The sequence below is a fragment of the Pelodiscus sinensis genome, chromosome 15, assembly GCF_052426305.1.
Source record: "Pelodiscus sinensis isolate ZL-2025 chromosome 15, ASM5242630v1, whole genome shotgun sequence".
NCBI lineage: Eukaryota > Metazoa > Chordata > Testudines > Trionychidae > Pelodiscus > Pelodiscus sinensis.
Genome location: NC_143066.1, coordinates 43,108,105 through 43,326,415, shown reverse-complemented (window position 1 = coordinate 43,326,415; position 218,311 = coordinate 43,108,105). Strand labels below are relative to the sequence as shown.

General features: G+C 45.5%; 2 protein-coding genes across 9 annotated transcripts; both read right to left on the bottom strand.

The window, feature by feature from the left end:
- Window positions 1-25,583: 25,583 nt before the first annotated feature.
- On the bottom strand, window positions 25,584-79,579 carry KCTD5 (potassium channel tetramerization domain containing 5). 3 transcript variants are annotated; one of them, XM_089769355.1, is made up of 7 exons: window positions 79,146-79,435; window positions 58,548-58,656; window positions 55,645-55,736; window positions 53,923-54,018; window positions 51,270-51,386; window positions 39,853-39,978; window positions 25,584-27,385 (listed from the first exon to the last, which is right to left on the bottom strand). In XM_089769355.1, the coding sequence occupies exons 1-7, from the start codon at window positions 79,377-79,379 to the stop codon at window positions 27,356-27,358; spliced, it is 804 nt and encodes a 267-aa protein (XP_089625481.1). In that variant the 5' UTR covers window positions 79,380-79,435; the 3' UTR covers window positions 25,584-27,355. The 3 variants fall into 3 exon arrangements, with proteins under 3 accessions (XP_089625481.1, XP_075756094.1, XP_089625480.1); XM_075899979.2 differs by lacking the exon at window positions 51,270-51,386 and having other exon boundaries at window positions 79,146-79,430; XM_089769354.1 differs by lacking the exons at window positions 25,584-27,385; window positions 39,853-39,978; window positions 79,146-79,435 and adding an exon at window positions 79,453-79,579 and having other exon boundaries at window positions 51,123-51,386.
- A 109-nt stretch (window positions 79,580-79,688) lies between these two features.
- PDPK1 (3-phosphoinositide dependent protein kinase 1) lies at window positions 79,689-177,097 on the bottom strand. 6 transcript variants are annotated; one of them, XM_089769353.1, is made up of 14 exons: window positions 177,079-177,097; window positions 134,688-134,957; window positions 131,568-131,610; window positions 131,165-131,302; window positions 127,766-127,910; window positions 118,397-118,494; window positions 106,675-106,750; window positions 101,442-101,510; window positions 100,746-100,842; window positions 99,808-99,981; window positions 97,373-97,590; window positions 90,597-90,654; window positions 87,707-87,859; window positions 79,689-85,874 (listed from the first exon to the last, which is right to left on the bottom strand). In XM_089769353.1, the coding sequence occupies exons 2-14, from the start codon at window positions 134,898-134,900 to the stop codon at window positions 85,767-85,769; spliced, it is 1,590 nt and encodes a 529-aa protein (XP_089625479.1). In that variant the 5' UTR covers window positions 134,901-134,957; window positions 177,079-177,097; the 3' UTR covers window positions 79,689-85,766. The 6 variants fall into 6 exon arrangements, with proteins under 6 accessions (XP_089625479.1, XP_089625478.1, XP_089625477.1 ...); XM_089769352.1 differs by lacking the exon at window positions 177,079-177,097 and adding an exon at window positions 177,044-177,061; XM_089769351.1 differs by lacking the exon at window positions 177,079-177,097 and adding an exon at window positions 176,799-176,997.
- Between the last annotated feature and the right edge of the window lie 41,214 nt (window positions 177,098-218,311).

The window sequence follows — 218,311 nt, the reverse complement described above, 5'->3', positions numbered from 1 at the left end:
ATGATCAAGCGATTTGTCTCCTGCCATCCCTCTCCAGCCTCTGACAGACAGAGGCCAAGGACACCATTTTATCCCCTGACTAATAGCCTTTTATGGACCTAACCTCCATGAAATTATCTAGCTTCTCTTTAAACTCTATTATAGTCCTAGCCTTCACAGTCTCCTCTGGCAAGGAGTTCCACAGGTTGACTACACGCTGTGTGAAGAAGAACTTTCTTTTATTAGTTTTAAACCTGCTCCCCATTAATTTCATTTGGTGTCCTCTAGTTCTTCTATTTAGGGAACTAATAAATAACTTTTCTTTATCGGCCCTCTCCACACCACTCATGATTTTACAGACTTCTATCATATCCCCCCTCAGTCTCCTCTTTTCTAAACTGAAAAGTCCCAGTCTCTTTAACCTCTCCTCATATGGGACCCGTTCCAAACCCCTAATCATTTTAGTTGCCCTTTTCTGAACCCTTTCCAAGGCCAAAATATCTTTTTTGAGGTGAGGAGACCACATCTGTACACAGTATTTAAGATGTGGGCGTACCATAGTTTTAGACAGGGGCAGTAAGACATTCTGGGTCTTATTTTCTATCCCTTTCCTAATAATTCCTAGCATCCTATTTGCCTTTTTGACCGCCGCTGCACACTGCGGGGAAGTTCTCAGATAACTGTCCACGATAACTCCAAGGTCTCTTTCCTGATTTGTCGTAGCCAAATTAGTCCCCATCATACTGTACATATAGTTGGGGTTATTTTTCCGGATGTGCATTACTTTACACTTATCCACATTAAATTTCATTTGCCGTTTTGTTGCCCAATCACTCAGTTTGGTGAGATCTTTTTGGAGTCCCTCACAGTCTGCTTCTGTCTTGACTATCCTAAACAGTTTGGTATCATCTGCAAACTTTACTACCCCAGGGTATGTCTACACTACAAAGTTAGTTCGAACTAACGGACATTAGTTCGAACTAACTTTAATAGGCGCTACACTAGCGCTCCGCTAGTTCGAATTTGAATCGAACTAGCGGAGCGCTTAGTTCGAACTAGGTAAACCTCATTTTACGAGGATTAAGCCTAGTTCGAACTAGCTAGTTCGAATTAAGGGGTGTGTAGCCCCTTAATTCGAACTAGTGGGAGGCTAGCCCTCCCCAGGTTTCCCTGGTGGCCACTCTGGCCAACACCAGGGAAACTCTATGCCCCCCTCCCGGCCCCGGACCCCTTAAAGGGGCACGGGCTGGCTACGGTGCCCGTGCCAGGTGCAAGCCTGCCAGCACCCAGCCAGCAGACCCTGTACCTGGCAAAACGCTAATTCGAACTAGTTTTTAGTTCTAGACGCGTTAGTTCGAATTAGCTTAGTTCGAATTAACTAATTCGAACTAAGTTAGTTCGAACTAGCGCTGTAGTGTAGACGTACCTTCACTGCTTTACTACCTCACCCTTTCTCCAGATCATTTATGAATAAGTTGAAAAGGATTGGTCCCAGGACTGACCCTTGGGGTACACCACTAGTTACCCCTCTCCAATCTGAAAATTTACCATTTATTCCTACCCTTTGTTTCCTGTCTTTTAACCAGTTCTCAATCCAAGAAAGGACCTTCCCTCTTATCCCATGGCCATGTAATTTACACAAGAGCCTTTGGGGAGGGACCTTGTCAAAGGCTTTCTGAAAATCCAAGTATACTATATCTACTGGATCCCCCTTGTCCGCATGTTTGTTAACCCCTTCAAAGAACTCTAACAGATTAGTAAAACAGGATTTCCCTTTACAGAAACCATGTTGACTTTTGTCCAACAAATTATGTTCTTCTACATGCTTCACAATTTTATTCTTTACTATTGTTTCTACTAATTTGCCCGGTACTGAAGTTAGACTTACCGGTCTGTAATTGCCAGGATCGCCTCTAGAGCCCTTTTTAAATATTGGTGTCACGTTGGCTACCTTCCAGTCATCAGGTACAGAAGCCGATTTAAAGGATAGGTTACAAACCACAGATTATAGCTCAGCAATTTCCCATTTGAGTTCTTTTAGAACCCTTGGATGAATGCCATCCGGTCCCGGAGATTTGTTAACATTAAGGCTACGTCTACACTGGCCCCTTTTCCGGAAGGGGCATGTAAATTTCACCAGTCGTCGTAGGGAAATCCGCGGGGGATTTAAATATCCCCCGCGGCATTTAAATAAAAATGTCCGCCGCTTTTTTCCGGCTTTTAAAAAAGCCGGAAAAGAGCGTCTACACTGGCCCCGATCCTCCGGAAAAAGTGCCCTTTTCCGGAGGGTCTTACTCCTACTTTGAAGTAGGAATAAGACCCTCCGGAAAAGGGCACTTTTTCCGGAGGATCGGGGCCAGTGTAGACGCTCTTTTCCGGCTTTTTTAAAAGCCGGAAAAAAGCGGCGGACATTTTTATTTAAATGCCGCGGGGGATATTTAAATCCCCCGCGGATTTCCCTACGACGACTGGTGAAATTTACATGCCCCTTCCGGAAAAGGGGCCAGTGTAGACGTAGCCTAAGTTTTTCTATTTGTTCCAAAACCTCCTCTAATGACACTTCAATCCAGGACAGTTCCTCAGATTCATCATCCACAAAGGATGGTGCAGATTCAGGAATCTCCCCAACGTCCTCAGCCGTGAAGACTGAAGCAAAGAAATCGTTTAGTTTCTCCGCAATGGCTTTATCGTCCTTGATTGCTCCTTTTACAGCTCGATCGTCTAGGGGACCCACAGGATTTTTTAGCAGGCTTCCTGCTTCTAATGTACTTAAAAAACATTTTGTTATTTCTTTTTGAGTTTTTGGCTAGCTGTTCCTCAAAATCTTTTTTTGCTTTTCTTATTACATTTTTACACTTGATTTGACAGTGTTTATGTTCCTTTCTATTTATCTCACTAGGATTGGACTTCCACTTCTTAAAAGATACCTTTTTGTCCCTCACTGCTTCTTTTCCATGGTGGTTAAGCCACGGAGACTCTTTTTTAGGTCTCTTGCTATGTTTTTGAATTTGGGGTATACATTTAAGTTGGGCCTCTATTATGGTGTCTTTAAAAAGATTCCATGCAGCTTTCAGGGATTTGGCTCTAGTCTCTGTGCCTTTTAATTTCTGTTTAACTAACCTCCTCATTTTTGTGTAATTCCCCTTTTTGAAATTAAATGCCAGGGTGCTGGACTGCTGAGGTGTTCTTCCCACCACAGGAATGTTGAATGTTAGTATATTATGGTCACTATTCCCAAGCGGTCCTGTAACGGTTTGGAAGCTTCCTGAAGGGAGTTTCCAAAGAAGCTGGAGAAAGGCTGTTCTCAGTGGTGACAAGTGGCAGAACAAGGACCAATGATCTCAAGTTACAGTGGGAGAGGTCTAGGTTGGATATTAGGCAAACTATTTCACTAGAAGGGTGAGGAAGCACTGGAATGGGTTTCCTAGGGAGGTGGTGGAATCTCCATCCCAAGAGCTTTTTAAGTCTCGGCTGGGATGGTTTAGTTAAGATTGGTCCTGCCTTGGGCAGGGGGCTGGATTCGATGACCTCCTGAGATCTCTTCCAGCTCTAGGATTCTACGAATGGGTGGTATCTGTTTGGATACAGAGCAGGCATAGATACATATTATGGGCTAATAGTTACACTATTGCTGCCGCTTAAGAGCAATAGAGAGAGACCAGCATTACTCGCGCTTCTTCCTGAAGATGCATAGTCAGAGTGGTGCACTAGAGGCTGCTGTCGCACCACAATCTTCTGTCTACAGTCTGCTACCAACTCATTTGACAGGAAGGCAGCTTCCTTTGAACACTGAAGCTCTGAAAATGCATCCATCCCAAACGCATGTGTTTTTGTACCAAAACTCTGAACCTCAAAGCACTATTTTTTTTAACAAACTATTGCTGTTATCATGTTACTCGGGGCACCAGGTGTATAAAATTACAACTTACTTGCACTGCATCTGCAACTTATGGGGACCTGCAAGCTTGTTTTATAGATGTTGAAATATTTACTGTTTTTTAATTGGCCCTGGCAAGTCACTGACTGCATTCTTGCAGCACACCTAGAAGAGATTGGCAAGAGCCAGCACATATTCAGTGACTCTCAGAATCTCAAACAATTATTAAATGGGGCAGTTTCCTTACAAATGTCTTTTCATAATATTGGTGCAAAGGAAAAAGGAGAGCAAGGTGTTCACAGTCTGCACAGTCCTAGCTACACTAATGAACCTCTTGCCATGGGACGTTTCTGTCTCTCAGCTCCTTTCCCACTGCCAGGATTTTCCCCTTTCATTTGATTTAGGACTGACTTTATGCTGGATGCCTCTGCCCATCAAACTGAGGGTGGCTATTACAAAAGCTACTTGCATGCAGAGCTGTAGGTGGCTTTATGTCATGTGACTGACAGGATTTGAACAATACTGCTTTTGCTACAGGTGAGGGCAGTGGTAGGGCCTGACAGCAATCCCCTGGAACATACCAGGCTGCATAGGGCCCCCAAATTGCAGGGAATGGGGCAGTTGCCCCAAACTGTCCAATGAAGGGAATGGCGACTCCTTGGCCCTTTCCCCCCCACACCATTTGGAGGGCACACGACCCTTGGTGCCCCTAATGTGTTGCCTCTGTACTCATGTAACTAATAATATTTATAAGGTGACAGGGATGCTTCTTCTATGTTACATTACACCCCCATATTCGTCACAGTGATATTATTTATGACGTATTTTATACAAGCGAGATCATGTGAGGTATCACTGGAAATTTGTATGCGTGTCTCATTTTCTGAAGGTAGGGACATTGACTAATGTATCTGTATTTCCAATGTGCTTACTTGGGTAACACCCACTGGTACAACAGTGAAGAAGACAGTGCTGACAGCCCATCAGCAAATAAAATGGACCCTGGAAGAACTTAACCTTCCTATGAGCATTTCAGACATCCTGTAAGAAAAGACTGCTATGACTCAGCAAAGTACAGGCAGTCCCCGAGTTACACGGATCTGACTTCCGGCAGATCCGCAGTTACGAACGGGGTTTGCTCTGCGCCTGCCTGGTCTGCTAGAGACCAGCAGACCAGGGAGACGGGGAGCAAAGCCTCGGAGGACGCCAGCAACGGGACAGCCGCGGCGCGTCTGGGCTGTCTGCTGCCCGCGTCCTCCGAGGCTTTGCTCCGGATGCCTGTGGTACAGCAGCTGGGGCGCTGCCGGTTGGTCCCGTAGCACCGCTCTGGGCGCTACTGGACCAACCCGGCAGCACACCAGCTGCTCTGCCTCAGGCGTCCTGATTCAGCCACTGCTGGTCAGTTTCAGCAGCAACTGAATCAGGACGCCTGGGGCAGAGCAGCTTGGGTGCTGCTGGGTTGGTCAAGTAGCGCCGAGGAGCGGCGCTACTGGAGCAACCCAGCAGCACCCAAGCTGCTCTGCCCCAGGCGTCCCCAAGTCAGCCGCTGCTGAAACTGACCAGCACTGACTACAGGAAGCCCGAGGCAGAGTTGCTCTGCCCCGGGCTTCCTGGAATCAGCTGCTGATCAGTTTCAGCAGCAGCTGACTTGGGGACGCCTGAGGTTCTTAAGTTGAATCTGTATGTAAGAACTGGCGTCCAGATTCAGCCTGTTGAAACTGATCAGCGGCTGATTCCAGAAAGCCCGGGGCAGAGCAGCTCTGCCTCGGGCTTCCTGTAGTCAGCCACTGGTCAGTTTCAGCAGCGGCTGAATCTGGACGCCAGTTCCGACTTACATACAGATTCAACTTAAGAACAAACCTACAGTCCCTATCTTGTACGTAACCCGGGACTGCCTGTATACAAGGGCCTGTGCCCAGGCCACGTGACCCTGGACAACATCTTGGGAGGTCAGTATTTTTCCATGAAGTAAGTTTGGCCCAAAGAGTCCCTGCCATAAGCTAAAGCTATGGAGTGGTAGCATGAGCTCGTCACTTCCCACCCAGGAAGACTCCTGAAAACACCTGAGGAACAAAGACTGAAGTGGAGGCAGTGTTGGACCAGGATAAAGGGAGTTCTAGCCCACATATGGAAAAACCTGGGGATTCCAATCTTCAAATCAAATGTAGCTTGTGCCTTAAGAATCTCCAGCCTCACTGCTTGTATCATTAAGTGGGATGGAGACCGTTAAAATTGGATCTTTCTAGTATGGTAAGCTTTTTGCATTTTTGTTTACTAGGTACTCATCTTTCATCTGTTTATTACCACCTACAGTCATTTAAATGTGTTCTGTAGTTCATACGTTCATGTTTTAATCTTACTAAGCTTGGAGTGAAATGCTTGGGAATCAAGACTATAACTCAAGAGGCTGTTCCATTTTCCTTTCTACCTAGAGGGAGGGATGAACTTGAGATTGCACTGTTGAGTTCCTGTGTAGCACAAGGCGGTATAATTTTGGATTCATACTCCAAAGGGGTTGTGGACATTGGGAACTGGGGGTTATCATGGCAGTAGCCTCCTTATTGTTGGTTCATGCAGCGGCTGGCCAGACAGTATGCAACAAGTTTGCAGCTTGTCACTGGAGTACAATGTGACAGGGAGCCCAGTGTGATGGGTCAGCGAGCTCAGTGATACTCTAGTTCCATGTGGTAGCCTGTGGAAACCCATCGCACTAACTATAGCTGGTCATCAGATTTATATCCTACAACATGACTAAGATATGTTTAAAATGTTGTCCTTAGAGGTGACACTGCAAACGCTCATTACTAATGTTTGTTTCTAAACATCTAAACCTTTAGAGTACATCTACACAGCATTAGTTCAAAATAATTAGCGTTTCGAAATCATTTAGTCCATGTCTACACACTAGGCAGTTATTTCGAAATAATGTTGAAATACTGTCAAGCTAGAGAACTTCTTACTCCGACTCCTGTAGCCCTCATTGTATGAGGCGTAAGGTGGAAGAGTGCTCTATTTCAAAATAAGTGCTATATAGTCATTTCTAACTTTGAAATAAGCTATGCAATTGACGTAGCTATTTTTGTGTAGCTTATTTTGAGTTATGCCCTGTTGTGTAGATGCAGCCTTATTAACACTTGTTCATGGCTACTTGCAACAGTAATATCTTGCTGCAGCAAGTTCCAAGAGGAAGTCCCCTGTAATTTATCAAAATCATTCATTTCATCCTCACCCATAACGGCTTTACATTTAACAAGACTTTGTCTAAACTGTGGGAAAAGACATGGCTACTATGGTGGCTCTCCAGTATGCTAACCTCTTTATGGGTCAGCTTGAAGAATTTCTGGACAAATGCACCATGAAAATATGTCTATCCTGAGACACATCAGTGATATTGAAGCACTTCCTCTCTAGCAGCCCTACCAGTTGTAAGCCTCAAAGGAAAACTGCACAACATTTTCAGAAGATGAGGTTGGGAGCTTAAAGAACTTTGATCTACACTAAAAATTATCATAGAATCATAGAAAACTAGGACTGGAAGGGACCTCGAGAGTCATCGAGTCCAGTCCCCTGCCCTCATGGCAGGACCAAATACTGTCTAGACCAGTGGTCTCCAACCTTTTTACACCCAAGATCACTTATTAAATCTCAGAACAGGCGAAGATTTACCACCCTGCCCCTTCCTTGAAGCCCCGCCCTCTCTATTCTCCTCCTGTCCATCACTTGCTATCCCCAGCCCTTACTTACACACTCTGATAAACATTTTTAAATTATGCGATGTATAAAATTAAAATCACGTGTTTATAGTTATGAAATAAATGGTCTGTTTTTTATTCATGCTATTTAAATCTAAAATGAAGCATTTATAATTACACATTTTGTGGGGACTGAGTTCTGCAGCTGGGGGCAGGGGAGAGGGAACGGTGCTGGGAGGGCAGAGGACAGGGTTCTGCAGCAGGGGACAGGGTGCCAGTGGAGACAGAGTTCTGCAGCTGGGGACAGGGTGCCAGTGGGGACAGAGTTCGGGGAGTGGGGACGGGAGTGGGGACAGAGTTCGGGGAGTGGGGACGGGAGTGGGGACAGAGTTCGGTAGCTGGGGACCAGGGAGTGGGGACAGGAATGGGGACAGAGTTCTGTGGCTGGGGAGTGGGGGCTGGGGAGTCCCCTGCATCTCCTTCCTCCCAGGATTCTCCCCACCCCCCAGGGAAGCCCCGTGCGCGCCTGCCCCGGGGCCGACGCCCCCCCCCCCGAGGCAGGGAAGCCCCACGCAGGTGCGCTTGCCCAGGGTCCGACCCCCCGGTGCAGGGGTGCAGGGAAACCCCACACGCGCTTGTCCTGGCGCCAGCCCCCCTGTGCAGGGAAGCCCCGCGTGCACGCCTCCCCCAGGGCCACCTCCCCCCCCACGCAAGCCAGGAAGCCCCCTGTGCGCCTCCCCCAGGGCTGACTCACCCCTCCTATGCGGTGCAGGGAGCCAATGCTCCCTCCCGCAGTACACCCAGCAGAGCAGCTAGTGCACTTCTTGAATCGCCGGAAGTGGCGCTAAGCTGCAGGACTTCTGTCCATCCCCAGGAAGCCGACACTACCTCCATTTTCACTTGAGGTAAGTAGTGGGGCTTCTCGGGGGTGGGAGGGAAATGGGGGCAGGGCAGACAGGAAGCCTCACAAGTGACTGGTCGAGGCCTCGTGATCGACCAGTAGCTCGCGATCAACTTGTTGGTGACCACGGGTCTAGACCATCCCTGACAGACATTTATCTAACCTACTCTTAAATATCTCCAGAGATGGGGATTCCACAACCTCCCTGGGCAATTTATTCCAGTGTTTAACTACCCTGAGCATTAGGAACTTTTTCCTAATGTCCAACCTAAACCTCCCTTGCTGGAGTTTAAGCCTATTGCCTCTTGTTCTATCCTCAGAGGCCAAGATGAACAAGTTTTCTCCCTCCTCCTTAAGACACCCTTTTAGATAGCCATTTTCAGGTATCATGTCCCCCCTCAGTCTTCTCTTTTCTAAACTAAACAAACCCAATTCCTTCAGCCTTCCCTCATAGGTCATGTTCTCTAGACCTTTAATCATTCTTGTTGCTCTTCATTGGACCCTCTCCAATTTCTCTACATCTTTCTTGAAATGTGGTGCCAAGAACTGGACACAATTCTCCAACTGAGGCCTAACCAGCGCAGAGTAGAGTGGAAGAATGACTTCTCGTGTCTTGCTCACAACACACCTGTTAATGCATCCCAGAATCATGTTTGATTATTTTGCAAGAGCATCACACTGCTGACTCATATTCAGCTTGTGGTCCACTATAACCCCTAGATCCCTTTCTGCCACACTCCTGCCTAGACAGTCGCTTCCCATTCTGTATGTATGGAACTGATTGTTCCTTCGTAAGTGAAGCACTTTGCATTTGTCTTTATTAAACTTCATCCTGTTTACCTCAGACCATTTGTCCAATTTGTCCAGATCATTTTGAATTATGACTCTATCCTCCAAAGCAGTCACAACCCCTCCCAGCTTGGTATCATCTGCAAACTTAATAAGCGTACTTTCTATGCCAATATCTAAATCGTTGATGAAGATACTGAATAGAGCCGGTCCCAAAACAGACCCCTGCAAAATCCCACTTGTTATACCTTTCCAGCAGCATTGTGAACCATTAATAACTACTCTCTGAGTACGGTTATCCAGCCAGTTATGCACCCACTTTATAGTAGCTCCATCTAACTTGTATTTGCCTAGTTTATTGATAAGAATATCATGCGAGATCGTATCAAACGCCTTGCTGAAGTTTAGTTACGTTAATGTCTATGAGATAATGATATTAGCTTCCCCAATTATCTCTAATATCATTATATCATAGACATTAATGTCCCCCCCTCATCCCTCCTCTGTTCTAAAATCTGATTTGTCTATTTTATGTGTGTTCACTTTTTTGATTGTATCCCTTTGGTATATATCAGTGGTCCCCAACGCGGTGCCCGTGGGCACCATGGCACCCACCGGGGCATTTGTGCGCACCCGCCAACAACCTGGGCCGCCCCCGGCACGCGACGCACTGGCGCCAGGTGCATGGCACTCGGGCAGCCCCAGGCCCGGGGCACATGCGGCTGCTCGTCGCTTGAGCGGCGTCGGTGCCGGCCCCAGGCGCGTGGCGGCACAAGGCGTTCGGGCAGCCCCAGCCCCGGCCCTGGGGCACATGCCAGCCCCGGGTGCAAGGGCATGCCTGTCCCCTGACGTGCCTCCAGACGCGCAGCCCCGCCCCCCGGGAGCCTCTAAAGGTTGGGGACCACTGGTATATATGGTCATGCCAATTTTCTTCCACTATTTGATCTGAGGAAGTGGGTCTGGCCCACGAGAGCTCATCACCTATTAATCCATCTTGTTAGTCTTTAAAGTGCTACATAGTCCTGTCTTTTGTTTCAGCAAGACCAGACTAACACGGCTACATCTCTATTACTAAAAGGTATGTGATTAATAAAAACACTGGATTTATGGCTTATTACAACAATTGGTACACACTAAGATCTTTGTGTCCTATGACTCCAGGGTGTTAATGGGCTATTTCACACTTAGCATATGTACTGAAGACCAACTGTCTGCTTGCTCTTGTGCCATTCCTAAAAATCTTCCCAGACTTGAAGAGCTGTGTAGCATTAAAGCTTCTCTCACACAATAGAAGTTGGTCCAAAAAAAAAAATTATGTCCCCCACCTCGAAGCACCTAGCATTGTACAACCCAGGAAAAGACAAGGAATGAGCCATTAATGTTAGTGGGAAACCACTGAAATAACTTGAAATAAGCATTGAAATAACCTGCAAAGAAAAACCCCAGTCCTGTAAAATTAAGGAAGGAGGGTATTTCCCCATCATGAACGGCCGGCTTGAAAGATCCTCTACCTCCCCACCCAGCCACTCCCCCTCACATGCCTGTTCAAAGGAAAGGGGTTAAAAGCGAATCCTGTCCAGAATTGAAGGGCATTCTCAAAGGCAAGGGGAGTATCTATGAACTCTGGTGATCCAACAGGGCTAAGGGGCATACTGGGAAACTGAGGCAATTAACTTGCATTAGACAATGGATTTTTATTTAATGTATGTAAAATCTGAAGTTTATCTTTCATTTGGGTTTGCTTTCCTTATTAATTCAGCTTTGAATCTGTTTTTTCTAGTAAATACACTGTTTATTTTTACCCCCAAACAAGTGCAAACTATGTGGAGTGTGCACACGAAATGCACTGATAACTGGAGAACAGGCTTCATTTTTTGAGGGGTGACAAGTCACAGGAGAAGTTTAGGGTATAGAATCCTAGAGCTGGAAGAGACCTCAGGAGTCATCAAGTCCAGCTCCATGCCCAAGGCAGGACCAATCCCAACTAAATCAACCCAGCCAGGGCTTTGTCAAGGTGAGACAAACACCTCTAGGGATGGAGATTCCACCCCCTCCCTAGAGAACCCAACCCAGTGCTTCACCACCCGCCTAGTGAAATAGTTTTTGCTAATATCCAATCTAGACCTCTCCCACTGTAACTTGAGACCATTGCTCCTTGTTCTGCCATCCCTCACTACTGAGAACAGCCTTTCTCCGTCCTCTTTGGAACTTCCCTTCAGGGAGTTGAAGGCTGCTATCAAATCCCCCCTCACTCTTCTCTTCTGCAGACTAAACAAACCCAAATCCCTCAGCCTCTCCTCGTAGGTCATGTGTTCCAGCCTCCTAAACATTTTGGTCGCTCTCTGCTGGACCCTCTCCAATGCATCCACATCCTTTCTATAGTGGGGGGGCCAGAACTCGACACAATACTCCAGATGTGGCCTCACCAAAGCCAAACAACATGGAATAATCACTTCTCTGGATCTGCTGGCAATGCTCCTCCTAATGCACCCTAATATGCCATTAGCCTTCTTGGCTACAAGGACACACTGTTGACTCATATCCAGCTTCTCATCCACTGTAACCCCCAGGTCCTTTTCTGCAGAACTGCTACTTAGCCAGTCAGTCCCCAGCCTGTACCAATGCTTGGGATTCTTCCATCCCAAGTGCAGGACTCTGCACTTGTCCTTGTTGAACCTCATCAGATTTCTTTTGGCCCAATCCTCTAATCTGTCCAGGTCACTCTGGACCCTATATCTGCCCTCCAGCATATCTACCTCTCCCCCTAGCTTAGTGTCATCCGCAAACTTGCTGAGGGTTCAATCCATCCTCTCATCCTGGTCATTAATAAAGATGTTGAACAAAACCCGTCCTAGAACAGATCCTTGGGGCACTCCTCTAGAAATCCACTGCCAACCCGACCAAGCTATCGATCACTCCCTGTTGCGCCCAACAGTCTAGCCAGCTTTCTATCCACGTTACCGTCCATTTATCCAATCCATACTCCCTTAACTTGCTGGCAAGAATATTGTGGGAGATCGTATCAAAACTTTGCTAAAGTCAAGGTATATAACATCCACTGACTTTCCCATATCCACAGAGCCAGTTACCTCATCATAGAAGCTAATCAGATTGTCAGGCACGATTTGCCCTTAGTGAATCCATGATGACTATTCCTGATCACTTTCCCCTCTTTCAAGTGCTTCAAAATGGATTCCATGAGGCTCCCCTCTATGATTTTTTCTGGGGACTGAGGCGAGGCTGACTGGTCTGTAGTTCCCTGGATTGTCCTCCTTTCCTTTTTTAAAGATGGGCATGACATTTGCCTTTTTCCAGTCATCTGGGATCTCTCCAGATTTCCACAAGTTTTCAAAGATAACGGCCAAAGGTTCCGCAATGACATTTGCCAGCTCTCTCAGTACCCTTGGATGCATTAAATCTGGGCCCATGGATTTGTGTAGGTTTAGCTTTTCTAAATAGTTCCTAACCTGTTCTTTCCCCACCAAGGGCTGTCCACCGTCGTCCCATACTGAGTTGCCTAGTGCATTTGTCTGGGAGCTGACCTTGTCTATGAAGACAGAGGCAAAGAAAGTGTTGAGTACTTCAGCTTTTCCCACATCATGTCACTAGGTTACCTCCCTCATCCAATAAGGGCCCCACACGCTCTCTGATCACCCTCTTATTGCTAACATGCCTGTAGAAACCTTCTTGTTACCCTTCACATCCCTTGCTCGCTGCAATTCCAATTGCGCTTTCACCTCTCTGATACTCCCTGCATTCTTGAGCAGTATATTTATATGCCTCCCAGTTTCCACTTCTTGTAAGCTTCCTTTTTGTGTTTTAGCTTACCAGGAATGTCCCCGGTAAGCCAATCTGGTCACTTACCATATTTGTTTTTCTTGCTGTGCATCGGGATGGTTTCATCCTGTGCCTTTAATAAGGCTCCTTTAAAATCCTGCCAGCTCTCCTGGACTCCTTTCCCCTTGATGCACGCATCCCAGGGGATCCTGCCCATCAGTTCTCTGAGGGAGTCAAAGTCTGCTCTTCTGAAGGGTAGATGGGACTGAGGTGACTTGGGCCCAGAGTAAAGAGTAACTAGTCTGGAGGAAGCTAGGGTGAGATCTTTATGCCTGTAGGCTGACTACTGGTGCCAAGGTTCTGAGCCATAGCAGCATAGCATTACAGCAACCAAAGCTACAGAGAAGGCAGAGAGAGAAACACATATTAGTCTCACTGAAATGTCTCAAAAAACAGGACAATGTAGCACTTTAAAGACTAACAAGATGGTTTATTAGATGATGAGCTTTCGTGGGCCAGACCCACTTCCTCAGATCAAATAGTGGAAGAAAATTGTCACAACCATATATACCAAAGGATACAACTAAAAAAAATGAACACATATGAAAAGGACAAATCACATTTCAGAACAGGAGGGGAATGCAGGGGGGGGGGGGAGGAAGGAAGGTAAGTGTGAATTGACGATATTAGAGGTGGGGAGAGTGGGATGTTTGTGAGTTAATGGTATTAGAGGTGATAATTGGGAAAGCTATCTTGATAATGTGTAAGATAGTTCAAGTGTTTGTTCAATCCTCTTTGGAGAGTGTCGAATTTTAACATGAATGACAGTTCAGAGGATTCCCTTTCAAGTGCAGATGTAAAAGGTCTTTGTAGCAGAATGCAGGTGGTTAAGTCATTGAGAGAGTGTCCTTTCTGGTTAAAATGGCAAGAAACTGTTTTTTCTTTGTGATCTTGTCTGATATCTGTTTTGTGGGCATTAATCCTTTGGCGAAGTGTCTGAGATGTTTGTCCAATGTACATAGCAGACGGACACTTTCGGCACATGATAGCATAGATTATATTTCTGGATGCGCAGGAATATGTGTTCTTGATCTTATAACTCACTTGGTTAGGTTCAATAATGGTATCAGCAGAATGAATATGTGGACAAAGCTGGCAACGGGGTTTGTTGCAAGGGAAGGTACCAGGGTTGGTATTAGTGTGGTATGTCCTGTGGTTGTTGGTAAGAATCATCTTGAGGTTAGGTGGTTGTCTATAGGAGACTATGGGTCTGTCTCCCAGAGCCTCTTGGAGTATGGTATCCTGTTCCAGTATAGGCTGTAGTTTATTGATAATGTGTTGGACAGGTTTAAGTTGGGGGTTGTAGGTGATGACAAGTGGTGTTCTATTGTTGGTTTTCTTGGGTCTGTCTTGAAGTAGATGGTTTCTAGGTATTCGTCTGGCTCTTTCAATTTGCTTTTTTATTTCTCCAGGTGGGTAGTTGAGGTTTATAAATGCTTGGTAGAGATCCTGAAGCTTCTGGTCTCTGTCAGTGGGATTAGAGCAGATGCGGTTGTATCGAAGGGCTTGGCTATAGACGATGGATCGTGTGGTGTGTTCTGAATGGGAGCTGGAAGCATGTAGGTAACTGTATGAGTCTGTGGGTTTTCTGTAGAGAGTGGTGTCTAATTTTCCATTGTTGATTTGTACTGTGGTGTCCAGGAAGTGGATTTCTCATGTAGAATGGTCCAGGCTGAGGTTGATGGTGGAGTGTAGGTTGTTGAAATCTCTGTGGAATATCTCCAGTGTTTCTTGGCCATGCGTCCAGATCATAAAGGGACCATTCTACACGAGGACCATTCTACACGAGAAATCCACTTCCTGGACACCACAGTACAAATCAACAATGGAAAATTAGACACCACTCTCTACAGAAAACCCACCGACTCATACAGTTACCTACATGCTTCCAGCTCCCATCCAGAACACACCATACGATCCATCGTCTATAGCCAAGCCCTTCGATACAACCGCATCTGCTCTAATCCCACTGACAGAGACCAGAAGCTTCAGGATCTCTACCAAGCATTTATAAACCTCAACTACCCACCCGGAGAAATAAAAAAGCAAATTGAAAGAGCCAGACGAATACCTAGAAACCATCTACTTCAAGACAGACCCAAGAAAACCAACAATAGAACACCACTTGTCATCACCTACAACCCCCAACTTAAACCTGTCCAACACATTATCAATAAACTACAGCCTATACTGGAACAGGATACCATACTCCAAGAGGCTCTGGGAGACAGACCCATAGTCTCCTATAGACAACCACCTAACCTCAAGATGATTCTTACCAACAACCACAGGACATACCACACTAATACCAACCCTGGTACCTTCCCTTGCAACAAACCCCGTTGCCAGCTTTGTCCACATATTCATTCTGCTGATACCATTATTGGACCTAACCAAGTGATTTATAAGATCAAGAACACATATTCCTGCGCATCCAGAATATAATCTATGCTATCATGTGCCGAAAGTGTCCGTCTGCTATGTACATTGGACAAACATCTCAGACACTTCGCCAAAGGATTAATGCCCACAAAACAGATATCAGACAAGATCACAAAGAAAAAACAGTTTCTTGCCATTTTAACCAGAAAGGACACTCTCTCAATGACTTAACCACCTGCATTCTGCTACAAAGACCTTTTACATCTGCACTTGAAAGGGAATCCTCTGAACTGTCATTCATGTTAAAATTCGACACTCTCCAAAGAGGATTGAACAAACACTTGAACTATCTTACACATTATCAAGATAGCTTTCCCAATTATCACCTCTAATACCATTAACTCACAAACATCCCACTCTCCCCACCTCGAATATCATCAATTCACAGACACTTACCTTCCTTCCTCCCCCCCCCCCCCCCCCGCATTCCCCTCCTGTTCTGAAATGTGATTTGTCCTTTTCATATGTGTTCATTATTTTTAGTTGTATCCTTTGGTATATATGGTTGTGACAATTTTCTTCCACTATTTGATCTGAGGAAGTGGGTCTGGCCCACGAAAGCTCATCACCTAATAAACCATCTTGTTAGTCTTTAAAGTGCTACATTGTCCTGTTTTTTGTTTCAGCTACCCCAGACTAACACGGCTGCATCTCTATCACTGTTCCGAAATGTCTCAGACAGTGGAGACCCTGGATTGAGTCTCTCATTACTTTATCCAGAATGGAACAGGAGAAACTGAAACAAATGTAAGTGACTGGTTCTGTAAAACCTGGGGCTTTGTCTACACTACAAGTTCTTGCGGCAGAGAGTATGCTAATGATGGACTCATTAGCATATTTTCTGCCAATGCTTTTTGCGCAAAAAGAAGCAGTGTAGCCTTTTGCACAAGATCCCTATGAGGATACCTCCAGAGGCATAAGGATCTTGGCAAAAGGGTTTTTTTGTGCAAAACGGAAGTGGCTACACTGCTTCTTTTTGCACAAAAACCCCTTGAGCAAAAAGCATTGGCAGAAAATATGCTAATAATATCGCGACTCATGCTAATGAGTCCATCATTAGCATACAGTACTCTCTGCCGCAAAAACCTTGTAGTGCAGACATAGCCTTAGAGACGAACAAAAAATTGTAGATACAGGCAGTCCCCGGGTTACGTACAAGATAGGGACCGTAGGTTTGTTCTTAAGTTGAATTTGTACTTAAGTCGGAACTGGCGTCCAGATTCAGCCGCTGCTGAAACCGACCAGGGGCTGACTACAGGAAGCCTGAGGCAGAATTTCTCTGCCCCAGGCTTCCTGGAATCAGCCGCTGATCAGTTTCAACAGCAGATGAATCTGCACGCCTGGGACAGAGCAGCTGGGGCGCTGCCGCGTAGGTCCCCGCAGCACCGCACCTCGGCGCTGCGGGGACCAACCCGGCAGCACCCCAGCTGCTCTGTCCCAGGTGTCCCCAAGTCAGCTGTGGCTGAAACTGATCAGCAGCTGATTCCAGGAAGCCCGGGGCAGAGCAGCTCTGCCTCGGGCTTCCTGTAGTCAGCCACTGGTCAGTTTCAGCAGCAGCTGACTTGGGGACGCCTGGGGCAGAGCAGCTGGGGTGCTGCTGGGTTGGTCCAGTAGCGCCGCTCCTCAGCTCCCAGGCGTCCGCGAGAAAAGTCTGGTCTGCTGGGAAAGGGGGGGGGGGCGCACTAGTTGCGCCCCCCCCAGCAGACCAGGGAGACGCGGAGCAAAGCCGCGGAGGACCCGCGGCGCGTCTGGGCGGTCCCGCTGCCCGGGTCCTCCGGGGCGAGAAAAGCCCCGTTCGTAAGTACAGATCCGACGTAAGTCGGATCCGCATAACCCAGGGACTGCCTGTAGTATCATGAGCTTTCATTGGCACAACCCACTTCTTCAGATGAGTGGAGCAAAAGGCTATTTTTGGTGGCTCCGAGATAGCATGTTGGATTCTGTGGATCACATCCAAGTCGTTTATCTCTCCCCATACACCGTATAGAAGCCTAACTCAGCCTTGTAGATCCCAGGGTTGTTTCTGTGATTTTTTTTAAGTACTTAAATGTTTGACTGTATGAGGCCTGGTGCAATATCTACGTCCCTTTTTGGATTTGGGACAGTGTTCACTCCCCCCCGCAGTCTTAGCATATGAAGCATTTTCCCCACAGTATGCACATTAAACATTATACCCAACGTGGTAGTTAGCAATTTTTTTTAATATGACAGTAAATAAAACATGTATTTCTTATGTCCCCGTTGACTAATAAAAGAGTATTAGCTTTTAGTGACCAAGAATTTTCCAGGCAGAGTAGAAAGTGTAGAGAACTTGGGGGGGGGGGGGGGGGGAATTATTGGAAGGGGAGGAGGACAAGACTCTCAAAAATGTCAATGGCCACAGGGAGTTGGGGAAAAGATTTCAAACATCAGACAATAATTTAAAAGGAAAAACAGGTTTATTTCATGCATTTTACAATAAACTAGTGTTACCAAAAGGAGGTTAAAAATACACCCATACATGTTTTAGTTGTATATTTGTTTTAAAAATGACGGGTAACTGCATTTACCTTAAAACAAGTCAGGAAGCCCTACTAGAGGCCTATCCAGGGAATTTTCTGGATTCAGCTCCAGGTCAATTTCTATGCTCATCATCTTGGCTCATGCCAAAGCATTAAAAAGCCATGTCAGAATTCAAACTTTGCTGCAATAAGAACACTTCAGAGATAATGAAGTGGCACAAAAGGAAATTGTTATTGCTAATCCACTATCCAGGAAATCAAACAGTGCAAGTACGTCCTCTTGGGCCCTGCCACAAACAGCAGGTGCACAACTTACAGTCAGACCGATAACCCTGGCAAACTGAGTACAGGGAACCTGGACAAACCATGGGGAATGAAGACTTTGAACCCCAGGTTCAAACTGGGCTCAAGTCAGCAGTTGCCCTCTGATATCAGGTCAATGATCTAAAGAAAATAGTTCTGAGGTGTCGATTCAGTCCCTAGCAGTCAGGTTGGTACAATTTGGCCTATAGTGCATAGGCACTTGCTCTTTCCTGGCAAGCACATGCGGGCCCAAGCTGACTTTAGATTAGGGATACATCTACACTGAACCTCTCTTGTGCAAAAGCCTATGCAAATGAAGCATGGATTAGCATATGCCCCTTTTGCACAAGAGCCGTTCTTCCAAATTTTTTCAGGAAGAATGGCTCTTGTGCAAGAGGGCTTTTTTTTGCGCAAAAAGAAGCCGTTTACACAGCTCCTCTTGCGCAAAAAGCCCCGTAAATAATTATGCAAATGAAGTGTGGCAATATGCTAATCCATGCTTCATTTGCATAGGCTTTTGCGCAAGAGGTGCAGTGTAGACGTAGCCTAAGTGCTCCTAAGCATTTGGGGAAAATCTGCAAATGGAGCATAATCCAGGCACATCAGCCTGTACAGTTCAGAAGGCCAAGCCTCAGAGATGAGACCTTTAAGGTGGGTCAAAATTTAAGCTCAACAGCCTTCCATTCTTTAACCTCAGAGGGAGAGCATTGTTTATATAAGTGTTACAGTAAAAATGTAAAATCACAGTAGAAGTAATAAGGTAGCTTTCTGGACTATAATATAGATCTCTTTCTTCATGGTAGTCATTGTAACTATCATTGATATCTAGGGCTGTTAAGCAATTAATCATGATTAATTGCACAATTAAGCACATTGAAGCTCCAGAATACTATCCATTTAAATATTTTTGGATGTTTTCTACATTTTTATTTCAATTGCAGCACAGGATACAAAGTGTACAGTGCTCACTTTATTTTGATTATAAATATTTCACTGTAAGAAACAATATAAATATTTTTCAATTCACCTAATAATTACTGTAGTGCAATAGCTATCGTGAAAGTTGAACTTACAAATGTAGAAGTACAATAAAAAAATAATCATTCAAAAATAAAACAAGGAAAAACTTCAGAGCCCAAAAGTCCACTCAGTCCTACTTCTCATTCAACCGTTTGCTCAAACAAGTTTGATTACAATTTACAGATAGCAATGCTGCCTGCTTCTTTTTGCTATAGCACCTGAAAGGGAAAACAGGCGTATTCATGGCACTGTTGTAGCTGGCATCACAAAATATTTACAGAACAAGTATGCTAAAATTCGTGTCCTTTTATACTTCAACCATCATTCCAGAATACATGTCCATACAGATGATGGGTTCTGCTCAGTAATGATACAAAGCAAAGCGAACATACACGTTAACTTTCATCATCTCAGATGCCACCAGCAGAAGGCTCATTTTCTTTTTTAGTATTCAGTCTGTAGTGTCTGCATTAGAGTGTTGCTCTTATAAGACTTCTGACAACATGTACCACACCTCGTCCCTTTCAGATTTCGGATAGTATCTCATCATCTTAAACAATAGGTCGAGTGCTGTAACTATTTAAAAAAAATCTCACATTGGAACCTTCTTTGCATGTTGTCATATCTGTTTTAAGGTGTTCCTAAACCGAACATGTTTTGGATCATCATTTCAGACTGCTGTAACATGAAATATATGGCAAAATATAAATAAAATAAAGCAGGAGACAAAGTTCTCCCCCAAAGAGCTCAGTCAATTCAAAACTTTTTTTTAAACTAGCATCATCAGCATGGACGCATTTCCCCTAGAATGGTGGCCACCAAGTACGAAGGGGCATATGTTTAGCATAGCTGGTAAATAGGTACCTTGCAACTAGGGATGTAAAATTTCGATTAATTGGCTAATCGCAAATTGCATCAACTATATTCATCAACTATTCAATAGTCGATAAGGGTGCCTCCACCTTTGAAGTGTAGCAACAGTCCCAGGGAAGTGCCACACTTCAAAGGCGAAAACACTGCAGGGAGCACGGGGCCAGCAGTCCTCTGTTGGCCCCATGCTCCTGCAGCGTTTCAAAGCGCCAGCACTGCATGGAGCCCAGGGTCATGCAGCACTGCTGCTTTTAAGTGCTGCATGCAGCCCGAGGCCATGTGGCTCCCAGCTGGCCTCAGGCTACACACGGTATTTCAAAGCAGCAGCACTGTGTGGAGCCCGGGGTCTGGCCCTGGGCTTCATGCAGCACTGCCGCTTTGAAGCACCCCGTCCCCTGCCCCTTGCTGCCTCTTTCGGATAGAGGCAGCAAGGTGTGGGGGAGGGAAGCGACTAGTCCACATTTGCTTATCAGATAGTCGACTAATCGTTCACATCCCTATTTACAAAGTCTGCTATTAAAGTGTCATGTAAACACCTGTTCCCACTTTCAGGTGATATTGTAAACAAGGATCAGGCAGTATTATGTCCTGCAAAATGTTTTTTAGGGGTTTTTTTTTAAGTGCATTTATATAACAAATCTACTTGTATGAGGTGAATTGAAAAATACTATTACAGGCAGTCCCTGGGTTACGTACAAGATAGGGACTGTAGGTTTGTTCTTAAGTTGAATCTGTATGGAAGTCGGAACTGGCGTCAGCCGCTGCTGAAACTGACCGCCAGTTCTGACTTACATACAGATTCAACTTAAGAACCCCAAGGTCCCCAAGTCAGCTGCTGCTGAAACTGATCAGCGGCTGATTCCAGGAAGCCCCGGGCAGAGCAACTCTGCCTCAGGCTTCCTGTAGTCAGCGCTGGTCAGTTTCAGCAGCGGCTGACTTGGGGACGCCTGGGGCAGAGCAGCTTGGGTGCTGCTGGCTTGCTCCAGTAGCACCGCTCCTCGGCGCTACTGGACCAACCCAGCAGCACCCCAGCTGCTCTGCCCCAGGCGTCCTGATTCAGCCACTGCTGAAACTGACCAGCAGCGGCTGAATCAGGACCTGGGGCAGAGCAGCTGGGGTGCTGCCGGGTTGGTCCAGTAGTGCCCAGAGCGGCGCTGCAGGACCAATCGGCAGCGCCCCAGCTGCTCTGCCCCAGGGTCCACAACAAAAGTCTGGTCTGCTGGGGGGGGGGGGGGGCACACTAGCTGCGCCCCCCCCCCCCAGCAGACCAGGGACACGGGGAGCAGAGCCGCAGCGGCAGTGGGATGCCGCGGCTCTGAGGCTTTGCTCTGGCAAAGTCTCAGAGGCGAGGGACCCCGCCGCGGCTGCGGCTTCAGTCCCGGTGCCCCTGGTCTGCTGGGGACCGTCTCCAGCAGACCAGGGGCACCGGGAGCAGCTTACGAACGGGGCTCTCTCGCCCCAGAGCTCGCAGGCAGAAATCCGCCACCTCGATCTCTGGGGCGAGAAAGCCCCGCTCGTAAGTGCGGATCCGACATAAGTCGGATCCGCGTAAGTCGGGGACTGCCTGTAATAATTTTTACAGTGTAAACATTTGTTATAAAAACCATAATACAAAGTGAGCACTGTACACTTTCTATTACAACACAGCATACAAATCTTTGAAAGTTTAGAGAAATATTAATATTTAATTTCAATAGTCTGTTTACGAGCATGATTAATTGTGGTTTTTAAAAACCACTATTGATTTTTGAGTTAATCACGAGTGAACTGTGATTAATTGACAGCCCATCTAATTCCTAGTAAGAGCCCTTTGAATAGTCACTGACAGCTGCATTTGCAATAGCATTACTAGCTGAGTTTTACAAGAATGTCTGCTTTGTAAGACTTGGCTAAAGTAAAGGGGAGCTAATTTGCAATCGAATAACCAGTGACTCTTCCAGAGGAAGAAGAAACTTCCCAAAGTCTCCTTATTCCCAGTTCTATTAACAGAAGCTGCTAGATGATTGTGCTGTCTTCTGCACTTGCAGTCCTAACAAAATTGAAGCTGCAGTGTAACAAAAATCTAAGAGCTGCTCTTTGTGATTGGCTCAATGTTGCTAATACGGATTTTCAGAGTTTGTTAAGATGTTAGAAAAATGCAATAGCTGGTCTTTAAAATATTTATGCATTTTTAATGGGAACTTCAAATTAGCCCTGTGAAGCGTATTAGCCCTTAGTATGAATGAATCAAAAGTGCTAAGAATTCCTTTGATTGTTCAGTTTGCCTAAGATAACTATCAAATCTGGAAGATTTAGCCCTTTAAAGCCTCTATTTGGCAATAAACTTTTAAAACAGTTGCCTTTTCCGGTGAGCCACAAGATACTACCAATTACCTTTCAAGGGAGTCTGGTGAATCTTCTGTACATTTAAGTTAATGCTCATAGCAGGGGGCACTCTGTTCCCGAGTCCCCTATTTTACATACACATCTAACAGGATCATGAGAGGGTCCTTTAAGCAGGCATAGTACAATACAGGGAGCAACTTCAGAACCTACAGATTTCAAAGTTTGTTTTGAGCTGCTGGACCGGAGAAGTTCTGACCCCAGGCTCCTGATCCAACAGGAATGCTGCCGAAGAAAGGAAACCTTCTTTCCTAGGACTCCAGATGCAAGGGCTGACTGAACAGCAGCAGTAATTTGAGCCACCTGCATTCATACGTCCTAGCAAGGCTCGTGAAATGGAAGGAATAAGTCAAATAGATGTAAATGAAGTTCAAAGAGATTCTCTCCCCCACTCTTTTCAAATGCCTCCGAACTACTAGCTCTTTTGTCGCTTGGAGGAAAGGGCCCCCTCTTACTAATATTCTTCTGTGCTCCTCAGGAAGGTGTGCCCCTAAACACCAGACTGGGATTAAAGTGTTCCAGCCAGTTTCTGGATTATTTACTGCAGAGTATGTTTTTGCTGTCCTTTTACCTCAAACTCATTGTGGGCCAGGATATAGCAGAGGTTCCCAAAGAAGCAGAGAGCATTCATTAGCTGGAGTACATTCTACAGAGCTTCCCTGTGCAAACTTACACCCCTCCTCCCAAGAAGAAGCCCTGAAGACTGAAGTTTAGTCCTGTTCTCAAAAATGGCTATATGAAAACACTACCCTATTACTCAGCAGACCAGCTCTTTGAATGTCATCAGAGTCAGACCTGTCAATTTTAGGGCCCAAATAGTTTCTACTTTTAAAAAAAATGAAGCATTGCAAAATCAATACAGCTACAGAATTACAGCTGACATTCATCAAGGGGCTTGATCAGTAATTTCCAATCAGTTACACCCATGCAAATCCTTTGCTTGGAAAGGTACTGCCTAAATGTCATCCCTGAAGAATTTGAAAACTATAGGGTGTCTCAGATGCAACTGCATCTTAATTAATCCACCGGAATCTTTAATTGGTACCAAAATGAAGGATGGAAAGAGACCCTTCGGCTCTCAGAGCCAAGGCTGAATTTGCAGGAGGAGCAGACAAAGTGCTGCTTCTTACATGTAAACTGAGTATACTTAATATAGACTTACCAAGAATTGAAAAAAATTCCACAGTTGGGTCCCAGATTTAACAGAGCAGCAGCAGTTTAGGGTTTAAGTACAGTCAGTCTCAACTGGTTCAAATGGTTCATGGGACCACAAATTCAGATTGAACTATTGTCTGAAAAATTCACAAGTGTTTGATTTACAATTGATCATTTCCCTTTGAGAGAGAAATTGGTCCTTAATCTGTTGCTAGTAGTTTCACTTTTCTCCTGATTTAAGTCTGTAGGAGTTCCCATGGTAATACTGGAGTTTTATAAATTTAAACGGTGTTTTCTCAAAAGGTTTGCAAAACTTCTGGGTCTCATTTAAAGTATTTTAAAGAATCCTAATGAAAATCAGTCTAATTCTCTACTTACATAATCCCTTGGGACCACGTATGCAGCTCCAAATGACTTTGATACATTTAGATGGACAATGTTTGTACACCTAGGTGGTCAGGAAATTGAGCCTTGCCTAAAACACTAATAACGGATTCAAAAAAGACAAATAATCTCTTGTATGAAAGCCACCTTAATTGCTTTGCTAGTACCCTCATTCGCTTCTGCTATTAACTACCCATGCTCATGATTTAATATCTTTAGGCTGTAATACTGTTTTAATCTAGGGATATAGTAGCTGTACAAACTCAAAGAATCCGACCCGACCATCCTGTCCACCACTTGCTAGTGTAGCTGACCTTATTCTAAGTTACCAGATTTCAATACAAAAGAAACCAAATTTTAGTGAACTCCTGGGGCTTTAGGAAAGGGATTCAACCATACAGTAGAACCTCAGAGCTCTAAGTCCCAAAGTGACAAAATGATCAGTCAACCCCACCCCTCAATTAGAATTGGAAGCCTGCAATCAGGCAGCAGCAGCAGAGAGAAACAAAAAACAAACACGAAGACAGTACAGTACTGTGTTAATCATAAACTGTTAAAAATAAAAGGAAGTTTAAAAAAATGTGACAAGGTAAAGAAACTGTCCCTGGTGTGTTTCATTTAAATTAAGATGGAATAAAAGCAGCATTTTTCATCTAACATAATAAAGTTTCAAAGCTGTATTAAGTCATCTTCTGTTGTAAACTTTTGAAAGAACCACAATTATGTTTTTTTCAGAGTTCTGAACAACCTTCAATCCCAAGATTTTCTTAACTCTGAGGTTCTACTACACATGCACCTAAGTAAATGTCTCAGATGTTACAGAAATATGAAATTACTAAGGGTAACAGCAAGATCAGAAGATTAATTGATGAAGCGTGCTATAGTAGCTTGCAAAATCATTTGCCAGGTATTTCCCTCTTTTTTTCTTTTGGCTCAAGTGGGAGACAGACAATAGCTCAGTGAGGTATCAGACAAAGTACGACATGTTAATGATTCAAACTTCATCAAAATATTTTTTGCAATTGCAAGGGACAATGCAAGCCATGGGTGCAGAAAGTCCTATTAGAAAAAGCAAATTTACTGAACCATAAAGCATTCCACTAAAAATGTCACTCCTAAAAGTGACCCTTTATATATATATCCTCCAGATTGTTTCCATTTGCTTAGTTTTTTTACTCATGTTTTATGTCTGCAATCCTTAAGTATTTCAGATACAAAAATTAAATCTTCTGCCTTCTTTTGTTTAATAACAAAAGACAACACAAAATTGCAGACTTTGGAATGATATCTATATATATTTTTAATTATAAGGCATTAAAAGCCATTTAGTTCAATGCTGAATTTACTCTGTAGAGCACAGCAGGAAAATAGGAAGCCTTAAAGGCTGGAATTCCATGAGAAATGGAACCTGAAGAACACGAGTCATATCAAGCTGTTTAAACACAGTGAGCTTTTCAGCAAAGGAAATGCTTTAATATGCATTAAGACAAACAACAGCTATGCTTATCTTTAGATACACAAGATTATCTGTTACTATTTAGGGGAAAATTAGGCATTAACTTTGGGATGATAAAATATGCATGCCTAAAAAAAAGTATAAAAGTATAAACATTTCCCCCTATAGAATAGTTACATTTTAGTAAATTCAGTTAGGTCCTAACATCTTAAAAAAAGACAAACATATTAACTTGGTCTTGTGAAGAGGCCAGAAGTTTTCTGTGCAGACCGCATCCAAGTAGCAAAATGCATTACAAACCCTTTCAAGCATTAGATGCATGGGCAAAACATTTAGCCCACTGCATAACCTGCTTTGTTGAAATGGTTTTACAAATTGTTTACACCCACCTATCAATGTCCAATAAGTGATATAAAACACAGGTAGATCCAAGATGCTTGAGAAACTGGTTTTCATGTGGCAGATTACACATTTCACTGGTAGAAGATACGGCATGTGCAAAAATTCTGAAATTACTGAATGAAAGTTTAAAATGCTTTTAGAATTCCAGACCATTTTTGACAATTTTCTTTAAACTCTCAACCGCTGCTCCACAAAGCTGCAAAAATTGAGAGTTCTACACAATTGCGTTAAATCTGTTAAAAAAAAAAAAAGAGTCGTGCTTCTAGTTTTGTTTAAAACACAATGCACTAAATAGCTCCAGTCTTGTGTGCTAACATTTACCACAGGCCTGTCCTAATGCAGCTGTGTGAAAATGTTTTCAGGCAGCATTCTTAGAAACATCACAAAGAACTGCATAGTTGAAACAATGTAGAGAGAGGAACTGTAAACATCCTGAATTATTCAAAGTAATTAATTCATATTTTTAAATTGGGCATTTCTTGACACTTGTAGGCATTTCTAAAATGTACAGCTAAACACTTGGTTAGTAACAAACATTTCAAAAGACACAAGAGGTTCAGCTGTGACATTAATTTAAGAAATTCTGATTTTCCTTTCAAACATTTGGCTAAGACTAGAATCTAACTTTTGAAGGAGGAAGTTATTTTGACAGAAAAAAAAAAAAAAGATTTTCTCCAAGTTTATTCTTCTCCTTGACTATTGATATAAGCCATCAGCTCAGTCAGTATTGTTACTCCCATTATTTATGGGAAACTTTTCTCAGGGGCGGGGGTGGGAAGACTTTTTACAAGGTCATTTCACGTTATCTCCTACCTTTCTTACCCAACAGAAAATGTGTCAGAGCCATAAGGAATGTTCAGTATAAGATAGTAAGCTGGGGCTGCCATTGATTCCAAAACCAACTATGTAGGCCCAAATATTTGCATTTATGGGCTGTAATAGATATGTAGCACCAAGTACAGTGTCCTTTAACTGTTTACAATTATTAATACCAAAATCATTTCAAACTGATCAACATTGGGTCATCCAGCACCAGGTGTGAGTGCTACATGTTTTAGAGGAAAATAGGAGTGCATGATTGTTTCTTTCTATGTGACCAATGTAATTCAGCCCACGAGAGAGTACAACCATGCACTGGAACTAAACTTAACACTCTCTCTCATCATCTATTCCCATTCAATAATCTTGCAATGTTTTCAGCCAGCAAATTCAGTCTATACCAGCTTATAGGCAAAAATGGTTCAACCCAGATCAATAGAAAATTATCTAAAGCAGATTTCTTGCTCTCATAGCCAAGCCTCTTCAATACGACAATTCATTGCATCTTGGAATAAAAGAAATATTCTTCAGTAGTCAATATAGTCTTCACATCCTGGAACCTCGCTCTTGCAAAATCTGAAAGAGAGAGAGAGAGAAAAAATTACACATAACAAAAGTTTCCCAATACCATACCTAAAGCCTGCAGGGTAGAGAGCAAAAGAAGTCACTGTATTTCAAACAGGTAATAAAAAGCCTGAAGGGCTGGCTTACAGACTTTCCCGAAGCTGATGCCTTAAAACAGAAACAGAGAATAAGCTGCATGTCACTTACTAAATATCATTAGTACAGCTGAACAATCACCATTAGTGTATTTGAATCAGACTAATAAGAGGAAAGACAGAGCATTTAACTTGATTGCTAATATCCAGTTTTGGTAAGCTTGCACTCTTAAATCTCAGTTACTGCTGATTATATACCACAGAGGTTGGCAACCTGTCTGAAGTGGCATGCCAAGATTTAACCCTCCTGCCCCGGGCCGTGCTTCTCTCCAGGGAAGGCGGGAGGAGCTCTCTCCACGGAGCACCCTGTGGACTACCAGTTGCTTATGGAAACTCACCGTTAATTACATAATTACGCCTGAGCCATTTTGCTAGTGCTGCAGCTGGGGAGAACGGTTTAATTTAAGTTATTAAACAGATGAACCCTTTTCACTTTCTCAGGTTAGTTTATCAAACCTCATTTTAAATAAAGTAAAATATTAATTATGTCCAACACAAAAGGTTTCACTGTTTTCTTTATTTATGGCAGGGATAGGGAACCTTTTTTGGATCAGGGGCCACTGACCCACAGAAAAATCATTTGGGGACCACACAAGTAAGAAGCAAAAAAACTCCTCCAAAAACCCCCAACCCTCACTGATGTGGCTCCCAACTGAGAGACCTCACTCTTCTGGCATTCCAGCCCCATGGGGCGAGGGGAAAGGACAGGGAAGACTGAGGTCCAGGGCTTCCCATAGGCCAGATTTACTTTTCTGGGGTTCCAGGGTTAGTGGATTTGGGGGACCTCCCTTAGACTCTAGGGTGGGAACAAAAATGAGGGCTTCAGCGTGCAGGACAGGGCTGCCAGTAAGTGGGATAGGGATGGGGGTGATCTGGGTGGAGTTGGGGTACAGGAGGGGGTGAGGAGGGAAGGGTCTGGAAGGGAGTCTGGCAGCAGAAGAGGGTATGGGGTGGGGGTACAAGAGGGAGTTTGGGGGTGGGAGAGGATTGGGGGAGTAACACAAAAGGTGAGAGGGGGAAAACACAGCCAAATAGCTGCACAGCAAAACCCTTGTGGCTGGTTGATTATTGTGCAAACAGGCTGAAATTCTCAGTCACACAATAAGGTCCAAAAAGGATCATGCTGTGATGGGCTTTGTCAAGCTCCAACTTAAAACCTCTAGAGATGGAGATTCTACCACCTCCCTAGGCAGCCCATTCAAGTACTTTACCATCCTCCTAGTGAAACAGTCTTATATTTCTCCTGTGCTTTTCCTTGTTTTAGCGACACAGGTCATAAATAAGGACTTGTCTAAACTGGCAAGTTACTACACTGTAACTTTCTCTCTTGGGTGTGAAAAACACCAACCTGAGTGCAGCAGGGAACAGCACTGGTAAAGCATAGTGTAAACAGGTTCCCAGTGCTGTTAGCTACTCCCCTTGTGAAAGTGCTTTAATGTTCTGAGTACAGACTTAGTCTTAGAGTAGTAACATAGAATCACAGGACTGGAAGGGGCCTCAGGAGGTCATCTAGTCCAGTCCCCTGCACTCGTGGCAGGACCAAACACCATCTAGACCATCCCCAACAGGTGTTTGTCTAACCTGCTCTTAAAAATCTCTAATGATGGAGGTTCCACAACCTCCCTAGGCAATCAGGGTGGTTAAACACTGGAAGTTTTTCCTAATGTCCAACCTACACCTCCTTTGCTGCAATGTAAACCCATTGGCTTCTTGTCCTGTCATCAGAGGCCAAGGAGAACAATTTCTCTCCCTCCTCCTTTTAACACCTCTTTTCCAGATTAAACCCATTTTTCAGTCTTCCCTCATCAGTCATGTTTTCTAGACCTTTAATTATTTTTGTTGCTCTTCTCTGGACTTTCTTCAAGTTCTCCACATCTTTCCTGAAATGCAGTGTCCAGAATTGGACACAATATTCCAACTGAAGTCTAATCAATGCAGAGTAGAGCACTTCTTGTGTCCATCTTACAACAGTCCCGCAAATGCATCCCAGAAAGATGTTTGTCTTTTTTGGGGGGGCAATGTTACACTCATATTTACGTTGCAGACAACTATGACCCCCCAAATCCTTTTCCACAGTACTCCTTCCTAGATAGTCTCTTCCCATTTTGTATGTGAGTAATGGATTGTTCTTCCTAAATGGGGTATTTTGCATTTGTTATTATTGAATTTCATCAGACCATTTTTCCAGATCATTTTGAATTATGAACCTCTCCTCCAAAGCACTTGCAACTCCTCCGAGCTTGGTATCATCTGCTAACTTTTTAAGAGTACTCTTTGCCATTTATCTAAATCAGTGTTTCCCAAGTGGTGAGCCGCAGAACCCCCAAGTTCCACGAAGTGAAAATAAGGGTTCCGTGAGAAAATTCCATTACAACAACATTTTATGGTTTAAAAAAATTGTTTTAAAACAAAAATCACTTTTAATGTGTACAAATACGTGCAATTTAACTAAATGTTGATCTCATGACCTTGTTTAGCATTTGTTTATTATTATCCTTAATTATTTGTGGCCTACTTTTTCAGCTCCATATATAAGACTGTTATTAGGGGTTCCGCAAAATTATTTCGAGTTTAAAAGGGTTCCGTGGCCAAATACAATTGGGAAACATTGATCTAAATCACTGATGAAGACACTGAACAGAACTGGTCCCAGAACTGATCCCTGCAGAACCCTACTCATTATGCCCTTCCAGCATGACTGTGAACCACTGACAACTGCTCTCTGCGAATGGTTATCCAGCCAGTTCTGTGCATAAGCAACTCAAGAATCACCAAGGAAACCTTGGCAAGGATATGGTTACAGAATGAAAAAAAACAAGCTGTTTGCGCAGATCAGAAGTACCAAAACTTGCATGGGCTACATCAACTCCCATACAGAGTAGGCTGATCCATTAATCATACAGTATTTGCTCTGATCCCCTAAAGTAATCCCCAGTATTACTTATATGATAAATACCAACAGCCAGACTGATTCCATGGAATTGTTTGTTAGGGTGTACTAACACATGAAACCTATTAGCTTGACTTATTAAGTTAATTTTTTTTTTACATGCACACACTATGTGTTTGATCAATGATATTTAATAGTTTTTCATGCAACATATTGGTTTACACAGTTTCTCTTGGGTCTGTGAAGAGTCAGTCCATATGCAAACCTTTCTTTTGGTGGGATGGGACACTTTGGGAAGTTTACTCTTCTGCATACTCCCCTGCCCATTACTGTTATGCGCTGAGAAGTGAAAGACAGACAATTGATAGTATGTGGCATTCTCGGAAATGCTACCAGTTCCACGCGCAGGACCAGGTAGGCAGGCAGAGCTTCAGAGTCTCAATGCGTGGATGAGACGATGATGTAGGGAAGAGGGGTTTGGATTTATTAGGAACTGGGGACACTTTTGGGAGAGGGGGAGCTTATACAGGAAGGATGGGCTCCACCTAAACCAGGGTGGAACCAGACTGCTGGCACTAAACATTAAAAAGGCCGTAGAGCAGTTTTTAAACTAAGAGATGGGGGAAAGCCGATTGGTGCGGAGATGCACGTAAATCGGAGGGAGACTTCTCTTAGAGGAGAATCCATTGATAGAGATTCTTTAAGCTGCAGTCAGAAAGAGAGGAGGGGAGAGGACAAACCATGGGCCAGAGCAGACAAACAACCGCATATAAAGGAATCCAATGCATCAGGGAAGGGCAGAAAAAATAAGCAGTGGCAAATTTTTAAAGTGCTTCTACACAAATGCTAGGAGTCTGACTAATAAGATGGATGAACTAGAGTACCTCGTACTAAAGGAGGAGATTGACATAATAGGCATCACTGAAACCTGGTGGAACGAGGAAAATCTGTGGGACACAATTATACCGGGATATAAAATATATCGAAAGGATAGAGCAGGCCGGGTGGGTGGCAGAGTGGCACTGTATGTGAAAGATAAGGTAGAATCAAATGAAATAAAAATATTAAGTGAATCAACATGTTCAATAGAATCGCTATGGATAGTAATTCCTTGCTCCAATAATAAGAAATTAGCAGTAGGGATATATGACCGACCACCTGACCAGGACAGCGATACTGACATTGAAATGCTGAGGGAGATTAGAGAGGCTACCAAAATAAAGAACTCTATAATAATGGGGGATTTTAATTATCCCCATATTGACTGGATACATGCCACCTCAGGAAGAGAAGCGGAGATAAAATTTCTCAATGGCTTAAATGACTGCTTCTTGGAGCAGCTGGTTCAGGAACCCACAAGGGGAGAGGCAATTCTCGATTTAGTCCTGAGTGGAGCGCAGGATCAGGTCCAGGAGATAACCGTTACAGGACCGCTTGGGAATAGTGACCACAATATAACAACATTTAACATTCCTGTGGTGGGAAGAACACCTCAGCAGTCCAGCACTCTGGCATTTAATTTCAAAAAGGGGAATTACACAAAAATGAGGAGGTTAGTTAAACAGAAATTAAAAGGCACAGTGACTAGAGCCAAATACCTGCAAGCTGCATGGAAACTTTTTAAAGACACCATAATAGAGGCCCAACTTAAATGTATGTGTGAACAGCAATGAGGAGCGCAGTTATTAAAGTAAACAGGACCACAGGGAAACTCGATGATAGTCAAACTAAGCAAGTCTGAGTCAGCTCTGAACGTGCTAGCAACAAGTACAGAGCACTCTTATGCTAGTCAGCAAAATTAGCACCACCTGACACTTTACTCTTTTGGCATGTAGCTTACTGCATGGTGCTGGAAAGGTTTTCTGGTCCAACCATGCAAAGAAAATGTGTCAGGCCAGGCACACTCCCCAGCACAGGCAGCCATTGGCGTCTCATGCAGAATTTCTCTATCTAGTACTTGCAGCAGAACAGAATGTTAAAACCATGAACATCTTAAATTGGGAGGGAAGGTGCTACTATCAAAAAATTCATAGCCCTTTGCTATACATACAAAAACACCTCTCTCTCCATACCTGCAGCGTAGAACACAGCAGCTGCTTAACAGGACCCTGAAACTCCACATTAATTAATATACCAAAAAACTTGATGATTAAACTTACGGATTAATTTCATATTGCAACTTTTCAACTAACTTTTCAAGTTTCAAAACCAGCCAACAATGGATAAGACTTTCACATTCATTACAGCCAATTAGGACATGGGCTTTTCTGAGGTCTAAAATGCTTTGTGATCTTCAAGGATTTACAGTCAGTGAGACCCCTCAATTCTAGGATCCCACGTACAAAAGATAACTTCAGAAGCAGACTGCTCATGAGCACTGCAGCCGAGGTCTTGGTTGAGGAATGATGTAGGGCCTGTCTATGCTGCAGTTAAAAATCTATGGCTGGCCTGTGCCAGCTGACTTAGGCTTATGGAGCCCAGGACTCTGGAGAGAAACTCAAAGACCTACACTGCATGTGAACAGCCCCTTAATCTCAATCTGCTGCAGAATAGACAAACCCTTGAAGAGAAAAGGTCATCTGTTGGCTCACCAACAGGGATTCCTGCCACCCCTGGTGATTGCAGGCTTCCTCGTCACTCTGTATCCTGTTCCTGTTTTGGTTTGAGCGCACACAAGACCACAGCTAGTGGTGCTATATGAAAGGTCTTCTAGAGGGATTATGACAAGTTTCAAAATATGTAGCATTTGCTTTTAATACATATTTCCTCAAAGAAAATTAACTAACTGGAAGCACAGGTGGTGAAAAGCATTATAAAACTGCATGGAAAACACAAATGAATTCAGGGCATACAAGTCAGGCCTTTAAAATGTACTTGACAACTGCTAGTTAAGGGATTTGCCATGGTGAAAATACACGTGCTACCATGCCCCATGCAACTAAAGTATGATACTATTACAGTTACAGTATATCAACATGTATGATCTATACACTGCAATAGCACCCATGTATGGTGTTTTCTGAAAGACAGAAGAGGGCATTCCCTACTCTGAGCAGAATACAATCAAGTTAACTAGCAAACTTTAAAAGCTTACATCTTACTACTTGGGCTGCTCAAGTGGCAGGAAAATTGGCTATATTATTCAATACATTCCATTGATAGTCACCAAACAGAATGTGACCGCCACGACTGAATACCACAAAGAAAACAATCAGTTGAATAAAATATTTGATGTACTCCAGTAGGTTTGGCTAGACACAGAAGTTACATCAATTCATCTAAAGATGTGGTGCTGAAGCGATTAACTAATCAGGTTTAAAACTGCATAGGCAAACACTCATATCAGTTTTAAGCAGAGTCATCCAAGTTTAGTTTGCATCTGCTGAATCCTAGAATTAAGGCAAGAAAGGACCACCAAATAATCTAGTCAGACTAACAAGCAGCTCCTGCATTCTAAACCCAAACCCAGAAGTATTACATCCCAAAGGAAACTTGAGCTATTGTGTTGCACAACACTTCAGCATAACTTAATTCTATGTCAGATAGATCTCATTTAATGGGAAAGTTACTACCCCTTCCTCCCCCTTTCTTGCGTGTGGGTAGACATTTCCCCTGATGACTTTACTTCTCTTCCTCTTTCCTGGTCATATTTCCTCTTTGCCTTCTCTCATTCCCCATCTCCTCACCTTCTTTCTCTTCCTCCTGTCCTGTACATTTTGGTTTCGTTTGTTTCATATACCCCACAAATCTGATTCTCATATTTTATGTGCACAGACTGTACTTCATTTTCTGAGTTATCCCATTAATTCTCACTCTTTCCCCCGTAACGTTTATTTGCCCTACCACATCCCATATCCCCTCATGAAAAGGTACGGAAATTTTATAATCTGGCCCTTACCCAGAGAATTAAGTCCACAGCCCTTTATGAGATGTGGGGTACTGGGGGAGGGGAGAAAAAACTTTTCCAGGGCAACAACCTGGCAAGAACACAACTGCTCCCCTCACACCAAGCTACTTGGCTAGAGGAGGGTGGTGGGATAAGAGTGCTGTCCCCCTGGATTCTGCTCAGTGGCTTCATTTTCATACCAGCTTCTGGCTAGTAGCTGACCACACATGTGAACCCCTCTTGTACCTAACCATTGCTGGGAAGTAAAATGTATCTGGTTTTTATTTTCACTGCAGCCTGCAGGATTCTGAATGGGAGTAAGAACTGACAAAGCAAGTCAGTAGTCACTCTGCCGCTTGGGGAAACTATGAGCTACTTGTTTGTACAGAGTCCCTAGGTTTATGCTCATGTGATACATGGAAGTTTCATATTGACCATAAGAACTAATTTAATTTTTAAGTGAAAGTTTAGATTTTGGACAAGTAGGCCACGTTTTTCATGCTCAGTTTTCAAACATTTTATTACTTCAAGAGAAATTTAACTTTTTCAACGCACATGCAAGCAGCACTAAAGTTATTTGGGAAAAGACTGCCTTTCCAAAATGTACAGGTAAAAAAAGATTTGGAGTATGATCCTGTAAGCTGCTGCATACCATCACATTCCAGTGTCTTTACCTGAGCTTTGCAGTACTGTAGTCCTGATGAGCAGCAAATAGCAGCAGACTTATAACAGAAATGACTGTCAACAAAAACATTACAACTTCTCCATGCACTGCTTCAACCACTATAAGGTCACTCCTTGGTAATTAACCATCCTAATTTGAATTTTGATAGCACTGTCCATTTAGTGACCTCAAAGGACTTTACACATAGTAAAATAGGATTTGGCCTCTCCCCAGTGAGGTTATTTCCCATTTTAGACCTGTGGAAACTGGAGCACAGAAGTTAAGAGACTTGCCTACTTTCATACAAGACTGGGACAAAGTGGAAAAAAGAATGCAGGCCTGCTGACTCCATATATTATGCTTAAATAGGACCATCCTTGGCTAACATACTTGTGAGGAACAAACCTCTTACTAGGTTACCAAATTAGACATTAAAACTAAAGATTTTGACAAGAGAAAAAATAGGCCATGTGACCAAAACCCAACAATTTCTGCCTAGAATGTTTTCTCCTAGAATCTGTATAAACTGAGCATTTCCCCTCTCTCAAAACAGCTTTGAAAGGACTGATAATGGCAGTGTTACTTATGTAAAAAGGCATAAGAGCCAGTACAGGTCTTGTCATGCTGCTATTATCTGTGCAACAGGTCATAATATAAAATCTATTACCATTTCTATCACTGTGATTTTCAACTGACGCTGGGAATAAAGGCAAGTATAACTACAGAACAAACACACCACTAGGAGGACTAGCTAGAGGAAGATACTAGTGAGGGATAGGTGGTAGGGGGGCAGAGGAAAGCATGTAGGTGAAGTCCTAGGGCAGCTAATGCTCACCATGACATTTACACTTAATCTGAGTCATTCATATCGTAATCCGTCTCTTCATCCTCGCTCTGCATGGCATGCAGCAAGTGTAAAGAAAGGGAGGGAAAAGAAAAGATTGCAAGTGAGTCAGAGCCAAGGCAAAGTACATTCCACTTACACTTGAGGTACGTGAGGCTATTTTACTCGAGCGCCATTCTTCATAAAACAGTAAGGAACTAGACAATTTAAAAGCAAGAACATTATAAATAGCAGGAAAACTAGTTTTCCCAACTGTCTCAGGTATCAGCAAATTACTGCTAATGGTGCCATTATTCAGTTCTGCCTTCTCTTGACACAATGAAGGGGCACTCTTGTAACGATGCTGCATATGGTACCTGAAACTTGTGACCTCTGCAACTGGCTCCATGTGTCTGTGGATCTTATCCCTTTGAAACTTAGCTTTGGAGTCAGACATCGGGGGAACACTGGGCCATCCCCTCCTAAGAGTGGCTCAAAATAGGCAGCAAAACCAATGATTTGGGAAGGGAGAGCTCTGTCCTTCAGAGGTGCTGTTGTGCCCTGTCTTACCAATGACGGCCACTAGAACAGCTTTAAGTAAGTCATTGGCTCCATAGGGTTAGATTATTCCCCCCACCTACATTAGAAGGCACGTGTGCATCCCAGGTAGGAACAGTAGGACTCAGAGAACGGCATTGCTTCCTCCAAACCCACAAGACGCTCCACTTTTGGGCAAGCCGGTAGGAAGACTGTTTTGGTTGTGCCTATGCAGTGGGAATGTCTTTTTTGTTCATCCCAGGATATTAGAGACACAAGGTGGATGTGATAAATACCCTCATCAGACAATTTAGCAGAGTGTCAGTATTATTAGCATGTTGCTTTTGGAGAAAATCAGTATTGCAGAATACCTGTAATGGGGGAAGCTTATGGCACCTGAAGTTTTAGTTGCTACTGTGTCTTGTTCTCGCTTATTTAGGCAAACTGTGTCCTCCATGAAGAGAATATTTGATAAAAAACTTTCAGAAAAGAAAAACAAACTGGAGAAGCCAGAGCAGATAAGATTGCTCCCAACACATGCTTTTTTCCTGGTTTATAAATCCATCACTATTAATAAAGATTATGATAATCTGGAGGGTAATGCAGAATTAACTTCAATGGTCCTTTCATCTCTGTACTGATAGAAGTTCTTTTAGATGGTGACACACAAGGGTTCTTCTGCTTTCCCCTTCTTAGCAGCATGAACCAGAGCCAACTACACATTAGTCAATATGTAATTCCAAGGAATAAAATGTATTCAAAGGAATAACATGCTGATGAGCGTTAAATCAGACAATTTAGCAGATTGTGGATCTAAGGCAATTAAAAAACGAGACACCAAGAAATAGCCCTGACTCAACATGCTAGTACCTTCTAAACCCAAAGGATTCTTTTAAAAAAAACCAAAAAACAAAAAAACAACCTTCCCCTCCACACCCTGTTACCAGTACAGCATATATGTTAAATTCAACTTCATAAAGCTCACCTCTTGCACACCTCTAAAATCTCTATATCCCACTGCTCCCATCTTCCTCCCTGACATACCCTTTCATTAAGAACACTCCTGTCCAACAGTTGCACCAACAGGTAGTTATGCTTCCCATATCCAGACTTTTCTGCATTTTGAGGTTAGCCCAAGCATACTCCAGACAACTTCCCCCTCTCAAATACTAATCCTTCATCTCCCCCTCTGGTCAATACTCAGTGGAACAAACTCTAATTTCTGGGAATTCTTTTACTCATCTGCCCTTCAAAATTACTTCACTTGGTATCAGAGAGCGCTTCCAACTGCATATTTTCAGCCACACTGTAGGACTATGCTTGCTCTTGGTTTTAACTAACTCACTTGCTACTTACGTTTATTCTTTCTAGTACAGGACTCTCTTCTGTGCATCAAGACTCTGGATGAGCATTTGAGACACAGCAACTTCTTCAGAGTCCATCTACCAGACTGTGAATTTCACTGCAGAGAGTATAAATGCTGGCACCTCTCAAATGTTTGATTGACCAAGAGCTGCACTGTACTTGTTCTGGACTAGACCCTCCTTTTAAGATCCCAATACTGTTTGGTTTGGCAGTCTTCACATTTTCCATTGACCTAGCATCCAGTCCAACTCTTCAGAAGCACATGGCTCCAGAAGAGTCACTGAAGTTCCTTGTAAAGATATGCATTGTGATTAGTAATTTCAGTTTTTGCTTTTTTTTTTTTTTCCATCTTAGTGGTACACTCATCCCAGCCCTAAAGATATTACAAACTAAAACAAGCAAATGATGAGGATAAGGGATGCAATTCAAATACACTCACAAATGCGCGTACACACACACACACACACACACACACACACACACAGCTTAAATACCACACTGACATCAAACTGATCAGCTTTTCAGTTTCTTACAAGCACCATTGCAAAATTAGGTTTTAAAGAGGAGAAAGCAGTGGGCTTATAAGGTACATGCATTCCAGGGGAGTAATCCATACGTAGGATTCTATAGTTTTACATGTTCACATCTTATTTTGGTCTACAACAACTGCTTAGAGGGTTTAAAATATATTTATCTCAATTGCTTCAAAATACAGGTCAGCAAAAATGTGTTTCATTGCTAGTGAAATTACCAAGTTTTAAAATACTCAAAAGCTTTATGAAATAAATCTCATTACTTGTACCCAACATGCTAAGTGTGAGTAGCCACAAACAAAAAAAGCTGCTTTCCAAACTGCTGCTGTGTGCAACCAGGAAATGAGCTGGGAATGGCACAAAAGGCAGTAGCAACCCACAGTCAACTGCAGTTGACAATAAATGATGTGAGCAGGATACAACTGCCATTGGAGGTTCCAGTCAGCCTTATGGGAGGGCCTTTTTCCAGTGTTTATTTTCTATAGTTCACTCTTGTAAAGTTGTGCTAAGTGATTTACTGGTTGTTTTCAATTTAAAACAATAAAAATAAGTGAGTGGCAAATTTTTTATAAAGACGAATAGTTTTACTAACCAACTGTAGTTTAGCCGTCTCCACACAGAGGGTATGTCTACACTACCCCGCTAGTTCGAACTAGCGGGGTAATGTATGCATACCGAACGTGGAACGAGGTGTACAGATAGATCGGAATGGCTACGTAGTTCGAACTATCTAGCCCGTGCTGCGTGTAGCCGCGCGGCACGGGGTTCGCACTAGCCGGCTTTTAAAAATGGCGGAGCCGGCTTTATGCTAATGAAGCCCGGGAAATTCAAATCCCGGGCTTCATTAGCACGTTCGGTATGCATACATTACCCCGCTAGTTCGAACTAGCGGGGTAGTGTAGACATACCCAAAGATACTAGCACGGTATAAAAAGTACGGTGCACACTGAGGAGAGGAACAGTGCAATTCATTCTCCATTTGGTCAGGGCTCACTACGATTCATGTTACATGCTCTCTTTCCAAGCTATTACCCCTGAAAGTCCAGAGACTACACCAACAAGATCTCATGCCTATTATGTCATCTCTGTCAATTCAGTTATGCAGAAGAGCAAGAATTAGATGGAACCCTGAAAGCTAGCTTAACACATTGCAAGCAAGGAACTTCATCTAATAGGAAGACTTTTATTGCTTATTGCACGTGACAAAATCTTTCAGAGAGAACATGTCATTCACATTCCTGGTTGTGAGACGTCTGTACCCTGACTCAGATAAGCATGGAACACATCCATCATTTGTACTGGCAGAAGAATCAAAGTCTACCTATTGTCCGATAACCCAAATATGCATATTTCAAAAGGAGACGCATGGAGAATTCTATGTCCTACTTTTAAAGTTCTTGTTTTGTAATATGCGAGAGTCATGACAATAAGTGTTACTTGAACTGGTACAGTTTATATTATCTTGCTCAATAAAAAGGGAACCATTACCAACCTTGAGGAGAGATGGCAAGTAAATTACACCTTCCTTCAATCTTAGGAAGACTATCTAGTTGTTATTGTTATTATTGCTATTAATTGCTTTGGCTGACATCTTTCACTTCCTCCCTCCCGTGCCCAGTAACTTACCTTTGCTTTTTCACTGGGCTCGCTAGTTGTACCATAGGGGGTATTATGCAGCTCTTTCGAGACAACACATAGAAATTCAGCCTGATCTTCATTTCCATAGTTATAGGAAGAACCAATACTGACCAACTGAAAGAGAAGAGAAAGGCTTAGGGATATTTCTGCACAAAACTTGGCATCACTTTTCCTCAGCTTTGGTTTTAATACTCCTGAAGGTGTTGGCTGTCTTTGGAGCATGAGCTCGCATGTTAATGCAAATAGATGCCAACTTATGATGTCAGGATTAATGTAGCTGTTCCATTTAAAAGTCTGAGTGGACCAGCATAAGGATGGTATTACCAATAGTACCCTAGGTAAAAATCTTACAGACGCAGTCAATGGGGAAAAACTGCCTGTTCCCATTGCACTTCGGACAACCCTCCCATCTTTCCTCCAAAAGTTAGTTTAAAAACTTTGCATGTGGGGTGCCAGTTTGGGTGGAACGTAGACAAGCAAGGAGCTGCATGCAGAGAGCCCTTTGCCCAGAGTGTGATGTGCTATTTTGCTCATAGCATGACTCTATTCTTTGACTGGGAATGTACATAGATATTTAGAGCAGGAGGCAAATGTTAGCATTTGACTGAAAAACAAGACAAACAAAATGGTGAGATTCTAGAACCAACTTTCCAAATCTATATGCATTGTTACAGGGAAGTTGGATAATGTAGTATTACAAGTGGAAATTACATGCTTGATAAGAAATGCTGTTTATTTACAAATTGCTAGAAGCCTTAAAATTGAACAAGGGCAATTTACCTCAAAGTGTAGTCTAGGCAACCATCAAAGGTGAAAATATTTACTCAGCAACCCTTAACCAGTGGCCAAATCAAATCAGATGCAGGAGTTGTTTTTATAAAGTATATTTCTAAATTACAGACAAATTGACATGTGGGGCCATTAAGCAGCTACTGTTGATAGACAAGAGCAGCAAAGCTGTCTGGTGCACAGACCTGCTGTAGCCATACCATGCAGTCATACATTTCACCAAATCCAGTCAAACTGCCAAATACAGGTGTAGACTCCATGGGTGCTCCACAGAGAAAAAGCATCTACCGGCAGTCCACTTTCAGCTCTACCCTCTCCTTCCAGCCAGCGGGCTGTGTGAATCAGTACCTCGCTGTCCCTCCTGCCTACCATGATCAGCTGTTCCACAACATTGGGGGAGGAGGTGATAGAACTGGACAGGAAGAGGTGGAGAGAGCATGGGGGCTAGGGATATTAAATTGCAGGTAATCAGCTAATCAAGCAGTCAATGGAATTTCCATTGACTAGTCAATAAGGGGAGGGGAGAACTGCAGAACCACAATGGGTTAGGTCCCCAGCCAGGAGCTATTTAGAGCCACACCTTGTCCCCCGCTTCACCTCTGCCCCCCCGAGAGATAGTGCTTTTAAGCTGGCTCCCCCTTGCACCAGCTTCTGTTCTCTTCCCCCCTTGCTGCCTCTCTCTGATAGAGACAGTGGGAGCGGAGGGGGGAGAAAAGCAACTACTCGACTATCTGATAAGCATATGCTTATTGAGTAGTTGACTCAGTGACCAGTTGCTTACATCCCTAGTGGGGCCTTTTGAAAGGAGTGGAATTGGGGAGGGGGCAGAGATGGGGTACAGTACCCCCTAATAATTTTGGAAGTTGGTGCCTATGGACATAGATGTCTCTGTTCCCAGTTTGCAGTATCTATTTTCAGTCCTAATATGCCAGAAGTAATTTAGCTATAAAAGTACCACTGATCAATTTCCCATTCATTACTGAAGTGCTCCTGGTACACGTCCAGGAACAGAATTTCAGCTTTCTTGTTCACCATCATTTGAAATAGCCAAAAAGCTATTCTAAATACAAACACCACCTTATTTCCATTTGCTTGGGGGAGCCACAGAGATTTCAAAAGGACCTGATAGATGCTTCTACCTTCAGTTTGAGACACATAGCAATGGACTCTTGGGCTCAAATGTGGCTAGGGCATTGGGAATTAGGCTATTTGCACATACAAGCAGAGAGAGGAGATAGCAGAGCTAAAAGCAGCCCCAACACAGAATTAATGGTACAAAAATGAAGCTTCCTTGTGCCCACATGGCACACCAGAACAGAACTATCCAAGAGTTATGATACCACGCGTAAGGGGCTGCGTAAGTACCCAGACAAACAAAACCCAGGCTCACAAAATCTTGTAGCTGGGACATGGTTTGCAGGTGGTCACCTATATTTAAATAGCAAAGATACAGGATACGGACTCACCACTGCTTCAAAAGGAACCCTCTTTTAACTGTCACTTGCCAGGAATGCTTGGCAGTTACCATTCCGCCACCACATACTCCTGCTGCCTTCACACACCTCAAGTATGCACAGGCGGTTAGACTTTCAGCTGACCAGAGCATGAAAGAAATTAACGGCATGTCTAGACTTGCTTTCCCTTTCAAAAGAAGATATTCAAATTTGGCACAAATTTGCATATCTTCTTTCAATCACTTTTTCGAAAGATTCTTTCAAAAAAGAAAGTAGTCTAGATGCAGTTCTTTTGAGGAAAAAACCCTTTTCGAAAGAACCGTGTAAACCTCATTTTTTTTTAGGAAGAAAGGTTCTTTCAAAAAAGGGGTTTTTTCCCCTCGAAAGAACCATGTCAAGGGTACTTTCTTTTTCAAAAGAACCTCTTTTGAAAAAGCAATCAGAAGAAGATATGCAAATTCACACTGAATTTACACATCTTCTTTTGAAAGTGAAAGCAATTCCAGACATGCCCTAAGCCTGCTAAAAATAAGGCACTGCTAATGAAGTTACAGAAAACAAATCATTTGAAATTACTTCAAAACATATCCCTGGAGAATGTAACAGCTATATTTCCAGGAACGTCAGCTTTCCCCAATGAATACAGTGAATCTTTCCCTTACTTATATCAAGAATGTTTAAGAGACTGACAGTAAATTACACAGTAAAATGTAGGGAACCTTGAATTTTCAGCCATTCAGAACGAGCTAGAAAAGTCTTCCATTCACATTAGTGACCAGTTCACAAGACGGTATGGTGTACAAGCCTTTAATAAACTCTTTTCAGTCAGATGAATCTCGTGACTCTAGGCCAGGGGTCTCAAACTCAATGTACCTTAGGACAGTGCCAGTCCTCAAATCCTCCTAGTAGGCCAGCAGACACGTGTCTCTAGCTGGGTTCGGCAGGGGTGGGGGGAGGGAGCTTCACGGCACATTCCCCTATGCATCTCCTGGCCCCTCCTGCTGGCTTGCACGTTCCCTCCCCCACACGTGTCCCCCAGTCCCGCTTGCCACCCCCTGGTGATTTAAAATCTACCAGGGACACCACAAGTGCAGTGAGGCTAGAGTGGCTTCCTGCTGCTAGCTCCATGCCACTGCCGTCACGTCCCTGTGGCCCGGGTGAGGCATGTGCAGAGCCATACCGCCCATAGGTGTAAGCTGTGAAACTATTAACTCATTTTGTGAAACTGAATAGATTTCAGTGATGCCAACTCTCCTGATGTGATCACAAGCCTCCTGATCGTTAGTCCCCCGGCAAGCCCCAGCCATATTATTAGACTTAAGCCAATATGGTAACTTCACCACCTGATGTCTCATGCACCACTATCAGCTGTGATTGTTTTGAGTATATTATGCTTGTTAGTTGGTGCCTGGAAGAGAATCCCAGCCTTTTGGGTTGTTTTAAAGAAAAACTTTAGGGCTCATGGTTTGTGGAGAAAAGCTAGAAAACGTGCCCTGAGTTCAGCCAAAGGCCTCACATGCCAGATGCCAAATAAAAATACACTTGGGGATCTTTTTATCTGATTTCAAGAAGCCACTCTTGGGGGGGGGAGGGGGGAAGAGAGGACTTATGAGTTTTGAATGCTTGGCGCTGGCAATGCAGGCCATGCGCATTAACAGCATCTTCCCCTGTGTCCAGGAGCCCAGGCAGAGACCAGGATCCTACAAAAGACATGAAATTGAGTCCTCACCCTGATATCCCACGTCCTTGTGCTGGATGTCCCCCTCCCCAGCTAACATCTGCACTTTTGCACTGGAATCCCACCTCTCCCACCCTACTAACATCCATGTCCTTGCACTGGTATCCCTTGCCTTCAAAAGGGAAACGATCCGGACCTGCCCTCGGTGGCCCCGCCAATGTGGTCATTAGAAACCTGGGCACTGTTGTGAACCTTGTGCAAGGGTGTGTCGCTGTGTGCCACCCGCCTCCTCTCCCCTTACCCCTGGACCACAGATGTTGCCAGAGTGTTCCGGGGACCAGAGAGGTTCAATCTGTAGTTTGTTTTTGATTAACCACTGGTTAAGGTTACTAAGGGACCTGGTAAATTTCTCATCACAATGTCTTTAAATCAAGGTTGGATGGGTCTCAAAGATAAGCTGTAGCTCAATATCAATTTGTTGGACTTGCTGCAGGGATACTCATTAGGGGGTGAAATTTTATAAGAACATAAGAATGGCCGTACTGGGTCAGACCAAAGGTCCATCTAGCCCAGTATCCTGTCTACCGACAGTGGCCAGCACCAGGTGCCCCAGAGAGGGTGGACTGAAGACAATGATCAAGCGATTTGTCTCCTGCCATCCCTCTCCAGCCTCTGACAGAGGCCAAGGACACCATTTTATCCCCTGGCTAATAGCCTTTTATGGACCTAACCTCCACGAAATTATCTACCTTCTCTTTAAACTCTATTATAGTCCTAGCCTTCACAGTCTCCTCTGGCAAGGAGTTCCACAGGTTGACTACATGCTGTGTGAAGAAGAACTTTCTTTTATTAGTTTTAAACCTGCTCCCCATTAATTTCATTTGGTGTCCTCTAGTTCTTCTATTTAGGGAACTAATAAATAACTTTTCTTTATCGGCCCTCTCCACACCACTCATGATTTTATAGATCTCTATCATATCCCCCCTCAGTCTCCTCTTTTCTAAACTGAAAAGTCCCAGTCTCTTTAACCTCTCCTCATATGGGACCCGTTCCAAACCCCTAATCATTTTAGTTGCCCTTTTCTGAACCCTTTCCAAGGCCAAAATATCTTTTTTGAGGTGAGGAGACCACACCTGTACACAGTATTCAAGATGTGGGCATACCATAGTTTTATACAGGGGCAGTAAGATATTCTGGGTCTTATTTTCTATCCCTTTCCTAATAATTCTTAGCATCCTATTTGCCTTTTTGACCGCCGCTGCACACTGCGGGGAAGTTCTCAGATAACTGTCCACGATAACTCCAAGATCTCTTTCCTGATTTGTCATAGCCAAATTAGCCCCCATCATACTGTACATATAGTTGGGGTTATTTTTCCTGATGTGCATTACTTTACACTTATCCACATTAAATTTCAATTGCCGTTTTGTTGCCCAATCACTCAGTTTGGTGAGATCTTCTTGGAGTCCCTCGCAGTCTGCTTCTGTCCTGACTATCCTAAACAGTTTGGTATCATCTGCAAACTTTACTACCTCACTGCTTTACTACCTCACCCTTTCTCCAGATCATTTATGAATAAGTTGAAAAGGATTGGTCCCAGGACTGACCCTTGGGGTACACCACTAGTTACCCCTCTCCAATCTGAAAATTTACCATTTATTCCTACCCTTTGTTTCCTGTCTTTTAACCAGTTCTCAATCCAAGAAAGGACCTTCCCTCTTATCCCATGGCCATGTAATTTACACAAGAGCCTTTGGGGAGGGACCTTGTCAAAGGCTTTCTGAAAATCCAGGTATACTATATCTACTGGATCCCTCTTGTCCGCATGTTTGTTAACCCCTTCAAAGAACTCTTAACAGATTAGTAAGACAGGATTTCCCTTTACAGAAACCATGTTGACTTTTGTCCAACAAATTATGTTCTTCTACATGCTTCACAATTTTATTCTTTACTATTATTTCTACTAATTTGCCCAGTACTGAAGTTAGACTTACCGGTCTGTAATTGCCAGGATCGCCTCTAGAGCCCTTTTTAAATATTGGTGTCACGTTGGCTACCTTCCAGTCATTAGGTACGGAAGCCAATTTAAAGGATAGGTTACAAACCACAGATAATAGCTCAGCAATTTCCCATTTGAGTTCTTTTAGAACCCTTGGATGAATGCCATCCGGTCCAGGAGATTTGTTAACATTAAGTTTTTCTATTTGTTCCAAAACCTCCTCTAATGACACTTCTATCCGGGACAGTTCCTCAGATTCATCACCCACAAAGGACGGTGCAGATTCAGGAATCTCCCCAACGTCCTCAGCTGTGAAGACTGAAGCAAAGAAATCATTTAGTTTCTCGGCAATGGCTTTATCGTCCTTGATTGCTCCTTTTATAGCTCAATTGTCTAGGGGACCCACAGGTTTTTCAGCAGGCTTCCTGCTTCTAATGTACTTAAAAAACATTTTGTTATTTCTTTTTGAGTTTTTGGCTAGCTGTTCCTCAAAATCTTTTTTCGCTTTTCTTATTACATTTTTACACTTGATTTGACAGTGTTTATGTTCTTTTCTATTTATCTCACTAGGATTGGACTTCTACTTCTTAAAAGATACCTTTTTGTCCCTCACTGCTTCTTTTCCATGGTGGTTAAGCCACGGAGACTCTTTTTTAGGTCTCTTGCTATGTTTTTTAATTTGGAGTATACATTTAAGTTGGGCCTCTATATTATGGTGTCTTTAAAAAGATTCCATGCAGCTTTCAGGGATTTGGCTCTAGTCTCTGTGCCTTTTAATTTCTGTTTAACTAACCTCCTCATTTTTGTGTAATTCCCCTTTTTGAAATTAAATGCCAGGGTGCTGGACTGCTGAGGTGTTCTTCCCACCACAGGAATGTTGAATGTTATTATATTATGGTCACTATTCCCAAGTGGACCTGTAACGGTTATATCCTGGACCTGATCCTGCGCTCCACTCAGGACTAAATCGAGAATTGCCTCTCCCCTTGTGGGTTCCTGCACCAGTTGCTCCAAGAAGCAGTCATTTAAGACATTGAGAAATTTTATCTCTGCTTCTCTTCCTGAGGTGGCATGTATCCAGTCAATAGGGAGGTAATTAAAATCCCCCATTATTATAGAGTTCTTTATTTTGGTAGCCTCTCTAATCTCCCTTAGCATTTCAATGTCAGTATCGCTGTCCTGGTCAGGTGGTCGGTCATATATCCCTACTGCTAATTTCTTATTATTGGAGCAAGGAATTACTATCCATAGCGATTCTATTGAACATGTTGATTCACTTAATATTTTTATTTCATTTGATTTTACATTATCTTTCACATACAGTGCCACTCCGCCACCCACCCGGCCTGCTCTATCCTTTCGATATATTTTATATCCCGGTATAATTGTGTCCCACAGATTTTCCTCATTCCAGCAGGTTTCAGTGATGCCTATTATGTCAATCTCCTCATTTAATACGAGGTACTCTAGTTCACCCATCTTATTAGTCAGACTCCTAGCATTTGTGTACAAGCACTTTAAAAATTTGCCACTGGTTATTTGTGCCCTTCCCTGATGCATTGGATTCCTTTGTATGCGGTTGTTTGTCTGCTCTGGCCCATGGTTCGCCCTCTCCCCTCCTCTCTTTCTGACTACAGCTTAGAGAATCTCTATCAATGGATTCTCCTCTAAGAGAAGTCTCCCTCCGATTTACGTGCATCTCCGCACCAATCGGCTTTCCCCCATCTCTTAGTTTAAAAACTGCTCTACGGCCTTTTTAATGTTTAGGTGGAGCCCATCCTTCCTGTATAGGCTCCCCCTCTCCCAAAAGTGTCCCCAGTTCCTAATAAATCTAAACCCCTCTTCCCTACACCGTCGTCTCATCCACGCATTAAGACTCTGAAGCTCTGCCTGCCTACCTGGCCCTGCGCGTGGAACTGGAAGCATTTCCGAGAATGCCACCATAGAGGTCCTGGATTTCAGTCTCTTTCCTAGCAGCCTAAATTTGGCCTCCAGGACATCTCTCCTACCCTTCCCTATGTCATTGGTACCTACATATACCACGACCACCGGCTCCTCCCCAGCACTACACATAGGTCTGTCTAGATGCCTTGAGAGATCCGCAACCTTCGCACCAGGCAGGCAAGTGACCCGACGGTTCTCCCGGTCATCACAAACCCAACTATCTATGTTTCTGACGATTGAATCACCCACTACTAACACCTGCCTCTTCCTAACTGGCATTCCCTCCCCCTCAGAGGTATCCTCAGTGCAAGAGGATACCGCAACATCCTCTGGGAGGAGGGTCCCAACTACGGAATGGTTTCCCTCTGCTCCCATTGAATGCTCTTTTCCCTTGAGACTTTCATCCTCCTTAAGAGCACTGGGGCTCTCAGACTGGAGGTGGGACAGTACTACAGTGTCCCGGAAAGTCTCATCAGCATAGCTCTCTACCTCCCTTAGCTCCTACAGTTCAGCCACCCTGGCCTCCAAAGCCCAAACTCAGTCTCTGAGGGTCAGGAGCTCCTTGCAACGGGTGCACACATACGCCACCCGCCCACAGGGCAGGTAATCATACATGTTACACTCGACACAATAAACAGGATAGCCCCCACTCTGCTGCTGGGCTTCTGTCTCCATTTTTCTAATGAATAAGTTTATGGTCTGTGTTACTGAATCAGACTAGATATCATATTGGTCCTCTCTGGCTTTAAACATCTATGAATATACAGAACTGTGTATGGTAAATGTATTAGTCCTTCACTTTAATAAGTCCTCTTATTTTCAAGATAAACACATCTTATTCCCATCTGAATGCCGACTCAGAATTCCAAATGCATTTTAAGACCTAGTCTACAGTTTCTCTGCTGCTAAATAATTCAAAAAATGGATATAGCCAATTTACAGCTATAAGCTATATTGACAAAAGTAAGTTTACATGGGTATGAAACAAAAAACAGGACTATGTAGCACTTTAAAGATTAACAAGATGGTTTATTAGGTGATGAGCTTTTGTGGGCCAGACCCACTTCCTCAGATCAAATAGTGGAAGAAAATAGTTACAACCATATATACCAAAGGATACAATTTAAAAAAAGTGAACACATATGAAAAGAACAAATCAATTTCAGAACAGAAGGGAGATGGGGGGGAAGGGGAGGTAAATGTCTGCGCTAATGATATGGTGACGTGATAATTGGGGAAGCTATCTTTGTAATGGTTAAGATAATTAGCGTCTTTATTCAAACTTAGGTGTAAAGTGTCAAATTTAAGCATGAATGACAGTTCAGAGGATTCTCTTTCAAGTGTAGTCTTAAAAGGATGCAGGTAATTAAGTCGTTGAGACAATGTCCTTTCTGGTTAAAATGGCAAGAAACTTTTTTCTTTATGATCCTGTCTGATATCTGTTTTGTGGGCATTAATTCTTTGGCGAAGTGTCTGAGACATTTGCCCAATGTACATAGCAGACGGACACTTTCGGCACATGATAGCATAAATTATATTTCTGGATGCGCAGGAATATGTGTTCTTGATCTTATAACTCATTTGGTTAGGTCCAATAATGGTATCAGCCGAGTGAATATATGGACAAAGCTGGCAACGGGGTTTGTTGCAAGGGAAGGTACCAGGGTTGGTATTAGTGTGGTATGTCCTGTGGTTATTGGTAAGAATCATCTTGAGGTTAGGTGGTTGTCTCTAGGAGACGATGGGTCCTCCCCTCCCCATCCCTCTTCTGTTCTGAAATTGATTTGTCCTTTTCATATATGTTCACTTTTTAAAAATTGTATCCTTTGGTATATATGGTTGTGACTATTTTCTTCCACTATTTGATCTGAGGAAGTGGGTCTGGCCCACGAAAGCTCATCATCTAATAAACCATCTTGTTAGTCTTTCAAGTGCTACATTGTCCTGTTTTTTGTTTCAGCTACACCAGACTAACACGGCTACATCTCTATCACTATTTTACATGGGTATAGCTAGGTTTCAGAGAGGTGTATTGCTTTAATTACAGGAGACCCTTGCAATTCACAAAATCACTATTGACAGCCATGTACATTTGCAAATGTCTCCCAGCCGGGGGCGGGGGGGAGGGAAAGAGGGACATCGGGGTCACGAGCCACAGAGAAACACACACCAGCTCCCAGCCTCCACAGTGAGTTCCCTGCAGCTGCTGGGAGCAGTGGGGAATTCACTGGGGGGCCAGGAGCTGGGGCGAGTACAGGAGCCATGGGGACCTCAGCTCTCAGCATTCACAAATTTCACCATCTGCGGTGGAGCCAGGAACTCATCCACTGCATGGCAAGGGCAACTGGAAGCCCTGGGAAAGGGACTGTTTTCCATAAAATGCAAAGGGAGGGGCTGCTGTTTGGAGGGATGTGATATGAGAATGGCCAGTGAGGGCAGCGAGGCCACGGGGGAGAAATCCTGCAGTCTCCCCACTGGAGGCAGCCACATCTACAAGGGAGTTGTCAGCAGGGCTGGGGCTCTGACATCTTGCCTATGACCACACTGGGCAAGTAGCTCCTCTGCCCCAAACCCATCCCCACCCTCCCAAATCTTTCCCCCCTTACAACTCTAGAAGCCAGGGGTAGCCTGGGGAGGGCAAGAAAAGGGCCCCTTGTAGCCGGGGAAGAGGTGAGAGGGCTAGAAAAGAGCCCCTGGCATTTGGGGAGTGCTGGGGAAAAAGAAAAGGCCCATGCCAGATGGGACCTCCCACACTAAAACCCTCCTCACCCCACAACTCTCACGCTTGCACAAACACCCCATCCTCAACCTCCTGCACTCCCTCTCTCCCCATCCCCAAGGCCCTTCTCCGAGTCCTGCACACTGCCATGACGTACCCAGGCAATGCTGGGTAAGTCTGCTAGTATTAGAGATGTTAAGTGGTTAACCAATTAAACGGTGGGTGGACAGAGCTGGAGCAGCCTCCTGCCCACAGCAGGCCCTGTGGGGCTGGAACAGCCCCTATGAGTTAACCATAACCAGTAAGCCTCAATTTTTTCTTGTTTGTACATCAATCAGCAATATGAGGTTCTGAAGTCAAAACTCAGCTGGTTATTTCATGGTTGATAAATTCAAGTTGGACTAAGAACAAATCAATGGTATAAAAAAGTGTCCCTGAGAACACTTAAATGAAACTGTTCTACAGAAGTCATAGTGTTCAACATTTACATACTTTTTTGGCTTAAATAAATTATATATATGTGAAATTACAGAAGAGAGGCTGACAACATTGGAGAAAAAAATCAAAATGATAGCTGTTCCTATTTTTTCTAAGAAAATTGCATCAATAAAAAGTTAAGTAGTTTTTACAGATTTTTACAAGATCAACTTTTATAACATGAAATGAAGTATCATGAATACACAATAAAAGCTAATCACAACAACTACACACAGAACTACCAAATGCTGCGCACCCAGAAGAAAGCAGAATGATCTGAAAGTAGCAGAAATGCAAGGAGGCCATGCATATTGGTGTGAGGGTGAAAGCACTGGTATGACACACCTCACTGCAGCATTTCTGGAAGCGTCTCTCCTCCCCTTTCACTTCCCGTGACACTATCAGCAGAAACTCTGCCTGGTGGGCCCGGCCACAGACATACGGGGAACCTATACTGACAAGCTGCAATAACCAATCAGAGCAAAAAACAAAACAAAAACACCTTTGTAATGCCGGAGCATAAAACTATCATCTGAACTGTACAAACAACAGACTGGCTCCTGTGTATTCACATCTACTCAAACAGTGTAATTATTTTTAATTGTGCAAAAATGAAAGCTACAGGTTTTTTTACTCCCCAGAGCAGAATCCTATGTAATATAATTTTAAATTCTTTTAGGTGTAATTCTTCCAAGTGGTTACAAAGACAATTATGACCTGAAGGCAAGTGCCAATTTTTTTTTTATCAAAGTCTGATTGCACTAAGTCAGTAAATATTTAACTTTTCCATCCCTCCCATCCAGTAAGAGAGAAATTCTTATTACAAAGGAACAGCACTGGCAACACAATAAATAGTCCCAAGGAAACATGTAAAATAAGTTAAAAGAAAAGAAAACAAGAGAGAGTGTGTTGTGTGTATTATAAGAATATGAGTCAGTTTTAAAAAGGTTAATTTTACAAAACACCAAGAAAAGAACTCTTATACTGTGGGTCCAATCTTGTTCCCATTAAATCACTGAAAAAAAAAAATAGACCCAGAAATAGAAAAAAAATTAATAATGCTGAAGTCCAGAACATTTTCAGTAACATTTCGTAATTACTCATTGGATGAATTATCTTCATATCTTTTGCAGTACCTGATCCATGTGAAAGCACATGCATACTATTTAAAGAGCTAGATATAAACTACTGTAGGATAAGCAGCTGCCTATTCAGATTACATACAGAAGCCCCACCCCCACCCCGACTTGCAACACGACTGGTTCCTGGGGAAGTGTTGCAAGCCATGCGCCGTCAGAAATGCGGGCCGAGGATGTAAGTCGGGGTTTTTGGCCCCTTCCACACTTACAAAAATGCGGGGTGTTGGAACTCGGACAGTCACAAATCAGGGGCCTCCTGTAATTATTTCAGATTATACTAATGAGAGGTGCTCATCCAAAGTTAGGATTTAGGATGCAATTTACAGGACAATTCATATAATGATGTGAATAATTTTGAGGATAACACTTAAATTCTGACTTTGTATAGTCACTCTACCTAAGGAGGCATGGTTGAACTACATTTCAGACTATATTTATTGCTAATTTGTATGATGGACACAGCTTAAACAGAAAGAATATGGACAAAATTATTTATAAAGTTTCTCATTTTGCACTAGACAATACATTTGTTTGTGTCTTCTTGCAGAGATGATAATTAAACAGTACATAAAAACCAGGGAAATTCTTCAATTTGCTGGTTATAGGTCTGGCACATGGATCAAATCAAGCCTAGTAGGTATCCTCAGATATTTGCCCAAAACAGATATCATCGGGATCTAGGTGGCAGAGACGATCCCTACCACTTGAACTGGAAAACTGAATCATGAGAAATCATCTGTGCAAGTTTATCTAGATTTTTTTCTACCATGGTCACCAATCTCAACACCTTGCAAATGTCTAACAGTGAACACAAAGTGCCCCTCATCTTCTTGCTCTTCTTAGGGCTCATTTTGTTTTTTAAATATGACTTGTTGAGGGAAGGTTGAGTTAAAGTAGGTTTTACATTTACTTAAAGGGCACTAAGATGTGTAGTCATTTGGATCTCTTCTCGGAGCTGTAGACCAGTCACCAAGAAAGCTGTTTCTTCAGCACATGCATCTCACACAGGGCTCCACTGCTGGTTGATGTAGTGGCCAGTTATGGTCCTGCAGAGCAAGGCGGCTCCTCAGGTAAATTCTTGATTACCAAGTGTCCTCAGAGAAAGGTCACACTACAACTTTTAAAATGAGTTATTGAATCTAAACTCCACTACAAAGTCATGGCTATGCGGTGCAAGTGAATCTTATTTGCTGTAAGCAGAACAAGAAAAGGAACATTCGTGGAGTTCACTTCCGTTTCTTTTCACGATTGTTTTGATTTATTAGGTGCTAACAAGGTGTTTAATACAAACAAGGACGCAGTTCAGGTTTCAAAGCAACAATCAGAGTCATACCTGTACCTGGCATTTTGATTTCCAGAACTGTTCCTACAATGTACTAATAATTTTTAGCAGATTAACTAGATAAATTGTTTTAGTGCTTATAAAAATTGCCATGTTAGAGCTCTGGTTTCCAAAGTTGTAAACACTACTCTGCTGCATTAAAAGCTTCCCCTACATTGTTCCCTCAAGTGTCTCAGCCCTGTTCTGCAAGGGCAGTTTGTAAGGCATAAGAAACATTTAGTCCTTTCAGCAGAGGCCTTTGTATCATGTATAAACTGGTAAGAGCCGTGTGATGCAGACATCCACATATGCAAGAACTGGACTGAAATGAATGAAGAACTAGAACATTAATTTTCAAATGCTCCAGGGGGCACTCAGATGTCAATATGAATTCCATTTCCAGTCTCCTGAGCTACCCACTCCATTTAATTTAATTAAGGCATTTATACAGAAAACAGAAAACTGTAAAATTTCTCATCAGACGTGACTGGCAGTTTAATCAAGACAAATCAATGAAATCTCCTGTTTGTCTTGTTACCTGTTCAAATTTCCAGCCATCAGACATAGTGGAGACCATTTGGGTGAGCTCCTCCTCCTGACACTGCAGCACCCTGTATACATGTTTGACCGGCACCTTAAGGAAGTAACATCAGACACTCAATACAGCATGAGGTATTCAACAATGTGTATCATCACTGGGAATTCTCATTCCTTAAAAAGGTATGCAGGAATAAAGACACACTGAACACCAGACGGTCAGTTGAGGCTCTAGCTAAGTCACCAGGTTTGATACTTTTGGCATCTAATGATGTGTTTGCAACACTCTTCTTCTCAGTTGTTCATTGGAACCAGATTTTAAGTGATATATTTTCTCTACTTTTTTTTTTCTTTTGCTTGTTCAAATTCTGTCCATTCATTACCCTTTCTGAATAACCTTGTATAAAAGATGTGAAACATTTCACAAACATTGCAGGTGCTAAAACTCCTGAAACTAGGGATGTAAAATCCCATTTAATCAGTTAACCAGTTAAACCCTGAACAAATGGAACAGCCCCTTCCTGTGAAGTGTGTGACTGGACTTATCATGGACAGAGGCTGATCTGGACTGCCAGAGCAGCTCCCTGCCTAAGGCAGGTGGGGAGCTGCTCCAGACCCCACTGGTTAACTGGAAACTGTAACCTTTCACCTTTCTGGTTTACCCTTCACATCCCTATCTGAAACTCCACAGATCAGCAGGCATCTTAGAATGATATCCCTTTGAAAGTAACACAGCTCTAATGAAATGGGGCTGTAATCCTAGGAAAATCCTAATACCAATTTTGGTTTGTGACAGTCACCCTTAACAAAATAACAACTGAACCAGACACACAGGCACTGATCAGCTATGTTTCAAGCTTTAATTTACTTCTGTCTCAATGACAGTCTAAGGCTATGTTTACACTGCATACCTTACAGTGGCCCAGCTGTAGCAGCACAGTTAGGACTCCTGTGTTGCTGCTCTTTGCCAGCAGGAGATAAATAAAATCGTGAGAAATAAAACCACCCCCAAAAAGCAGCAGTGGCATTATTGGTGGAACAGTATCTCTGACAAAGCATTATCTACATGGATGCTTTCTGTTAGTAAAACTTTAGTCAGTCGGGGGGGGGGGGGGGAGGGTTCACACCCTTGCATGGCAAAAGTTTTACCAACAAAAGTGAAGCTATGGCTCATCACAAAGTCTTGCTCCTTGAATGGAAAGCAGATTGTTTTATTAAATGGGAATACTCTGACCATTGTGCTTATCCAGTCCTACGCAGCATAAGAATTTAAAAACTGTAATTATCCTGTAGTTAGGGGGTCTCTTATCACCTCATATACTGAGGGAATCTGCAGTCACTGCTCTCGATGTTTCAATACTAACTATCCCTACGGAGTTTAAATACCATGACAAGCAGATTTCTCCCACACCAATATCCTGCCACACCGTTCAGTTATTCAAAATCTGAAAGCATTCTAATTAACAAGAATTTGCATGGATCAGATGTTGCTATTCTGGCCTCAGAGGCCACCTGGAACTGCAGGGCACTAGTGTTCAGTTTTATCCCCTTAGTCAGAAGGACTGAAGTCACAATGCAAACTGCCACAGCCCCAAATCTTCTTAGGAAAATATTGAGAGAAAGGGGCACCCAATCAACATCAGCAGGGGAGTTACAAATGACTGACTAACCAGCCCTACCTCGTATGTCACATTTAGGAAGGTACATTAGGAAAAGGTCCTACCTGTGAGATTCTGCTGTCTCTCTCTCTTATTTTGTCCTTCACCAATTTTATTAGTGATGTGATGTTGTAGAATTCAGCTTCTTCCAGAACACCTGACATGGGAAGAAACAATTATGCTTGAAAAGCGTAAACCAAGACTGCAGGTGAAGGACTTTCTGCCAGTTTCTGGGTGGCTCTTCTTCACTGCAATGGAAAGTATGCTCCTCATGAGCTCTGCGTGCACAAGATGTATGGGTCTGCCCTTCACTCCTATATAATTCATGGTTTAACTCATTCTGAAGAGCTGTACTTGAACTAGGGATGTGAATTGGTAACTGGCTAAGCAGTTTCCTGGGAGCAGCCCTCTTCCTGTGGGCTGCCGAGGTAGAGAACTGCTTCAGTCTTGGCAGCCAGTGCAGGGGTCCTGCAGCCCGGGGCCCACTCCATCTGGGCTGGAAAGGTCCCCCACCAAGAAATCCACTTAGTTAACTGGTTAAACTCTAGGTTAACCAAACATTTAATCCGTTAATTCAGGGGTAGGAAACTCAGGCCTGGTCCTCCCACCCCAGCACTGAGGAGCCTGCACTGGCGCTCCAGCATACCTGCTGCCCCACACAAAAACTACTAGACCGGGCTGTCCTAGGCTCTGGCGTGTGAGGGGAATGTAAGGAGTGTTTTTCTCAGTCAGGGGACACATCATTAAGGTGGGAGAGGTTTTTTGGTTTGGTTTTGGGTTTGTTTGGGTTTTTTTGCTTCTCACTTGTGTGTGGCCCCTGAGTGATTTTAATGTGCGTCAGCAGCCCCCAACCCAAAAAAGGTACCCTATACCTAGATTAACTGATCAATTGGGATTTTACATTCCTAACTTGAACCAACCCCAGAAAAAACTTTATTAGGCCATTTCAGGAAACTTGTTTTAGGCTCAAAATGCAAACAAATAATGAAGTGTTTTTAAAGGAACACCCACACACTTTTAGAAATCCCAGTTTAAAAAAAGTTTCTAATAGAGTGCTCCATAAACACAATAAATGTCATTTGAGAGCAGACCAAGGTTCATGTAAATGCAATCTGTGAACAGTCCCCAACTGCTTCAGGGAAAGGTAAACACATTTGGCAGAGGGCAGCTATGAAATAACCAGGCTACAGAGAAAACTTCTTTCTATCCCCCTTAAGTTAGAGATTGCCTTATGTTGCAAAGTTGCTCATAGTGACCTTTTTTCTAGGCTGCCAACACCACATGGCAGTTTCATGTACAGAATGCTGCCCATTCTCTCTTTCAGCATTCCCTGCTTTCTGCCTCATGTTGAGCAAGTGTTTTTCACAATATTTTCCCAAGTTTAAATTTCATTATTTCCTACTCATGTATCTAACCTCTCTGGTTGCCTTTGCATCCCCTCTCAGTCCAGTTTCGTGGACCCCAATTCACATCCATGCAATGGAGTACAACCTGGACTGTGGGACCGCTGAGCCTCTGTCCCACCAACTTGGGCTATTCTTCTCACACTGTAATGCTCTGTCAAACCACAAACATCTGACAGGCAGTGCATTTACACAGACAGCCACAGGCAGAGGGATACCTAAAACTTCAATGAGTGTTCCACTTTAGGTATCAGCATGCCCCTGGCCCTTCCAGTGGGAGATTTCCAATGCCAGCGCCTCAGCTGGCTCCAGACACTGGACAGTTGGCTCATGTCACTTTGAGCGACTATCATCCTTCAGTCCCTCCTCTATGCCTTGGTCAGAACAGCAGGGCCCTCAGAAAAGTTTTCCTACTCCTGCTTTTCTCCACAATGTTACCTCTTTTTCATTATTTTGTCCTTTTTGATATTTTGAAGGATGCAATGTAGCAGTGGAAATGGGGGGAGCGTACATTAAAGTGGCAATCTTGCGCCAGTCCTGCACGGGATCAGTACGGATGGCATCTGGTATTGTTGGATGTTGCAAAAAGGACTGTTAAGGGAAAACCTCAGTAGTGGAATAGACTGATGAGAATCTTTGATCCATCTCCCATTCACGAGCTTGGGAGAAATTTATGCTGAGACTGTCAGCTATGACATTGGTTTTGCCCATTAAGTAGGATAATATGAAGTCAATATTGTAGGAAATGCCTCTGACGAGAGGGGGCAGGATGGAGCTCCATCCAGGCAATTGACTTAAGAAATAGTGTTGAGATTATCGGTAAGGACACGTAGGTCTTGCTGCAAATGAGGGGCAGAAAACAATGGCATGCCGTTTAGACTAGCTGAAGCTCCAACAGAGTTATGTGGAGTATGGATTTGAAGAGAGATCATTGGCCTTGGATAGTGTGTTTGGACAAGCGTGCCCCCCCATCACCCAAGAGTGACACCTGGGCTTATCGTTACCGACAGGGTAAGCAGCTGGAATGGGACACCCACACATGTTCAATGGCTTTGTCCACCAGGTGGCCATGGAGTGGATTAAAAAAGAGCTCCCCCTAACTGGTGTAGTCTGTATCTCAAAAGAGCCCGGCCCCTGCTTGTTTGTTCTTGCTTTATATCTTCAACACCTCACTTCACAGCTATCCCTAAGAATACCAGAAAGATCTTTCTTCAAGATCACCAGTACTGCAGGAAAGAGGTAGGGCTGTCACTTTCAAATGGGACAAGGTATCAGATTATCGTGACTGAATGTGCACTTTCGTAATGTTTCCAGTTCATGGAGCAAGGCCAAGAATCAAACTCCAGTCTGTGGGCAACGCTAGCCAGCCTTAAACTACTACATTTTGTCTGAGGCAGAGTAGAATGCTGTAGAGATTTGTCTGCAGTGTAACTCAGATGAAAATAGAAATTGATTTAATAAGATTTTCCCTCTATAGGCAAGCCCCATTTCTCTTTTGTGATTTTCACAGCAATTACAATACTGAGAAAAAATAAAGTAAACAAGGGATTTGGTTTAAGTCCTACCTTCCTCTGCTAGGTCCTTGTTAATAACGAGTTTTCCATGTCTGAGATAGTTCAGCACTGGCCCAAAGTAGGTTGGGTCTCTGTCTATTAAATAGGCACCTGTTTCATCCTGTTAAAAAAAAGCAGCTGATTCAGTGAATTAGATGCCCAGACTGGAGTGCTCAGTTCTATCCATAGAATTGGGGGGGGGGGGAGGGGGAGGGGGAGACATTTTAGAAGAATTGTATGCCCCAGATTTAAATATTTAAGGTAGGTTACATTAGGGACTTGCCACTGTCTCGCTGGTTCCTCTTCCATTTAAGAGACAAAAAGTTAAAACTATTCATACTTACTGAAACATAAGAACACAATAAGTATAAAATACTCACACTTTTGGAAGTTAAAAAACAATGCTTGAAAGTCAGAATGTTACTCTGGTAGCTCAAAGAAACAGAACAAAGGTTAAAAATGGTATCAACTCCAACATGAACTCATTTCCTTTGTTCAAACTTAACCTACTAACGGTACTCCTGGAGGAATTCTGTGGGTTTTGCACATGCACAGAGTTCATTCCCCTGCAGATTCCTCCTACCACAGAAAATACATTTACAGGAGATGCTGCAATTATACCTTCTTCCCACCAGGGGCAGCTGTGGCACCAGAAGAGAGGGCATGTAGCTAACAGAGCAGGGCAGCCAGTCATGGAGAGCGATAAGGCAGAGGAGGTTCAGGATAAAGGGATGAACAAAGGACACAGAGTTGCTGGGTGTTTGTCACAGACTGGGGTTCAGAAGGGGTAGTGTGTGTGGGGGAAGGGGCAAACTGATGCTCTTAAATGCATAGTTAATTTTTCCGTAAAGCACTTAGCATACTTCGGACAATGCATAAATAATAGTAATTCTGAATCCATAACTATTAATGTATCAGTAGTTTTAAATATAGTGCAATAAACCTGGTTGAATTCAAATGGTCATCTGCTGTCTTGGAACCTGAGTGACACAAAATTATGTACAGGCCTAGAACCCAGAGTGACTGGTATTTCTCTCTCTACTTCCCCACACTACAGATGCGTGACTGATACATTTATTTGCAGCTGTTTTTCCTAGGGAAAGGCTGCAACCTGTGTAATAGCCATGTAGGCCATAAAGGTACCATTGGAAGCAACCCACACTGGTAAAAAGGTTGAGAACCACTGGGTTAGAGGAAGCAAGTAAGGGCAGGAAATGGAAAGAAGGAAAATATGAATATTTACAGCTCATTACCTGCTTAGCTATGATCACTAGGCTGATTTTGGTTGGCATCCCAGTGAGAGTCTTAATAACAGATAAGACGACAGACAAGGTACTGGTTGGACCTCCCTGATCCAGCCCCTTTGGGACATGACCAGTCTCAAATAAGGGATTTGCCAGACCAGGGAAGGTTATTTCTGGCCCCCATGCTACCACGCTCTTCCGCCTCAGGGCGCTGCCCTGCTGATCCCCAACCCTCTTTTGCCTGCCACACCGGGCTCCTGCCCTGCTAAGCAGCCCAGCTGGGGCACACTGGGAAGCCTAGCTCAGGCATGCCACTTCCAGCCCCTCCAGGCAGCTCTGCTGTAGCGTGCTGGGCTTCCGGCGCTTCCAGGCAGCCCAGCTGGGGCACTCTGAGCAGCCTAGCTGAGCAGCCCCGCTGCAGCGCATCAGGTTCCCAACCCTGCTGGGCAGCCCCGCTGGCACACGCCCAGCTTCTCAGGTGTGGTGATCTACATTCCTAACCCTGCTGGCAGCTCGGTGCCAGCGGCTCGCAAACATGCCAGTCCGCAGGGCTCCTAGGCACCAGCCTTCCACCAAGAAAATCTGGTCCTGTTCCTGGACCAGAGTGTCCCAGTTTACAGAGGTTCAACCTGAAATGGCTGTATGGAGAACTCATTAAAGAAAAGCATACATAAAAAACAGCATGGGAAAAAATGTAAAGATGTTTAAGGGAGCAGCTATGTGGTATAGGCTTAAACCACTTTTCCACTTGCCGTGCCAGAGTTCGATCTCCTGGCATTTGATGTAGCAGGTCTAGTTAAGACTTATTAAGTCAAATGCTGAAGATGTGCCAGTACTCCTCACAGTTGTGAGGAATAAGGGAAGCCAACGGGAGCATTTGCTCGCATTGGCCTCCTAACGCGAAGATGGTGCCAAGCTCGGCTTATGGTAGCTTAATCCGATCTTCTGGGTCCAGCGTAGAGCTGGCCTGAGAATCTAGTAGCACAAAGGAATACGCACCCTATTGTTTAGCCTTTCTGTGTCCATACCAAGCTCCTCACTAGAGAAGAACAGAGGTAATTGCATTGTACAGTCAGCTATTTGAAACACATTCAGCTGTTACCACTTAAACCTACAGTTATTGTTATCAATTGTATTGAGGACAATGGAGAGAGGTAAATGGCAGTGTCTTCTGTGGGCCTGTACTGGTACCAGTGCTGTTCAACATATTCATAGGTGATCTCGAAAAAGGGGTAAACAGTGAGGTGGCAAAATTTGCAGCTGATACAAAGCTATTCAAAATATTTAAGTCCAAAGCATACTGTGAAGCATTACATAGGGATCTCAAAGAGCTAGGTGACTGGGCAATGAAATGTCAGATAAAAATCACTGTTGATAAAAGCAAAGTAATGCACACTGGAAAACAATCACAAATATGTATATAAAATGATGTGTCTAAATGAGCTGTTACCACTCAGGAATGATCTTGGAGTCATTTGGATACTTCTCTGAAAACATCCACTCGATGTGCAGCGATAATCGAAAAAGCGAACAAAATGTTGGGAACCATTAAGGAAAAAATAAAGAATAAGACAGGAAACATTATATTGTCTCTATAAAAATCCACGGTATGCACACACCTTAAATACTACATGCAGATCTGGTCACCTGATCTCAAAAAAGATGTACTGGAATTGGAAACAGTCCAGAAAACAGCAACCAAAATGACTGGAGTGTGGAACAGTTTCCACAGGAAGAGAGATGAATAAAACTGGCACATTTTAGCTTGGAAGAGAAACAATTAAGGCGAAATAAGATAGAGGTCTTAAAATCATGACTGGTGGGGGAAAGTAAAGAAGTGTTATTTATTCTGTCTCATAGCACAAGAACTAGGGGCTGTCAAATGAAATTAACAGGTAGCAGGTTTAACTCAATGAAAAGCAAGTATTTCTTCACACAGCACATAATCAACCTGTGGAACTCATCCAAGAGGAGGCTGTAAAGGCCAAAACCATGAGAAAGTTCAAAAAAGAACTAGATAAGTTCATGGAGGAGAAGTCATCAAAGGCTATTAACCAGGATGGGAAGGGATGCAAAACCATGCTCTGAAGTGTTTCTAAGCCTCTATTTCAGTGGTGCTCAACCTTTTTTAATTCGCTACCCCCAGGGCCAAGAAAAATCTGGTTGAGCAGGAAAACAAAATGGCGGCTGGCACGGCGCAGCAACACCCGAGGGGGTTGTGACCCACAGGTTGCACACCACTGCTCTATTTGACAAAAGCTGGGAACGGGTGATAGCGAACAGTCATTTGAGGATTATCTGTTCTGTCCATTCCTTCTGAAGCACCTGGCATTTGCCATTGTTGGAACACAGGCTACTGGGCTAGATGGACCATTAGTCTGATCCAGTATAGCCACTTTTATGTTTCTAGATGTGGAGGTTAACATTACAAGTTACAAAGCCAGTTTGGTAGGAAGGTACTATGTTACGAAAATATGTTATAAAAAAATTAAAAAGACAAGCTTGTGTTCAATGTGTAGAGCCCTGTAGATATCCATGGATATGAATCTGTATCTGTGGAAATGCAGGGTTCTTCCAGGAACCACAGCAGCAGAAGGGTAAAACATGGAGCCCTCGGGGCTAGGGCAGGCGGGCCGAGAGCTGCTCCTGGGTACCCATTGACCGTTAAGGGTGATGCTTACTGGGTAATTGGTTACCCATTCACATCCTTAGTCTAACCCAGTGTAATTTAGTTTTTGTGAGCATGGTCTCAATGCTTAGGGCATTTGACTTTTGGAGACCATCCAGGTAGGGATGTTAAACTGCAGTTATTTGACTAATTATGTAGTCGATATGGATCGACTACACCAGAAGTGGCCAACCTGTGGCTCCAGAGCCACATGCGGCTCTTCAGAAGTTACTATGTGGCTCCTTGCATAGGTACCAAATCCAGGGCTGGAGCTACAGGTACCAACTTTCCACTGGGCTGGAGGGTGTTCACTGTTCAACCCCCAGTGCTGCCCTAGGCACTGTCCCCCTTCACCCTTTCCCCCTAGGATCCTGCCACTTCCTACCCTCTCCACTGAGCCTGGCACACCCATGCTTCCACACTCCAGTGTCTCCCACTGAGAAAGAGCTGATCCCAGTGGGCAGGAGGATCAGGAGGAGGAGGCACTGTCTGGTGGATGGCATGTGCTGAGAGGGGTGATGGGGAGATGATCAGGGCTGGTGACATAGAACTGTTGCTTTTTGGCATTATTAAATTCTGGCTCCTTCTCAGGTTTTGGTTGGCCACCCCTGGATTACACGACTAGTCGATAAGGACCGCTCTGCAGAGTTGCAGCAGGGATAGGTCCAGGAGCTGGCTCGAGCCAGAACTGAGCAATCCCAGCTCATGCTGACTCTGGGAGCTACCCGTGCTGTGGCTCTGCATTTCAAATGTCACAAAAGCCACCAGGATCTCAATACATTTCAAATGCAGAAGTGCAGTGTCCCGGACCAGCATGGGCCGGGACTGCTCGGTCCCAGCTCGCACTGAGTCCAGCAGCCCCTGGTCGCAGTAACCAGGGATGGCCACAGACAGAGGCTGCTGCCAGAGCAATTTCTACCCATAGTGAGCCTTGGCCTGCCGTGGGCAGAGGCTGCTTTACAGCAGCCTCCCCTCCCTCACAACAGAGGTGGCGGGGACAAGGGGCGCGACACCACGGAGCTGATGCTGCGGGGAACCGGCTTTTAAGCCGGCTTCCATCAACATCCGCTCCTGTCCTCCACCCTGCACCCCCCTCTCCAGCTACTTCTCAGATGCGGGGGGGGGGGGGGGGGGGGGGGGGAGGAGAGGAGTTGATAATACTCCAGTTGACTACTGCTAACATCCCTACCTCCAGGTTGGTAATTGTGTCCTACAAGCAGATCCCCCACAGAAGCAACATATGAAAGGCCTTTAGCTGTTTGATGTGTCATTTGTCTGGTGTCCAAGTCTCTCAGCCACAGAGAAGAGATGTGAGCACAAAAACATAAGGTGTTTTTTTAGAAGGTTATCGTTATGGGATTTCAGGACTCTCACACATATCTTTCCTAATGACTGAGAAACTTTCTGTATCCTGTTCATGATCACTTTGTCAAGAGATCCATCACTGGAAATATTTCTGCTGAGATGGGTTCCACTAGATATGCCTGGGGATATGGCAAGGAATGGTGAAGATAAGTGATGCAACACCACAGTTTTTTCTAGGCTGACTGTAAGGCCAAACAATTTTGATGCTTCAGTGATCTACAATACACTGGAATTCTGTGTATGCTAGGAGCCTTTCTCCAGCCTCCTTGGAACCTCCCTTCAGGAAGCTGAAGGCTACTATCGAATCCCCCCCGCACTCTTCTCTTCTGCAGACTAAACAGACCCAACTACCTCAGCCTCTCCTCATAGGTCATATGCTCCAGCCCCCTAATTGTTTTGGTTTCCCTCCGCTGGACCCTCTCCAATGCATCCACATCCTTTTTGTAGTGGGGGGCCCAGAACTGGATGCAATACTCCAGATGTTGCCTCACCAGAGCCGAGTAAAGAGGAATAATCACATCTCTGGATCTGCTGGCAATGCTCCTCTTAATGCAACCTTATACGCCATTAGCCTTTTTGGCTACAAGGGCACACTGTTGACTCATATCCAGCTGCTCATCCACTGTAATCCCTAGCTCCTTTTCTGCAGAACTGCTGCTTAGCCATTCAGTCCCCAGCCTGTAGCAATGCTTGGGATTCTTCCGTCCCAAGTGCTGGACTCTACACTTGTCCTTGTTTAACCTCATCAGATTTCTTGTGGTCCATTCCTCCAATTTGTCTAAGTCACTCTGGATTCTATCCCTGCCCTCCAGCATATCTACCTCTCCACTTAGCTTAGTGTCAGCCGCAAACTTGCTGAGGGTGCAATCCATCCCCTCTTCGAGGTCATTAATAAAGATGTTGAACAAAACTGGTCCCAGAACCAAACCTTGGGGCACTCTGCTACAAACCAACCGCCACTCTGACATCGAGCCGTTGATCACTACCCACTGGGCCCGACCTTCTAGCCAGCTTTCTAGCCATCTTACCGTCCATTTATCCAATCCACATTCCCTTAACTTGCTGGCAAGAATATTGTGGGAGACTGTATCAAAAGCCTTGCTAAAGTCAAGGTATATAACATCCACTGACTTCCCCATATCCACAGAGCCAGTTACCTCAGCATAGAAGCTAATCAGATTGGTCAGGCACGACTTGCCCTTCGTGAATCCATGCTGACTATTCGTGATCACCTTCTCCTATTCCAAGTGCTTCAAAATGGATTCTTTGAGGATCCCCTCCATGATTTTTTCCAGGGACTGAGGTAAGACTGACAGGTCTGTAGTTCCCTGGATTGTCCTTCTTCCCCTTATTAAAGATGGGTACTACATTTGCCTTTTTCCAATCATCCAGGATCTCTCCTGACCTCCACGACTTTTCAAAGATAACGGCCAAAGGCTCCTCAATAACATTTGCCAACTCCTCAGTACCCTTGGATGTATTAAGTCCGGACCCATGGATTTATGTACATTTAGCTTTTCTAAATAGTTCCTAACCTGTTCTTTCCCCACCAAGGGCTGTCCACCGTCGTCCCATATTGCGTCACTTAGTGCATTAGTCCGGGAGCTGACCTTGTCCATGAAGACAGAGGCAAAGAAAGCATTGAGTACTTCAGCTTTCCCCACATCATCTGCCACTAGGTTACCGCCCTCATCCAGTAGAGGCCCCACACCCTCTCTGATCAACTTCTTCTTGATAACATGACTGTAGAAACCTTTCTTGTTATCCTTCACATCCCTTGCGTGTTGCAATTACAATTGCACTTTCGCCTTCCTGATAACTCCCCTGCATTCTCAAGCTATGCATTTATACCCTACCCTAGTCATCTGTCCAAGTTTCCACTTTTTGTAAGCTTCCTTTTTGTGCTTAAGTTCACCAAAGATTTCCCCGGTAAGCCAATCCGGTCTCTTACCATATTTGCTTCTCTTGCTCCACATTTCTTTCTGTGCCTTCAATAAGGCTTCTTTAAAATACTGCCAGCTCTCCTGGGCTCCTTTCCCCTTCATGTTAGCATCCCAGGGGATTCTGCCCATCAGGTCTCTGAGGGAGCTGAAGTCTGCTCTTCTGAAGTCTGGGTGTGTATTTTACTACTCTTTCCTCCTTTGGTCAGGATCCTGAAATCTACCACCTCGTGATCACTGCTTCCCAGGCTGTCACCCACCTCTACTTCCCCTATTAGCTCCTCCCTGTTTGTGAACAGCAGGTCAAGCTGGTCGGTGGTTGGAAAGCAACCCCTCTTGGTCAAGTAGGAATAAGAGATCCTCCGGAAAAGGCTTTATTTTCCGGAGAATCACGTCTAGACTGGCGCTTTTCTCCGGCTTATCTCCAAGACGGAAAAAAGTGGCAGCCATGTTAATGCAAATACCGCGGGGGATATTTAAATCCCCCGCGGATTTGCCTAATCCAAAGTGCTACATTAGCATCCCTTTTCCGGAAGGGATGCCAGTGTACACACAGCCAACGGGTATGTCTACACTACAGGATTTTTGCACAAAAACCCGCGGAGCGTCCACACCTCAAGCGCGTTTTTGTGTAAGAAAATCTATAGTCAATCATCAGACAAGAGGGCTTTCTGCGGAGTAGGTACACCTCCTTCTACAAGGCATAACACCTTTTTGTGCAAGAGCTGAAGCAGAAAAAGAAGTGTGTGGATGCTCAACAGAGGTTTCTTGCGCAAAAAGAGCCTACCACAAAAAGCACAGGTGCTCTGATGGCCATTCTGTGAATGGCCATCAGAACTTTCTTGTGCAAGGGTGTCCATGCAGTGTAGACACTCTCTTGCACAAAAGCACGTCACTTTTGCGATATGCTTTTGAGGTGTGGATGTGCTTTTCTGCAAAAACTTCTTGCGCAAGATCTCTTCCACAAAAAACTTCTGGCACAAAAACCCTGTAGTGTAGACAAAATCTGATTTAGAATTCCTTAATTTCTCCCATCTCTCATCTGTCCAGACACTAAAATGAGCTAGGCCACTTCAAAGGGGCTCTCTTGTACCTTTTATGGACAGACCAGAACACTTTAGACAGTTAGCTTATCTGTTGGGGACAGTTGTGACTACAGAGCAAATGGCTGTGTGTGAAGCATCAAACAGATCTTAATGAATGCCTCTGCTTTTTAAAATTAGGCATCAAGTCTTCCACCGCTTCCTTCAACTACTCAGGAAGATGATACAATAAAAGGGGATCTTGTCTTCAGAATACAGTATTACAGTACAACCTCAGTATCATGTACCCCAATCTTACAGACTACAAGGCATTAGGGAAATCACATCACAGAAGTTATGAGGCTGAAGGGAAAAAAAAGGATGTATTTCTCATAAAATATCTTCAAGCCACTGCCCCTGTTTCCAGTGCATTGAAGAGCCAGAAAGTGATGCAGGGCACCATACTGTAACTTATGATTCCACTTCCTGTAATTTTCAAATGTTCAATTTTATGAACATTTTGATTTTATGAACTCCTGTCTCCAGTTAGCTAGTAAAACAGTGGTTCACTGCAGTCCTGTAGAGACAGCTGAGGTGATAGAGGAATCTGATGACTGGTGCAGGAGATCCATCTTCCCAGAGCAGTGGGATCCATCTGTAGTAAGGACACCAGTGTAGTAGGTCAGGATTTACTGCCATGGTGTCCCGACAGGTCCCCTGCTCCATTGATGATGATAGCCAGAAGGCTGCATGCATGCGTGCTCAATGGTGTGCGTCACGTTGATTTGCAAAGTTAGTTAAAGCAGACTCAGAGAGCCCCCAAAGACCACAAATCAGAGAGAGATGGAAGGCGCCTGGCCAGGTTTATTGTTAAGTACAGTAATAGCTGTCAGCAGACTCTACCGAATGACTACACATACGTACTGTAACAATAGAGCAAGCTCAGTCAGTGGGAGGTCCCCCTGCCCCCTCGGCTGGGCAAAGACTGTTCCCCCCCAAGACACCACTTTATATAGAAGTACAAACAAGTTACACATCACTCCTGAAGTTGCTAGGCTGCCACCCTCTGGTGCTACTCAGATACTACCCATCCCCCAGCACCTCATGGTTCGAGCAATCATCCCTGAACAGGGTTGGCATCTGAGGGGAATAGTGTTGTCAGATGGTTTAACAATAAATACTGAACACGCCTCCCCCCCACCAAAAAACACCAGGAAAAAATTCTGTCAAGGGAAAAAGAAGGGGGGGGGAGAGACCAAGGTTGTTAAGCAAAAGTTGCACCGCTCCCTCTAGTTTGGGGCCATACACTAACCCCCAATGCACCCACCCCTCCCCCTGAGCCAAGCCCCCCAGTCTCCCATCCCAGTGCACTCACCCCACCCCCTGAGCCAGGCCCCCCCGCAGCACCGGGAGTACCCCACCTCAATCAAACCCCCCTCCTCCCCCGCAGAGTCAGGCACTGGAAGAACAGGACAGCCGGGTAAGTTAATCTTACTTTTAAAGTCGCTGCTCCTGCCGCCCGGCCGCCTCAGCTCCCACTGACATCATGTGGACAGCTCCCAGATCTCTGCAGGTCATGTGGGCCAGAGCAGCATGCGCTTCGCTCCCACCCCAGCCCGTTGCCCCCCCAGCATGGCGCCCAGCAAGTGCCCCCTCCTGCCCCCCTTCGCTATGACTCTGCCGCACTCCTCACACTCCCAGCCCCACCAGACGCCGCAGGGGAAGATTGCCCCCTTCGGGCTTCCGTCCGAGGGAAACAGGAAATACTGGACATTTCACGTGTCTGGTATTTCCTGGGTTTTTTTTAAATCAGATGGAGCCCACAAATACCGGACTCTCCGGGTGAATACCAGACACCTGGCAACCCTAGTGGGGAGTGTGGGTACCAAGGTCTTTTTTAACAAGCTGATGTTACCATTCTTTTAGAACAGAGGTCTGCAACCTTTTTAAGCACAAGATCACTTTTTCAATTTAAGTCAGTCCAGGATCTACCTCAAACCCAAGTACCCCTACCCAACCCCTTTGTTGAGGCCCCACCCTCTACACTCTGTGAAGACGGGGTACAGTGGAGGGGGGCAGAGTGACATCAGTGCCCCCTTGCCTGTCTCCCCCACTCTGCACAACAAGCAGGAGGCTCCCAAGGGGCGGCTCTGGGCAGGAGCAGCAGGGCAATGGGGGGAGGGGTAGCTGAAGTGCATGCACTTGATAGCCTTCTAGCCAGAGCAGTCAGGATCACCTGTCAGAGGCTCCAAGTAGATCCCGATCAACTGGTTGGTGACCACTGTTTTAGAATGTGCTTTCCACTTATGACCAGTACCAATTACTATTTCGTGGTCCTTAAAGACTAACAAGACGGTTTATTAGATCTTGTTAGTCTTTAAAGTGCTACATAGTCCTGTATTTTGTTTCAGATACACCAGATTAACACGGCTACATTTCTATCACTATTCTACATGCAAGGCACTACATTTAGCTGTTTGGAATGGAAATCCATCAACCATATGAAGAAACTTGCAGAGATACAGACAGACATCATCTTTCTATCCAAGTGCAAGAAGATGGACATCGTACCCAAAGGACGAAAGCTCATCATCTAATAAACCATCTTGTTAGTCTTTAAAGTGCTACATAGACCTGTATTTTGTTTCAGCTACCCCAAACTAACACGGCTACATTTCTATCACTATTTTGTGGTCCGTACCTAGTACCAATTACTGTTCTATACCTGGGCCTATTACCAATTAGTGTTTTATGCACTCAGCCTTTTTCATGCCAAGTTCTGTGAGCAGGGGCCTGCCTCTGTGTCACAGCTTAGCTTTGCTTTATATTAGTCAAGTGCTACCCATTGTTAGCTAGGCCTCAGGCCTGTGCTACACGGGCTTTTGTTTTAGGCTTTCATCTTACAACATAGACTCATAGACCTTAAGGTCAGAAGGGACCATTATGATAATCTAGTCTGACCCCCTGCACAGTGCAGGCCACAGAATCTCACCCACCCCTCCCAGAATAATCCTCTCACCTGTATCTCAGATATTGAAGCCTTCAAATACTTCGAAGACCCCAAGATGCAGAGAATCCTCTAGCTGTGATCTGTACCCCATGCTACAGAGGAAGGCGAAAAACCTCCAGGGCCTCTGCCAATCTACCCTGGAGAAAAATTCCCTCCTGACCCCAAATATGGCGATCAGCTAAACCCTGAGCATGTGGGCAAGACTCATCAGCCAGACACCCAGAAAGTTCTCTAGTAATTCCTATCATCCCTCTATTGACCTATTTCCCACTGATAACCAATGGTCAATTAGTTACCAAGAACATGTTCTCTCATCAAACCATCCCCTGCATAAACCCATCTAGTTTAATCTTGAAGCCAGATAGATCTTTTGCCCCCACTACTTCCCTTGGAAGGCCGTTCCAGAACCTCACTCCTCTAATGGTTAGAAACCTTCGTCTAATCTCAAGTCTAAACTTCCTACTAGCCAGCTTATATCCATTTGTTCTTGTGTCCACATTGGTATTAAACTTAAATAATTCCTCTCCCTCCCTGGTATTTATCCCTCTAATATATTTAAAAAGTGCAATCATGTCCCCCCCTCAGCCTTCTTTTGGTTAAAGTAAACAAGCCAAGCTCCTTGAGTCTCCTTTCATAAGGCAGGTTTTCCATTCCTCGGATCATCCTAGTGGCCCTTCTTTGTACCTGTTCCAGTTTGAATTCATCCTTCTTAAACATGGGAGACAAGAACTGCACACAGTATTCCAAATGGGGTCTCACCAATGCCTTGTATAATGGCACTAACACCTCCTTATCCCTACTGGAAATACCTCGCCTAATACATCCCAAGATCGTATTAGCCTTTTTCACGGCCATGTCACAATGGCGGCTCATAGTCATTCTATAATCAACCAGGACTCCGAGGTCCTTCTCCTCCTCCGTTACTTCCAACTGATGTGTCCCCAGCTTATAACTAAAATTCTTGTTATTAATCCCTAAATGCATAACCTTACACTTCTCACTATTAAGTTTCATCCTATTGCTATCACTCCAATTTACAAGATCATCCAGATCTTCTTGTATGATATCCCGATCCTTTTCTGAATTGGCAATAGCTCCCAACTTTGTGTCATCCGCAAATTTTATTAGGACATTTCCACTTTTGGTGCCAAGATCAGCAATAAAAAGATTAAATAAAATTGGCCCCAAAACAGATCCCTGAGGAACTCCGCTAAGAACCTTCCTCCAACCCAACAGTTCACCTTTCAATATGACCCGCTGTAGTCTCCCCTTTAACCAGTTGCTTATCCACCTCTCAACTTTCATATTAATCCCTATCATTTCCAATTTAACCAATAATTCCCCATGTGGTACTGTATCAAATGCCTTACTAAAGTTGAGGTAGATTAGATCCACTGCATTTCCTTTATCTAAAAAATCTGTTACTTTGTCAAAAAAGGAGATCAGGTTGGTTTGGCACGATCTACCTTTTGTAAAACCATGTTGTAATTTGTCCCAATTGCCATTAGCCTCAATGTCTCTAACTACTTTCTCCTTCAAAATTTTTTCCAGGATCTTACATACTACAGATGTCAAACTAACAGGCCTATAGTTACCCGGGTCGCTTTTTTTCCCTTTCTTAAAAATCGGAACTATATTAGCAAATCTATTACTTGGTCACACTGTGCAGTTTTCTAAGTCCCGATTTTTCATTTGTTGCAAAAAAAAGCAAGCCTTTCAGGAGGGACTTAGTGTATTTCATCTGTCTTTCAACAAGCTGGTGTGATTAAGATTAGTACTTCTGGTAAATCCTAGGAAGCATCAAACTGAGCACATCCACAACTCTGATGAGCAAGTCTGATAAGGATTTAGGAGTTGTTTGGATTGTAGCCTGAAGATCAGGCTATAGGAACACGCACTTAATTACATGAGGATTTGGAAGCAGCTTTAAGAGGCAGATGATATATGTTTTTTGGTAAGTTTAGAAGCTGATCTGACTGGGGTTAGTACAATATGGTGGGGAAAAACTAAGAACTTGCCTCTTAGATTGCAGAACCCGGGGTATGTTACCCAGGAAAGTTAGTTGGCTATAGAGAACAGCTGCTGAAAATGACAAAGTAGATATCAATGGTTCCCCTTAAGAATACAAAGGTGGAGCCTGCAACCCTGACAAAAAAGGGTTATACCAAAGTAATCTGTTTTGAAGTGGAACAAAGGAAGACCTAGTGAACTGAGGAGCCTAGAATTTAGATGGGAATCCCTTGCTTCAGTGGGATTCTCATACTGGTCTTGGATTCAGCTGACCAGAAAATGGATTCTGATGTGGAGACGGCCAAATAGAGACCTCGAGTTGCACTAATGGCTGTGTTGTTGTGGAAAGGATATGGACTGTTTACACAAAGGTAGGCCAAAAGACACAATTAAGTTTACTAGAACAGAAATAATGGTTGCCTAACTACTTGCATATTAACTGGTTAAATATCTGCCCATCTAACCAACTTACTAATTTTATAGGCAGTGAAGAAGTATTTTACAAAATGTTTAACGATCATTGTATACAAAACTATTTGCTCTCAAACTCACTCCATTGCTAGTAGAGAAAAGACATTTTTGAGCAATGGGAAGCAGATGAATGAGATGTAGCCTCACAACAGTGGGGTAGGCCATGGGCCATTCCTGACACACAAACTATTCCGAAGAAAGATGAAATCCTCCCCCCCACTCACAGATTTTTAGATTCCAGGATAAGAAATCATTGTGATTACCTAGTTGTACCTCCTATATAATACAGACCAGAGAATTACCCCAAAGCAATTCCTAGAACAGGTCTCTATTTAAAAATTCCCAAATGATTAAGAATCCCTGAGGCCCTTGATAAGTTGTTTCAATAATTACTCTCATTAAAAATTTACACCTTATTTCCAGTCTGAATTCTCTAGTTTTAAGTTCCAGATACTGGATTGTGCTATACCTTTATCCACTAAGTAGAAGAGTTCATTAATAAATATTTGTTCCTTGTGTAAATACTTATATATTTGTACAGACTTACAGTCAACAATTTCCAGATTTCTGGGCTATAGTGCTATTTACAAGCATCTCTCAAGACCAGAATTTTCTAAGAACTGGATGAACACAAATCCGAACCATATAGTTAAAACTGTGTTTTGCGAACAGAGGCAGCAGCTTTGCTAACAGGAGCAGCTAACAGAGAGTTTTGAGAGGGAGTTTTCCAGGTGAAAGAGCAGCAAATACGGGACCCCTGAGGTAAGTGGCTCTCTGTAGTATGTGTTTGTGGGTTACCTGCTGTGTGCTGAGCTTGTGTTTGTTTGTCTGTTTGTTTGTTTGAAGGACCGTGTGCTGTGGACGGCAATTGGAAGCTGTGAGCTTCTAAACAAAGTTTGAAATCTAGAAGCCTCTGTTCATTGGTTGAGCTTAGTCAGGGGTGGGGCTATCAGGAAGGCCAGGGCCTTATAAAGCAGAGAGTCAGCAACCAGGGGCAGCTAACAGGGAGTTTCAAGAGGAAGTTCAGAAGGGGAGTGGGAAGCGGGCGAGGTACACTTGCCATTTTTTAAAACCTTTAACTAAACTATAATCAAAACTTCCTGATTTAAATAGAACCCTATCAATAACCTAGGTAGCTGTAAGAGAGAATGCAGGCAGAAGCCCAGCAGCAGAGTGGGAGCTATCCTGTTTATTGCACTCCGTGTAGCATATATGATTACTTGCCCTGTGGGTGGGTGACGTATGTGTACATTTGGTGCTAGGAGCACCTGGCCCTCAGAGACCTTTTACAGGCTTTGGAGGCCAGCGTGGCTGAACTGGAAGAGTTGAGGGAGGCAGAGAGGTACGTAGATGAGGATTTCCGGGTCACTGTAGAATTGTCCCACCCCCCAGTCAGACAGCCCCTGCGCTGTTAACAAGAACGAAAGGCTCAGGGAAGGAAAGCAATCAATGGGAGCAAAGGGAAACCTTCCCATAGTTGGGACACTCCTTCCACAGATGATGTTGGGGTATCCTCTCGCACTGAGGTTACCGCTCCGGGGGAGGGAACTCCAGTCATTAGGAAAAGGCAGGTGTTAGTAATGGGAGATTCAATCATTATAAACACAGATAGCTGGGTTTGTGATGACCAGGAGAACCATATCGTGACTTGCCTGTGTCATGCGAAGGTTGCAGATCTTTCGAGGCATCTAGATAAGACTTACGTGTACTGCTGGGAAGGAGCTGGTGGTCGTGGTACATGTAGGTGCCAATGACATAGGGAAGGGTAGGACAGATGTGCTGCAGACCAAATTTAGGATGCTAGGAAAGAGATTGAAATCCAGGACCTCTATGGTGGCACTCAGAAATGCTTCCAGTTCTACGCACAGTGCCAGGAAGGCAGGAAGAGCTTCAGAGTCTCAATGAGTGGATGAGACGGTGTAGGAAGGAGGGGTTTAGATTTATAAGGAACTGGGGATACTTTTGGGCTGGGGAGCCTATATAGGAAGGAGGGACTCTACAGAAACCAAAGTGGATCCAGACTGCTGGCACTTAACATTTAAAAGGTTGCACAGCAGTTTTTAAACTAAGAGATGGGGAAAGCCGATTGGTGCAGTTGAGCATGTGGATTGGACAGAGACTATTGATAGAAATTCTCTAGGTTTTATTCAGGAGAAGAGGAAAATGTATGGGCCAGATCAGAGGAGAAACATTCACATAAAAAAAGAATCTGACATCAGAAAAGGGCAGACACACAGTGACAAGTTTGTACACAAACTCTAAAAGTCTAAATAATAAGATGGGTGAACTAGAGTGCCTCGTGTTAAAGGAGGATATTGATATAATAGGCATCACAGAAACCTGATGGAGTGAGGACAATCAATGGGATACAATCATACCGAGGTAAAAATATATTGGCAGGACAGAACAGGTTATGCAGGGGGAGGAAAAGAGGAGAGTGAGCACTATATGCAAGAGAAAATGTAGAATCAAATGAAATAAACATCTTAAATGAATGAATAGTAATTTCGTGCTCTAATAAGAATATAATAGTAGGGATGACCAGGACCGTGATACTGACTATTAAATGCTAAGGGAGATTATAGAGGCTATCAAAAAAAAAAAAAATCAGTAATAGTACGGGATTACATAAGAATGGCCATACTGGGTCAGACCAAAGGTCCATCTAGCCCAGTATCCTGTCTGCCGACAGTGGCCAGTACCAGGTGCCCCAGAAGTGGTGGACCAAAGTCTATCTTGAACAGTTTAGTATCATCCACAAACTTTGCCACCTCACCGCTCACCCCTTTCTCTAGATCAGGGGTTCTTAACCTTTTTTGGTCCCCGTACCCTCTTGGCTTTTAATAAACCTTCCTGTACCCCCTCTTCAATATGAAAGGAAATAAATTCTAGACGCTAGAATCCACAACTTTTTTCACTAACAGTACTACTTTTGGAATATTTCAATTAGGAAAATCTAGTTATTTACCAAATATTCCCCGTACCCCCTTGACAAGCTTCTCATACCCCTTGGGGGCACACATACTCCAGGTTGGGAACCCCTGCTCTAGATCATTTATGATTAAGTTGAATAGGATTGGTTCTAGGACTGACCCTTGGGGAACACCACTAGTTACACTTCTCCATTCTGAAAATGTACCAGACAGCATTCACCCAAGAGTTCTGAAAGGACTCAACTGTGAAATTGCAGAACTATTAACTATGGTTTGTAACCTATCCTTTAAACCAGCTTCTGTAACTAATGGCTGGAAGATAGCTAATGTAATGTCAATATTTAAAAAGGGTTCTAGAAGTGATCCTGGCAATTACAGACCAGTAAGTCTAATGTCAGTACCGGGCAAATTAGTTGAAACAATAGTAAAGAATAAAATTGTCAGACACATAGAAGAACATAATCTGTTGGGCAAAAGTCAACCTGGTTTCTGTAAAGGGAAATTATGTCTTACTAATCTATTACCGTTCTTTGAAGAGGTCAACAAGCATGTGGACAAACAAGGGGGATACAATAGATATAGTGTTCTTAGGTTTTTTTTAAACCTAAGGATTTCCAGAAAGCCTTTGACAAGGTCCCTCACCAAAGGTTCTTATGTAAATTAAGTTGTCATGGGATAAGAGGATAGATCTTTTCATGGATTGATAACTAGTTAAAAGACAAGAAACAAAGAGCAGGAATAAATGGTAAATGTTCAGAATGGAGAGGGGTAACTAATGGTGTTCCCCAAGGATTAGTCCTAGGACCAATCCTGTTCAACTTATTCATAAATGATATGGAGAAAGGGGTAAACAGTGAGATGGCAAAGTTAGCATACAATACTAAACTGCTCAAGATAGTTAAGACCAAAGCAGACTGTGAAGAACTTTAGAAAGTTCTCACAAAAGTAAGTGATCGGGCAACAAAATGTCAAATGAAATTGAGTGTGGATAAATATAAAGTAATGCACATTGGAAAAAATAACCACAACTATACATTGAATATGATAGGGGCTAATTTAGCTACAACTAATCAGGAAAGAGATCTTGGAGTCATTGTGGATAGTTCTTTGAAGACGTCCACCTAATGTGCAGTGGCAGTCAAAAAAGCGAAGAGGATGTTAGGAATCATTTAAAAAAGGAATGCCTTTATATAAATCCATGGTACGCCCATATCTTGAATACTGTGTACAGATGTGGTCTCCTCATGTTAAAAAAGATATATTGGCATTAGAAAAGGTTCAGAGAAGGGCAACTAAAATGATTAGGGGTTTGGAACGGGTCCCATATGAGGAGAGATTAAAGAGACTAGGACTTTTCAGCTTGGAAAAGAGGACACTAAGGAGGGATATGACAGAGGTATATAAAATCATGAGTGGTGTGGAGAAAGTGAATAAGGAAAAGTTATTTACTTGTTCCCATAATATAAGAACTAGGGGCCACCAAATGAAACTAATGGGCAGCAGGTTTAAAACAAATAAAAGGAAGCTCTTCACTTAGAGCACAGTCAACCTGTGGAACTCCTTGCCAGAGGAGGTTGAGAAGGCTAGGACTATAACAGGGTTTAAAAAGACAACTAGATACATTCATTGAGGTTAAGTCCATTAATGCCTATTAGCCAGGATGGGTAAGGAATGGTGTCCCCAGCCTCTGTCTGTCACAGGGTGGAGATGGATGGCAGGGGAGAGATCACTTGATCATTACCTGTTCAGTTCATTCCCTCTGGGATACCTGGCATTGGCCACTGTCGACAGACAGGATACTGGGCTGGATTGACCTTTGTTCTGACCCAGTATGGCCATTCTTATGTTCTTAAGCATCTCTTCACAATTAACATTTTCAATAACAAATGTAGTCCCAAAAAAAGCATTAAACACCTCAGCATTCTTTGTCATTTGTTATTTCTCTTTCCCCATTAAGTAAGTATATCTATGCTTTCCTTCTTCTCTTACTTCTAATATATTTATTAGAACCTTTTCTTACTCTTATCCCTTGCTCACTTTGTGCCTTAGCTTTTTGTCGTTAAAAATTCATTTTTTTGTTCAACATACTCTTTTGTATGGCAATCTAGTAGCTCAGTTTTAGTATTCATAAACTGTAAACTATGGGATCACAACAATGCAGAATTTCAATAAGTCATTTATGTCCAATGACAATTCAAAGCTTACTCAAAAAATGAGAGACCCAGAAATTCAAATAGATACTTGTATGCCTTTTAATAGATTTGTAAGGCACTTCAATACAAAGGGTCATGGATGTGGTACAAAAATCTATAAGAATTAACTAGATGGATAGGCTGTAGAAATTGGCCCATTCCAACCCGCACAATCAATCTGATCAGTTGAATAGCTTCATAACAGTATATGAAGCTAAACAGCTCTTTCCATAATCTTAAAGGACTCCTCTAATTATGGCTGTGCAAACACCCCAAATCTTCTGCTTGCATAAATAAGACTATCAAGGGAAAATTTTAAAAATGCATACGTTCCCAAGAAATGAAACTTCATACTACCTTTTACATCATGTAGGATTCTCTTCAATCTAAAGCTTGATGCAGCAAAGAAAATATAGCAGCTTTATGCCCAATCACTGATTTACTCTTAAGATGCTAAAGTTCAATTGGTAAATTGTAAAGAAAAATTAACAGTTTATCTGAATACAACAAGGAAATACCACTGTAGAAAGCCTGACATGTTTCTCATAGTCTAGCCCTACAAAAGGCCACTGATAGGCTGCCAGGGTTATCCTCAGACCTCCCTACTTTTTCTGCCCCACAGGGATAATCAATAGGCAGACCATGGGCCAAACCTGGGCTATGACACTTTTCAGGCTATGACACCAGACACTTTTCAATAGACTCCAAAATATTTTACTTATTATTGCTAGGGTTTTTTTAAAATTATTTTGTTGATTTTGGACCTTGACAAAACATAACAGATTATCCCAATCAGCTAACAAGACACAAAGGGGCAAATGCCCAGTACTGCCAAAAAAAGTCAGAATGGCTGAGGCAGGGCTTAAAAGGGACTGTCCCAAGCAAAAGGGAATAGTGTTCACCTATAGACAACCACCTAACCTCAGGAGGATTCTTACCAACCACCACAGGACATACCACATAAATATCAACCCTGGAACTTCCCTTGCAACAAACCCCGTTGCCAACTTTGGCCACATATTTACTCTGGTGACACCATCACTGGACCTAACCATGTCAGTTATATGATCAAGAACACATATTCCTGTTCATCCAGAAATATAATTTATGCCAACAGTGTCCTTCTGCTGTGTATATTGGACAGACTTCTCAGACACTTCAACAAAGAATTAATGCTCATAAATCAGACATCTTCACAAGGAAAAACCACATGCTTTGTATTTCAACCTACCTGGACATAATCTTAACGACCTTACTACATGCATCTTACTTCAAAAAGAATTTAACACCAGATTACAGAGGGAAACGTCAGAACTTTCATTCATGCTTAAATTTGACACTTTACTAATGGGCCTTAAAGATGCTAATTACCTTACCCATTATAAAGATAGCTTCCCCACTTATCACCCCTGTTAGCCATTCATTGACTCATAAGTAGCTATTCCCTCCCTCCCTCTCCCTCACGGCACCTTCTGTACTAAATCTGATCTGTCAGTTTAATAATGTGTTCACTTTTTCCATTGCATTCTTCTGGAAGATATGGCCAGGCCAATTCTCTTCCACTGTTTGATCTGAGGAAGCGGGTCTGGCCCCCGACAGCTCGTCCCCTAAGAAACCATCTCGTCAGCCTGCAAAGTGCTGCAGAGTTTCCCCTTTTGTTTTCGCTAGTCCCAAGGAGGAGGGGGCGCGGACCCCCCCCCCCCCGCTGGACTCCAGGACAGGCGCACTGCCTGGGTGCCCCCCCCCGGGCCGCACCTTGTCCGAGTCCAGGTCGGGGTCGGCCTGGCAGAGGCGGAAGAGGAAGGACTTGGGGTCCCTGCAGAGCGTCTGCCGAGTGGTGAGGAAACAGGTGCCCCCCACGTTCAGCCGGACCCATTTACCGGGGACCCCGGCCAGGGAGGCCCCAGAACTGCAGCGGCGGCAGGGCCCCCCCAGGCCAAGGCCGCCCATGGCGGGAACCGGGAACTCGCAGCGATTCTCCACCGCCATCCTCGCGCCACCGCCGGAAGGGTGCAACCCCAATATCGGTCCGCCAACCCTCCCACCGGAAGTATCTGCTCACAATGCCAGCCCGCCGGAAGTGGCCCGACAGCCGTCCGCACGTCCTGGGGCCTCCCGGGGCATGGATCCTGGCCGGCCGTTCCGGGGCCGCAGCTCTCAGCATCGGAAGTGTCCGCGCGGCTCCCTTTTCCCTCAATCCGAGGCGTTCCCGCCCGGTCCCCTCCCTCCACGGACATCCGGCGGAAGTACGCTCGGCCCGGCAGGGCGGCGCGCAAGAAGAGGCGGGAGCCGGCCGAGGACCCTACATGCTTTTATTACAAGTCTATCGAGCAGTGACAACTCCTCATCAGGCACCAGCACATCTACAGCACGAGCGGCGGGGACAGGCATTCGCGGAGGGATCGCATTCAGCCATCGACCCATAGAAAATGTATATAACAAAGCCAGAGAAGTGTAAAATATAGTTTACAATAATTATTCACATTCAAGGCTGTACATCAATACATACAACACCATGGCCCCGAACATGAACTCAATCCAAATAATCCATATATTAGAATTTAAATAACACAGACTGAACTAGAGGCCAACGCGAGCCAGCAAATAACCTTATAAGAATAAAAATACAAAAATGTGTATCCTAACATTATTTGCTTCTGTTTTCATTTGCTGCTTTATTTTTTGCTTCTTCTGTACATCACAGTTACAGCTAAAAACCAGGTAGAGAATATTACACACATTATAACTGACTGCCACCAATCTGAAAGACAGCTAACACCTATCAAAATTGATTATAGTTCCTAGTTTGGTTTTTTTTTAATTAATTAGATACAGCAGTTGTGAGTTCTGCCACAAGTTAAAGGAGACTTTGCCATATCCAGTCAAGCTTAGTACATAGGCTTTTAATACAGCAACTATCCCCATTCATTGTCACTAAGGCAGAATGGACCATTGCATGCTTTAGACACTTTAAGAAACATTTTCCATTTCTGAATTTACTATTCATAGCTGTGTTTCAAAGCAGAGGAAACAAGTTACAGGGAAATGCTGATTACCAGTTTGATTATAAATTTCCCAATTTAGCTGAAAATACACTGCTCTGGTTCAAAGAGAATTACTTACCTGAAAGGATTGACAGTTTCTGGGTCATGAGACATTGCAGGAGTGATTCATAGTTTGATTAGTAAAATATTAGCCTAAAGACAAAAGGGCTGAAGTATTCACCAGATGTTTCAAGTAATAAAAATACCACACATCAGTTTTTAAAATACCAACACAAAGAGGAGAGCTAGCCGTAGCTTCCACAGAGCCCAGCTTTAGCAAATCATGTACCTTCTTTCCACAGCTGAGACATTAATAATGGTCTGATTCCCCAAAGGAAACCACTCAAACAAGCACAGAACCTCATCAAAGGTTGGAAAGTGATGTGATCCAGTTGGACTACTCGGCTCCCAGTCAGAATTGTGTGTGAAAGAGCTTCATTATATAAATACTGCTTTTTTCATGGACACAAGCCTTTTTGAGCCAATAGGATCTATAGCTCCAAAAAATTATACGTCCCTTCACAATAAGGCTTGCTCCTGCATGAACAGTAAAAATCTGGAAGTGAATGAGTTTAGCGCTGCTCATCCAGGCAAAGTTCTTAGCATTTGCATCATGTAATCTGCCTCCACATCACACATTTATACAAATACAGCTACACACACATTTTCAGTGTTTATCATCAAAGTTTGCAGGAGATAATATAGACAACAGCTGTATAGCTTATTAAAATTGAGGAAATTTCACTGATAATTAAACTTGGATTTCTGTAGTCACCAAAAACATAGGAGAAACAGTCTCTTCAGTTTGTGAGGGCTAAGTCCCAGGATCTTTCGAAAGTGCCCAATATGCAAGACATCAGTGTCCTACATAACATCCCTAATATGAGATCACAAAAGCTGAAGCATGGATACAGTACTTTTACCCACCTCACAGGAAGTTTTTTGGAGCTGTATCTACCAGAATACCTACACACTTTATTTACACTATGCAACAAGGGCAACACTCATAATTCTCAAGAAGTCTTAAAGTCTCCAACTCCAAGACTGTCACGACACTGCTTGTGATAGATACTATACATCCTCGAAAGCTGAAGAACAATGCTTATGTGAGCTAGAATGTCAATGTTCTTAAAGTAAATCCTGATCAGAAGAGGGTTTAGAACATTGAAACAAATGCTGATAAAATAAACTTAGCCTAGCAAAGGAATCTTGAACATGCCATTTTTTAAAAGCTGTATAGAAGACAAGACTGGTCAATGTTGCAAAGGGCAGGAAAGTGGTTTAAGTACCTTTTAGCAACAATCCCATTGCCTTTTCTTCAAGAAGATTCCATTCAATGGAAAGCAGATCCCTCAGCAGAGTTCAGTACACTTCAGGGGTCTGACATCAAACTAAAGATATCCTAATCTGAATCATGGCCACATTGACTCATGACTTTTCTGGAAATCTGGGTAACTGTAGCCAGGAAAGAAGAGTGAATGAATCAGTATGCTATGTTCTTGAAGATATTTGGGGCAAGAGCACCCAAAGGCTGCTAGTGGCCCGCTATACTTTTCCTTTCTGGATATCACAACGGATGTAAATGGCCTGCCTGCAGCCCCAAAGCAGGCCATTTAACATCTCTCTGCACTCTCCTGAACCACCAAGTGTGTTCCTGCACAAGACACTCAACTGCTTTGTCCATGAGGACATCTCTACACTGAGGTACAGAAATGATAAAATGAACTCTTAGCCTAGCAGGAACCACACAGCACTTTCTGATAAATTTAGATTAATCCAATAGTCAATAAGATTTCCATTGACTATTCAATTAGTCTATAAGGCCAGCTTTGCCTTTGAACTGTACCAAGAGCCCTGCATGGCTCTTGCTACAGTTTGAAAGCAGAAGGCCTGGTGTTCCCTGTGGTGCCTCAGCGTTTGAAATGTACAAGAGCCCCACTCTGGTTCTTGTACATTTCAAAAGCAGATCAGCAGAAGTGGTGTGAGCAGAGACTGCTTCATTCCCCGCTCATGCTGTTTCCCACTGAGCCTCTACCTCCACTGCCCCCTGCAGAGATGGTACTGGGGGGGAACCGGCTTTAAGCCAGCTCCCCCCACCCTTGCTGCCACTCTCTGATAAAGGCAACAAGGGGGAAGAAGCGACTAGTCGCTTACATTCTTACCCTAAGCAGGCTGCAAAGCTGTGGAATATGCCCATTCCATGTGACAGCCTTTGTCTTATTCTCCCATAGTCCCAATCTTCCCTTATCATTCCCCCTATCCACAGGAAAATGACTGTGGGAAGTCTCTCCCACAATAGTTTTGGTCCCCTCCTACAGATGCAACAGCAAGTAGCAGCCTTTCCTAGCCTATTCTTGTCTTCACCAGAGAGGAAACATTGAGGTGAGAAGTACTTTCACTTGACCTATCAGTCCTCTAATAAAAGCAGAAATTAAGGCTGGCAAGCCTCTGGCTCTGCTTCTGCTCCCTTCCACTACAAAAAGAGCGTCCATTTCTCAGTGAAGGTTTGTGATTTACATTATAGACTGTGTCCACGTAATATGAGAAAAAAGATTAAAAAAAGTTTTAGCAGCTGATTTTGTTATTTGTGAGGTTTCACTTGCTATAGAAGGTAGCATTCAATATTGTAAACTATTCTAGATAAGAGAATAATAGCCAAAACTACTTTTTCATGGGCCAAAACCCTACCTGCTGAGTGTGGGTTAATAGCAAGGAACATGAATATGCAGAGGAGAGACAGCTTAATGCAGGAGTCACCTGGAGAAGTTTCTAACTGCAATACTGTCTTTTTTTTTTTAAAAAAAGTCAAGGAATCCATAATACAAACACCCAACATTTACTATCTACACAGCAGTGATTGTAATCATTCTTGCTGCCTCTCGTTGGGTGAAAGTTTATGAAGGATCAGATGTTATGGGACTTTTTTTAAAAGTGGGCAAAAAGGAGGAAATATTTCTGAATGACAAGAGGGGGGTTGCTTAACTATTTGGTGTTACATAAAACGTGTTTACAGAAAGAACAGGAACAGAATAAGCTGAAAAGAAGTTTATGGATGTTACTTTATCTTCTGTTTAAATTAGTGGTGTCATTGCTAGACCCCATAACAATCCACAGCTTTGCAAGCCTGTGTTTTGCTTTGAGATACCACATTTAAAGTAACAGAAGTGCACACATTTGAGGTGCTGTACAGATCCACCATAACCAAGCACTTCTATGGAAGGTAAGAATAATACCTGTCTATAGTACAGCGTTACAGATTTGTAATCCAAAACCTGCTGCACTGCCACAGAGTTGACATGTAAGTGAAGTTAACAGCTTTGATTGTCACAGGCATCCATTGCCACAAACTCCACAAAAGCAACAGCATGTTATATTGGCTGTGAGTTAATGTACTTGCAGGAATCCTGTATTTGTCTTTGGAGCAGGGGTGAAGTCATTTTGAGACTAGCATCTGACTTTAACAGGAGGAATATCCTCTACTTTTCCCTCTATACAAGGAGCCTGTGAGACACTGTACTGCCCATTCCTTCCCCCCCAGCAAAAGATGACCATGCAGATTAGCGAATGTCTTGTACAGTATTTGTTTGGAATCTTTACTACAGGATCTAACTGCACACTGGTATGTCTTCAAAGAGAACTCTGAGGAAAGTAGCCGATCCTTTAAGGATCTGAAAATACTGACATCAAACTGTTACACAACAGGCCTTGTAAGGTACATCTGGAAAAATCTAGCATTGCTTCATCACTACTAGGACCTTCAGACTAACTACAAAAAAATGTACTCCATCAATGGTCTTGACAGCAGGATGATCTTCCTTTGAGGGGGATAGAGGCTGGGTGGGAAGAGTACTTTGTACAAAGACAATTCAAGTGGCAAAGGAGCAGAGATCAGACACTTCTCTGAAAATAGTGAATAGGTGTGGTATTTGTACTACTTAAAACATGAGGGAGAAATGTTTTTGTCCAGGCATGGGCGTGCTCTTTCCAGGGGATCTATTTACCCAGAAGCACACATATATGGAAAACATTATTAGATAAGTTATTTTTAACATCTACAAAGCAAAGTCTTTGTTATGTCACAGGAAATGTTTGACCACAACAATTTAATTTGAAAAGGATGTAGCAGACCGATAGTAAAGAAACATTTATAGATATGACTAAAGTACCATACATTTTCTCCTTTGTATCAACATTTTCATTTGAACTTTCAACTATTCAGATTAGTGTATAAGACTATTATATTTAAATCATTTAAAATATTTTCAGAATTGCTAAAAGGTCTGCAAGTTGTTTGGTCAATGACCAGGACAAGAATATTTTTACATCTCATTATACAAAGAGACAAATCAAGTCATCAATTGTACATCAAAGTTTTCACTCTTCCTTCTCTACCCAAGTAAAATAGGTTGGCCCCACTAAAATGCACAATACATGCACACCCTGGAAAGGAAGCTATTTGCCCTCAACTCCTGAAAAGGTGAAGAGTCTAATTACTATCTCAAGAGTAACATTTTATACTAACTAGTTAAATTAATTTAGTTAGTATTAGTTAAAAGCATGCTGGTAACTTTACTGTCCCTTGATTAAACATGTAAATGCATCAAATTAAAATTCCATATTTAAAACTTTATGAACGTCAAAAGCCAGAATTTAAATTTTAGAAAATTTTCAGTGCCATGTTCAGTATTTTACTTTCTTACAACTGTATCATTGGAGTCTGTCTGTCAGACACATACATCTGATTTACTCACATAATTATAATAAGTACCACGGAAATCCTGCAACCAGAATTGTATTAGGAGTTATGCAAGGGTGCAACCAATCTGACTGAGTCAGATACCAATAAGCAGGAAAAAAAAAAAGACAGAAAATAAAGAGAAGAGGTGCTGGTTACCCCTCAGCAGAGGCATTTAAAAGCTCCCTGATGAAATACAGTTTAATGATAATCTGAAAGTCACAGAAATAATCCCAGCCTCATAAAGTGCAGGACTGGTACATGATCTGGGGTGTGTGCGTGTAGATTGGTTTTAAATGATCTTAAGTAAAGCTGGTAATGCAAGGTTTATCCATTAGTTTTCAGCAGAAACAGAGCTGAAGTGCACAAAAGCAAGATCCTCACTTCAACGATATGCATGTGGAAGCCTCAACAGAAGCACAAAGAGCAAGCAAAGCGACCCTGAATTCCATTTATGTTTCTTGTTTAAAAAAAATATTTCAGACATATGCTTCCCCTTGAGATGGAGAATAGATGGGTTGGGAAGATTCCTCTGATCGGCTGCACATGGAGTTCTAGCAGCAAGTGGGGAGACTGGGACATTTTGGATGAGCGTTACTATTTAGCAGCATTCTGATGGTATCTGTGCCGCCAAACTTCATGTATCTTTTTGCACCATTTATGAGCATTCCCGCTTGGGTCCATCAGGTAATATGTCCTGTTAGGCTACAATAAATAATAGTTTAATAACTATTTCAAGAACAGTAAGACAAGAAACAGGAAAAAAAGCAATAAATATCCTACTGGTAGCAACAAAACTAATTCAGTTTTAAATGATTAAAACATTTGTTCAGGAACATATCAATTAACATCAATTGTAATAATGCAGCAAGTAGCATGACTTCTGGATAACTGTATAGCTGGTAAATGGTTTTCCATTTAAGATTTGTGGATTGATTAACTGATACAGTAAGTTGCTGGCACAATTCTAGTCAATTGCACTATGTACAGTAGTGCATGGGGGCTACCGCTAAGTTATTTCTGGTGTACCAGAAAGACTCCCTGCTGGCCATCCCCACCCCCTCCACTGGCTGCAACGTCTCTGTGTACTGTGCTGGAGGCACTATGGCAGCTGAAGGTGCTCCTGGCATTCTGCTCCGTTCCCTGCTACCCCTCCCCCACAGTGAGGAAAGCAGCAGAACTGCCAGCCCCGCTCTTCTAGCCTGTACACAGGCGGCCAGCTGGGAAGGCCAGCAGGAAAAGTAGCAGAACTCCAAGCCCTGCCCCCCCCATCCCGGAACACTGGCACAGCAGCTCCATGGAGGGACAGGAACTGGGATGTGCAGCAGGGAGGGGTGCAGAACTGCCAGCAGCACCTCCAGTTGCTGAAGGGCCTCCAAGGAACACAGGGAAGGGAGAGGAGGGGAAAAGTGTGGCAGTCCCAGGCTGAGGACAGGGTGGAGTTAGGTGGCCTCCTCTTCGATGGAATACCCTCCCTTCCAATACTGGTAAGAAATTTTGTTTACTTGCACTATGGAATATACAAGAGCAGTTTGACTCAGTTTTGAAGAGACTAAGATGAAAATCAACCTCTTGAAGCACATCTTTCTAGACCACACAATCCATTTGAAGTTTATATTTCTTTGTAAAAAAAATTAATGCACGCTTTTCACAGAAACACACTAAAACCAGCACCTTAGCACTCATGAGCAGGACTCAACAAATCACTGAATCTACTTGCCCGTGGCAAGTAGATTTCAGCCAGTTGCCCTGTTCACCGGAGGTGTGTGCATGCGCAATGCGGGTCTTGCACATGTGCAGTGCGGGGTTGGCGAGTAGATTTTGCCGCCGTTTGTCAAGCCCCGCTCATGAGTAACTCTACAAATCTTTGTAGTATACAGGCATAAGAACGGCCATACTGGGTCAGACCAACGGTATATCCAACCCAGTATCCTGTCTGCTGACAGTGGCCAATACCAGATGCCCCAGAGGGAAGGAACACAACAGGCAATCCTCATGTGATCCCTCCCCGTCACCCACCTCCAGAGAAACAGAGGCTAGGGACACCATTCTTACCCATTCTGGCTAATAGCCATTGATGGACCTAACCTCCATGAATCTATTTAGCTCTTTTTTGAATCCTGTTAAAGTCCTAGCCTTCACCACATCCTTTGGCAAGGAGTTCCACAGGTTGATTGTGCGCTGAGTGAAGAAAAACTTCCTTTTGTTTTTTTTAATCCTGCTGCCTATTAATTTCATTTGGTGACCTCTAGTTCTTATAGCATGAGAATAAGTAAACAACTTTTCCTTATTCACTTCTTCCACTACAGTCATGATTTTATAGTTCTCTATCATATCCCCTCTTAGTCTCCTCTTTTCTAAGCTGAAAAGTTCAAGTTTTTTAATCTCTCTTCATATGGAACCCATTCCAAAAGGCAATTAAACATTTCTAAAAACAAAAAGTTTCAAATTCATTTCCAATAATTTACCAATGAATATCAATTAAAGTGATATTAAAATGATATTTTTAGGAAAATACCCTAAAGATAGCCACTTACTGTATGAACAAAAAAAGTCTTAAAATTCTTGGCTTCTGGTCGCAGCTCTAGTGACCATGGAATTTCTCCTTTCAGAACTTTGTTGACAGGATCCACATAATAGAGATGGGGCCCTTCAGTGAGCAATAACTGGCGCCGACGAGCAAACAATCCCTAACAAAGACAACAGTAGCAGCAACACAACGTATCAAGTCAAAGGAACTGAGTATTATTAGTAGCTCTATTCTCTCAGAGCTGTGAGTGTTTCTCTCATTTCTCTCTGCCTACACCCCTTTTAAAGCATGTACTGAAGTCAGAGTGATGTCAGTGGGGTTTAGCACTTATTGATATGCTTTCCTGAATCAGAGAAAGGAACGAGAGCTTTCATTATTCTATTGATCTCACCAGTAATCTGTCAAATGCCTGTATGTGGACTGGCAGGCAGCACACTCGTGATGCAATGTATGCATTTTGTGCTCACTGATAAAATCAATATTTTTTATTAGACACAAATAAGGCAATGTGGGATTCTGATTCTCTCAGGGCGTTGTTATTGAAGCAGAATTAATATAAGTTGGCTAATTTCAGAGTTGGTCTTCTGGTAAGTTTCTGAAGTTATTACAATTTCAAAAAGTTAGAACATAAGAATGGCCACACAGAGTCAGATTCGTTGTCATATTAGCCAAATAGTCTGTCTTGGTCAGTGCAGCTGGAAGCTTAAGGACACTTGGAGCATAGGGTTGAACCCCTGACAGTTATTGATGGACCTATCTTCCACAAAGTTATCTAATTCTCACTTGTATGCAGCCCTCAAGTGACATATGTGGCTCAGCGGCCCTCAACCAAAAAAGGATTCCACCTCTGACCTAGAGAGAGAAAAAATGTCTCTAAATCCTGTAAAAGTTAATAAAATTATTTTTTTAAACTTACTTTAAAACGATTACACTAAACCATCCTCACTAACTTTCCACTCTTCCTCTGTTCCCATTCTTGTCCGCTTTCCACTTTCTCTTCCCCTACATCATATGTAACTTGCACTGTATGTAATTTGGGCAGGGACTTGAGAAGCTCACATAGCATGGTATAAACAATTTCTGCTTCTTGACTACATTTCTGTACATATCTTAATGCATTTCCGCTGCAGTGTCAATATAACCAGCATTTTAAATAGTTAATCTCCTCTATCAAAGCTCCAAGAGAATTTAAAAAATTAAACAGCTGGTAATATCTCTGTATAGAAAAAAAATGTTCCTGCAGGATCATAGAGTGACACCACCACATCACTCCGCATCCCGCCACCTCTCTGCCCTCAGCTGCCCTACCTCCTCCCTCCCTTCCCAGTGCTCCAGCAGAGTGGGAGCCATGTGGCCTAACCCTCCCTGGAGCTCTGGGGGGGGCCAAACGCTGCAAACAGTTAGGTCTCCTCCCCTTCCCAGGGGAGCGGGAGCTGCGAGACCTCCCTGGTGCTCTGGGGGGTGGGAACCACAAGACTGTCCCTCCTTCCAGGGGGGCCAGGGAGATGTGCGGCCTGTGCTCCCTCCTCCCACTCCAGGGAAGGGAGCTGTGAAACGTGTGGCCTCCCTTCTCCCTGGTGCTCCAGGAGGGCAGAAGCTGCAAGCCATGCAGTCTCTCTTTTACCCAGTCCCGGGGGGAGGAGGGGGGGGAAGGGGTCAGGAGCTGTGCAGCCACCCACCCAGGGCTTTGGTGAGGCAGGAGCAGCAAGCTATCCACCCTCCCCTCTCTGCAGCACCCCAGCCCCCTTAAACACACTCTCAGATGAGACCGCACAGCACCCCAGCCTGCTCACTCATATCCCCCCCAAGCTGAGACCCTGCATCTCCAGCCCCCTTACTCACCACCCTGCCCCCTCCCCCTTCGCCAGACACCTACCCCCAGCCTGCTCCTGCACGTTCCCCATCTCTTGTACCTCTCCCCCCCCCCCACCAGACACCTACCCCCTGAGAGAGGGGGAGCTGGTGAGCATAGCAAGCAGGGGGCACAGCCCCTGAATAGACACTGTAACAGAGCAACATCTATTTCAGAGATTTTTAGCTCCCTGTATAGAAGCAAGTAATCACAACAATGGACTTCCGAAGAGAAAATGCACAGAGACATGTAAATAGATAATGACTGAGGTGAAGACACTTTGCATTTATAGGCAGTTCATGACAATTCACTGGAGTCAGTTAACTGGAGTCAGTTAAGTGACAACAACCTTATATTTAAAATACTTAAATTGATTTTAATGCTACCTTAAAGTAGCCCTAAGTCAGATGTAGGAGACAGGGAAGGAAAGTGGAGTTGCACTTAGGATGAGAGTTTGTTTCATTCTAGTTCAAAAGGATTAAAAGCTAGATTTAGGACAATAGCAGCCTCTATTCTAGCTTCAGACCTTAGCAATCCAACACTGCACACAGCAAACATCCATATCAAGAACTGAAAACTGAGCATAATTCTGAACTAATCAAATTCGTAGAGGAAGACAGAAGACATCTCCATGCACAGTTGATTACAAATCGGACTGCAGCTTTTGTCCCACCAAGAGGGTACAATAAAATTTAAAATAGAAGAAAGGACATTCAATTATTGAAAAGCTGTTTGCGATGACATGTTAGGACATCTTATAAAGGAACAGTACATTTGGGACAGAACTAAAATGCCTATGTGCAGGGCTCGCCAGCCGTGCAGTTCGGCGCACTGCGCATGCGCAGACCACGCTGCACATGCGCTGACCGTGCTGTGCGGCTGTGCCGGCTTGTAATCTACTCGCCATGGGCAAGTAGATTACAGTAATTGTTGAGAACTGCCTATGTGAATTTGAGAACTCCAAATAGAGGTTCCTTAGCAATGCTAGAGATGCAACTGTGCAAGATGATGACATTTTACATTTTGCTGGGATAATGAGACTTACCTTTCTTTTATCTACTGGACCCATTTTTAGTATTAAGTTGTTTTCTACAAACTGGTGCCTAACAAGAAAAAGAAAATAATTACTGTCATTACAGAAGCACTCCTCCCCCAAAAACATCGCCACCACTAATCTAGTTGTTTTTTCTTTCAAATTTATCTGAGACATTTTTAAAGATTCAATGCCTTGAAATCTTTAAAAAAGTTCCATATCTCTCTAAAGGTTTTCCCTCTGTTCCACAAGCCAAACTCATAACTTTAAATATTAGATCAATTCCAACCTCTTCTTCCCTACCCCAAAATGATTTGCTAAACATCAGTAGGTTATAATTTATTTCCTACTATGAGAAGACTGACTGACTGCCCCTGTTATTGATGGTACAATCTGAAGACAGCAGGGCTGGGGATGTGTAACTGAGCTTAATCTGTCTTAAAGAGAAGGTTACCTATTTCATAACTGGTGTTCTTCCAGATGTGTTGCTTATGTCTATTCTAGATCAGGTATATGTGCTCACCACATGCACTGGTGCTGGAAGTTTTTTCTTCCCCAGTACCCAGCGGGGAGCAGCTCTGGGGACCACTGCAGTGGAGCCTGCATAGCACAGTATAAGGGGGGGCACACTCCCCCACTCTCAGTTCCTTTTTGCTGGAAACTCCAACAGTGGGGGAAGGAGAGCAGATCATGGAACGGACATGAGCAAACAAACCCAGTTATGGAACAGGTTATTCTTACTTTGAGTGATAGCTCATGTACATTCCACATTAAGTGACTCCAAGCAGTACCTATGGAGACTGGTAGTTCATGGCCGCACTGATTTCAGCATTTGTCTGCCAAATCCACAGTGTGATCTCTGGCTTGCTGAGTGATGGCATATTGAAATGTAAACGTGTAGACCAAGGACATATTGTAGGTCTACAGATGTCCTGTAAAGGAACGTGCACCAGGAAGGCTGCTGAGGATGCCTGAGCCCTGGCTGAGTGGGCCTGAATGATCTGTGGCAGAGGGACCTGTGGAAGTCCATATGAACAAAGTGATCCAGCAGGAAAGCTGCTGAAAGGAAACTGGAAGGCTGTTCCTTCCATCAATTCAGCGACTAGAGCTGCACAGACCTGCAGAAGGGCTTAGTACGTTCCAGATAAAAAGCCAACACCCTCCAAATATCCAGAGTACAAAGACACTTCTCTTCCATCATCTTGTGAAGCTTGGGACAGAACACAGGCAGGAATACGTCTTGGTTCACGTGGAAGAAGAAACAACCTTTGGCAGGAAGGCCAGGTGGGGCCACAGCTGGACCTTGTCCTTGGGTATGGAGACTCCAAAGTCAGAGCCCTTATCTCCCTGACATGCCTTGCCAAAGTCACTGCAACCAGGGACGCTTCTTTCCAGGACAAATAGGAAAGGGAGCGGGATCTGCATGAGCTGGGAGAGGACCAGCTAGATAGTCACTTGAGGCCCTGCAGGAATCTCACCATGTCATGGGAGAACACTGTCTATCCCTGAAGCAGGTTATGAAAAGCAAATATGAATTTTGCTGGAGAAATGTGCCAGGCCCGGGGTCCCAAGCTACAGCAAGTAATCTAGAACGGACTGCGCTGAGCATGCTTAGGAGAGATACCCCACTCTGATGCCCAGTGGAAGAACCTCATTCACTCTACCTTTTAGGTCAGCCTCACGGTCAGCTTTTGCCTTCCAACAAGCCCTGCTGGACTTCTTATAAGAAGGCACATTCCACATCAACAGGTGCAGGGATGCAGGAGCTGACTGTGGTCCTGGGACAACAGGTTCAGATGGCTAGGAAAGGGTTATGGGGAGTATGGGATTCTGTTAATGAGTGCGCTGAATCAGTGCTGGCAAGGTCACACTGGGGCGATCATGTTCATTCAAGCCTTGTTCTGTTGATCTGAATTAGGACCCGGCTAAGAGGGATCAGTGGGAATGTATACAGCAGACCTTCAAACCACGACAGAAGGCAGTCTTTGGAGAGAGAACCTCTGCTCAGTCCCCCCTGGGAGCAAAACTGGTGGCACTTTCTGTTTTATCTAATGGTGTCCAGATCCACGAGGGGGAACCCCCATCTCTGGAAGACCACACAGGCCACTTCTCACCGTGAGTGGTCGCTCCATCTAGAAGTCCCTGCTGAGGTAATCTGCCAGGACGTCTATTCCTGGGAGGTGACTGACCTCCTGACAGGTTTTGTGACTTATGCAGAAATCCCAGAGAAGGAGTGTCTCCTGGCAGAGAGCAGATGAGTGTTCCCTTCCCGGCCTGTTGAAGTAGATCCTTGAGACCATGTCGTCTGTGACGACTCGTACCACCTTGCCTGACATACGCAGCAGGAAGACCTTGTAGGCCAGAAGAACTGCTCTGAGTTCCTTAACATTTATATGCAACCCCACATCCACCAGGGCCCACAGACAATCTCTGGGTCCAGAGATCGCTGAGGTACATACTCCTGCAAAGATCTGAGGCATCGGAAACTATTTTGAGACACCGAGCAGGAGTGTTGAACTAGATTTCCTCCACAACATTCTCTGGAACAGTTCACCACTGCAGGGTGGTAAGTACTTCCGGGGGGGTAGTGACAACTTTGCCTAAGTGGTCCCGGGACTGGTAGTAAGCTGATGCCAGCCTCTGCTGGAGCAGCTGTATGAAGAGTCTGTCATGACGGACTACAAATGCATATGCCACCACATGACCCAACAGACACAGGCAGACCCTGGGTGCAGTCGGGAGAAACTTAGACACCTGTTTTGAGGCTTGCCAGGGCTTGGAATTTGCCTAGGGGCAGGAATGCTCTTGCCTGAGTCAAGCTGAGCACTACTCTAATGAAGTCTATCCTCTGAATTGGTACGAACTACTTGTCAGTGACTAGCAGACCCAAGGACCAGCAGGTGTCTAGGAGGACCACTATGTCGTGTTGGACCTGGACCTTGGAACTGACCTTGATCAACTAGTTTGAGATACTGATAAATCTCGATGCCCCTATGTCTGAAGTAGACTGCCATGCACTTGGTAAACATCCTTGGTGCCACAGCCAGGTCAAAGGGGAGGACTGAAAAACTGGTAGTGTGAAGGCCCCACTGTAAATCTAAGAAAACATCTGTGACCCAGAAAGATTGCAATGTTAAATTTTGTCCCCTTCAGATCAAGGAAGGCATACCAGTCTCCCAGATCCAGAGTGGGAATGATGGGGATAAGGAGATCATGTAGAACTTAACCATGTGGTATCTGTTGAGGTATCTCAGGTCTAGGATAGGCCAAGCCCTCCCTTGGTCTTCAGAATTAGAAAATATCAGAACAAGGGCTTCTAGTCCTGATACTGGAGCAGAACTTCTTTCATTGCCTCCAATCACAACAGTTCCTGAACCTCCTGTGCAAGTAGACTCTCATGATGGGGATCACTGAAAAGGGATGGGGAGTGGAGTAGGCATGGTAGGAATTGGAGGACAGAATCCTGAGAAACAGTATGTAGGACCCAGTGGGCCAGCATTATGGCAGTTCTTCATGGGAGGAAGTGGGTAAGATGGATGCCAAACTGGGGGCGGGGAGGGAGGGAAGATACTGGATCCACAGAGAAGTCCAGTATATTGCCCTTGGGTGCACCCTCAAAATGATTTCTTAGATTATTGTGTGGGGCAGATAGAAATAACTTGGCACAGGCTTGTAGCTCCTGTTCTCCTGGCTGGTCAGGCAGGGGTGAGAATGTAAAACGCCAGGGTTTTACGGGTAATGCAGAAGTTTTTAAGAACATGTAGTTTCATCCCTGTCTGTTCTGCAAACAGGGCACTGCCATCAAACAGAAGGTCTCTCATAGACTGTTGAGCTTCCGCCGACAAACTAGAGGAGTAGCCAGAAATCTCCATGCAGACAGCTGAGTCCACCACATCTGAAGCTGCCTAGAAGGCAGCTCTTGTTGCCACCATGCCGTCTTCCAGGAGAGTCCCAATCTCCTTCCAAGAACCAACTCCTTGAACTCTGCCATGGCTCACCACACATTAAAAATCATAGCGGCCCAAGAGGATTGGCCACCCATAACTGCAGGCTGGAGGAGAAATACATTTTACAGCCAAACAAATTCAGTCTCGGAGTTTTTATTCTTTGACCTTGCCCCTGCCTCTACCACTAAAGAGTTCTGGGCTGGGTGAGTGTAAAGATACTTGTGGCTTTTAGCCAGGACAAAGCATTTCCTCTCAACCCTTTTGGAAATGGGTGGCAGAGATGAGGGTATCTGCCACAGGACATTAGTGATTTTTATAACACACTCATGGAAGGGCAAGGCCATGCCAAAGGGTGCTGTGGAGCTAAGCACATCGAACAGTGCATCTGGTTGTTACTCGAACACCTCAGCATGGAGCCCCAAACTGGAGGCAACTTGCTTCAGGAGCTCCTTGTGTGCCTTCACGTCATCATGCGGCACCAGATGCGGGGGCTTTTAATGGCCTCATCAGGAGAGAATGAGGAAGATGCCGATTCCATGAGTTCTGCCTCTTCCTTCTGCAGGACTGACTGTTGGCTTGCTGGGGCCTTTTGAGATGGGGCCAGATCTTTCTCAGGGGCTTGCACTGGCTTGGTCTTTCTGAAGCTGCTGACACCGAGTGGGCCCGCTGAGAAGGTTGAGTGAACCCTATGGGTTCTAGGAAAACCAGGACACCGTCCACTGTCCTTGCAGCCAGTCTATAGGCTGTGATGTTGTGGGTGAGGGCAGCAAAATTTGTGTTTTGGCTTGTCTTGGTGGCAAAGAGTCCTATTTGGTACCAGATCTGAGGCCTCACAATCACTGCCCAGTGACCAAGAGCAGGAGGGCCTCTTATTGCCCTCTGCCCAGTGACAAGCTACGGACCCATGAGGCTCTGTTTGAGCGGCATGAGTCTTTATCGTGGGACCTCAGGGAGCAGAGTAGGCCAGAAGATCAGTGAGAGACACCAGGCAATCAATGCCTCCTATGTGGCACTGAGGTTTGGAACAGGAATGGGACCTGAGGCAAGTCCTACAGTCCAAGGACTCTGTGACCAGGAAGATCAATAGGATGGGGCTTTCATTGCTCCTGGGTGTCACTGGAGCAGGATGGAGAGGGCTGGACTGATCTGCCTGAGTCAGCCCTCAACTCTCCGATTGAGGTGTTGAGCCACCCACAGAAAGTCTTGTCTCTTCTCCCAACTTCCCCATGCTCTTCTGGGATACCAGGGAGCGTCCAGCATGAGTCATGTAGCAAATGCACACACCTAATGTGGCATGGACATGAGCAATCACTTGAAGAACTTCTATTACTGGTGCCCATATATGAGAAGCAAACAAACCATTCTGTTTTTCAGACCCCCAAGTTGATTTTCCAGAAGTAGCAAGTATAATAAATCTCTCAATTTGTTAGCTGAGTTCATGTGACATGGAGTCAGAGGTAAAACACAACCCCACTGCCATCATATATACAGGCAGTCCCCGGGTTACGTACAAGATAGGGACTGTAGGTTTGTTCTTAAGTTGAATCTGTACGTAAGTCGGAACTGGCGTCCAGATTCAGCCGCTGCTGAAACTGACCAGCGGCTGACTACAGGAAGCCTGAGGCAGAGTTGCTCTGCCCCGGGCTTCCTGGAATCAGCCTCTGATCAGTTTCAACAGGCTGAATCTGGACGCCAGTTCCATACAGATTCAACTTAAGAACCCCAGGCGTCCCCAAGTCAGCTGCTGCTGAAACTGATCAGCAGCTGATTCCAGGAAGCCCGGGGCAGAGCAACTCTGCCTCAGGCTTCCTGTAGTCAGCGCTGGTCAGTTTCAGCAGTGGCTGACTTGGGGACGCCTGGGGCAGAGCAGCTGGGGTGCTGCTGGGTTGCTCTAGTAGCGCCGCTCCTCGGTGCTACTGGACCAACCCAGCAGCACCCAAGCTGCTCTGCCCCAGGCGTCCTGATTCAGCCGTTGCTGAAACTGACCAGCAGCGGCTGAATCAGGACGCCTGGGGCAGAGCAGCTGGGGTGCTGCCGGGTTGGTCCAGTAGCGCCCAGAGCGGTGCTGCGGGACCAACCGGCAGCGCCCCAGCTGCTCTACCACAAGTGTCCGGAGAAAAGCCTGGTCTGCTGGGAGGGGGGCGTACTAGCTGCCCCCCCCCCCAAGCAGACCAGGGAGACGTGGGCGGCGGACCGAGACGCACCGCGGTCCCGCCACCTGGGTCCTCCGCTGCTTTGCTCCCCGTCTCCCTGGTCTGCTGGACACCAGCAGACCAGGGAGACGGGGAGCAAAGCTTCTGAGGACGCCAGCAGCGGGACAGCCGCGGCGCGTCTGGGCTGTCCGCTGCCCGCGTGCTCCCCGGCTTGGCTCCCCGTATGCTGGGGAGACCAGCAGACCAGGGAGACATGGAGCAAAGCCGCGGAGCACACGGGCAGCGGACAGCCCAGACACGCCGCGGCTGTCCCGCTGCCGGCGTCCTCAGAGGCTTTGCTCCCCGTCTCCCTGGTCTGCTGGTCTCCAGCAGACCAGGGATACGTGGAGCAAAACCCGTTTGTAATTGCGGATCCAACATAAGTCGGATCTGCGTAACTCGGGGACTGCCTGTATACACACACACAGATATTTTTCAGATCATCACTGCACATAATTCTTAAAATAGGAATATCAAAAGCCTTTAGTCAGGAGAAGTATAATTACTAACAAAATCACTAAGTGTTCAGTTTTTAAGACTCTGCTAAAGGTGAATATGAACCAAAGCAAGACCAGATAGATGGTTTACTGTTTCGTAGATTCCTTATTATAGCACAAAAATCATAGATCAACCATTTGCAACATCTTACCACGGATTTCCACCAGCCTGTTTTGCCAGTAGTAGCCTCTTCTCATCTTCAGAAAACTGCAAGTCCAATTCAAAGGAATTATTGTCAAGATCGTGAATGTATTGTTCTATGTTGTTGCCTGATGTTTGTGGGCGATTCGTCTCCGGGGCAGACAGTGAATGGGAGGATGCTGAACCAGAAACCTGCATACAACCAAACTGGCTCAGGAGATTGTCATACTAAAGGAGGAAAGATTATTAAAACAGATTTTACTGTCACTTATTTTTTTAAACAAAAAGCAATATTCAACATTTTCATAATAAAACAGTGAAGTTCCTTTTAACTCTATAATTTTATTGCTGATTTGCTAAATCAACATGCTCTAAAATGCACAACCAAGAAATTATTTGGCTTGTAACAGGGAATATATCACTGACACAAAGTTGAATTAGAGATATCAGTAAGTTCTAAAACAAATCAGTCAGTTTATTGATTATGTACACACATGACAATGAGCCAGGTCACGTTTCAAGAGACTCCAAAAAAGAATTAAAAACAGATCAATTGGCTAATTATTTGGAAGAAGTGGAACTTAAATTTTAGGACTGTCAGCTGGGTCTTGCATTGTCTTTCCTACCTCTAATTTTTATGGTTGTGCTCGGTTTGTCACAATCTAATACAAATAATATTATTTAACTCTTCTACAAATTTTCAACCATAGATCCGAAAGCACTTTACAAAGGAGAATAAATATGAGGTAATTCAGTTCAATTTTTGTCTTCGCTTATGGAAGCATTGTTCCTGGAGACTATTCCATATCCAAACACATCTTAGGAATTTTCACTTGCCAGTTCATCTCACTAGTATTACTAGTTATTTCGTCTTATTATTCTTAAGCAGCATACTGTACATCTTAACAGATCAACTAAGAGCATCCCATAAGAGGTGTAACTGGTGTGCTCTCTTGCATACTTTGGAGTTCCAGGAGGTACAAATGTTAGAATTCACAACACTATTTAAGTACCTACATTTGAGGTTTGTTCCTTGTCAAGTTCTCTGAAGATCCATGCACTGGCTGTGAATTTTTTAAGTGACTAGAGACTTTTTTATTGGTTTTTGTCTGAAATGTCCTGTAATGTTATTTTTAATCACTACATTTTGTGTACTATATCTATCTATAGCTATAGATAAGATATATAAAAATAAATAAATAAATATAATATATGGCTCTTTGCACTCTATCCACAGCTATTTTGGCTCTTCGTCTCTAACTGGTTGGCCACCCCTGCTCTAGCATATGCACTGTTGCCACAACTACACTCAGCTGAGCCCCAAGGTAAGACAGGCATTCAGATGCCTAACCTGTCCAATTTGATAGTCACACACAGTGGGTGCCTATTGTAGTAGGAAAAGAGCTTGAGACATAAGTCTTTATATCAGAGGCCAGGTATGAGGCTGCTAACAGAATCTGACAAGAACAAGACTAATGTTGCAGAAATACACAACCCTATGAAGTGCTAGTCGCAGAGCACTCACACAAACACATGCCAGTATCAAGAGATACCAGAACATTCCGATATATAGAATGGCACAAACACATTTTCCCAAGGATAACAGGAACACACTGACTCCTCCTAAAAGATAAAGTCGGGATGACAGCACATAATAGAGTTGTTCTGATCGAACCAACATGTAGAAGGTGATGAGCCATAACCAATTCCAGCATCCCACTTAGTTGGTTAACCAGTTAAACCTTAGGTTAACCTAACATTTAACCGGTTAACTGATGAACTAGGATCTATTAACACCTTTAATGTATACTACATAGATCTACCAGTCTGTAACTACGGCTGGTTGAAAAGTGGATGGTGTTGCCCCCTAGGATCATTTTGATAATGAAAGGATGGGTTTCTGCTACACTTTAGATAGAAAATTGTAGGTTTTTCAGCAGGAACAATTTTTTCAATTTGGAAATGCTGCTATGGTGTCAAGAGGGAGCACTCTCCTCTTCATGCTGGAGCTCCCTGTTTGTTCAGCATTGCCATGATGTATTACAGTTCACTCTTGAAGAGCAGAGGCAGTGCACAGGAGAGATGTAATCCAGCCAGCAAGCCTGGGCCAGGCAGGAGAATGGGCAGATGATGTATCATGGCAACGTTTTAAAATAAAAACACTTCAGTTTTCAGCTGAATTGTTTATGGTTTTCAAGGTGAGTGGGGAAATGTAAACAAAAAGTTGACACTTTTCACAGGAAAATCTGTTTGGCGACCCCCACCCCCCATTTTTCCTCAAAATGCAACTTCAATACAAATTTTGAGACCAGCAGTATCTGCAATGTCTATTAAAGATCTCAACATGAATTGTGATCAAGAACAGTTTGAATAAAAATATTATGTTGGCAAGAATCTACTCTGTATAAAAGCCTCAAGTTGCAGTATAGCACAACTGACACTCACATTTCCATAACAATCCTCATCATCTTCAGACATAGCAGGTAAATAGGCTGTGAGCTTTGGGGGTGTCTGATGATGCAGATTCTCCCATGTAATGGTTTCAAAGAATGGATGAGCCTTAAGAGGTCCATACCCTCCCATTTCTTCACAACCTAATCTCTTTGTAGCATCCAGAACCTGAACAAGTTCAAATGAAGTTAACAATTTTTTAAAATAATGGTAACCAGTTTCACTTTCAACTTTATAACAGCATTATGGCAATCCCATCTGGGTTTTAACCTGCACATTAACATGCAAAACTCTCTATTAGTCTGTCCAGCTTTAAAAAATTGCACTAAGGTAAATATTTTCTGTAGGTTCATTTCACTCCTGCACCTAATCATCATTGATAAGACATCACTTTTTAAATCCTCACAATACAAACATTTCTTAGCATAATTCTATAGCAGGTATAAGTACTATGGTGTGTGATAGGGGTAAGTTCTTAAAATATAATGAAAATTAACTCAAATTTTACCAATATGAAACTATTTCTGTCTAATAGCTAGAGAGATGTTTTCAGATAAATAATGCATCATACAACTTTCCAAGAAATAAATTAAGGGTATGAAGAGTTTGTAAATGTGTGCAGTAAGTCTGATGTGTTCTTGTGTGTGATTATCTAGAATAATTTATTTCAGCTTGATTAATCAATGTGTTCCTTCTACACACACCTTCACAATTCAGATAAAAGTAAATTTTAAAAGCAGCTTAATAACAGATGCTATTTTCAAGAAAAATTTTCTCCATAAATGGCCAAGAACTTTAAGGTTTCTTGTTAAAGGAGGTTTGGAAGTTTATAGTAGTTTGGATACAAATGTAGGAAAACTTCATAAATTCAGCACATTATGCAGATCCTATTTACTTTATTCATCTGACAGTAATATAACTTGAATATTTACCAAAAGCTTTTCCACAAGGTCTTTTGCCTTGGGGAAGAATTTTTCTGGAAAGTCATATTCCAACTTAATTATTTTCTGAAATATAAGATATTCATTGCTGAAAGAAAGAGAATATAATATTTAGTCATCAGATGTTGCCTATGCTACTTTTACCATGGCATCACACAAGACAAACAGTACATAGAATTTTTTAAAATAACCCATTATTCTTTCAATATTGAGGGCCAGCTCCTGTGAAGCTGCTCAAAGACGACCAGAGAGAGAGCACAAGAAGCTTTCTCCCACCTTTATAGCCCTGAGCAAAGGACACACTAAATTCCTGAAGGGCAAATAGTTCCCTACTTTTTGTACCCTTTGGGGTACTAGATGCCTGAAAGAGCACGAATGCTGAAGTAAGAGAAACGGACTCAGCATAGAGGTGGGAGTGTGCGATAGCCTCCTCATGGATGTGTTAGCCACCATGGTGATATGAACTGTGGGGGAGCTCCAGGAGAATTTTGACTAGCCCCTGGGGACTCCCGGTTGTAGCAAAGGCACAGTCTCTAGCCCTAAATTATTAGATATAATGAACAATGGTTAAAATCGTAACTAGAACTTTCAGGGTATACCGTAGTTAATATCACTTTAAAACAGTGCAATTTAATAACAAAAACAAAACTATAATTTACATACAAGATAGGATCTGAAGTCTCTTACCCAGCTCTAAATGGTGGCAATCCGGCTACAAGCTGGTATATTATACATCCAAGAGCCCAGAGGTCAGAACTTTAAAGGAAGAGGGAGAAAAAAATTGCCCATACAAATTACTGTCTTCATTCAGTAAACCTATACATTTGACAGCATTACTTATTCTCAGCTTTTACCAATCAGGATACCAGGAAAACATATAGTCAATGGAAGAGACTAATTCAGCACAATTCATACACACTACATACAACATGTGGCAAGAAAAGCCAGCTAGAAAAGTAGGCTATAAAGAAAAGTTGTCTCTATATTCCAACAAAGTACAATAGATATGATAAAGGAAAAAAGTACACAACTCAAGTATACATCTGAGCTTACTTGTTCCTAAACCACTGCCAGCCCACATACATGACAGATCATCAGAAAGAACAGAAAAGCAACTACTAGTGCCTTAGGCTGCAACAATCTGGATACAGCAGTGCGTGAGCCTCAAAAACTACATCCCCTCTTCCCCCTCTTTATTTTCATTGAAGATTTTCATTTATGTCTAAAAGGCTAATGAGACTACACTACATTTGAAGCATTTTTTAGGACAACCACTATGTAGCAAGTAATAAGATGCTTGAAAAGCCACTTATTGATCACTTTACCACAACATATACTATTCACCTACTTTGGTGAACAACTTAGCATTATTTTTTCTTTTTCAGGATAGGACTTCTATCTTGCTGAAGAGACTACCAGCTCAGAGATTATCTGCTCTGTCTTTACAGGGAGCTTGTGGTTTCTAAAAGGAAATGGCTAACAATTTTCTTTTCTTTTTTTCATACTGGGTCAGACCAAAGGTCCATCTAGCCCAGTATCCTGTCTGCCGACAGTGGCCAATACCAATTCGCTAGTCAAACTCTCTAAAGCAATGAATACAGAAGGTAGCATACTTAGCTGCATATTTTAAAGCTTTGATGAACAGATCTGACATTTCCTTTAGCATATCTACTTTACTTTCTGTTGTGGTGAGGGAACAGCCAGATACCACAGCCTGAAACTGACTATGCAAGGTGTTACAGGAACCAAGCTGCAATGGGATTCCTGTTTGAAAAAGATCTTAAAGGTAAAGTTGTGAGAGACACAAAGCTCCGTGAAAACACAAGTGAACTGAAGGACTATCCCAGTGGACTAAATGAGTTCACTGCAAGAGGATCATGACTCTCTTCCCAGCTACCTACAGAAAAAGCAAAACATTCTATTGCATTTACAACAGAAGATGCTCATATTTGAGTTAACATATGTTCAAAATGGACTGAAAAAGGCTGGCAGCTATTTGGATGCAAAACTATTTCTAAAACTTTTTTGTTTATTACTATGCTTCCGGGATATCTGTGCTTTTCACCATCAACTTCCTTCTCATGACAAAACCTAAATCCTGTAGTACAGAATCTCTCAAATGGAGGTCTGCAAAGGTACTCCGGGGGTCCATCAGCCCACTGATCTTCTCTTCCCACTCCCTCCTGGGGCCTCCTCCATGCCAGGAAACAGCTGGTCTGTGGTATGCAGGAGATTGCCAACCGTCCTGGTTTCCTGGGAGTCTTCCAGAATCAGGCTGTCTCTCCTGGAGGACACTGAAGCTTTGGGGAAGAGGTGATGTGGGTGCGGCCTAGACTAAACAGGCAGGGGTGTTAGGCAATGTTTGGTAGAAGAGTTTCCATCTGTGAGCGGAGTGAATTTTGTGTGGTGCACCAAAATTGACATCACATGCACTTGTTCAGATGTGTGCTACCAGAACAGCCATAATGGGTCAGACCAAAGGTCAATCTAGCTCAGTATCTTCCAAGAGCGGCCAATGCCAGGTGCCCCAGAGGGAGTGAACAGAACAGGGAATCATCATGTGATCCCTCTCCTGTCATCCATTTCCAACCGCTGAAAACAGAGGCTAGGGACACCATTCCTACCCATCCTGGCTAACAGCCATTGATGGACCTAACCTCCATGAATCTAGCTAGTTCTTTTTTGAACCCTGTTAAAGTCTTGGTCTTCACAACATCCTCTAGCAATGAGTTCCACAGGTTGACTATGCACTGCGTGAAGGAAAACTTCCTTTGGTTTGTTTTAAACCAGTTACCTATTAATGTCATTTGGTGATCCTTAGTCCCTATATTATGGGAACAAGTAAATAATCTGTACACAGTATTCAAAATGTGGGCATCCCATGGTTTTATACAGAGGCAATATGATAGTCCCTGTCTTATTCTTTATGCATTCTTTAATGATTCCTAACATTTTGTTTGTTTTTTCGACTGCACACTGAATGGATGTTTATTACATATAAATATATTTATTTATATTTAAATTGTTAGAGAAGGAAAAAATATTAAAGAAGGGATAATTAACAAGGTGCAGGAGCCTGCACACATACACCTTGAAAACCACCAAGCTTGGCTCCTACTCTCACTCCCACCGAGCCTTATTCCCATCATTCCTGCATCCATGGGCTCCCTGACCTCTGCACCCCCATCCTGTGCTTCCTTTATCACTACCCCTGCATTGTGCCCCTTTTGCCCCATCTTCTGCACAGTGCCCCCTTCAACCCAACCCCTGCACTTTCCTCCCAGCCCAATCCAGTCAAAAAAGTGTAGTAATTTATAAAGCATACAAAAATTAATGCACCATCCCTCACCATTGACTCTAAAAGCTCATTCTGCAGTTGCAAGTAAATGACATTCAGAAAATGAATTTAGGGATATCACCAGAAAATTTCAGCCAGTTCTTTTTCTTCAGTTCACATTACTACACAGTACATAATCTAATTATTGATTATATTCCTTATAGCATCTGCATGCTTTAGATTCCCCTGTGAATCACAGAAAAGTCCCTTTAATATGTCATCATCAACTGCATGTTGATTTAGCAACAGTATACAATACAGCCTCTCTCCGAGTTACGTATGAGTTACGGACCAAACACTTGGCCGAAACTCGATCCGTTTGTAACTCGGACCTCATTGAGTTACACGCGACCGCACTGTTCATAAGCGCGGGTCGCGTTCATAACTCGGGGACCGCCTTTACGACCGCTCCATGGGAGCTTTGGTTGTAAATGCGAATGGTCGTAACTTGACCGTTCGCAACTCGGGGAGCGGTTGTAATCAATATTCATTAAGAAATTTTTAGTTGCCTATACACTCACAGAGAGAGACTGAGATTGAGATTCTGTATTTGTGCATTTGGTTTTTCTTCCTTGGGTGTAGCACCTTACATTTGTCCTTGCTGAATTTCTGATATACCTCAATTCTCTAATTTATCAAGATCCCTTTGAATTTTAGTTCTATCCTTCAGTTTTTGCAACCCCACCTCCAGCTACTTTTGTATCACCTGCAAATTTGATTAATATGCTCTCATTCGTACATGCAGGGTCATTACTAAAGATAGTAAACACCACAAGCCCCAGAATAAACCCCCGTGGAACTCTGCTAGAGACATCCTTCCAATCTGACATTGTCCCATTAATAGCTATTTTTTCCAAACACTAATTTAGCAGTTGCCTTCAGCTAGCATATACAGTTATCTGAGGCAGTACAGTCATCTTATTCCCTATGGTAACTTGTGGCAAACATTGATTTTTTTTAAATGGGGAACACTGTAAAAGAGACAAGACATGTCTTCTCCACCAAGAGAGGCAAATGACATGAGGATATCAACAGAAAACTCTGCTTGCTACCTAACTAGAGATTCATGCAAGCGGTTTGTTAAGTAAATTGGTATCTCATCAAATTGAATGAAACAAAGCACCTCCTTCTATGGCAGGGGTTCCCAACCTTTTTCAGTCCCCGTATCCCCTTGGCTTTTAGTAAACCTTCCCATACCCCCTCTTCAATATGAAAGGAAATAAATTCTAGACTCTAGAATCCCCAACTTTTTTCACTAACACTACTACTTTTGGAATATTTCAATTAGGATAATCTAGTTATTTACCAAATACTCCCTGTACCCCCTTGACAAGCTTCTCGTACCTCCTGGGGGTACACGTACCCCAGGTTGGGAACCCCTGTTCTATGGGAATGACTGAACTTATGATGGTTTGCTGAGTTGGCTCTTTCTCCTAGAGGCTCTATGTTGTGTTCCAGAACCTCAACTTTCATTAAAAGCACTCTAGCCTTAATTTTGCAAAGATACCCCTCAAAAATAAACTACAGAATGAACCTCCCTGCTCTGGCACCCTTGGGACCTAAGTGGTCCTGGGCCAGGGAATTTGCCAGTCCAGGGGAGGTCAATGAGCCCACGTTTCCACACGTCCTCCTGGCTGCCTGCTGCTGCCTAGGGCTCTACTCTCCCCATGGCGGAGGGAGACACTGCTACCCCTAATCCTCCCATGGCTCTGCTGTCACCCAGGGCTCTGTTTTTCCCCCCCAGGATCTGATTTTATCTGGGAGGGCTCCGCGCTCTGCCCAGTCACCCCACTGCTGACAGGGTTTCTCTTCAGCAGTCCTCACTCCTGTGCCCAGAGCTCTGCATTCCGCACAATAGCCCTGCTGTCGCCAGGGGCTCCTCCCCAGTGGCTCTGTGCTCCGTCCAGTAGCCCCACTGCCAGCAGGGGCTCTCCCACAGCCTGGGGCTCCCACACTCCACCTGGGCCATTTGATGACTGCACCCCAGCTGGGACCATGGTGCTATTTTTAGTATTGTGGTCCCAGCCCCAGCTACTCCTGTGGGTGTGGCCATGTGGCTGCCCTGTGTGCCAGGACTGCAGCCGGGGCTGTGGTGCTATTTTTAGTAGACTCCAGCTCCAGCAGCCACTATGTGGGCCACATGGTGGCTAACTCGCTGCTCCTGGGATGTGGCATCCATCCTCCTGCTGGGGCCGCAGCCACGCAGCTGTGCTGAGAACGTGAGGGCAATTGAAATTTTTGGTGCGCACCCATGCAGACGCGCATTTTAGAGGGAACCCTGGTGTTGGGGATCCAAGAAAAAAAAATAAATAAAAATGGGGGTCATCAGGCTGCTGAAGCTTGAGAATCGCTGCTGTATAATCACTATGTCTGCAGACCCCAGAACTCATAAGCAATCCAATAAGCTAGTGCTCACACATGGAGCAACATTGGCCAATAAGGAATGTATTTCGATTAAAAAAAGACAAGAGATGCTTAAGCAAATTTTCTTTAAAGTGTAAGATATTTTCAATACTATTTTACCTCTTTTAAAATACTTAAGCTAAGTCCTTAAAATTCTCTATAGATACAAAGACTACTTACCTTTTACAGGCAGATTTTTCTGTCAACAATTCCGGAGAAACGTATTGTGCTGTTCCAACAAATGAGTTTGCCCGTGCTGGGAGAAAAGGGAAAGATGTAAGTCAAGTCTTCATTAGAGTAACTAACATTAAATCTACAGGCAGTCCCCGGGTTACGTACAAGATAGGGACTGTAGGTTTGTTCTTAAGTTGAATTTGTATGTAAGTCGGAACTGGTACATATTGTAGGGGAAACTCTAGCCAAACATTTCTCCAGAGCTCAGTTTTATTCTCCCACACCTCACTTCCCTCAGTCCTTTATTCTCAAGCTGAGGAGTCTGCTGAGAAAAGCCGCTCCACGTCTCCCTGGTCTGCTGGGGGGAAGCAGCTAGTGCGGGGTTGCCTCACCCCGTTTGTAAGTAGGGATCCGATGTAAGTCGGATCCATGTAACCCGGGGACTGCCTGTATTGAACAGTATGCAACGTAATCACAGGAACTCACCGAAGTTCTGTGTTCATGAACTATACCTGTTTTTTGGATGTGCAGTTACAAAAAATTTTCCTTCCATTTTTATTCTTAACAGAGGGCAGGCAAGTAAGCATTCTGACTGGCGAATACATTTTAACAGTTTTTCCAGACTGCTATAGAACATTATCACAACTTATTTCATCTGTAACTCCATCTCTTTAAAAGGAGCCCTTTCACCTGACGTTCTCTTACTTTGTGTTCCCTGCCTCTTCCCAGTGCCTGGAACTTCACAAACCATACTCCTGATGCCCAGCACAGTATAAATCACTCCTGCTGGGCTCCTCTCATGTGTCATCTTGTGCCACAACTAATCCCTTATTTCACTTGTAGCACATGCATCACTCAGCAGAAGAGAAACCTGTGGATGTAAGACAATACTGTCTGGTGTCACTCGAAGGGATATATTGTGGTAGTAACAGACTGTCAAGATTTGTATTAAGGAAGATAAAGTGCTACAGGGAGCAAGGAACCCTATTCCATTTACATTTAGCAACTCATACAGTACTGTACTTTGAAGAATCTTGGCCCTGAACACACAAACCCCTTTTCTGCTCCCCCCTCTCTGAGGAGTCCTGAACAAGCCATAAGCATAAATTTAAATAGTTACTCTAAATTCTTCCTTAGACCAGTGCCTTGTTGTGGTTAGCACAGAACTGGGCAAAATAAAGCCCATAGGTCAGATGTGGCCTGCCAATCAAATGGATCCAGCCCACGAGTACAGCAGGAGCCTCAGTCATGCTCCCTGCCTGCCCCAGCCCTGCAAGCTGCTCATAGCGGCCAGCCATAGGGCCCTGTTTATGAACAGCTGTTAGCCTGGGGAGGGAAAGGCTTCATGCCCTGTCTGCACCCTCAGCACAATCTTGTAGCTCCCATTGACAGGTTTCTGAGCACACAACCTTCATCCCAGATTCTGCACCTCCTCATTTAATATCATAGAAGAATGTAGCCCTTGGCTACTTACCAAATTCTTTGGAGTGGCCTTCATCACAAATTATTGCTCACCCCTGGGTTAGTACAACAACTAGGACCCTACCAAATTCAAGGTCCATTCTAATCAATTTCAAGGTCATAAGATTTTAAAAATCATACATTTAATGATTTCTGCAATTTAAAGCTGAAATTTCATCATGTTATTATTGTAGAGGTCCTGACCAAAAAGGATTTGTAAGAGGGACACAATGCTACTGGAGGGTACAGTACTGTTACCTATACTTCTGTGCTGCTGTTGATGGTACACTGCCTTCAAATCTGGGCAGCTGGAGAACAGTGGCTGCTGCCCAGAAGGCAGAGCTGCTGCCAGCCGCAGCACAGAAATAAGGATGGCACAGTTTGATATTACCACCTTTGCATCTGGGCTGCTGCCTGCAGAGCTGGGCCCTCATCAGCAACTGTTGCACTCTGGCCATTCAGCTCTGAAGTAAGGGTGGCCTGGTATGGTAATGCCATTTTTACTTCTGTGCTGCTGCTGATAGGGCGCTGACTTCAGAGCCAAGCACCTGACCAATAGCCACCACTCTCCATCTGCCCAGCTCTGAACGCAGTACAGACGGAAGGGTGGCAATACCCTACAATAACCTTATGACCCTCCCACAATTCCCTCTTTTGGGTAAGGGCCCCCAATTTACGAAATGCTGGGCTCCCCTGTGAAGGCTGTATAGCATAGGATAAAAGCACACAGAAGACCACATTTCATGGGAGGAAAACAGATTTCACAGTCCATTTTCACGGCCATGAATTGGGTAGGGCCCTAACTATGTTCTATGTTCCTTTGCCTACATGAAGCATGTATACTGCATAAAAAGCCACGTGGGGGCTGTATGTTCACTTTATGCTATTTTTACTTTTCTCTCTATTGAAAAACAAAGCAAATCAACAAGGTGTTAAAATGCACAGCAGTTTGAAGATTACCATTAAAGATGGTCATTTATTAAAAACTTTTATCCAAGTCTTTTTGTTGATAAACTGTATAGTCTGTATAAACTATATAGTCAATTCCTTCACCAAGTTTTAGTTCATTGTGAAATGCATTCAAGAAGTCAAATAACAAATGTCACGTTTTACATCAGAGGCTCATGCAACTGCACATCCTCTAATGTGATAAACATGATCAAGTGCCAGCAATGCCCCTCAGTCATGTATATTAGCCAAACTGGACAGTCTCTATGATAAAGGATAAATGGACACAAATCAGATATTAGAAATGGTAACACACAAAAACCTGTAGAAGCACATTTGAACCCAACGGTTCCCAACCGCTGGTCGGCAGACTGGTGCCAGACTGCGGCACACTGCCAGGCCACGCCCATGCTGGCTGCTCCAGGACCAGGGCTGGAGTATACCTTGGGCTCGTGGCTGGCAGCTGCTGGAGCTGAAGCCGGCTGTTCGCAGTGGCTTTTCCTCCCTGAACCGCCTCATGCCCAGGAAAGCTCATGATGCCATCTACATGTTTTGTTAGCCTTTAAAGTGCTACTGGACTAGTGGTCACCAACCAGTAGATTGGGATCTACTGGTAGATCTTGGAGCTTCTGACAGGTGATCCTGACTGGTTTAAGAGGCTAGCAAGTGCCGGCACTTCAGCTGCCCCTCTATCCTTGTGCTGCGCATCTCCTGCCCTCTGTCTTGGAGCTGCCTCCCCCCACTCCTGGTAGCCTCCTGCTTGCTGTGCAGGGCAGGGGAGGGAGAAGCAAAGCACTGGTGTCAAGGTGCCCCCTCTCCCACCCTGTATCCCATCTCCACAGAGCAGGGCGGTGGGCGCAACAGGACATCAGAGGGAGTTTACTCGCTACTTTTGGGAGTGATGCAGGGCCAGGGGAGGGATGAGCCTGCCTTAGCCCCACTGCACCACCACCCAGGAGCTACTTGAGGTAATCAGTGCCCTGTCAGAGCCCATGTCCTGAAACCCCACCACAGTAATGAACCCCCTCCTGCACCCCAAGTTCATGCCCTAGCCCTGAGCACCCCTGCATCCAAACACCCTCCCAGAGCCTGCCCCCAGAACCCCATCTGGCACCCCAACTGCCTGCCCCAAGATCAGATCAGAGCCCCTCTCGCACTCCAGTTCCCTTAATCCTAGACCAGAGCCTGCACCCCAAACCTCTGCCCCAGCCTGGTGAAAGGGAGGGAGGATGGAGTGAGCAGGAGGCGGAAGGCTGAGAGAAGGGGCACAAAGGGGGGAGGCCAGGCAAGGGTATTTGGGTATGAGGTAGATCTTGGGTTGCACTTAAATTCAAAAAGTGATCTCATGCTTAAAAAGGCTGGAGACCACTGTCCTAGACTATTTGTTGTTTTTTAAGTTTTTCCTGTTACAGACTAACTCGTACCCCTTTGAGCCATTTAAAAATTGGTCAGTGTTTGAATATTTCAGAGTTAGTGTGGTCTAGGAAGGCCTGTAACACTGGCAAGGGCCTAGCCAGACCTGCACAATTTTCCTTGCTAACTTATAGGCCTGTTTTTCTCTTTGCATGGGGCCCACTTTTCCCTCTATGCTGTTTGCACGAAAGATACAAGTGAGGCCTGTTTCTCCCTCCCTGCTGCATGTAGAAAGATAGTGAAGCACATATTTTCCCTCCCTGCTATTAATGAGATAGATTGAAGCATTGTTACACTAGGCTGCAACTTGATAAAAGCACTCATTGTTAACTGTGCCTCATTGTATCCCCTGCCTGTTCTCACTCACTGTAAAACTTATCAGGGTCAGAGCTTCATTCCCCCTAAGTTGCTGATTATAACATTTTGTAATGCTGATTGAACTAAAAACCAGTAAACAACAAACAGGGGTGGGTATAATTGTATTAATCACCTGCTTATTAATATTCATTGTATGGGAGTTAACCTTACTAAATAAGGGTTTATGGAAAGTAATAATCAGGGCTCGACAAATCTGCTTATCTACTCGCCACGGGCGAGTAGATTTCAATAAGTTGCCCCGTTTACCAGTGGTTTGCGCACACACAGTGCGGGTCTCGCACATGTGCAGTGCGGGGCTGGCGAGTGGTTTTCGCCGCAGTTTGTTGAGCCCTGGTAATAACAGATGTGTGAATGGACATACTAAAAGGTCTAAAGGAGTATAACTAGCGCCAAATCTTTGCCACTTGGAATGGTATTTTGGGGGTCTCAGGTAAATGTGTGTGGATGTGGTGGCGTAAGCACTCCCCATCACTGGGGTGATCACCTTCTGGGGTGCAGACGTCGCCGCCTCAGACACAAAGGGGTTGGCTGTTGTCATAATCCGGAACACTCCACCAGTCTCTGGGTAACCCCGAGTCCATAAGTGGCCTGGCTCACAGACAGCGTGGCCCAATGGCCAGAGTCAATATACAGGCAGTCCCCGACTTACGCGGATCCGACTTACGTCGGATCCGCACTTACGAACGGAGCTTTCTCGCCCCGGAAATCGGGGCGAGAAAGCCCCGTTCGTAAGCTGCTCCGGTGCCCCTGGTCTGCTGGAGACCGTCTCCAGCAGACCAGGGGCACCGGGCGGGTTCCCGCGCTTCTGAGGCTTTGCCAGAGCAAAGCCTCAGAAGCGCGGGAACCGCTGCTGCTGCCCCTTGAGACCTGGTGCCTGTGGTCTGCTGGGGACGGTCCCCAGCAGACCACAGGCACCCTGACTGAAGCCGCAGCCGCGGGGGGTCCCGCGCCTCTGAGGCTTTGCCAGAGCAAAGCCTCAGAGGCGCGGGGAACCGCCGCTGCTGCCGCTCCAGTCTGGGTGCCTGTGGTCTGCTGGGGACGGTCCCCAGCAGACCACAGGCACCCTGACTGAAGCCGCAGCCGCGGGGGGGTCCCGCGCCTCTGAGGCTTTGCCAGAGCAAAGCCTCAGAGGCGCGGGGAACCGCCGCTGCTGCCGCTCCAGTCCGGGTGCCTGTGGTCTGCTGGGGATGGTCCCCAGCAGACCACAGGCACCCAGACTGAAGCCGCAGCCGTGGCGGGGTCCCTGCCTCTGAGGCTTTGCCAGAGCAAAGCCTCAGAGGCGCGGGCACCCCGCTGCCGCTGCGGCTCTGCTCCCAGTGTCCCTGGTCTGCTGGGGGGGGGGGGGGGGAGGCGCAGCTAGTGTGCTCCCCCCCCCCCCCCCAGCAGACCAGGCTTTTGTTTTGGACTCTGGGGGGGGGGGGGGGGAGGGCGGGCAGAGCAGCTGGGGCGCTGCCGATTGGTCCTGCAGCGCCCGTGGGCACTACTGGACCAACCCGGCAGCACCCCAGCTGCTCTGCCCCAGGTCCTGATTCAGCCGCTGCTGGTCAGTTTCAGCAGCGGCTGAATGAGGACGTCTGGGGCAGAGCAGATGGGGTGCTGCTGGGTTGGTCCAGTAGCACCCCAGCTGCTCTGCCCCAGGCGTCCCCAAGTCAGCTTCTGCTGAAACTGACCAGCGCTGACTACAGGAAGCCCGAGGCAGAGTTGCTCTGCCCCGGGCTTCCTGGAATCAGCTGCTGATCAGTTTCAGCAGCAGCTGACTTGGGGACGCCTGGGGTTCTTAAGTTGATTCTGTATGTAAGTCAGAACTGGCGGTCAGTTTCAGCAGTGTCTGAATCTGGACGCCAGTTCCGACTTACATACAGATTCAACTTAAGAACAAACCTACAGTCCCTATCTTGTACGTAACCCGGGGACTGCCTGTATAAATGCTTCAGTTCAAGGCAGTATGGCTTATTAGCCAGAGTCAGTAAATGGTAGCCCTCAGTTCAGGATAGTATGGTTTACGAGCCACAGTCAGTAAATGGTAGCCCTCAGTGCAGGGTAGTATGTCTTACTGGTTAGTCTCAATAAATAGCCCACAGTCCAGGGCAATATGGCCTACTGGCTAGAGTCAATAAATAGCCCTTAGTTCAGGGCAGTATGGCCTACTGGCCAGTGTCAATACTGTTGAGGCCAACGCCGTGGTAGGGGGACCCAGGCCCACCCTGCTCCACTGGGTCCCAACCCAGGGCCCTACGAGTAGCAATGTAGTCTGCCGCTCCCGTGACGGGGAATCCAGCCAAAACACGCCGAGGATATCTGGGTGGGAGAGGCTGCTCCTGCACCCTCCCTGGGTTACTTCCTACCACTTTGTTTGGATCAATGTCCCACATGGCAACTGGGTCTTCTGGCTCTCCGGCAGCTGCTTCTCCCTGGGACTCCACAGGGGTTGCGTTACGGCTGTCTCCTGGGTCTCCAGTTCTCGCCGCCAGGGTGGCTGGCAGCAGCAGTTTAGGAGCTCCGGCAGGAGGTTCATCATCTTCGCTGGTCAGCCCAGACTGAGCTGCTCTGCTGCCTTTTCTACTGTTCCAGCACTTCAAGCATGCCCAGTCTGGGTGAAAGGGGTGGGACTTCCTCTGCCCCAGAGTGTGAGCCGCCACCCCCCCAGTGTGGGGAATGCACTCTCTGTCACAGTGGGCAATAAAGTGGTCCACTGATGCCATCCTCTCTCAAGTCTCCTTCCAACAACCGGTACTTCTTTCCCCTCCCGGCTCCCTTCTTTTTCCTGTTATAAATTCTGAGTGTCCCCCTTTTTTCTCCACTCAAGCTCATCTGAAGAAGACGATTTTGCCCACAAAAGCTCATGACATTATATATTTTTGTTAGTCTTTCATATGCCACAGGATTACTTGTCGTGTAAAAAAAATATAGTACAGGAAAAAAGTTCTATATACAAGTGTGGTGGGGCAACTGCCTCACACTGGTTGTAAGGGGTTAAAGCAGGCTGGAGGGAGCCTGTGCAGAGCCCTGGCCAATCAGAGACATGCTTTTAAGAAACAAACCAGAGGGCAGCTTGCATATAAGGAGCTGCCCATCAGACACACACAGGAAGGTTAGAGCAATGCTTGGCAGGCTAAGGGGAGCTAGAGATAAAGACTCCAGACTGGTCAATGCTAGGCTGCAGGCCTTGTAACAAGGGCAAGTAGATGCAGAGGAAGTGGTCGAGGGAACTAGAGGCAGTAAAGGGGAGTAGAGGAGGGCAGGACAAGGCTGCCACCAGAGGGTCCCTAGGTTGGGACCCAGAGTAGTGGGCGGGCTCAGGTCCCCTCCTTACACCCACCATACCTTGCCACCAAGGTGTGGCCCAGACAGACTGTGGCTTGCCCGAGATAGAGGGGCCAGTCTTTAGGACAACAGTTGGCTGCAGTGGCAGGTGTGTCTAGTAATGGGAAAGGAAACTGCCTCTAGCAAAGGGAAAGAGGCTGTATGGAGGGTCACAGCAAGCCTCTGAGGCAAACACTAACCACCAGAAGTGCAGGGCTCTTGAGGCACAGCCAGAGCATTGCCACTTGTGTGCCCGCACAGGCGCACACAGACATGCTAGCCACCATATCTTCAACATTTCCCTGTGCGAAATGTGTAAAACACTACAGCACATCACGCAGACCCTGCCGTGGCATGGAAGATTGTTCCTAAACATATCACAAATTAAATCCCCAAAAGCTGGACATTTCCCAGCATGTTCTTTCAGTACTATAGTAGCCACCAGCAAAAGACAACTTAATACAAATTAAGGTCCCACACTTTTCCTGGGATGCCACCTCTTGCCTGTGCTCTTGGGGCACCAAGGTCCTTGCTAGCTGCCCAGAAAGGTGGTAGAGGAGTAAAGTGGGGAAAGGGTCTACTCTTCACTCTGAGCCCCAGCCCCTCTCAGTCCCTGTGGGTTTCTTACCCTCTCTTCCTTGAGGAGGGTCACCCTCAGTTCTTGAGTCTAGGAGAGGATGTTTCTCAGCTGAACTGGGACCAGATCTTCTGGATCTTTTTCACTTTTGGTTCTCAGCAACACTGACAAGGCCTTAATTGGTTGCAGGTGATCCAATGAACCTGTAGTAACCTTCCCTATTCTACAGAGATCCATACCTGAATTAGTCTAGGGCTTATCTCTCTCCTCTACCACTGCTCCATGGCTCTGCTGTATCCCATATCCCACCCCCCACCCCTCAACACCATGTGTTGGGCTACTTGGGACAAGAGATAGTGTTGTCGTGACAGGCCATCTACACAGCCATGTTGGCTTCTGGCTCTATGTTGTATCTAGAAGTGGAAAGATTGTAGAGAGGAGCCATCTAGTCACTTCTCCTTGTTAGTGTGCATCCACTATAGTGGACCATTGTCCATAACAAAGGTGAACTTACTGAGGCAGCGATAGTACCGTAGCGTCTCCATGGCCCATTTAACCACTAGGCATTCCTATTCTACTACGGCGTACCAATGCTCCCTACGCAAGAGCTTCCAGCTGAGGTAAAGGATTGGGCACTTCTCATCTCCCACCATCTGTGAAAGAATGTCCCCAAGTTCTACCTCTAAGGCGTCTGTTTTTAAAACATATTTGTGCTTGAAATCTAGGGCTAGGAGTGCTGTATGACTGCAAAGCACCAGCCTCAGGTCTGTGAAAACCTCTTCTGCAGCCTCAGTCCACTTAACTATCTCTGGGTCCCAAGCTATTATCAGGTTCCATCACAGGCACTACCTTTATGGTGAAGTGAGACACGAAATTGTGACAGTACCCATGATCTCTAAGACCATTCTCTGACTTGCATCTTGTGCACTGGCCAGGGCCACTCCTATACTGCCTCCACTTTGTTCCTCTAGGGGTCCCCAGCCCCCTTCCAACTACATTCCCAAGGTATCTAGCGTTGGCTAGCCCTACTGAATGTTTGGACGGACTGGGGTGAGGTTAGCCTAAGAAAGTCTGGTACCACTTCCACTTTCCTAAGGTATCCTCCCCACTCAGGCCTATGGAATACTACACTGCCAAATATGCTGTTGCCTTTTTGGACAAAGAGCTGAAGTAATCTATTCATCAACCATTGTAGGGGCCCCATGGATCCAAAAAGGAGGACAGTATATTGGAGGGTGCAGATAAGATATTTTCTTCCTTGGTGTCCTCAGCCAGAGGGGTCTGCCAATAGCCTTTTGTGAAGTATCAGGTTTTGCCTAATTTGTACCAGCTGACAGACACATGGCATTAGGCAGGCATCCAACTGTGATACCTCATTTAATTTCCTGAAGTCATTACAGAACCTCAGGGTGCCATCAGGCATGGGGACTAAGACATTAGGGCTAGATCACTGGCTGTGGGACTGCTCAAGTTCGAGCCTCTTCCTTACTTCGTCCCTAATTTCTTCTTTTTTGGCTCTGGTATGTGATATGGTTTTATCACCATCCTTGCTCCAACATAGGTGATAATGTGATGTTGGATCAGCATAGTATATAGCTTGGTTGTGTGGAAAACATGTCTTGGTTCCACTGAATCGTCTTGATTATTTCTGTTCATTATTCTGAGGCTAGTTTGGGGGATATCCTTACCTGCTCTGTGGGCCATCTGCTCAGGGTGGAACTGGCAGTTTGGCCAGGCATGTCTCCGCATCGCGCCAGGGTTGCATTGAGTTGGCAGGGTAGATCTACTATGGCCTTCGGCAGGCTGGATGCTTCACCTTATAATTCACCTCCCCAACGGCTTTCGTGGCCTCAGAGGATCCACAGCAGGTGGCCAGGAGCTTGCTTTCTGTTGTTGGTACTTGCACCAGTCACCTGTTCTCATGGCTGGAAATTTCCGTGCTTTCACCCGACAGCTGTAATAGATTTGCTAGGCTTCTTGTGCTCTCCAGTGTTTTGTCTTCACTGTTCTGCCATTCATGGAACCTCTTGGCTCACAAGGCTGCTGTGATCTATCCAGGATCTCTGACTTCAACTTGGGGCATGCTACTGCCTCTTCTGCGGTCGTACCAGAGGAGGCCTTCTGGGACTCCCTGCACAAGAATGGGATGAGGAAGGCTGACCACTGGTCTTGGAGCCAGGCAGGCCTCCTGCAGGGCTGTCCTCTCAAAGGCCGGGAAGTATGTCTCCACATCTTCCTCCTGTGTCATTTTCTGCATACAGCAGCTGGCCCAATAGTTCACATCCCATCATACCTGTAAGCTCAGCTCCACAAAGGCCTTTACGTAATTCACTATTTCCTGCAGCATGGCTTGATCTTGGGTGGCCTGGGTCATCAGCTGGTGATTGGTCTCTAGCTACAGCCAAATGACCTCTTACTGCACAGCTGTTTGGACCCAGGTAGCCTCCTGCTGGGTGTTGGTAGCTTATACCAGAGCTTTGACCATGTCCTCCATCTTGGGGACAGGTTGGTTGTAACTCACCTTTGGTTATGTTCACAGCGTGGAAATCCCACTCCTGACATCGCGTGACAAAATGGCCAATGTTGGTATGGTAGGTCCTGCGCTTTTCTTAGTGGAGGGAGGGGACTAGGACACTACCATTTGCCCCTGCTCTTGGGGTTCTGAGGGACCCACTACTGGCCCAGAAAAATGGTAGAGAAGGGGTCTGCTCCTCAATCTGAGCCCCAGCCCCTCTCAACCCCTGCAAGTTTCTTATCCTCTTCCCTCTTGGATAGGTTTACCCTCAGGTCCTTGGATACTAGGGGAGGACACTCACTGCACTGCTGAGGCTGCGTCTCCCTTCCTCCAATTTCTGCTCTGTGAATTCTTAGCAACACAACTTCAACCGCCAGTTCTCTCTCCTTTCTTGTTCCAATCTGCCTGCCAGAAACCGGGGATTTTTATTAGATTCCTGACACTGCAGAAGGCTACCTGGGTCCAGACAGCCATGCAACATGAGGCCGTGCAGCTGCAGCAAGAGACCAATCACCTGCTGATGATCCAGGTGCTCCAATTAGCCTGTAGTAGCTTTCCCTACAGGAACCCATGCCTGAATTAGCTTAGGGCTTATATATTCCTTTCTACCACTCTCCCACTGCTGCATGGCCCTGATGTATCAAAAAAATACCAAAAGCAAGATTTCAGAAAGTTTAATATCCTGTGTTTTCAGTAATCATTAACTGCTTAAAATACCTGACAACATTTTAATTTAAGTCACTGCCATGGAAGACACATCCTAGCACACAATCAGAAAAGACAAGAGACTTTTCTGTAGAGTCAGAAGGATATACTCTTTTGTTTCCTTTCTTCATAAACTACGAAGAAATAATTAAGCTCCCTTTACTATATTTTATGCTAGATAGAAAACTGATTTATCCAAAACAAATTCTAAGTGTTCTAGATTCACAGAGTATGAACTCATCCACCTAGGCATAAGTTTTTAGAGTCAGCATTGTTTTAGGACAAGCAACAAAACCGAATTTAGACTATGGTAAAAACTTAAAACATGCGGAGTTGATGACAGTTTAACTTACATTTCAAGAGATTTGCATTTCAGGGAACTACTTTTTGTGAACAGTTCACAGGATCAGCGATGAACATTTACATACCTTGTCTACTATCTGCAGATAATACTTTTGCTGTTCCAAAGTCTGTTATTTGAATGTGCATCTCTTCATTTAGCAAAATGTTCTCTGGCTTAAGGTCCCTGAAAAAGGTGGAGTCCCAAATTTAAAATTAAACATGTGACAACCACATAAATCACATTTCAATTCTGAAGCTAATAGTATCCTTAATGAATTCTGCAAATTATAGCACTACACACACAAACCTTTGTGTATACAATTAATCCATCAAGAATTCACACAGAAAATACTATTGCAGCAATTTTGATTTGACCTATGGGAACCAACTTTCAGAGGAGAGCTAGCAGATTTCATAAAGCATACTAATTTTTCCAATCCTTTCTAAAAATTAAAAAAAAAAGTTATAATCACAAAATGGGAGGTCAGTATGCATCTCACCTGTTCAACAAAATCCACCAAGAAGACTAATACAATTGTAAATCTTAAATTTAAAGACCATACATATGCCAGATAGATATGGTAATGACAGACATGAAATTCACACTAATTTGACTATTACACAAAACATCACGGGCTCAAAAATAACCACCCCACAAAACTGAATGAATGGAACAGAGACAATAACTACACTAAGGCAATTATTGCGTAGAGAGTTATGCACAAGCTCTTTTACACATTGAATTCTATAGGCCTCTAGCTGTGATAAAAAACAAGAGCATGCCAACGAACACCTAGATGATGCAGAATGCTGTCATGGTTGTACTAAACAGTGAACATGAAAAATAGCATATAGGGTTTCACATTTATTGTGTAAATTGTATCAAATATGTCCAGTTTACAAGAAGTTTATAAAAAGACAGTTACCTGTTCTTTAACTGGTGTTCTTCGAGACGTGTTGCTCACATCCCTTCAACATAGGTATGTTTGCCTGCCACATGCACTGGTGGTGGAAATTTTTCCCTAAGCAATTCCATAGGGGCTGGGTTCCCAGCACCTCTTGGAGTAGCACGCATATGCCATGTGCAATATAAGATACTCCCCTACCCCACCTGCCTCAGTTCCTTCTTGCAGGAATTCCGACAGAGGGGAGGAGGGTGGGAAGCTGAATGGACATGAGCAATGCATCTTGAAGAACACCAGTTACAGAACAGGTAACTGTCTTTCCTTGAAAAAGCGACAAAGTCTTGCGGCACCTTATAGACTAACAGATATATTGGAGCATAAGCTTTTGTGGGCAAAGACCCACTTCGTCAGATACGTGGGTCTTTGCTCACGAAAGCTTCTGCTCCAATAAATCTGTTAGTCTATAAGGTGCCACAGGATTCCTCATTGCTTTTGCAGATTCAGACTAATATGGCTACCCTTCTGATACTTGTCTTTCCTTGGAGTACTTCCTCACGTCCATTCAATATAGCTGACTGTAAGCATTGTCTGTAGAGGAGGGTAGAAGTTAAGGATATGCAGACTGCAGTATAGGCCTGCCAAATGCATCATCCCTAGCTTACTGTGCGCTGTCATTGCCTGCAGATGCTGCTCCTGCAGCTCCCATTCATCAGTGATGGATAACATGTCTGCTTTTCCAAAAAATTTTCGGAAAAGCAGATGCATTCCTTGGATGCAACAGAGCTCGTACCCTTGGGGTCTGCTGTGGAGACTAAGTGCGCAAGTCGACACAGCCCACATCATTGATCACACATGCAAGTAGCATTCTGTTTCTCATCATCAACGGAGCCAGAGACCTGTGAGGACACCTCGGCAGTAAATCCGGACTGCCTCCTGAATAACTGCAATAGCAAAGATCTAGCCTAAATGCAATACAGTATTATTAAAAAATCATTAAGTTCAGAGTCTTAGATGTCTGCAACACTCCAAAAAAATCTGTTAAAAGAACTTTTTTTTCTTAAGCCATTACCACCTATGTAAACTTTGTGTGAAACATAAACATGCAAATGTCCGCCTGCCGCACACCTCCCCATACAGCCTGCTTTCCCCCCCCATCCCTCCAACCCAAAGAGGACTGCAGCAAGTGAGTCAGGATAACCCAAACAAACTGCCCCTGCCTCCACGTCACTGCACAGATGCCAGCACCCCCCATACCCAACCCCCCGTCTTTCTCTCACCTACCTCATGCAGTCAGCCCCTTATCGCCCCCTTCCCAGCCCAGGAGGGTTGAAGAGCCTTCGGGATTTCTTTATTTGTCTCTCTCTCTCTCTCTCTCTCTCCCGGGCAAATGAGACTCTCCCAACTCCCCTCTGACTTCCCCCCAAGCCAATTAATTGATTACTCACTCATTCCCCCCAGCCATTTATTTCCTCCTTACTTCACCTGCTTATCTGTTCTGGGAGCTCCTCAGTTCAAGCACTTCAGCTCTGTTTTGCTGTTGCTTAGTTAGAACCCCCTTCCCCCCCCGCCGGTCAGCTGACCTCCCTGTCAGCGTGGGAGTTTTGAACCTCTGAGCAGGGCTAAGAAAACAGCAGCAGGGTCATGCAGCCATGCAGCTTAGAAAGAACTTAGGTCGACAAAAACTCGAGCCTCTCTTGGGGAGTCCAGGATGGTCCCTATGAACTCTATCCTCTATGTTAGCACTAATACTGACTTTTTCTTGTTTATCAATAGACCAAGCTGGTAGCATGACTTATGTCACTCTGGACCTTGAGTCTTGATGGACCCTTGACTGGCCAATCATCCAGGTAAGGACATACTTGCAATCTTTGATGCCTCAGATATGCAGCTACCACCAACATGCACTTGGAGAAATCCCTGGGGGCTGTGGACAGGCCAAAGGACAAGACAGCAAACTGGTAGTGGTTCTTTCCCACTACAAACTTTAGGAAGCCTCTGTGGCCTTTGAAGATCACAATATAAAAGTACTCATCATTGAGGTCAAGGGCAGCATATCAGCCTCCAGGATCCCAATCGGGAATAATGAAGGCTAGAGAGACCATGTGGAACTCAAGGTAGACCAGGAATTTGTTGAGGCTGTGCAAGTCCAATATAGGTCAGAGACCCCCTTTTGCCCTGGGAATCAGGAAATAGCAGGAGTAGAATCCCTTGTTCTCAAAGCTCAGGGGTACCCATTACACTGCTCTCACCTGGAGCAACTAGGAAATCTCCCATTCAAGGAGGTGCTTGTGAGAAGGGTCCCTGAAGAGGGATGGGGAAGGAGGGTGGGAAGGCAGTGTGGAGGTTAACTGGAGGTTGTAGCCATAGCAGATAGTGGCTAGGACACAACGCTCCGAAGTAACGTCCCTTCTTGCAGGGAAGAAAGGGTGAAGTCTGAAAGAAAACAGATTGGCAGGATCTTGGGAGTCCAGTATGCCGTCCTCAGGTACACACTCACAAGAAGCATTTGCCCTACAGTTTAGTCTGGCTGGCCGACTGCTGGCCAGACTGAGGATAGTGGTCCAGTTTTCTTTTGGAGAGCTTCGGGGAGGAATGAGCCATATCCTGGCATGGATAATGGATCTTTGATTGATGGGGGGTTTTACATTTCTTCCTTTCAGTCCACAGGACATATAGCATTGTACAGGAATCCTTAAGCCCATGCAATTTAGTGTCCATCTATTCTGCAAACAGGGCACTTGTATCAAAGGGAAGGTCCTGTATAGAGTTCTGCACCTTCAGAGACAGGCCTGAATGGAGGAGCCATGCTGCTCACCACATGGAGATGGCAGATGCCATGGCATGAACCACCAAGTCCACCACATCGGATAGCACCTGCAGCGCCGTCAGGGCCACTGAAGACCTTTTGTCCATTAAGGGCCTTAACTCCCTTTGAGGCCTGTCTGGTAAGGACGATTCAAACTTAGTCCATGCCTGCCCAAGTGTTGACCTCATAGCGGGTGAACACCACCTGATGATTTGCCATCCACAGCTGAAAGCTAGCTGACGAATAAAGATTCCTGCCAAACAAGTCCAGGAGTTTAGAGTTTTTATTCTTTGGAGTGGGTGCCGGCTGGTCCTGGTGCTCCCTGTGGTTGACTGACTCCACCACAAAGGAGCAGAGTGGCAGGTGGGTATACAGGTAATCGTGATCCCATCGGGACAAAATACTTCTGTTCCACATTCATGGCTATAGATGGGATGGAGAAAGGGGTTTGGCCAGAGTGTTAGCAATCTTGGCAACCTCCTCATGTAGAGGCAAGGCCATTAGTGGATTCCACTTGCCCCAGGACTCCAAACAGCAAGTCTCAGGTCTCCTGCACCTTCTCAGCTTGGAGGCCCAAACCATTAGCACCCATCTTAGGAGGTCCTGGTGGGCTCCTGAGTCATCCAGGGACACTACTGGGGAAATGTCACTATCCCCTTATCTGGAGATGTGGAAGAAGCAGCCAAAGCTGGTTGACTTTCCTCTCGAGCGGAGGGTTGGTCTCTTGCCCCAACTGCCTGCTGTGGAGGTGCTAATGCCCCTGCATTACCCTGTTGCCCATGAAACACTGGGGGTATCGAAGGGGCTTGCAATGCTCCAGTGACCAAACGGGTAAGGTGGGGTTGGACCAGGAAACCCTAGAGAGCCTGTGGGCACCACTGCACCTGCCACTGCGACTGACGTCATGGCATGTCCTGAGACTGCATCAGCAGCACTGAGGTCGACGGTGCCGAGGGTTGCACAGACTGCTGTGCTGGAGGGATGGAAGCCAAGTCTGAGGCCACACTGCAGAACCGGACGCTTCCTGATGCCCAAGGCAAGGACCTCGTATGGCAATTGCTTCAGTACTAGGACTCCGCCACCTGAGACGTCGATGACCAGTAGCTCCTGGTGTCTCTTCGACAGCTATGGTGCTCAGCAGATCTACCCCCTGAATCCAAAGAGTGGTGTCAAAGAGGGGAGCCTCAGTGCTGTGAAAGAGACCAGGACTTGCAAGATAAGCCTCTACAACTGGACTAGCTCAGTGCCAGTGAGTATCTACGGCACGACGAACAGTGCCAAGGCTGCGGAGAGATGTCCCTACACTGCTGTGGTGAGCAGGGAGACCCACTATCTCTCTGGTTCCATTGGTGCTGGGGGATGCGCATGCCTCTGGAGGTCTGCACGCTGACACTGGTGATATGGGAGACTGAGCATCGTGCCACGGCCTCTCTCTGATGGACCTCTGGGGACTTTGAGGTGCTCTCCTCTCAGATGCTGGAGGAAATCAGGACTGGACCGAGGGCCAAATGGAGGCTTCCCTCTATGCTGCGGTCCCCCTGGTGCTGGGGTGCCAGTACCAATGTGGTCTCAATGTCCTGTGTGGCCTGAAAGGCCTCCAGCATGAAGGGAAGATGGACCTCCAGCACTGAGGAAGGCTTGGTGCCACCTGGGCCTTCTCCTGCCTGTTGGCCATCTGATCACTCTTCTTCCCCTTATCTCTACAAGGTGACTTGTCTCTCCATGGCTTCCTAGCCCCTTTCTCCGAGGCTGCAGGTGGTGAATGGCACCAAACTGTCAATGCCAGTGGCGCACTACATACCAATGTTCGATGCGAAGTCCAACCTTTGGTCTTGCAGAGCAAGCACGGACACCAGTAGAAGCGTCCAGAGCTGAATTCTCTCTGCTTCAATGGTTCTGGGCTGGAAGGACCTGCAAATTCTACACTCTTCCAAAATACATCCTTCATCCAGGCAGCAGACAGCCAGCATGCGGATTGCTGACTGGAGTAGGCCTTCGGCAGTGGTTCGCAAATGCCAGTCCGCAGCCTGCTACCAGACTGTGGACCTGTCTTCCAGGCCGCAGCAGCTCTGGGGGCCAGGGTTGGGGTACACCGCTCCTGCTGCAGCTGTTGGGAGAGGTGCATCCTGTCCTGCCTCTCAGCCAGCCAGCACTGGGCAGGGCAGGGTCTCTTCCCAGACACGGAAAAGCGCTTTGCTGTCTGGCGGGAAGGACATGCGGAGTCCAGCACAGCAGTGTTAGAGCAGCCGTGACTTCGGCAGCAGTGCTCAGCTAGCGGCTGGAAGGCAAAGCAGGGCTTGGTGAGGGTGGTGAGGCAGACATGGGGGGCTCTGGAGGCAGAGGTGCTTAATGACTTCTTTGTTTCAGTCTTCACCAAGAGGTCTGATGATGAAGGAATGCCTAACATAGTGGATACTGGTGGAAATGGGGTAGGTTTAAAAGATAAAATAAAAATAGAACAAGTTAAAAATTACTTCGAAAAGTTAAATGCCTGCAAGTCACCAGGGCCTGATGAAATGCATCCTAGAATACTCAAGGAGCTGATAGAGGAGGTATCTGAGCCTTTAGCGATCTTTCAAAAATCAAGAGATTCTAGAAGACTAGAAAAGGGCAAATCTAGTGCTCATCTATAAAAAGGGAAATAAAAACAACCCAGGAAACTACAGACCAGACAGTTTAACTTCTGTGCCAGGAAATATAATTGAGCAAGTAATTAAGGAATTAATCTGCAAATATTTGGAAGAAAATAAGGTGATAGGTAACAGCCAGCATGGATTTGTAAAGAACAAATCATGGCAGACCAATCGGAGAGCTTTCTTTGATAGGATAACAAGTCTAGTGGATAAGAAAGAAGCAGTGGACACAGTCTACCTAGACTTTAGTAAGCTGCGATGGGGCACTCTCTCTAGCCCCCACTGAGGGGCCTGGAAAGACCCCGAGTCCACAACTCCCTGCACTGTCTATCCTTTCAGAGCCAGGCTCACCAGCCTGAGGCCATAAACACAGTATTCACCCATACAGTTCAGGCTGGCCTATTAAGGCAAGGTCCACAGGCCTGATTCCATGAGCAAAGTCGCCCAAACGCAGTCTAAGGAGGGCCCTTCAAGGCTAGGCCTGAGTCCATATGCAAAATCTTAACAAACGCCGTTGTAGGATGGCCCTTTAAGGCTGGGCCCATCGGACTGAGTCCACAAAGAGTCCACAGAGAGTTGTCTTTAAGGTAAGGCCGGCGCTGGCGGAACAAGGTTATAGCGGGGGTGCACCCTAGGTAGGGGGACCTGGGCCCACCCTACTCCACAGGGTCCCAGCCCAGGGCCCTGTGAGTGACAGGACAGCGTGCCACTCCCTTGGCGGGGAAGTCCTGCCGAAACATGCCGAAGTCCCTGGGGCGGAAAAGGTGGCTCCTGCTCCTGCTCTGGGCCACTTCCTACCTGGGCCGCTGGAGCTACTCCCCACGTACTTGTCAGGCTTGCTGTCCTCCTTGGGGTGACGTATCCTCGGCGGGTGGCCTCTGCGATGCCCCAACTCGCCTTGGCGTCTTCGCTGGCTTCTTCTGGGGTCTCGGGTTGCTGCTGGTCAGGAGCTCCCTGCATAGGTCCTTCTCCTCCAGCTGCCAGCCCAGGCTGAGCCATACCCCAGGCTTTTACAGTTGAGCTGCAGCTTGGACATGCTCGGTAGGACTCTGGCGGAGGGGCCTCTGTAGCCCAGTAACCCTGGCTGGGCACTGCGGATTCAGTGCATGGCTGCCTCGCCCCATCACAAAGGCATTTGATACGGTCTCGCATGATCTTATCAAAAAACTAGGGAAGTACAACTTGGATGGGACTACTATAAGGTGGGTGCATAGATGGCTGGAGAACCGTTCCCAGAGAGTAGTTATTAACAGTTCACAATCCTGCTGGAAGGGCATAACAAGTGGGGTTCCGCGGGGTCTGTTTTGGGACTGGTTCTGTTCAATATCTTCATGAACAATTTAGATATTGGCATAGAGAGTACGCTTATTAAGTTTGCAGATGATACCCAGCAGGGAGGAGTTGCAACTGCTTTGGAGGATAGGGGGGGGTCATAGTTCAAAATGATCTAGACAAACACACACCTTGCTGCCTCTATAAAATAAAAGGGGGAGGATGGGAAGGGGTACTTCAAAGGGGCAGCACCACACAGCTGAGCCAGGGATTAGCTGTGCAGAACTGCCCCTTTAAAACGCCGAAGCTCTGTAGAGCCCAGGGTCAGCTGGGGATTCCCTCGCTAATCCCGGGTTCCGAGCGGCATTTCCCCAGAACCCAGGGTCAGCAGGGGACACCTCACCTGACCACAGGCTCTGGGGAAATGCTGCACGGAACCGGGGTCAGCTGGGGAGTCCCCAGCTGCCCCCAGGCTCCACTGCTTTCCCCAAGTGGCAGCTGCCGCACAGCTGATCCGTGGCTCAGCTGTGCAGCGCTGCCCCTTTAAAATGCCAAAGCACCATGGAGCCTGGGAGTCCCCAGCTCTCCATGGGCTTCACAGCTCTGCCCCTTTGAAACACCAAGGCAGTGTTTCAAAGGGGCAGCCACCGCACATCTGATCCCCGGCTCAGCTAATCCCAGGTTCTGCTGAAATGCTGCGCGAAACCCGGGGTCAACTGGGGACTCTTGTGTATTTCAAGGTAGGCACCTGCATGCAGCCCAGAGTCAACGGTGCTTCCTGCAATTCTCCTTTGAAATGTACAAGAGCCCCAATAGGAGCTCTTGTACATTTTAAAGGAGGAACGTGGAAGTGCCTATCGACTAATCGAGTAGTCGACAGAATTTCCATCGACTACTTGACTAGTCAATTAACTGCAGTTTAACATCCTTAGTCTAGACCAAGGCTACTCAATACACGGCCCATGGGCCGAGTAGATAGATATCTATCAGGGATGGTCTAGAGATGGAGCGTGGTCCTGCCGTGAGGGCAGGGGACTTGACTTGATGTCCTTTCAAGGTCTCTTCCAGTCCTAGTGTTCTATGATTCTATATAATTTCCCGCACATTGTATTTCACAAAGAGCGCTATTCAGGACTGTTTTTTAAATCCCACTCCCACTTCACAATATCCACTCCCACATTATTTCTTGCATTTTTATATCACTCCCTCCCTCAAAAACTATAGATGCTGCAAATCCTTAAAGGAAGATTTTTTTTTATATTTTTTGTTAACATGGGGGAGTCTATTTAAAAAAAATCAGTCAGTTAATATATTATATACAAATAGAATTCAAACTATTTTTTATCACTAAAAGAATAAAACTCATCTCACTTACATCATGTAAAATACTTTAACACCTATTACAAAAATCAAATCTTCCTATACTTTGCTTAAATTTAAGTATTATAAACTTCATTTTGAAAAAGAAAAGCTTGCTTTACATTGTTGAAATTCTATTTGACAAACTGACAAGAAATTCAGTGTTTTCCTGCAAATCACAGCAGTCTGGTTTTTGTCCCTCAACCCTCCCTGAAACAAAGTACATTTGTTCCACTGATGCTATTTTGGCAGCAGATCTTGCAGCACCCACAGAATCCCAGTCCCACTGCAAGGTTCTATGCACAAGCACTAGTTTTCTTGATTTATAGTACTGCGAGGAAATAGTTCTATTAGTCAAAACGCTTTTAAAAAAAGTACATATTTAGTCATATTTAAACTATATCACAAGTATGCCTTTTAAAAATGCACTATTTTATTACATACCACTGCAAATGTGTTGGTCCCAATTAAGTACCTTACCTGTGAATTATTCCCTTCCCATGCAAGTATTCTAATGCTGATACAATTTCAGCAGTGTAAAACCTGGTACAGGTCTCATCAAATGAGCCAATTTTGCGAATATATTTTAGAAGCTCGCCATTTTTGGCATAGCTAAGTCCAAAATCTGAGTATAGAGTTAAGGATTATCATTAGAACATTTTAAAACTAACAAACAAACTTATTTTGTGAACCAGAATAAAAATAAGACTGAATGAGAACTAGGCAAGGAATATGGAGCCTAATTCCAAAACTGGCTTGGTAAAAATCAAAGCCAACATTTTCTGACAATGTTCTCCATTTTTATAGCACACAATTGTGTTAGATTTAGATGTTTAAATCCTCTATTATGTGACATAGTTAATGACATGTCTAAATCACTTAAATAATTGATTAAAAAGTCACCTACAGTTATTAGCTTCTGCAGAAATGGAGACCCAGTTATAGCCAGGCTGAAAATTTACCCTAAGAATCCGAGTCATTTGCAGTCAGACAAAATGCATTGGTCTCAGTCCAGTTTGTAATAAGCAGGTATCCACATTACCAAAAGAGACTACCACATCGTGCCTACTGTTGGTAGCCTCAGCAAGTACAGGCAGTCCCCGGGTTACGTACAAGATAGGGACTGTAGGTTTGTTCTTAAGTTGAATCTGTATGTAAGTCGGAACTGGCATCCAGATTCAGCCGCTGCTGAAATTGACCAGTGGCTGACTACAGGAAGCCCGAGGCAGAGTTGCTCTGCCCCGGGCTTCCTGGAATAAGCCGCTGATCAGTTTCAACAGGCTGAATCTGGACGCCAGTTCCGACTTACATACAGATTCAACTTAAGAACCCCAGGCATCCCCAAGTCAGCTGCTGCTGAAACTGATCAGCGGCTGATTCCAGGAAGCCTGGGGCAGAGCAACTCTGCCTCGGGCTTCCTGTAGTCAGCGCTGGTCAGTTTCAGCAGTGGCTGACTTGGGGACGGCTGGGGCAGAGCAGCTTGAGTGCTGCTGGGTTGCTCCAGTAGCGCCGCTCCTTGGCGCTACTGGATCAACCCAGCAGCACCCAAGCTGCTCTGCCCCAGGCATCCTGATTCAGACGCTGCTGAAACTGACCAGCAGCGGCTGAATCAGGACACCTGGGGCAGAGCAGCTGGGGTGCTGCCGGGTTGGTTCAGTAGCACCCAGAGCGGCGCTACAGGACCAACCGGCAGCGCCCCAGCTGCTGTACCACAGGCGTCCGGAGCAAAGCCGCGGAGCACGGGGGCAGTGGGACAGCCCAGACGCGCCGCGGCTGTCCTGCTGCCCGCGTGCTCCGCGGCTTTGCTCCGCTTTGCTCCCCGTCTCCCTGCTCTGTTGGTCTCCAGAAGACCAGGGAGATGGGGAGCAAAGCCGTGGAACATGCCGGCAGCGGGACAGCCGCGGCGCGTCTGGGCTGTCCGCTGCCCGCGCGCTCCGCGGCTTTGCTCCCCGTCTCCCTGGTCTGCTGGTCTCCAGCAGACCAGGGAGACGGAGAGCAAAGCGGAGCAAAGCCACGGAGCACGCGGGCAGCAGGACAGCCGCGGCGCGTCTGGGCTGTCCGCTGCCCGCGTGCTCCGCGGCTTTGCTCCGCTTTGCTCCCCGTCTCCCTGCTCTGTTGGTCTCCAGCAGACCAGGGAGATGGGGAGCAAAGCCACGGAACATGCCGGCAGAGGGACAGCCGCGGCGCGTCTGGGCTGTCCGCTGCCCGCGTGCTCCCTGGCTTTGCTCCCCGTCTCCCTGGTCTGGGGAGACGTGGAGCAAAGCCGCGGAGCACGCGGGCAGCGGACAGCCCAGACGCGCCGCGGCTATCCCCTGCCGGCGTCCTCAGAGGCTTTGCTTCCCGTCTCCCTGGTCTGCTGGTCTCCTGCAGACCAGGGAGACGGGCAGCAAACCCCGTTCGTAACTGCGGATCCGACATAAGTCGGATCTGCGTAACTCGGGGACTGCCTGTATATCATGAAGGACTGAATGAGCCCTAGGAGACTACATCTATCCTTTCATCCCTATGAAGAATCACTACAGAACAGAAGTTTTCCCTAGTCTGAGGCAAGGTATTGTTAACCATTCTATGAATAAAAAGGGGATCTCAGACGCCTGAGCTTTTAAGAGAACACACTTACAAACATAACATTAACTTGAAATAAACTTTTTAGAATGGCTGGAGAGAAATGTCCTGGGAATAAAGATTAAATATTCCCGTTGGGATATTGAGAATCCTCTCTTTACATTGTAACCAGTAACTAATCAGATTTCTTGCATAGTAACTAAGAACTGTTACTAAAAAGCCAACCCAGAAACTCTTCAGTGCCTTAGCCATTAGATTATTATAGAAGCCATGTTAAATGAGACGCTTAACAGCTCTGATTATTTAATGGACACAATAAATATAAGGAAGGAACAGGGCCAAAACTTTTATATTACCTCCTGCATCAAAAGTAAGATTGTAAGAAAATAAATTTTAAGCAATCCAATTTAAAAACAGTCTTTTCTGCTATTAAATTTCACACAGGCAAAATGGTTAATACCAAGTTTTCCCTGTACATTTCTCATAAAGTAGAGGTACATTCAGGTTTTTTTTAAAATTTATGTTACAGCATTAATGAGGCTAGATTTCAGGATATAACACTTGTTTAGACTAGACAGGTGCCTGATTTTTGACTGGAAATGCTGGCTGAAAAGGAGACCTAGAAGTGTCCAGATGTACTGACCAAACACTAAAACTCCAATGAATGCAGGGGAGGAGTGTCATCAATTCACACCTGCCCCGACACAGCTCCACATCAGGTTGCAGCAGCTCCCGTCCCGGTTCCAGGCCTGGTGGGGTACAGTGAGGTGGAAATCATCCAGCAACAACAGGTGGGCTGTTGGGCCTCAGGGCGAAGTGGCAGAGCAGGGGATGGAGCCTCAGGGTCCACTTTTCAGCCAACAAAGTTGAGATCTTACATTTGTTACTTCTGTTCTGCATTCTTATAGTTTTGCAGAACACAAAGTGGTAGTACTTACATAAAGTGATTACAGAAATAGTTTTTAAAAAAATAAACAGTTTCTGCCATATGGTGTTAATGTAAAGGGACATGAAATTTTCGGTGTAGGCTATATTCCTATGTTTATTTAAACTGGCATGTATAAATAGTGTTATGTAAACTTATGATCTCTTGTTTGAAAATACCTGACATGTTTGTAGTTTAATATAAACTCAGGAATTCAAATAGCTATTTCAATAATGATTAGATACTAAAAAGAGTTTATCACACCAAAGAAAGTGCTGCCCACTTTTTTTCCATAGTTTTATTATTCCAGTAAAGATCTATATGTTTTAATGAAATAATACACTTACTACTTTCAACACATCGTAATAAATATTTAATTCAAAGGATACACAGCTTTTCATCATCCTGAAATGTGAAGTAGAGTTTCACAAAAAAAGGGTGATCCAGACGGGACATTACATCTCTCTCTCTGGTCACATAGGGTACCTTATTTTCTTTTATGATATGACGTTTTTCTAGAATTTTAACTTGAAGAAGAAGAACAATGAACACGCAGAGGACTTTAGCCCAAACAAGGTATGTTATTAACTAAGTAGTTTTGCAAATTCATTGGCTAGAGAACACTGACATTTTTTAAAATGTTAAACTTCCCTGATTAACAATTGCTCCTACTTTCTCCCTCCCATCATTAGAAGGGAAGGAGATGACAGAATAATTTATGTGAATATAGTTGAAGATACTTATTTCAATGTTATGCCTAAAACATTTAAGCTTGAAGGAATCATTACTTACTGGCATATTCTCTGGAAGTTGCCAATTCTCGGGCCAGGACAACCTGGTTTAGGGGGAAAATCCACAATGTAACTGGTTCACTAAAAACAAAGATATTTACAAGAATGCCAGCTCGATCTTCATCCCCAGTCAGAGTTTGACTTCTATACTAACTTCAGTCCCTATGCCAAGAGATGTTTAATGTACCCCTTGCCATATACATTCTACATCATGGCCCCAAATTAGCAAATCAATTAAGCATGTTCTTGAGTCCAATGAAGTCAATATAAATAAAACTCAGTACATGCTTAAGTGTTTTGCTGAACCAGAGCCTATAACAGCACTAGATAATCAATAAGCTAGATTTTGTCCTGCTCTTCAGGAAATCATGAGTTACGACATAATGTGCTAAGCTAAATCATTGATGATCTTTCTACAAGATGACATTCATCTCTGTTGTGCGTTTATTTGGCAACAATTACTTTTAGGCAAGTTTTTTTTAATAAGAGGCTAGAAATATGCTTTAAAAAAAAAAGACTGCCATAATACCTTTCCATGTCCTGCATGGTGTTCCTGAGCACTTTAATCAAATTTATCTATAAGATTAGAAGCAAAAGAAAGGCTTTCAGTATTGCCTACAATTTGACAAGATAAAACAGTTCACTGATGAAGAGTGGAAGAGTTCCATATAGCAGAGGCAAAGGGTGTGTGTGCGTAGGTGGCAGAGGCTTTCAAGACAATGGTTCTATATGTCTGAAGAGAAAAAAAGTTTGAGAAGGGATGTGTTAGTGGAATACAAGTGAATTTATAGTTTGTATGTAATAAGAAGTTTCATAAGAGGGGAGGAGTTTTGATCAGATACACACACAGAACACAACACCTAGAATGCACAGTGTCTCCTTGTCTGAATACAAGCAAGAATTTCTCTGCTACATCATGTTATCTAGATAGAAGGTTCCAGCAAGTAGTTTTCATATTAGTTTTCTAATAATGCATTAGGAGGATTATCATCTAAGCCTAGTTCTCACATAATCTACACCCAATTATTTTCTATCATACCATGCTTGTTCACACATCAGGTTTTTTGAGCTGGGGCTGCTCCAGAGTGGTCAGATGCTGGTTAACTGGTTACCCTGGTAAGCACTATGGTAAGGCAGTGCTTACCAATTAACCCTTTGCAACCCTAAATCTCACATGTGTAAATGCTTGTAGAATTGGGCATTTACACTGAACTTTCAATCTCCACATGGTAACCAATTCCACCTTGATAACAAAATATGACATGTTTATGATAACTTTGAGAAAAGCCAACACATTGCCATAAATCAAAATACTTCAGCTCCTGTCTTGCCAAACTGACTCTTATAATAATATTAGATCTATAGTAATGCAACTTGTTGCTTTGTTAAAGTCACAGGAAAAAAATGTTACAAAGCTAATGTCCCAACTGAAACAATAATTCTGTCACTTTACACTTCCTATACATTTTGCTAGAAATGTCAGTAATATACTAAGCTGTTCATTTAAATCAAGAAACAAATTGTTGTGTGTAATCATGACAAATTAACTAACTCTGACATAACAATTTCCAGATTTTGGTATCTATGCAACAATTCTTTTCTTGTGTATGTACACTTGGTTTTAAAAGAGGAAAATAAAATAAGAAATTTAACTAAATCCTTACCAGGGCATATGTTTTCAGATGCATGAAGTTCTACAATGACACAAACACCTAATCCAAATTCAAATCCTTCAGACCACAATCTTTTAAGGTAATCTTAAATATTTAAAATAGCATAAGAAATTCAACCACCTTATGATGCCATTAACGTGTAAGCCACTATAAATAATAATAATAATAATTAAAAAAAAAATCACATTGGGACAGAATGTCTCCTGAAAACTTAAAATTCAAGTTTGTATGGCAGAATGGTGCTTTTTATGTGAGTTGAAGAATGGATGCACAAAGTGGATGCAGCATAAACACCATATCTTAAAGTGTAAATTTAATGACTTTCTATTGCACACTGAAAACTAGGGATGTGAAAGCATATCCGAGTACATGGTTAACCTATGAGCCTGGGTTTATCGGTTAATCTTCATAGTATCAAAGGCAGCATCACGAGAGAGGGAGAGGGGACAGTGGGAACCCATGTATGTGGGGAGCCAGCTTAAAAGCTCCTGTATCAGAGGCAGCAGCACAGTGGGAGGGGAAGAGTTGGGAGCTGGCCACGCACACCAGTTCCCGGGGAGCCACCTGCACCCTTCCCCCCACCAGTGTGTAACTTTCAGCAGTTACACATTTACTTAAAAACATTTTAACATCCCTACTGAAAACTGCATGTAGTCTATAGCATTAACCTATAAGCTTTTGCTTATCGGTTAATCGACTATACTATTACATCCCTAGTGTGTACATGTTAAGATCCCTTCTATGCAATGTTCCTTCTAATCCAGGGCTACTCAAGATGTGGCCCGTGGGCCACATGAGGCCCGCGGCCCATTTATTTGTGGCCTGTGGTGAGGTCTGGGTTTACGCAGGGCTCAACACGTGGCCCGCGGGTGGGATCCTTTGAACATGGCCTTCACACTCCACAACGGCGAGGTGTCTCCCAGGTGGAGTGCGCATTGAAAGACACAAGTGGCTGGAACAGACGGGTACAGGGTGTTGGCGTTTCTAGCCCCCATAGAGGAGGTGCCAGAAGCACTGTGGCATTGTGTGAAATAAGCTATCATTTGCATATATATGCAACCAGACTTAAGTTGTGACCCTCGTCATGTACTGTGACTATCATTGTGGCCCCCAGGGCTTCCAAAGTTGAGTAGCCCTGTTCTAATCTTTTCCATCCATGTATGCATTTTTTCCATCATGTGTGAGGCACATTTTTCTATATGAATGCAGGTATGTACTAACGTGTACCATCTGTAAAAACAAAAGCCTAGCTGTGGGCACTCTGCTAATCAGCTGGGCGGCATTTGAAACTTTCCTGAGTGGCCAAATAAGCGCACATCTTACAGGGAACACTGCTTCCATTCCTACCTTTTTATGATTACTATTATGTTTGTGTTGACCCAATATAGCATATCTAGCACTAGCCTTGCAATGCCAAAGTAGCTGAAAAAAATAGCTGTATTACTCACTGTCGAGAAAGATCCTTCACCCAGTATTTTCCCAAATTTGAAGTCTTCAGGTCGTTTTTTTCGAGGCTGTGGAGGCTGTTGTCCTGAATGTTGCTGAAGGGAGTTTGAACTAGACCTTGATTCAGCTGCAGTTCCCTCCATGTTAGATCCCTGTCTGCTGCCACAGGTGGTAATGACAGATGGACTGCTAGAATCTGCTTGGTTCCTCACCATAGATGGGGATGGACAGGAACATATAACCACACTTGGCTGGATTGGAACAGCATCATACTGAAAAGAGAGGGTTGAACATATTAATTTAGCTAAATGCTTAACTGGAGGGGCTAAGCAACCTGAGTGCACAACAACGTTTAAGTGTGTCACCTAGAAGAGTACTTCCCCTGAAGAACTATAGTATAAACTCAGAAGAAGGTACAATACACAGCGGTACGCAACAAAAAACAGATCTACAATGCTTCCCAGAACTGGTGAGTCTGCAACAGTGAGTTTTGTTGAGAGAAGGAAGAATGATGGGTAACTATTGATTGAGGGACTACCTGAAGTGTAGAGGCCTGCACAGTAGGAAGCAAAACCCAGGAACGAGCAAAGGAAGCAGTCAATACCAACTAGAGTAAAACACAAAGTGGGAGTGGGGTAGAAGACTGAAAATAGGTATAGACTGGGATTGTGGCCCAATGAATTGGCACTTTAATACAAAATTTATAGAAAAGGAATGAAGATGCAGATATTTTATCTGCACTCACTCCATTTTATCCATATCATACTATAAAGGGAAGATTAGTCTTCACAGATGCAGAGATAAGCATGAATTGGTTGGTTAAGAGAATTTAAGATTATCAGCGATACCAGGGCAGGGTTTGTATTTGCGAGCAAATTTCCTTCAGTTTTTCATCTTCTCCTCCCCCTCCCACCTTTTTCCTTTTTAAAACTAGGAAATTAAAATAATTATTAGAGTTTATGGAAAGCTACAATTGAAAAAATTAAGCCAAATGCTAAATCTGATCTGACAATATTACTGAGGTAAATTTCTCTATCACATCCCCAGATAAATAAAACTGCTTGGATGTTCCTGAATACCATCCAATGCACAGGATATACAATGCAGTTGAGTTAATATTGCCAGCCCAATCTTAATTTCTTTGACACTTCCTTACCCATTCTCCCTGGTTCTAAAACAGCAGTGACTTAGCTGAGGCTCAGTACAGACCAAACTCAGATGTTCTCTTACCAAGGGAAGCATCTCTCGCAATTAAGAAGTGCACAATGTCTGCAACCACTGTTTTGGGTGTCTACGCTGCTCTGTATTCTCAGTTAGTAAGTGTGACTCAAAGCTCTCAGTTGACCAGGAAACAGACCATTTCAACCTGATGTGGACAAGCCAGTCATACCTTCTTCAAATCACAGGACTTGGCCTAGGCAACCCTGTCATGCTTGAGAGACCTGGCCAAACCTAAGCAGTGCTTTAACCCCACGTGCTAGGTCACAATGTCCAGAATGGGGAAGCGGAAGTTACTCACCTTCGTGTGGTAACGATGGTTCTTTGAGAGGTGTCCCCATGGGTCCTCCACTCATGGTATTGGGCTCGTCCCAGCGCCATGGATCGGAGATTTGCATAGCTGTGCTCCGATGGACCGCGCATGCATGAGCGGCGGCTCGCGCCGTTTGCACCTTTCATCTGTTGTGCGCGGACCGGCCCCGCTCAATTCCTCTCAGCCGCCCGAGTATCTATAATGATAAGAATTCAAATTCTGGAGCGGGGAGGAGGGCGGGTCATGGAGCACCCACAGGGACACATCTTGAAGAACCATCGTTACTGCACGAAGGTGAGTAACTTCCGCTTCTTCTTCAAGTGGTCCCCGTGGGCACTCCACTCGTGACTTCGGAACAGTACCCCAGCAAGAAAAATGCGCTCCGGAATTAAGGTTTATGGACAGGAGGGAGTACTGCCATTGCCACCGAAGAGTCTGAAGCCCAGTGACGTAGTATTGCATAGTGCTTCATGAAAGTAGCATTGGCGGACCATGTCGCTGCTCGGTAAATGTCACTAAATGGGACTCCTCTTATAAAAGCTGTAGATGTGGCCACTACTCTCATGGAGTGGGCTTTAGGTTGAGATGGGAGTGGCTTATTAAGTACAGAATAGCATGTAGTAATGCATGTGACTATTAAGTTCGCAATACGTTGGGAGGGCAATGGTTGACCCTTGGAACAGGCCACCAGTGATACTATAAGGTGGTCCGTTTTGTGGAATTCTCGTGTTCTGTCGATGTAGAAAGCTAAAGCCCTGCGTACATCGAGGCTATGAAGAGTTGCTTCCCGTGGCCAAGTATGTGGTCTGGGGCAAAAACAAGGAAGAATAATGGGCTCATTGATATGAAAGTCCGAGCATACTTTGGGGAGGAATGCTGGGTAAGATCTTAACGTCACTGAGTCCTTTGTAAATAATGTATAAGGCGGTAACGACACAAGAGCTGCAAGCTCATTCACTCTATGTGTTGACGTCAGGGCTAGTAAAAAGAGAAACTTAAGTGTACGCAAATACAATGAAGTCGTCGCCAGCAGTTTGAATGGAGGACATGTCAAAGTATCTAGCACTAGATCAAGATTCCACGAAGGTGATGGGGGCTTTCGTGGTGGATTAAGATTCATGAGTCCCTTCAGAAATCATTTTGTAATGGGTTGAGAAAACAACCAGACTGTGAAAGGTGGTAATCGCCACTAGATGTACTCGTAAGGAGGCCATAGATAGACCTGCTTGCTGCAAATATAGCATATAATCAAGTATATTATGTAATGGTGAAGTATGGGGTTCGATATTCATTTCCGCACACCATGCCTGAAATCGAGTCCACTTGGCGAAATGTGTGGTCCGAGTAGAATCTTTCCAGCTGGACATTAGCGCGTTTGACCCAATCTGAGCAGAGATTCTCGGATGCTGTGAACCACTTAGCATCCAAGCAGTCAGGTGCAGGATTTTGGGTCTCGGGTGCCGTAGAGTACCGTTCTGTTGAGTTAGCAGATCCGGGGCCACAGGGAGGCGGTATGGTGTTTTGATAAGACATCTGGTGAAGCATCGAGTACCGTGGCTGGCGAGCCCAAGCCGGGGCTATGAGGATCATGCAAGCCATGTCCATGGTGATTTTTTCTATGATCCTGGGCACGAGGACAACTGGAGGGAAGACGAAAAGCAAAGATGCTCCCCAATGAAGGAGAAAGGCGTCTCCCAAAGGCTTTCTCCAGTGCTGCCACAATGACGACCTATTCCAGCCCTGGAACAATAGTTCGGACACTTCGCATTGTCTTGTGTTGCAAACAGGTCTACCGATGGAAAACCCCAATGATGGAAAATATGGTACAGAACGTCGGCGCGGATTTCCCATTCGTGATCGTGGGGAAATTGTCTTCTTAGTAATCTGCAATGACGTTGTTGACCCCAGGTAAGTACAACGCTATGAGGAACGTATCGTTGAGGATACACCAATTCCACAACTGAATGGCCTGTACGCAAAGATATCTAGAGTGGGCACTGCCTTGTCTGTTGATGTAATACATGGTCGCTACATTTCTGTGAGCACTCTGGTGGTTGTGCCTTTTAGGTGGAATCTGAAATGTGTGCACACTCGAAGTACTGTCCTGAGCTCGAGTATGTTGATATGCAGTAACATCTGTTTTGGACCATCAGCCTTGAACTATTAGTTCCTCCATGTGGGCACCCCATCCTGTACGGGAAGCATCGGTAGTTATTTGCTTTGACAGTTGGGGATGATGAAAGGGAACACCCCCGAGAAGATTTTGTGGTCCGGTCCACCAGTGAAGAGACCTTTTGACTTGTGGCAATAACACTACCAATTTGTGGATACTGTATTTCGTCAAAAGGTAAACAGAGGCCAGCCAATTTTGTAGACAGTGGAAATGTAGCCTCACGTGTCAAACAACAACGGTGGCAGCTGCCATGTGGACCATCAACTGTAAGCAGGTGCGTACTGGAATTGTTGGCGAACGTGTCACGGTGTCTATTAGCTCCCGAATTGACTGGAAATGTTCCACCAGTAAGTATGCGCGAGCTGTGTTCGCATCGAGTTGCGCGCCTATGAAAATCAGGTTTTGGGTCAGTTGCAGCGATGATTTTTGTAGATTTATAACAAGCCCAAAGGAATCGAACATTCGGGTTGTTATCACCGACTCACGTGTCTCCGCACAAGTACAACCCCTGAGGAGGCAATCATCCAGGTAAGGAAAAATCGTTACCCCTGTTTTGCGCAGGTGGGCAGCTACTACTGCCAAAGTCTTGGAGAATACTCTGGGAGCACATGCTAACCCAAACAGAAGTACTTTGTACTGGAAAAGTTCGTCTGCTACTAGGAACCGAAGAAATCATCTGTGCGCCACATTTATTGCAATGTGGAAGTAAGCATCGTGTAAGTCGAGGACTGCAAACCAATCACCTTTGTTCAGCGATGGTATAATCGTAGCTAGGGTCATCATTTGGAAACGTTGTTTTCTGAGGTATCGGTTTAGTTTCTGTAGGTTCAAGATAGGTCTCCATCCCCCATTCTTCTTGGGGGTGAGGAAATATTGAGAATAAAATCCTTATCCCTGGAATTCCTTGGGTACTCTTTCTATAGCTCCGATGGTGAGCAAGCGATGGACCTCTTGTCTCAACAGGTTCTTGTGAGAGGGGTCCCTGAAAAGGGACGGGATGGGTGGAGTGGTTGGGGGAATAGAAACAAAAGGGACGGTGAGACCGGAAGCTACGATTTCTAACACCCACTTGTCAGAGGTAACCCTGGCCCACTGGTGGTAATACGACCTTAGACAATGGTGAAAAAGTGGTGAGATAGGAGCTTTGTTCATATCCTCGACTAAACAGTCAAATTAGCTGTTTTGCAGAAGGCTGGTTAGAGGAGGGGGCAGGCTGTTGTCGTTTCCACTGAGGATGCTTTCGGAATCGCTGATGTTCCAGAGTGTGAGGATGTTGTCTGTGGAAGGAGAAATTATACCTTCATTGGTAAGTATAATAGTGCTTTCGCCTGTGTGCAGGACCTCATCCGTCTTACTAGCAAAAAGTTTATGCTTGTCGAAAGGTAAGTCCTCAACTTTATTCTGGAGTTCTTTTGGGACTGCTGCCGGTAAGAGCCATGAGGATCTTCTCATTGAAACCCCTGCAGCAGTGGCTTGTGTAGCAGTGTCCGCCACATCCAGAGTGATCTGTAATGCGGCTCTACATGAAGCTTATCCCTCTTGTACTATGGATTTGAGCAGTGGTCTTTTTGAGTAAGGAAGATGCTGCAAGAGGTCTGCTAATTTTGAGTAATTGTTGAAGTTGTGGTTGGAGAGGAGGAGAGTGGAATAGTTCGCAATACGCAGTAATAATGAAGCCAAGGAGTAGACTTTCCTCCCAAAGATATCTAACTTTTTATCATCTTTTTCTGGGAGGGTGTTTCTGTATTGCGGTAGTCTTGATTTATGTTGCACCGCATCAACCACCAAGGAATTAGGTTGGGAGTGCTTAAACAAAAAATCAAATTCCTTAGAAGGGACAAAATACTTTCTATCCGCCTTCTTACTCGTCGGGAGGATCGGATGCTGGAGTTTATCATGTTTCCTCCGTGACCTCCATGACTGCCTCATCGATGAGAAGCGCGATCCTGCCCCGGTGTTGTGGGCATAGGTTCTTCAACAGGCAGTTTTGTTTAGTCTGAATGTCTCCTAACTGCACCTCCTGACTATCTGCGACCCACCTTAAGAGGTCTTGGAACTGTTTCAGGTCATCTGGCAGAGAAACGTTGCCTGGAATCACTGCTTCATCTGGTGAAGATGATGAGTGATCTATTGGCGATGCATCCTGCTGAGGGTCCTCTGGATCAGATAACTGTCCCTCTTCAGGCTCCGACTGTTCCATCTGGATCGTTGGGACTCTGTGGAGGAGGATGTGGTGAATATCGGTGTTGTGGTTCCAGAGGTAAGGATTGAGAGTTGGGTGACCGACAGCAACATGTGTCTCTCGTGTAGGAACTTGAAATATGATCATGACGAGGAAGGTCATAATACATCTTATGGTAATTACTGTAATATTGTTCTGAGTGTGTCGGAGATGAGTGTCGAGAAGATAAGACACTGTAATGCCTTATGTAGTAGTAATGCCTTGGTGAACGCACAGGTGATCGCGAATGATGTCGTGAACAGCATGGAGATGGGGAGTATGATATATATAGTCTCCTCACCCTGTGTCTTGATTCCCTATTGGAAGAATAATGAGCAGGAGACGATGGGCTACGTCGTAGCACCCGATTGTGCCCATGATGTAGCTGTGTTGGTGCAGAGGGGGATGGCCCCGGCGAGAAAGTTGGAGAAGGAGAAATAAGACCTGGGTGCAAGATAGTCTTCACAAAGGCTTTCTCCTGTGCTGCCACAATCTTATCCCCCACAGGTGCCAGAGAGCACGGTGCCGAGTGCTCTGGTAGCAGTGCCATCAAGGTTGTGCTCTGTACTGTAGGTGGTGCCGCCGGTGCCATAGGCAGGAAGGCTGCTTCTACTGCCGGTGCCGACATGCTCAGTGCCACTGATATGGCTGCTTCCTTTGTTGTTTTCCCCCGTTCTGAAGACACTGGTGCCAATTGCACTCTTGGTGCCACAGGTGGCGGGTTTTTTCCGTTAGGTCTGGGCATTTGCCGAGATCCCGGAGCGGGTGTATCTTCCTCGTTTTGTCCAACTTTTGAGCCTCCTCTGGCATTAAGAGCTCCTGGGAGGGATCGAGTTGGGGACACCCTTGACTTTTGTTGAAGCAGAAGTCTCAAGGGAAGAAGCTCTGCGTTTGTGTGTGTGTGCGCTGCGCAGAAGGGGCAGGCATATTCATAGGTTGCAAAGCTTAGTCGAACATGAGCATTTTTAACCACATTTCTCGGTCTTTACAAGCTCTGGCGGTCATTTTACAACAAAGCTGATATCTCTGCGGTATATGCACTTCCCCATGGCACCTGATACATGCCTCATGCCCATCTGATGCTGGAATGGCTTCCCAGCAGAGCATACACTTTTTAAAGCCTGGGGAACCAGGCATTGTGTCAGATGTTTTATCTCTTCTTTTCCAGTCTCTCCTCCCCCCTCCTTTTTTTTGAAGTAATTAATGAAGATGGATGAGTACTAACTCATCCCACAACTATATACACATATGGGTTAAATATTTCCTTCTTAAAAAAAAAAACCCCAAGAACTATGAACAGGAACAAACTAAGAATAACTATTAACCTGCAATATCATCAACTGTTTACAGAGGATACTAAGGAGAAACAATGAGAAGATGATGGAGCTCTGTCCACGACCGAGGGCAGTTGGAAGGAACTGAGCGGGGTTGGACTGAGTACAACAGATTAAAGGCGCGAACAATGCGCAGTCCGGTAGAGCACGGCTTTGCAAATCTCTGATCTGTGGCGCCAGGATGAGCACAACACCATGAGTGGAGCACCCATGTAGACCACCCAATGAAGAACTAGAAGTTCCACAAAGTATAAGTCACCGCAGGCAATTAAGTGTGGGCTTATTCTCCAATCCCTCCCCTGCTAGGCCTCACCTCACTGATAACTGTTTTGGAAAGGCAAAAGGCCTCAATTTCTGATTTTGCTGAAAGTGAGAAAAAAAAATCTCTGAGGTCTTACCCAAACAACCTCAACTGCTGTCACACACTTCAAAGTTTGCACAGAGATAGGGATTCACTAAAATCTTGTGAAATCTTACAAAATAAAAATGTAAAAAGGATTGTCTTTTGCACCCAGCCATCCATTCTTTGTGGCTGAAAGTTTGTCCTCTGTACAGAGCAGAACAGTTTCTGCTATCATAGGAATCATAGAACTGGAAGAGATCTCAAAAGGTCATCGAGTCCAGTCCCCTGCCCTTGCGGCTGGACCAAACACCATCATCCCTGATAGATGTCTGTTTAATCTGCTCTCAAATATTTACAATGATGGAGAGTCCACAACCTCCCTAGGGCTATGTCTAGACTGCAGGCTTCTTTCGAAAGAGGCTCTTTCGAAAGCATCTTTCGAAAGAGCCTCTTTCAAAAGATCGCGTCTAGACTGCAGGCGGATCTTTCGAAAGAGAAATCCGCTTTTTCGAAAGAGAGCACCCAGCGAGTCTGGATGCTCTCTTTCGAAGACGACCTCTTTACATTGAAGAATGCCTTCTTTCGAAAGAGGGACTTTCGAAAGAAGGCGTTCTTCCTCGTAAATTGAGGTTTACCGCCATCGAAAGTAAAGCCGCGTTCTTTTGAAATAATTTCGAAAGAACGCGGCTTGAGTCTGGACGCAGGGGAAGTTTTTTCAGGAAAAGGCTACTTTTCCCGAAAAAACCCCTGAGTCTGGACACGGCCATGGTAATTTATTACAGGCAGTCCCCGACTTACGCGGATCCGACTTATGTCGGATCCGCACTTACAAACGGGGCTCTCTCGCCCCGGAGGTCGAGGTGGCGGATTGCTACCTGCGAGCTCCGGGGGCGAGAAAGCCCCGTTCGTAAGCTGCTCCGGTGCCCCTGGTCTGCTGGAGACCGTCTCCAGCAGACCAGGGGCACCGGGCGGGTTCCCGCGCTTCTGAGGCTTTGCTCTGGCAAAGCCTCAGAAGCGCGGGAAACCGCCGCTGCTGCCGCTTCAGTCCGGGTGCCTGTGGTCTGCTGGGGACCGTCCCCAACAGACCACAGGCACCGGGACTGAAGCTGCAGCCACGGCGGAGTCCCGCGCCTCTGAGACTTTGCCAGAGCAAAGTCTCAGAGGCGCAGCACCCCGCTGCGGCTCTGCTCCCCATGTCCCTGGTCTGCTGGGGGGGGGCGCAGCTAGTGTGCCCCCCCCCCCAGCAGACCAGGCTTTTGTTTTGGACCCTGGGGCAGAGCAGTTGGGGCGCTGCCGATTGGTCCTGCAGCGCCGTTCTGGGCACTACTGGACCAACCCGGCAGCACACCAGCTGCTCTGCCCCAGGTCCTGATTCAGCCGCTGCTAGTCAGTTTCAGCAGCGGCTGAATCAGGACGCCTGGGGCAGAGCAGATGGGGTGCTGCTGGGTTGGTCCAGTAGCACCAGGGAGCGGCGCTACTGGAGCAACCCAGCAGCACCCCAGCTGCTCTGCCCCAGGCGTCCCCAAGTCAGCTTCTGCTGAAACTGACCAGCGCTGACTACAGGAAGCCCGAGGCCGAGTTGCATCAGCTGTGTCTAGGACGATCTGAAGTGCTGTTCTGGCTGTTGTGTAGCCCTCCTGTATTACCACCCTCAAGATCTGGCACTTTGAGTCTGGTAGGTGCTCTAGAAGAGGGACTAATTTGGAGTAGTTGTCGAAGTCGTGATTGGCAAGGGGGGCCGCGTAATTGCACATCCGGAGAACTGAAGTGGCAGAAGAATACACTTTTCTACCTAAAATGTCCAGGCGTTTAGCCTCTTTATCACTTGCCGTATTTTTATTTTGGGCCGTCTTTGATCTTTGCTGGGCGGCGTCCATAACAAGGGAATTGGGCTGGGGATGCGTAAAACAAAAAGTCCATCCCTTTTTGGTTTATAAAGTATTTCTTGTCCACCCTCTTGTTAGTCAGTAAAGAAGCGGCGGGGATCTGCCATATGTCATTTGCGATTTCCAGGATAGCCTCATCGAAGGGCAGAGCCAGTTTTGATTTTTGTGAGGACTGCAAGTTCTTCAGCAAGGGATGTTGCTTTTGCTGTACGTCCGTAATTTGGATACCCTGAGATTGTGCCACTCTGGCAAAGAGCTCCTGAAACGGTTTGTGATCTTCCATGGGGGATAGTTCACCAGGAAAGACAGCATCATCCAGAGATGACTGGTTGGCCGGAGACTCAGGGGTCCGTGGTTCCCTATTTGGAGTGTAGTTGTTTTCATACTCGTCCTGAATAGTCTGGCATCGTGCCCTCCGCAGACACTGATGGAATCGCCGGAGAAGGCACGCGAAGTGGAGACGCTGGGCGGGTGGTTTGCGGAGATCGTGATCGTGGATATTGCATGGTATGAGGACACCAACGGTCATCATAGTGACGATCACATCTCCAACCGTGAGTCGGGGAGCGTCTATGAGTGTAGGCTCTAGATGCCTCGCATCGATGTGAATATCTCAAACGTCCCGAAGACCTCGGTGATATAGATCTGTCAGAAAAACGAGTTGAACGAGAATAATAGGAATAGCGTCGTTGATCGTGGTAGCGATAGTGATGGTACGACGGTGATCGCCGTGGTGATCTATGATAGTGGTATCTAGTGGAAACATAGTGAGAAGCACGATGGTTTTCAGAGCAGATTGAAGCTGGTGACCAAGGTCCTGGAGAGAACCGTGCTCTTTCAGGCGTGAGTGAAGGGGTCCGAACGTTCCTTGACTTGAAGGGTACCTCATTTGGCACCGAACAATCTGCAGGAGAAGACGGTGCCGTTTGAAGTGGTGTAGTCCCAGTCGCATGGCTGCCCTGGCGTTGAATCAGCCGTGCCACGGGAGTTAACAGCTGTGCCGGAGGAGGCTGTGGTGCAGAGTGCTGCGCAGTGCCGCTGACCGCCTGCGGTGCCCGAGTCGGCGCCGTTGCTTGCGGCACCGCAGGGAGCAAGGTCTCATCAGCCGGCACCGTGAGCATGGGTGCTGGCAGAAGTGTCATTGGCTGCGCATGCGCAATATCAGCCGGTGCCGGGGCCGCCATTGCTGCTTGTGGCTCGACCATTGGAGCCTTTGCCGGTGCCAAGTCTGCCCGCGGTTCCTTAGAGGGACCCCGCATTGGGTTTTTGATCCGACCAAAGTCGGAGCTGAGGCACTGCGGCTCTTGCCCGGCTTCTCTGTTGGGTGCCTCGGCAAAGAGCCAGAGGTACTCAGTCTGTCCCGTATGTTCCTGCGCTGTGGCTCGGCATTGTGGAGCTCCTTCTCAGGTGAACGGGACAAGTGAGCTTCTGAAGCAGCGGGAGAAGACGTGGTCGCATCGGACTGGAGGGCTTTGTTGAATAAAATCACCCTCAGCCTCATTTCCCTATCGCGCCGAGCACGGGCTGTCAGTTTCATGCAGTGAGGGCACTTCATAGGAATGTACCCATCCCCTAGGCATTTAATGCAGCGCGAATGCCCATCTGAGTCTGGCATCGCCTCCTGGCACTGGGAACATTTCTTGAAGCAAGGCATTTTGTCTTTTCTTTCCTTTCCTTTCCTTTCTTTCTTTTTTTTTTTTTTAAAGGCTACTACAAAAAAATAAACTAGGACAGAAGGAAGGATCTTGAGAACTTACTAACTAACTAACTATTTAAGTAATAACTACTAAGAACTATTAACACTATCCTAACTATGAACTGCTAAGTGGCAAACAGATTTCTAAAATGAAACTCCCTTTTCTCCTCAGGCCGGAGAGGGAGCGCATCCTAGGTCCGTCTGCGGCCAAGGACGGTTGAAGGAAACTGACGAGCCGGCCCGCACTCAGCTGTAACGGCGTGAGGCAACAGGAGCGCATGCGTGGGCCCGCAGGGCTACTGCTGTGGAAGTTTCTCCATTTTGCGGCGCCAGGATGGACCCAGCACCTCGAGTGGAGCACCCTCGGGGACACTACTCGACGAAGAAGTGCAGGATATTTAAATCCCACGCTTCATTTGCAATTTTGGTCGCCCTCATTAGCCTCCCTAGATCCAACTAGGGGGCTAGTGTAGACATACTCTATGTCACAGGGAGACACTCTCCCAGGACCAGCTATCACCGCCGCTCATTGTGGGTGATTTTATTATGCTAGCAGGATACCTCTTTCCCGCTAGCATAAAGTGGCTACACAGGACACCTGAAAGCAGCACAGCTAAAGTTGTACAGTTCAGCTGTAAAGTCCATAGCATAGACAAACTATCATTTTTAGTTTTAAGCTAATTAAAAAGAAACAAAAAGCTGGAAAGTGTGTTTAAGGACAATTAATGTAGTCACACTCTTCACAAACAGTAATTTTAACCAGTTTAGCTCTAAAGATCTCCTCCCTTTATGCTACAGATACCAAACCAATCCGGATTTTCCCCATAACTTGAAACCCTTTGACCTGCCAATACTCTGGGCACTCATTTCAGATAGCAGTTAACTTGTCAAATGAATCATTAGCCTGACTGAAACATGCCTTTATATCTACATCAACACAAACTAAGGCTTTGTGTATATTAAAAGTTTGTTCTCAGCACTGTAGCCTGGCTCACACTGGTATTTTTACAGCGCTGTAACCTGCTGCACTCAGGGGGCAGGGAGGAGAGAGAGATTTCACACCCAAGCCAGACAGTTACAGCGCTGTCAAGTGGCAGTGTAGACTTCGCCATAGACATGTAACCAGAAGGCATTCAATTCAAGAATGCAGTCTTTTCAGGGCTCTTCTTTAAGGATTTCCTAATACCTATGGATCAACATGTTAAAGTGGTATCTGCTATGCAATAACTTGACCTTTAAGGTTACTTCAAACTACTTAGAGCCTTAGGCTATGTCTAGACTACATGGCTCCGTAGTCTAGTAGTCTACGAGGCATTCCGGAGCGGTCAACAATGGCTTCCTTTGTCGACCGTGCCGCATCTAGACTGCCACGCTGTGCCGGATCAGCTGATCGTCGGCACAGTGCGGCGGCCATTTTTATTTTAATGAGGCGGGGATTATTTAAATCCCCACTTCTTTGACTATGCCGAATATACTATTTTACATGGCTCCGCCGACGGAGCCATGTATTCTAGACGTAGCCTTAGAGAAATCACTCCATCTTGTGAATGAATAAGTGGTGTATACTTTCAACAAACAATATCCTTGTCCAGGTAAGCGCTAAAACAAGTTGAAGCTTGCAAGTCACACTGATTGATTTTTACAACTACAATGAAACATACAAGGAAAAATTAAATGAAATACAAAAACTATAATGAAAATATACACAAAACAAATTTCTACATTTGCCGGTTTCAGAGTGACTATTTCACCCTAAAAATAAGCAGAACAGCGGGAGCTGAGTTCTACACTTCCATCCATGTATGGATTTTTTTTAAGCTTTCTTTGATAGGATAATGAGTCTTGTGGATAAGGAAGAAGCTGTGGACATGATATAACCAAACTTTAGTAAGGCATTCGATAAGGTCTCGCATAACCTTCTTTCTTATCAATAAACTAGGGAAATACAACTTAGATGGGGCTACGATAAGGTGGGTACATAACTGGCTGGATAACCATTTTCAGAGAGTAGTTATTAATGGTTCACAATCCTGCTGGAAGGGCATAACAAGTGGGATTCCGCAGGGGTCTGTTTTGGGACTGGTTCTGTACAATATCTTCATCAACGATTTAGATATTGGCATAGAGAGTACGCTTATTAAGTCTGCAGATGATACAAAACTGGGAGGGTTGCAACTGCTTTGGAGGATAGAGTCATAATTCAAAATGATTTGGACAAACTAGAGAAATGGTCTGGTAAATAGAATGAAGTTTAATAAGGACAAATGCAAAGTACTCCACTTAGGATGGAACAATCCGTGTCAAATACAAAATGGGAAGCGCCTATCTAGGAAGGAGTACTGCAGGAAGAGATCTAGGGGTGATTGTGGACCACAAGCTAAATAGGAGTCAACAGTGTGATGCTGTTGCAAAAAAAGCAAACAAACATGATTCTGGATTGCATTAACAGGAGTGTTGTTTGTAAGACACGAGAAGTCATTCTTCCGACTCTACTCGGCGCCTATCAGGCCTTAACTGGAGTATTGTGTCCAGTTCTGGGCACCACATTTCAAGAAGGATGTGGAGAAATTGCAGAAGGTCCAGAGAAGAGCAACAAGAACGATAAAGGTCTAGAGAACATGAGCTACGAGGGAAGACTGAAAGAATTAGGTCTGTTTAGTTTGGAAAGAACAGAGGGGAAACATGATAGCAGTTTTCAGGTATCTAAAAGGATGTCACAAGAAGGAGGGAGAAAAATTTTTCTCCTTAGCCTCTGAGGATAGGACAAGGAGCAATGGGCTTAAACTGCAGCAAGGGAGGTTTAGGTTGGACATTAGGAAAAGCTTCCGGTCAGGGTGGTTAAACACTGGAATAAATTGCCTAGGGAGGTTGTGGAATCTCTATCTTTGGAGATATTTAAGAGCAGGTTAGACAGACATCTATCAGGGATGGTCAGATGGTACTGGGTCCTGCTGTGAGGGCAAGGGACTGGACTTCATGACCTCTCAAGGTCACTTCCAGTTCTAGTGCTCTATGAGTCTATGATTTAAACCGAGGCCCTGCCTTGTAGTCCCTTCCCATCAACAGGAAGGTTTCAATATTTAAATTCCCAATACAGTCACAATGAGATATCCTAATTCCAAAACAAAGTAATAGCCAAATATAGCACAAAGGAGCAGAAACAAGAAAAGCCTACTAAAGCCTGACTTCTGTAATCTAGATAGGAAAGATAACCAAAGAAAACTGCCAGATCATTTGAGCAACTTTGATATCCACCTCCAAAAAATCATAATTGTGAGCACAGATTATTTTCAAGCTGGTTTTCCAATCAATGACACATTGCCATTAATTTGTCTCATGTCTCTTGTAGATTGCTTGTGGATGTGCAACCAAGCAGAGAATGCAGTGCAGGCAATATGAAAGGACTGTCAAACCTTTCTGAAATTAGAAAGGCTCAAAACTGCACTGGGAAATGATCATTTTTCTAAAACCACACAAACTCCTCTCTAGGTTTAAACATGGTTTTCAACTCAGTGGGTAGAGCTCCTTAAAGGCAGCTGGCAAAACAATGCATAACCTATTGAAGCAAAACACACACATCTCAAAAATTCAATGTGTCAAATTTTTCCTGTTGAAGCTTAAAGCTGATTTTTGATTTTTGATTCTTACAGAAGAGAACATTTTGCATTTCCAAGGTTTCAGTCTGTGATTATGCTAAAATTGTCCCATTTTAATAGAGCTCGAAACAATTTTCTGGATGTAAGCAAGAATGCATTTGGGAAAGGAATCCAGCCCGCACTCAGCCACATGTTTGGATGTAGACTTTAAATGACTATTTACCAACTTGGTAGTCTACGAAGTACAGGAAGACTGCCCCTACTCTCTCCCACCTCTCTGCATTTAAATCAGTTCATTTTTTGAGATAAACATTCAACACAAAATATAACTACAGCTAGGAGACATTCTTTGTCTGTTCACTCAAGCACTGGTGTTATGAAAAGGAACGATAAACACAGATGTTTTCTAGACTACAGAGACTATACCATGTCTGTTTTTCAGGAAGTGCAGGCTGTGCCTCACCCATATCTGAAGGCTTGAAAAAAGCTCTACTCGTCGTTCATAGCAAAATAGGTTGCATTTGTATGAAGCTCATCAACTTCTCCAGAATAAAACCTGTGTTTACTAAGTAGGTTTCCATTCATTATAGTTGTAAACCACCATGCAAATATGAACCAAGAGCTATAAGAAGAAAGAAAAGTTACTTAACTGTACAGTAACCGGATTTCTTCAAGATGTATTGTCCATATGTATGTGGAATTTATAGTAACATAAAAACTGCCATACTGGGTCAGGCCAAAGGTCCAACCAACCCAGTATCCTGTCTTCCACCAATGGCCAATGCCAGATGCCCCAGAGAGATTGAACAGAAAAGGTAATCATCAAGTGATCCCTCTCATGTAATCCATTTCCAGCCTCTGACAAACAGAGGTAGGGACACCATTTCTACCCATCCTGGCTAATAAGTATCAATGGACTTAACCTGCATGATATTATCATGTTCTTTTTTTGAACCCCCTGAAAGTCCTGGTCTTTACAGCAACCTCTGGCAAGGAGTTCCACAGGTTGACTGCGCTGTGTGAAGAAAAACTTCCTTTTGTTTGTTGTAAACCTGCTATCTGTTAATTTCAAATGAGTCTTTTGGAAGTCAGTATGAGTCAGTGTCCCTTTTATCCTCTTGTCATAGAGCAGCCATAAGAGAAGAGTGCACCAGTCACCATTTAGTTTCCTCTCCAACACAAAGTTCCAGTAGAACTCTGATGTAGAGAGGGACAGAAAGTAGGGATGTTAGATAGTGTTTAACTGAAAAGTCGTGTAACCCCCATGACATTTTAGCAGTTACACAACTGTTTGATGGTCTCTGGGGTCAGGGCCAGCCAGCTTGCTCCTGACTCCACTCCTGGGTGAACCCCCAGCAGCCCGTGCTACTGCCTCTCTATGAAAGGCTACAGCACAGGTTGGCAAGTGGGATCCAGTCAGCAAGGGGAGCAAATTTTAAAAAAACAGCTTCCCACACAGACTGGTTCCTGTCCTGCACTGCTGCCTCTGATATAGGTCCAAGCTTCCACCAGAAAGGGGCTGCTGCTGTGGAGCAGTGCCTGTCCACAACGGGTCCAGGCTCATCACAGTGAGAGGCTGCTCCAAGGGATGCCAAGTAGCCCCTGTCCACCGGGAGCTCAGACCCTCTGAGCAGCCTCTGTCCACAGGGTGCCCAGGCAACTATGGACAGAGGCTGCTTTGCAGCAGCCTCCCCTGCCCCACACCACTGCTGCCTTTAATAGAGGCAGCAGTGCGGGGAGATGGTGAGGCATCACAGGCTCCTGCCTGCCTTCCCCTTACTGCCTCTGTATCAGAGGCAGCATGGGGGAGAATGCGTGTAGTCAACAAGATTAACCTATAAACCCAGGCTTATCGGTTAATCCTGTAGTCGTCTACACGTTGACATCCCTAATGAATCCCTAATGTGTTGTCTATGTGGAACGTGCACATAGACAACACATCTCAGGCTAGCTCTACACTAGAGAGCTTACAGCAGCACAGCTTTACTGATGCCATTCTACACCAACAGCAGAGAGCTCTGCCATCAACAATTCAGTTACCCCAACAAGTGGTGGTAGCCACATTGGCAAGACATAACATTGTGCACATTACCACTTATACTGGCCTGACCTGTCACTTAGTGGAGTGGTAGTGCACATATGCCCTCAGAGAGCCTGTTGCTGCATAGTTAATTAACTTTCTCTCTTTTGAGAGTCTGTTTATCGGCATATTCTATGTATGGTGACTTCCAAACAGTGGACCAATGTAACAGAGGTGGGAGCTTGCAACATACACTTCCCTGAAAAGTCATCTGATCTGGAGGTATCAGAGACAGCATAATGCTTCGTGAATGTGTGAATAGATTTCTAGGAGGCTACTTTACATAGGTCTACTGTGAAAACATTTCTACTCAGTGCTGCGAAAGCTCCTTGAGTTCTCAAGGAATGAGCTCAGAGAAGCTGGAGGGTCCACTTTGAACATTTCATAACACAATTTGATGTCCATCCAAATAGTCTCTGAACTTCAACATGCATATGAATGTGTTCTTACACACAAGGAGGTCTGCCATCTTTTATCCTCTTCCCCCCTCCAGAAGTATTTTCTGTGGAACCTATTCCATTGGCATTGAGGAAATACACTTTTTTCCCCTCATCCTCCACCCCCAACAAGTGAATGAAACAACAGGACTTCTTGTGTCCCTGAAAGGGAACAGAGAAGCGGGATGGGAAAGTATGGAACAGGACAGATTATTCCATCATAAAAATCCAAAACTGAGGACCATATGTGCTTGAAAACAAAATCTTCTCAAATGCACTGGATCTCTGAGTGTAGTTTCCTATCTCAAATGACCATCAAAATGGGTGGTTCAGTCCAAAATGACAAATAGTATAGGTCACTGGCCTCCTCCTGTAGAAATGTTGACTCTTTTTAGAGACTCTGATGGCTTCTGGTGGAAAAAGGCTAATATTGGTAGAAATGACCTATGCAAGGCGTAACTGATGACTAATGTGCTTCCTCTTAAGTGCTGGTGTGCTGACTAGGGATGTAAAATCCTGTTTAATTGGTTAAGCGGTTAGACATTACGTCTAACCGGCTGACCAATAAAAAGGGGCACAGGAAGGGGGGCTGGGCTAAAGTGATCCTCCCCTTCCCGCTGCAAGCAGGGGCTGCTCTAGCCTGGCCCAGTCCGCAACAGGCCCAGGCTTGCCATGGACAGGGGCTGCTCCAGATGCTGGAGCAGCCTCTGTCCACGGTAGGTGGTGAGCTGCTTCAGCTCCCACCAGTTAATGGTTGACCAGAACCAGTAAGCATTATCCATTAAGGTAAACAATCAAGGAAAAAAAATCTGAAAAAAAAAAATCAAGAAAGAAGTTGAGAAATTCTGGGAAAAGTTGAAAAAAAGAAGAAGAAAGGTGAGAAAGCCAGTAATCAGGATAAGATTGAGAAAAAAAATCTGAAGAAAAGACAGTAAACAATTAGGAAAAGATCGGTAAAAGAATCAAGAAAGATGGAAAAAAGTCAAGAAAAACTAGCTAAAGAATATGATTTTGAACCAAATATATCCAATTATTTAGGCTCTCATTCCTTTGGTGTGGTCTTATTTGCTGACAACTTTGCATTAGCAGGAATCACAACTAACAAGGGTGGTACAGGATGCATATAAAAGGACTTAGCTTCCCTTGACAGAACCTGCTGTGACTGTCCCTCCATGATTTATGAAAATTGGCTTACAAATATAAATATGCATAATTTGGAGATGCTTTGGACAAAATACCTCATGTAACCTATCAACTTTAATGATAATCTGCTGGATCTGTATATCCTATTTTTGGTGCATGTGTCATTCTTGTGTGTAAAATATGAAGTATGAGGCTGTTTATAGTTTTAAATGTGCTAATGAGAGCCATTAATGGTGACCCCACTTCCTCAGAAGCCTCAATGACTTGATCAACTTCATGACTTGTAAACAGCCTTGTTCGTCATGTAAGTCCAAAGGTGATTGGATTAGTAAGACATGTGACCATACCACATGATAATGGGATTCCATTTTGACCCAGGTATTTTTCCATGGAAGGTGGAACGTAGAACAAAATCTCTCTCACACACACACACACACACACACACACACACTTACTTTAATCAAAGGGAAGTTATCTGCCCTTTGCCTTTGGCTGGCATGACACATTCCAAAGAGGGCTGGGGACCCTACATCAAGATAAAAGAGGTTGTCTCTGATCTGAAGATTAGGCCTAGAATGACAACAGCTCATTAGAGTAATAATCTGCTTGCAATAAGTTTTTTAGTGAATTAGAACTACCTATAGCTTCATTTTAACTTAGTAACTCACTTTAATCTGTTTTCACTTGCAACCACTTAAATCCTACTGTTTGTACTTAAGGCCCAAAGTAAGTAATTGTTACCTTAGGGGGAGGAGGGAGAATGATCAGTGTGCATTTCTTTCATTGATAAGGAAGACGAACATCCTCATGAGCTTTCTTTGTGCAAATGATCAGTCTTCCCCCGTGTGGCTAATGGGGTCGGGGGGTGGGGACAGGCCTGACCTAGGTGAGCAGGCTTTAAAACCCAGAGGCAGAGCAACTAGGGGGAGTGAAGCAGAGGAGGGCTGCAGACAGGGGAGTCCTAATATGGTTAGGAAGATCCACAATGTGAGTGCCAGCACCTCTCCTGTCTCCTCCACCTGTGCCTGTAGCCAGACAGACCACCTGACCATGGCTGCCTCCACTCAGATCCTGGTGTGGTGTTACAGGATCTGTGGCTTGCAATTCTCACTTACTGAAACACAGTGCTTTTTTTTGTTTAAAGTGCCAGTACTCCAGGGGAAAAGTTGTTGAGCTCTGACTGAAGATGCGAGTACCGTCACAAAAAAAGCACTGCTGAAACCTAGGCTGAGGACACCATCCAACGTGAAAGGTGCCTGCTCGTGGAATCTCTCAGGAAGCAGGTGGGAGAACTACAGGAGGTGGTGGTGAGGATGAAGAGCATCCAAATCCATGAGGAATTCCTTGAGAGTATTTATGTAGAAACTGCGGAGGCTGAGAAAGCTATCATATTACAAAAGACTGCTGACACACCACTGGTGGTGGAGACGGTCCTGTCTCGAGGGGACACTTGTAGCTGGTCACTTCTGGCAGCAAGCAGTGCCCAACCCCATTCCCATTCCTTCCACTGGGGTACTGGAGAACCGTTACACCATTCTGGATACGGGAGACAAGGAATCACCCCCTCAAACAGAAGAGGAGTGGCCTTGTACCCCCAAGGCTGGGAGATCTGCTGCCACCACCGCAAGGAGGAAACATAGGGTAGTGGTGGCCGGAGACTCTCTTCTGAAGGAGACAGAGGCGCCCATCTGTCATCCTGACACGTCATCGAGAGGTATGCTGCTTGCCGGGGCCCATATCTGAGACATTACGGAGGACTGCTAAGCAGGGATGGGGTTCACCTTTTGAGGAAGTGGAAAACCGTATTGGGATGCAGACTGGCTAACCTAGTGAGAAGGGCTTTAGAGTAGGTTCCACAGGGGCTGATGACCAAAGCCCACAGGTAATCAAAAACCATAAAAACCTGGGAGATGGGTCAGAAATGGGAGGAAACATGGGCTATAATAAAAGAGATGGGGGGAGGAATAGCTTAGTGGTTTGAGCATTGGCCTGCTTGAGCCCAGGGTCATGAGTTCAATCTTTGAGGGGGCCATTTAGGGATCTGGGGCAAATCTGTCAGGGATGGTACTTGGTCCTGCTGTGAGGGCAGGGGGCTGGACCTGATGCCCTCTCAAGGTCCCTTCCAGTTCTATGAGATAGGTATATCTCCATATATTAAAGGAGGGGAAAAGGCAGAACCAGGGGGGAAATCAAATCAGTGTCTTAGATGCCTATATACAAATGCAAGGAGTATGGGAAATAAGCAGGAAGAACTTGAAGTGCTAGGAAATAAACACAACTATGACATCGTTGGTATCACAGAGACTTGGTGGGATAATACACAATTGGATTAATAATATAGAAGAGTACAGATTGTTCAGGAGGGATTGGCAGGGGAAAAAAGGAAGGAGGTGTGACCTTATATATGAAGACTATATATCCTTGGACTGAGATGGACGTGGACATAGGGGACAGACTTGTTGAGTGTCTGGGTTAGGTTAAAAGGGGTTAAAAACAAGGGTGATGCTAGGAGTCTGCTACAGACCACCTACCCAGGTAGATGTGGCTGTTTTTAAACAACTCACAAAATCATTCAAAGAGCAGATTTTGGTGGTGATGTGGGACTTCAACTATCCAAACATAATGTTGGGAAACTAACACAGCAGGGCACAGATTATCCAGTAATTTCTTGGACTGCAATGGTGACAACTTTTTATTTTAGAAGGTTGAAAGCTACTGGGGGGAAGCTGTTCTTGATTTGATTTTAACAAATAGAGAGGAACTGGTTGAAATTTTGAAAGTAGAAGGCAGCTTGGGTGAAAGTGATCATGAAATCATAGATACTAAGGAATGGTAGAAGGCAGAGCAGCAAAATAGAGACAATGGATTTCAGGAAGGAAGATTTTAGAAAACTCAGAGCTGGTAGGTAAGGTCCAATGGGAAGTAAGACTAAAAGGAAAAACAACTGAAAGGAGTTGGCAATTTTTCAAAGGCCAAATTATTAAGGGCCCAAAGGCAAACTATTCCACTGTGTAGGAAAAATAGAAAGTATGGTAGGAGACCACCTTGGCTCAACCAGGAGATCTTTCATGATCTAAAAATCAAAAAGGAGTCATATAAAAAGTAGAAACTAGGTCAAATTACAAAGGATGAATATAAGCAAATAACACAAGTATGCAGGCGCAAGATTAGAAAGGCAAAGGCACAAAATGAGCTCAATCTAGCTAAAGCAGGGGTCAGCAACCTTTCACAAGTGGTGTGCTGAGTTTTAACTTATTCACCTGTATGTACGGGTCCAAGTGCTGCTGGTATTTTTTCAAGTCAACAATAGACCTACTTACAACAGCTTCATTAATTAATAAAGAAGCAGATCTTACCATTTAGTGTGCTCCTTGGCTTTGCTTTGCCTTGCTGAGATCTCTGCTCTCGGGCCCATAGTTTGATACTTTCAGCAGTACACAAGCCTCTGAGTGTTCAGACAGACACCCCACGTAAACTGTCCCCCACTTTCAACTCACCACACAGATGCCAGGACCCACCCACCTCCTCTTTCCCCCACCCAGCCCGGTGGAATGGGCTCCCCCCAGCCTGGGGGGGAGGGGGGAAGGCTCGGATAAAATCCTGCTTCTCAAAGTAGCAGGCATCAGCAGTAAGCCCTGTCCTAACTCCCAGTTAAAGCACAAGCGAATTATCCACACCTCTCCCACCTCACAGCACTACCTCCTTGCCTCCACCTCACCCCAATGCCAGCACCCACCCCATGCAGTCACACACATGCTGACCCCATCCCCAGCTGGGCTGCCGGGCTGCCTCTGCCCCACTACCACAACTCCATTATTGGAGAAGCAGCCACATGGCCCAAGCCCTGATCCCAGAGTTTACCCAGCTGAGCCGCCACACGCCTACCACCACCACAATCAGCAGCAGCAGCAGCTCACCTGCTTCCACCAGATCACTTCTATAAGGAGTTGGGCAGGTAGCGAAGGGGGAGAGCACTGACCACTGGCTGGCACACAGCCCAATCAGCAGCCTGTTTGCCTGCCTCCCAGAGACGGTGCTGTGGCAGTGCAGGCTCTCACTATGTGAGGGAAGAGGAGCGGGGTTGAATTCCTGCCCTGTGTATCAGTAAAAATCGACAGGTGGCACACCTGCTGGGAGTTGCTGACCTCTGAGCTGAAGACATAAAGGGTAACATTCTACAAGTATATCAGAAGCAAGAGGAAGACCAAGAACAGGGTAGACCCGTTGCTCAGAGAAAGGGAGAAACAATAACAGGAAATTTGGAAATGGCAGAGGTGCTTAATAACTTTTGTTTCGGTTTTCACCAAGAAGTTTCATGTTGACTGAAAGCCTAACATAGTGAATGCGAATGGAAATGGGGTAGGTTTACAAGTTCAAATAAAATAAGAACAAATTAAAAATTACTTAGAAAAAGTTAGATGTCTTCATGTCACCAGCGCCTGATGAATTGCATTCCAGAATACTCAAGGAGCTGATAGAGGAGGTATCTGAACCTTTAGCCATCATCTTTGAAAAATCATGGAAGTTGGGAGAGATTCCAGAAGACTGAAAAAGGGCAAATATAGTGCCCATCTATAAAAAGAGAAATAAGGACAACTCAGAAAACTACAGACCAATCAGCTTAATCTCTGTGCCAGGGAAAATAATGGAACAAGTAATTAAGGAATTCATCTGCAAAATATCTGGAAGATAATAAGGTGACAGGAAGAAGTCAACACTGATCTGTAAAGAACAAATCATGCCAAACCACTCTGATAGCCTTCTTTGATAGGATATCAAACCTTGCAGATAATGGACGTGGTACACCTAGACTTTAGTGAAATATTCGATACACTTCCACACAATGTTCTTGTCAATAAATTAGGGCAACACGACGTAGATAGGGCTACTGTAAGGTGGGTGCATAACTGGCTGGATAACTGTTCTCAGAGAGTAGTTATTAACAGTTCACAATCCTGCTGGAAGGGCATATTTCTGCAGGGGTCTGTTTTGAATCCGGTTCTGATAGATTTAGATGATGGCACAGAGAATAAGATTATTAAATTTGCAGATGATACCAAGCTGGGAGGGGATGCAACTGCTTTGGAGGATAGGATCATAATTCAAACGGATCTGGACAAACTTGAGAAATGGTCTGAAGTAAACAGGATGAAGTTTAATAAAGAGAAATGCTAAGTACTCCACTTAGCAAGGAACAAACAGTTTTACACATACAGAATGGGAAGCGACTGTCTAGGAAGGAGCAATGCAGAAAGGAATCTAGGGGTCATTGTGGATCACAAGTTAAAAATAAGTCAAGAGTGTGACACTGTTGTAAAAAAAGCAAACATGGTTCTGGGACGCATTAACAGGAGTGTTATGAGCAAGACATGAGAAGTCATTGTTCCGCTCTACTCGGCGCTGATTGGGCCTCAAATGGAGAATTGTGTATGGTTCTGGGAACCACGTTTCAAGAAAGATATGGAAAAATTGGAGAAGATCCAGAGAAGAGCAATACAAATGATAAACGGTCTAGAGAACATGAGCTATGAGGGAAGACTGAAAGAACTGGGCTTGTTTAGTTTAGAAAAGAAGCCTGAAGGGGACACTATAGCAGTTTTCAAGTATCTAAAAGGATGTTACAAGGAGGAGGTAGAAAAATTATTCTCCTTGGCCTCAGAGGATAGGACAAGAAGCAATGGGCTTAAATTGCAGCAAGGGAGGTTTAGGTTGGACATAAGGGAACACTTCCTAACTGTCAGGGTGGTGAAACACTGGAATAAATTACCTAGGGAGGTTGTGGAATCTCCAACAGTGAAGGTATTCATGAGCAGGTTGGACAGACATCTGTCAGCGATGGTCTAGATGATGTTTGGTCTTGCCATGAGGGCCGGGGACTGGACTTGATGACCTCTCGAGGTCCCTTCCAGTTCTAGTGTTCTATGAAAACTTTTACTCATAGAAAGTCTGATTTTTTTTGGTGTGTTGATGCCTTCTGAGGGTTGGTTCCCTGGGTACTGCACCCTAAAATTGCCTTCTCTCAGGGTATGTCTACACTAGCCCCCTAGTTCAATCTTGGGTGGCTAATGTAGGCATTCGAAGTTGCAAAGCAAGCCCGGGATTTAAATATCTCGCGCTTGATTTGCATCTTCCCGGCCGGTCGCCTTTTTTTTTTTTTTTTTAATTTACAAGTCCGGACTAACTGCCCGAGTCTACACGCAGTAGGGACCCGGTATTTCGAATTAAAGCCCCTAAATCGAACTACCTTGCAGGAGGTTTAACAGGTAGTTCGATTTAGGGGCTTTAATTCGAAATACCGGGTCCCTGCCGCGTGTAGACGTGGGCAGTTAGTCCGGACTTGTAAATTTCAAAAATGGCAACCAGCCAGGAAGATGCAAATCAAGCGCAGGGTATTTAAGTCTCGGGCTTGTTTTGCAACTTCGAATGCCTACATTAGCCTCCCTAGTTCAAACTAGGGAGCTAGTGTAGACATACCCTCAGAGCTGAAGTAGTTCAGTGTCTGCATTGGTCGTCAGCAGGATAGTAACCCTAGCTCTGTACCTTTTCTAGGGGAGACAAGAGAATCAGGGTAGTGGGGAGCCCGAGGCACCAAGAAGGCAGATGTCAGTGGCATACAAATCAAGAATGGATCTCAGACTCCCTTTGGCTTTGGAAGTGAAAAAATAGTGGGAATGGAATCCCTTACACCTTTTAGCTCCTGAGGAACTTCCTCCACTGCCCCTATGGCAAGGAGCAACTGCACCTCCTGGATAAGGAGCTGCTCTGAGAAGGATCCCTGAAAAAGGATGGGGATTAAGAACTGGACAGAATATCCCTCTCTTAGTGTGCGATGGACCCAACTGTCTGATGTTATAGGAGACCATGCACAGCAGAAATGGGATGGATTGTACAGGAAACATGAGGATGGATCTGCGATAGAGACAGATACATCTTCCTCAGGTGCACCTTCAAAACCCTTGTCTGAACTCCAAAGATGACTTGGAAGAGCCTTGCCCTTGAGCTGCAGGCGGGTTAAAAGGCCTCCTCCTATTTTTACTGACCCTGTGGCAGAAATTATTCCTACCTGGGTCAAAGTGGTAATTCCTTGCCTCTGCTATTGCTGATATGTCTGAGGCCTAAATGTTTTTCTTTGAGTGGTTGAAGCATGCATGCTGAGGGACTTTACAGTTGCCCTTGTGTCCTTGAGGTCATGTAGCCACATGTCCGTCTGTTCTGAGAACAGACTTGCCCCTTCAAATGGAAGGTCTTGTAAAGTTTGCTAAACCTCCAGGTGAAGGCTTGATATTTAGCGCCATGAGACACAGTATGACTGCTCCCAAGGAGTGGATCTGTACTGCTGAGTCAGTCGAGTCAAGGGAGGCCTGTAATGATGTTTTAGCTACCTTCATCTATGAGGGCAGAAAATCCCTGCCCAGAGTCTGAAGGTAGCAACTCCATGAATTTGGATATGGAATTCCAGGAGCTGAGGTTATATCTGCTGATTGGCTATCCTCAGCTGCACTCCATCCTTCTTCCCAAATAGGGCTATACATTTAGTGTCCTTAGCCTGCTGTCCCTGTCTCTCCCTCTCATTAACAGCAGAAAGGAACAGGGCACATGGTTGCGGGTGGGAGAAAAGGAATTCATAGCCCTTAAAGAGTTTGGCGCGGAAGGGACTGAGGTCAAAGTTCCCTCTATTTTTTTCAATATGTGTGGAATAAATTTTGCTATGTGCACTGAAGCACGTACAGATGTACACCACCAGTAGAAATACATGCTGCTGGCTCCTGCCAGCTATGGACGCTCTGTTAATCACCTGGGCATCATCTGAATCTTTCTTTGATTTCTTTGCTTCAGTCTTCATGGCTGACGATGTTAGGGAGATTCCCAAACCTGCAACATCCTTTGTGGGTGATGAATCTGAGGAACTGTCCCAGATTGAAGTGTCATTAGAGGAGGTTTTGGAACAAATAGAAAAACTTAACAGTAACAAATCACCAGGACCAAATGGCATTCATCCAAGGGTTCTGAAAGAACTCAAATGTGAAATTGCAGAACTATTAACTGTGGTTTGTAACCTATCCTTTAAATCAGCTTCTGTACCCAAGGACTGGAAGACAGCTAACATAATGCCAATATTTTAAAAGGGCTCTAGAGGCGACCCTGGCAATTACAGACCAGTAAGTCTAACGTCAGTACCAGGAAAATTAGTTGAAACAATAGTAAAGAATAAAATTGTCAGACATGTAGAAGAACATAATTTGTTGGGCAAAAGTCAACCGGGTTTCTGTAAAGGGAAATCATGTCTTACTAATCTATTAGAGTTCCTTGAAGGGGTTATCAAATATGTGGACAAGGGGGATCCAGTAGATGTGGTATACTTAGATTTCCAGAAAGACTTTGACAAGGTCCCTCTCCAAAGGCTCTTGTGTAAATTAGGTTGTCATGGGATAAGTGGGAAGATCCTTTCATGGATTGAGAACTGGTTAAAAGACAGGAAATAAAGGGTAGGAATAAATGGTAAATTTTCAGAATGGAGAGGTGTAACTAGTGGTGTTAATCATAGAATCATAGAACCAGAGAGCTGAAGAGACCTCAGAAGGTCATCAAGTCCAGCCCCCTGCTCTAAGCAGGACCAATCCCAACTAAATCAACCTGGCCAAGGCTTTGTCAAGCCGAGACAAAAACCTATAGGGATGGAGACTCCACTATTTCCCTAGGTAACCCATTCCAGTACTTCACTACCCTCCTAGTGAAACAGTTTTTCCTAATATCCAACCTGGACCTCTCCTACCACAACTTGAGACCATCGCTCCTTGTTCTGCCATCTGTCACTACTGAGAACAGCCTCTCTCCATCCTCTTTGGAACCTCCCTTCAGGAAGTTGAAGGCTGCTATCAAATCCACCCCTCACTCTTCACTTCTGCAGACTAAACAGACCCAAGTCCCTAAGCCGCTCCTCATAAGTCATATGCCGGTTGCCCCCCGCTGGACCCTCTCCAATGCATCCACATCCTTTTTGTAGTGAGGGGCCCAGAACGGGACACACTACTCCAGATGTGGCCTCACCGGAGCCGAATAAAGAGGAATAATCACATCTCTGGATCTGCTGGCAATGCTCCTCTTAATGCAACCTAACATGCCATTAGCCTTCTTGGCTACAAAGGCACACTGTTGACTCGTATCCAGCTTCTCATCCATTGTAACCCCCAGGTCCTTTTCTGCAGAACTACTACTTACCTGGTTGATCCCCAGCTTGTAACTATGCTTGGGATTCTTCCATCCCAAGTGCAGGACTCTACACTTGTCCTTGTTGAAACTCATCAGATTTCTTGTGGCCCAATCCTCCAATTTGTTTAAGTCACTCTGGACCCTATCTCTGCCCTCAAGCATATCTACCTCTTCCCCAAGCTTACTGTCATCCGCAAACTTGCTGAGGGTGCAATCCATCCCCTCATAAATAAAGATATTGAACAAAATCAGTCCTAGAACTGAACCTTGGGACACTCCGCTAGAAACCGACTGCCATCCTGACATCGAGCCGTTGATCACTATCCGCTGGGCCCGGCCTTACAGCCAGTTTTCTATCCATCTTACCGTCCATTTATCCAATCCACATTCCTTTAACTTGCTGGCAAGAATATTGTAGGAGACCATATCAAAAGTCAAGGTATATCACATCCACTGACATACCCACGTCCACAGAGCCAGTTACATCATAGAAGCTAATCAGATTGGTCAGGCATGACTTGCCCTTTGTGAATCCATGCTGACTATTCCTAATCACTTTCCTCTCGTCCAAGTGCCTCAAAATGGCTTCCTTAAGTATCCCTTCCATGATTTTTCCAGGAACCGAGGTAAGACTGACCGGCCTATAGTTCCCTGGATCGTCCTTTTTCCCATTTTTGAAGATGGGCACTTCATTTGCCTTTTTCCAGTCATCTGGGATTTCTCCCGATCTCCACGACTTTTCAAAGATAATAGCCAAAGGCTCCTCAATGATATTTGCCAACTCACTCAGTACCCTCGGATGCACTAAGTCCGGACCCATGGATTTGTGTACCTTTAGCTTTTCTAAATAGTTCCTAACCTGTTCTTTACCCACCACGGGTTGGCCATCTTCATCCCATCTTGCGTCAGTCAGCGCAGTAGTCCAGGAGCCAACCTTGTCCGTGAATACAGAGGCAAAGAAAGCATTGAGTACTTCAGCTTTCCCCACATCATCCGTCACTAGATTACCTCCTTCATCCATTAGAGGCCGCACACCCTCTCTGATCACCTTCTTCTTGTTAACATGCCTGTAGAAACCTTTCTTGTTATCCTTCACATCCTTAGCCAGTTGCAATTCCATCTGCGCTTTCACCTTCCTGATAACCCCCCGGCATTCTCGAGCTATACATTTAAACCCCTCCCTGGTCATTTGTCCAAGTTTCCACTTTTTGTAAGCTTCCTTTTTGTGCTTAAGTACACCAAGGATTTCCCCTGTAAGCCAATCTGGTCTCCTACCATGTTTGCCTCTCTTGCTACACGTCAGGATGGTTTCTTTCTGTGCCTTCAATAAGGCTTCTTTAAAATACTGCCAGCTATCCTGGACTCCTTTCCCCTTCATGTTAGCATCCCAGGGGATTCTACCCATCAGATCTCTGAGGGAGTCAAAATCTGCTTTTTTGAAGTCCAAGGTGTGTATTTTACTACTCTCTTTTCTTCCTTTAGTCAGGATCCTGAAATCTACCATCTCATGATCATTGCTTCCCAGGTTGTCACCCACCTCCACTTCCCCTATTAGTTCCTCTCTGTTTGTGAGCAGAAGGTCAAGCTGCGCACGGCCCCTGATCGGATCCTTCAGCACTTGTGTCAAGAAGTTATCCCCAACATTCTCCAAAAACTTACTGGATTGCCTGTGTACTGCCGTATTGGTTTCCCAACAGATGTCAGGGTAATTAAAGTCCCCCATGAGAACCAGGGCCTGCGATCTGGAAGCTTCTCTCAGTTGTCCGAAGAAAGCCTCATCTACCTCATCCACCTGATTCGGTGGCCTGTAGCAGACACCAACCACAACATCAATGCTGTTGTTTGCGCCTTTAAACTTAACCCATAGACTCTCAACAGGTTTTTCTCCCTCTTTGTACTGGAGTTCAGAGCAATCGTAGTGCTCTCTTACATATAGTGCAACTCCTCCTCCTTTTCTCCCCTGCCTGTTCTTCCTGAACAGTCTATACCCTTCCATGACAGCGCTCCAGTCATGCGAGTCATCCCACCAAGTCTCTGTTATCTCAATTAAATCATATTTCTTGGACTGGGCCAGGGCCTCCAGTTCTTCCTGTTTGTTGCCCAGACTTCTCGCATTAGTGTAGAAACACCTCAGGTAACCAGCTGAGCGCCCTATCTTCTCCATTCGAAACAGGGGTCCTCCTTTCTTGCTCGTTCCTCTCCGCATTTCTTCCTGGTATCCGACTTTCCCCACTCCCCTCAGGGTTTTGGTCACCGTCCCCCGACTAACCTAGTTTAAAGTCCTCACTAGGTTTGCAAGCCTGCCCGCGAAGATGCTCCTTCCTCTCTTCGTTAGGTGGATCCCATCTCTTCCTAACAATCCTTGTGCCCGGAACAGAGTCCCATGGTCGAAGAAACCAAAGCCCTCTCTGCGACACCATCTGCGCAACCACGCATTTACGCCCTCAATTCGATGATCCCTGCCCAGTCCTTTCTCTTCAACGGGGAGGATGGACGAGAACACCACTTGTGCTCCGAATTCTTGGATCTTTCTTCCCAGCATTACATAATCCGCAGTAACCCGCTCAAGGTCATTCTTGGCCGTATCATTAGATCCCACGTGGAGAAGCAGGAAGGGGTAGCTATCCGAAGGTTTGATCAGTTTGGTAAGCCTCTCAGTCATATCGTGAATACGAGCTCCGGGTAAGCAGCACACCTCTCGAGATTCCAGGTCCGAACGGCAGAAGGATGGCTCAGTCCCTCTTAGGAGGGAGTCCCCGACCACCACTACCCGTCGTTTTCTTTTGGGGGTGGTGGCCGTGGAACCCCCCATCCCTTGGACTATGCATCCCATGCCTTCCAGTAGATGGCGTTCCCTTCCGGTTTCTTCCTTGTGAGGTCCCTTCCAAAGCTTTCAGCACTGCAGAGCCTGTGGAGAGAGCCTGAAAGCGATTACTTACCTCTATAGAACTGGGGGGTTCTCATGCTGGCCTTTTTCCCCTTCTATAAGTTACATGCTGCCAGTTCTCTTCTTGGTCACGTACTGCACTCTCTGGCTCCTCTGCTTGCCGTGCTTGAAGGATTAAATGCTGCCTTCTATCGAGGAAGTCTTCATCCTCTCTGATCGAGAGTAGGGTCAACAGTTGGGCCTCCAGTCCTTTAATTTTCTCTTCCAAAATGTCAACCAGCTTGCACTTCGTGCAGATGAAATCCGTTCTTTCTTCCGGGAGGAAGACAAACATGGCACACGCTGTGCAGGTAACAACAGCAGACCCATCACCATCCATCACTGCTGTCCTGTTTGTGTTCCTCAAAGGTCAGTCCTAGGACCAATTCTATTCAACTTATTTGACTAGATCTGTTCAATATCTTCATCAACGATTTAGATACTGGCATAGAAAGTACGCTTATTAAGTTTGCAGATGATACCAAGCTGGGAGGGGTTGTGACTGTTCTGGAGGATAGGGTCATAATTCAAAATGATCTGGACAAACTGGAGAGATGGTCTGAGGTAAACAGGATGAAGTTTAATAAAGACAAATACAAAGTGCTCCACTTAGGAAGGAACAATCAGTTTCATACATACAGAATGGGAAGCGACTGTCTAGGAAGGAGTACGGAAGAAAGGGATCTAGGGGTTATAGTGGACCACAAGCTGAATATGAGTTAGCAGCGTGATGCTGTTGCAAAAAAAGCAAACATGATTCTGGGATGCATTAACAGGTGTGTTAGGAGCAAGTTATTCTTCCGCTCTACTCTGCACTGGTTAGGCTTCAGTTGGAGTACTGTGTCCAGTTCTGGGCACTGCATTTCAAGAAAGATGTGGAGAAATTGGAGAGGGTCCAGAGAAGAGCACCAAGAATGATGAAAGGTCAGAGAACATGACCTATGAAGGAAGGCTGAAGGAATTTGGTTTGTTTAGTTTAGAAAAGAGAAGACTGAGGGGGGACATGATAGCCGTTTTCAGGTATCTAAAAGGGTGTCATAAGGAGGAGGGAGAAAACTTGTTCATCTTGGCCTCTGACGATAGAACAAGAAGCAATGGGCTTAAACTGTAGCAAGGGAGGCTTAGGTTGGACATTAGGAAAAAGTTCCTAACTGTCAGGGTAGTTAAACACTGGAATAAATTGCCCAGGGAGGTTGTGGAATCCCCATCTCTGGAGATATTTAAGAGCAGTTTAGATAAATGTCTATCAGGGATGGTCTAGACAGTATTTGGTCCTGCCATGGTCACAGGGGACTGGAATCGATGACCTCTCGAGGTCCCTTCCAGTCCTAGTATTCTTTGATTCTATGATTCATAAATGATCTTGAGAAAGGGGTGAGCAGTGAGGTGGCAAAGTTTGCGGACGATACTAAACTGTTCAAGATTGTCAAGACCAAAGCAGACTGTGAAGAACTCCAAAAAGATGTCACCAAACTGAGTGATTGGGCAACAAAAAGGCAAATGAAATGTAATGCACATTGGAAAAAATAACCCCAACTATACATACAATCTGATGGGGACTATTTTAGCTATAACTAATCAGGAAAGAAATCTTTGAGTTATCATGGATAGTTCTCTGAAAATGTCCATGCCGTGTGCAGAGGCAGTCAAAAAAGCAAATAGGATGATAGGAATCATTAAAAAAGGGATAGAAAATAAGACGAAGAATATCTTACTGCCCCTATATAAAACTATAGTATGCCCACATCTTGAATACTGTGTACAGATGTGGTCTCCTCACCTCAAAAATATATTCTGGCATTAGAAAAGGTTCAGAAAGGAGAACTAAAATGATTAGGGGTTTGAAACAGGTCCCATAGAAGGAGAGGCTAAAGAGACTGGGACTTTTCAGTTTAGGAAAGAGGCGGCTGGGGGGGGGGGGGGCATATGAAAGCTGTATATAAAATCATGAGTGGTGTGGAGAGGGTGATTCAAGAAAAGTTATTTACTTGTTCCCATAATATAAAAACTAGATGACACCAAATGAAATTAATGGGTAGTAGGTTTAAAACTAATAAAATAAAGTTCTTCTTCACACAGCGCACAGTCAACTTGTGGAACTCCTTGCCAGAGGAGGCTGTGAAGGCTAGGACTATAACAGTTTAAAGAAGAGCTAGATAAATTCATGGAGGTTAGGGTCCATAAAAGGCTATTAGCCAGGGGGTAAGGATGATGCCCCTGGCCTCTGTTTGTCAAAGGCTGGAGAAGGATGGCAGGAGACAAATTGCTTAATGATTGTCTTCGGTCCACCCCCTCCGCGGCACCTGGCATTGGCCACTGTCGGCAGACAGGACAGTGGACTAAATAGACCTTTGGTCTGACTCAGTATGGCCAATCTGATGTTCTTATGTTTCCTGGGTGGCGGCACAAGAGTGCAGCTCAGAGGGAACACCCACGGAGTCTGGGGTATTCTGAATTGACTTTATAATGGATAACGTGAAGCTTGAGGGACACTCAGGTGCCACAATGTCCACCCTCAGATCCTCAGCTTCCTCCACCTCCTTCACCTGCAGGTTTACATTGTGGACCGCCCAACAGAAAAGATCTTGGTATGCTCTGTGGTCAAACAGAGGACAGCCTGAAGCTGAAGTGCCCATTACTGCCTCATCTGATGATGAGAAATGTAAATTCCCATTTAATTAGTTAACCAGTTAAATATTATGTTTAAGAAGTTATCCGATTAAATGGGGATTGGCAGGGACTGGAGCGGACCTCTCCCTATGGCAGGTGATTGGTGCTCCAACACCCACTAGTGAACTACAACCAGTAAGCATCATTTTGTATAGGCAATGCTTACTAAAAACCATTCACCTCTCTACTGATGAAGATGAGGAGGCTGGTGGTGGCAATGGGTCTTCCTGTATTTGGGCCTGCTCCTGAGCTAGGGTCTTCCACAAGAAAAGTCTGTGAAATCTGAGGTTCCCGCATTGGAGGAAAAGAATTCTCCAGGGTGTCTGGAGTCGATCTGGAGACAGTAGCCTCCAGAGGTTAAGAAATGTAGCTGGTCCTTGGAGACTGGGAACAATGGCAGCTGGAAATCACCAATCTGGAGTACTGAAAGGTGGTGCCATGGGCCAGAAGGGCCACTCTGTGGAGGGCAGCCACTGTGGGCGCCACGGTGCAGGCTTTTCCAAGCAATGCTTGCTAGTGTGGCTTCATCTGGAATAGGCTGAACCAGAATCTGATTCAGATGAGCCAGAGGGCGATGACCAGGAAGGGGCAGAGGAGCCTGTGCTGAAAAGATGATTCCAGTGAGTGGTGCCCTGTAGAGCATGAGGATGGATAGTGCCTGTTCCACCTTGAGCATGATCAGTGCCACAGCACCAGTGAGCCCAGTGCTGGATCACAGTGATGGCTCTGGAGCAGCAACTTGGATCAGCTGTGTGCGTCCAGTGCTTGGGAAGTGGATTTATACTCCCTCACTGCCAGGAGATCATGCAACAGAGTAGGGGACTATCATGGGGATGAAGAGGTGAATTGATGCAAGTTTGGCATCAACAGGTGCCACAATGCTGCTGGCATTGACTTGACTGGGGCACTGTCAGCGGTGCTGGAGGCTTCTCCATTACAGGTGAGGGCCCATATGCCAAAATCTCTATGAAGTCTTCATTTGCCTCAGAAGTGTCCAGCAGGATTTGATCCTGCCTTGGGCAGGGGACTGGACTTGATGACCTCTTGAGGTTTCTTCCAGCTCTATGATTCTAGTATGGAGTTCAACACCTCCACTGGACTCTGGCCCTCAAAGAGATGCTACAAACTGGAGCACCAGACTCAAAGGCTCGAGTTGCTGATATTGAGCCTCGAGTGCTGAAACTTTCTTCTGGCATAGGAGGGGCTCATGAGAGGATGTGCCACGTGTGGAAAGTGCTCTCTATCTGGCTTACAGTGTTTTTTGCTGCACTGGTGATGTAGAATGGTGTTGTGGTGCCAATGTGGCCTGTAGTGCTGGTGGACTTGGGTGCTGAGAATCTTTAAGCTCTAGAGTCCCTTCTTGGCACCATTTCTTGTACTGACGCCAGGCTACTCTGTACTCATCCCTGAGAGTCCAGGCAGTCTGAAGTGGAGGGTTGAAACGTGACTGACATTAGCAGCTGTTTCAGCTAGAAGTCACGCTTTATTTTCCTTCAGATCATGAAAGCTGCAGATTTGCAATGTTCTGACTGGTGTTCCTCCCCAAAGCACTGCAGGCATGAATCGGCATAGACTCCTTGCCAACAGACAAAAGGCTTAATGCCTTGGTCTTTCAGTAGGCTCCAATGCCTAGAGCTGGTAAGGGGTCTGAGCAGTCGCACACCCAGTCCTAACTAAAAATATTTACAACACAAAGAAAACTAAGAGTGACAAAGAACTATGGGATCAGGGAAGACTCGTGAATCACAAGTAAAACACTGTTCCAATGCCTCCATAGACAGTGAGAAGGAGCTGAAGCGGGGGAGGAAGGGTTGGGTCAGCAGGGTCATATATGGAGTGCCATAAGGGCACCACTTTAGGGGCTCTACAGCTGACATGATGGGAGCTAGTAAGGGGGAAATTTCCAACACTCATGCATGCAGCGTACACACACCTGACTGGAATCTACATGAACAAGCACTCGAAGAAGAACTTGCAGTGATGCCATGCAATATCCATGTAATTATAATTACTGCATATAAGCGCTTGTGGTGCCAGATTAAAAAAAAAATCTAACTTTAAAAATCAGTCTCTTAACTATTTTTTCCTCAAGGAAGGGCAGAGTTAAGATTGTTGCGATGCCTCAACTGTGTATTTCTGAACCATAATATATTTTAATTTCTTTAGAGTTGCACCTTAGAAAAGAACAGAAAAGATTATCAATAATCATATCCATTCTACCAGCTCTACCTCAGATCCAAAATCTCTACCAATTTCTGTATAGTTAAGGCATTGTCTGAGTTAATTTAGCATGAAACAAGACACCCAATGCTAAATGTCTTAGAGGACACATTGAAAAATTTCTTCATTTAATTAACAGGTTTTCCAGTAAATTCTCAGAAAACTCACTCAGAAAACTCATAGTATTCAATAAGTAAATACTGGAGATAAACTATATCTGTCATATAACCAATATCACTACTTTAAGTGCAAAAAAATCATTCAACTTCAACCACAGAGTGATAAGTACCTCCTTAATAATCAAATATGCTATCTAATGTCAGTTTTCTTTGTTTTCTCCAGGTCCATTTTGATGGCCTGTATCAGATTTACCTATAAGTTAAGTGCATCATAGTAAATTAAAGTCAATCCTAACAATTATGTGTCTGCTGAGTTTGCGTGAGAAATTTAAAACAATCGAATGATTCAATCTCTCTCGTATAAAAATGGTTTTCCTGCCAGGCAACAGAATGACGTCGTCATATTCTCTCACTCTCTGGCCACGAAAGCCACCAAATACAGGAGGATTGGCAAGCGTAGCGAGCAATGGGCACAGCCCCTCCATCTTTATATATTCTTAGAATTTTTTAAACCCTCACATAGAGGATCTGCAACCCCTCAATCTACAAGGTTGATGACTTGGTCCAACCAAAACTATCTTAGTTCTTTATCTAGAGAATACAACATTTAAATCATGAAGTCCCCACAATGCAATACGACTGCATATTGCTGAACTGAATCACATTTCAGATAGCTATGCTATTTTCTGATAAATACTAGGATTCCAACTTCAAGTTCAGGTAATGATGTATACTAATTAAGAAACCTGTAGGAACATGCATACCAACTACTTACACTCTAACCTTTTCCATTACTAAGCAAAACTCCTGGCACTTCAGGGGCCAGAGCCAGTGTTTAAAGATCTTCTTATGTTATTTAATAACCCTCAAACTGATCTGTAGCAGGAAACTACAGAATATTCAAGAACCTGTATTCAACCTCTAACTAAATTATCTACATATATAAATAAGTCACTAACATTTCTTTCACTTAGATTTAACTGGATCTTTTAAAAACTTATCCAATCCAATCCAGACTAAAAAAGGACCAAAAACAATGGTTACAGATTAGGAATGTTAACATGTGTTTATTTAGGTAAATATGTAACAGCTGAAAATGTCAGCAGTTACATGTTCACAGGCGGGGGGGGGGGGGGGGGGGGGGGGGGGGGGGGGGGGGGGGACAAGAGCCAGTTATTCCTGAAAATAATCAGTGTAATGGCATTGTGCAAGAGGGTTTTTCTTGCGCAAGAAGGGGCAGTGTAGAGCCTCTTCGCAAAATGGCGGCTCATTAGATATGTAAATGAGGCTCAGCAATATTCCACGCTTAGCCTCATTTGCATATTTCTGGCGCAAGATCACGCCAGTGTAGACATAGCCTAAGGGTTAAAAGCCGGTTCCCCCCATGCTACTGCCTCAGAAGCAGGCATCTTCCGCTATCCCCCATGCTATTGCCTCTGATATAGAGGCAGCAGCAAGGAGGGAAGAGTTCTTCCATGGGTTTGGATTAAACAGTCTGTCTTTAAAAAACATTTCCAATTTAAATCAAATCTTACTTGAGCGGTTTTTCTGATGACATAAACCTATGAGTTCTAGAGTCATTCAGAGAATCTTTCAAAAAAGTTCTGAGGTAAAATGAAAAAGTAGAAATTTAAAACCTTGATTACCTTATGCTATTTCTTGTAAGACACGAGGAGTAATATCCATGTCCACTCAAAAATAGGGTTTGCTTAACAAAAGCACCATGCTGTGCACATTTAGTTTGAAAGCTAGACCACACCCAAATTGTTTGCATCACTGCTCTCTTATTTGTTATTTCTAACACATATGAATAGGCACCTAGGCATACTAAACTTCTTATTTGATCTTGTAAACCTAGAACTTAGAAAAACTGTGTTCATTATTTTTATTCCATGCTTCAAACCCAGCCTGGTTTGGGAAGTTTTCTCTAAATATTCTGCCAATCAAGAAGTTGAAAGCCTATCTGTTAATGACATAGGCAAAGTTGTCTACTGATAAATTAAATTAAAGGGATTTTAAACAGTCACTATAAACTCAAAACAAAACTCCTCACATTTTTCAGAAAGTTTTATATGTACAACAGTTACAAGTATAATTTAAGATTACAATATCTTAATCTATACTAGAAAAGACTTGCCACTATACTATACTAGTAAATATGCCTAATGTGGATGCAGATTATATAGCAAGGGTAGCCAAATTTGCAGACCCTCTGAGCCACATATGATAATCTTCAGAACACTGAGAGCTGGGCACACCTTCCAGAGCTCAGGACTTCAGTCCTGTAGGAGGAGCCTGCCGATGCTCAAAGTCCCAAGCCTCAGCAAGTACCTCCTGTGGAGCTGAAGCTCCTGGCCCCATCACCCTCCTCAGGACAGAAGCCCCTGTCCAATTTTCCCCCTCCCCCAAAATCTGGTTGGAGTAGAATGGTGGGCTCCCAGAGCTGTATTTTAACCGAGATTTGGCCACCTCAGTTCTACAGACATAAAAGTGCTTTTGACGGTAAAGCTTATGCCCAAATAAAATAAACAATGCCAGCAAAAGCACTTTTATGTTAATACACCCAAATCGGCTTTTTCCAGTTTGTTTACATATATAAGAAGATTCCAGGATTATCATTTTACATGTCACTCTGAAGCTAATTATACTGTAGAGTGACAGAAACAGCTATAAGCATGGTTGAGGGCTCACTATTCAGAATATCACCATGTTGAATCATTAATGGGATTGACTGCCTGTTATCCAATTTTTAAGTTCAGACACTGAATTAAATAATTTCACTTGTGAGGCATATAGCCAGGTTTGTATCCCATATCACCAGTACAGGTTGCACCTCTAAAATCTGGGATTCTCTGATCCAGCAACATCCATGGTCCAGCATGACCATAGATGTTTCAGGATCAGAGTGTCCTGGCACACTGCTGAGGGGTGGAGGCTTGGGAGTCAGCTTGCAGCTCAGTAGGGCTGAGGGCTGCGGGGGAGGGCCGGAGCCAGAGCACAGCTCATCTGAGCTGCGAGGGGGGGGGACAGGAAGTCCAGGGTAGGGGGCAGGAGGGGACCTGAAATGACCTCCCCTGGTGTGGAAAAATCCCTCATCTAGGACCAGTCAGATCCCGAAGGTGCCAGACCCGGGAGGTCCAACCCATACTGGAATACTGATCTCCACTCTTATTTTACAACATATCTGCATAGACCAATTTCATTGGTTGTTTGAGCGATACTGCATAGATCAGTGTTTCTCAAAATGTGCTCCGTGAAACTGACAAACTGGAAACATCAATAGGTACAACACATCCAATCAGTGGACCCCCTGGGGCTCCACATAAGTACAACACATCCAATCAGTGGACCGCTGGGGCTCTGCATAAATTTTTACGTGAGTAAAGGGCTCTGGAGCCCAAAAAGTTTGAAAACTGCTGGGATAGATGATGGGGTAGTTGGTCCAACAGCCATACCTGCCATCTGCACAAATCTCACAGCATAATCTCATTAGACACAAACCAACAGAGCCACTCACAAAACTGCTCACATGGTTGCAAACTGATGGAAACAACTACAAGCATGGTTGAGCACTATTTGATTAGAATATTACCAGGATCACTCATCTTTAGGGTTTGCAGCCTTTTACTGTCCTTCACCTTCCTTTCTTATAAAACCATGTTTATAAGACACTTGTGAAACAGAACAAGTATTTGGCTGCTAATTACCAATTATTAATAGTAATCCCATTTATGTATTGGCAACTGCAGTTAAGGTTTTATTGAGATTATTAGTTGTTTTAGATACCATATTTCACATGTAAGTAACTGAATTCAGTCTCCAATGTCAGAGCTATAACTCTTCAGAGGACAAATTTTTGTTGTTGGTTTGGAAGGGCTTGTTTCCAAAACAAATCTCTTTTTTAGAGAAAATGCTTTAAAATCCGCCATTAAAACTTGTCCTATTTTCCTAACAGAGCTAAACAACCACTGTTTCCACAAATGCCACATTTCTGATTTTCAAACTTTGATAACATCTCACATGTAGGGCACTTTTGAACTTAAAATTAAACTTATTTTCCCTTATTTGTTATAACCTGAGTTACACTAAGATTAGCCTGCAGAAATTCACAGATTCATCCACGATGTCAATCTTTTCTTAGAGTCAGTCTGATTCCCTAAGAAACAACTACTAAATAAATAAATAATGCATTTTGGGGAGGTGGTAGAAATGTCATTTTCAGTGAAAATGAGGACTGACTAGTTTTCACTTCAATTCATTAGCCTTGCTCTGCACATAAACCTGTGAGGATGGTGAGCACAGCTACTGGAGTGGGCTCTGAGGGAACAGAGGAAATAAGAGGAGGGTGCCATGAAGGATGGAGAATTGAGTATGGATGGGGGAACAGGTATTTGGTGAAAGAGTGGCTTCAGATGAGAGAGACCCCAGGAGGAGCTACACTGAGTCATCTCTGTTCAAGAGGGGAGTTGTGCTGGAGAATCACTATGGAGTGAAAGGAAAACAGGGAAGTGAGGAGATATATGAGGAAAAGGAAAGCTTGAGTTCCTCTCCCTTTCAGTTCATCCTTCCCCCCCCAAAACCTGGCTGAAGCCCCACTTCCTCTCAAATCTCTTGCCCATGCCCCATGACCTTCCAGTGGGCTGATTAAGTGCATAAAGGTCACACAGTATAAAATCTAAACACTAAGACTACGCCTACATTGGCAAGATTTTGCGCAAATACTCTTTAACGCAAGAGTTTTTGCGTTAAGAGTATTTGAGTAAGAGTGTTTCTACGCTGGCATGTGCATTTGCGCAAGAGCATCCGTGCCAGTGTAGACGCTCTCTTGCGCAAGAAAGCTCCGACGGCCATTCTAAACATCGGGCTTTCTTACGCAAGAAATTGATGTTGCCGGTCTACACTGGCCTCTTGCGCAAGAACAGTTGCACAAGAGGGCTTATCCCTGAGCAGGAGCGTCAGAGTATCTGCGCAAGAAGCACTGATTTTATACATTAGAACGTCAGTGTTCTTGTGCAAGTACTCACAACCAGTGTAGACAGGTGGCAAGATTTTGCACAAAAGCAGTCACTTTTGCACAAAATCTTGCTAATGTAGATGTAGCCTAAATGTATCCCACAGAAGCAGGGAGATGGGAGTAGAAGATATGTTGTGGAATGAGGATGTACCAGCACCCCATGCCTGAGGGTTCTCCTGAGTCACTACCAGACAGTGGAAGCAACGAAGTTCTACAGGACACTGAGGAGCAAAGCTCTGCATCAAGGGAAAGTAGAGCTGTTATGGACAAATAAGAAATGGAACAGCACACAAGGGTAATACACATCAATATTATTGTGACTTAGGCCATGTCTACACTGTGCTGCTGTCAGAGCCCTACTGTATTTGCATTATATGGACAGGAGAGACCTCTCCTGTTGACGTAATAAAACCAGTTCAACAAGAATTGGTAGCTATGTTGCCTCCTGACAAAACAGTGTTGTGGTCATGAGTCCTTACGCTTCCAAAACTTATGTTGCTCAGGGATGTATTTTTTTTTTAACACCCCTACACAACAAAAGGTTTGCAAACATAAGCTGTCATATAGACATGGCTTTAGTTGTATGAATGACTACAACTACAATGTTGATAGTTATTAAAGCTGAAAAACTGCCCTACATTAACTTCAAATGTGGTACATATCCCACGAATGCAAACTACAAGAAACAGTTTAGTCAGCTACTTCTTCCCTTCCATTAATAATTGCTCACAATCAGCATGAAACAATCAGTAATTATATCTGAAAGGATTATTTTAGTAACTACCTGTGCAAACCCTCTCCCTCACTGCCACTGACTAGGATACAACTGGTATCATACAATTGGTACTAATGAAAAAATAAGCAGTTAAGAGTAACAGGTGGTCCCTCCCAGGACAAGGGTATTGCAATATGCTGCCAGTGTGAGGTTCCACTAGAAACGGGCCAGCCATTTAACTTTCAGCAGCGCCATTCAGCCCTGCGCCTGCAAAGCACAGCCCGAGGCGAGTGGCTGTCCCGTGGGGTCGGAGAGCTCAGCGGGGCACGCGTCGCACGCCCGGGGAGCCGTAGGAGACGGGCTTCCCAGGCCCCTCACACCTAACCTAGTGCCCATCGACTCGGGCTTGCTCGGTGCGGCTCCCAGAGCCGGCCCCGCAGCGCCCCGGGCTCATCCTGCGGCGGGGCCCGCGGGGCGGGGCGCGGAAGGGCTCGCGGCCTGGCCAGCCGCGCGTGCGGCCTAGTCCCGCTCCAGGCGCGGGCCCGAGGCCGGCGGCGCGCGGGGGCCCGGCCCGCCCGTACTCACGAGGTGGCTGCTGGCGCTGGCCATGGGCCCGCCCGGCCGGCCCGGCCTCCGGCGAGTCGCCCTTTAAGAGCCCAGCTCGCGGCGGCGGAGCCCGAGCCAATGGGGCACCCGCATCCTCCGCCCGTGACGTCACCCACAACAATGCCCCCTCCTCGGGCAAGGGCGGGACTTCCACGCGCCCGCACTCCCATTGGCTCGGCTGCCTGCTACTCACGGGCCGGCCCAGGTGTAGGGTCAGACTTCGCTGCTCGCCGATTCCGCTCCAGGCAGCGAACGAACGAGAGCGCACGCTCTGCGCATGCTCAGTTGAAACGACGACGCCCCTGCCCTTGCCTGGCCTCGAGACCCGCTCCGACCCTGCCTGGGGCAGCGCTGGGCTTCAACCGCCTCTCACACTCACTTCCGGGTTGGGCCCCCGCCAGGGTAGCATCATGGGAAGCGGTGCGGGTAGTCGCATACCTATTGGCTCCCACCCCGGGCTACCCATGATGCACCTGCTCACGTCCTCACTCAGCCGAGGCGCGCCGTCCGTCGGGACCGGCTCCCACAATGCACTGGGGCTGCACGGACAGCGCTGCCGGCACAGCCCAGCATGCACCGGGGCTGGCCCGGCGGGGAGGTGTGCCACCACCCAGCATGCACCGGGGCAGTGCCAGGCCTCACGTGCTGCGGGCTCCCACCAGGCACCAGTCCTTGCCAACCTCCCGTGGCAGCCGGGGCGCCCGGCCCAGCATGCACCGGGGCTGCGCCCAGCGGCTGTATCCTGCGAGAGGGGCTGAGAAAGCTGCTCGCGCTCAGCCCTGGCCAGCCTGCCCGCGGCCGGGGCTCCCCTCCCCCCCAGCGAGTGGGGACAGCCCGGGCTGCGGGCAGAGCTGTGATACCGGCCAGGGCGCGAGCACTCCCGCCCCGCGCCGAGAGGGGCAAGCGCCCTTCTCGGTGACTTTGAGAGATGTGACTTTATGGGCCCCCTTGCGTAAAATGCCGGGGTTCGGTTCCTTAGCACCCGGCATTTATCTGTGACAGCCTCACACTTTTCTTGGTTCTGTTCAACTGCTTTTCTTTCACATCAGAGGGGGAGCGTGTCAGTCTGAATCTGCACAAGCGGCGAGGAGTCCTGTGGCCCCTTAGAGACTAACCGAAGTGTAGGAGCATCAGCTTTCGTGGGCAAAGACCCACTTCGTCACATGCACGTAGTGGAAATTTCCAGAGGCAGGAATAAATATGCAGGCCAGGATCAGGCTGGAGATGACGAGGTGGATCCAATTAGGGAGGATGAGGCCCACTTCTAGTAGCTGATCTGGAGGTGTGAATTCCAAGAGAGCAGAAGCTGCTTTTGTAGTTAGCGAGCCATTCACAGTCTGTGTTTAATCCAGAGTTGATTGTTTCAAACTTGAAGATGAACTGTAGCTCAGCAGTTTCTCTTTGAAGTCTGGTTCTAAAGTTTTTTTGCTGCAGAATGGCTACCTTTAGATCTGCAATTGTGTGTCCAGGGAGATTGAAGTGTTCCCCTACAGGTTTTTGTATGTTGCCATTCCTAATATCTGATTTGAGTCCATATATTCTTTTACGTAGGGACTGTCCAGTTTGGCCAATGTATATAGCAGAGGGGCATTGTTGGCACATGATGGCACATAATACATTAGTAGATGTGCAGGAGAATGAATCAGTGAAGGTATGGCTGATCTGATTAGGTCCTGTGATGGTGTTGCTGGTGTATATATGTGGGCAGAGTTGGCACAGGTTTGTTGCATGGATTGGTTCCTGAGTTAGAGTTATTATGGTGCAGTGTATAGTTGCTGGTGAGAATATGCTTCAGGTTGGCGGGTTGTCTGTGGGCGAGGACTGGCCTACCTCCCAAGGCCTGTGAGAGTGAGGGATCATTGTCCAGGATGGGTTGTAGATCACTAATGATGCGTTGGAGAGGTTTTAGCTAAGGACTATAGGTGATGACCAGTGGTGTTCTGTTGGTTTCTTTCTCGGGCTTGTCCCGTAGCAGGAGGCTTCTGGGTACACGTCTGGCTCTGTTAATCTGTCCTCACTTCCTCGTGTGGGTATCATAGTTTACAGAATACTTGTTGAAGATCTTGTAGGTGTAGGTCTCTGAGGGGTTGGAGCATATGCGGTTGTACCTCAGTGCTTAGCTATAAACAATGGATCGTGTGGTGTGTCTGGGATGGAAGCTGGAGGCATGCAGGTAAGCATAGTGGTCGGTAGGCTTTCGGTATAGGGTGGTGTTTATGTGACCGTCACTTATTTGCATCGTGGTGTCCAGAAAATGGACCTCCTGTGTAGAATGGTCCATGCTGAGGTTGATGGTGGGGTGGAAGCTGTTGAAATCGTGGTGAAATTCTTCCAGAGTCTCCTTCCCATGGGTCCAGATGATGAAGATGTCATCGATGTAGCGCAGGTAGAGAAGGGGCGTAAGTGGATGAGAGCTGAGGAAGCATAGTTCCAGGTCAGCCATAAAAATGTTGGCGTATTGTGGGGCCATGCGGGTGCCCATAGCAGTGCCACTGGTCTGGAGGTATATATTGTCACCAAATCTGAAATAGTTGTGTGTGAGGATAAAGTCGCAGCACTCAGCCACCAGTTGTGCTGTGGCATCATCAGGGATACTGTTCCTGACAACTTGTACTCCATCTACATGTGGGATGTTAGCGTAGAGAGCCTCTACATCCATGGTGGCTAGGATGGTGTTTTCTGGAAGATCACCAATGCATTGTAGTATTCTCAGGAAATCAGTAGTGTCACGGAGGTAACTGGGAGTGCTGGTGGCGTAGGGTCTGAGTAGAGAGTCCACATATCCAGACAGTCCTTCAGTGAGAGTACCAATGCCTGAGATGATGGGATGTCCGGGATTTCCAGGTTTGTGGATCTTGGGTAATAGATAGAACAACCCTAGTCGGGGCTCTAAGGGTGTGTTGATTTGTTCCTGTGCTTGTGTGGGGAGAGTCCTGAGCAGATGGTGCAGTTTCTTAGTGTATTCCTTAGTGGGATCTGAGGAAAGTGGCCTGTAGAATGTGGTATTGGAGAGTTGTCTGGCAGCCTCCTTTAGGTAGTCAGGCCTGTTCATGATGACAACAGCACCTCCTTTATCAGCCTCTTTGATTATAATGTCAGAGTTGTTCTGGAGGCTGTGGATGGCGTTGCGTTCTTACATCATCCTCTTTTGGTGCATCAGGTCTTGCCTTTAGCAATCCAGCAATGTTCAGTTTAGTGTTAATCTGTTTTCCATGCAGTAATTCTGCAGGTGATCTGTGCGTTGTGGCATGTCGTGTAGCCCTGAATGCTTGCAAGAAATCAGTAGTGAAGGTTATCTACGATTGCCCTTCCAGTTTAGCCATTTGCAAACTCTCTTTCAAGCTTCTGTTAAAACTTTCAATTTCCCCATTGGCTTGAGGATAATACAGGGATGATCTTCTATGTAAAATGTTCCTCTCTGGTAGAAAAGTTTCAAATTCCAGGGAAGTAAATTGACTTACCATTATCTAAAACCAGTTCTTTGGGGTTACCTTCCCTGCTAAAAACTGTAGAGAGGAACTTAATTACTGTACCAGAAAAGATTTGCGATGTAAATGCTACTTCAGGCCATTTACTGAAATAGTTTATTAAAGTGATGGCATAATGACAGTCAATTGGAGCAGTATCAAAGGGTCCTATGATGTCAATTGCAACTTTTTCCCATGAAGAATCAGGAAGAGGAACAGGCTGTAATGGTGGGGTATATGTCACTGCTGTCTTATCATGCATTTGGCAAGTGACACAGGATTTTGATTGCTTTAGTTTGGGAGTCCATCCCTGGCCACCAATACAGATCCCGTAGTCATTTGGTTCTGACAATTCCTTGATGAGTATGGTGTGCCAGGTGTATGAGTTTTGACTATAATTCTTCTGGCACAAGTAGCCAGTGTGTACCTCGTAGCACACAGCCATCAAGCAAAGAAAGTTCATCCCGAACTCTAAAATAAAGCAGCAAAACTGGGTCAAGGTTTTAGGGTTACTGGGCCATCTCTGTCAGAAATTCCTGTAGCTTTTGTTGAATTGGACATGCTGAACAAGTAGCTTGGAATTTCTCTCTTGTAACTGCAGTAAGAGTGCTTGTAATAAGTGCAACTACTTCATCCTCATCCTCCAGTGGACCATCCGGTGAAGACAAAGGCAGGTGAGAAAGGCAATCAGCTATCACATTTTGGTTTCCAGGCTTATATTCCAGTTCATAATTGAAAGAGAGTAGTCTTGCAGACCATCTAGCAATACAATTTCCTTCTCTTCCTAGTCCTTTTGTGGTTAGCAATGTTGTCAAAGGGCTGTGGTCTATGCGCAACTTGAATGTGCGGCCCCCACAGGTAAGTTCTCCATTTTTCAGTATCCCAGACACAAGCAAGTGCTTCTTTTTCAGCTGTAGAATATTTTCTCTCGGCATCACTCAGGGTCTTTGAAGCAAATGCAGTAGTCCTCTCTGTGTTGTCCTCATGAAGTTGTGTGATGACAGTCCCATGTCCATAATCAGAAGCATCAGTAGTCACACTTGTGGGCAATGCAGGACTGAACAGTGCAAGCACTGGACTATATAAAATCAAGTCTTTCACAGTTTCCAAATTAGCTTGTGCATCTATTGTCCACACCAAGGTTGAACTTCTCTGTAGTAATTCTCATAACGGTTCAATAACAGAAGCATAATTGGGAATGAATTTTGCATACCAGGAGGTAAGACCCAAGAAGGAATATGAGGTTTGCAACTCTTGGAGGAGGAGCTTTTGAAATTGCTAGGATACGATCTGGATCAGGTTTTAGTCCAGCCGGTGAAATTGTATGTCCCAGAAAGGAGAGTTCTGTTTGTCTAAATTTGCATTTAGACAAACTGAGCTTGAGGCCTGCTGTGCTGATGCAGTTTAGTACAGACAGCAGGTTGTCATGCTCCACAGAAGTATTTCCAAACACAATAATATCACCCAGATAGCACTGAACTCCAAGTTGATTCTTCAGAATCAATTACATCATTTTTTGGAAGGCACTTGAGGCAGATGCAAGACCGTATGGAACATGTTTAAAATGAAATAGTCCCTCATGTAATAAGTGCTCTGAGGTCTCTGCTATCTTCATGCAACATAACCACATAACCTGGTGGTATGCACTCTGCAAATCAGGAGTAGAAAACATCTTTGCTCCATGGAGTTCTGAAATACTACTTCTATGTGAGGCAGAGGGTGGCTGTCAATCACAATAGCTTTATTTGGCTCCCTTAAGTCCACACAAAGGCAAATGCCTCCATCCTTCTTCTGTGTCACTACTATAGGTGAAACCCATTCCGATGAGTCAATCTCTTCAATAATGTACAGGTTTTTTAAGTTCCTGTGAAACAGCTTCCCTGGCTGAAAATGGTAAGTGCCGTAACTTCTGTTGTACAGGTATCACATTATATCGTATTTTAACTTTGTGCACAAACCCATAAGCACAGCCAAGTTTCTCCTCAACCTGGTCTTGGGGCCCTGCTGAAACTGGTGTGAGTTCTGCAAGAATGCTTTGCTGAGGAAGATCAATTCGTCCATTAACTATCCAGAGGTTTAAAGCAGCCAATAAATCTCTGCCAAGGACAGAAGTGCCTTTGTGGACAATGTAGAACTCTGCAGTTACACAGCAATCACCAAAAGTCACTGTTGCTGGGAGGCAGCCACGTACTGGAATTTGGTTTTTCAAATAGCACACCAAGTGAAGTTTGGGTTCAGTAAGAGGCACATCTTTAAAGTAATGCAAATAGATGGAATCAAATAGTATAGATATTGCTGAGCCAGTATCCAGCATTAGCTGAATAGGATGTGATTTGCCTGAAAATATGGCAGAAACATTTACAGTGCACCTTATCTGTTCTGGAATATGTGCAGTAGTGATTTTGTCCACACTCAGCACAGTAACATCTGGTATTGTAACTGTATGCACCTGTTGATTGGACTGGCTATTGCGGCATACCTTAGCAAAATGCCCAATCTTTTTACAGTGATTGCACTGAGCTACTTTTGCAGGACATCTTGTGTAGCTTGCAAGGCGTTGTGGTGATCCTTTGTGCTTTGAATTTGCGGACTCTGTAGTTTTTTATTAGTTTTCTCCTTGTAACTATTTGTCTGCAATGAGAATGGACTTTTCTGCAAAGAAGTCACAGCCTGTACTGGGCCTCCTGTATCCATGCTCATTATTTTGGCGTCTGCTATAGCTGACTCAATCTGAGTAGCAATGGTTATTGCTTTTTCCAGTCTAAGTTGTGGGTCTAGAAGCAAGCATTCTCTTACACAAAGCATGATTGTTTTTTCAATGAGCTGGTCTCTAATCATCTTATCTGCCATATTCCCAAAGTCACAAGTTACAATCAGACTCCTCAGAGAAACAATATACTATATTATAGTCTCCCCTGGTTTCTGCTCACACTGGCGAAATCTGTAGTGATTAGCTACTACATTTACTTTTGGCACAAAAACGTTCTTTAGTGCAGTCTCATATTTATCATTTGCAAAGGGAAAAGTGTAAAATATACACTGCTCTTCTGCTCCAAGGCAGTGGATTAACAGAGCATGTTTTACTTCAGAAATCTCTGTAGCACTGATTGCAAGCAGGTAAGTCTCAAACATATGGATCCAGGCAGTAAAAGCAATTGGAGGCTCACCTGGGCTTTGCAGAAAGGGTGCAGGTGTGTTCAGAGGCAGAAGATCCGTCCTCATCACCAAAATATTGTATCCTGCAAGCAAGGTACTAACAAACTTCAACAGGACTTTATTTACCTAAAGTGAAACCTCTTCACAAAACTGCTGCACCCTCTCTAGCTCTCACTCAGCCCTGGCCAATCTTCTCCCCCGTTCCTGTTTCCTGTGCTCCAGACTCGCAACAGCCAGTGCTCCCAGTTCTTATAATTACAACCAGCATCTAAAACACCGCACCAGAACGGAGCCCAGAATGTACCAGCACATACAGCTGGGGTTGCACCAACCTCCTGTGCCAGGCAGGGGTGCCCCAGCGCTGTGCCCAGCATGCACCAGGGCTGCACCAGCGCTGCACCCAGCATGCACCTGGGCTGCACCAGCACATATACCTGAAGCTGCGCCAACCTTCCGTGCCAGCCAGGGGTGCCCCAGGGCTGTGCCCAGCATGCACCAGAGTACACCAGCACATATACCTGGGGCTGCGCCAACCTTCTGTACCAGCCAAGGTGCCCCAGGGCTGTGCCCTGCATGCACCAGAGCTGTGCCCTGCATGCACCAGGGCTGTGCCCAGAATGCACCAGGACTGCACCAGCACATACACCTGGGTTTGCACCAACCTCCCGTGCCAGCCAGGGGCACCCCAGAGCTGTTCCCAGCATGCACTAGGGCTGCACCAGCACACACAACTGAGGCTGCACCAACTTCCCATGCCAGCCAGAGGTGCCTCAGGGCTGTGCCCAATTAGATTCCCAGTAGTTTTCTGAGCTGTGCCTGGTGTGTGCCATAGGCTCTTTGCAACTCTGATGAGGAAAATGTCAACTGATATGGCTGTTTGGTAACTCTCACAGAACTGGGGAATCCCCTGGTAGAACTGGTGCAGTTTCTTCACTACTTAGTTTGCAGCCCCTGGCTTGGCCATGGCCGGGGAAAGATGGCATTATAGAAACAGCCATAGACACTTGTTATTTCCAACTGCTTCTTGGAACCATAGACAGTCAGAGCTAAATTAGAGCTGTCCATAATGAGCAGCCAAACAAGCCTCCAGTCAGCTCCACGATCAGAGAACTGTAAAGATGGAATAAAGCTATCTTTACCCACTCCTTATCCTCCAGTCTGATACCAAGTTCTGTCCCATTGAGTGAGCACCTTAATATTAACATGCAAAATGAAAGGTGATTGAGAGCAGGGACCTAATAAAAGTACATAGAATAACTAATGGTAAGGATACAATATTTTTGGAACGTCTGTTCTCCCTGTCTCGTAACATAAGACCAACATGACAGTTAATGAAATTAAAAGGTGACAAATTCAAAATCAATAACTGGAAATACTTTTCCCATGCACAATTACATTTATGGAAATTATTGCCACAGGATATTCATGAAGCCAAATACTTAGCAAGATTCATAAAGGATTTGAACATTTATATGAAATAACAAGAATATCCAATTAGACTAGTTACTGCTAACGTAACGTCTTGAAGAAATATTAAACTTCATGCTTCAAGTCTTCAAATGATTTCTAATTACTAGGGGTTGGGAGGTTTTTTTGCACCTTCCTTGAAGCATCTGTTTGGTCTGTCCATGGTCAGAAAGAATACCAATATAGATAGAGCATGGTCTGATTCAGTGTAGTAATTCCTGCATGCCTATTTTCACTGTTAATTAACTTCCTGAGGCCTCAGTTCTGTCTGAATCTGCTCAGGAGTGTGGTCACACCTGGCCTCCCTGAGTATATTGAGATGTGAATTACCATAATTAGTCCCATACTACAAACTGAATACCCTATCCTTGTGACCCTGAGATTGCCATCCCTTCTGGTGATGGTGTGATACCTTGCATTGGTAGCAATTCCTTTCCCAAACATTGCAGTCAGCTATGCTCACGTTAGAGTATGAATGTTCATTTCTTTACTTATGTTTGTTTCACAAATTTAAAGTGTTAGTCAACTCAGCAGAAAATATTTTACTGAGCACATTTGATAGGGTCTGATTTGCAGTTCAAACTTTTATGTGTTCATCCAACTATTCCACCTGAACACTCAATCTGAAATTTGTAAATCACTCTGATAACATCACTAACAATGAAATCACCAAATTCTGCCCTCTCCAACAACTATTGCTAGAGCCCTGCATGGCTACAAAATGGATATGCATGGAGCTGCAGTGGCAAAAGCAGTAGCATGTCAGGCGCTCCCAGCAAGGATTCCTTTCTATGCTGTGCTCTGGATGTCCACGTGAGCTGCTTGCACACGCTAGCGCAAACAAGGACAGCGGCTGGTGAGCCTGGTGTCCAGCTGACTGGTTGGGGCTGGGAGCAGTGCAGCCATCCCGGAGGAACTGGCCACATGGGGCGCTGGCTTCTGGGAGTGTTGGCCCAACATACTGCTGCTTTCACTAATGAAGTTCCTGGTAGAATCCTGCAGCTCTGTGCATATCCGCTTCATATCTGTGGATATATGTTTTGTATTTGCACAGGGCTCTACCTATATCTTTTTATAGCCTTAAAGTGAGACTGATTGGGATTAAAGAACATGAGAATGGCCATGCTGAATTAGACCAACGGTCCATCTAGACCAGTATCCTGTCTTCCAACAGTGGTCAAAGCCCGGTGCTTCACAGAGAAGGAACAAAGAGTAGTCCTGTAGCACCTTAGGGTATGTCTACACTACCACCCTAGTTCGAACTAGGGTGGTAATGTAGGCAACCGGAGTTGCAAATGAAGCCCGGGATTTGAATTTCCCGGGCTTCATTTGCATAAAGCCGGGCGCCACCATTTTTAAATGTCCGCTAGTGCGGACTCCGTGCCCGGCTTTATGCAAATGAAGCCCGGGAAATTCAAATCCCGGGCTTCATTTGCAACTCTGGTTGCCTACATTTCCACCCTAGTTCGAACTAGGGTGGCAGTGTAGACATACCCTTAGAGACTAAAAATATATATATATATATTATATATATAGTATTATGAGCTTTCATGGGCAAAACCCACTTCCTCCAATGAGAGAAAGGGAAGTGGGCTTTGCCCACGAAGGCTCATGATACTATATGGCTGTGTCTAGACTGGCAAGTTTTTCCACAAAATCATCTGCTTTTGCGGAAAAACTTGCCAGCTGTCTACACTGGCCGCTTGAATTTCCGCAAAAGCACTGATGATCTCATGCTCTTCCAGAAATACTATGCTGCTCCTGTTCGGGCAAAAGTCTTTTTCCGAAAGACTTTTGCGCAAAAGGGCCAGTGTAGACAGCATAGTACTGTTTTCCGCAAAAAGCCCCGATCACGAAAATGACGATCGGGGTTTTTTGCGGAAAACCGCGTCTAGATTGGCCACGGACGCTTTTCCGCAAAAAGTGCTTTTGCGGAAAAGTATCCTGCCAATCTAGACGCTCTGTTCCAAAAATGCTTTTAACGGAAAACTTTTCCATTAAAAGCATTTTCAGAAAATCATGCCAGTGTAGACGTAGCCTAAATGTTAGTCTGTAAGGGCATGTCTATACTAGGAGGTTATTTTGAAATAACTAAATTTGCAATAATAACTCCCAAAATAGCAAAATGGAAAGAGCATGTCCCAACTATGGGGGAGCCTCAAAATTAGTCACAGACAGACTCCCTTATTGTGGATGCAGGGCCGGATTAAGGGGGGAACTAGCCAGGCAGCTGCCCGGGGCGCCAACCTATGGGGGGCACTCGATGGCAGCTGTAAGGGACGCCGTGCGCCCGGCCGCGCAGTGCCCCTTAGAGCTGCCATCAGGCACCCCGGGGCCAGGAGCTGCGCGGTGCCCCTTAGAGCTGCCATCAGGCGCCGTGCGCCCAGGGCCTGGGGCCATGCGGTGCCCCTTAGAGCTGCCATCAGGCGCCCCGGGGCCAGGAGCTGCGCGGTGCCCCTTAGAGCTGCCATCAGGCGCCCCGGGGCCAGGAGCTGCGCGGTGCCCCTTAGAGCTGCCATCAGGCGCCCCGGGGCCAGGAGCTGCGCGGTGCCCCTTAGAGCTGCCATCAGGCGCCCCGGGGCCAGGAGCTGCGCGGTGCCCCTTAGAGCTGCCATCAGGCGCCCCGGGGCCAGGAGCTGCGCGGTGCCCCTTAGAGCTGCCATCAGGCACCGCGCGCCCGATGGCAGCTGTAAAGTGCGCAGTGCGCCGGGGGGGCGGGACTGTGCATGCGCCATGCTCCCAGGGGCGGAGCCGCACATGTGTTGCACACCCACTGCCCGGGGTGCAGGAATGGCTCGAGCCAGCCCTGTGTGGATGCACTACCTTGACTAAGAGCCCCAGGAAGCACTGTGCAGTAATGACTTCAAATTGCCCTGGGGAATCGTTATTTTGAAATAGCAGCAGCAGACCGTCCACACTACCACTATTTTGAAATAATTATTTCAAAATAAGCATTATTCCCAGAGGGCACATCTACACTGCAGGGCAAAAGTCAAATTAAGCTATCCAATTTGAGCTATGTCAATTGTGTAATTTAAGTTGAAATAGCTTGATTCTGCTTTTGGCGCTCCCTACACTGCAGGAAGAGTGCTCTTCTTTCAATTTCCCTTATGCCTCATGAAATGAAGGTTATCGCGATCTGGAGTAAGAAGTCCTCCCGCTCAACATTATTTCGAAATAATGGCTTGTAGTGTGGACATGCTCTTTGTTATTTTGGAATAACGTCAGTTATTCTGAAAGGACGCTGCTGTGTAGACATACCCTGGGAAAATGCAAGAGTACAGATTTTGAAATAACCAAACCATTATTCTGAGATCTTCCGAAAAAACTTCTTCCGAAAGAGAGCGTCCACATTGCCAAAGCGCATTGAAAAAGCCATCTGCTTTTTTGAAAGATAGCGTCCACACTAAATGGACACTATCTTACATGTAAGCTGTGATTACTATGGGCGGAGTGGCCACCAGGGCACCTGTGCTTTTCCCTCTTTCCTCTTCTTTCAAAAGAACTCCCTCTTCCTCGTCCACACGTGCCTTTCTCTGAAAGAGCTCTTTCGGAAAAAGGCTTCTTCCTTATAGAAAGAGGTTTACCAATGTCGGAAACACCCCTCTCTGTTCTTTCCATTTTTTTTTCAAAAGAATGCGATTGCAGTCTGGACGTAGGTGACTTTTTTTTTTTAAATGGCCATTTTTTCCAAAAAATCTCTGCAGTGTAGACATACCCCCTAGTCTTCTAAATCTCTACTCATAAGCAGGAACGGTACAAGGCCGGCTGTGGCAGCTGGCGCCCCAGGTGGAATGCGCGATCGGCACCCCCGCCTGCAGGGCCATCCATGGACTGACGTCAACATCGGGCGCCCTGGGCGCCCCATGACATCATCATCGGGCGCCCCGTTGAAAGCAGCACCCTAGGCGGAGGCTGAGTCCGCCTATGGTCATGGGCCACCCCTACTCATAAGAAAGCTGTTTCATCTCCTGAGTAAATTTTGTTTCTTTTCTAATTCCAATATCATTTTTTGGAGCTGGGACAACCAGAACTGCATGCAGTATTCTACACGGGGCTGTATCATGGATCTATATAGTGGCATTATGATATTTTCTGTCTCTTCTGTCCCTTTCCTAAGGGTTCCTAACATTCTGTTAGCTTTTGTGACTGCCACTGCACATTGAGCAATGTTTTTAGGAAACCATCCACAATGATTCATAGATAGTTCTACAGCTAATTTAGACCCCATAATTTTGTCTGTATAATTATGTTTTGTAATGTGCATTACTCTGCATTTATCAATATTTAATTTCATCTGCCTTTTTGTTTTGAGATCCTTTGTAATGCTTTGCAGCCAGCTTTGGAATTAACTGTCCTGAGTAATTTTGTATTGTCTGCAAGTTTTGCCACTTCTCTCTCTCTCTATATATATATATACAGGCAGTCCCCGGGTTACGTGGATCCGACTTACGTTGGATCCCTACATACGAACGGGGCCTTTCTCGCCGCGGAGGACGCGGGCGGCGGGACCTCCACGGCGAGAAAAGCCGCTCCGCATCTCCCTGGTCTGCTGGGGGGGGGGCCCCCAGCAGACCAGGGAGACGCGGAGCAAAGCCGCGGAGGACACAGGCGGTGGGACCACCGAGACGCGCCGCGGTCCCGCCTCCTGCGTCCTCCGTGGCTTTGCTTCGCGTCTCCCTGGTCTGCTGGGGGGGAGAGGGGCGCAGCTAGTGCGCCCTCCCCCAGCAGACCAGGCTTTTCTCGCCAATGCCTGGGGTAGAGCAGCTGGGGCGCTGCCGGGTTGGTCCCGCAGCACCGCTCCTCGGCGCCACTGGACCAACCCAGCAGCATCCCTGCTGCTCTGCCCCAGGCGTCTCCAAGTCAGCCGTTGCTGAAACTGACCAGCGGTTGACTACAGGAAGCCTGAGGCAGAGCTGCTCTGCCTTGGGCTTCCTGTTGTCAGCCGCTGGTCAGTTTCAACAGTGGCTGAATCTGGACGCCAGTTCCGACTTACATACAAATTCAACTTAAGAACAAACCTACAGTCCCTAACTTGTACGTAACCCGGGGACTGCCTGTATTAGAGAGTTTGTGCATCTGTCTGTCTGCGAGTCCATTTGTTCAAGAATGCCTCCTAAACAATAAGAGCTTGTACCGCCAAATTTGATATGCAGCTTCCTCATCATAATTTAAAGCAAGGTCAAGCTTTGTTTGTGCCAGGTAAACAAGATGTGCCTGGAATGGGACTGTTTTCCATAACATAGACAAGGAGGAGGCTGATAGGAGGGACAGATATACATGAGGGATTGTGGGGGGGAGGGAGGACCTCAGGAATAGAGTGGCCAGCTAGGGCCAGGAATCTGCATGTTGCTGGCCGCAAGCCCAGAAAAGTGATCCCTGCTGCCCCAAGCCTTTCTCTCCCAGATCCCTGCCCCCTTGGAGGAGTCCACATGTTCCAGCCCCCTGCCTTGAGTCCCCCACACTTCCTACCTCCCTACTCTGACTCCTGCATCCATACCTCCTGATCTCAACCCCTCCCCTGCCACACCCAACTCCTTTCCCTGACTCCTGTACCCCCCATACTGCCAGCCCCCTGCCCTGAAGGACCCGAGCAACACAAAGTAAGTCTTCAAGTTTATGAATATGTTGAAGAGCCTTGGTCCCAGTACAGATATTTGGGGGACACTGTTATTTTCCTCTTCCCAACATGAAAATGTACTATTTAAACCTATCCTTCGTTTCCTATGGTTTCATATGTTACTGATCCAAGGGAGGACTTTCTCTTTTAAGCCATGACTATTTACTTTGCTTAAGAGCCTTTGGTAAGTACCTTCTCAAAAGCATTCTAAGGCTACATCTAGACTGCATCCCTCTGTTGATATCGAAATTGCTAATGAAGCAGGGATTTAAATATCCCATACCTCATTAGCATAAACATGGCTATTTTGAAATAAACTCGAAATAAGTACACAATTTGCATATCTTATTTTGAGTTTAGAGTGCAGTGTAGACATAGCCTCAAAGAGCTAGCTCATTTTGTCAGGTACATTTAACCTCCACTAGAGGTTAGGCTGCTGACATGAGGTTCTTATCTGCATTTCACAATTTGAAAATTGTATTAATAAACTGGCGTCTCTGCTACTCGTTTGGATTTCTTTTTTTTAATATCACACTTGCTGGTCCCCAAGGCACCTTCACAGAATAGAAAGGGAGCTGAAGTGATCGAGATGAGAATGAAAAAAAGGCAGTTCCTGTGCAGACAAAGTCTTGAAAAAGATATTACCATCAGCAAAAGACCTGTGAATCCAGTTCATAGAGTCAGCAGCCCTGTAAACAACCCCTATATTTATGGTAAACAATAACATGAGAGACTATTTTCGTACTGATTAAACAACTTCTCTCTTTAAAGCTTAATTCCACCTTTTTCTCCCTATGTGTACCAGTGGCAGATGTCAAACATTTAGATACCAAGATGAGAGATTAGCTAGAACACAAACAATATTTTGTATAAGGAGCCTATGTAATCTTAACGATCTCTTCTGCAGTTTAAATCAATGAAAATGGGGCTCTTCCAGCAGAGGGCAATAACGTGCCATCAAGAAATAGAACCATCTTTTGAATGTGAATTACAGTGGTAGTGGAATTGTGCAATGCAGTCTGTTTACTTGGAGTTATGCTTAAGCTGTGCTTCCTTTCAAGCCTCCAGGTCTAATAGCCAGAAAAAACCTACTACAATATGGAATGCAGATACATCATCAAGTTTCTGGCTCTTATGGCTTGCAATAGGGGCCTCACCACTGCAGTGCCTCCTGGCAACCTAATGTAGCACTGCCATTTTAGCTGTGCCTCAGCTGCCATTAATACAGGCTTTAATAAGGGCACTGAGGCCTGTATATTGAACTGCACCCTTTCAGGGCATTGGATTGTTCAAGCCCAAAGACAGAACATCACAGAAATAGAGTCCCCACAGTGTCTCTAGCTGGAGAGAGGGTGACTTGAGTTAATCTTAGCCCATCAACACCTATTATACCCAAAGACCCTTATCTGGGTGGCCTTCATGACTCAGAACCCTCTTTAGGAGTCAGGAGCCTCTTGGCACTAGCTGGGGGTAGGGTCGCCAGGTGTCCGGTTTTGAACCGGACAGTCCAGTTTTTGAGCTTTCTGTTCGGGAAACAAATTGAGAAAATATCAATGTCGGGTATTTTCTAACTCAGATGTGATGTTGATTGTGATGTCATGGCAAGTGTGTCTAGTATTTTCTAACTCAGATGTGATGTCATGGCAAGTGTGTCTGGTATTTTTGTTGAAACCATCTGGCAACCCTACTCGGGAAGGGATTCTCCTCTTGAGCCAATGTCATGCACAGAGGCCAAAGCACAAGGACTTCTCTAGCAGCCACTGTTCTCCTAGCTGTGTCCCAAGAATCTGCCATTCTTCCTTGGGCAAGTGCTCCCCTGCCTAATTAACTGCCTCCCGGTTACGCAGTGAGTTAGCTCTCCCCAGATGAACCTGAGCTGTCTCGTTCCCCTTTGCAGGTCCTGTCACAGGTAGGCTGGGCTCCTGAACCCTCAGAGGGCCAGGTTTCCTCTGATGTAGCCGGAGAAAATGAAGTTGTATCACACTGATTTAAATTGCAAAGAAAATGGGAAAGCTTTGGCTGCGACGAACTAAGAAAAGTCCAGCAGAGATTATACAGGCTGAACTTGCTGGTCCAGCACCCTCAGGGCCTGACTGGTCCCAAACAAGGGGATTTGCCAGACCAGGGAAGGTCCCTCCTCTCCTGGCCTGTGTTGTCACTGGGTTAGGGCTCCAGCCTGCCCCCACTGCTGCACCAACCCCCTGCGCTCTCTAGAGGCTGCCGGCCCCACTGCTGCTGGGGTGGAGCACCACGGCTGGAGCACTGCAGCCAGGCCAGAGCTCCATGGCCAGGGCTTGAGCTGCACAGCCAGAGCTGGGGCGGAGGGCCGGGGGTGGAGCTCTGCGGCTGGGGCCAGAGCTCCCTGGTCACTGCTGGGGGCTGGAGCTCCCCCCCCCCACCGGGTTGCCAGTGCCCCCTAACATCTCCTTCCACGTCACCAGACCTCCCTTTTCCTGGGCTCTATGGTCCAGGAACATCCATGGTCCATGCTGGGCCACAAATGTTGCCAGACCAGGGAGTCCCAGTTAAAGGAGGTCCAGCCTGTAGAATCATAGAGCTGGAAGGGATTTGGGCTGATGTTTATTTTACTTCAGTCATCAAGTCACGGATAGCCATTCCCAGCCAATGGGAACTACAGGACTCAGTGTGGACCAGGGCACCGCCTCCTGCAGCTCACATTAGCTGGATATGGTGATCCACAGCCAAGGCGAGGTGCAAGTGGCCATACCTGAGGATGTGCAGGTAGATAAAATGCCATCAGCCTGCCAGAGGCTCAACCTGGTGAACCACCTCCGGCTTATTGCCCACCCCTGATCTAGACCATCCCTCTTAGCCCATACTACAAACAAGTGCCCAGATTTGCTCTACTGCGGCCATGCATAAATCTCTTTGACGTCAGGGTGAAGTGTGTGTCTATGGAAATGAAGAGAGCCAAGCATTCATTAAGCTCCCTGCACTTGTGTGTTCTGAGTTTAGTGTTCTGCATCACTGCCCTGCGCATCACAGTCAATTATAGGCTGGGATTTACTTTTTTGAAATGCCTACAAATTTTATTGTAACAGTATTTGATTTACTCAGACTAGGTGATCACAATAGTCTGCCTGCCTGAAGCCTCGCGAGCAAAACCCCTCGAACACCCCAGCAATATCCGTGCCCCAGCTGGCCCCAGGCCTTAGAACGCAATCTCACCTACCCTGAACAAGTTCTGTCCGGTTCCAAGAAACCAGCCACAGATCCCTGGTCAATTTACACTCTGGATCTTACCCACAAATCACACTGGGCCAGTCCTTTAGAATCTACAATCTAAAGTTTTATCACTACAAGAAAGAAAAGCATGAGAGTAAGGTTGTTAAAGTATTATACATTACATGCATCGAATCTCCCAGTTCTCGATGCAGGCTTGCAGCAGAGATGTTACAGCTGCTGGCTTAAAAGTCCTTGGTGCACATCCTATGCCAGGATGGGTCCACATTTCTTCCCGGCTCGTGATTCCCTGCAAGGTCGCATCTGGGGTCAGGAGCAAATCTGCAGACCAACATGGAGTCGACCACATGGCATATTTATCCCTCCTTCCTGGTTTCTTCCAAGCTGGCTAGAGTCACATGGCCAGTGGCCAGGTGTGTCTTTGGCCTCCAGAGATCCATTGTTCCCTGGAGACTTGCTCATTAGCATGTCCATAGGCTGAGCATTCTTCGTCTATTCTCAGCCACAAACAGAGAAATATTCAGTATCCACACAGAATACCTGCTTATAACTTCACACACAGACATGATACAATTACACGAATAGCATATATAGAATCAGTATAAAGTAAGCTTTTGTTTGACACCTCACATGGCCCCCTTTGTACCCACGTTTGGGGCAACCCCCCCCCCCCATGGGTGCAGCAGTGATATAGCTGCTCTCCTCAAAATCCAGTAACGTGACACCCCCAACACAAAATTGATGCAGGAAGTGATGCTTGTAACATCATTGAGGGCATCACAGGCCTCCCCATGTTTTGGCTCTGTGTCATCACATGTTCCAACCCAATGTTAGAAACAGCAGTATAGAGCTGGATGCGTGTATGAGAACCCAGTTTGCCTAAAATAGGCTTCATTACTGCAAGGTCTGTCCTAGCGATAACCACGTCCTTGCACTCTCACCAACCGAAGGTAGAACTTGATAAGAACCACAGCTACTTGGATCTGTTTTTGCAGCATGATCCCTAAGTGTGTCAGGTGATTTTGCCCAGAGCTGAAGAAAATAGTGAATTTATCCAGGCCAGCTCTTGCAACTTCTGAACAATAATTAACATTGTGTAAATGCAGGTATTCTCATCCCAAATAGTGCAGGCATTTTTGCACTTAGCCACGAAAATAAAATGGTGGTGTGCCTCAGTTTCCCTTTTCATACAGCACCGTCTGGCTGGAACCTTTTTGTCCTGTAAGAAGTTCCAAGACCAGTTACAAGCATTAAGCATGAAATAGCAATATCACAATGTCCTTTTACATACGGTCTGTCACTTGGCACACTTCCTGACAAGTTACAAGGTGTTTCCATAAGATCATGCATATCATACCTTCTTACAATTCTTGGTAACCACAGCACATTGGGTACAAAAGTTAACATCAGTAACAAGAACAATCCTATATCAGGTGTATATTGACATTCTCCATCATGCCCCTTCTTTGGATCTACACCATTGCAGTTTTGGCCCTTCAGGTTTAAACTGCAAATCTTCTTTGCCAAAGCAAATCCTGCCCCTCCCCCTTGTCCTATGGGCTCAAAACCTGAACCCTCTGGCCTAGCAGAGACAAAGGGCTGGCTGGGTGTGTCTTCCAGGCTCACAATGGCCCTGGAATTCTCCCCTTTCCCCCACTCAGTGGGGTAACAGCAGTAAGCTGTAGACTCCCAAGTCTCTCCTCTGTCCACCTCCAACCTCCATTTCCACATGGAACCAGATATCAAATTCCCTGACTGATTATGAGTGTCCACAGTGTCCAGAGATGGGAGCGTAACTGTCATCTCCTGCATCTAGAGAGAGTAACCACACAGCTGTTCTGCTCTGCATACTTAGCTACACAGTCCTTCTCCTGAATCTGAGACACTAACTTCCCACTCTCCTCATCCACCTGGGAATAATCCTGTCCCACACACACTGACTTCCCAGTGTCACACACTGTCCCTTGGTCGTCAGACTGCTCCAATTCTCTGGCTGTTCCTGCCTCATCTGGAACAACCCTCTGTCCCTCTGAGCCCTCTCTACAACCATCCACACAGGATTTGTCTACATCCAAGTCAGTGAAGTCACTGCTAACAGACAAATTCTGTCTGTCAGGCACTGACACAAGTGCCTCACTCACCAAGCTGCTGCCCTTTACAGGCAGAGCCTTCCCTTGAATGCCCTCTCCAAGCAAGCGATAGAGATGCAACCGTGTTAGTCTGGTCTAGCTGAAACAAAAGACAGAACTAAGCCAGGCATTGTCATCTCTTTCAGTCACAGCAAACTGCTTGCTACAAGCACTGCCAGGACTCTCTTCCCTATGAGCTTCCTTAAGCAGCAGTTCACCCTTCTCTGGCTCTGCAGCAGCCTTGCCCTGCTGAGTCACAACCAATTCCTCCTGCAATTCCCTTACTCCCTCAGTCATCTCTGGCCCCTCAGGTGGATTTGCAGACAATCCCCTCTCAGGCACACAGGCAGACTCGAGTTATAAGGTCAGAGACATTTTCCTTCTCTTTGCAGCTCTCCAGAATGCTGTAAACTTCCACACAGTCATTAGGCACCAGAGTTAACATGCTCTCATTCTCTCCTTGTGCGCTGGCTGAGGGGTCACCCTGATCCCACAGGGTTGCTCCCTCATCCCCCAGCAACACAGCAGCATCAGGCACAACATCAGTGCCACAAATGTTTGATCTCTGGGATTCTGACAAGATGCTGGCTGGGTCTGCCCAAGTTGCAACATCCTTCTCCCCAGCAGACACAAACTTAGAGCCACCCCCTTTCTGGGCCTTAACTGTATCCAGACCCAGCTTTCGGGCAACAGCGCTGCTCTCAGCCATCACAGGCTGAGGGGCACCTTCCTCCAACAACGGACTGTGCGGAAACCCTTTCCCCACAGGCCGGCCACTGCCACACACAGATGGAGGCCTAGAGAGAATCTCTCCTTTCTCCCAGTACCTCTGACTATTCTTAGGCACACAGCTAGCAACAGAGACAGCTTCCTTCACTGCCCCACTGCTACTTCCACCAGCCCAATTGCCAGCTTGCACACACTGTGCTTCACACAAACTATTTCCAACTTGTGCAGGTTCAGTTTTACAAACCTCACCAGCCAACAACTCCCCAACCTCCAGAACTTTATCTTTTCCCTTAGCTACAACTCCGCTCTGGCCAGCCACTCCAGACTGCTCCAGAGAAACATTTCCCTGACTTCTGGGCTCTTCCTGCCCTGGTTCTGATTCCAGCCTCACCTCTGAGGCATCAGACAGGCCCTTAAATCCCTCATTCACAGGCTCACTGCCCCCCTGCACAGACACACAGCTATTTGCCCTGGGCACACATTTAGAGACACTTTCCCCTTGGTTACAGTGAGACTGACCAGCCCCAGAAAACTTTCAAGAGCCACATGCACCCCCTTCCCAAACCCTATACATTCTTTGAGACTGTGTTACCACATCAGCTGGGTTAAAAACATTTGCCATGTCATAGTCATACCACATACCCACATGGTTATACATTGAACCCCCAGGAGGATACAGTTTCTTTTCTTCTTCTAATCTCTTAAGCCAAAGTCTGGCAGTTTCCTCCTTGTCCTGTTTGATTCTTCTGGCCATCTCTGCCATCCTCTCTGCATGTTCTGCCTTTTTCTTCTCAAGCTCCCGATCCAGCTCCTGCTTTCTCTTAGCAATTTCTTCATCTGTTTTCTGCCTTCTCTCAGCAGCTTCCTTGGCTCGCTTCTGCTCCCCTTCAGCCATATCTCTGGCTATTAACAACCATGCCAGTTCTGGTTTAGAGGCCCTCTTTCTAAAGCCAATGCCTCTCTCCTAGCACAAATCCTTCAGAGAACTTTTGCCCAGACTCCCATATAGTTTTAGACTCCCATAAACTAGGTTTGTCGGGGGCAGGTGAGCAAAGCCCACAGGTAAGTGCTGAATGTGCGGGACTGGGAGATGGGTTGGAAATGGGCGGGATTACGGCCTATAATGGCAAGGAGAAAGGAGGGTCAGGGCACAACAGGGAGGCAAGATCAAATCAGTATCTTAGATGCCTATATACAAATGCGAGAAGTATGGGTAATAAGCAGGAAGAACTGGAATTGCTAACCAATAAATACAACTATGATATCATTGGTATTACAGAAACCTGGTGGGATGGGACGCATGATTGGAATATTGGTATGGAAGGGTACGGCTTGCTCAGGAAGGACAGACAGGGAAAAAAGGGAGGAGGGGTTGCCTTGTATATTAAAAATGTACACACTTGGACTGAAGTGGAGATGAATGTAGGAGATAGCTGTGTAGAGAGTCTCTGGGTTAAGCTAAAAGGGGTAAAAAACGAGGGTGATATCATGCTAGGAGTCTACTACAGGCCACCTAGCCAGGTGGAAGAGGTGGATGAGGCCTTTTTGAAACAATTAACAAAACTAAGATTTGGTGGTGATGGGGGACTTCAACTATCCAGACATATGTTGGGAAACTAACACAGCGAGGCACAGGCTATCCAATAAGTTTCTGGACTGCATTGGAGACAACTTTCTGTTTCAGAAGGTTGAAAAAGCTACCAGAGGAGAAGCTGTTCTGGATTTGGTTTTAACAAATAGGGAGGAACTAGTTGAGAACTTGAAAGTGGAAGACAGTATAGGGGACAGTGATCACGAAATAATAGAGTTCATGATCTTAAGGAAAGGTAGAAGGGAGACCAGCACAATTGAGGTTATGGATTTCAGGAAGGCAGATTTTGATAAGCTCAGAGAACTTGTAGGTATGGTCCCATGGGAAGCAAGACTGAAGGGAAAAACAACTGAGAGAGTTGGAAGTATTTCAAAGGGACGTTGTTAAGGGCCCAAAAGCAAACAATTCCGCTGTGTAGGAAAGATAGAAAATATGGCAAAAGACCAGATTGGCTTAACAAGGAGATCTTGCATGATCTCAAAATAAAAAAGGAGTCCTATAAAAAATGGAAACTAGGACAACTAACAAAGGATGAACATAGGCAAGCAACACGGGAATGCAGGGGCAAGATTAGAAAGGCAAAGGCACAAAATGAGATCAAACTAGCTACAGGCATAAAGGGAAACAAGAAGACTTTTTATAAATACATTAAAAGCAAGAGGAAGACCAAGGACAGGGTAGGCCCACTGCTTAGCGAGGAGGGAGAAGCAGTAACAGGGAACTTGGAAATGGCGGAGATGCTCAATGACTTCTTTGTTTCGGTCTTCACCGAGAAGTCTGGAGGTGTGCCTAACGTAGTGAATACAAGCAGAGAGAGGGTAAGTTTAGAAGATAGGATACACAAAGAACAAGTTAAAAATCACTTAGGAAAGTTAGATGTCAGCAAGTCACCAGGTCCTGATGAAATGCATCCCAGGATACTCAAGGAGCTGATAGAGGAGGTATCTGAGCCTTTAGCTATGATCTTTGAAAAATCATGGCAGACAGGGGAGATTCCAGAAGACTGGAAAAGGGCAAATATTGTGCCCATCTATAAAAAGGGGAATAAGAACAACCCAGGAAATTATAGACCGGTCAGTCTAACGTCTGTCCCAGGGAAGATAATGGAGCAGGTAATTAAGGAAATCGTATGCAAACACTTGGAAAGTAATGAAGTGATAGGGAATAGCCAGCATGGGTTTGTGAAGAACAAGTCATGCCAAACTAATCTGATAGCTTTCTTTGATAAGATAACGAGCCTTGTGGATAAGGGAGAAGCGGTGGATGTCATATACCTAGACTTTAGTAAGGCATTTGATACGGTCTCGCATGATATTCTTATTGATAAAGTAGGCAAATATAACTTAGATAGGGCCACGATAAGGTGGGTGCATAATTGGCTGGATAACCATAGTCAGAGAGTTGTTGTTAACGGTTCTAAATCCTGCTGGAAAGGGATAACAAGTGGAGTTCCTCAAGGGTCTGTTTTGGGACCCGTACTATTCAATATCTTCATCAATGATGTAGATATTGGGATAGAGAGTACTCTTATTAAGTTTGCAGATGATACCAAACTGGGTGGGGTTGCGACTTCTTTGGAGGATAGGGACATAATTCAAAATGACCTTAGCAAGTTAGAGAAATGGTCAGAGGTAAACAGGATGAGGTTTAATAAAGAGAAATGCAAAGTGCTCCACTTAGGAAGGAACAATCAGTTCCATACATACAAGATGGGAAGCGACTGTCTAGGAAGGAGCATGGCGGAAAGGGATCTAGGGGTCATAGTGGACCACAAGTTGAATATGAGTCAACAGTGTGATGCTGTTGCAAAAAAAGCAAATATGATTCTAGGTTGTATCAACAGGTGTGTTGTAAGCAAAACTCGTGAAGTCATTCTGCCGCTCTACTCTGCACTAGTTAGGCCTCAGCTAGAGTACTGTGTCCAGTTCTGGGCGCCACATTTCAAGAAAGATGTGGAGAAATTGGAAAGGGCACAGAGAAGAGCGACAAGAATGATTAAAGGTCTAGAGAACATGACCTATGAAGCCAGGCTTCATGAACTGGGCTTGTTTAGTTTGGAAAAAAGAAGATTAAGGGGGGACATGATAGCGGTTTTCAAATATCTAAAAGGGTGTCACAAGGAGGAAGGAGAAAATTTGTTCCTCTTGGTTTCTGAGGACAGGACAAGGAGTAATGGGCTTAAAGTGCAGCAGGGGAGGTTTAGATTGGACATTAGGAAAAAATTCCTAACTGTCAGGGTGGTCAAATATTGGAATAAATTGCCAAGGGAGGTGGTGGAATCTCCCTCTCTGGAGATATTTAAGAACAGGTTAGATAGACATCTGTCAGGGATGATGTAGGTGGAGCTTGATCCTGCCTTGAGGGCGGGGGGCTGGACTCGATGACCTCTTGACGTCCCTTCCAGTCCTATTATTCTATGATTCTATGATAGTCTCTGGCTCATCACAGCGGCTCTTTATCCAACCAAACTCTCAGTACCAAAAATCAAATTTAGACAGCGTGGGGTCCTAATCTAAAGCTCAATTGACCAAGATCTATGGATCCTGCCGACTACGCCACTGTGACAGACCGGGCCGGGTCTGGGCACAGCTGAAGGCATCTGCTCAGGGTGAATTGCTCAAATTCGGGGCTCCTTACAGCCCCCCGACTGGAGACCTTCCCAAACAGGCCACAAACCAGTCCCACAGAGCGCTTCAGCAGCCTGCCTGAAGCCTCCCGAGCAAAACCCCTCCGACACCCCAGCAATATCCGTGCCCCGGATGGCCCCGGGCCTATACACAGGTGGGGGGTCCTAGCACCCAATCCCACCTACCCCGAACAAGTTCTGTCCGGTTCCAAGAAACCAGCCACAGATCCCTGGTCAATTTACACTCTGGATCTTACCCAGAAATCACGCTGGGCCAATCCTTTAGAATCTACAAGCTAAAGGTTTATTACTACAAGAAAGAAAAGCATGAGAGTAAGGTCGTTAAAGTATTATACATTACATGCATCGAATCTCCCAGTTCTCGATGCAGGCTTGCAGCAGAGATGTTACAGCTGCTGGCTTAAAAGTTCTTTGTGCACATCCTATGTCAGGATGGGTCCACAGTTCTTCCCGGCTCGTGAATCCCTGCGAGGTCGTATCTGGGGTCAGGAGCAAATCTGCAGACCAACATGGAGTCGACCACATGGCATATTTATCCCTCCTTCCTGGTTTCTTCCAAGCTGGCTAGAGTCACATGGCCAGTGGCCAGGTGTGTCTTTGGCCTCCAGAGATTCATTGTTCCCTGGAGACTTGCTCATTAGCATGTCCATAGGCTGAGCATTCTTCGTCTATTCTCAGCCACAAACAGAGAAATATTCAGTATCCACACAGAATACCTGCTTATAACTTCACACACAGACATGATACAATTACACGAATAGCATATATAGAATCAGTATAAAGTAAGCTTTTGTTTGACACCTCACATGGCCCCCTTTGTACCCACGTTTGGGGCAACCCCCCCCCCATGGGTGCAGCAGTGATATAGCTGCTCTCCTCAAAATCCAGTAACGTGACACAAGGTGCCCCCTTCCACTCTGTATCTTTTCTCCACAGAGCAGAGAGGGGGCACAACAGGACTTGGGATGGAGGGAGTTTGCTGGCTGCTTTTGAGAGTGGTGCAGGGCCAGGGTAGGGGTGAGCCTGTCTTAGCCCCACTGCACCCCCACCCAGGAGCCACCTGAGGTAAACAGCACACAGTTGGAGCCCACATCCCGAACTCCTACCCCAGTCATGAACCCCGCTCCTGCACTCCAAGTCCCTGCCCTAGCTCTGAGCACCCCTGCATCCAAATGCCATCCCAGATTCTGCACCTAGAACCCCGTCTGGCACCCCAACTGCCTGCCCCAAGAGCAGCTCAGAGCCCCTCTCGCACTCCAGATCCCTTAATCCATGACCAGAGCCTGCACCCAACCCTCTTCCCCCGCCTGGTGAAAGTGAGTGAGGATGGGCAAGTGAGGGCGGATGGAGTGAGCAGGGGTGGGGCCTCGGAGAAGGGGTGGGAGGGAGGTGGGGCCAGGGGGCTATTTATACTTGAGGTACATCTTGGGTTGCACTTAAATTCAAAAAGTGATCTCGTGCTTATAAAGGTTGGAGACCACTGTCAAATAATTTGTCCCATGTTTTATTGCAAGCCCAGGCTTTTAAAGTTTCCTCAGGACCCTGTGAATACTTAGGCCGGGCAAAGATGATCAGTTCCATTTTAAGGGCTTGCCTACACTTACTAGAGGGTCAATGCAAGATGATTGATCCCTGGGCAGTTGACTGAGCGGGTCTCTGATTGCTGTCTTGTTGACTCCAGTACTCCACTGGAATGAGAAGTGTCAGGGAAATCTCCCGTCAACCCAGCATGCTGCAGACACCGCAAGAAGTTGACCTAACTCCAGCCACATTATTCACTGGAACTGCTACATCACGTTGAGCTTGTACCATCGTGTAGACCTGGACTTAGTATCATCACAGAAGAGGATTATACCTATCCTGCACCTGTTCTTCACTGGTAATAAAAATGAGGTACGGTTAGAGGCTGAGGAGTCAGAAAAGGTGCTGGGGAAATTTGATAATTTAAAAAACAGTAAGCCATCAAGCCAAGATAATCTACCATCTATGTCTACACTACAGGGCTGTGTCTACATTGGCAAGATTTAGCGCAAAATCTTGCCGCCTGTCTACACTGGCTGTGAGTATTTGCACAAGAACACTGATGTTCTACTGTATGAAATCTGTGCTTCTTGCGCAAATACTCTGACGCTCCTGCTCAGGGAGAAGTCCTCTTGCGCAAGAGGCCAGTGTAGACAGGTAACATCAATTTCTTGTGCAAGAAAGCCTGATGGCTAAAATGGCCATTGGAGTTTTCTTGCGCAAGAGAGCATCTACACTGGCACGGATGCTTTTGTGCAAAAGCAAATCTTTTGCACAAAGGCACGTGCCAGTATAGACACTCCCTTACTCAAATGCTCTAACGCAAAAACTCTTGCGTTTAGAGTATTTGTGCTAAATCTTGCCAGTCTAGACGTAGCCCAGCTGTTTTTCAGAAAAAGCTACACAAAATGTGCTCCCCATTCTGTGTAGCTTTTTCTGATTTTTTTTTCACTGGGCCAAATTTCAGAAAATCACCCACTTTCGGAAGATCCCTTCTTCCTCATGGAATGACGAAGACAAGGCTTCCGAAAGAGCGCATTTGTACTTCTGCAAAAAAAAGTAGAAGAGCAAACGTGTTCCCTGGACATGGTGGAGTGTTTCCAGGATACCATCAGTATCCTGGGAAAAACCCCACAGAGTAGACGTACCTAAGTATTTTGAAGGACATTGAAAATGAAATGACTGAGCTGCTAGTAGAAATATGCCATCTCTCATTAAAGACAACTACAACTCTGAGGACTGGAAGGTAGCAAATGTTGTACTAAGGGGTATGTTGACACTACAGCACTAATTCGAACTAACAATTCGAATTAGTTAATTCGAACTAAGCTAATTTGAACTAGTGCATCTAGACCTAAAAACTAGTTCGAGGGCTGTGCTTAAAGGGACCCGACCCCCATCCCGGACAGACAGTTCTCAGGGGTTCCCCGCTCGCTTGTCTAACTCAATGAGGGACAGCAAAGCAGTCCTGGCTTGGAGTGCTCTGAATGCCCATACTTGGCACATCACAGCACTTGGCCATCAGCCCGACTGCACTTGCCGCAGGCTGCCATCCAGGGCGGGGGGTCAATCGGGGGGCTGCAGGAGAGTTTCCACCCCAAGGAGCCCGCAGAGCCACCCCAGTCCTCCCCATCAGGGGCTCGTACCCCATTCCTCCCTCACCTCCTTCCACTTACCCCTCCTTAGCCCCCCTTCCTGATGTACAAAATAAAGGACACGTGTGTTCAAAAATAGAAACTCTCTTTATTGAACAAAACTCGGGGAGACTGGGAAAAGGAGGTGGGAAAGGGGAAGAGAGAGGGTGGGAGAGGGGAGGGCAACTAAAATGATCAGGGGTTTGGAACAGGTCCCATATGAAGAGAGGCTAAAGAGACTGGGACTTCTCAGCTTAGAAAAGAGGAAACTGAGGGGAGATATGATAGAGGTCTATAAAAGCACGAGTGGTGTGGAGAGGATGCATAAAGAAAAGTTCTTCATTAGTTCTCATAAAAGAAGGACTAGAGGACACCAAATGAAATGAATGGGTAGCAGGCTTCAAACTAATAAAGAAAGTTCTTTATGGCCAAGAAAGTTCTTCTTCACAAAGCAAATAGTAAACCTGTGGAACTCCTTGCTGCAGGAGTCTGTGAAGGCTAGAACTAGAACAGAGTTTAAAGAGAAGTTAGATAAAGTCATGGAGGCTGGGTCCATGGAGTGGTATTAGCCAGGCAATAGAAATGGTGTCCCTGGCCTCTGTTTTGGAAGGCTGGAGATGGATGGCACGAGACAAATGGCTTGGTCATTGTCTTCGGTCCATCCCCTCCGGGATAGCTGGTGTTGGCCACTGTTGGCAGACAGGCTACTGGGCTAGATGGACCTTTGGTCTGACCCAGTACGGCCGTTCTAAGCTCAGGGCTCAGGGTCGGGGGGTCTCACTGGACCACCTTGATTTTCATGCAAACCTGCTCCTGGGTGGCCAGGCTGGCAGCTCTCCTGCCCTAGACGGCCACTTTCCTGTGCCTAGTGCGGAGGTCGTGGATGAGGTCCACGATGTCCGCACTAGACCAGGTGGGCGCCCGCCTCTTGCGACCCCGGGCAGGCTCCTGGGAGCCGCCAACCTGGTCCCGGGAAGAGGCGGAGGGCTGGGTGGCAGCAGGTGGCTGGTTCGTGCCGTGCCAGGTGCAGGGTCTGCTGGCTGGGTGCTGGCAGGGTTGCACCTGGCACGGGCACAGTAGCCAGCCCGTGCCCCTTTAAGGGCTCCGGGGCCGGGAGGGGGGCAGAAGAGTTTCCCTGGTGGTGCCCAGAGTGGCCACCAGGGAAAGCTGGGAAGGGCTAGCCTCCCACTAGTTCAAATTAAGTGGCCACACAGCCCTTAATTCGAACTACTTAATTCGAACTAGGCGTTAGTCCTTGTAGAATGAGGTTTACCTAGTTCGAATTAAGCGCTCGGCTAGTTCAAATTAAGTTCGAACTAGCGGTTTGTATGTGTAGCGCCTATCAAAGTTAATTTGAACTAACGTCTGTTAGTTCGAATTAACTTTGTAGTGTAGACATACCCAGACATTAGGGGAGATCTAGGGAATTACAGACCACTCAGTCATACCTCTGTACCTGGTAAACTGGTTAAAAGGATCGTTACATGTAGAATAATAAAGCAATTAGAAGATAATGCTCTGACAGAGCCTAAGCAGCATGGTTTCTGCAAAGAGAAAGCACACCTTGCTAATTTATTAGAATTCTTGGAACACATCAGTAAAGTTGTTGATCAAGAATAACTAGGTGACAATTTGTTTAGACTTTCCAAAGGCCTGCGTTGGTTCAGTAAAAGATATTATCTCACTCACCTTGTCTTTCTCCTGGCTACAATTCTACTGCGTACAAAGATTTTAGATTCATCAATTCCAGAGAAGACTCTGGGGGACTTCAGAGACACCTAACTGCAGCAGATGGACAACATGATGGCAAATGAAGTTTAATGTTCAAAAAATGCAAACTAATACACTCTGTAGGAAAAAAATGAACTAATCAGACACCTTACAAGCAGGGGTGACTGGTGGGGGTGTCATGGGAGGACACCAGCCCCTCCCCCCTCTGCTCTGCCCTTTCCCATCCTTGCTCTGCCCCAGCCCACCTTTTCTCCCAACTCCCCTGCCACCAGAAATGCGGCCTGAGGACTAGAGGGGCCCAGGGTCTGGCACTAGCACCAGTGGTTGGATTGCTCACTGGCAGCAGAAGGGGAAGGGGAGCGACATGGCCCCAACTCACTCTGCTCCTCTAGCCACGTTGCTCTGCTTCCTGCCAGTGAGTAACCCTCCCACAAATGACGCGGCCGGGAGAGCACAGCAAACTGGGGCTGCTTTGCTCCACCTTCTCCACCACGGCCAGTGAGTGCAGGGGAGATGGACCCTGGCTGCAGGCTCCAGCCTCCCTCCCAACGTTAGTCTCCCCGGATGCCCAGGGACTCTGGCCCTGCTGGCCAGCCCTTTGCCCCTCCCATCCATAGTGTTTGGGGGCATTTGTCCTTCACATCCCCCTTCCCCAGATGTAGCCTTATAGTCTTATAGGTAATAAGGTAGTTAGTTATCCTGAATGTATTTTATAATCTAAGGTTTTGATTACATTTTGATAGACCTAAATATAAGATGTAAGACTCAGACAAGCTCAAGGAAGCTTTGTTAACTTAGCTCCAGCTCTGTTTAATGTTAGCATGTTCTGATGTTAAAGTGAAGGGATGGAATATTGTAATGCATAGTGGTGTTAGTATTAGGTAAAACCTTGTAATAGATGGAAAGAAGTTTAATGTTGAAAGACTTTCTGACTTTGTTAAAGTGGCTAGAAGTACCCTTTGTTCTATGCTGCAATTATGTAAATGTGTTGTTTGTGTGAATGGGAGAAAGAATGTTTTATGAGAGATAAGCATGAAGGCTTGGTAACTATAACATCAACAGGATGTGTGTGTGTGTGTGTGTGTGTGTGTGTGTGTGTGTGTGTGTGTGTGTGTGTGTGTGTGTGTGTGTGTGTGAATCCATATGCTACTTTGTTACTTTATCAGTAAATGCAGCTTGTTGCCTTATTTCCCTGAAAAAGATCCTGGGTGCTTCTTTTAAGCATAACACATGTCACCCCCGAGTACAATGTTCTAAATTAACATGTGTTCACTTAGTAAGTGGTTCTAGGTATCATTATGGATCGCTCAATGAAGACTTCTGCTCAACGTACAACTATGGTCAAAAAAACAAGCCAGATGTTAGATTGCATGAGGAATCGGATACAAGAAAATACAGAAAATATTATAGATATTAGTCTCTGGGTTAGGAGCAAAGGGGTAAAAAACAAGGGTGATGCCATGCTTCGGGTCTACTACAGACCACCTACCCAGGCAAAAGGGGTGGATCAGGCCTTTTTTAAACAACTCACAAAATCATCCAAAGAGCAGGATTTAGTGGTGATGGACTTACTATCCAAACATCAGTTGGGAAACTAACACAGCTGGGCACAGATTATCCAACAAATTCTTGGACTGCATTGGAGACCAATTTTTATTTCAGACGGTTGAGAAAGCTTCTGGGGGGAAGCTGTTCTAGAAAATGAAAGGCAATTTGAGTGAAAGTGAAATTAAAGAGCTCATGATTCTAAGGAAAGGTAGAATAGAGACAATGCATTTCAGGAAGGCATTTTTTAGTAAACTCAGAGAACTGGCAGTTGTTTTTCCTCTAAGGCTACATCTACACTGCAGGGTTCTTGCACAAAAACTTCTTGAGCAAAAGTGCGTCCACACCTCAAAGCACATTGCTTTTGTGCAAGAGAGCGTCCACCCTGCATGGACACTCTTGCGCAAGGAAGGCCTGATGGTCATTCACAGAATGGCCACCGGAGCACCTGTGCTTTTTCAGAAAGGCTCTTTTTGTGCAAGAAACCCCTGTGGAATCTCCAGACATGCCTTTTTGCTCAAGAACTGTGGCGCAAAAAGGAGCCTTGCCTCGTACAGGGCCGGCCCGAGGCATTCTGGTGCCCTGGGCATGGGCGTGCGGTGCTGCCCCTGGGCGCACGGCGCATGCACGGCCCGGCTATGGCCGCTGGCGTGCCGTGCGGGGGCCGCCCCTGGGCGCACGGCGCATGCACGGCCCGGCTATGGCCGCTGGCGTGCCGTGCGGGGGCCGCCCCTGGGCGCACGGCCCGGCTATGGCCGCTGGCGTGCCGTGCGGGGGCCGCCCCTGGGCGCACGGCGCATTCACGGCCCGGCTATGGCCGCTGGCGTGCCGTGCGGGGGCCGCCCCTGGGCGCACGGCGCATGCACGGCCCGGCTATGGCCGCTGGCGTGCCGTGCGGGGGCCGCCCCTGGGCGCACGGCACATGCACGGCCCGGCTATGGCCGCTGGCGTGCCGTGCGGGGGCCGCCCCTGGGCGCACGGCGCATGCACGGCCCGGCTATGGCCGCTGGCGTGCCGTGCGGGGGCCGCCCCTGGGCGCACGGCCCGGCTATGGCCGCTGGCGTGCCGTGCGGGGGCCGCCCCTGGGCGCACGGCGCATGCACGGCCCGGCTATGGCCGCTGGCGTGCCGTGCGGGGGCCGCCCCTGGGCGCACGGCACATGCACGGCCCGGCTATGGCCGCTGGCGTGCCGTGCGGGGGCCGCCCCTGGGCGCACGGCGCATGCACGGCCCGGCTATGGCCGCTGGCGTGCCGTGCGGGGGCCGCCCCTGGGCGCACGGCACATGCACGGCCCGGCTATGGCCGCTGGCGTGCCGTGCGGGGGCCGCCCCTGGGCGCACGGCGCATGCACGGCCCGGCTATGGCCGCTGGCGTGCCGTGCGGGGGCCGCCCCTGGGCGCACGGCGCATGCACGGCCCGGCTATGGCCGCTGGCGTGCCGTGCGAGGGCCGCTCCTGAGCGCACGGCGCATGCACGGCCCGGCTATGGCCGCTGGCGTGCCGTGCGGGGGCCGCCCCTGGGGCGCACGGCGCAAGCGCAGCTCAGTCCAGCCTGACTATCGCTGCTGGTGTGCGCGCCGGGCTGTGTAGGACCCCGCAGCTGTGGGGGGAAGGGCGCTGCTGGCTGGCACCGCGGGGATGCGTGTGGGCCAGCGCTGCGGGAGCTCGACGCTTGGTGCCTGATGGCAGCTGTGAGGGATGCCATGCACCCCTTACAGCTGCCATCAGGTGCCCCCCATCGGTTGGCGCCCTGGGCAGCTGCCCGGCTCGCCCATGCCTCCGTCCGGCCCTGGCCTCATAGAAGGAGGTATACCTACCCCGCAAAAAGCCCTCTGTTCTGTCGATTGACTGTAGATTTTTTTGCACAAAAACATGCTTGAGGTGTGAATGCTCTGCAGGGTTTTGTGCAAAAATGGCGGGTTTTGTGCAAAAACCTTGCAGTGTAGACATAGCCTAAGAGGAAAAGACTAAGACTATAAGGAAAACACTAAGAGGTAAAACAACTGTAGAGAGGTGGCAGCTTTTCAAAGGGAAATTATTAAGGCCCAAAAGCAAACTATCCCACTGCGTAGGAAAGATAGAAAGTATGGCAGGAGACCACCTTGGCTCAACCAGGAGAATTTTTCATGATCTAAAAATCAAAAAGGAGTTGTATAAAAAGGTGAAACTAGGTCAAATTACAAAGGATGAATATAAGCAAATAACGCAAGTTTACAGAGGCAAGATTAGAAAGGTGAATGCACAAAACAAACTCAATCTAACCGGCGACATAAAGGATAACAAGAAAACACTCTACAAATACATTAGAAGCAAGAGGACGACCAAGGACAGGGTAGGCCCATTGCTCAGTGAAGAGGGAAAAACAACAACAGGAAACTTGGAAATGCCAGAGGTGCTTAACTTCTTTGTTTTGGTTTTCACCAAGCAGTTTGATGGTGCTTGGATGCCTAACATAGTGAATGCCAGTAGAAATGGGGTAGGTTTAGAAGTTAAAATAAAAAAGAACAAGTTAAAAATTACTTAGAAAAGTTAGCTGTCTGCAAGTCACAGGGCCTGATGAAATGCATCCTAGAATACGCAAGAAGCTGAAAAAAGAGGTATCTGAGCCATTAACTATAATCTTGAAAAAGTCATGGAAGTCAGGAGAGATACTGGAAGACTGGAAAAGGGCAAATATTACGCCTATGTATAAAAAGGGAAATAAGAACAACCCAGGAAAGTACAGACCAGTCAGCTTAACTTCTGTGTCAGGGAAGATAATTAAGCAAATAATTAAGGAATTCATCTGCAAACATCTGATAGGTAACAGCCAGCATGGATTTGTAAAGATCAAATCATGTCAAAACAACTTGATAGCTTTCTTTGATAGGATAACAAGCCTTGTGGATAAGGGGAAAGCGGTGGACGTGGTATACTTAGACTTTTGGAAAGCATTTGATACGGTCTCATATTACCTCCTTATCAATAAACTAGGGAAAACCAACTTAGACGTGGCTACTAGAAGATGGGTGCATAACTTGCTGCATAAGCAGTTTCAGCAGGGAAGCTCCGAAACTTAATGTCATTGACAAGTTTGATTCCTACAACAGAAGTCTAAACAAAGACATTGGCTGGATGACCACATCCTAGGGTATGTCTAGACTACATGGTTCCGTCGACAGAGCCACGTAGATGAGTTTACTAGACATAGGAAAATGAAGTGGCGATTTAAATAATCGCCGCTTCATTTACATCAAAATGGCCATCGCGCTGTGCCAATCAGCTGTTTGGTGGCACAGCGGGGCAGTCTGGATGCTCCGTGGTCGACAATGGAAGCCTTTTTCGACCGCTCCGGTAAACCTCATTCCACGAGGCATAATGGAGCAGTCGACAAAAACTTCCGCTGTCGACCGCAGAGCGTCCAGACTGCCCTGCTGTACCACCAAACAGCTGACTGGCACAGCGGGACAGCCATTTTGATGTAAATAAAGCGGTGATTATTTAAATCACCACTTCATTTTCCTATGTCTAGTAAACTCATCTACATGGCTCTGTCGACGGAGCCATGTAGTCTAGACATACCCCTAATGACATAGCAAACCAAACAAAGGGCACTTACTAAGTATTCTTATCATCATCATTTAGCATTGACATGCTGACAATTTCTTTCCCCTTTTTTTCTTCCTTTTTTCTCTTTTTCCCCACCATGTCTCCCATCTGCTCTCTGTGCTATTTATTTGAAAACTGGACCAATCCCTTAAATTCCATTCATCTGAAGAAGTAGGTTGTGCCCGTGAAAGCTCATGATAACATCTACATGTTTTGTTAGTCTCTAAGTGCTGTTAGACTATTTGTTGTTTTTTAAGTTTTTGCTGGATAACCATTTTCAGAGAATAGTTATTAATGGTTTAGTCATGCTGGAAGGGCGTAACCAGTGGGGTTCTATAGGGGTCAGTTTTGGGACCAGTTCCATTCAATATCTTCATCAACAATTTAGATAATGGCATAGCGAGTACGCTTATTAAGTTTGCAGATACCACCAAGCTGGGAGGGGTTGCAAGTGCTTAGGTGGATAGAGCCGTAATTCAAAATGATCTTGACAAAATGGTCTGAGGTAAATAGGATGAAGTTTAATAAGGACAAATGCAAAGTGCTCCATTTAAGAAGAAACAATCAGTTTCACACATACATACAGAATAGGAAGTGACTGTCAAGGAAGGAGTCCTGCAGAAAGGGATCTAGGGTCATAGTGGACCACAAGTTAACAATAAGTCAACAGTGTGATGCTGTTGCAAAAAAAGCAAACATGATTCTGGGATGCATTAACAGGAGTGTTGTGAGCAAGTCATTCTTCCGCTCTACTTTGTGCTGATTAGGCCTCAGCCAGAGTATCGTGACCAGTTCTTGACCTATCATCAGAGGTTAAAGAGAATAATTTTCCTCCCTGCTGCTTGTAACAACAGTTTAGGTACCTGAAAGGTGCTATCTTGTCCCCGCTCTGTCTTCTCCTTTTAGAAGACTAGACTTCTACACATTTGTCTGCATTGTAAGTAATGTGACACAAATGCAAACTAATTTTAAAAGAAATAAAAACCTTTTCCTAACAGTGGGACAGAGGAGTTCAGACCAGACTAAAACCTCTGAGTTGAAGGTTTGATTCTCTTAACATTTCTTTTCATTGATTCACAGCACAGTTTGTTTTAAGCATCAGAGGTGGGTGTATGTCTGGAACTCAGAGCTGGAGCTATAGAGCACGTGGGTCCTGGCTTGACAAACTCCACCCCAGAGTGGCAGAGGTCCAGCCTTCAATAAATGCTGTTTCGTTTTCACAGTTGTTGCTCTAAGCTGGTGGCTGAGGGCACAGCCCATTCAGGCAGTGCTGCCAGCTAACGAAAGTCCCAGTAAGGACAGGGGATGACAGTCATTCTGGGAACAGAAAAGGCTTAGTTTTTGCTGACACTGATGAGCGTAAAAGTTAAAGACAGAGAGTGCAGGTTACAGTCAGACAAGTGAGTACGTGCTGGGCAGGCTCCGCCTGTGAGCCTGCGTTCCCATCCCATTTCCCCTGCCACTCATGTTCCAAGCTTTCTACAGTTCTGCCAGGTCCCTAAATAGCGCTGGCCTGCAGAAGCCCTCTCCTCCAACCTCAGTAGTTCAGCTTTGCTCAATGCTGCACCTTTTGCAATGTGCTTCTGACTTGACCTGCAGTGCCCTATGCCGCTCTAGTTCTAGGCTTCCATATTGCTCATTGCCCTCCCACTCAGACCCACCTACTCCCTGACAGGCAACAAAATCACCAAAGGTTAAAAATAACCAATCTAATCTTCAGTCATTAAATCTTATCTAAAGATCTGTTCCTGCCAGTTTTGAGAGCATTTCTGAAATGATAAGCACTAATCAAACACGGAGATCTCAGCTATCTATTTTGAAAGTGCAACCCATGATATCTGATGCTCTGCAGATTCCCGTACTAGCAGCAGTTGACAAATGAGGGTGAATGCAAAGAGGTGACTTGCTTAACAATAGGGCAGAAGGGTCAAGGCTACAATGCCAGCCCCCAGCGTTCCGCAGTTTTCTCCTTGGTGGTCACACAGGATGATGGCTCTAATTGGGGAATTTCTCAGGCCCCCCACATAATTCTAGAGTCTCCTGCTTTAGCTGTTCCCTCAAAATTGCCTCCAGGGTGCTCGAGAGGTGATTACAGAGGGATAAGTCCCATGACCGACTCTTCCTAAGGGCCCCAAGGGCAGGACACAGACAATTCCAGGAACCTAGGGGCTGTAGCGCACAGTTGTAATGCCTCTAAACTGCTTTATGCACCCCAATGTATCACGGGAAAGACAGAGTAGGGAGAGATGGCTGACTACTGACACGTACCAGAGTTCACATGGGGGTGGGGAGGTTGAGCAGCTGCTCTGTCACTACCTCCTCCCACCCATTGGTTTTCTGGAACTACCCACCACTTTCTGAAAGACAAAATGTGCAGGCCCAGGGTTCTCCTCTGCCCCCAGCTGCTGCACTGCTGACCTCTGCTCACCCCAGTAAGGTCTCGCTTCTCGAACTGCCTCTCCAGAAACATGTGCTCCCCTCAGTGAGTGTGGCCCCCCAGATCCCACTCCCACACCAGGAGACCTTGGAGGAGATAAAATGCAAAGCCAATCTTACCCAAAGTGGAAATGAGGTCAAAGGCCAAGTGCTGAACTTAAACAAATAACACAAGTAGGTAGAAGCAAAATTAGAAAGGCCAAGGAATAAAACGAACTCCAACTAGCTAGAGACTAAAGGGTAACGAGAAAACATTTGGCAGATCTATGCGAAGCAAAAGAAAGAACACGGACAGGGCAAGACCATTACTCAATGAACATAACATAAGAACATGAGAGCGGCCGTACTGGGTCAGACCAAAGGTCCATCTAGCCCAGTATCCTGTCTACCGACAGTGGCCAGCGCCAGGTGCACCAGAGAGGGTGGACCGAAGACAATGATCAAGCAATTTGTCTCCTGCCATCCCTCTCCAGCCTCTGACAAACAGAGGCCAAGGACACCATTTTATCCCCTGGCTAATAGCCTGGAAGAGAGGAAAACAGTAACAGAAAATGTGGAAATGGCAGAGGTGCATAATGAATTCCTTGGTTTGGTTTTCACCCCAAAAGTTGGTGGTGGTTGGTATGGCTGTCCCTGGTGGAGGGAGAGTCTGGGGCAACCCCTCTCCCCCACTCCAGTTCCCCAGGCATGGGCCCAGGGCAATGAGGCCACGTCCCTGCCCAACCCCACCGCACTCTCCCTGCCCACTGCACCACACTTCTCCATGGCAATGAGAATTGGAGCATCCATGGGAAATAAGAACCACCCAGAAAACTACAGACCAGTCAGCTTAACTTCTGTGCCAGGAAAAATAATGCAGCAAATAATTAAGGAATCTATTTGGAAACATCTGGAAGATAAGAAAGTGATAAGTAACAATCGGCATTGGTTTGTCAGGAGCAAATCATTTCCAACCCCCCGGTAACTTTCTTTGCTAGGATAACAAGCTATGTGGATACGGGGAATCATAGAACCTCAGAGCTGGAAGAGACCTCAGAAGGCATCAAGTCCAGCCCCTTGCCCTAGGCAGGACCAATCCCAACTAAATGAACCCGCCAGGGCTGTGTCAAGCCGAGACTTAAACACCTCTAGGGATGGAGACTCCACTACTTCCCTAGGTAACCCATTCCAGTGCTTCACCACCCTCCTAGTGAAATAGTTTTTCCTAATATCCAACCTGGACCTCTCCCTCCACAACTTGAGACCATTGTTCCTTGTTCTGCCATCTGTCACCACTGAGAACAGCCTTTCTCTGTCCTCTTTGCAACCTCCCTTCAGGAAGTTGAAGGCTGCTCTCAAATCCCGCCTCACTCTTTGCTTCTGCAGACTAAACAGACCCAAGTCCCTCAGCCTCTCCTCGTAGGTCATGTGCTCCAGCCCCCTAATCATTTTTGTTGCCCTCTGCTGCACCCTCTCCAATGCGTCCACATCCTTTTTGTAGTGGGGGGCCCTGAACTGGACACAATACTCCAGATGTTGCCTCACAAGAGCTGAATAAAGGGGAATAATGACATCTCTGGATCTGCTGGCAACGCTCCTCCTAATGCAACCTAATATGCCATTAGCCTTCTTGGCTACCAGGACACACTGTTGACTCATATCCAGTTTCTCATACACTGTAACCCCCAGGTCCTTTTCTGCAGAACTGCTACTTAGCTGGTTGGACCCCAGCCTGTAACAATGCTTGGGAGTCTTCCCAAGTGTAGATGTGGTATATCTAGACTTTAGTAAAGCATTTGATACAGTTTTGCATGACCTGATTAATAAACTTGGGAACTACAACCTAGATGGGGCTACTATAAGGTGGGTGCGTAACTGGCTGTATAACCATCCCCAGAGAGTAGTAATCAATGATTCACAGCCATGCTGGAAGGGCATATTTAGTAGGATCCCTTAAGGATAAGTTCTGGGTCTGGTTCTATTCAATATCTTCATCAGTGATTTTGATAATGGCATAGCGAGTACACTTATTAAGTTTGCAGATGATACCAAGCAGAGAGGGGCTGCAAGTGCTTTGGAGGATAGGGTCATAATTCAGAGTGATCTGGACAAACTGGAGAAATGGTCTGAAGTAAACAGGATGAAATTCAGCAATGACAAATGCAATGTGCTCCACCTAGGGAGGAACAATCCATTACACATACACAAAATAGGAAATGACTGCATAGGAAGAAATAATGTGGAAAGGGTTCTGGGGGTCAGAATGAACCACAAGTTCAATATGAGTCAATAACGTAACACTGTTGAAAAAAAAAAAAAGAACAGCATTCTGGAAACTATTAGAAGGAATGTTGTAAGTAAGACATGAGAAGTAATTCTTTTGCTCTGCTCTGCTCTGATTAGGCCTCAACTTGAGAATTCAGGAAACATGTGGACAAATTGGAGAAGGTTCAAGGGGGAGTAACAAAAATAATTAAAAGGTTTGGAATACATGACCTATGATGGAAAAACTGATAAAATTGGCTTTGTACAGTCTGGAAAAGAGAAGTCTGAGAAGGGGCATGATCACATTTTTCAAGTACATAAAAGGTTGTTACTAGGAGAAATGAGAAAAATTATTCTTCCTATCCTCTGATGATAGGACAAGAAGCAATGGGCTTAAATTCCAGCAAGGGTAGGTAAGATTAGACTTCAGGAAAAAACTTCCTAACTGTCAGGGTGGTAATTGTCAAAGGAGGTTGTGGAATCTCCATCACTGGAGACTTTTAGGAGCACATGAGATCTGTCAGGGATGGGCTAGATCAGGCTACTGTTTGCGGCCTGCGGTGCAGTTTGAGTATATGCGGGGCTCAACATGTGGCCTGCGGATGGGAGCCAAAACAAAAAAAGTACAGCTGGTCCCTGAGTCGCGAACGGTCGACTTACGACCGTTTGCAGTTACAACCAAAGCTGTCATAAATGACGGACCCCGAGTTACGAACGCGATCCGTGCTTACGAACAGCACGATCGCGTGTAACTCTATGGGGGCCGACTTACGAATGAACCGAGTTACGACCAATTGCTTGGTCCATAACCGGTTCATAAGTCGGGAAGAGGCTGCAGTCAATATAATGCTCTTCTGTTGATATGTGTTTTAGTAGTTAAATTCCTGGACTGTCATTGCTCATTACACGTGCTGGCATATGGGTGGAAATCCAGTAAATATTGCATTTTATTAATATCAGCAGAACTGACCTAAATGGGGCCTGCATGTTGTGTCGTCTGGCCTTAATCTTTGTATTTATGTCTGTCAGTGTGAAAGAAGCTATTTGCATATATTTGCATGTACATGCAACCACACTTACGTTGTGGCCCTCAGCATGTGCTGTGCGTATCCTTGTGGCCCCTGGAGCTTCCAAAGTTGAGTAGCCCTGGTCTAGATGATGCTTGGTCCTGCCATGGGGGCAGGGGACTGGATCAGATGACCTCTCGTGGTCCCTTCCAGTCCCATGATTATATGATTCTACACTTTAAATCATTAATGAAAATAGTGAATATCCTTAAGACTGATCCCTGTGGGACACCAATAGATATACCCTACTGGTTTGACAGTGAACCACTGATAACTACTTACAGCCAGTTGTATGCTCACCTTATAGTAATGTCATCTAGACCAGTGGTTTTCAGACTTTTTCATCTGCCCCCCGTCCAAATAAGAGCATCTACCATGTACCCGAATCTGACATAGGGAGAGGCAGCCCCTGCAGGCGTGTCATGTGTCTCCCCCTCCCCCCCGCCCAGTTTTCTGCCTTCCATTCAGCAACAGTTTCTAGTAGTTTTCAAAACTCTGGAGCATGCCCCCATAGAGGGTGCAGAGGAATGTTTGGCAGGGCTCAGGTCAGATCTGAGCCACAGGGCTTAAAAAGGGAGCCCCATCTCCATCCCCTGATTCACCCCAGCAGGCCCCCCAGTCTATCTGGGTTGGGGACTTAGCCAACTATTGTAGCTCAAAGGAGGGGTTCAGCTTAAAAAGCCTCCCCTTTCAGTTGCAAGTTTGGTGGTGTCCCTCCCCCCCTCCTCCCGACAGGCTGGGTGTCCCACTGAGGTGAGTTAGGGATGGAGATGGGGCTCCCTGCCTGAGCCCCACCTGGTGCTGCCACTCACTCCCCCACCAAGAATACTTCTCCGTGCTGTGCTAGGGGGACCCCCAAGTACTTCTCTGTGCTGCACTGTGGGGAGAGGCTCAGAAAACCTCTCATTCTGAGTCACCCAGCAGAAAGGAAACTCACCAATGTGCTGCAGCGTTAATCGAAAGGAGATGAAATGTTGATTAGATTGCCATGCCTTACAAAACAAAATGTGTTGGCCGCCATTACAGAATTTTCCTCCTCTGATGCAAGAAAGGGGCATGTGTTCCCCAGTTTGAACACCCCTTGCCTAGTTTGCTTATCAGTCTGCTCTGTGGGACTGTGTCACAAACCTTACCAAAAATCAAGATATATCATGTCTAGGGCTTCCTCTTCTCCCCCACTGGCCAGTAACCCTGTCACAAAAGGAAGATAGGTTTGCTTCGGCATATTGTGTTCTTGACAAATCTATGCTGGCTATTCCTTATCACCCTGTGATGCTCCAGAGCTTACAAATTGATCGTTCCATAATTTGTTCCAATATCTTTCCAGGTAGTGAAGGTCAGCTGACTGGACTATAATTCCCCATGTCCTCTTTGTACCCCTTTTAAAAACATACCCTACGTTGCTCTGTTCCAGCCTTTTGGGAGCACACAGAGATAATTGCTAATGGTTCTGAAATTGCTTCGTCTAGTTTCTTGCATAGCCCTAGGATGGATTTCATCAGGCCCTGGTGACATGAATACATCTAATTTCTCTAAGTGCACTATAACCTGCTTTTTCCCTGTTTTGGCTTCCATTCCTTCCCCCTTGCTGTCAGAAATAATGATGTTGACTAGCTGGTCACTGTGACGGGCCGTCAACGGCTCGCACGCCGAGCGGCCCAAGCTGCCGGGAGACGAGCGGGGCTGCGGGCAAAACCCTCCCGTGCCACAGGGCCGCCGGAGAATGGTGGTGGGGCCGGAACCTGCCGCCGCGCCTGCGCCAGCGGGGGGCCGTGGCTGGGGAAGCCGCTACGTCACTGGAGGGGTGGGACCTTCTGACCACGGCCAGCCCGGTGGGCCAGTTTAAAAAGGCCCGCCGGCAGAGAGGAGGGGGGCAGCCTTCTCCCGGGGAGGTAGAAGAGACCCAGGGCCCAGGACAGATCGGGTGCGTG

Coding starts and splice junctions, on each gene's coding strand:
- KCTD5 (XM_089769355.1), bottom strand. CDS start 79,379: ATGGCGGTGGAGAATCGCTGCGAGTTCCCGGTTCCCGCCATGGGCGGC. Junction 55,737..58,547: donor CAAGGACCTAGCAGAGGAAG/GTAGGACTTAAA, acceptor TTCCCATGTCAG/GTGTTCTGGAAGAAGCTGAA. Junction 27,386..39,852: donor AGCCCAGTGAAAAAGCAAAG/GTAAGTTACTGG, acceptor TCTCTCTTTCAG/ATTTTGCAAGAGCGAGGTTC.
- PDPK1 (XM_075899977.2), bottom strand. CDS start 176,608: ATGGCCAGCGCCAGCAGCCACCTC. Junction 127,911..131,164: donor TCAGGATGATGAAAAGCTGT/GTATCCTTTGAA, acceptor CTCTATACTCAG/ATTTTGGACTTAGCTATGCC. Junction 87,860..90,596: donor GTCCAGTAGATAAAAGAAAG/GTAAGTCTCATT, acceptor TGTCTTTGTTAG/GGATTGTTTGCTCGTCGGCG.